Source organism: Lynx canadensis, chromosome A3 (genome assembly GCF_007474595.2).
Source record: "Lynx canadensis isolate LIC74 chromosome A3, mLynCan4.pri.v2, whole genome shotgun sequence".
NCBI classification, from domain to species: Eukaryota; Metazoa; Chordata; class Mammalia; order Carnivora; family Felidae; genus Lynx; species Lynx canadensis.
In genome coordinates, this window is record NC_044305.1 from 7,629,920 (window position 1) to 7,918,277 (window position 288,358).

General features: G+C 43.3%; 1 protein-coding gene and 1 long non-coding RNA gene across 2 annotated transcripts; both read right to left on the reverse strand.

Moving 5' to 3' along the window:
- Nucleotides 1–14,421: 14,421 nt before the first annotated feature.
- On the reverse strand, nt 14,422–167,159 carry DOK5 (docking protein 5). The gene is made up of 8 exons (XM_030309358.1): nt 167,008–167,159; nt 95,720–95,827; nt 63,446–63,560; nt 63,240–63,359; nt 60,659–60,848; nt 46,955–47,090; nt 22,445–22,565; nt 14,422–14,905 (listed from the first exon to the last, which is right to left on the reverse strand). The coding sequence occupies exons 1-8, from the start codon at nt 167,071–167,073 to the stop codon at nt 14,841–14,843; spliced, it is 921 nt and encodes a 306-aa protein (XP_030165218.1). The 5' UTR covers nt 167,074–167,159; the 3' UTR covers nt 14,422–14,840.
- On the reverse strand, nt 102,732–117,627 carry LOC115509948. Its single transcript, XR_003967536.1, has 3 exons — nt 117,549–117,627; nt 115,565–115,567; nt 102,732–102,743 (listed from the first exon to the last, which is right to left on the reverse strand). It is a non-coding gene; the product is annotated as an uncharacterized LOC115509948 (long non-coding RNA).
- Nucleotides 167,160–288,358: the final 121,199 nt, after the last annotated feature.

Consider the following 288,358-nt stretch of genomic DNA (forward strand, 5'->3'; position numbering starts at 1 on the left):
CGACATACGCATCTGACAATGCACAGAACTGCCCCCCACGACGAAGAACGATGCAGCCCCAAATAGCCATAGCGCCGAAGTTGGGAAACCCTACTTTACTTGAATCGGCACAAAATCTTGTGAGGTAGGAGCCCAGACCTCAGAGAGACTAACGGTCCTATTAGGGGTCAAGGACCCCATCAGTGGCAGAGCAGGGACTAGAATCTGGGTGTGAGGCCAGAGTCCATGGTCTCAGCCACCCAATTTTGGACACCTTCACACCTCAACTGTAGGCAAGGCGCTCATGAGCTTCTCTGACTCATGCACCACACTGGGCTTGGCATTTGGGATTTGTCTGGTAGCAGTTTGATAATCTAGTAGCAGCCAGAAATTGGGATTTATTTTAAGTTATATCTTTACTCCTATTCTTTTCCTTCTTTAGTCCTCTCAGCTGTCTAACCACATGCCCGGTGGTTAATCTTCATCTCCCACATTTTGAATTTTAGCCGCTGGTCGTGAGGACTTGAACTTAGCCTCACCGTCCTCACCTGTAAAAGGCTTCTGGAATTTCAGGCTTACAGGGGGGATTAAATGAGATACTGTGTGAGCACTGCGCCTGGGCCAATGGTGAACAGCCGGTAACACATCAGCTGTCTGTCTGATCCCTAGTCTTCTGGCCCCACACTGGCTCAGGTGACAGGTGAAATGGAAGTTATTCCCATGAATCAGAGATCATTTTAAGGCTATTAGATTAGGATTGTGCTTTTTCTTTTGCTTTAACTTTGTTGATTCTGGCACGCTGTGAGAAAGGTAGCTTATGTTATGCCACAAGACACACACACACACACACACACACACACCAAAAATGTGACATCCTATACTTATCATTACTAAGCAGGTTTCATTCTGATATTTTCTAGCTCAGTTTTTTAAATACTGGTTGTAACACACTGCATTTATTTTACCCACAGGTTAAGAATACTAGATGTAGGATTCCATTTATATCTTAGAGATAAAACTATGTGGGAGAAAGCAGATAAATCATTTCGCAGGACCACAGGGGGAACGGATAGCAAAGGGGCTGGAGGGAAACTTGGGGTGATGGAATGTTCTAGGTCTTGATTGTGGTGGTGGCTACAGGGCAGTGTACATTTGTCAAAATTGATCAAACTTTACAAATAAAGAGTGGATATTATGTTAATTGAAATGCCATAAATGCTGATTGTTAAAGACTATGGTGACGGTTAGTGAAATGCCAGTGTTGTACTTGATTTGGAATTTCCTCACATTCAAATGACCTAGGAATACGCAAATTAACCATCAAAGAAGCCAAGCACCATACACCTTTATTGGCCAGCCATCAAAATAGATACCCATCACCATCAGAACATATACCAGGGCCTCAGAACCTCACTCAGCAATCACAGCCATACTCTGAATTAGAAATTGTTTTAGGAATTTTAGAGATGAGGAAACGGAGGCATGCACGGGCAACGTTACTTGTCCAAGTTTATGTAGCTAATAAGTGGTTAGAAGGGGGGAATCGATCTCCGGTCAACTGTGACATAAGAATACCTATTCGGTCTTTAAACACTCGGAATCCCTGAGTGGGAGAGGTTAGGTGGGGATTGGTTGCCAGAAAGACCAAGAGATGAGTAGAAGATTGGAACTTTCCCACCCCTGACCTCTGGGAGGGGAGAGAGTGGAAATGGAGTTCAATCACCAATGGCCAATAACTTAATCAACCGTAGTTAGGCAGTGAAACCTACATAGACGCCCCTCCGTGACAGGATTTGGAAAGGGATTAGTGAATACCTTGTGCTCCTGGGAGGGTGATGTGCCCTGCATTCCTCCCTCACACTCTGCCCTACGTATCTCTTCCATTTGGCTGCTTCTGAGTTGCTGCCTTTATAATAAACTGGTAACAGTAGGCAAAGGGCCTTCCCGAGTTGTGGGAGTTGACCTAGCGGATCAGGGGTCTTGGGAATCTCCAATGCATAGCCAGTTGGTCAGAAGTGTAGGCAGCAACCAGACATGGGGCACTCTTGTGGGACTGAACCTTCCACCCGAGGGGTCTGTACTGACTCTAGGGACTTAGCTTCCGAATGGAGTTGTAAGACGCCCAGTTGGTGCCAGAAGTGGTTGCTGGGATGGAAAATATATATACACACTTTTTGTGTCAGAAGTGTTGCGAGTGAAAATGAAGCAGACGGGTTCCATGGCCCACTGTTTAACCCTGGGGGGGCAGGACCTCCCGGGCAGAGGAGAGCCTTTATTTTCTATTCCCTCTAAGCACTCTCAGTCTCTTAGCTGCAATGACTATTCGTCATTCTTAAATGTTGGATCCAATCTGCTGCTGCCACTCGAAGAAATAGATCTTAGATGTTTTGACAGATGTTAGATGTTACATATCAAATAACAAACACTGCAGCACCAAAGCAATATCATATCAGTTTGATTTTCCATAAGAAGGCTGATGAATAACCACAAACAAAAATCTTTTTTCAACAAATTTAAGGGACCTTCAAGCAAAGACCAAGGTCTCAGCATTTCCAGTCTTTCTAGAAAACTCTGGTTTCACCCCACCTGCTAGTTGATAAATAACACCTAGACAAAGGCATTTACTGAACCATCATGCCTCTGACAAAATTTCCCATGCTGCCATTGCTAAAGAAGACAAATTAAGGGATCAGGGCTTTAAAGGCGCACCGTGGCTCAGGAGGGGGAAAAGAACGAAGATATTATACAATTAGAAGAACAAGATTAAAAGAAGAAAAATCCCCTCGTCTTACCCCGAGAATCACGGTGCCGCCTCCTGATGCATTTCACCACTTGGTCTCTTTCCCCACTTGTAAGATTATATCAGCAATAGCTAATAACCATAGTTAATATCAGTGCAAACCCAATTTAATTTAGGGGTTTAAATGGAAGGCCTACTATAGATTTTAGCTCACAGACATTTATTTTTCCTTCTACCCTTGGACGTATGAAGCATTAGCCAGCACAGATTCAGCACTAATGATTTATATTCGTTTCTAATATTTAAAAACCGGAAATTTCACAAAGCCAGAGTTCCAGCTTTTCGCTAACTGAACACACAAAACCAAAAACCCTGGCAGTTTAGCAACTCTTGGCTTCACGTTTCTGCATGGCGACACTTGGCTGCCCCATGAACTGGGGGTTCCTGGCCTCCACTACTGCCAAAGCTGGCCCAACCTCCCTTATTGACATTACTTGTGTGGCCCCTGGAGGCATTTGAATTAGGCCTTCAGTTTAAATGTGGCCGTTACTAATTATCTTAGTAAAAAAGCCCCCCAAATTCATGCTGTCTCTTATCACTGACAGAATGTCCAATGATATAATGAGAAAGCCCACCTGTTATTCTCACTGGCACACTATGGAAATGCAGCCAACATTGTCCCGTTGCACAGCAAGGAACACCAAGGCCAATGACAGCAATGTCATTACTCAGTGTAGTAGAAACAATGCCCGTTTTAGAATTCTGACCAGCTCAATTCAAGGCCATTCCTACTTACTGGCTGGGAGAATTTGAGTAATTATTCTCCCTGTTCTGTATTTCAGCTTCCTCTTCCTAAAATAATACCCACTCGTGTGTAGGTGAAAGTCAAATGAGATAATTTATTAAAAATCTCTGGAAAATAGCAATTTCTCATTAAGTGTTAATTCCCTTTGTCTCTCTTCTATAACATGGACACTATGGTAATCTCACAAAATAAGACCAGAAGCATCTTTCATTTTAAACATAGTCTCTCATTTCATGCCATCATGGAGGAGAGGTGCTTGATATGGGAAGAACCCCAAAGCTGAAGTATTTTTACAGTTGTCAAAGAACTTTCATACCTATGACTTCATGTGGTCTTGGCCAAATGCACAAGAGAATCGCTGCTGTTATTTTGTAGATGGGGATATTGGGTCAAGAGTCTGTATTTCAGCCATCTCCAAAACTTTTCCAGTTCTTACTCTCTTTTAGAGCAGGCTACAGGGCATTTAAAAAATATACTTATTATTATCCCATTTCATTGAGACGAGAACCCAAGAATCCACAGAGAGGTTAAGTGAGTTGCATGGAGTAGCACAACCACGCAGTAACTGAGAGGCTCCCAGATGGAAATTCTTTAATCCCACCCATCAGTTCCTAAAGTGGGATCCTTAGAACCCCAATCCCAAAAGATGCTCCAGGGAAAAGAGCTCTCCTACACTTCAGAAACTATTGTAGTATCTACAATAAACTTGAAAATAGTAAAGACAATGAAGAGTGTGATATTGGAGGATGCTTGGTTTGATCTACACATTTAATACTTGCAACGCCCTAAGTGGAAACCTGCCTTCCAGAATTTGTGAGTTGGGATCTGCAAAAAATAAACACACACACACACACACACACACACACACACACACACACAAATACTCATCAACTCCCTCACTCCAACAGTGGTGTCTACTGTCTTTTTGACTGGTCAACACCAGAAGTTTTGCTAATTAGCATAATGGATGTTAGAAGTGGTTCTTCTTGCTGAACAAGGGGGTGTCCAAGAATACGGCTAGAAACAGAATAGCCAGAAATGCTGTAGACATTCTGATCCCTTTCAGGATTAGGGAGTAAGACTCCCGAAGACCCAAAGCACCTCCACCTGGCAAAATGGCGGCCTTGCAGGCTTAGGATTCCCCACTGGTCCTCTTTCCAGTTGCTAGCTGGGAGACTCTCCCATCTCCCACTAGAACCTTAGCTCAGTCTTGCTGCTAGGATGCTGTCCCGTGTGTCTCAGTAAAATCTGTACTACGCAAAGCCATCAGAGCATCTGAACGTATCAGGAGCTCATCACTCGGGCCACATCACTGTTTCTGCCCCTGATGGCGAGGTACTGTTAGCAGGTGCCTGAAAATTTGATGCGACTGCATTGTAAGCAACTACCCAATGGCCACGTGTGACAGCCAGGAGAACTGCCTTCACCTACCTTTAGTCACTGAAGGCTACTGATGCCAGCCAAACTGGTGTAAGTCCAGATACAACAAAAATTCTGCATCTTGGGGCCTCCTCTAGACTATTACATCATGTTTACTCTGCTGGGCTCCAAGAAGTTCACAAAGACACTGGTTTGACTCTCCATTTACCAACGATTCACTTAAGGACAAAACTCCCCCGTGCCCGCCCACCCCTCCGCCTACTCCCCCCCCCCACCTGAACTGGCACCCCCTGGAATGCACTTGAGGAAATCCTGGTCTAGCCCTGTCTGACCCCTTCACTATTAACTGACATTTCCTCCAGGCAAGGAGAGGACCAGAATTAGACACTGGGCTTTTATGACTTCAAGAGCGGACTTCTTCCCATTGTTCTCTGCTCTTTTCTTCCTTCTCTGAGTAAATCACAGGATCATCAGAAACCCTATTGAAGCCTCTCTAGGACCGCACTGTGATCTCTATCTTCAAAGCCATCCTGCTAGGCCTCTGGCTCACAATTTGCATGACAGCTGAAGGAAAGTAAATGTGGGGGCTGGCTTCCTTTGATAACCAAACGCGTCTCTTTCTTTCTTTGTTAGGAAGGTACAACTTTAAAAGGAATTCAGTGATGAGGAAAATAATTCTACAGTATTTAGCGCGGTGCAGTCACCGTGACATTTGCTCAAAATAGGAACTGCGCCCAGTGTCTTCAATAGAGGTCAATTATTGAATGACTGGACTGGAGGGTTTAAGAGGCGAGCAACAGTTCTGGGCGGGAGCCCCACGTGGAAGCAGGAAAGAGGCAGAAAAGACACCTGAAGCATAATCCTCTGTCCTGCTCACCCTGCCCTTTCTTCCAGGGGCATCTTCGGCACAGGACCGGCCACAGCATTTGTGAGACCAAGTGCAAAACAAAAACGCACTTGTTCAAAAAGCAGGAAAGACCTGCCACTTAAGGAACTGAAATGTAAAGTGTTTTCCTCTCTTCCTTCCTCGCTCTCAACCTGTCACTGTGTTTGTCACTTGCTATTAATGTGATCGTAGGAAAAATTAACATTCTGAGTGAGTAGCAGGGGTTTTACTGGTCCCCTTCCTATTGTGCCGTCTCCATCTTAAACGTTAATATAAGAACATTTAATTCACATGCTGAATCACCAAAATCGCACGGCTCCCATTTTGTGGCTCCAACGGGCTCATCTACTTTGTTCTTGCCCCGAACAGGGGAAACACCGCACAAAGTGAACACGGTGATTTTTATTTCATTTTATGATCACATCTTATGCATGTACCTTCTAGCAACAATACCATAGCTTAGGTTTAATGATGGATAAGGAAGGACTGAAGGCAAAAGCCACTATGGGTTGCCCTATCTTTCCTTTTCCTTCTAGGTCACATAGGAAAGCAGCAGGAGTGAGAAATACGACGTACCTTCTTTGGTTGTCCATGTTTCTTAGAATAACATTGTTTTCTTTCCGCGTTTGAAGCAAGTTCAGGTTCAGAGGGAAAGGCTCCCTGGTTCACAGGGAAAGGGCCCTGCTTACTCGGTGATGGATGTAACACACTTATCTTGAACTTGCTCTGGGTCTCACTGAACTCCCACACATCGGGGGGCCTCTGGAATTGTGTGTTCATGGGGCATCATGAGTGCTACTCACACACAAGGCATCGAGGGCCAGCGAGTGGACACTCATACCTCAGCTACCTTCCCTGCCGATAGACATGCTCCACTGTCCCACTGGACTTTACTTACAAACACACGTTCAAAGATTAAAAAAAAGGACAAGGATATCAAGATGGCTACAGTAAAGCAATAAACCGAGTACAGGGCCCTTCGGAGCATGGATTCCTGTGTGACTGCGTGGGTTGTACCCGTAAAACCGTCCTGCTGTGGGTACTAAATACAGAGCTGGGGGCTTACACCCTAGAGCCTACATCTGGGGCTGTGGCCAAGGCAGAGACAGAATATGGGACAGAGGGTCTCACATTTTCTCTGTCCACAGTGCTCTTAAGATCTCAGGAATTTCTTCCTAGCGCTCTTAGACCAAAAGAAATACTCAGCGGTTCCATTTATCAAGTTGCTAGGTTCATCCGAAGAATTTCAGTATTTATGTCCTGACAACTTAGTAGCCATTTAAAAAAATACACCGAAATCAAAAGAAAAAAAAATATTTGTATTTTATTCTTAACTACTCACAATTCCTTGCTAAGGGGATGTGTGTGTCTGCCAGGCCCTCGGGAATAAGACTGGATTCCCACCCCCACCCTCACGTCCTTGTCCACATGGATTTTCACGAAGTGCTTCTGCTTTTTTATCAGAGCAGCTACCCAAAACCCAGCTTCACAACAATGGCGTCACAGAAGTGAATTTGGTGTGATCTGATGTTGAAATCGAACAGCCTCTGGCCAGGAGTCATTCCCGTGGGTCCAATACATGCGGAGTATCACCTTCTCCTGCAGAAACTTGATCTATCCCACAGCACCTCTGTGAGTTCCCTGTGGCACCCCACGGCACCTTGGCACACAGAGTGAAAAACACAAGCAGAAGAATGCGGGCGCTAGAGCTAGACTGTTCTGGAGACCAGTCGCTCCAAGTCTCAGCGCTTTAGGCCCTATGTCATAAAATGAGGCGGAGGCTAGCCACCTCACAGGCACGATGTAAGGATTATGTTCAGCGCACAGGAGTTCCAGAAACGTTAGGGCTTACCTCTCTATGAGAGAGGTAGCTTAGGTTTAATGATGGATAAGGTAGGACTGAAGGCAAAAGCCACTATGGGTTGCCCTACGTTTCCTTTCCCTTCTAGGTCATATAGGAAATCAACATGAGAAATAATACAATGCACTTCTTTGGTTGTCTGCGTTTCTTAGAATAATATTGCCTGCTTTCTGCATTTGAAGCAAGTTCAAATATTAGGGCCGACCTCTCTGTAGGAAAGGGGTTACTCATCCGAGGTAGAACCCCGATCACGTACACCATGATTTAACGATGCACCTGCTGTGGTCTCACTTTCCATTTCTTTATTTACAAAGTGAGTATTTATTGAGTACGCACGAAATTCACTAGGAATTTTGTTTGGTGCTGAGGGTACAAAGCTAAGCCCGAGAGACGGAACATTTTCTCTCAGGGAACTTGAGAAGCATGGAAAAGGCAGACAATTTACTAACCACATGGAAATGTTCAAGCACAGCACCCATTAATGTTTAGAATGGGGCTTCCTAAAAGCTTATGACTGGTGACTTTGTCCGGTCTGGGGGTCTCAGGAAGGAACTTCGACAGGCTGGTGTTTAAGTTGAAGTCTGAAGGGTCAGTATTGCAAGAGTGGAGGAAGGTAAGATTTTTCTGGGCCAAAGGGACAGACGGCAGAAACAACGACCTCTGCGGCGAGAGGGCCCAGGTCCTGCTGAGCGTCCCGTTCACGGAGAACATTGATTTCACAGGTAACACAGAAGATGGGAGACACATGCAGTAGCGGGGAACCTAAGCCATCAGCTGGTTGAGGGCACAGGTCATACAGCGCAGGACCCGACAAGCCTTTCCCGCAGAGGGCGTATGGCCCTGCCACAACCACTCAGCTCTCTGGGTGTCATGCAAAAGCAGCCACGGCTAATGTATAAAGAAATGGGCACGGCTCTGTGCCAATAAAGCTTTATTTACAAAAGCAGGAAGGAGGTCGACTCTGGCCAGATGCAGACCCTTTCTAGAGAGGGCTCCCGCGTGTGCTGCGTTGGTGGTGCCTACAGAGGGTAACTACCTACCGAAAAAACAAACAATCAAAGCCGATTCTTCGCCTCTTGGGGTTTCCAGGGTAAACAAGCAAACGAACACAACACGTAAGCAACCTAGAGCCATACAGAGGCGCCCTCGTGGTCTGGCAAAACTCAGAGCAAAAAATACCAGTCTTTGCCCACCTCCAACATCTTAAATCCCCCCCAAGAAACTCCTGCCCTTCAGCGGAGGGAAATGCAACGGTACCAAAGGCCAAGGAAGAGACGGTTGCTCAACAGTAAGGATGAGAGGACGCTGGGGCAGGCGGGGTGGCGGGAGGCCAGACGGCTGGTGGCTCGGTGCTGATTCATTAACAACACCAGCTGGACTCTGGCTCTGTCCTCGCCCCGCCCGACTTCTGCAGACTGTGCTCTGCTTTCACAAGTAGCTCCTGGCTGGTGGTTTCCTATTAAAAAAAGAGCAGCACAGGAGGCCCTGGGACTTCAGGCATCTTACAGAAACAAAGAAGGTCAAACTGAGTCCCTTCCTAGTCGTCATGGCAACAAAGAAACTATCGCAGAGGCACCGAAGCGGCCACGCAGGAGCTCACTTCCAAGCCACAATCACGACACATGTCCCCTTCCTGTGTGCAACCCACGTGCAGAATCGCCCTCCTACCTGTGTGCCCGAATCCCTGCATCTCCCGGCGTCCCGACTCCTCCTCCTGACTTCCTGGGGGTGTCTTGGTTAAGAACACCTTGCTGATGGACGCCAGGTGCCAAATCTCACCTGATGGGAACTCTCCGTTTCTATCTCCGCGGGGGTGGGGGAAGGGGGCGGGGGGATTTTAAAGAATTTAAATTTTAAAGAATTCCATCCTTAAAATGGAATTTTATTCCGCCTGCATCGGAATTACCTAGAGGTGCTGATTGAAAATGCACAATCGTGGGCTCCGCCCCAGACCTACAGAATGATCATCTTCCGCCAACATTTGATAACTACAAGTTCAGTGGGTAGAATGCACGTGGCATCATCCTATTCAGCACAGCTGTAGGCAAATGCTTAGCGCGGGTCCTGCCTTGGCTGAGTCAAATCATCACAGATTGAGCCAACGAGCTCACTCTGAACTCAGCCAACTGTTGACTTTCGTCAGAAGATGGGCAGTCTTACCTCCGATGTTTAAACAAAAGAACTCAAGACCTTAACACGAATGGAAAGGATTGAGTTGGCTGGAAATCTGAAAATGGGTGTATTTTTCCTGGGACCACAGGGAAGAAGAGACTGTTAGTACAGTTGACCCTTGCACAACACAGGAGGAAGGGAGACTGACCCCCACTCAGTTGAAAATCTGAGTATAAATTTTGGCTCCCCCAAAACTTAACGCCTAACAGCCTACTGTTGACTAGAAGTCTTACCAATAACATAGTCAATTAACCCATACTTTGTGTGAGAAAATACACGGTATTCTTACAATAAAGCAAGGTAATAAAGCAAGAAATGTTAAGAAAATTATAAGAGAAAATACATTTACAGTGCTGTACTGGATTTATATTAAAGAATCCACATATAAGTGGACCCGCATGGTTCAAATCTATGTTGTCCAAGGGTTAGTAGTAGTCTATACAGTATTCCCCCCTCAAAGTTAAGACTGTCCCCAAATGGAATTATAAAATGTCACTGTATGCAAATCTACACTGTCTTTGGCTTCGTTCTGTTTGCTGAGCTACCAGTGAAATATTTTGAGCTCATCAGACCAGGTACACTGCTCTGGTTTCACTCACGCTATTTCCAGTAACTACAACACACAGCCTGGCACGCCCAGGACGGTTTTGAATAAACACTTGGTAAATGAATGAATGAATTTCAGAAACCCAGGCTTAGTCTAGCAAGCATTCGAATAACTACTACATTATTCTGCCTCAATCTGAGTAAAAGATCTTTGTAGCACTAGCCCCCCGCATGCAAAGGGGAATATGCAATTTACTCTCTGATCCCCCCCCAACACCTCCCACCCCAAAAATGTTGCTTTTCTTAGTATGTAATTAAAGCAGAAAGCAACAACTGTGTCTACGAAGAATTCTGTGGCTTCATCTCCAGATTTAGTTCATGTCCAATGTTGGCAAGAGTGCTTTAGAATATAGTTTCAATCATGTACAAATCCACCACCGTTTTGAAAAAGCTCCCGGTATGTTCACCACCTGGGTTAGAGATTAGGCAAAGAAAAATCATTTCAAATAATTACTTCCCTTATTAAGGCCTGAGATTAAAGTGTTTAAATCTCTCATGTTCTGTTCTAAACTTGAAACTAATAAGAGGGAGTATTTGAGGTTCATAGGACCCGGAGTAAGGGTTGGTAACCACAGTGTGGGCGAATCCAGCCTGCTGTTTGTTTGGCTTTTGTAAATAAAGTTTTATTGGCACACAGCCATGCCTATCTGCTTAGGTATTATCTGTGGTTGCTTTCACAATACAGCAAAAACAGAGACCACATGCCTAAAATATTTATATTCTGGCCCAGTAGGGGTGCCTGGGTGGCTCAGTCGGTTAAAGCTCCAACTTCAGCTCAGGTCATGATCTCACAGTTCATGAGTTCGAGCCCCGCATCGGGCTCTGTGCTGACAGCTCGGAGCCTGGAGCCTGTTTCGGATTCTGTGTCTCCCTCTGTCTCTCTCTCTGCCCCTCCCTGGTTCTGTCTCTCGCAAAAATAAACAAACACTAAGGAAAAAAAAAATTATCTTCTGGCCCTTTAAAGAAAAGTGTGCAGCATGTGTTAGGGATTGATACAGCTGGCTCAGGAATCACAATATCTGGGTTCCAATGCGAGTCGACCATTTAGTGGCTATTAAAGTAATTAAACAAGGAGGGCACTAGGGCCCTGGTAGCCTCCGCAAGCAAACCAAAACATAAGCAAACCAAATGTAAGCCAGAGTCAATGCATGGGACTCCTAGGAAATGAAATGTTTAAGAACAGCCAATCACAAGCAGCTTTCTCAAATGAAACAACCACTTACGCTACAGTCAATCAGATAATTTCCTTGCTTTGCTTCCACATCTTGTCTATAAAAACCTCTTGCCAGGTCCTGTGTCTGGAGCACCTCTAACCACCTTTGGCTTGGTGCCACCCGATTCCAACAAATTTTGCTCAAATAAACTTGAAAAGATTTTTTGTTCTGTTTTGCAAATAAACTTGAAAATTTTAACACGCCTCTTCACCTCCTAGCAAAGCTAAGAGATCTTGGGCATATTATTTAGATGACTCAGGCTCCTTAAGACTCAGTTTCCCCATCTATAAAATGGGGACAAAAATTATACTTACCTCATGGACCTGTTGTGGAGATTAAGAGAATACAAGTAAAGCACTTAGAATAATAGTGCTTGACAATAAATAAGCATTAGGATAACCTAACAGAACTCTCTCTCTCTCTTTCTTTTTTTTTCTTTTTGTCAATATGTTTCATTTTCCAAAAGTCCTAGGGGCTCCTGGCTGGCTCAGTCAGTTGAATGTTCGTCTCTCAATTTTGGCTCACGTCATGGTCCCAGGGTCGTGGGATCAAGTCCCACTTGGGGGGCTCCACGCTGAGTGTGGAGCCTATTTAAGATTCTCTCTCTCCCTCTGCCCCTCTCTCCACTTGCACTCTTTCTCTAAAAAAAGAAAAACAAATTAAGTCCTAAAGGAGGTTCTGATTTTTAGTTGACTACATTCAGCAACATTTCTTTACACACTCATTAGCTTTAGACGTGCTCCAGGAACTCTGACTTCATTAAAATTATAATTATTTAACTCTGTTCCTTTTATCTCCTTCTTCCACTTAAGCCCCCATGTTGGCAGCCGAGACCTTGGGAACCAGGGAGAACTTCTTACGAGACAGTTTTGGGAGAAAAGGAAAATAAAACAAAAGCCAGCTAGAGTAAGGACAACAAACGGTGAGGGAATGCTCAAATGTGTGTGGCGAACCAAATTTTAAAAAGATGAATATGAATCTACCTGGGAGAAGGCAGATGAGCTAATGTAATGGGAAAAGCAGCCACACACAACACAGAACACACACGCACCCCAACAAAGCACGAAGTCACTTACGTGTCCCTAACCCACTAATTAATCCTCGGCTGAATTGAACCCTCCTCCCCCTCCCAGTGTTTCCCCACCTCTGAGACAAACACATCCTAACCAGCAGTGTCCTTGGAGATCCCAACTAACTCAGATCCAACTGGGAATCTAGCTCGGCAAACTTGCATTTTAGCAGGGCCTTTGGGGTTTCACTGGTCAATCTCCCATTTTGGGAAATTATGCACGTTTCGGAGGAAGCACAAATGAAAGTGAATCTTTTTCTGGCCCTTGCTTGGTGTTGAGTAAAATTCCCATCTTTCCCTAGAAAATACAGGATAGGATTTTCCAGGGAAAATAATAATTTTAGCAGGGCCTACCTCAGTACCTGGCACTGAGAAAGTACATAATCGATAATAACTTGCCTCCCCTCGTAGAAAGAATCCTATCCCCAGGATAGGAGTTTATTCAACCACCCAGTCAATCATCACATATTTTTCAAGCATGAGCTATGTGTAAGGCACAGTTCTGTGCCTGGGAAACAGGATTGCCAGATTTAGCACAGAAAAATTCGGACCATCCCAACAAATTTCAGTCTAAGATATGCAATGAGCCATTTTTTTTTTTTAATTTTTTTTCCAACGTTTATTTATTTTTGGGACAGAGAGAGACAGAGGATGAACGGGGGAGGGGCAGAGAGAGAGGGAGACACAGAATCGGAAACAGGCTCCAGGCTCTGAGCCATCAGCCCAGAGCCTGACACGGGGCTCGAACTCCCGGACCGCGAGATCGTGACCTGGCTGAAGTCGGACGCTTAACCGACTGCGCCACCCAGGCGCCCCAACAATGAGCCATTTTTAGTGTAATGACATCTCATGCAATGTTTTGGATATACTTACACTAAAAGAACAGTCATTGTGTATCAAACTTAATCGATGCCCTACACTCTATCAGGGAACACTACTGACCACAGAGTGGTGACCCAGATACACAGAACCCCGCTTCCCATGCAGTCATAGCCATTCCAGCCTCGGGAGCTCCCGGGATTTAATTCCCACCTGGAAGCTCCCAGGGGGAAAGCCTGGGGACTAGAATGACCGTCTCTTCAGAGGCACATGGCCCACTGGGGACCCATTTAGCAGATGTCACTCTGTGTCACAACTGCAACTTTATTTCCTTGTCATACTCCTATGCACTGGAAGTCCTTGGTGACAGGGCCCGCATATCTCTTTATCCCTGTACCCCTGGATTCTATCTAGCCCAGCATCTGGAACTGGAAGGTGCTCAGTGCAGACCAGCTTCGTGAATGAGTGGGCAAACGTGTAAACGGTTGCACAGACGTCAAATGCAATGCCAGGCCACGCTCACGGCTCGTAAGGAAGATATCCACATACCTTCATAAACACTGGAGACATAAGAGAAAACCAAGTAGCCAGAATCCAAAGAACATAGGGGGTGAAGAATGTTCTTTTATTTTAAAATGTTTTATGAAGATACTCCAAATAAAACAAAGGCTTTTAGAAAACGGAGGTGGGTGATTGGAGGAAGATCACGCGAGAGCAACATTATAACCCCGTAGAGAATCCTAAAGGGCCCTTTGAAGGTATTTCTTAACCTCACAGGTAGGAGTCAGGTCAAAGCTCTGATTTCACGTATCGGTAATATAATAAAAAATAACTTCCAGTAGTTAACCGGAGCCGTAGCATTAATAAGTGAGGAATACAGTATCAGCAAATAACAAATAATGAAGAGCCATTTTATTGTCAGTACTGACTGTCATACAACTGAAACACTCAGAAGGGAAATCACAAGAATCCACAAAAGGATAGATTCAGAGGAAGTGGAAGGGACACAGTATCGACGATAGAAAATCATTTTGCGGCATTGACTCCTTTCTGTCCAGCTGTAAAAGGGGGAACGAGAAGTCGAAATCTATAGAGCATGTTTCAATCACGCTAAGATTTTTTAAAAAAAGAAAAAAAAAGAAAGAAAAAGACAAATATTGCATTGCCGTTTCCCAATGACCACACGATCAGCCGGGGACTTTCAGATTCTTTCCTTCGTGGTCTCCCTCGCTGTCATCTTGCCGCCTCGAGGATCTGCGGTGGCTGACACATCCCAGGTGCGTCCCACAACCACTCTGGGCAGCTCGTGTCAGTGCTCAGATCGGTAGGCAGGAAAAGTCTCTGTTCGATGAAGCTTCAGAGGGCTGGCAACATCTTTTCCAAAAAAAAAAAAAAAAAAAAAGAATTTAAAGACGGCAGTTACATTTCAAGAAAGCCCCCGATCAAATTAGCTAGCGACAAGTTTCTATATAACAGAAGCAAGTGATATGCAACACAGGACTTTTTTCTCCAGAGGCCACTCACAGTGATATGCAAATAAGAGTCAGGAGAGACTTCATGATTACCATATCATTTGCATGTGGTCTTTGCACTGAGCTGTGATCAGACCGCTAGCGGTGACGTTCCTCCTTAATCTTTAAAATTTTTCATCAACCCCTATATTCGGGGTATTTAAAGGAAATGAGAAGAATCATAGGACTAGGAAATCTTTTGTGTAGGTATTCTTTGGAAACCTGATCAGAAATAAGGCAATATTATATTTATACTTAGGAAATTTTTTTATCAGGAGGACTCCCTAAAATCCACACAGGCTTTATTATTTCAGGTGTAGGTTCCAAACCAAGAAAAGTGAAGAAGTCAGGAAGGCAGCTCCAAGGGCCACTGTCAGCAGCCTTTGTGACCTACGACGGGGGCTGGCCAACTTTCTCTATAAAGGGCCAGATACTAGATATTTCAGATTTTGCAGACCGTATGGTCTCACTGCGGCTACTCAACAAAAGCGACCCGGTGAATACGTGACAAATGGGCACGGATGTCCAGCAAAACTTCGTTAACGACAACAGACAGCAGACCTGGTGGTTTGGCCAGCAGGCCACCCATCTGCCAGTCCCCTTGGACGGGGCGCTTGATTTTATACAAACAAGAGGTTTCACTGCCATCTGCTGGCTAGAGGTTTTACCACAAGCTGCGCAATTCACGCTGCTGGCTATGGAGCAGCTCTGAGCAGGAGCAGAGCCCGGGTCCAGCCCGGGTCACACAGCAACAGGGCTGCGGCTACATGGAGCACCCGTGCCCCGCTGGAGAGGGAGACGCAGAACCCGAAGCGGGCTCCAGGCTCCGAGCTGTCAGCACAGAGCCCGACACGGGGCTCGAACTCACCAACCGCGAGATCCTGACCTGAGCTAAAGTCACACGCTTCACTGACTGAGCCATCCCGGGGCCCCTAAAACAATGCTGTTTTCAAATACTGTGCCAAGCAAAAAGGTTTATGTGGCACATGGCTGAGTGTGCCCTCCAGCGCATTGTCACAATGGCCCCGACCTCCGTCAGACCTAGTCAGAACCTTTCGGACATAAGTCACGGACTCAGATATTTGCAAGCCTCAAATCAGGACCGTAAGGAAATCTATAGTCATACAGTCACTGGTGCACAACAGCAGTGGTTATTATCAGAGCAGCTTGAATATTAAAACATCCCAAATCCCAAGAGATCGTTTCTTCCAACCTCCTGACCATTTTGAACACAGATTCTATTTTCTTTCCAATACACACGTGTGCGCACGCTGTCACATAGAGAAACTGTGCTGATGAGTTTGGATACTACGGGCTCACCTCGCTGGCTCAGTCGGTGGAATATCGGACTCTTGATCTCAGGGTCATGAGTTCAAGCCCCATGTCGGGTGCAGAGATTACTCAGTGAATTTGAGTGCGACAGGTGAACATCCTGGTACGTCTTTGTCACAGTTTGATAAAAATTCCCAAGGGAAGCAGACAGTGCACAAACAGTGTCAATGCAAAACCCAAATCAAGTACAAAGCCCTTCCCGAACCTTCATCTGTGGCTCCTTAGGCTCTAAAAGTTTGAATAAAAGGACTCAGAGTGTTCACCTGGGGTCAGATTGTAGTGAAACCCCTGCAGCTTCTATCGCGCTGGCTAACTGAACGCTGGTTTGAAAGCCAGGTGGTGGAGTCACCTGTCCCACATTTTTGCAGTTCACACAAAGATCATGAGCTGGTACCGGCCTGCAGACCCCATCTGGGCCCATGTTCTCTGGCCTGCACAGGTCATAACACATTGGGAATTGACTGTCACTATTCAAATAACCTCAAAAGTTCTGTAAAGGTGCCGATTTCTCTGTTCTCCTGGAAAACTGGAAAACACACCGGGCCCATCTTCTGCCCCAGGGTCCCTGTGATTCACCAGGGACCAACCCACACCCACCTGTGCCCTGTCCCGCTGTTTGCACGTCCTCCCTGGCCCAGAGAGACATGAGAGTTCGAGACCTTCATTTATTTGTTGCCTTTTGACACGTGTTCAGATATTAATCTACCTTTTCTTAACCGATGCACATACCACGTATGTGACTACGTTAGAATTAAGATGGAAAAAAACAATGCTGACTTGCCACTTGCTCTGGGAACCTACATCCTTAAATAGGTAAATCGCACGGGCTGGAATCAATCCTCTGGAGGACCTGTTTCCATCGTATGGTATGTGCCTTGGAAACGGTCATGGCGGCAGGATTTCTTCTCCCGGGTAAGAATATACGAGAAAAGAAAGGAGCTTTAATGCCAGTCCCTCCCTCCACTAGCCACGCGATCTTAAGCAAGTACTTGACCTCTAAGGGTGTCGGGTTCCGCGGGTGACTGAAATGGAGAACACAGTCCTCCGTTTGGCTCTTGCCAAATCAAACTGCTGCCGGGAGAACCAGATGAGGCAACATGCCGGATGCCCGGTAGAGTGTGACGCAAACATTTGGTGCCAATCTGTGACTTCCTGAAATAACCGAAAGTCAAATCTGATAAATGAGTTGCATGCCTATTTTTTTCTTGGTTTTAAACAAGTGATGCTATCGTTCAAGGCAATTGCAGCAAAGGGATTCAGGAGATATTGAGTCATGGAGCCCCTCTGGAGTGAGGCTAAAGATTCCCAGGAGGGTAACTTCGAGGTGAAGGGCACCCACGGAAGCTGATTCACCTGCTGTCTCCTACCGCCCCTTAGGCACCAGCCACGCCGCTTCCATTTTGGTCTCTGCCCCGGCTCATTTCTGTCTCAGGACCTTTGCACTTGCTGAACTCCCTATGGAGAATCTTTTCCCAGGACTGCAGAATGGCTGCTTTTCCTCAGACTGCAGGTCTCGAGGTAATGCTATAGGCCCCTGTGACAGATGCCCTACCTAAAGAAGCCCCTCTTGTCTTCTGATCGTTCCCAGACCAGTAACCCTGCTTCACCGCTCTCCATGACACATAACATTTCTTTTCAATGTGACCAAATCTGATATTAAATACATTTGTGTAATTATTGCCCGTGACTCCGTTAGGCTTTCGGCTTTTGGAGGGCAGAAGCATGCCTGTCTAGCAGCCTGTGTGTCCCCGTCACCTAGCACAGTGCTTGGCATAGAGCCGATGCTCCAAGAACACTCACCGACTGAACGAGAGAGTGAGTGGGTGAATGAATAGAGAAACAAAGACCTCACTTACCAGTTGGGTGACCTTGGACCCCACTACTAACCCTTCAAATTCTTAGTTGCTTAGTTGCAGACGAGAATAATACACTCTCGCATGGCTGTTTTAAGGACTGAGATCGTGTATGATAAGAACTCAGTGCAAAGCCTTCAATACAGCAGGCCTTCAAGAAAGGGTATTTTCATAAAAAAATACTCATTCAGTATGTCGCGTCTGCCTTGTGAGGAACAAATCTAGCACTTGACCGGTGGTATGTTAATGTTCGCTTACATAAAAAAGGAGAGAAGAGGTTTCACGTTCAAATAAGTTTGCTGAGCCCTGGTTTCAACAAGATTAAACAGACTCTTCGTGGCAGGACATCTCAAAATCTTGAAAATAGTGACTGGCATTCTTAATCTCTAAAAAAGGAGAACGTCCCTGAACATGTAGCATTTTCCCCAAACTTACTGCACCACAGCACTAGTTTGGGAAAGGGCCATCTCCACCCGGGTGAGCACTCCGCAGACCACAATTGGGAAAACACCACTCTGTGGTTCTGTTATGCGACGCGCTCCTGAAAGAATCCTGCGCACCCAGCGTTCAACTTGCTGAACGCTTCTCTTTCTTAAATTTCTTCCAGTGTTCATGATAAACCTCTTTTACGTGTTGATTTTGTACATGCTCAACCCTAGAAGGGAAATTCTATGTGAAAATTAGAAATGGGGGCAGGAGAAGCAGTGATAGTGGATTAAATATGGCTTCATACGCCCAGCATGGGTCAAAGTCAGCACCTCTTCCCCACCTAAGACAGCAAGGATAAGAGAACAATTCCAAAACCAACCAGCAGGTGGCTCTGTAGGACTAAATTCGGAGAGGAAATGGCAAATTCTCCAACCTGACGGGCAAATTCTCCCATAAGGGTCTAGGTGCTTTCCAAGACTGACCTCCAGACCACAGGAAAAGTCATCCTGACATATGTCCAGGCAAATGAGCCGGCCAGAGGAATCACAGCTCATAAGAACCATCAAAACAAGAAGAAATGATGTGCCATGTAACCTCAGGCAACAGGGTAATGGTGTCATGATTTTTTTCCCCAGTTTCAGCTTTAATCCAGGGGTGGGAGAAAGGGAAGGAGGAAGATGGGAGGAAGAGGTGAAACGACAGATGAACTCATCCTATTTTTCACGTAACTGACCACCTTGGAGAAGCAAGATCAATTTTAGGCAGTCTGAGAGAAAAAAACAATTTAAGGTAACACATTACTGGTAAACTGAGTCCCACACTACACACAGACCATATGTTGGTACTGTATCTCAGAGAGTAGTGGTGACTCAAAGATAAAATAGAACCCGCAGGCGAAGAAATCTCTCAGTGAACATTGGTACAAACGAAGTATCAAAACAAAACACTTGTAACGGAAGTATGTGAAAGCAAACAGGCTGCTCGAGTAACTGTTACAAAAACACAAAGCCGGAAAACCCCAAATAATTCTGAGGCAGTTGCAATGCCACTTTCACCCACACAGACAGTAAGATAGCAGGATATTTCACCAAGCACGCCACACAGGAAAACTGCAAGAACTCAAACGGAAATGTGTGTGTTCAGTGAAGATCATACTATGTGACAAAAAGCGGGCAACGGAAGTTTTAACTATCATCTTCAAAACCCTATAGGTTGTCAATACAAAGCTGGATAATCCGCTCTGTGTGCAGAAAACCTGCGGTGTTCATTCTCATGACTGGCATCAATTTCATTAGAAGCCACGCCATCACTATCTTCAAATTGCTGTTTTGTAACGACGATTCCTGGGTTCCCTTGAAAAATCTATACCAAGAAATTGGAACCTAATTTTACAGTAATACCTCATTACTTTTGAGCGATGGAGGATGGGGATAATGAATAATAAACCTAATAATACAGGGAATAAACCCAAGTTTAATTGCGACGAGTTGTTGGATTTGCGGCATGCTGGTTTTGATACAAAATCACGGGAACTTCTCAAAGAATGCAAACTTCTTTCTCTGCTGTGATGCCTTGTATTGTTCTGCTCCGTTTCCAGAGGTAACATTATCACTATTATCTATTATTTTGGAATTAGTGGATTACTCGTCTTTGACAATCATCCCAGACCCATGAGCGGAGCATGGCCCTCCAACCATAATACGGGCTTTTTGCACGCAGGTAAATTTGCAAATTTTGTTGCCGTTGAAAAAAAATGTGTCTGTATGCTGTAAATAAAGCCATTTTCTTCATAGCAACCAGATGCAGACATTGTCGGAATACTCGTGTATACTCTAAGAGCATACTAACAGTGGGTAACAGCATCTACAACATCCTCTTTTAACCTAAAAAGATGTTTTAAAGTATTATTACATAATCAGGGTCCTGATAAGACCCTTGGGCTTTATCCTTTCTGATGAATGACTATTCATTTTGGTCAAGGATAGTTAGATTAGTTATAGATAGAAAGGTGAGTATGTTCTGTGTCCCGAGGATTCTTAAGCTCTGGGATGTTCACTAATAAATACTAAAACTTCCAACACATCCCAAGTGTTCAGGACGTCCTCACTCTCAGCGCATCTTTGCAAACACACTAATCTAGGGAAACCCCGAGATACATCAACTTTGATGCAAACTGACTTCTCAAATTACCACACTGTATCGCAAGAACTAAGATCACCTCCCAATTTCCTCCCTATGAAGCCTACATCACTTTGGTTCTCAACTCTATTTTACGTTCCAGGCACATAGAATCTAAAAAGACATACTTTTTTGGGTAAAGATCCTCCTGGCAAGGGTAGGGAAAGTCAAGTTCCAAAGCAATTCAATAGCTCTGTGTACATGTACGTTATGCATACTTCTTTCAAACTTTCAATAATTGCTATTTATCTATCGTATTTTAAAAATACATATAGCCAGTTGCTATAATAGTATGAAGGCAGTAAAATACAGTTTTCTTTACAAAAATAATTTAAGTAGAAGAGATGGCACAAAATTGAGCGATAGTATAAGAGGTGTGATAGGAGAAAAATGCTCATGACGTAATTCCAATATTGCAGAAATTTCTGAACATGATATGGGAACAATGGTCTTTCTGACAACCTGATCTAACCCAACCCTCTCTCTGTGGGTATGTTCTGGAAAGTAAGCACAGTGACGGGGCAGTCACTCACATAGGCACTCGGGATATGGCCACTGAGAAGGGCTAAAAGGAAGGCTGAGTGATGACGAAATAGCACCATTTACGGCCGAGGCCACTGTTTTCTGTGGTCATTCATTCGTCCAATCAGCCCATTTCTGCACACGAACTAGGTGCCGTCGAGCACACGCCCTTCAATGTTCTGGGATCTTCCAGCTCATCATGGAAAGTTCTTCAGCAGGGACCCCTCCACATAGACCTATTTACTTTTTAGAAGTATGCAGGGGCACCTGGGAGGCTCAGTCGTTAAGCGTCTGACTTCAGCTTAGGTCATGATCCCATGGTTCATGGGTTCGACCCTGTGTCGGGCTCTCTGCTGTCAGCACAGAGTCTCTTTGGATCCTCTGACTCCTCCTCTTTCTGCCCCTCCCCTACTGGTTCTCTCTCTCTCTCTCTCTCTCTCTCTCTCTCAAAGTAAATAAAATAAACCTTAAAAGCTCCATATGCACCAGGTATTCTTATATACTATAAAACATAAAAACTACATTTGAAAAGATAAGAAATGTCTGATTTTTTTCCCCCTAATTGCTCCCATTGTCCCCTCCCTGGATTATTCTGTATCCTGCTTCTAAGACCACTTTCCGGAAGACAGGATGTGTTGAGATGTGCTGAGAGTGCCGGCAGAACTAGAACCCAGGACCCGGACCCCGGTGCGTCCCTTTCCAGCAGCACACGGTTGCAAAGCCCGGGCCCTCATGAGAGTCGCCTGGAGGGCTTGATGACACACAGACGGCTGGGCCCTGACCTCACGGCTCCCGATTCTGCAGGTCCCGGGAGCAGCCTGCAAATCTGCACGCTAGCAAGCTCCTGAGGGATGCTGACGCCGTTCGCACTAAGCGCCCTAGACCACCTCTCGCAGCGTGGACGCCAGTCCCCTTGCCCACACGGACCTCTGGGGTCGAGAGCCCAAGACTCTGCGCGGTGACAGAGTACGCGCCCGGCAGTGAGGCCTCGACGGGGGCCCCGGCTCGGGCAGGCAGCGGGCAGCCGGCCCGGCCGAGCCCCCTGCGCAGAGGCCAGATGCACCGCCTGCCCCGGGCCCCGCGCTTACCTTGCAGGCGGCAGAGCTGCCCCGCGCTGTGCTGACGCGTGATGTGCTGCCAGTAGGCGCTGCGGGGCAGAGGCGCCATGGTGCTCAGCGAGGCAGCCCGCTGGCTCATCTTCATCTGGAGCTGCAGCGAAGAGAAGAAAACGGAGCGTCAGCGACGCCGGGGCTGGAAACCACCTGGCAGAGAGCCGGAGGGCTAGCGGTCAGGACCATGGACAGCGGGCGGGCAAATCGGCGAGGGCTTCCCGGTGGGGGCCACGGCTACTGCTTTTGCCTACTGAACAGCATCGCTTCTTCACCCTGCCGGCAACGGTGTGTCCCTTTTCCTCTGGGGAACCTCCCTCCGCCTCAGCTCAATCCATCTAGTTACACGGTGGAGACCTCACCATTGATTCTTGGGGTGGTCTGGTGACCCAAGCCAGGACAAGAAGACACAACCCCTGGGAACATTTATCAGCACTTTTACAAAGAGAGCATCAACAGAGGTGAAGCCAAGCGTTTTTGCCTGTTTTGTTCACAGCTTTCTCCCCCAGGTCTAGAATGTTTCCTGGCAGATGGTAGGTTCACGATAATGCGTGTTGCGTTGAATGAATGGCTTCCTTGGGAGGTTGCTGAGGACAGGAGACAGGACAGAAAGAAGCCTGTCTTGGAATAACGAAGAGAGAGTGTGCCAGCCAGTGAGCTGATTCAGAGGAAGACAGCCAAGAAAAGGGGGTGACCTTGGACCCCACGTGAACCTGGAAACTAACCCTGGACTTCTCAGTGATAGGAACCAATTATCTCTTCTCAGTTCAAGCTGATTTGAATTCGGTATTCTGTCCCCAGCATCAGAACAAAACGCTGTCCGCTTCCAGGCACCTGACACCTTGTTCCAGATACCAAGGGAGGAAAAGGGGAAGCCGGGGCTCTTGGTCCAGGTCCTGGGGAGTCATCAGTGGCCTGTCTGACACACTGGGGGAATTGACCTTACAAGGGAAGTTTCAGAGAGAAGGTGGCCCAGAGGGACGGGTAGGAGTGGACTAGGAGGACAGGTGCACGGGGACAACCAGCTGGAAGGGCAGGAGTGGGATGGGAGGCAGTCCTCAGCCACCCTCTCATCTCAGCCCAGGTCTCAATGCAATCACGCATAGTTTTATTACACATTAATAGAAGAAGTGACTATTCGAATGTTTGATTTCCTGGAGTTGCCTGGCTATCAAATAACCCACCTCAGTCTCATAAGTGTGCCCAGAAACACACAGATTTGCACAAGGGTACGCGGCAGGACACGATTTGCAAGCATGCAGAACTGGAGGCAGCTGGAGCCTCCACCACTGAAGACTGGTTAATTGAGCTGAGACACGACGGTGTACTAGACAACTGGGAACCAGAGGAAGGGAGATCAACTCAAAGGGGAACATTTGTACATCGTGTCATGAAGGAACCGGTGAGTTGCAGACCACTGTTTCCTAGCGGCATGTCATTTTAACTGCTCATATGAGAGGCAGTTACATTAAATGCCTGCCCACTGGACCTGCTCGGCACTTGCCTAGCACAAACCAGGTACAGGAAAACATGGAGGGTAGTGTTATCATTATGAATTACAAGGTCCATTTAAAGACTTCAAAAAAAATTTTTAAGCTTATCTATTTAGTTTGAGAGAGAGAGACACAGACAGAGGGGGCAGAGAGAGAGGGAGAGCGAAAGCATCGCGAGCAGGCTCCGCACTCTCAGCGCACAGCCCAACGTGGGCCTTGCCCTCGCGAACTGTGAGATCATGACCTGAGCCAAAATCAAGAGTCAGACGCTTAACTGATCGAACCACTCAGGCAGCCCCTAGGGATTATTATTATTTTTTTTTTTTTTTAAAGAAAACTCTCCACTCTGCACACCTCATCAGCATGGGACATCCAGCCCTAACATCTGTCCGTCCATTCAGTGAAGCGAAAGCAAGAGGAGGCTTCATACTCTGGAGACCCAAACTCATTGTAGTCAATGAGACTGAACTTGAGAAGAGATTATCACCACTTATTCCGAAGGTAATTTAATTTATACGTGCTGCATTTACATGCCATGGATTGAATTCTCAGTCCTATCACAATAGGACAATTACCAAAATGTGTCCCCTGGTAGAATCTGACCGCACCAGGTTTCATGGGTACGTTTTTTCCTAAACATATCCTGTTAGACCAAAAGGGCAAAGAGCCGAGAAAAAAGCTGATAGAAAAGTTCTAGTGTGGTGGTTTCCCTATTTCTGTACACGTGGACGTCTCAAAGCTTACGAGCAAGAGCCAAAAGCAAGCAGAAACCTATTGATAAGTGACTGCTGGTGACATTCAACCTCATTTACATGGAATGAAAAAAAATACATAAATAAAGGGAGGAAAAGACCTGGATTTCCAAGGTACTGATTACTGGATTTTTCCTAATAAAAAGAGATCACAGTTGATATTATAAAAAATGTAATATAAAGGAAACATTTGGGAAAATTCTGTCACTTCAAATTATTCACTACAGTACTGTGAATATACTTCTGCAGGCAGCATGATTTGACTATATTTTTAGAAAGCTTATCTAGGAACAAGAATGCAATGACACCAACATCATGTTTCATGGAGAACATTACAAAGCCTGGCTTTCTATTTCTTCCTCAACCCTCTGAAAGATTACCATGGTTTATGAAAGGGGCATTTTCATGGTCTCCGTAGAGAAAAGATGAAAAGAAAAGTCTTATTTAACAATGCAATTCTTTAAGGGGGAGAAGTCATTTGGCGATATGTCTATCAGGAAAGTTCCTGCCCTCATTCCTTACTGCTGCAAGGTATGCTGAGCCTTGATCTCAACACCCAGTGCAGGGGGCATGAATGGATGCTCATATGTACGGCAGGTGGAAGTGGAAAGTAGCACTACATTTTTGGAGGAGTTAAAATTGGGTCGTTTCAAGTGTCTGGAGAGAATGATTGTATTCGTTCCCTTTTTTTTTTTTCAAACTTTTATATAGTTTGATGTTTTCCTTTTACAAAAATCATAGTAGTTTCACAGTAAGAAGTAAAAAATAAAAATTATCCCGAGCCATAAAAATTTTAAGTATAGCTATTTCTTCTATAGCGTAACATGGACGTTTCTGGAAAAACCTCCCCATCTGCAAAACTGCTAGGAAAATCGGTTTATGTGAAGATCCCTCAAAACGTCCTGCCGTTTTCGAACCAGAGTCCTCGCTACTCCGAGAGGCAGCTTGGAGGCTGGAGGCCACGCAAGGGTTATTAAAGAAACACGGAAAAACATTTGGTTAGAAACGTTGTATTCAGAAGGCTGGGCTACAGAGATGGAACGCAGGCTCTACCCAAAAGGTGGACGTGGCTGGACGTGTGGCCACGTGAACAAGACATATGGCAAGGTGGGGACGCACCTCTCTGCCTGGAGCCTTCGGTGCCTCTGCTCGTTTCTTTTCTTTCTTTCTTTTCTTTTATGTTTATTTACTTTCAGAGAGAGGGAGAGAGCGCAAGAGTGCATGAGCAGGGGAGGGGGAGGGAGGGAGTGAGAGGGAAGGGGGAGAGAGAGAGAATCCCAAGCAGGCTCCACACTGACAGCACAGAGCCTGATGCAGGACTCAAACCCAGGTATCGCGAGATCATGACCTGAGCCGAATTCAAGAGTCGGATGCTTAACCGACTGAGCCGCCCAGGGGCCCCCCACCTCTGCTCATTCCTTATCTTCTTACATTGTAGCTGGAAGAGGCTGTATCTGTGCAGTAGTTTATTGAGGGCTCTCCCCCTTTCCCGTTAAAGGTTACAACACCACTCCTGCTATTCTGGGCTTTCCTTGCCTAGAAAAAAAGTGTTTTTTGTACCAACACACTTTGATATTAGAATGAATCATTCTCCAGTTTGTCAAATGCATCTGAGCTCACCGTGGATACAGAAATGGTGCTTTAAGAAGAACCAGATACCATATCTGACAGTCTTGTTCCCGCTTTTCCATTAAATAGGTATCCTTGAACTCTTTATTAAAAAAATTATCCAGGGGCGCCTGGGTGGCGCAGTCGGTTAAGCGTCCGACTTCAGCCAGGTCACGATCTCGCGTTCCGTGAGTTCGAGCCCCGCGTCAGGCTCTGGGCTGATGGCTCAGAGCCTGGAGCCTGTTTCTGATTCTGTGTCTCCCTCTCTCTCTGCCCCTCGCCCATTCATGCTCTGTCTCTCTCTGTCCCAAAAATAAATAAACGTTGAAAAAAAAAAATTAAAAAAAAAATTATCCAAATCATCCATTTTGCATCCTGCAACTATTAGGAAAATTTAATACAGTCGAGGAATGTCAAAGGACAGGAATATCTAGCCCAGTCTGTGCTCACAAGCCAAAACACTAAGACCCGGGCTCACACAGCAAGGTAGCAGCCAGGACCTGCTTCCCAGGACCTGAGTCTCAGGACCTTCTGACAGGCACCTATTTGTTCTTTATTCAAGTTCAAGGTTAGTTAAATTCCAACTGCCTCTTAAAAACCACGGCTCGGGGCGCCTGGGTGGCGCAGTCGGTTAAGCATCCGACTTCAGCCAGGTCACGATCTCGCGGTCCGTGAGTTCGAGCCCCGCATCAGGCTCTGGGCTGATGGCTCAGAGCCTGGAGCCTGTTTCCGATTCTGTGTCTCCCTCTCTCTCTCTGCCCCTCCCCCGTTCATGCTCTGTCTCTCTCTGTCCCAAAAATAAATAAACGTTGAAAACAAACAAACAAACAAACAAACAAACAAACCACGGCTTGCCAAAATGGGGAACAGTCTTTACATGAGCTCATAAACGTTTGTCTGATTTTTCCAGAGCTTACGAGGTTTGGCCGCCTGATCAATAAATGGAAAGTACGTTTATTCAGCTTGTCAACAAATACTTGTTGATTTTAAGGCACAGTCTATAATCTCAAGGAATTTTTGTCCAAGACATTACAATAAGGGCTAAGACAGAGGACGTCTGAGAAAGGAAAGAAAGGGGCATAAAAATCTGAGCAGCAGGTAGGGGTGCCTGGGTGGCTCAGTTGGTTAAGCGTCTGACTTCAGCTCAGGTCATGATCTCATGGTTCGTGGGTTTGAGCCCCACGTCGGGCTCGGTGCTGACAGCTCGGAGCCTGGAGCCTGCTTCTGATTCTGTGTGTCCCTCTCTCTCTGTCCCTCCCCTGCTCACACTCTGTCTCCCTCTCTCTCAAAAATAAACATAAAAAAATTTTAGGGGCGCCTGGGTGGCTCAGTCGGTTAAGCCTCCGACTTTGGCTCAGGTCATGATCTCACGGTCCGTGGGTTCGAGCCCCGCGTCGGGCTCTGTGCTGACAGCTCAGAGCCTGGAGCCTGCTTCGGATTCTGTGTGTCCCTCTCTCTCTGCACCTCCCCCACTCGTGCTCTGTCTCTCTCTCAAATAAATAAAAATTAAAAAAAAAAATTCTGAGCAGCGGGAGTGCCCACAGGAAGCAGTCAAAGAGGAATTCCTCGGGGAGCTACCACCCACACAATCTAATCCCCAGTAATCTCCCCCAGGTCACTGAGATTCACCGCATTCTTAGTACATCTCCCAGACTACCTCAGTCCACAGAAGGGCTGCAGGATGTCTGAGGTCACACTAGGCATCCTTAGCTGCTGCTTCTAAATGTTAGGCTCTTGAGAGGCCTGGGTGTCTGCCACACTAGCAGATCTGGGGATGATACGCCCCATGCACAGGGAACAATGCATGTGGTCAGTGCAAGGCAGTCATGCGTACAGCTTGAAGAAGGCAGGGTGCGTATATACCCAAGACTCATTAGAAGATCAGTGGCTAGGGGCGCCTGGGGGACTCAGCCAGTTAAGCATCCTACTCTTGATTCTGGCTCAGGTCAGGATCTCACGGTCGTGGGACTGAGCCCCACAGTGGATTCTGCGCAGACAGTGTGGAGCCTGCTTGGGATTCACTCTCTCCTTCTCCCTCTGCTCCTCCCCCGCGCTCTCTCTCTCAAAATAAATAAACTTAAAAAAAAAAAAAAAAGAACGGTTAAAAACCAGAATTTTAGAACCAGGAGAGAATTTTGTCACTTGTTTTGTTCACTGATGTATTCTCAGCTCTCAGAACAGCGCCTGGTAAACAAGGTTAACAGTGGATGCTGGGTAAACACTTGCGGACGGAAAGAATGGGTCCAATCCATGATGCAGTAGGGCTGGCTCAAACCAGCTTGCAAAAGCCAACTCGTGCATTTTCAGGCATTTTGAGAGCTGGCCGTTAAATACAGCCATCAGTAAGAATTACATTACATAACCTTACAGTGAAATAAATTAGATATAAATCACGTCTACAAGTGTATACACGTTATTCGAGTCGTAACACAGGTGTGACTGAAAACTCACCACTTTCTGATTATTTTACTGTCATCTGTGATCTGAGGTTATCTGAGACTGTTACATCCACTTGGGAGACACGCTAAAACAGTACGCTTTTGTGAATCACTTCCCAATTCTGTGCACCCATGTGTGCACGTGTTATTAAACGTTTGCCCGCATGTGAGCGAGTCCGACCCCAAGCGTGAAAGGAGGGCCCGAGGACAAACGGGCTGCGTGTGGTGTGTGTGTGCCTCATCTCCTTACTTCTCTCACCTGGTTCGTGCCTACCTTGCCTTCAGGAGTCAGCTCAGGGACCCTCAACATTTTCCTGACATCTCTTCTCCCTTAACGGCATCAAGTACTCCTTCCAGACATCTCATGATCTGCTCTGATTTCCAGCATTTCATTGTTTTGTTGATAGCTGCTCGACTACCCCACCTCTACTGTAGACCGTAAACTCTTGGAAGGTGGTATTTTAGCTCCGTACCCCCAGCATCTCACGGAGGCCTCCAGCAGCTTCACAAATACAGAATGGATGAATGAGTGGATGAACGAGCGGGTGGACGGACGGATGGATGGATGGACGCACGAAACCCGCTTTTGCCCAGGAAGCAGGGACTAGTTCTCCGAAAGCAATCCGAATCAACCCAGGATATGAGAAGCACTGTTAGCCCAAGGCTGCCTGCTGAAGCCCCAGGTCCAGGTTAAATTAACACGGCTTTCACGGGCTGTGGGGGACGTGGTAACAAGACTCTGCTTCCTGCCACTTTGCTATTCAAGTGACGAGCAGAAGCAAGGCCTCGGGGAAAGACCTGCCTATGTGCAGATGCACAATTGGCCAGGACAGTCCAGCAGCAGGGGAGTTCAGCTCTACACATTTATTCATTCTATTAGCAGTGTTAGCTCAAGATCCCACCAGGGAAGAAAGTCAGGCTTCGGGAAAGTCAAGCAAATGCCCTCTTATACTTCAACAACTCGAACTTTCTCCCTCAACAGCAGGGATGCACAGGGGTCTCTCCTGCCCCAGCCTAAGAGTGCTGATGCTGTCCAGTGGCCGGAAATACTCAACCAATCAACAGCGGTAACCGATCGGCTTTCGAAGGCACAAAAGCACTGTGTTGTCGGGAACAGAGAAGGGCCGTGGAGTCAGAGAGGGTGCTCCAGTTCAGGCTGTGCTCCACAGGGACCCTGTGATATGGGACACATCCTCCTCTTGTTTGAGCCTCAGGGTGTCCTTTCTCATAGAACTTCGCTTTTAATGAGACGAAGAAACGAAACACAAAAAACACCATCAGACTGCCACGAAAAAGAACGAGGTCCTGGTACCTGCTACCACGTGGATGAACCTGAAAACAGGAAGCCGGGGGAATAAAGCCAGTTGCAAAAGGCCATACATTGTATGAGCTCATTTACGTGAAATGTCCAGAACAGGCAAATCCAGAGAGAAAGAGAAAATAAATTAGTGGTTGCCTACAGCTGTGGAGGGGATGGCTAAAGGTGGTGGGTTTCCTTTGGGGGTGATGAAAATATTCCGCAGTTGATTGTGGTGACGGATACAACTCCATGAATGTATTGGGACCATGAAATTGTGTAGTTGAAAGGGCGTATTGTATGGTATGTGAATTGTATCTCTGTAAGCTGTCATCACAACAATAAAATCAGATAGTAGTATGTGCTATGCAGATTATTAAAAAAAATGCATGATTGGGGCACCTGGGTAGCTCAGTTGGTTGAGCGTCTGACTCTTAATTTCAGCTCAGGTCGTGATCCCTCAGGTTGTGGGATCGAGCCCTGTGTCAGGCTCTGATCTCAGCGTGGAGCCTGCTTGTGATTCTCTCCCTCTCTCTCTGCCCCTCTCCTCTGCTTGTGCTCGCTCGCTCTCTCTCTCTCTCTCTCTCTCTCAAAACAATGCATGATAGATATCATAAGTTAGTGGGTGGCTACTTCTGGCCAATCAGCCCCAGGGGAAGCGACATTTAAACTTGAGTGACAAACAGCCCAAGCACGGTCCCCCATCATTATCATGGTCAACAACCCAGACAGGTCCTTTTAAAATCCCCCCACGACGCTCACAGTGAGGGAAATGCTGATGGCCAAGGCCCTTCCCTCATAATGACGGGCAAATCATATCAACCCTCTCGGGAGAGAAACAATTCTAATGATTGCTATTTATAGCTTCTCAGTGAGAAAAACAAACCCCCCCCCCCCCAAAAAAAAAACCTGTCCTCCATGCCATCAACCCCAGTTTTGGTTTCCGTATTCTTCCTGTGGTTTGGCCCAAGACCTGTGGCTCTGTGCACCTCTTTTCCGAGGGTGAGAACCACAGCACAGAGCAGCGGTGGGTGTCAGCCGAGACGCTCCGCCATATCGCCCTTCTCTGGAGTCCAACCGTTTTACAGCAGAGCACCGTGTGGCTCGAAATGGAACAGCATGACAGGACATATCTACGTGCTCCGGGGTGGACCATAAGCACCAGATGCCGCGTGCGTGACATCTGTCTGGAGCCGTTCGCAAACAGGCCTGCGTCATCACAACGGCAGGCTGGCGCTTCGAGGACTCCTCCCAACCTCCTCGGGCTCTTCCACCTGCACCGGGTTGCTTCTGACAGTAACTGGAGCGGTTTTCCACTAGCAACGCTGCAGATGCAAATCATTTCGCCATTTTCCACCTACCGAACCCGGTCCCCGAAGGGACGGAACCGGGACACGGGTTCTGACAATGAGATTCAGCTGTGAGTCAGAGCTACCTCTGCGCCAGACCGTCTGCTCGACCTGACAGACTCCCAAAGCTCACACGGTTCTGATAACACCCTCGGTTCAAGTATACACAAACCGACTTACTTTCTATGGGTATTTTAAGCACAAAGTGTGGGCAAAGTTGAGTCAGAGGGACAACTCGAGAGAGAAGAGGTAAAACTGAACCTCAGTGTCTCTTTTATCCCGCTCAGTGCTCAGCCCTGTTCACGCTACCCTCCGTGTTCATTGACACTCTCCGCCTTCGCGAACTACGACGCCTTCTTGTTCTGCCTACTTGGTCTCCTGTGAGAAGAATATTTGAAAATATGCTCCACCTAGGCTTTCCTGGCCCTGGGGCAACAGTTCTCCCACCTTAGCAAGCCAAAAAATCATCTGGAGGGTTCGTTCAAAGGCAGATTCCTGGGCCCCCCCTGACCAGGAATTTGCATTTCTACCAAGTTTCCAGAAGGTTCTGATCTTACTGGTCCAGGGACCTCACTTGGAGAACCATTGCTCTACGTCCTGTGGACCAATCATTCAGGGAAAAAGAAATAAACAAATAAAATTTTTTTTTCTACCACGGTTAAGAACCCAAACTTGGCCAAAACCAGGGTTAAAGTCTGGAATCTGCCACTAATAACTGTATGACTATAGGCGAGTTATTTAACCTCCTTTATTTCTTAATATCTCATGAGTAAAGAAGAGAGAAAAACAGCTTCTACCTTACAGGTAATTTTAAGAACATACATGACTTAACGGTGGGGTTCCCTAAATTTAGCAATACTGTCATTAACCCTGTGTCAATCAAAATACTGTCTTTAGCAAGAGTTTCTAAAAAAAGGTGCTAGGAGGAACAGTCACATCTTCTTTTTAAACCTAAACATTTGATATTGGATTGTTCCTGGCTTGAGGACAGAAGCTTTAAGAAGTTTTCGGGAAACAACAGTAAAAGGCCACCCAATTAAATAAAAAAAAATATGCTTAGAGAACATATTTAATCACCTGGTTCCAGTTGGTATACAATGAATTCAGTGAATGTAAGTATGAATGAGCTCTTAGCATAGGCACTGAATAACTGTAGGAAAAGGAGAAAATCCAGAGCTCTAGAGCCCCCCTGAAACCAAAGTCTGCTCCTCCCCCACCTTGGGGAGCATACACTCTCCTGGCCAGCTCTCCCTTTAGATTCGGTAGGATTTTGCTTGTTAGCGCCTAAAAGGGGGTGGGAGGGAGGTCCACATTTTCGTGATGTTTATGGTCTTGTGATAAACTGTATTTACAAGTCACTTTAAACTTGTAATAAAATTGTATTCTTTCTCTCTTAGCACTGATATATTTTTATTATGTTCAGGAACTACACAAAAGAATATAAGGTAGATTTGAAATAAGCCCTTTATACATTTCCTAGAAAAAACAAAGGCAAAGAAATAAAGAGAACTTTCAACACGTTAATAATTTCCTTCCAGTCTTTTTTTTAACGTGCATACATAATGTGTACTTAGCACAAATTGCGTGATTGTTTATATGTTGTGAAGTCATCCTCTTTCACATTTAATATATTGTGAACATACCTTAATGTTCCTACACACTACTATCTTGCACATGCCATTTAATGTCTATGTCACAGCCCATCCTTTGTGTGCGCCATTCTTTATTTGTTCATTTCCCTAACCATTTTTAAAAACGTTTATTTATTTTGAGAGAGACAGCGAGCAGGGGAGGGGCAGAGAGAGGGAGAGAGAGAAACCCAAGCAGGCTCCACACTCAGCACAGAGCCCAACTCGGGGCTCGATCTCACGACCGTGAGATCATGATCTCAGCTAAAATCAAGATACTCAACCCACTGAGCCACCCAGGTGCCCCCTCCCTGACCATTTTTTAAGTTACCAGATGAGACCATGGAATTAAATTCTGACCGCTCTCCTTCATGACGTTTCTTTTTTTCCTGCTAACCACAATTTTTATTCTGGGACCCCCTTTAATCAACACCTTTTCTGATTGCCACTATTTAAATGAATTTTAAAATTTAATTTAAATTTACATGTCAAATTGGATCTTAGAATGACTCAAAAATTACTTTCAAATTGTACAACATCAGAAAAGTAGATGAGTTGGTAATTTCATTTTTACTCTTAGAATAAAAAATAAAAAGCAGTCTTATCTTCACATTACTGTGCATCTACACAACAGACAAATCTGTAGCCATTAAAAAGAAAAAGGTAGACAGATCTTTGTGAAGCTATTTTGAAACAGTCCTAAGAACAAGGGGCCACAATTACTCATCTACACAGCACACAGGGACAGCTCATCACTGGGGTGGGTTTAAGTATCATCTATCCACACTCTGATGCTTTTCAAATGGATACCTGTAACTCCAATCTGTCCCCTAAACCTCAGGCTTGTGTGTTGAACATCCCACCTCTACCTACATGCTTGGTAGGCATCCCTCAGTGAACGCGTACAAACCTCAACTACCGCTTTTGACTGTTCGCTCCCTCCAATCTCTTCCCCTTCTACATAAATGGTTCATTCTACCTGTTGCTTTGGTTAAAGAAGAAGGCGAAAAAACCTGTGAGACTACCTTCTTCACTCTGTCCTATAGGATTGCTCATCCATCAGCAAATCTTGTTTTTACAATCTTCAAACTGTGTTGAGAATCCCTACTTTTCACCACGTTCAGCCCGCCATGTTGGTCCACGCCATGGCACTCACCTGAACACCATGTTGGTCCACGTCATGGCACTCACCTGAACACCAAGATGGCTGAAATAGCTCCCTAATGTGTCCTCCTGCTGGTACCCTTATCCCATCTACCACGAATCTTTTCCAAATAGCAGCCAGGGAGTTCCTTTCAAAAGTGAAGTCAGCATATCTCACCTTTCTCCAAACCTTCCAATGACTTCCCAAACCATCGCAAGAAAAATCCAAAGTCTTTATCATAGCTACAAGGTCACATAGTACCTTGCTTCTAGTTACTTCTAGACCACACCTCCTACTCTTCTCCTCCTCACTTTATTTGCTTCAGAATCACAGCCTCCTTGACCTTGAACATGCAAAGCATGAAATGGCCTCAGGACCTTTGCACTTAAAGTCCCCTCTGCCTGGAACAGTTGGCCCTCAGAAATGTTCAAGGCTTACACCTGACTTCCCTCAGTTCTCTGCCAGAGTATCAACCCATCAGAGCAACAAACCCCCATCATTCTCTCCTGCTGTACACTGCAGTGTTCCTCACAGCATTCACCGACTCTTGTTATGGATTTATATGCCTATTGTTGATTGTCTATCCCCTCACAACAATGTAGCAAATTCTTTGAAGACTGAGGACTGATTCTTGTTCTCTGCTATACTCCTGCTTCCTAGAATAGGGCCTGCCACAAAGTAGATACTCATATTTGTAGAATGAATGAATGTATTACTAAATAGACATGTTTTATATCTAATGAGCGATACGCGTTCTGGAAGGATACAAAAGAATCCGGCAAAGTGCTTTTGAGAACGTAAACTGGGGATACAGTTTACAGGGTCTGGGGTGATAATGCACAGGACAGAGACTTATTTTACACTCCAGGTACCTCATGCAAGATTTGCAATTTTACATCATGTGCAAATCAAATCCTCAATCCGAAAATCTCCTTTTGATACTAACGCATCTCAAAATAAATCACAGCTTCCTCCCTCAACTGCACACCATCCCATTCACTAGTTTCAAGAGCTCTGCGGCTGGGAATGGGGCACTGAGGACTACGTGTAAGGACCCCACTCCTCTACGAACAGGCTTGCACAGAGCAAACATCTCTCTACTTCCTACACTGGAGTTTCCTTTTTTTAATGTTTATTTATTTTGAGAGGGAGAGAGGGAGAGAGCGAGAGCACAAGCAGGAAAGGGGCAGAGAGAGAGGGAGAGAGAGAATCCCCATCCTGACATGAAGCGCGAACCCACAAACTGTGAGGTCATGACCTGAGCAGACACCAAGAGTCGGGACTCTTAAGGGACCAAGCCACCCAGGCACCTCCCTACCCCGTAGCTTTACAGGCCCTCCCCGTCCCCAGCCCTCACTCCTTTGGGTCTTCTCCAAATGAGACGTAGGAGAAAATGAAAGCCAGGAGCAGTTACAAGGAGACTAGAGAAGAGTTGTCAAAGAAGCTAAAACAATTTCAAATCTCTAGCCAGAGAGAAGCACTTCGTCTATCTCATGAATAGTAAATCTGTGTTGAACTGAATCTTAAAATGTTAGGTTTTTTTCTTAAAAATCCAGACCAAATGTCTCCCTTCAAAGAGACCAGTGGTCTTTGACAATACTTAAAAAAAGAAAAAAGGCATCAAAACGAGCACGTGTTCGTGGAGCGTGCAGTCTGTTTGCCAAGTCTGACAGATTTCTGAGGTTTATCAAATACACTGTAAAGTCCCAGCAAATAGATCTTGTATGGGTCAGTGTCCAATAGTTAGACACCCACCAGAGCGGTCTCCTCAACCGATGGGCGTATGTCTTCCTGTGCATCTTTGTATGTGTGCAGGACATCAGGGCATGCGGCCCCATGCTGTGCTGAGAGCCACTTTGAGAGCAGTGAGCAACTCGCTCGAGAACTTACTAGACATTCTGCAGACCTGCGGAAACACGGGAGGTAGAGCCTCGTGACCTGTGGCTCATTGAGCCTTCCAGGTGACTGTGATGCACTCTGAAGGTGGAGAACCACTGCCCCCAGTCTACCTTTCCCAATCTCTTCCCCTCTCCCCTCTCCCCTGCGCCCAGCCCACAAACACACTAGGGCCCTAGAAGTCAGTCCTGTGCTTTCTGCCTGCAGAAAAGTCCCCACGATTGGTCCTCCCTTTCAGTGGCCACGGAATACATCCTGAACCTTCCACTCCTGTCCTGACTCCTCACTTACTAATTCTGAGCTACCAAGTCTCAGTTTCTCCCTCTATGAAACTGACCTAATAATGCTACCAACGAAATCCAAAATACTCCAGTATTCTGGAAGGCAGTATAGCGATACCTATTTAAGTTTTAAAATACTTAACAACCTTTACTTCAGCAATCCTGCTCCTGGGTTTAGAAAATTCAGCTAAATACATTATAGCTCAGACACTCAGTTAAAGTTATCATATATAAGAGCATGTATATAAGGATGCGTGATGTGGTATTATCAGTGGCCCCCAAAATCTGATATTCCCAGAGACAGGCTTAATAAGGTAGTATTACATCGAGACCCTGAAACATCAAGGGCTCCATTAAAAGGAATGAGCAAGAGCAAGGCTGGCAAACTCTTCTGTCAAGGGCCATATAACAAGTGGCTTTGCAGGCCAGACAGTCTCCATCATGCCAATGAATCAATTCTTCTGTTTCAGTGTGAAAGCAGCCATAACAACACAGCAATGGATGGGCAGAGCTGTGTTCCAGTAAAACTTTACTTACAAAAACAGGCATAAGCCAGATTTTGCACATGGACCACAGACGGCTCACCCTTGAATCAGACCTATGCTCTGTGACTTTTAAGTATGGTATTTCTCAAATCGAAAGCACAATGAGATATCACCTCACAAACGGCCAGAATGGCCAAATTTAACAAGTCGGGAAAGGATAGATATTGGCGAGGATGTGAAGAAATGGGAACCCTCTTGCACTGTTGGTGGGAACGCAAACTGGTGTGGCCACTCTGGAAAACAGTGTGGAGGTTCCTCAAAAAATTAAAAATAGAACTACCTGATGATCCAGCAATTGCCCCACTAGGAATTTGTCCAAAGGATACAGGATTGCTGACTCAAAGGGGTACCTGCACCCCAATGTTTTATAGCAGCACTATCAACAATAGCCAAATTATGGGAAGAGCCCAAATGTCCATAGACTGATGAAGGATAAAGAAGATATATATATGTATAGATAGATATAGATATAGATATAGATATAGATATAGATATACAGATACAATGAAACACTGCTCCACGATGAAAAAGAATGAAATCTTGCTATTTGCAACAACATGGATGGAACTGGAGGGTATTATGTTAAAGCAAAAGAAGTCAGTCAGAGAAAGATATCACATGATTTCACTCATATAGGGAATTTGAGAAATAAAACAGATGAACACAAGGGAAGGGAAGGAGACATAAGATAAAAACAGAGAGGGAGGCAAGCCATAAGAGACTCCTAAATACAGAGAACAAACTGAGGGTTGATGGGGGGAGGGCGGGGAAGTGGGGGATGGGCTAAATGGGTGATGGACATTAAGGAGGGCACCTGGGATGAGCACCCGGTATCGTACGGAAGTGACGAATCACTGGGTTCTACTCCTGAAGCTAAGACTACACTGTGTGTTAGCTAACTTGAGAATAAAAATAATAAGTACGGTATTTCTAACAGGCATTTACCACTAAATGGGAAAAACAAGGGGGCATTTTAAGAAATCTGTAACAGCACCACCATTTTATAAGAGAAACGACGACTCTCAAACACCCGCCTTCTACATGTACCTGTGCGCGTCAATCCACATGTGTCTGTAGATAGGGATTTCCATATGGGATTATAAGGATACAGACAAAAACATGGAGAGAGGAGTACAAACTTCTAACAAGATTTAGGAGATCCTAAGGAGGGCAGAGGAGGAATAGACACAAATAAATCACCAAGAGAGAAACTACTGTAGTGCTTAACCATCCCTATCATCATATTTTTGCAGTTAGTTAAATTCTACATACATGGGTTTCTGTAAAAATAAATCAAATGGGATCCAAAAACCAATCCCTATCTCCTAGGCTAGCTGTGAAAATTAAATGAAATACGGCATGCAGACACTCAGCACGGAGCCAGATGGGGCCACTCATTCCAACTCGAATTATCCCTCTATCAGACTAAGCCCCTTTGCTGGGTTTGCCGCTAACACACTGCCCGGCTCACAGTCCTGCCTCTCCCCTTACCCCTTTTGGTGAATTCGGTCCTGGATGTTCTTTAGTTCATTCATTCGTTGCATCCGTTTATATGCTCTGGGCATCGCCTGTAAGTCATGCACTAATGCTAGGGGCTGGGAACTTAAAAACGAATGAAACTCAGTTCCTCCACTCCCCAGGATTTTAGAGGAAATGGCCAGAGAGCTAAGGTCAGCTTTGGTCACATGGCCCACCGTCTGCCTCCACAATGGCGCTCCTTCTTCGACCAAAGGGAATAGACTCTCTCATAAGCAAAGCTCTCCTTTCCGCAGGTGGGGAGGTCAGAGGGTTGGGGGGCAGTGGTGGAGAAGATTCCTTGTATGTGCTCACAGGCCTAATGCCTGGCATGATTCCTGGCATATAGGAGGTATACAGTCAGATGTGGTTCAATGACTGGATCGCTAGGTGAATGAGAAACCTCTACAGCCTAACACTCCCTTTGTCGTTTTATCCTTTCTTACTACAAGTCAATGAGAAGAACAGCTCAGGCTGATTTGTATTAAGTAGGTGCCAGGCACTTTGCCAAGATATCACCTGCCCCAGCCTACCTGGCAAGGTGTGTACTAATAAAAGCCCCCTTCACAGAGCAAGGGACAAATGCTAAGGGTCACTTGCGCAGAGACACTGAGCTGGCATTTAAGACCTGGCCTCTTTATTACTCCAGAGCTAAAGTTCATATTACAATCCTGTGTGTTCCTCTAGAAAGCACCGAGGATATTATGAAGGCCTTAAAGCCTTAAAGGATGGGCTCAAATCCTGTACGTAAAGGTAAAAGGCACCTGAATTCTATTTCCAAAGCTTAGGGAGATGGCAACTGGCTGAAAGCCTAGGCTGCCAGGAGAGGGGAGGGCCCCTGCCATCTTGAGCCACAGAATCTACAGTGATGCTACCAGGCCCTCAGACCCCCACCGTCCCAGGGGCCTTCTCTCAAGTGAAAAGTAGCAATCTGCCAAACATGTGGTCTTCCTCAGCTTCCTAATGAAACCCATTCCCATGGCTGCCTGATCCTGATTCCAGCTCTGACAGATGTTTGGCAGAAACCACCCAAAGGTCTGTCTTTCCTTCCTCTGACTCCTCTCCCCAGTTCTGGCATCTGCGGGGAAAGTGATGGGTGTTCCTACCATCCAAATGCTACCGAGACATCACAGAAGATTACTGAAGTGTCAGGGAAAGCGGGGACTTACCTAGTGAAGGTTAGAAAGAGAAGGAGAGACAGAGAGACAGAGAAAACAAAAGAAAGTGAGGAGGAGAGCAAGACTGCTTTCCTGCTAAGGAAAGACACCGCAGAGACACCAACTTGGTGAACAGAACTCGCTAAAACAATGCCTCCATTGTCACCCACAGCCTGATAAAGCAGACTGTTAGTGAAATCAACCACTTGGGGCCACATTTCCCAGTGAAGCATTTTGCTGAACACCAGATGCACTCAAATGGTTATTTTCATGGGGAATGAAAGTGACATGCATCAATTTATTCAGAGTCATCTGAATTCTCAGCCACATGCATAAAACAAAATCACTGCTCCCTTTGCTTCTGGTAACTTTTTATGCCTTCTTCCTAAGGAAATCCTCTCCCCACCCATACATCTGTCCTATCTTTAGAGTAAATTCCTGGAAGTACTATTGCTGCATAAAGAGACATGCGGGTTTAATTTTGATAAATAAGGACAAATTGTCCTCCAACGACATTGTAGCAAACTGAGCTCACAGAGCTCAATGCTGCATGCATCAAGGGGTAGAAATCATAACTCCTTATCTAAACTTTAAGCTCCTTTAAGATGCAAAAGCCTTTAGGGGCACCCGGGTGGCTCAGTCGGTTGAGCGTCCGACTTCAGCTCACAGTTCATGAGTTCGAGCCCCGCATCGGGCTCTGTGCTGACAGCTCGGAGCCTGGAACCTGCTTCGGATTCTGTGTCTCCCTCTCTCTCTGCCCCTCCCCTGCTCATGCTCTGTCTCTCTCTCTCTCCCCTTCAAAAAAATAAATAATAAAAACGTTAAAAAATTTTAAATAAACAAAAGATGCAAAACGTTTTCCTTTTAACACTTATGTTCTCCATAAGACTTACTACAATGCTTTCTTTGCAAGAAATAGATAGGTGTTTCCATAAAAGCTTTTGAGTTTTAACTTTTAGGCCAGGATGTAACAAGGGTTTACATTTAGGAGGGTAAAAAAGCTGATGATTGCTTTAAGCAATACACAATAATCAAAAAAACAATAAATAAAAGAATGAATACATAAATAAATCCACAAGTTAACCAAATTAACCAGAGCCCACAAAGAGGAAAAGAAATAAAACCTGATTTTTCTGAGGGGTAGGGATGGGGACAGAGGGCAGGTTGAGCTGGGGGAAGGGTGTTTATACAAATGAAACCACCGCAGAGAAGAGTTTATTTCAGTGTCCGAATAGTAATGAAATTGATTCTATAATTTACCTGATGCTCTCTCTGTTGAAAAAAAAAAAAAAAAGAAATAGTTTATGGCTTTTTAAAATTTCTTCTAATGTTCATTTTTTTTTGAGAGAGAGAGTGCGAGCAGGGGAGGGGCAGAGAGAGAGGGAGACACAGAATCCAAAGCAGGCTCCAGGCTCCGAGCGGTCAGCACAGAGCCTGACACGGGACTCGAACACACGAACGGTGAGATCATGACCTGAGCCGAAGTCAGATGCTTAACCAACTGAGCCACTCAGATGCCCCTATGGCTTTTTAAATTAGACTACGAATTACTTTGGTTTCCAGAATTGTGGAAGATGGAAGAGGGTCACTTGCATTCTCCAAATTCATTACACTTCATTTGCAGAACCAAGTTTGGAAGTCAATCTATCAATTAGGCAATCAAAAAAAGAGGTGGCAGGGAATAGTTCAGAATAACTCTCAAACCTGGGTCCAGTCCAGGGCTCTAGAACACGGGGGAGAAATTGCACCCTGGGGCCTCGACGAGGTCACTACCACCGGGGGCCAGGATGTCACCCCCAGTGGAGCCCCACCTACAGCCCCCCGGGGACAGCCTGCTAACTTAGTCTTTCTCCACCTTGTCACTCGATTTGCCTTGAAGGAAACTCTAAAAATGACAGGCCCCAGCGAGGAATGAGGAACATCCCACACACCGCCACTCCTTGTTCCAAAATTAGACTTTGTCACAGACACTGATCTCCAAGGTGGCAAAAATAGCAAGCTGCTCGAGGGAGCCCCGAGCTGTCCCGGCAGAGTCCCCGGCAACTACTCCCGCAGGGGCAACGGGCAGCTGGCGAGCAGACAAGTTCTTGCTGCTGAGTCTCATTCCACAGGGGGTCGTTCCCCTGATACTGCAGCCACCCCCCGCCAGCACTCCCTTGTTGTTCTCCCTGCAGAACAGCACCACATTGCGTTTAAAGTGCGAGAACTGGAGCGAGGAATTTGGAGATAGGATATTGCCATTTGGGGCCAAAACTACCCCAAAAAACGGGATTTCTTGTAACAGTAACAGCGATTTCCAAAAGGCACACTCTAAGTTGATCGATGTTTCTGAAAGGCACTCTGATATTCAGGGTAATTTGAAAGCACTAAGACAGCTCTCGGTGGGGACATTCAAGGGACAGAAAAGCTTTCCAACTCTCCAAGGGAGTGAGGCGCTGTGGCCAGAGGCAGCGGGTCAGGAACCAGACAAAAGGGTCTTGGATCCCTGGCTCCCGTAGAAATGAGCTCAGTGACGGCAGGCAGGTGCCTGAACCACTCCGCGAGGGGTCTCATCTCTCTGACTAGGACTGTGATTCCTTCCAGGGCAAGGGTCACAGATAATACTCTCGTACTGCGAGCCCTGGGGAGGATGAGCCTCACGTCTATTCACACTACATCCTGGAGCACAGAACAGAGCGCGTCAGGCCCTCAGTAAACATTCTTGAATGAACAAATGAATAGGAATGAATGAATGAATGAGTTTACCTTCCAGTCAAGGTGGCGATGAGGGAAAAATGCAAGTGAAGTACCTGGCATATCGTCGGAGGCTTGGTGAATGGTGCTGGCCGCTACGACCAGAGACACCAAAGGCAGATAGCAGATGGCCAGTAAACGCCCGGCATTATTAGCCAAACACCCTACGGTGGGAAAGCATTTCAAAGGGTGAAATCAAAGCACTAAATAAATATTATCCCAGAAGGCTGTGTGGTGTGGGGACAGATGCCGTGATGGTGGCCTCCATGGTCTACCCGCCCCCCCAGTGTTCACACTCTGTGTGGGCCCCTCCCCTGACTATGGGAAGGACTTGACAGCTGATAGGATGTCACTTGCATGGTTATGATGCCTAGAATTGTGGCCTCCGGCCTGCAAGGAGACTCTCCCTCTTGCTGGCTTTGGTGAAGACAGGCTGTGTTGGGGAGGCCCATGCAGTAAAGAGCTGAGGGTGGCCCCCAAGCCACCGCCAGCAACAGACTGAGGCCCTCCATCCTACCGTCACACAAAACTAAATCCCCCCAATAACCACGTGAGCTTGTGAGTGGATCCTTCCCCATTCTAATGAGCCTGAAGCATCTCAGCCTTGTGAGAAACTGAAGCTGGGGGCCCAGCTAAGCCACACCAACACTCTTGACCCACAGCAACTATGAGATAATAAATGTGTGTTGTGTTACAGTGCATTGTTGGTGGTACTTTGCCGCACAGCAGTTGAAAACGAACACATGGAGTAATCCAGGCAAGACATCGATTGGCCACAGCGCGGGCAGCCGGTGCTCAGAGAAGGACTACTTGCTGAGAGGAACCACAGGAGAGGTAGGGACCGTGGGGAAGTGAAGACGCCCAGTCTGCCCAGGGACGGCGGAGAGTACTGGGCGCATCTGATTGTTACTGCTGCGTGGGGACGTAACATGGGTGCTGTCAGACCTCCTCACTCTTCAAGATACCACAGAAAGCTGAGTTTTATTTGAAACCTCTCCGTTTTTTAAAGGTTGGCCACGAAGTTGGGATTTTGAGAATAGCGGTTAGTTAATCTCATGCAGGACAAAGAAAATAGGTCTGGGGGCTTCATTGGGAGATGTGGAGAAAAGTGGGGGCTATACCAGGATACTGGTTCCAAATTCCAGCTTCCAAGCTGGTGGCCTTGGCCTTCCATACAGCAGTGGTCGTAGGGTTAGGAAGTCCTTAAAATACTGCTTGTTACACAGTAGAGCCAGGATATATTTTTATTATTATTGATATCATCACTTACTAGTTTCCTATGGCTGTTGTAACAAGTTACCATGACTCAGTGGCTTAAAACAACATAAATCTGTCTTCTTACAGCTCTGGAAACCAGATGTCCAAAGTCAGTTCACCGAGCTAAACTCCAGGTGTTGGCCAATCTGGGTCCTTCTGGAGGTTCTGGGGCGGAATCTGTCTCTTTGTCTTTGCAGCCTCCAGGGGCACCCACATCCTTTGGGTCACCTATGTCTCTCTTCCATCTTCAAAGCCATCAGCACACAAACCAAATCTCTCTCTTCCTCTGCTCCCACTATCACATCACCTTCCGACTCTATTTCCTCCTGTTTCCCTCCCACGAGGACCCTTGGGATGACACCGGGTCTACCTGGATGATCTCGGATAATCTCCCCATCTCAAGAGCCTTAACTTGATCACATCTGCAAAGTCCCTTTTGCCACATACAATCACATTCACAGGTTCCAGGGATTAGGATGTGACATCTTTGGAGCCATTATTCAGCCTATCCCTACTGCTATGATTGCTGCTGTCGTTGCTGTTAGTGGGCCCACAAGCTTCCTCTTGGTGACCTGCTGGGATTCAGGTCCCAAGTCTGGTCCAAACCAATTCACCTAAGGCTACAACTTGAAACCGGCACAGGTCCCGCGGTAAAGCACCTGTCTGTGGAGGCAGTCTTGGGAGTTTTCCACCAGAAGCAGCCAACGGTGGGTTTGGGCGAACTAGTAATGAGACTAAGCCCAGCAGTTAGCATCACCCCCTTCTCCATTTATGACCTTGACTATCTCAGAGAAGCCAGCCAGCCAGTAGTGGTATGCATGCAATTCCTCGTTGACGATATCTATGTGGATCCATCACCAGTTACCAGGAAGGGCAGAAATGGAACCCGGGGAGGGTGGGCAGGCAGCGTTGTCTTTATTTGCTTCGTTGTCCTGTGGCATCTCTTTTCTCCCCAAATCAGGGATTGATTTAAGTACACAGATTCTAAGCATTTCTTAATCCCCGTTTAACTTCCTTGAGATTCAGATCCCATTGTGAAGCTTACTCATTTCCATCGAAAACAGGATGCTGTTGCTTAAAAATCACACTCATTTTATGGAACTCTTTAAGCAGGCAGCAAATTAAGAGCAAACAACATTATTTGCCAGTTAAATTTGCAAAGGGGTGATCTGAACGGATTACTCATATTCCTGATTAATTTTTCGTGGAAGTAATGAGGAGGTTGTAAATGGAAAAACATATGCATGAAGAACCTGCCTTTCAAGCACAAAACAACTTATGCTAATTGATGGCTTTACCAATAAGGTAATCTTGGAAAAACTTCTTCAGATGTTTAAAGGCATCTAATGGGATAGCTATACAACTTTAAAGCAATGACATGTTGCCCTCTAAAGTTCCAAGTGACTTGAATTCTACTTTATTTTTTTTTTAATGTTTTTATTTATTTTTGAGAGAGAGGGAGAGAGAGTGCATGAGCTGGGGAGGGGCAGAGAGGGAGGGAGACACAGAATCTGAAGAGGCTCCAGGCTGTGAGCTGGCAGCACAGAGCCCGACGTGGGGCTTGAACTCATGAACTGCGAGATCCTGACCTGGGCTGAAGTCAGACGCTCAACTGACTGAGCCACCAAGGTGTCCCAAATACTACTTTACAACTATCCACCCATTCATCCATCCTTCCATTTACCTATCTTTATTGCAATATCCAGAATTGGTAAGCATATGGGGAAATGGATACCGAGACTGTATTAGTTCAAAAAGAATATTTTGAAATAGGGAAAAAAAATCAAGAGAAGAGTATTTCATGATTTGTGAAAATTACATGAAATGTGAATTTCAGTGTCCATTAATAAAGTTTCTTTGCGACAGACCTACGCCCCTTGAGAATGTTTTTACCTACGGCTGCTTCTAAACTACAATGACAGAATTAAGTAGTTGCAACAGAGACCATCTTGGTTCACAAAGCCCCAAGTATTACCAGCTGTCCCCTTACCGAAAGTTTTGCTGATCTCTGCTCTAAAATCCCAGACCACTGCACGAACAAGTCATTTGGGAATGATCTGAGGCTGCTTTGGGAAAGATCATCTTGCTGGTATGCTTTCCCCCCCTCTTTAAATCCAACCACTTCACATGTTTAAATCATAAATTTTGAAACTACCCTAATCCTACCACACTAACCCAGTTCCTTTTGGTTTTGCAGATTTCCTTCCAGATGCGAAGCTCTAGGCATGTGTTTGCAGCTACGATGTATGACGTGTATTATTTAACTCTTGTGCATTAAGATTTTGTGAATTTCTTCTTCTCAAAGAAGAAATTCATGAATCGTAATTCTCTGTACGAGTCACAGTTCCTAACACGATGCACTGAACAGAGCAGGTGTTTCCACACACACTCTACGTGTATTCGTGTTTGTGGTACCTTAATGTATCAACGTCTATGAAGGCTAATCAACCAGACATGGTTGATGCATGGCTCTGGGAAGAATGGAGTCTCCACACAGGTTTCCTGTGGCCCACAAAGAATTACCGTTTCGTTGTTGGTTTCAACTGGAATCAATTTCCAACAGTTACAAACAACAAGATATTACATACAGACTCAAATCCTAGACTTCTCTGGAAAAAAACAAGAGATGTCCTACATGGAGCCCACAGTCGCACGTCAACGGTCTTCTGGTTTGGGGCTTTTGACGTTTCACCCCCCGTTTCCCTTCAGCCCTCTTCTCTCTGGCCCCTGTTGAAATTACACCATCTGGTACTGCTATAAATTTATACCTACAGCCAGATAATCTACGTAGATGTGTCTGTAGATGTCCATATGCATCCAAATTGATTCTGATGAACATACTCACTGCAACAGACTAATGATTATATCCCCTCCCCAAATTCATATATTGGAATCTTAACCCCCCAGGTGATGGTGTTAGGAGGTAGGGCCTTTGGGAGGCGATCAGGGCATGAGAGGCGAGGCCTCACAATTGGGATTATAAAAGAGACCCCAGAGAGATCCCTCGCTCCTTCCATCAGTGAGACACAGAAAAGACCATCGCCTATGGATCAGGAAGTCAGTGCCACTGGACACAGATAGGCTGGCACCTTGATCGAGCTATCAGTGAGAAATAAATTAATTTCTGTTGTTTAGAAGCCAACCGGTCCTATGGTATTTGCCGTAGGAGCCCAAACTGATTAGGACACACACATGTAACCCTAACTGAGGCACAAAGCAGACACGCAGGGATGCACGGTTACTATGTTAGAAGTTGGCTCTTCAGGCTTTGCGAGGATGGCATTTAATCCAAGTAATACACGGGTGAGTACAGGAGTAAGCCACCTGCTCAGACAGTGCTGGCCATGTTTTTCAGCATAAATATGCTAGGGTTGCACTCCACAGGAGTATACATACCATTGAATTTTTCACGCTCTGTAGCAAGCGCTCATGCTGTTCAGCTATCGCCAAGGCAGCAGAGTGGACTTTCTGGTAGATGGCCTCCCCATCTCGTGTTTGAAAGATAAACAGCCCTTCCCCAGTTTCACACATCCTGTGGAAACAAAAACAAAGGGCTCCTGAAAATCCAGTTCCACAAAGTCCGAGGCACCAAGGGCCTAGAAAATGCCATGAAACCAGAGCCATTTATTTCACGTGAGGTCGGGAGTCTTGTTCACGTTCGCTAAGCAAAGTTGGCTAGAATCAGAATTTCCAATTCATTGTTAACATTGGGCAGGACACCGTTCATTCTAGGCTAACTCGGAGCTGAATTTTTTTTTTCCAAAAAAAAAAAGCATAAGTGTAATCCCAGTACATTGCCTCTCAAAGACAGCTGTGCAACTGGGTTCTCATTACTGTCCGTGCATCATAAGTTCATCAGGAGCTCCACCATCCAGGGGCGCCTGGGCGGCTCAGAGGGTTCAGCGTCCAACTTCGGCTCAGGTCATGATCTCATGGTTCATGAGTTCCAGCCCAATGTTGGGCTCTGTGCTGATAGCTCGGAACCTGGAGCCCGCTTAGGATTCTGTGTCTCCCTCTCTCTCTGCCTCTCCCCAACTCGCACTCTCTCAAAAATAAAAACGTTAAAAAAAAATTTAAATACAAGAAAAGAAAACTCTGCCATCCAGCTCAGCGGTGGACGAAGGCTTCCACGACTCCAGGTTCTGTTCTTTCCTTATAGTCGATGGCTTTAAGGATTCTTTCATTTCCAAAATCAATCTGGATTCCTTTTTTTTCACTTTATCCACTGGCCTTTACCTTGGACATTTTGTCCGGCTTCCAAAGTAGTCCCAAAAGCCCCAACAGTCTTTCTTATGGCCTGACACTATCAGAAACAGTGGATGAAAACCCAGAGAAGGTAAAACCGTTTAAAAGTTGGGCCTTTCCCATGTTCTTTGTGAAGATAAGGATTCAGACATAAGAACACCGTGGCCATACAGAGATACAACAGTTGTGAATTTCCCAAGAATTACTCTGCCTAAATGATGAACCTGTCACTCCAGGCCATGAATTATGCAGTTGGTCAAGAATCTAGAAGAAAGTCGGGAGCTCAGAAAGCACCTGGGAAATTCACTCACTGGTGCCCAAAGCAAGTATGTATCAAGACAGAGTGCAATAAGCAGAGAATGTGGGCTCCAGACTGCCTGGCCGTGCTTGCCCCCTGCCAGCTTTGTGAGCCGCGACGCACTACTCAGCCTAAGCCTGCATTTCTGCTCGCGAAATAAACAGGAGGATAGATAACAGCCATCATGTAAGCGTACTGAAGGTGTTAGGCATGATACATAAAGCGCACAAAGGAGGTCTTTCACTCAATGTGCACCTCCACTCTTCTGCTGGAAGGTAAGCTCCAGGTAGACCAGATCTGTTCCTGATTTGTTCACAGATCTTCCGCCAGTGCCTACAACAGGGCGTGGCCTGTATCTGGCGCTCCGTAAATAACTACAGAATGGACTGTGACATAGGAGGCGGTGCCAGGCAAAGGTGTAATTAAGAACTGGACCCCGGCTTCCTTGAGGAAGTTTTATTGAAACTGAGGTTTCTAGAAGAGAAGGGAGGAACAACAGTCTGACAACTGCACAGAGAATGTCCTGATTTGGTCAAAGGCAAGTGACACACTAGGGGCCGGGGGGCCGGAGGGAGCAGCCTATGTTCCAGGAGCTCCGGGAACGGGCACGAGCTCCCAGAGATGACAGGCTTCGCTCTGCAAAGTCACCACCCGACTGTAACCATTCCCACAGGCACAGATGCCCAACATCGGAAACTGTCCCTCTCTGTGCCAGTGACATGCACACAGACATACCACATTGGAAAAATACTAATGGGACTGACTTTAAGAAAACCAGAATAAATGATCCCACAGTGGCCAGTATAAATCAGCAAACTTGTGAGATGGGAGTGCCAGTGGGTTCCGCATTCCCTCACTTGCAACATGTGTTCTGCGCATGTGCATGTGTGTGTGTCCCTGTATGTTTAGAATATTTGAACATTGTTACAAGCAGGGTGCATCTCATACTCGACAAGTATGTTTATGGTACTCTTCTCTCTACTCCTGCAAAGCAGTTATTAAATCAATGTTACATTTCACATTTGCAATTACATATTCTATATGGAGTAAGGTACTTGTCAGAAAACAGAAGGCAAATCATAAGGGCTCCAGCAATGGATGTAATGGTAAAGAAACGGGCTTTTTCCCTGAGAAGTTTATAATGTATTCGGCTAAACAAGATCTATGTAAGTGAACAGGTTCAAGACTAACGTGGTGGTGCAGTGAGCTGGGGAACAGTACTGGTCAGAGGTGCACTGATAAAGGAAAGCAGAGCTGGGGAAAGGGGTGGGTGTCGATGTTACATAGTAACAAGGAAAATCAGGAAGACAAACACCGGAGGGGAACAGATCAGAGGCACTTTCCAGGAGAGACACAAAATTAGGAGCAAAACATTGCAGAAGTGAGGTGAACCTTGGGACTCCTGTCCTACCTGTGGCTGCAGCCGCCAGGGACACTATGGTTAAGAAAATACGGAAAAAAAAAAAAAAAAAAAGAAAGAAAATACGCACAGAGAAACACAACACAAAGTCAAAAAGAGGCTTAACCACATGGGTTCTGGCAGCCTCATCTTGAAGAAAAACCCGGGGAAGGGTCTGTTAGGAACTTGTAATACAGAACAGGGGCTCTCTACACTGGCGCATTCGACATGAGCAACATCGTACGGCCAGATCGTTCTTTGTTGTGGGGACCGTCCTGTGTGTTGTAAGGTGTTTAGCAGCATCTCTGGTCTCTACCCACTGCACGACAGTAGAACCCCCTAGCTGTGGCAACCCAAAACGTCTCCAGACATTGATAAATGTCCCCAAGGGGGCAAAACGCCCCCAGCTGAAAACCACTGAAATAGACCAAAAATAAGGGGTTTAGGGAGCACCTAAGCCATGGTTCAGCGCTGGAGAGGCTGTGCACGCGAGGCGGCTTCCGCGTTCAGGGGAGCTGTGGATTCACCGCAGACAGTGTTCACGATGAAGCACAGAGGACATCCCGCACCTGCGGTCTGTGGGGTCTTGCCCGTTCCAGTCATGGGCATCATCGCCTAGTGGATCTCAGCTTGAGACAAGGTAGCAGTTGACTGCTGGTGCCGTGTGTAGGTGCGTTTACGTGTGTGCGTGTGTTGGCTGGAGATCAGCTAATCTAGGCTGCCTGCTAAGGCGGTGGTTCTGCTGTCCTTCGCTGAGACCACTGGGGTGAGAAACAGAAATCAATGTTAAGACACCACGTGATGTACCACAGTACCACTGAGGCTTCCGAGCCCAGGACGGCTCTTGAGAACGTCAGCCAATCTCCTACGACTCGCATTGGTTTGTCAAATCCTTGCGCTGCCTTATTTAATACCTGTTTAATCAGCTCAGTTTTCCTTTCCCTTAAACAAATGTATCATAAACGAATCGCCAAATCAACAGTAGAAGCCAGTATGCTCAACTACAAGTTGAAGGCAGATGTGAAAGTAAATACGGTGAAAACAAAATGTTATTAAACTCTGACCAGATCCTCTTGTCAAAGATCTAAGCGGGACGTTTGCTCACGTGTTAGTGACACAGGTAAAGTAGAAAGTGTTAGAAGATGTGTTTAAGATGTGCCAACACCTCACTGAAATGTTTCTCTGTAATTTAATCAGGAGGATCAAAAAGCTAATTAAGAAGAAAATGACTTGGGGCGCCTGCGTGGCTCAGTCAGTTAAGCATCCGACTCTTGGTTTTGGCTCGGGTCATGATCTCCTGTTTCGTGAGTTCGAGCCCTGCGTCCAGCTCTGGGCTGACAGTGCAGAGCCTGCTTGGGATTCTCTCTCTCCCTCTCTCTCTGCCCCTCTCCTGATGATGCACTCTGTCTCTCTCTCTCAGAACAAATAAGTAAAACTTAAAAGAAAAATCTAAAAAAGAGAGAAGAAAATGTCACTGTGAGATTACATTCATTTCATGTTATGCCTCCATCACTAAAACCATCCCACATCTGGGGAAACACGGCTGTGTTTCCCGGGGCCCTGCTCTAGTTGGTGTGGGACAGAAAGCCTCATATGCTGGAATCATGGTCAAGTTTCCTGACCTCTCGAAGTTTCCATGGACAAACCTTTGAGAGCGGGGAAACTGTGTTTTATCTTTAGGAAAGGATCTCAAGTCAAGGTAAGCAGCTAATGAGGATTTGTTGTTGTTATTTTAACCCTTTAAAATGTCAAAGCCAAGGAGAGGCGGTCCTCGGGGAAAACTTCAGGAAAGAGGCACAACCACATCTCTGCCTGGATGGAAACTGTGTAATCACAGCCCGGAGTAGCGGGAAAGCGAAAAACAGCTGCACGGCGGTGGGAGGCGTGTGGCTGGGGAAGAAAGTCTGTGTTTGAGGCTCACGGGTTGTGAACACAGAATAATACAAACCTCTCTTCTCTGAGAAGGGAGATATGAATTCGGGAATGTGATTCTCCCTTTAAGAAAAGAAGCAGCTTTCATTAAACAAAGATTGTAATGCAAATGACCGGGGGGGATTTGTTTCTCCGGCTGCAGGAGGTATACTGTGTCTGAGTGTTAGCAGCACCTTAAATAAAGCCCGTCAAGGGGCGCCTGGGTGGCTCAGTCGGTTGGGCGGCTGACTTTGGCTCAGGTCATGATCTCGCGGGCCGTGAGTTCGAGCCCCGTGTCGGGCTCTGCGGACAGCTCAGAGCCTGGAGCCTGTTTCAGATTCTGTGTCTCCCTTTCTCTGCCCCTCCCCCGTTCATGCTCTGTCTCTCTCTGTCTCAAAAATAAATAAACGTTAAAAAAAAAAAAAAAAAAAGCCCGTCAGCCCGGTGGACGAGAGGAAGAGAAGGTTCCAGTTCAGAGGGTGCTCGGCCACACGCTGTCCCTTCTCCCACCACCATCCATGTCACCAGGCTTCCTAACGGTTCCCTTAAATGTGTACAGACGCTGCCATCATCACTTTTTAACTTTTTAAAAAAGGTGTTTTTAACAAATGTTTATTTATTTAATTTTGAGAAAGACAGAGAGAAGGGGAAACATGAGCAGGGGAGGGGCAGGGAGAGAGGGAGAGAGAGAATCCCAAGCAGGTGCCCATCAATTGGCACAAAGCCCAGCCCGATGCGGGGCTCGATCTCATGACCCCTGAGATCATGGCCTGAGCCGAAACTGAGAGTCAGACTCTTAACTGACGGAGCCACACAGGCACCCCTGCCATTATCACTTTTTAGACTCGAGTTTATGAAAACAAAACAAAACCCAAACAATCCAAAGTCATAAAATGTGGCCAGTGTAAAAGACAGTGGGTTGTTTATTAATACGTCTGTTCCTCATGTTCTATGAACATGTAAAGTCAAAGAAACACTTTTCCCCCGTTTTTCCCCATGCTATGCCCTGACCTAGATCTCAGGGAGCACTGCCCCCCGTTCTTCCCGCTGTAGTGCTCTATAAGCAGCAGGATGAAAGGGAGGGCTATTTCACAGTTTCTGAACCCAAACGCGAAGTGTGGCTTTACTGACCCCCAAGAGAATGAAAAGCCAGGTGAGCAACAGAGGGAAACTTCTGAACAAACCTTGAAGTTCGCATGCCCCAGACTGAAGTCGGATCACCCCCACCCCGAACCGGCCCCCCAGGCGTGCCTGTGCCGTTCCAACGGCTCCCGGAGGATCCGGATTCCTCTCTGTCTCCTTACCCACGTCCAGTCAGTCAGCTTTGGGCACTAGCTTCAAAACATGTCAGTATCCAAACATCTAAGTCCACGTTCCTTGTTACCAGCGTGCCGGGAGCCACCCTCGTCCTCACCGTGAGCACTACAACGCCCCCTCCCAGCTGCTTTTAGCCTGAGTTAAAGAAAAAAAAAAAAAAGTCAGACCGTGTCACCTCTTGGCTAATCCCTTCCCGTGTAGGGAAAAATTTAATCTTGTCCAAACAATCTGGTCTGGCCTTTGCCAACATGGGAGGTGATTTTTGTTTGCCTGGGTTCTTGGGTGAAACAAATAGTAACGAGGGGGTTTAGGGTGAGGCTTTGGGTCACGCGCTATCAGCTGACCTGAAGGCTGAGATGAGCCAGGTGGGTAACCGATGAATCAACCAAGCAAGCATGGAGTGGAGCCTCAATCAAAACTCTAAACGCTGTGGCTGGGAAGCGTCCCCGGTTGACAACACTCCGTGGGGACTGTCACATACCGGTATGAGAAAAGTACAGTGTTCTGACTCCACAGGGAGAAGACACAGAATCTCTATGCCGGGCACTTCCCACAGCTCCTCCCTTATCCGATGGTAGCTACTCTGTATCCTTCAGTGGTACAAGCTTTGACCAACTTCATAGATGTCAGTGAACTCCAGGTCATTCTAGCAGATTCTGAAACGTTTGGTGGTTGTGGGAGCCCCCGAACTTGTAACTGGGGTCAGAAGTGAGGAAGGTCTTGGGGACTGTTCCTTCGAACCTTGCAGTGGTCTCTCCCCACCCACAATGGCTGCCCAACTAAGATGAAAAGCCAAATTCTTTACAGTGGCTCCAAGCCCCACATGGCCTGACACTGTTCTGTTTCTTCCTTTGCATACATTGTGGCCTCCTCCCTTACTCTGCTCCTGCCACGTCAGCCTCCTGGATCTTCTCTGCACGCTCCATGTGCACCCCCCTTGGCACCTTTCCCCAATGTCCTTCTGGCTGGAATGCTCCCCGCCCCACCCCCCGCCGCCTCCATGATTCCTCCTGGGTCTTCTGTCGGCATCACTGACTCAGTCGGCAAAACCAGTCCTGCTCACCCTACTTAAAATTGCACCCCTTCTTTGGGCGCTTGCTATTGAATGATTTTATTGTTTGCCGTGAACTTACACAATCTAACATCTATTTTACTTTTTCAAATGTCATTATTGTCTATATCCCCTCTTCTCCACAGAGCGAACTTCATGACAGAACACGTGAGAACCTCCTGTCCGTATGCTTTATTCACTGCTACGTCCACGGTGCTCGGAACCACATGGGGCTCCTAGGGGGATCTCAACAAACATTGGATAAAAGAAGGAAATGGCTCATTTTTATTTACTAGACCCTTCTAGAAAGTGAGGTACCATCACATGTAAAGTGGTCACATACACCAGTGGATCATCACCCGCAGGTGATGGCTACACTGTACAGATGACCAACAGGTACGTGAAAAAATGCCCAGTGTCACTAACCATCAGGGAAACCAAAACCAGAATAAGATACCATCTCACACCTGTTAGAATGTCTGCGAGGAAAAAGACAAGCGATAACAAGTGTCCATGAGAATGCGCGGGAAAGTCTAGAGACCCTTGTGCACTGTTGGTAGGAATATAAATTGGTACAGCCTTGTGGAAAACAGTATGGAGGTTCTTCAAAAAATTAAAAATAGAACTACCATATCATCCAGCTATTCTAGTTCTGGGGATCTATCCAAAGGAAATGAAGTCACTATCCCAAAGAGATATGTGAACCTCATGTTCACTGTATGTAGTATTGGTTACAATCGCCAAGACGTGGAAATGGCCAAGTGTCTACCAACGGATGAAATGCATAAAGAGAATGTGCCATGTATACACACACACACAATGTGACGTTAGCCATAAAAAAGAAGGAAATCCTGCTGTTTGTAACAACATGGATGGACTTTGAGAGCATTATGGTAAGGGAAGTAAGTCAGATGGAAAAAGGCCAATTCCATATGATCTCACTTGTGTGTGTAATACAACCAAGCTGAAGTCACAGAAACAGATGAGTGGATACCAACAGCTCGGAGTGGGGATGGGGAAAATGAGGAGCTGATGGCCAAAGGGTACAAACTTCCAGTTAGAAAATGAACTTCTGGGGAACTAACGTCCAGCGTGGCGACCACAGTGAACAATACTTTACTGTGTCCTTGAAGGTTGCTCAGAGAATAGATCTAAAATGTTCTCACCACACACACATTGTGTGAGGCGATGAAGGTGTTAACAAACCTTAAGGTTGTTATCACTTCGCAATATATACATCGTACGCTTTAAACTTAAACAGTGTTATATGTCAATCAGATCTCAAGAAAACTTGAAAAATAAGTAAATAAAATTTAAAAATACACACAAAAATTTTTCCTTCAAAAGATGGCCACAGGGGCGCCTGGGTGGCTCCGTCACTTAAGCATCTGACCCTTGATTTCGTTTGAGTGTGAGATCCAGACCCTGTGGATTCAAGTACAGGAAGAACGGAGTACATTTTATCTGTTAATTTGTTTTAAACTCTTTAATAAGAATGAGTGTATGCTCTATAAAATACTCAGAAATGAGAAATTACTAAGTAGCTTAGAATCGAGAAGAGAAATAGAGAATATTCAAAGATTTATATTAGAATAGGGGTCCTTTGACCTGTAAACTCATCTGCTACAGGGAAAAACAATATTCTTCTCCGATGCAAAGCGATTTCACCCAGTACTTGTTTTCAGAGTGATACACACTAGAAATGAACAATTGTTTTTCCAAGACTGCGCAGAGGCCTTTAATCCAAAAAAAAAAAAAAAAAAAAAACCAAACACCTTTCACAAATTTGTGCACTCCATTTAAGAAAAAGAATTTGTACGTGCAATGTCGATTTTCACATATTCTTGGCATACCTAAAAGTTTCTCCTAAAATGATGTCAAAAGCACAACAGAGACTCTCTCTGGCTGGTAAAGAGGAGTGCTCTCGTGTGGTAATTATTCAGGACGTGCTGCGAAATGTCACCTGAGCTGCTGTCACTCCTGCAGGTGCTAAACCCAGGGTATTAATCTAAATCAGTCAGGAGGTGAGGCGGAGCCTGACGCTGAAGCATGCTAACTCAGCAGTCAGCTGTAAAACTAACGGGAGCCTACTGGACACCGGCCACCTTTCCTTAAACAATAACGTTTCAAGAACGGTTCCAAGGGAGGTGTTGACGCAGTGAGATCCTCCTGTCCGTTGGATCATCCCATAAAAAAATCAGAGCCCCTGCCAGCCTGATGTGCTTGGCTGAAGTTTCAGAGCTTCGAGGTGGAAAGAAACAAACAAAAGACTAGAAAAACCTCAAACAAAATAAGCAATATGTCTCTCGGCCCACCAGATAAACTAACTGTTCTTCTTGGTCTCCAGGGGCAAGAAGTGGCAATCCACGGTGCAATTGCATTTTATTAAAGAGCTTGTATTTCAACCCTGGATTTCTTCAAGGAAAGAAGAAAACAAAACAGAAGTATGATCGGATTTGCTTATGTTGGGTGGAAAGGAGGAGAAACAGCATCCAAAAGATCCTGACAACCTACGATCATCACACTGCTGCCCAGGAGAGATGAACAACCCTGGCTATATGTGCCTGTCCTCCAGACTGAAAAAAAAAAAAAAAAAAAAAAAAAGAAGGTTCCAGCAATTAGGAGAATTCATACATTAATGCATATCCAAATGGTTTTCCTCTGGTGATGTAAGAACGCCGTCTCTTCCCTAGCTCTGTGGAAGTATGGAATATGATAACTGATGGATGTGATAGACAAACCTGATGAAATACGATAGACTTTCTAGACATCTACAAGGTTTGGAAGTAAGAAGACCTGAGTGTGAATAAATCTACCAATTACTAGTCTAATGCCTTCGGACCAGTCACCCAGGTGCCCAAGCCTCCCTTGAAGATGAGAATGGTAATATTCCCTACTTTGTACGATAAGTGAATGGCATGACCATATGAATGAGACACTGCATGTTAAATGCTTCGTATAGTGACCTTCATGTAGTAACTTGCTCCATAAATATTAGTGATTACTCTTCGTGGCCGGTGTGCCGGATGGAACAGAATTTTTCAACTGGGTAACTGGACCACATACCTATTTGCTGTGGGAGATTGTTCTGTGTATGTTTAGTAGCACTTCTGGCCTCTCTACCCATTAGATGCCAATGGTATCCCTGACCAACTGTGACAATCAAAAATACCTCCAGACATTGCCAAATGCCCCCTGGGAACAAACGCACCCTTCGTTGAGAACCACGGTTCTGCATCTCAGCACCATGATGCGTGATATTGCTAATTACAGTCAAATAACTGCTTTACCCTATTTGCTTTGAGCAGCTATTAAATGCTATGTTGGACACATTTTGTTAGGGTTCTTTTCTCCTTTTTAAACCTTATACCCATTCCCCTTTTGATGGCATGAGTAAACCCTTCCTGCTTTGGGAGAAACACCCATTCTATTGGTACCCTGTGTGCCTTGTGTAATAAAGTTCTCAGTATAGTACCTGACACACAGTGAATGTAACGGTCAATATATGGTAGGAATTTCTCTCTCTTCTATTTGACTGATGGTGTGAGAGGATCCCAAAGCATCTAGAAGCCACCATGTGAAGCCAGAGCAAAGCCACCCTAGAAGCAACAGGACTGAGAGATGAAACCTAGGGTCATGTACACTCTGAATCAAGTCAAGCCTGAAGCCATCCCTACCTCCTGGACTTGTGGTTATGTGAGCCAATGAATTTCCTCCCTGTTGTTTCAGTTTGGTTGATACAACTGCCTACTATGTGCCAAGCATTATGCCAGGCATTCACACATACACCTTATTTAATCTTCATGGCAATCTTGTGACGTATGTCATATATTGTACCCATTTTACAGGCAGCCAATGGAGCTCAGAGAGTTAGGTCATTCACTCAAGGCCCACAGCCAGTATGTGGTACAGCTGTAATTTCATTTCATTCCCTCCAATTTCTAGTTCAGTCTGTTACACATGCCCTGGTGTCAGTCTTGGTGGGGTAAAGGGGGGGCCTTTGAGCAGAAGTAACACCCCATCCCAACTCTAACAGAAGCTGAAAGTGAGCAGAACTTTGCCCAAAGTCTTTGGGGGAGATTCTTTGTGTTCTGGAAGGCAATACTGCAACATCTTTGCAGATGCATGTTGGATACGTGAAAACTATCTGCCTGGAGACACTTAACTCCTCTTCATTTATTGATAGGAGACAGGGAGAAAATCATATTAGTTAACAGGAAACTGCTTTGTTTTGAACACATCCAAAAATAGCCAAGGAAAAAATTATCTTCACTAATAAAGCAAGGCAGATATGAAACCTTCATGCTTGGGGGAACACAAATGATCTTATTATCCTGAGCATCTTGATGGTAACCATAAAAATTCATCTTTATTTGAGTTTCAGGCAAAATATAAACTAGGAACATTACCTTGTGTTTAACACTGTCTGTATCCTGCAAACCCAAGCCCTGCTCCAAAAGTCATCACAATAAAACATCAAAGACACTGCCGAGGAGAAGCGGCGCTATTCTAGGTCATCTGTGTGCGTTACTGCTGTTCCCCACAACAGTCCTGCAAGGAAGTTATGACTTGGACAAACATACAAGGGAAACGAACCCCTCTGTCCAAGGTCAACAGCTAATAAAGAATAGAGATTAGAGCCCAGGGTGTCCCTCTGACTGCTTCTTCCACCACCCCGTGCTGTTTGACAAATGAGCAAGACCCTAAGAACACATTCCCAATACTCTCCCTTCTGTGACTCACTGCAAGTTAGCATCAGCCCCACAAAGCACGACCACTGAATAAGAACACGATTCAAAAGCAGCTGAGTGTTCTGAGTCCCTGCAATCCTTGAGGCACAGCATGGTGTGGTATGGGTTGTAGGTGTTCTCATCATCTAATGGCTTCGACGAGATACCCTGAAGGTCAGACCATAAAGAGACTAAAGTCATAGAACCAAATGCTTTCGTTTTACAAGTTAGCACTTTTATGCTTTTGGGTCAAAGGCCATTGGAATATTTCTGAAATTTACGTCTCCAATATATCTGTAATTTCCATCCGCCATTTCTTTTATCTGAGCTACTTTGGTATCTCCCCATATATCCACTTGCCACCTCTATCTCACTGCCTACAAAATATAAACACCACTCTCTCTCTCTCTCTCTCTCTCTCTCTCTCTCTCTCTCTCTTTCTCTCTCACATACATACACACACACACACACACACACACACACACACACACACCTGCTTAAAAAATCTCTATGGTTTCCTATTACACTTAGGAGAAATATCAGTCTTTAAAATAATGTCCTAGATCCTTAGCAATTCTACTAGATTAATATGAATAAGTTGAACTTTTGCAATATATGAGTAATATGAAAACTTGAAAGACTGAGATAATTTCAAAAAAAGTTTAATATTCATCATGAGATACTATAAAAGTTTACTAAGGTTTTAGCTTTCAGAGATTATGACAGAAAGCCATACTCTTCCTATTACAATTCCCATAAATTCAAGGAACTGAAAAATTTTCATGCTTGAATAAGTGCTACCTGAAATAGGCCCAAGACACCCTGATCAATGCAGAATTCTACTGTCCATTGATATGAAATACAAGTGGGAGATGATATGAGGCATACAATCAATAGAAAAGCCTACTTCTATTGTGAAACATTTTTCATACATAGATTTCACTGGTTATGGTTAATACATAAATAATTCTGGAGACCCAAACAGGAAAATATAGCCACTTTCCCCAACAAATTCTGATTTTTCTACAGAGATTTTCCCAGAAGGATAATAAATAAGTAATTCTGACAAAAGAACATCGCTCTGAAGATTACAGTTTTATTTTCTAATGTGAAGACCTTTGCCATCTCTGAGAGATTCAGAGACTCATTTATAGCAATTCAATTTCCAGGTACTTAAAAAGCAAATTTTAAATAATTGGGATTTGCTTATAACAGAATGAGCAGATTAAGTTGAACGGAGCATTGCTGTCATATGTTCACACAAGTTAGGGTCTTACGTGTTTGCAACTTCTGTTTTTAGTCTTGTATCAAGTATTGTATTCCTATTGGGAAGAACCATCCACTTTTACAAACAAACAAACAAAAATTTTTAAAACCACAAGCTGATTGCCTTCAACTTTAATGTGAATTTTACAGAAGGCCTTGTATCTTGAAATTTAGTCATTTAAAATTCCAAGATATAAAATTTATCTGCAATGTCTCAAAAGAAGAGCCTAAATTCTGAGGAAGCAAGAATGGTGAGGGGGTGGGAAGAAGAATGAGATCCTGATTAGACTAAAATCTCTTTCTGGTTAATGATCGACCCAAATATTTTGGCACCATTGGCACTATCTTCTCTTTCCAAAATTGACTTCTAAGAGGAAAAAGGGAAAGGCCTAGAAGTGCTTATTGGGTATGGACTGCAATAAGCCAGTTCTAGAATCAACCTCCTAGCGTCAGTGCGGTTCATCACACCATGGATGGAACCCAATCAATGGCACCTTCAGAAATGAATGGTGTCTCATATTGATAATCTACCATAGTCAGCCAAGGAGAAAACATAAACAGATTAACACTATGGGTGTTTCCCAAAACCCAAGAAGCTGGCCTGTGTTCCGCATGACCCGGTAGATGGTACCTTTCTGGCATTTTCACCTAATTCTATGTCAGTTTGTGGTATGGAATCAAACTGCGCAATGAAAGTTTACATCACATTGCTGAGAACTCTCCATGGGAAATAAAGCCATATGGAATATCTGACTACTTTACAATACGCCTGGCATTACAGGGCTGGAGCTCTACGCATTTGTAGAAGCGCACTTCAGGGTGGATCTCATAGGCCAACCTGGGAAAAGGAAAAAATAAGTAGGAGAACAGTCATGAAACTCACCTCCCTGCCTCAAAAGTGAACCAAGCAGCATCTCGCCCGTACCGCCGCAGGGCACTTAGCGGCCAAGAGATGAGTTTGACTCTGGGATTCTGGACGTCCCAAAGACAGATGTGCTCATATGTAATCTGCAAGGCACATTCGCCATGTACATCTAAGTTAGGGGATGGCATCAAATACACATTGAATCTCTCTGGGAGAAAAACAAAAGGTTAGTCTAAAATCCCGGGAATGAAACATCAAAGACAACGTAGGAACAAAGAGGCATTTCAAAATAATGCTAGCTCACATTCTAGGTGCAGGTTGAATATTCAGGAAGATAAACCTTTCTCATGAATTCACAGCGCCAGAAAATGATTTTTTTAAATTAAGACCATATTAAATAACATGATAATGACACAGTCTGGCGGTCAACATACACTAAACACTATTTGCCTGAGCAAAGACCATGTTTAGAATTTTTTAATTTGCATAATAAAAAAACGTGTCTGCCGGTAGAAGACGAGAGCAATGGAACCATTAAAAATGTTTTTTTTCCTGCCAAGTACACATTAATTCCACCCACACTTTGTGTTCACAAAAGATGCAGGTGCAAATAACTGTCGCATGATTTAATGATATTAAAGTTACACTGATCAACATATAATTTTCATAACCAAATGAGTAAAACTATATCCCAAATCATTTAAATAAAACTCCATGCTAATACCGTGCACTTAACTGACCCAGCAGTCTGTGAAAAATCCAATAGATATATTTGAACTCGTTTTAGCAAGAACTCTACAAATTTCCATTTGCTTATTTGGATGACTGTTAAAATTTAACCAAGATGTCTCTACATAAACGACTTGGTTTATGACTGCAACCACATTTTCATCCCCACAGATTCAGTCATGGCATTTCTGTTCTACTTCTATAAAATTCATTAATTTAGGAAGTTACAGAGTCAAAAATCTTTGAGTGAAATATGAACACAAATATTACTGGAGTGAACATTTTCACCCATCCATCATTAAGGTAGATTGCCTAAATCTGACAAGATAGTGCGGCACTAATCATTATCAGTGGTATTTTAAATTAATCATTTTATAATAAGGAAGTCACTAGAATTCTTATAGATTTTAGTTGAGTTTAGTAAATAGGAGTGTCATGACTGCTTTCATGGGTCTATTTTTCAAATTTTCTGTTATTTCCAACTCCCAATCACCAATTATTTGCTGCTTTCTAGCAACTATTATTTTAAAAGTATATTCTAATGGAGTAAAATGTCTCCCTGGGGAGTTCTGCAGCAAGTCAGAAAGAGTTCATCCTTAAGTAAAAAAGTAAGAGAGACCATTACCAATTTGTTCACTTGAAGTTCTATAACTTTACTTCACTCGAGAATAACAGCAAGTGTAAGAGTGACTGCTTTAGTTACAATTACTTGAAGTCATGCAAATTAATATTGTAAAGTGCCTTCAAAGAGGTAGCTGAGTTTTGTAGTAATCCCTAGTAGTTATGTACCAGGGGTATTCTTATTCCTATTTGACAGAAGAGGAAACTGAGGCCTGGTTGTGGTATAGTAAAGGGAATTCCTAGGCACAGCCCATCCTGGGACTCTGTAGCGTTATCAGGATAGAGCTTCACAAATATAAATTTGTGGAAAAAAAGTGCTGAGCGGAGCACTCTAGATTAAAAAAAGAAATCAAATCCTGTCCTATCTTCCTCTTTAGGTCTGGCTTCACATGCAAATATCTGTGAGGCATCTGCTCAGGTCCATACAGGTGCATCCTCAGGCTACAACAGAACAGGATTCTGGGATCCAATCCGCCCTGTCAAAAGGCTTGGTCACCTGGAAACAAAGAAATCATTCCTCACCTCCAGGCTCATACTGTAAACCAACAGTGAGTTTTGCTGAAATGATCATGGGTATTCTGGTCATTATTACCTCAAATGATTTATTCCCAGGTTGAGTGTTGAGCTCAAGGAGCTGGCTCAAGTGTTTTAATGGGAAAAAAAAAAAATCACAGAATTAGGAGGGTTTAAAGATGATGAAACATTCGTGATGTCCGGATTCTATTAAAAATGTTGGAAAACTTTCAATGAAATACTTTCAGTGAAATATGCAAGACCAAAAAGAACAAAACAAAACACTATGCCTTAAAATCAGCATATTATGAATACAGGCTCAGGAGTGTGGTCTTGTATCAAACACCAGCTGTTGGAGTTGGAACAAAAGCTTCAGTTTCCTCATCTGTAAAACAGGGGGACGGTACAGTGCCCCCGTCACGGAGCTGCTGGGAAAATTAAATGACCTAATGCATCTGCCACAGAAACTGGTGCATAGCAGGTCCCCCACCCCGATTTCTAGCTGATGTTATTAATGCAGATACATTCATATTTATGCATCGAAAACATATTAGGAAAAGAAATACACTGAAATATGAACACAGGATTTAGGTGCAATAAAAGGTTCTTTTTCCTTCTTTCTGTATACTTTTCTTATAACTTCAAAAATCTGACATAACGAAGATGTCTTACGGTGTACTGGATGGGGATAAAAACAATGTCAAATAGAGCGAAGGAGAGAATTTTCTTTACATACCACTCTGTTCTCTCTCAACCCCAGTAGCCAGTAAGTCAGGCTCTCCGAGGCTGATGTCATTGATCCGTGCGCCCACACACTCCATCTGGAGCAGTTTGCACCATTCATCGGCCTCCAGATCTGTGGGAATGTCCAGAAACATCACCATGCATGCCCAGCACCCACTTAAAAGCTACAGGCAAAAGCCCTCCCCACCTCGGACAAACCTGATTCACAAGCAAAGGTCTTGGAGGTGTCGTCATTGAAATAGATTCCTATGGCGTGCTTCTTGGTGCTCTTTGGCAACCGGGCTACGTTCTTCACATTGTTGAGTTCTGTCACCTGAAAAACGGACAACTGCAAGTCTGATCACACTCCCTGCGTGAACGTGCCCGGTCCACACCACCACACTCAGGAGAGGCACGTTCAGTGGAAGGCACGCCACAGATGAACACCCCTCGACAGAAAGGTGCGTTTTGGAAAGCTGCGGATTATTTCGGTGTGCTATCCTCAATATGCAGCAAGAAAAATTAACGAATGACCTTCCTTTTTCAATTTCCTGAATATTAAGTGGCACGGACTCAAAACTTCACAGAGGGAGAATTATCTACCCAAAGAGTCTACCTAATCAACAGTTCTCAGGTCTGTATCCCATCACTGGGAAGGCCTTTCCAATACTCCAACCCCTCGAGGTACTTCCCGTGAAGGCAACTTACACGTACTGACCGCAAGGGAGGGAGGGAGTGGTGACCCAATTCATAACTCAGTCTCCTCACTCTTTGATAATCAGAAATGGAGTGTCAGAAGTCCCCCAAATGCCCCTCTACTCGGGGTTCAAGTCATATATTCCAAGACAGACAGTGGTTTTGTACCACACCTCCCTACTCTCTCTTACTCCTAGCTTCTCAATGCGTATAGGGCCTCTGTTTAGATTCTTCGTGGTATCACCTTTTTCCTATCAGTAGAGAAGGTTTTTCTCCATCAGACATTCTCTCTTTCCTTCTTCTCTCCCACAGTCTTGGTCCCTTTTATAAACTTTCATAAAATTAACGCTTATAAACCACTACCCTCTCCCTCCCCCGCACTAAGGGTATTGGCTTATTGTGTTTCCAAAATGGCTGCCTCGCCTCCAGTTCCATCCAGAAGATCTGCTGCATTGGGGCTGTGATGACTGGCTCCTGCAGGAGAGAAGGCTTAGGTGGCTTCAGGGTCTTTATAAGATAAATAACTCTTTCTGACAAGTCTAACTTCCCCTTAGGATATCTCTTCTGTGTTATCTAAAAGAATATATCTCCCATCAATCTCTGCCTAGATAACCATCTCTTATCTATTATTCTAAATTCAAGGAGTGCCTAGCTCAAGAAGTAGGGGAGGTAAAAAGTCAATATCCTCCACACATAAAGTAACCTGATTATTTCATTCCCCTACTTCTTAACCTGCATTGGCTCTCTTTATAGTATAAATGCAAATTTCTTGCATAAAATATCATCATAGTTGCTATACTCCCAGTATCTGTGGCCTCCCAAATGTACATGTTGAAATCCTACCCCTCAAGGTGATGGTATTAAGAAGTAGGGCCTTTGGAGGCTGATAGGTCTTGAGGGTGGAGCCCTACTGAACAGGATTAGTGCCCTCATAAAAGAGACCCCAGAGAGCCCCCTCATCCCTTTCACCACGTAAGGACACAGAAAGAAGATGCCTTCTATGAACCAGACAGCACGTTCTCACCAGCCCCCGAATCTGCCAGTGCCTTGACCTTGGACTTCCCAGACTCCAGAATTGTGAGAATTAAATTTCTGTGGTTTATAAGCTACCAGTCTATGGTATTCTTTTTTCATGGCAGCCCATATGGACTAACACATCAGTGTTCCCTCAAAGCCGGCCACAGTACTCTCTACCTTAGCAGGTAGTTTCAGTAACTCAACATTACCAACTTTATTCTCCAGCTACTCCACGTCCCTCGGAGTCTACCAGATGCATGTGTTTACTTTTTGTTTTAAATTTTTTTTAACTTTATATTTATTTTGAGAGAGAGACAGAGGCAGAGAGGGGCAGAGAGAGAGGGAGAGAGAATCCAAACAGGCTCCACACTGTCAGCACAGAGCCTGGTGCAGGGCTCAAGCTCACGAACTGTGACAGCATGACCCGAGTTGAAATCAAGAGTCGGCCTCTTAACTGACTGAGCCATCCAGCCCCCCTGTTTATTTTTTGTTTGTGTATTTTTGTGCCAGTGCCCCAGTACAAACACTATCGTCTTGCCACACCTACTTATTGGTCTCTCGACGTCCATGGTAACCCCATTTATTCACTGTTAACACAGCATCCAAATTATCTTTTCAAACACAAGCCTGATTCCAGCATTTTCGTGCATAAAACAGAACACTTCAGTGACTTCCCACTGCACTTGGGACAAGCAGCCAAGTCCTTGGAGTGACCCTCAAGCCCCTCTGTGGTCTTCCCTGGAGCTATCTGACCAGCCTCCTCTCTGATACCTTCCCCTTAAGTCCCAGCCATACTGGCTTTTAGTTCAGGCTCCAGAAAGCACCATGATTCTCCTGGCACAGAGCCTTCCCCACTCTCTCCTTACTTCACTTGAACCCACCTTATGGGTCTTAGTTTAAATCTTGGTCACCTGCAGGGCCCTACTGGACGCCCCTTATCCCTCATCTAATCAGAGCCTCCAGGGTCTATCATTCAATGACATCTTTGCCCTCGGAGACCTTTTATGGCCATATGGGCTGTGGTTTGGCACCCATCTTGCCTCTAGGGTGAAAGTTTTTTGCTCACCACTGTGTCCCCCGAACCTAATACAGAGTCTATCACCATCCTCAATGAGTGTATACTCAATACATATCCATATACTCAATGAATATGTGTGGATTTGATGAACAAAACACCAAACACACCTGCAGATTTGCTTGCATGGTGCGTCTCCGAGGTGAATGCCTCTTTCTCCAGGGAAATTTCACTTTTCCTGAAAGGCCCACTTCCTCCTGGAAACTTGCCCTGACTTCAGGGTGAATTAATGGTCGGTCGCCTTCTCTCTGTTCCCGTGTGTGCTGCGTGAAGCTTCCTTCTATTACCTGTTGTTGTAATTAATCCATCTATCTCTCCAGCACCCAGCTAGACGTGAGTCACCTATCAATGACTTATTGACAGAATGAATCGATGACAAACAATCATCTGAGAGTCAACATTTATTGAGTCTGCACCACATGCCACACACTGGGCTTACACTATCCTCACATAACATGTTTCATTTCATCTTCATGAACACCCGAGGACATAGATATTATTATCAGTATTTTCCAGCCGAAGAAGCCGTGGATGAGAAAGGTCAAAGTCATGTGCTCAAGTTCCCAGCTAAAACATGGCAGAACCACATTTTAAATGGGGGCAAACTGACCCCAAAGCCTGTCTGTGCTCTTCACCCATCTGAAATACTAAGGACTAACTCTAAATACTTTCAGCACAGACAATCTTTAGCTCAGAAAGTCATCTCATATGCGAGGACTTCTTTCTTTTCACTGGTGTGTAAGGTGGGGAGGACAGGAGGGGGTGTAGGAGTAGGGCTTAGGTGCCCAGGCTTTATGATGACCCTCTACTGAAACATTATATAAGCCTAATCCACCCTAACCTGAGGCACAGCAATGACTTTGAAATATGTCATTTCATTACACATCCATTAAAGGTAAAGAGGAAGGAAAGTCACCTGAAAGAGTCAGGAAATGTAGGGAGAATTGCATGAGTCAGAACACAATTACCCATTTGGGAAATTGGTTTAAATAATAAGCAACCCAACACCTCCAGCTCGGGGGTGGTGACTGAGTGCTCATAGAGTAGGCAGGGTGATGTTTTTCATGTGTCAAAGGACTATCGGGTTCCAACGCAAAAGTCTCTGCCCCCAATTCAGAACCACCTCTCAATGAGCACATGCCTGCACACTTACCCACCCCCAGCACCCCCACATACACAGTTATTTTGAAAGAATCGCAATTTACACAAATCCGTAACAGAGCCCTTCTCAAAATACATGCTACCATGAAAATCATGAGGACATTTGCAGATATATTTGTAAGTCGCTTTAAAACGTGTATAAGACATATTTATTTCCACCATCACTCCATTTTGTAAATGAGAAAAATCAAAGCAGGATGTATTTTTTAATATTCCTTTTAAAAAGAAATAATTTGCCCCTAATGAATCTCTGGAAGCAAGCATAGATTTTGATAAGGTCTCAGGTTATTTTTTGATAGGAATGTTATCTTATTTTTTTAATATTTTATTTTTTAAATGTTCATTTATTTTTGAGAGAGAGAGGGAGAGAGAGAAAGTGAGCACATGAAGGGGAGGAGCAGAGAGAGTGGGAGGAAGGCACAGAATCGGACGCAGGCTCCAGGCTCTGAGCTGTCAGCACAGAGCATGATGCAGGGCTTGAACTCACTAACTGTGAGATCATGACCTGAGATGAAGTCAGACGCTTAACCAACTGAACCACCCAGGTGCCCCGATATGAATGCTGTTTTAAATAAGGGCTAATAAGTGTCACTCACCATCAGAAGTGACTGCACTGGGGCACCTCTGGGTGGCTCATGATCTCATGGCTCATGGGATCGAGTCCCACGAGGAGCTCTGCACTGACAGTGTGGAGCCTGCTTGGGATTGTCTCTCTCTCTCTGCTCCTCCCTGTTCATGCTCTCTCTCTTTCTAAATAAATAAATAAGTGACTGCATTGGATTCTCAATACGACCTCAAAGAGAATGAGCACTCAAGACCATGGGTGTGCAATACCTTCAGTACACCTTTAGTCTGAATATCTTGTCTTCACCTTACGTCTCAGATCAATCAAAAGTTATTTCCTACCAAGTTCAAAATTTTTTAGGAAAACTCCCTCCTGAGCCTCTGTGGTCAGAGATTTTATTTTTCCTGCACTGTGCAAGAGAAAAGACACACCCTAAGATCTACATGAATTACACCAGCTCTTTATACAGATTCGCAAATAAAATGTAAAAACTTCTTCAAGGTGTAACAGCATCAAGGAGGGAGCTACTGTAATACAATTATAGTAGAGCTGGCATTCCCTCGTCAAGAATCTTCCTTGAATCCATTCATTCATCAAAACTTTTAACTCATTGTTTGTTCATATTTAAAGGGAGAAAATAAAGAACCATTTTTCCAGGCAGGGATAAAGAAGGTGCTATGAGGACAAAGCTGTGAAAAAGGATCCAGTGTGGGCTCAGGAGAATTTTGCTCTTTTACCTAAGGGGGAGGGATGCCCTTTCAGAGAAGGGAGCAGTTGAGCAGAGGCTCCTAAGATGTGAAAAAGTGAATCCTATGAATCACTGGGCCCAGCCATTCAAGGCACAGGTAATGTTAAGTGCAAAGGCTCTGAGGCAGGAATTAACTTATTTGGCAAGGACTATGTTTGCTTATAGGTTTTAACATTTGACCTCCTGCCCTTGATATCTGCACTCAAGAATGAGCCTTTTCAGCAGTCCCCCTCACAGCCCCCAGGCATCTCTCCACCCACCTTCCCCATAAGGGTGTGCTGCTCATGAAAACCAGTGGACCTAAGGAGATCAATATCTCCATGCTTTTGCATCCCCCCCCCCCCTTTAATCTGGCCAAAATGTGCTTTCTGAGCACACTGAGCATTGTTATGATGGTTATTTCTAATTCTTTCTCAGGTAGTTCATATACTTCCATTTCTTTAGGGTCAGTTTCTAAAGATTTAGTTACTTTGATCGAGCCATGTTTCCTGTTTCTTCATTGTCCCTTGTAAGCTTGTGCTGGGATCCACACATTTGAAAATACAGCCACCTCTCTCAGACTTTACGGACTGGTTTTGCACAGGGGAAGAACCAAACAGAAGTCTCGAGCCGAAGAAGACAATAATTGAGGTGAAAATTCAACTCGGGGTTCACAACAGATGTGATCAAGCTGAAGAAAGAATCAGAAAACCTGAACACAAGTCCTTTGAAATTATCCAGTCAGAGGAAAACAATGCATGAACAAGAGAATTGGGTGTTTGGAATCAGAACATTATCTCAGTACTCAGTTACCTGGAATTACTCCCTGCATATCTCACCAAAGCAAGGGCTTAATTGATTATTGGGATTTATAAATTACTTTGAGAGCCACACGCACTGTTAGAGCGTCACAAGCTAAATCCATATGGCACACTGTGCTTCAACTGAAAAACTACAATTTAAAATAGAAAATGTTTAAACACTGTATTTGAAACACAAATGGTTCTATTAAGTCTATACATAGACACATAAATCTATGTACAGATTTAATAAAACTACAGTTTTATATACTATGTATACAGTAGTTGGTTTCCACTTTTATAAAAGATAATGTTTATACATGCATGCTTGCACACATATATATTCTTATATGTATGTAGCGAGAAGGATTAAGGGTCTGGGTAGGCTCATATTGCTTATCTTTTTGTATTATTGCTTTTCTTTTTTACTGTATGACATAATCTTACATGTGGAAAACCTTAAAGATCTCTCTCTTGCACATATAGACATGTGTGCACACACGCATGCACACACACACACACACACACACCTGTTAGAATAAATGAATTCAGTAAAGTTGCAGGATAGAAAATAAACACACAAAAATCAATTGTGTTTCTAGGTACTGACAGTGAACAAACCTATTTATTCATTTATTTATTTATTTATTTATTTATTTATTTATTTGTTTATTTATTTATTTATTTTAACGTTTATTTATTTTTGAGACAGAGAGAGACAGAGCATGAATGGGGGGAGGGTCAGAGAGAGAGGGAGACACAGAATCCGAAACAGGCTCCAGGTTCTGAGCTGTCAGCACAGAGCCCGACGCGGGGCTCACACTCACGGACCACAAGATCATGACCTGAGCTGAAGTCGGCCGCTTAACCGACTGAGCCACCCAGGTGCCCCTGAACAATCCTATTTAAAACAACATTAAAAAGAATAAAATACTGGGGCACCTGGGTGGCTCAGTCGGTTGAGCGTCCAACTTTGGCTCAGGTCATGATCTCATGGTCTATGAGTTCGAGCCCCACGTCAGGCTCTGGCCTGACAGCTCAGAGCCTGGAGCCCGCTTCGGATTCTGTGTCTCCCTCTGTCTGCCCCTCTGCTGATTGCACTCTGTCCCTCGCATTGTCTCAAAAATAAATAAACATTAAAAAAAATTATAAAAAGAATAAAATACTTAGGACTAAATTTAACCAAGGAAGAAAAAGATTTATGCACTGAAAACTACAAAACACTGCTGAAAATAATTAAATAAGGTACAAATAAATGGGAAGACATCCCCGGCTCATGCATTGAAAGATTTAATATTGTTAAAATGTCCAACTTCAAGTTATCCACAGACTCAATGTAATCTGTTTCAAAATCCCACTGCACTATTTGCAAATACAAAAAGGCCACCCTAAAATTCATATGGAACCACAAAGCACCCTGAATATCAAATATCGAAAGTAGTCAAAATGATCTCGAGAAAGAATGAAACTGGAGGTTTCACACTCTCTGACTTCTAAACATATTACAAAGCAGCAGTAATCAAAACAGGATGGGACTGGCCTAAAGACATACAGACCAATGGGATAAAATAAAGAGCTCAGAAATAAACGGCTGCACAAATGCCCAGAATACACAATGGGTAAAAGAGAGTTTCTTCAACAAATTCAGTTAGGAAACTGGATATCCACATGCAAAAGTATGCAGCCAGACCCTCATCTTACACAAAAATCAACTCAAAATTGATTAAAGACTTAAGTGTATGTCCTTAAGTCTAAGAAAACATGGCAGAAAAAAATTTCAAAACATTGGTTTTGGCAAAGATTTATTGGATATGGCACCTAAAGCACAGGCAATAACACTGAAAAACAGACAAAAAACATCAAACAAACAAACAAACAAACTCTGGCACAGCAAGGAAAACAACAGAGTGAAAAGGCAACCTAAAGAATGGGTGAAAATATCTACAAACCATATATCTGATAAGGGCTTAATATCCAAAATCTGTTAAGGAACCCCTACAACTCAATAACTAAAAAGCAACCCAATTAAAAAACGAGCAAATGAGTTTCACAGACATTTTTCCAAAGACCTAGAAATTGCCAACGGGTATATGGAAAATTGCTAAACATCACTAATCTTTAAGGAAATGCACATCAAAACCACAACGAGATATCACCTCTCACATGTTAGGATGTCCATTATTTAAAGAAAGAAAGAAACAAGCAGAAGAGAAATTGCAGGCTTTATGAATTGTAGGTGGGGATGTAAGATGTCAATAGTAGGACCTTTGCAATGCTTGATTTTTCTCTAGAAATTGTACGTTTACTTTCAAAAGCCCTGGTTAGGTTTTGCACATCCTGGGGCTATTTCTTTCTGACGGAAATTATCACAGACTAATTAAAAATTCACAGAAGATAGTGGCTCCTCAAAAATTCTGCTGGTAAAAGATAATGAACACTAAATAGGAAGCTCTCTGATGCATAACGTACGCTTCTAAGCATGGAGGCTGGAAAAGATTAGGTATTGATAAGATTTGGCAAAATGATTCTGTCTCTAGGATTTGGAGGAATGTAAAATAAGACCAAAGGTAAATTCTGCCCCTCAGAGTTGTCTTCATTTTCTATCATTTATTTGTTCACCATCATCCATTCTCTCCCAGCCCTTCTGATTCTTTACCAATGAGTTTGGTTGCGGCCGTGCAATTGGCTTTGGCCAACACACTGTGACCTGATGTGCCACATCCAAGAAGATGCTTCAAAAGTGTGCACAATTAGGTCAGTTTTGTCCTCCTTGAGCTTCAACCTTCCACTATGAGAATAATGTTCCCCACCTTCCTGGATCTCTGAGTACAGCCAGATGGCTCTCAACTGAGTGAAATTAATCCAGCTGTGCTCCATACATCCACAGGCAACCCAGACCCCTCACGTAACAAAGGCAGGAGATAAATATATGTCTCCATAGAGTACTAAGATTTTGGAACCGTTACCACAGCAGAAGTTGGTTAATACACCCTCTGTTTGATTTTCTTCTGGCCAAGAATTTTCAGACAGATTTTCTCTCAAATCTCGCTGTATAATAGTATTGTTTTTTGCACAAAGGAGACCAGATTTCCAAGTCAAATACATAATGATCGACTAGGACATCAGTTACCAGTTTTACTTAGTAACTGAATCATTTGCTCTTTACAGTTTTTCAAAAGAATCTTACAACATGGTGTCCCATTATACAGAAGTAGAGCCAGTCTAATTAAATGAGGGAAGAAATCCCACCTCCCTTAGAGTAAAAATAAATTATAAATTTATTATAAATCCACTTCTCAAGTTATATATCTACTTCTCACAAAGCCTACTCACTTCAGTCAATCACAGAATGCTGAATGGCTACAATGTAATACTAAATACTCAGGATAACATAACACGTTTGGTACTATTATTAAAACCCATACAAGGGGAGCCTGGGTGGCTCAGTCAGTCGAACATCTGACTTTGGCTCAGGTCATGATCTCATGGTCCATGAATCTGAGCCCTTCGTCGGGCTCTGTGCTGACAGCTCAGACCCTGGAGCCTGCTTGGGATTCTGTGTCTCCCTCTCTCTCTGCCCCTCCCCTGCTTACGCACTGTCTCTCTTTCAAAAATAAATAAAGATTTAAACAAATAATAAATAAAACCCATACAAGAAGGAATAGTGAGTATCAGAGAAGTAACTTAATTATGGTTTCACAGACAGAATGGAAAAGTAAAGCCACACTCAGAGCTAGAACTTGTGGCTTCCACATACACCTGTTGTACCTAGTGCTACGCTCCATAACATGTGCTCCTTAAAAAATACAAGAATAAGTGAACGAATAAATGAACAGGCAGATAAAACTAAAGATGCAAACAGTTTTGGAGACAAATATATTAAAAGATGTTTCTGCAAATTGTAAGTCATATCTTTTTTTTTTTTTTTAATTTTTTTTTTCAACGTTTATTTATTTTTGGGACAGAGAGAGACAGAGCATGAATGGGGGAGGGGCAGAGAGAGAGGGAGACACAGAACCAGAAACAGGCTCCAGGCTCTGAGCCATCAGCCCAGAGCCCGACGCGGGGCTCGAACTCACGGACCGCGAGATCGTGACCTGGCTGAAGTCGGACGCTTAACCGACTGCGCCACCCAGGCGCCCCATAAGTCATATCTTTAAAGTCTTAATTCCTAAGTAATAATAAGGTATTTGTTAAATTAAAAGACGACAGTCTAAACTCATCTTTGCTACTTGGACTTAAAATGTTGAACAAGGGGCACGTGGGTGGCTCAGCTGGTTAAGCGTCTTGACTCCTGGTTTCAGCCCAGGTCACGATCTCACGCATGGTGAGATCGAGCCCCGCGTTCGGCTCTGTGTTGACAGTGGGGAGCCTGCTTGAAATTCTCTCCCTCCCATTCTGCCCTTCCCCTGCTCGCTCTCTGTCGCGGTCTTTCAAAATAAATAAGTAAACTCTTAAAAAGTTAAGCAATAAATAAAATATTGAAGAAAACTCAGCTTTTCAAAAGCCATTTGCTTTTATGTGGGTACATGTGGCACCGTGGTTTTTAACCTGGGTTCCTGCCCTGTGAAATTCGGCTGGAGACACCCAGAGCAGGAATATACACAGCAGGTCCCATGGATCACACCCGCTCACACACACACGCACACGCACATGCACGCATCTTTACGAGACACACACCTGTGTAACCATTATGCACGGTTACATACTGACTCATGAAAACCATTTTAGTCACAATCACGACTTCCTGGGCCAGCCAATGCTGCCTCCAAATACGACCACTACTCTGATCTCTATCATGGTGGGTTAGTTCTGTCTTCTAAAAAACTTTATATAAATGGAATAACACCGTCTGTATTTTTCTGGGTCTGGATTCTTTCACCTAACCCCACGTCTGCAAGATTCTCTCTCTGTGTCTCCCCTCCTCTCTCAAAAATAAACAAACTTAAAAAAGCAAAATAATCTAGAAACACAGATCACAAATACTACGAGAATCGCTATACTACTCATTTATGATTTCAAAATTGTGTAACTACTGCGTTTAATCAGGGGAGCAACTGCGCCCATCTAGAATTGACTCTGTCCATTTAGCTGACTGGCATGCCAACTCCCTACCACGCTGTTTGTGACATGATACCGCCATCAGGCTCTTCCCAGGCATTTCGGTGGGGACAGCCAGCTAACTGTTCGAACAAGTGCACGTTCTAACCGGGGCACGGATCTGAAGAAGACCACGTACACGTGAATACGGGGGTCCACCTAGGTTACGCTTCCGAAGCCTGTTGAGAAGAGGTATTGGTGCTTCTTTGCTTCTCAAGACTTCCAGTGGCATCTGCCTCCCATCTTATCTGGGACTTCCAATCTTCCGCCCACAATGAGGCAACCTTCCTTCGTCAGAGACTCCAGGCAGATGGTGAAGGCGGTCCAACTCACCTTTCCTGGGCCAACGCAGGAAGTGACAGAAGGCTCCCTTGTTGGGGGTGTGCTTTCTGGCTCCAGCTTGTGATTCTGTTGGATGGCACGGCCTGAAAATCAGTCCGAACTAGCTCTGATTCCCTTTTTCAAGATATATTCCGACCACGTGTCTTCCTCCCACACATTCGGAGCTCCTCTACGAGAAACGGACTTCTTTCCCCAGTTGGGAGAGAGACAGAGGTGCACACTGAAGTGTCCACACAGGTCCAGCTCATCTAGTGGATAGTTCTTCGGTGCTTTCAGAGTGCTCCCACACATCTCAAGGCAAGAACAGTCTATTGTGATGCCAAAGGTCGTCAGACTGAAAGGACACAACTCTGCCGAAATAGAGGCAGGACACGATTTATCGTTGTCCTTATCCTGAAAGCCCAACTGAAGACCATTTCATTTATATGGACTCGTCAAGTCCCTTCAGGCAGGAACACTTGGCAATTGCTTTTCTTTAGACTCCTCCATGGCTCACTCCTGCCCCGTATCTCCAGCTACTTCCATAGCATCTTCTTTTTTTTTTTAATTTTTTTTTTCAACGTTTATTTATTTTTGGGACAGAGAGAGACAGAGCATGAACGGGGGAGGGGCAGAGAGAGAGGGAGACACAGAATCGGAAACAGGCTCCAGGCTCTGAGCCATCAGCCCAGAGCCTGACGCGGGGCTCGAACTCCCGGACCGCGAGATCGTGACCTGGCTGAAGTCGGACGCTTAACCGACTGCGCCACCCAGGCGCCCCCATAGCATCTTCTTAATAACACCGTTTCTGATTTCTCTTTTGGAGTTGCAGACTCTTAGTCCACATTTCCTATTCCTTTTCCCGGCTTTGGTTTCTTCCTTGGCATTTATCAGTCACACCAACATACTCTGTATTTCACCTGTATATTTTCTCTCGTGTCTGTCTCTTCCCCATTTAAGTAGAGGCAGAGAGCCATTCACGTGGAACCGATGAGAATGGCACCTCGTGGAGGTGAGCTGTGTGTAGCTGGCTTGCCCATACACAGCGGCCTTAACCGCGGGAAGAGTGAGCATGAAGACGAGGTCTGGGGAGCCCAACAGACAAACCTGGCAGTAAGTGACCACAACTTCAGAACAGGAGTGATGAGAAGACAAGGAGAGATTTGAGGGCTTCTTGGCCACTATGCAGGTCCTGATTTCTAGTTTTCTGAACACCAAAAACACAAAGTACTAGGACTCCATCAAAGCAAGGAAGTAGTCAACACTTCTAAATTTCTGGTAAATCTTCAAGTAGGCCATCCAATGAGGAATTTCCCATAAAAAAGACCGCCAAATTAACTTCGCCATTTAAAGCCATGCCCCAGACGTGCTATTCATCATAAACGATAGTATTCATTGAAATAAATGTTTTGCAGCCAGCAATTAACAAAGTGGGCACACTTTAAAAGTTTAATTTGCTACTGATACAGTTTTGCATTAACAACTTAGAAAACAATTACAAATTGCACAATTCAATTTTCCAAACGGATTATTTTGTACTAGATGGAGAAACTGTTGAAATATCTTCTGGTGTCCCAAAGGACGATTAATACAACCGGGTTTTTTAAAGCACATACATTCCCTTAAGGAACTGGTACATTCCTGTCAAAATTACGCAATTAGCATTATGTGGGAATATTAAGTATATTTCTGGCGTGCTACAAAGTCAAAAGCCATTTAGGAAAACAAGGATTCGATTTCCCATTTTTCTCCTTCTTTGCTGAAGGTAATTTACAGATGATGATTTATTTCTGTTTACGGAGTAAAAACAAGACCACTACCTAAAAGGCAATTTTCCACCTTGCTTTGGTAGGCTGTATCCTGATTATTTTTCCCCTTGTGGGACTGAATGAATTAAGTCAGCGGTTCACTTTGTATATGCAAATGGCAAAACTCTGCAGAAGCTTCAAATTGCTTCATTCTCAAAAAAAAAAAAAAAAAAAAAAAAATCAAGGCCATTATCTTCCTGAAAATGAAGAGGTAAAAGCCCCTTTAACTTCTGTGGATTGCCTTCAAAAATAAAAGCAACGTGAACACGATCCATTTCTGGATCCACAATGTTGTCTCAAGTATTAATAAAAGAACTATTATTATTGTTGTGCTTATTACATTACTGTTATCTGTTGCAAATTTTCAGAGTACTCGAAAATACCCTAGTGAACACTTCCTGTTAAACATTTCCAAAATATTTCTCATGATGTGTTGCAAACCTTTTACCTTTTTTTATATGGTCTTTCCTAAAAAGGCACCAATGGTTTGAAGTTACAATGCCAGGGCCGGCAAAAAAGAAGGGACATGTTCGGTTCTAATCAAAAGTCACCACCCGAAACGTCTCTGCTCACTTCCCCCAGGACCTTGAACAGGGCTGTTTAACAAACGTTTCCTAAAAGATCTCTTACAAAGGGTGCCTGGGTGGCTCAGTTGGTCAAGCGTCCTCTTGATTTCAGCTCAAGTCATGATCTCACGGTTCATGAGTTCGAGCCCAGCGTCAGGCTCTGAGCTGACAGTGCGGAGCCTGCTTGGGGTTCTGTTTCCCTCTCCCTCTCCCTGCCCCTTCCTCTCTCTGTCTCTCCCTCTCAACATAAATAAATAAACTTAAAAAAAAATTTTTTTTTAAAGATTTCCTAAGAGGGAACCAGTCTAGACAGTTATATCCCAGTCCCCATACAGAAGGTTTCATTCTTTCCAAAAATACCTACATGCCCTTGGTCATGTAGTGCTAAGTGCCCTTGGTCGCTTAAAATGAACTGGACTAGCGTCTGTCTGAGTTGTAAACTTGGACTGTCGCCCCGAGGAAGGGATCTTTATTTGTATATGCGAAATAACTGAACTGATCCATTTGTTGGGGCTTCCTTAAAAATAAACGGCCACACTCAGCCTAAAAGGTACTTCACTTGAAACGTAAGCATCCGCAATCTACAGAGAGAATGGAATTTGGAGACAAAGGCGCTTCTCCTACACTCTGCCAGTGGTGTACGATTCTGTGTGATCCATCTGGAGACCCGCTGGCAGAAGAGCCCCAAACATTTTAAAGGTGCAAGATGTTATCTGAGACCTCACTTCTAAGACCTCTCTTCCAAAAAGATGAGCAGGAGCTCATAAAAACAGACACAGATGTTTTTCCACCGTAATGGAGTTCTGTATTAGCAAAACAATCGGAAGCTCTTTTGTCCACCAATGTGGGTATTTTCAAACAGGTTAGGGTCAATTATCAGTTCAATATATACTAGACGCTAATAACGCTATCAACATTAAAGCATACTCTAGAGCTTTTAAATTAATGAGGTGTAACCACTAACTACCGACTTGGAATAACAATCAAAACGTGAGGGAAAGGAGACTAGTGTAATTCATGTGACCATTTAATTTTACCTCATAAACCAGAACATTTTGAATGGGAACAGAAGTTCTGCTAAAACTTCTGCAAGGATGTGAGGCTCATTAAGAGTGAGTGTCCCGGGGAAATCTGTGTTTACAGTCGCCTTAAATACAATATGTAGAGCATATAATGAATTACTCCACTTTTGCTTATTTCAAAATATCTGGGCACGCGTGAGAATATGTTTCTGTTTGTACACATAGAGAAAAGAGTCTGAAAAGTACATAATCTATTAGTATTTTTTTTTCTGAGGTCTGGGACTAGGGTCCAAGATATGGTTATTTTATTTTATCGTATTCCATGCACTTCAGAATTGTTTAAATTTGTTCCTAGGAACATGTGTGATGTTTATAACTTAAAGTTTAACAATGAAGAGGGGCTTCTGGGTGGGTCAGTTGATTGAGCATCTGACTCCTGATTTTGGCTCGGGTCATGATCACAGGGTCACGGGATGAAGCCGCATGTCAGGTGGAGACTGGTTGGGATTTTCTTTCTCTCTCTCTCTCTCTCTCTCTCTTTCTCTTTCTCTCTCCCCTCTTGCTCATGCTCTCTCTCAGAAAGAAAGAAAGAAAGAAAGAAAGAAAGAAAGAAAGAAAGACAAAGAAAGGAAAGGAGAGGAGGAAAGAAAAGAAAAGAAAAGAAAAGAAAAAAATGAAGAGAAAAACCAGAGGGAGAAATTTGCCAAAAATTTGTAAACGAAGGAAGTGGATCTCTATCCTTTGACAACACATCTCCTTCACCAGTGACTCATTTGGCCAACAACATTCTGTGATTTCATCCACATCCAAAAAACATTGACTAATTTTTCACCAACTTCAGAAAACCCACCTTTTTCTTTGGACATCATTTACAGAAAGCCTTTGTGTGCACTTGAATTATAGTCAAGTGTTTCCACCTATGCACAAACGTGAAATCACACAGATCAAGTCCTAAAGATACACGCTTTTAAGAAATTCGTGTAAAAATGCATACGCAGGAAGGGAAAAAAACATTTATAGTCAATGAACTGTTTAGCTAATTTTCTATTTGTATTGTTCTTATGTTGATATGTGTATATGTGCGTTTCTTAACCATATTAACTAAGTCAAACAATAGATGGTGATAACATAAGCAGATTAAATTTTCATAAACCCTCAAAAACTGGGGACTCTTTCCAAAATACAAGGTCAACTAATCATTTCAAATGATAAGTCAAATAACTGTGGGATAAGAAAAAAGTCATTTAAACTACATGATTGTTTTACAGGATTATAAAATCCAAAATCGAGGATTTGGGCCTGGATTATAGGCCAAAAATGACTACTTTTTTTTTTTTATATAACTTTATTTATTTATTTTGAGAGGGGGGTAGGGGCAAAGACAGAGGGGGAGAGAGAGAGAGAATCCCAAGCAGACTCCGCACTGTTAGCACAGAGCCTGATGCGGGGCTCGATTTCAGGAACTGCGAGATCCTGACCTGAGCCAAAATCAAGAGTAAGACGCTTAACTGACAGAGCCACCCAGGCACCCCTAAAAATGACTGGTTTACATAAGTTAAGTATTTAAATTAAATCAAAGGGACTTTAAATCAAAATGCAAATTGAATGAAATCATCAGGTATAAACTTAACAAAACATGTACAGGATATGAAGACTGAACATTACAAATGCCGATAGAAGAAACTCTAAAAGATTCAAATAAATGGAGTGACATACCATGTTCATGAATTGAAAGACTTGACATAGAAAAGACGTCAGTTCTCCCACAATTTGATCTATAGGTTTAACATAATTCTTCTCAAAAGCCTAGCATGGATTTTCCATACACATAGACCAGCTCCATTTAAAATTTTATGAAAAGGCAAGAGAATAGCTAAAATAATCTTAGAAAAGAGAGTAAGTGACATCAGTCATTGTACCCAACATGAAAGATTATTACGCATCTACAGTAATCAAGAGAGTGTGATATTAGCAGAGAGACAGATACATGGCTTAACGGCAAAGAACACAGAACCCAGGAACAGACCCATGCTAATATGTCCAAATGATTTTTGACAAATGTGAAAAGCAATTCAATGGAAAAAGAATAACTTTTTTCCCCCCAACAAATGGTACTGGAGTGATTGAACATCCATAGGTAAAAAGAGTGAAACTCAATCTACCTCTGACACCGTATAAAACCTAAACTCAAAATGAATCATGGCCTTAAATATGTAACATAAAACTGTAAAATATTTGGGACAAAACAAACAAACAAACAAACAAACAAACACACAGAGCAAATGTTCAACATGCAAAGCTATACAAAGAGTTCTTACACTTGGCACCAAGAGCATATTCCATAAAAGTAAAAACTCAAATACTGGACATCACCCAAATTAAAACTTTTTTCTGCAAAAGACCCTGTTAAGAGGATGCAAACATAAGCCGTGGAATGAGCAAAATTATTTGCAACCACATACATGACAAAGAACTCATACATATCTACACTATATATATATATATATACACACACACACACACACACACACACACACACACACATATAATTTTATATATATAAATTAAATATTAAATATATAATATATATTAATATGATATAATTCTATTATATATAATTCTATTATTATACATTATATATATTATATTATAATTATAATTATATTTATTATATATATATAAATATATAATTATAATTAAAATATATAAAAAGATAACATGTTATATTATTATATATGTTATTGTAATATAATATTAATATATATTAAATATATAGAATATATATATATATAAACTTTCAAAGCTTAAACATTGGCAAAACATGTAAAGAGATACTTCACAGAAAAAAACACAGATGGCAAATTAAGTGTATAAAAATATGTTCAACATCATTAGCCATTAGAGAACACATATTAAAGCCTCCTGAGATACCACTATCAGAAAGAAAAATATAAAAATAGTGACAACACCAAATGCTGATGAAGGTGGAGAGTCACTGGGACACTCACACGCCGCTGGGGAGAATGTGAAATCGCACAGCCGTTCTGTAACCCAGTTTGGAAGTTTCTTACACAACTAAAGACGCAACCCCATATGATCTAGCGGTGGCACTCTTGGGAATTTAGCCTACAGAAATGAAACCTTTATTTGTAATAACCACAAACGAGAAAGAACCTAGATGCTCTTCAGTGGGCGAGTGCAAACAACCAGTGGTAATCCTTCCGAAGGAATATTGCTTAGCGATAAAAAGGAAGGGGCTACTAATACAACTTGGATCAATCTCAAGGAAATGATGGTGAGTGAAGAAAGCCCATCTCAAAAGGTCATATTTTGCAGGATTCTTGAAAAGAAAACATTATAGGGGCGCCTGGGTGGCTCAGTGGGTTAAGCGTTCGACTTCAGCTCAGGTCATGATCTCGCGGTCTGTGAGTTTGAGCCCCGTGACGGGCTCTGTGCCCACAGCTCGGAGCCTGGAGCCTGCTTCGGATTCTGTGTCTCCCACTCTCTCTGCCCCTCCCCCACTCGTACTCTGTCTCTCTCTCAAAGACAAATAAAACATTAAAAATATTTTTTAAAAAGAAAACATTATAAAAAACACATTATGGGACTGGAAGATGTAATTATAAAAGGAAACACAAGGGACCCTTTGGTGATGGAATCGTTCTGTATCTTAACTAAGGTGGGTGGGTACAGAAACCCACAGGTGATCAAATTGCATAGAAATAAACACACGCACACACACATGAGTACAAGTAAAACCGGGCAAATATGAGTGAAAGCAGTGCATTGTATTAATTTCAGTATCCTGGCTGGGATAGTGTATTACAGATTTGCAAAATGTTACCACCAGGGACAACTGGATAAAGGGGACACAGTTTTCTCTGTGTTATTTCTTACAAAGGCATAGAAGTCTATAATTACCTCCAAATGAAGTGTAACTTTGAAAAATGTAAACAAAGAGTTTTCAAATGTGCTCCAAGGAACATCTCTATAAGTCTCCGGGAATGTGAGGAAGAGGGGGGTAAAAATGAATGTCTGGGGATGCCTCAGTCGGTTAAGCATCTGACTCTTGATTTCGGCTCAGGTCGTGATCGCACAGTTTGTGGGATCGAGCCCCACGTCGGGCTCTGGGCGGACAGTGTGGAGCCTGCTTGGGATTCTGGCTCCCTCTCTCTCTGCCCCTTCCCGCTTGTACGCTCTCTCTCTCTCTCTCAAAATAAATTAAAAATAAAACAACAACAAAAAAAAGAATGAGTGTCTGGATCTCTCTTCCCCACGCCAGCCTCCACTCGGGCTTCACTGAAAACAGCTCTTTCTTTTATCTACTTAAATGCTGGGCCATCTAAATAAGGCAACATATGAAGTAAAGAGTCTATGTCAGGGAGGCAGTGAGGCCTAGGCTCCAGCTCTAATTCTGTCACCTCCCAACTGCATAATCTTGGTCATGTTCCTCAACTTCACTCATCCTGCGTTCCTTCATCTGTAAAATAGCAATAATAAAAGTATCTGTCTCATGAAACTCCTGTAGAATTGAACTAACATCTCTGAGTATGTTCAATGCCTATTGGGACAAAGTACACCCTCAGTAAATATCAACTACTATAGATACCAAAGGAAAACCTCTAGCTTAAATGGTATTGTCCAAAAGCACACCTATTTTTTATTTATAGTTTATCCCAAAGGGTTTAGAGAGGGTCGAGCAAAGTATAAAGGGCCTGCCTTACATTATTTTTTTACGTCTTCACACAACCTTGTGAGGCCAGTCTTATTAACATTAATCCCACTTTGTAGAATTGAAATGTAGTAGATGGCCTTTCTGTCCCCAAATCCATGGTGTACTATTCTCCCTGCCACCACAAATTCAACCAACATTTAATGAGTGTGTATTGTATTCCTTATGTTGATAAAGATGCTGAGGGCACAGAGTCGAACACACAATACAGGATCGCTGGCCCCCTGGGGTTTATTGTTAACTAGCAGTAAACCAACGAAGAAATAAATGTGTAACGTAACTTTCAACAGTGGCAAGTGTTAGGAATTTAATAAGAAATGTCATTCAGACTTGCACGGAGGGTTCACGTTAGGCCTTTTTGAGGCAATGCGTTAACATCTAAAGTAAGAGAAGAAACCACGGGGCAAGGCTGGGCAGACCAAAGGAACGGCAGGTGCAAAGGTCCTGAGGTAGGTGAACAAGGTGAAAGGAGGCCAGTGTAGCAAGGTGGCAAGTGGCACGGGGTGGTCTGAGATGTGTGCTAGAGCAGAATCACTCGAGGCCTTAGTTTGTGGTAATGGCCGTGAGTTTTGATACAGTTCGAAGGGTGATGGGGAGCCTCAGAAAAAAAATTACCCTTAGAGGCATAGTTTTGAAACCAGCTTATACTTACATCTCACAGATGGCACATGACCCAATGCTACGGTAGGTGTTACAATACAGACTGATACCACCTTCCGTCTCGGGTCAGGCGTGGTGCAGAACAGGCACACGGAATAAATCCACCTTTGACAATTTCAGTGAGTGCTTTTGATGAAAATGATATTTCAGGATGAGTATGTGTGGCTCGGATGAAAATCTCACTGCAGGTGAAGCGTTGGTGACATTTTTTCAGTCACGACACATGTATGTACATAGCTAAAATAAATAACTGAAAGAAAACAAGATGTTAGGGGCCCCTGGGTAAGTCCGCTGGTGAAGGATCCAAGTCTTGATCTCAGCTCAGGTCATGATCTCATGGTTCATGAGTGTAAGGCCCGTGTGTTTAGGATTCTCTGTCTCCCCCTCTCTCTGCCCTCTCCCCTGGTCTCTCTCAAAATACATAAATAAACTTTAAAAAAAAAAAAGATGTTCGTTTCATTACAAATAAAGTATTATAACAGTTTTATTTGTTGTGTATACATGCAAAAATAACAGACCTACTAAGTACAGTGTCACTGTGGATTCGTGCAAGATCATCACTTTCTCTTTCTACTGTTGTTCAAGAGGTAACTCAGGGAGGGGGCACCTGGGTGGCTCGGTCGGTTGACCGTCCGACTTTGGCTCAGGTCATGATCTCGCGGTTTCTGAGTCTGAACCCCGCATGGGGCTCTGTGCTGACAGCTCAGGGCCTGGAGCCTGCTTCGGATTCTGTGTCTCCCCGTCTCCCGGCCCCTCCCCTGCTCATGCTCTGTCTCTCTCTGTCTCTCAATAATAAATAAACGTTAAAGAAAATTAAAAAAAAAAAGAGGTAACTCAGACATTACAAAAAGTTGCGGTGGGAGCCTACAAGCCAGGGCAACCCAGAGAAATGTTTGATTTGATCTGTATTGCATTTTACAAATACACTTAAACATTAGAAGTTCTCACACACACACACAAAACAAACCAAAAAACCTGCATTTCCCGTTTCTCTTGAAAGCGTGGAATACCTAACAACAGTGGGCTCATATTTCTGTAGTGCAAGAGTAATCTGGAACTGGACGATATGAAAGCAAAGAAAATCCCACAAGTTGCAGCAGAGACAAGGATAGAGAGGCAACAGTGCCTTCATCTTGGACGCTGTGTGCTAAGAAATCCCTTCTAACATTAATGGGGCAAGGCAGAGACATTTCAGTAGTTATTGAATGTTACTTACAATCGGTAGAACAGGCCTTTAAAATAATGTAGTCATCAGAATTCATAAGGAAAAGGAAAGAGTTGGTGAGAGACTGTATCACAGTGAGCCATGTCGTTAACTTCCTAAAGTGGGGAATCTGTTCATCACGTTGGAGGTTGATAAGACAGGTATAAACATATAATTTAGAGTTACAGAAACAACTAAATGGAAAATGGGAGCAAGTTATGGAGGTAGGTCTGGGGAGGTGTGTTACTTTCCTAGGGCGGCACTAACAAAGTATCAGAAACTGGGTGCCTTATGAAAAGATGCTCAACGTCGCTGCTTATCAGGGACATACAAATCAAAACCACACTCAGATATCACCTCACGCCAGTCAGAGTGGCTAAAATGAACAAATCAGGAGACCATAGATGCTGGAGAGGATGTGGAGAAACGGGAACCCTCTTGCACTGTTGGTGGGAATGCAAATTGGTGCAGCCGCTCTGGAAAGCAGTGTGGAGGTTCCTCAGAAAATTAAAAATAGACCTACCCTATGACCCAGCAATAGCACTGCTAGGAATTTACCCAAGGGATACAGGAGTACTGATGCATAGGGGCACTTGTACCCCAATGTTTATAGCAGCATTCTCAACAATAGCCAAATTATGGAAACAGCCAAAATGTCCATCAACTGATGAATGGATAAAGAAATTGTGGTTTAGGGGCGCCTGGGTGGCGCAGTCGGTTAAGCGTCCGACTTCAGCCAGGTCACGATCTCGCGGTCCGTGAGTTCGAGCCCCGCGTCGGGCTCTGGGCTGATGGCTCGGAGCCTGGAGCCTGTTTCCGATTCTGTGTCTCCCTCTCTCTCTGCCCCTCCCCCGTTCATGCTCTGTCTCTCTCTGTCCCAAAATAAATAAAAAACGTTGAAAAAAAAAATTAAAAAAAAAAAAAAAGAAATTGTGGTTTATATACACAATGGAGTACTACGTGGCAATGAGAAAGAATGAAATATGGCCCTTTGTAGCAACGTGGATGGAACTGGAGAGTGTGATGCTAAGTGAAATAAGCCATACAGAGAAAGACAGATACCATGTTTTCACTCTTATGTGGATCCTGAGAAACTTAACAGAAACCCATGGGGGAGGGGAAGGGAAAAAAAAAAGAGGTTGGAGTGGGAGAGAGCCAAAGCATAAGAGACCCTTCAAAACTGAGAACAAACTGAGGGTTGATGGGGGGTGGGAGGGAAGGGAGGGTGGGGGATGGGTATTGAGGAGGGCACCTTTTGGGATGAGCACTGGGTGTTGTATGGAAACCAATTTGACAATAAACTTCATATATTGAAAAAAAAAAAAAAAGAAAAAAAGAAACTGGGTGCCTTGAGCAACAATAATGTCTTCTCTCTACAGGCCTAAGTCCAAACTCAGCGTGTCAGTCGAGCTGCTTCCTATTGAGGACTCAGGGCGAATCTGTTCCAGGCCTCTCCCCTAGCTTCTGGCAGGGACCCGCAATCTCCGGCGTCCCTTCATTCAGCCCTGTGTCTGTAGCATTTCCAGTCTCTGCCCCAGTCCTCGCCCAGCTTTCCGCTGGGTGTTGTGTCTTTTCTTACCAGAACACCAGCCACTGAATCAGGGTCCACCCAAACCCGGTACCCTCATCCTAAATTGATTCCGTCTACAAAGACCCTACTTCCCGAGGCCACACTCACAGGTACCGAGGGTTAGGACTTGAACATACCTTTTTTTGGGAGACACAATTCAGCCCACAATAGGAGGCGAGAGGTGAAGTAAGCAAAAGTTAATTTTCATCATAAGCCCTTCGATATCATTTGATTGTTTGAACCTTGTGTATATTTTGTGCGGCTTTTTAAAACTTTAAATATCTGTACAACTGTGTCAGGGCTGTCTTTATGATTAGGCAGTCTCCTCCAGAAGACAAAACCATGCAGTAAATTCCAGTGAGTGAGAATGTGGCATGATTCACACAGCTCCTTTTATTCTCAATATACCAAAGGGTCTCCTAATGCTTCCACTATGCAGTACTGTTATGTATAAGTAGGCCACAAATCATTTCCTAGGCACCCTAAGCGTCCTTGGGATCCAAAGCAGCCACTGTGCCAGACATTATGCTGGGCCCCGAGGACACAGAAAGCTGAAGAAAGTGCAGTTCCCACCTACAAGGAAATCACAGTCCAACATAGCAAGTGATCACAGCAAGATACTCTTGGTTGTAACAGAGTTCCCTACCTAGAGTGCGCTGGAAAATGAGGAACATATATTCAATTGTCCCTATCACTTAGGGTAAACTCTTTCAGCTCTCTGCTGCACGTGAGAGAAAATCCAAGATCATGAGGTGTGAACACGATAAAAGTTATTCCTCTCACATGAGAGAAATAGAGTCTAGGGCTGACCTGTGGTGCAGTAGGCTGAATATTTGTGTCCTTCCAAAATTCGTATGTTGATGGGGTGCCTGGGTGGCTCAGTCAGTTAAGCATCTGACTTCGGCTCAGGTCATAATCTCGTGGTTCATGAGTTCGAGCCCCATGTTGGTCTCTGTGCTGACACTCAGAGCCTGGAGCCTGCTTCAGATTCTGTGTCTCCCTGGCTCTCTGCCCCTCCCCCACTCTCCCTCTCTCTCTCAAAACTAAATAAATATTAAAAAAAAAATTAAAAACAACAACAAAATTCGTATGTTGGAACCCAATGCCCAATCTGATGATATTAGAAGTGCGTCTGTCATGGAGGTGGAGGCCTCGTGAACGGAATCATTGGTCTTACAAAAGAGACTCCGGAGAGCTCCCTCACCCCTTCGCCACAAGCAGGCACACCAAGAAGTCAACAGTCTAAAACCTGGACGAGGGCCTTCACCAGAATCTGGCCGTGCTAGCTCCTGATCTTGGACTTACAACCTCCAGAACCGTGAGAAGTGAATTCCTATTGAATGAGCCACCTGTCTATGACATTTTGTCCCTGTTGCCTGAACCAGACTAGGACATATGGTGTCGGGGAGCACAGACCAGACCCAGACATCTCCCTCCACACTTTTATGGGACATGTCCTGCTGCTTCGCATCCTCAACCCGTGGGCTTTTCCGTATCGTGGGCCAAGATGGCCAACGTCCATTTTCTAATCAGCAGGAAGGAGAAGGAGATGAAGGCCAAGGCATTCTTCCCTGTTACACCCCTTCTGGCCAGGATTTAGTCATACAGCCACACCTCACTACATAGGGGTCTTTTCCTTGGGTAGCCTTGTGTTCAGCTGAAACCCATCGGCCACCACTGATGAAGAAGGCGTGTGATTAAGGGTCCGCAGCAACCAGACAGACTCTGCCACCAGCATCCACCCACTGCTCGGAGCATGACCAGTGCATCCAGGCAGAAGGGGCCCAGAAGACAGGCTAACTTGGGGTGCATCGGGAGGAATTACAGGGAGGTAAAGACACAGAAGAGACCCAGAGGGATCATTCACGTCTGGCACATGGACCAGGGAAGGAAGGGTATCTGTGTAGGGGAAGGAGCATGAGCAAATGTGGTGACGGACTGGGCAGGAGACAGGAGAGGGGATAAGGAAGAGGGTGAATCCAGGACAATCCTTTGGCTTCTGCCTTGAATAACAGAATAGGTATCAGTGCCTTACCCTGAGACACGGAACTCCAGAAAAGAACCAACCCTGGGTAGGAAAGATAGCTAATTCAATTGTGAACGCATTTCAGGAGCCTTTGGCACACTGGTGCATACTTTTACCTCCTTGAGTATTTGAAAAAGCAAAATGTGGTTCAGGTACTACAGTTACCCCTTCTACCCATCCTACTTCTGCCTACGAAATGTGGGTATGGAAGCATTTACCAACGGGGAAAAGCATCCAAGTAATAAGCTATAATTTAACCTGTGGAGATGTCAACAGGCATATTCTCACTGGCATAAGTGAAGAAAGTTTCCAGAACAGAGTCTGGTGGGTGGTTTCGTGCACAAAGAGGGAATGACTCCAAAGCACTGTATTGAAAAAAGGGGCTATGATATATTTTTAAGATTTTGAAAAGGTGTATTATAGACAGCTACATCACAAGAGAACATTTTAGAAGAACGAGAAGCTGGGTAAACGAGTCATTAGTACAGAAAAAGTTCTGATACACACGCATACACACACACACGAGGGATAAGCTGGTAGACATTCCAGAGAAATACTTTTGGGGATGCTAGCTTACCGTGAGGAGCCTAGAATCCTATTTTCACAAAAACCAACAACAAGGTCTGGCAATGGGTTTGGGAGACAGAAAGTGACCTACTCACTAAGGAAGGACAGAATGACAGAACAAATAACTGGCAAAAAAAAATAATGGTGATTACCCTTTGCATTGAGAGGGTCTCCCATTTTACGGACACATTCATAAACACTTACTCCTTTGATACCTAAGTTAACCCTATGATTTTGGTGAAGTGTGAATGGCCACCCCCAGTTGCTCACTGTTGTTGGAATAACAGGCTAAACGGACCTTTAATAAACAAGGTAACACACATAAGCAGCATATCCAAAACTGTGTTCTTTGGAATTATATTTATTTGTTCCATGGAACACGTGATTTAAAAAAAAAAAAAAGGTTGCTCCCTGGTTTGGGAAATGCTGACTCAAAGCTACTCAGGTGTCCTAACCTTTGGCCTCCTCAGGTCTTGTGATAAGCTACCATGGATTATGAATCTCAAGAATGGATGGAAATGTTGCAGTTCCCCAACTTCTTTGACCACAGAACCCTGGTCCTCCTGGAAGTCTCCTCTGCCAGAGTCACCGGCACACGTTCCGGGAAACACTCTGTCAGAGAATCTGTCGGAACTGTCTTCTGGCCCAAAGTGAATTGAATCCTGCAGGCTTAGCAACGTGTGATGGTGAGGAAGCCATGATGTGACCTGCCTCGGAGGTGTTAAATTAATTAAACAAGGAGGCCATTAGGCTGATGTGGCTGTAATGCCCTGAGAGAATAGAGAAGCAAACCAAATCTTGAGCCCGTAAATGCCTCAAGGTAATGAAGTCAAACGCTAAGGACAACCAGTCACAGCCAACTAGGCTTTAAGCTACAGCCCATCAATAACTGCCTTACTCTGCTTCCCCCTTTGCACTACAGAAGTCCGTCCCCAACTCCCATTAGTGGGGGTCTCCCGCCCCTTCCAGTTTGGTGCTACACAATCTGAACCGATTTCTTCTCAAACTCTTACAACATTCAACATGCCCCAGTTTATCTTTTAGCAGAGGTCACCTCTACACAGACGTTAAGCAACCTACCATACACACACAGTGGCCGAGCCGGGATTAGAAAGCAAGTTTCCCAAATGTGGGGCTGGCATCCTCCCCAGTCTACGTTTGCCTTGGTCTCAAAAACAATAGATGGGTCTTCCTTCCACTTAGATTGCCTCCCAATTGTTATTCATCTTGAAAAAGCAAAACTATTCATAGAAACGCTCAACCCCTTCTGGTTGGGGTGAGCAGCTCTGATTTCCTGAATGAAAACAGTGAACTTGCCTCTAACAAGAAGGTCGGGAACTATATTTAAAGTCACTGGAGTATTAATATTGTTGCAATTACAGTTAATCAATTTCACAGCCATCTCTGACAGCTGTGGTGCTAGAGGGGAACTTCATGCAAGAGGAAAAGAAATGAAAAATGAATTGCCCTGTATGCGCATTATTCATGTATTTATTTTCCAAATTTTTTCATGAGATCATCTTTAGCTACATTTTCAGTGAGGAAGGCACTGACTTTTAAAATTATGCAATTTCCTATTTTAAGACTTTTAGTAAGGATCAGATACGCAGAAAGTGGCTCATTATTTTCTCCTTAATAATGTCTCTAAGAATGAAACAAGAGAGGCACTGTGCTTTCGTAGATGCTACGGATTTCCTACGGGAGGGCTGTGGCTCCATCATCTCTGTACTGACCAAATAGCATCATGGACAGCTCCTCATTTCCTTCAGAAATTGTTTTATTTATATTCCAGTAAATTCTAAACTCTGGTCACGGTGCGCTCCTCACAACCTCAGTATTTTATTATCAAGATCCATACGTTACACAGCATTTGGATAAAAAATGTGTATCGCAGAGTTATTCTGCCTTTTTATATGCCCCCAAGAGATTAATATTAAATGTATCAGATCTGAGAGAGTAAGGAGAATGAATGGCTACAGGAACTCATCAAGGTCTTGGAGGCTTAACGTAGATCATTCTTCCATTCTAATGCTTTGAACTTTGGTTAATGATTATTACAGATGAAAGAGAACGTAGCTTACCACCGTCCCCAAAGATTTGCGTATTAAATTCCAAAGCCAGCAGGTAGAAGTCTAAAATAGGGCAAGTTGGTCCACAATCTTCCCGTACTGGGTTCACATTTAGGGAGGATCTTTCCAGCCACTTTGGTTTTACATTTGAGTCTGTCCTCCTAAAACTTCCCAACCCTGGCTTTTTCTGCCTCCGTCACTAACCCACTCCATATCCTCCAACTCAAGATTCCCTTTCCTGGCTTCAAGGTGTCTCAGGCACAGATTTCTTTTGGTAAACTAAATAAAAGTATGATACGAAGACATCTGTAGGTACTCTATCTCATCTGTTTATAACGTGCATTGCTGGGGCACCTGGGTGTCTCAGTCGGTTAAGCGTCCGACTTCGGCCCAGGTCAGTATCTCATAGTTCGTGAGTTCGAGCCCCGCGGCGGGCTCTGTGCGGACAGCTCGGAGCCTGGAACCTGCTTCGGATTCTGTGTCTCCCTCTCTCTCTGCCCCTCCCCTGCTTCGGATTCTGTGTCTCCCTCTCTCTCTCTCTGCCCCTTCCCTGCTTTGGACTCTGTGTCTCCCTCTCTCTCTCTGACCCTTCCCTGCTTCAGACTCTGTGTCTCCCTCTCTCTCTCTGCACCTCTCCAGCTCATGCTCACACTCTGTCTCCGTCAAAAATAAATAAACTTAAAAATAAATTTTATAGGGGCGCCTGGGTGGTGCAGTCGGTTAAGCGTCCGACTTCAGCCAGGTCACGATCTCGCGGTCCGTGAGTTCGAGCCCCGCGTCAGGCTCTGGGCTGATGGCTCGGAGCCTGGAGCCTGTTTCCGATTCTGTGTCTCCCTCTCTCTGCCCCTCCCCTGTTCATGCTCTGTCTCTCTCTGTCCCAAAAATAAATAAACGTTGAAAAAATAAATTTTATAATGTGCATTGCCTCTCAACCAATAGTTTAAAAAAAAAGTCTACTATGTATTAGGCAATGATAACTAATAGTGAACCATGCCTCCCCCCCAGCCACCAAACAAATAAACACAAAACCTGCCCTTGTGGACCTTAATTTATGGTGGCAGTATAAAGAAGACAGTAAGAAATAACCAAATAAATATACATGTAGTGGTAAGTACTGAAGAGAAAAATAAAGAGAGATGGGTAGGGTGTGTCAAAGGATTCCATTTTATTATTTTTTTAAAGAGTTTATTTATTTATTTTGAGAGAGAGACAGAGCAAGAGAGAGCAGGGGAGGGAGAGGGAGAGACAAAATCCCAAGCAGGCTCCACGCTATCAGTGAGGAGCCCGATGTGGGGCTTGAACTCACGCCCCGCGAGATCACAACCTGAGCTGAGATCAAGAGTTAGACACTTAACCGACTGAGCCACCCAGGTGCCCCAGGATTCTATTTTAAATAAGAGATCAAGGAACAGCCTCCCTTAGGGGAAGAATTTGAGCAATGACCTGAACAATGTAAGGAAATGAGCGATGTGGATACTTGCAGGGAGAGCATTCCAAGAAAAGGAAAGAACAAGTTCAAAGGTGGAGTGGGTGGCATGCACTCAGGAAAGCAAAGAGCCCAGGGTGCCCGTAGCAGAACAGAGGGGGATGGGGGAACTGAGCAGATGAAGCGAAATAGGGGGCAGGGCGTCAAATCTTGTGACGGTTTAGACTTGCCTGGAGGGGCACGTGGGTGGCTCAGTGGGTTGAGCATCCAACTTCAGTTCAGGTCATGATCTCATGGTTCACGAGTTAGAGCCCCACGTCAGGCTTTGCACTCATGGTACAGAGCCTGCTTCAGATTCTGTGTCTCTCTCTCTTCCTGCCCCTCCCCCACCCATGATCTCTTTCTCCCTCCCTCAAAAATAAACAAACATTAAAAATTTTTTTTTTAAACAAAAACAAAAATGAAGACTTGGCTGAGGGTTTTGCCTGGAGTACCGTGATGTGATATTTTGAATAGACTCTAGAGGGCCGGGCATTAGGGAGCCCCACGGCTTAGACCACAGTGGTAGCAACATGGTTGTGAGAACGTCTGGAGTCTATGCATGTTGAACACAGAGCCAACACCACTTGCTGACCAACTGGATTTGGGGAGTTCCTATAAAGTATTCCTCACTCGTCCTCTTTCTTCTCTTAGGCATGGGAAGGTCTGTAAGCAAAGCATAGCCTATTTCTTTATTTTTCTACATTAAGCATAGGGGATGGTGAGGAATCAGGTATTCTGGCTGTATCTGGAACTCTACCAAAACAAGAAAGGACTGATCAACATTAGCGGTCACACACAATAACTAGACAGGACAAGAGTCGGATGGTGTCTTAGTCCTTCTGGGCTGCTGTAACAAATTCCTACAGATGGAGTGGCTTGTGAACAACAGAAACTTGTTTCTCACAGCTCTGGAGGCTGGGAAGCCCAACGGAGAGGCGTCGGCAGATTCAGTGTCTGGCGAGACCCCACTTCCTGGTTCACGGATGGCTGTGTCCTCACATGGAAGAAGGAAGGAGGCAACTCCTTGGGGTCACTTTTATAAGAGCACTAATTCAAATCATGAGGGCTCTACCCTCATGAGCTAACCACCTCCCAAAGGCCCCATCTCCAAACATCATCACATTGGGGGCTAGGCTTCAACACATGAATTTTGGGGCAACATAAATATTCTACCATACGCTGACAGATGCTGGATTGTAAAGTTACAGACAGGCTGAGGTTCTCAAGAGAAGGCTGAGGCATAACCACAACTTCTGGCCAGCTAGGAGATGAGGCCTTTAGAAAATCTTGTTAATTATAATGAAGAATGATAAAGAAAACAGTCAACCATGGTAGGGCATCTGGTCACCAGGGTCTGATGATCTGAAAGGTGGAGAGAAGGCATCAGTGCCAGTTAAGGAAGGGAAAAAATGGAAAAGACTCTGCTTTTGTCCTATAGCTAAACCAAACCCCGCCTTGGGCATTCTGAGTTTCCTTTAAGGCAAGGCCTCTCAAGTGAAAATGAAGCAATCCATTTCTGTATCATTGTTCGCCATCTTGTTTTTAGGTAGACAATGGATACATGTGGAATAACTGGGACCTAATACATCTGGTCCAAAATGTCTGGACACCAGTAGCTTCTGGCGTTCCAGAAATTGTGAGATTGGCTCAAGATTATTTGCCAGCATTCAAAGGTATGCTATCAATGGCTTCAAGGATCTCTGCTCCTAACTAATAGATTTGCAACTCAACAACTCTTGCCTAAGGACAAAAACCATTATCCGAAATAGTGGAAATATCTGGCATATGGAACATAAATGGTGGGGGAAATTCCAGGTTCATAAAGAGGTTTCCTTCTGTTCTCCCTTATAGAAAATGTAGGCTGGGAATGAAGTTGACCTTGGAATACGGAACTCTGTAATGAGATGGTGAGGAAATGGAACACATGGAAAATGCTACTGTTGACTCCTTTCCCTACTTATCCCAAAGTCTTGCTGTGTGCTTTTTCTTTCCTTATGTATGTACAGATGTGCCTATAAAGCATATGCTTTATTTCTCTAAATTGAGAAGGAATACAGCTTGCCCTATGGCTTTTCATTATTGGATAAACCAAGGTGTCAACATAGGCCCTTAATAAGATCTTGTAAAGTCATCACCTGTGGAGAATTTGCATTAAAAAGGGAAGATTATCCACTCTCCTTCACCGAACCAAATTTCTGTGCTAATGAATCTACTGGTTGCACATAAAATTTTAAATGGCAAGTAGACTCACTCCTGATAAAAGCTCACCAAAAAAGGAAAAGAATCTCAAGATAGAAAACTATAACAATTAAAATGCTCTATCATAACAATAAACATAATTCCTCTGTAGACAAGAATAGTATTTTCCTAACATGGAAATAACCAGCCCCTTGGGGAAAAAGAAGTTAACCATGCATTTTTTTTTTACATATTTTCATGAAAAGAGAAAATACAGAAGCTGCCCACTAACAAGGCCCATGAAGAACATTGCACTGTGGAGGGAAAGACAGGCCTAATTTATAAATCCAAGTATGCCTTGTATTTTCCTTCACTTGCTGCTTCTGAAGTATGTATTTTAATACACAATTACTATTTTTAGTGAGGAAACCTCACTACCACTATTTAAACTGCAGATCTGGGGGTTCTCGGGTGGCTCAGTTGGTTGAGCATCCAACTCTTGGTTTCGGCTCAGGTCGTGATCTCATAGTTTGTGAATTCGAGTCCTGCATCGGGCTCTGCACTGACAGTGTGGAGCCTGCTTGGGATTCTCTCCCTCTCTCTCTGCCCTTCCCCTGCTCACTCTCTCTCTCAAAATAAATAAATAAACTTAAAAAAAGTAAGAACGAACAAAAGATAAACTGCAAGTCTGAACTAAATTTAGTCATCAAGCTTAAAAAACTAATGAGTAGAACTTCCTCTTCCTTCACCAACCCATTTTCCAGGTTCCTCTCCTCCCTCCACATCACTGAATGAGGATCTAATCTGCATCAGGGCACTAGACGTGCTAAAAGCACAGAGACCTTGTCTTTACCCTAAAGGGGCTTCAACATTGGGAGTTGAGTTTACTATGCAAATCGAGCATTTACAAAAGAACTTGGTAAATTCTACAGTAGAGATTGGAAAACAACAACAAATAGTAGGAAACCAGAAGAGTGACTTTACATTAGTCAATTACTTTAAACAATTAACAAGTAGATAGTAACCTAAAGATGTTTTGTCCTTGGGAAAAGCCTTATTTGCACCTTTGTTAAATAATCTCGACAAGTTTTCAGATTCAATGAACTCAAGTTTACCTACTTCTGAACAGATTTCTAGAAAGTTACAACAATCAAGTTTTACCTTATGGTAACACCTAAAATATGCAGCACGTTCATCAGAAAATTTCTCCAGTCTTTTTGGACCTTTGCTTGAAGCTTTCTTGAATACTAGCCAGCATCGCTGATATATCTGGAAGGAAATACAAAGACAGAGTTCAGCATCAGTGACTCAGATATCACTTACATTTGCATTTAAATGTTTTCTCTTTGATGTTTTCACCTGTAAAGTATTCATAAGCCGTAAGTGTGATGCTACTTTGGGAAAATAAAAATTTTAAACCCGAAATTGTTTCCACAACAGGTGTATTATGTCATTCATTTACTGGAATCAAATGAAAATGAGTATTTGAAAGCAAATTTCTTAACATTTCAATAACAGCATCAGTAGAAACATTTCAGGAAAAGTCCCAGAGATTAAAAATCTCAAATCAGCGCAAATAGCATAGGTATTCATGGCACATGCTCTCATTTCAAATGCAATTAAATATGGAACTCATAGGCCCAATATATGCTGAAGGTTTCACTGACAGTCCAACAGAAAGCCCTTATATGTCATATGACAATCCTCACAACTGATGGTCAGGAGTGGGCCAGACACTGGAGTAACTAATAAATGACTGATTAACACCAACCAGATTCTCCCTCAGAAAATCCAACCCAGAGGCTCAAAGATTACTCAGACTGAAGAGCAGTGTGAGTTAAGAGGTCAATACTCGTAGGTTACAAACTGAGGTTGGTGACCATGTTGGATCATGTGCCTAACAGGTAGGCAGTGGAACCTGGTCCAGAGAACTAGGTGATTTCTACTCCAGGCAGAAGAGACATTTTAGTTCTCTGTCATCTTTCTGCTGCTGACTTTGTGATCTAGCCCTTCCCTTGATTTTCTTAGAAATCATCTTCCCCACCGTCAACAGCACTCTTAATTGACAGAGGCTGAATAGAGTTCTGATTCTAGCAACCAAAGCTTCCCTGATTAAAATAACCAGTATATACTAAACGAGACACCAAAATATTAGTCATGCCAGAGAGAGGAAAGTGCAAAGAGCTAATGAGTATACGAACAACAACGTTCTCCGAAAGCAAAATAAAATGAGATGTTTTAACCTAAAAATTAATAAGGATTCATATTCATCGTAATATTCACTGGTGGAAGAGATCTCAGTGGCACTCTTCTACTCTGCTGGTGACCTCTAAAGGCAATTTGACAACAGATATAAAGAACCTGAAGAGAGTAAGAATCTGTCCTAACGAAAGAGCCCAAATGCAGGCCAACACTGAAGGAGGAATTCTGCATTCAAGTGCAGACAGGTGGGTAACTATTCAATCACAGTTATCTCCCTGATCCTTAAATCATCTTCTAAGTATGTACCATATTTAGGTGGTTTTGTATAGTCAACCCATAAATGAATTTTATGCACTATGAAGTTTAAGAACCTTGGAGCTAGTAAGAAAAAAAAAAGTCCACATAAAACATTTGGTCATTCAAACCATACTCCATTGAAAATGCCTTCTACTATTTTATTAGTAACTGGCAGATGGATGAAGAATTCAGGTTTGCTACTATTTATCCTCAATGCTGAAGACTCCATTTCTCTCTGCTCACTGGGTGAACTAAACATTCATTAATCATTTTGTTTGGTATGGTAAAAAGAAAATGAAATCCACTCCACTTTGAAGTTTTGCTCTGAACAGAGGGTAAGATGTGTGCCTCAGCCTGCTGAATGTATAATATAATCCTAGCATTATTATTTATAATAACAATAAATAGAAACCACTAACTCCTCAACAATAACGAAAGGCAAGGTTAATTATAGTACTTCTATTACATATAATAAGTATGGAGTACCTAATATTATATAAGATATAATATCGAGGTATGCATCTTTAAGATAACATAGTCATTATATTTAAAATGTCATAATATGAATAATACACATAATATATATAATACACTATGTGCCACCAATAATGTGTATGTTATCTATCTATAAGGATAACATAGGTATTTTATTTGAAACAAATTTCAGAAGGAATTTCCAATGACATGAGAAAGTGCATAAAAGTGGGGTTTTTTGGCTTGTTTTTGTTGTGTTTAATAAAAATTAATATTGCAAATTAAATGAAAGAGAACTGTTATTTCCTAAATATCCAGAGGTATCAGTAAAATAGTGCAATTACAATCAGTTATTGGCTTTCATCTTGCACAGTTACTGAACTTATCAAGAGATGTAAAAACATGGAGACAGAAGTGGAAAAGCAATTTAGTGGAGAAAGGTACACTTTCAAACAAATGGCACTGGAATAATTGAACATCCATAGGAATAAAAAAAAAGTACACACACACACACACACACACACACACACACACAAACACCTTAACCTAAAACAATCACCTTAAACAAAAATAAACTCAAATGGACTTAAATATAAAACAAAACTATAAAACTTTAGGGGAAAAAAGTGTTTGGGATCATCATCTGGACAAAGAATTCTTAGACTGCATACCAAAAGCACAATCCATAAAAGAAAAGCTTGCCAATTTGTGCTTCCTCAAAACTTAAAATTTTTGCTCTGTGAAAAACTGTTAAGAGGATGAAAAGACAAGTTACAGAATGGGAGGAAATATTTGCAAACTGCATATCTGACAAAGGATTAGTATCTAGATATATAAAGAACTCTTAAAATTCAATAGTAAAGAATCAAACAATCCAATTACAAAACAGAAGTTAAAAAAAATGTTTATAAACATACATTTCACCAATAAGGAAGCACAGATGATGAAGAAGCACATGAAAAAATGTTCAATATCATTAGTCATCAGGTAAATGTAAATTAAAACCACAGTGAAATATCACTACACATCTCTCAGATTGGCTGAAATTAAAAAAAACGATAATACCACCAACCAAATGCTGAAAAGGATATGGAGAAATTAGGTGTCTCATACTTTCCTGGTGAGAATGTAGAATGATACAGGAACTTTGAAACACAGCTGGGCAGTTTCTTTAAAAACTAAACAAGGGGCGCCTGGGTGGCTCAGTCGGTTAAGCGGCCGACTTCAGCTTAGGTCATGATCTCACAGTCCATGAGTTCAAGTCCCGCGTCAGGCTCTGTGCTGACAGCTCAGAGCCTGGAGCCTGTTTCAGATTCTGTGTCTCCCTCTCTCTGACCCTCCCCCATTCATGCTCTGTCTCTCTCTGTCTCAAAAATAAATAAACGTTAAAAAAAATTTAAAAAAAAATAAAAAAAATAAAAAAATAAAAACTAAACAAGCAACATGACCCACCGTTGCTTTCTTAAGAATCCATCCCAGGGAAATGCAAACATCCCCGCCCTGCCCCCCCCACCCCCCCACCCCCACGCACACACACACACACAATTTGAACATAAATGTTCATAGTAGCTTGATCTGTATCAGCACAAAACTGGAAGCACCCATATATTCTTCAACGTGCTAATGTGGTACATCCATATCATGGAGCACTTCTTAGCTATAAAAACAATTTAACTAGCAATGTTGCAACAATTTGAATGAGTCTTCAGATAATGATGCTGAGCAGGTGGGGGGGGGCGGAGGGGAGTGAAATCCAAAAGGTTACGTACTGTCGGACCGCATTTATAGCATTTTTTAATGACAAAATGACAGAAATGGAAAACAGATCCATGATTGTCAGGGGTTGGGGACGGGAAGTAGCTTTGTCGACAAAAGGGGAACATAAGGGATCCCTGCAGCAATGGTATTGTCCTGCATCTTGACTGTGTTAATGTCAATATCTTGGCTATGATGTCGCATGATAGCTTTGAAGATGTTATCAATCAGTAAAATTGGGGAAAAGGTACAGGATCTTTGCGTAGTATTTCTTACAACTGGACGCAAATCTATAATTATCTCAAAATGAAACACTTAAAATTTTTTCAATGGAAAAATGTAGAGATATTTAAGCAAAATCTTAAAATGACAACCTAATCTAATAGCATTTATCTACATTTGCCAGTTTTCTTTCTGTTGCTATCTGACCACAGTCTAATCAATGGACTAAGGAACTTTAAGAAGCCAAGTTGTAAGAGCCATTGATTGGTAAGAGTTCAAACACAAAATCCTTTTCAGGGTAAAGACCCGCACCATGAAAATTAACATTTCCAGTGGTGTGGTTGACACATAGAAGTCTTACCAACATCTCACTCATGTCTGAAGAATGGATGAGACAACTGTCTCCCTTAAAATTTGGCCACCACCAGAAGACTGTAACTACAGTGGGGATAAATGTCACTCTGTCCAAATATAGGGTGTGGAAAACAGGCTGTTATTCTACTATTGGCAACCCCTTTCTTTTGTACGTACCTCTGAAGATGTTTTAGAAATTGAGCATGCCTTAGGCATGCAAGAAATGCGTCCACTGTATCAAAACTGTTTTCACCAAGAAAGATACGTAAATACATTTCCTAATTATGCCTCAACTTTCACACTCACTCTTGAATGACTCCACTCCTAAGATTCTTTTATACTCGATCATCTTCTTCACAATTGTACCAGTAGTTTCCTGGCTTATGTCCAGAGGTTGTTGAATGGAAGCTAAAGACTCCTCAATTTCAGCATGCCGAAATCCCTCAGGGGATTTCTGTTTTTTCATTTTTTGTTTTCCTTCTGTTTTGTTAAGAAGTAAGGACAACGTTACGAATAACTGCAAAAATACTATTCTCTAAATTCACACGCAACTATTGGTTGGGGCATTGCCATTGGAATAGATTGCATCACGGTTCATCGGGAGAGAAGGAAAATCTGAAGTTGGTTTATGAAAAGGAAGGTCGGGATGTTTGCGACATGCAAGCACATGGTACAAAACGAATGCAAAAGTTGAGAATAATCGTGCAATCAAGGCCATTTGCTAATCCGCTCTCCATCACACACCAGTGATTCTCAGAGCTGGTCCAGCATCACTCAAGATAATTGTTAATTATGTAGATTCCTAGACATTAGCCAAGGTCTACTGACTCAGAACCTCCTGGGGTGGGGCTAGACAAATTTGCTCTTTAACATGTTCCCCAGGTATTTCATTTGTAATTTGCAAACCAAGGCCATAAATATTCATAAAGGCTCAGACAACACAATGCTTCCCACTTGGGATTGCCAACCAAGAGCTCTCCAACAAATGCTCCGCGATGAGGGCCTCGGAGATGTGTACTTTCCCACAAGTGGCGCCGAGGCCTTTGAAGTGGCCTCAGACAGCAGAGTGAGATGCTGTCTGGAGGAGAAGAGAGACACACAAGCAGAAACAATTCTGTTAAGCTTTGGTGAACTCTCAACTTCACCGCCAAACACTCTCAGTCCTAAGAGCCCTGGAAAAGCCCCTGGTACCTGAGGATTGAAAACTTACCCTGAATGGGGTGCCTGGGTGGCTCAGTCGGTTAAGCGTCCAACTTTGGCTAGGTCACAGTCTCACGGTTCATGGGGTGGGACACTGCACTGTCCTCTCTCTCTCCCTCCTTTTCTGCCCCTTCCTTGCTTGTGCTCTCTCGCTCTCACTCTCACTCTCTCTTTCTCAAAATAAAGTAATAAACTTAAAAAAAATTTTAAAACCTTACCCTAAATATCTCAGCATTGTTTAAAGGGAATGGAATAGGCCTCACCGCACGTGGTAACGTGTGACTAGTTGGAGTAACACACAGACATTGTGAAAAAGATGACAATTTGAGAACAACCCCACGCAGGTTTCGTTTTTCCGTAAAATTAATTCATTCAACCATCTCCTTCATATTTTATATAACACATCTACTTACCATCTGTGGTACTTTTTTTACTTAACATTTTTCTTTCAACTGGTTTTTAACTAATTTTTTTTTTTATTTAAAAGAGGAAACTTTTATCCCAACAATAATAGCTACGTGTAGTTCTCACTACCCATAAAGAGCAGATAAGCCTAACGATAAACACACCGTTAGAAAACCGGATGACAGAATAAGTCCCATGGTGAAGTATCTTGCCTCCTGTGCATCAAGGATTCATAATCTCAGCACTAGTGACATTTTAGGCAAGGTGATATTTTTTTAAGTTTATTTATTTATTTTGAGAGAGAGAGAGAGAGAGAGAGAGAGCGCGCGCGCGAGTGGGGGAGGGGCAGAGAGAGAGAGAGAGGGAGACAGAGGATCCCAAGCAGGTTCTGCACTGCCAGCGTGGAGTCTGACGCAGGACTCGAACCCACAAAACTGTGAGATGGTGACCTGAGCCAAGACCAAGTGTCAGATGCTTAACCGACTGAGCCACCCAAGCGCCCCGGCAAGGTGACTTTTTATAGTGGGCTGGGGGTGGGGAATCCTACACACTTAGGATGTGGCTGTTTAGCAGCATCTCTGGCCTCTGTCAAACTTCCCCCATCCAGTTGGCAACCAAAATTATCTCCAGAAATTTCCACATGTCCCCTGGGGAGCAAAGTCAGATCCACTCCTACAGATGAATGTACGCTGATCTATGATTGCACTCTTGAAAAATATGAGGCTTTGTGAATATCTTCCAAGTCCCGGATTTGGACCAGTTAATCCGCACAAGCCACTGCTGAACCTAAAAAGATAAGTACATCACACAGTTCTGACAACCTGGGTGGACAGACACGAGATTTAGCAGTTATGTGACAATTTCCTTAGTGTGCACTTGCTAGCTGTTGGTGGTGGTTTTAGGACACCTAATTTTCAGCCTTAATTGTCACCAGCCCATATATGATTTGTACTATTTTTTCCCCATTGTCTTTCCTTTCTTTAAAACTGGATATCTTTAATAATTGCTAAGCCCTGGTTTCAAATCTCTGACCCTTTTACCAGTTTCTTCCCCTAACAAAGAACAGTCTGGCAAATTCACCGAGATTTCCAGTGCGAAAAAGCAGCTGAAACAATTAAGAATTTGAGTTCCTAATTCTTTTTTTTTTTTTTAATTTTTTTTTAACGTTTATTTATTTTTGAGACAAGGAGAGACAGCATGAACGGGGGAGGGTCAGAGAGAGAGGGAGACACAGAATCTGAAACAGGCTCCAGGCTCTGAGCTGTCAGCACAGAGCCTGACGTGGGGCTCGAACTCACGGATCGCAAGATCATGACCTGAGCCGAAGTCGGAGGCCTAACCGACTGAGCCACCCAGGCACCCCGAGTTCCTAATTCTATTAGCAGTCCAACACAATGAGTTGAACAACAGCGTCACAAATTAAACTTCTGGAGGATGCGTGGACAGTTATAAAGGTCAGAGAAAGCAAATTTTGGTCACAACAGTTCTGTGAAATGGAAATTACATACTTCCTCCGTGTATACTCAAGAAGCAGCAGAAGGCCTAAGTAAGATGTGACCATTTAGGTCTCTGTGGTCTATTCCAAGCGTTAACAAACTTTTTCTGTAAAGGGCCAGGGAGAGTAAATATTTTAGTCTTTGATGATCACAGATATTTGTTGGAGCTACCGAACTCTGTAATTATAGCATCGAAGTAGCCATAGGATATGTATAAGTGAATGGTGTGGATGTCTTCCAATAAAACTTTCTTTAAAAAGTCAGGAAGCAGGCCAGGCTGCAGTTTGCCAACCTCCATATTTCTCAACTGTTTAAGCTCATGTTACTTTTTGATGAACATTAAAATCTGTTTGACATGTCCCTGTTGAGTGAAAGAGAGGAGGGAATATACCCCAGGCGAGAATTTCTATATAATCCACATCTCCCCATCGGCCCAAATTTTACTTCCATAAAATTATGTTACAATGTTGACCTGATGCTTTTTCTACGCCCTCCACCACACTTCGTGTCCTGTCCACTGTCCAAGATTCACTACTCTACAATGAATTCGGATGCTGTCCCGAAGAGAGCTCTCACGTGCACAGACACAGTGTCCCATCTCTAGCCTTGGCATATAGTTAGCTTTTGCCAATTATCTTTTCCTATGATGTCAAGGAACGCTTTGGGAAGAAAAGGTCGGTTTTCCATTTTGTCAACACCCCCTTTCTATAATCCTGTCGACTCTTCTCAAGCCCCACTCTTTACTCTCCAAGCCACATGCCAGCCTTCCTGATACCCGTAACTACGTGGCTTGCACCAAGTGGAAAATAAACTCCAAGCAGCCAGGAAAAAAAAAAAAATCTACCCCCAGCCATACAATGCTAAATTAGCCTCACTTCTCACATACTAACCCAATTTTTCCCTACTCTCCAAAACAAATCAAATACTCTGCTCATCCAGGATGTCAATATTAACACCTCAAACCAGCTAAACTTTCCCCCCCATGCATTGCAGTGTGCCGACCCCTTTTTGTGTGTTCTTTCAATTAACTGTCCCCGACAGCCCTTAGGAAGCTATACTAGAAAAAAGCCAAGATTTCAACCTTGGCTTGCCCGGCTCTGGAGAACGAGCGCCTAACCACTCCCCCAGGCATCTCCCAGAGAAGTTGGACTTCTAGAGAGGCACAAACTTATGCTGAGGGTCGAGCCGTCTGTAAGAAATTTACTTTCAAGCTTCTCACAATCTAAAAAGAGAAATTGAGTTGTAACCATATGTTCTTTCATCTGGATGATGACTTTATAGCTTAGCTATTTCACAGTGACATCTGCATTTGTGGTGTTAAGGTCCCCGGCACCAAGGGCTCATCTCCAGTGATAATTTTTCACGGAGTGTGTTTGCAGCTGGAATCTTAACATCCTAGTCTAGGATGCGAAGGTATCCTAGCAGTTTGTAAGAAGTGTTTGCTTTTAAAAGAATTCCACACGCTCTCTCCTTAAGTGTCTAAGTATTCGGCATCCTTGACTGAAGTCCAGAAATCCAAATGTGCAAAGTATTTCTAACTACATCAGAAGTATCTCAGTTTTTCTCGGCCTTCCCTGCCTTGCTAACCTCCAGCCTCTTGTTCTCAGTTAGTTATGGCTGCAGTAAATGAACATGTTGGCTAAGTGGCTTCCCGCTGGCATGTGCAGTCGCCTACCTGGGGCTAACCAGTCGCTTCTCCAGAAGCTTCTGTCCACTTTGGAGAAGCTCCAGTCGCTCCAGTCGCTTCTCCTCCACTTTGGCCGATGACACACGGCCAGAGTAACCGGCTGCCCTCCTACAGTCTTGGGCTCCCCTTTGACTTCGAGGTCAAGGAAATGCCACTATCCAAGGACAGCTCGACAGTCATAGGAAGTGGTACCAGATAATGCAGTCTGGAGGTCGAGAGGAAGAGCCTTTAAATAAGACCAAACGGGGTGGGAATCAGCCAAGCAGACAATTCCCCTTCTGTCCCGTCTGCCAGCGTCTGCAAAATTCTTCCACCCCGAGAACTTTGACCCGGATGGTCTCCGAGACCCAGGAGGTTGCAACTTTCCAGTCCCACAAAGGACCCTATCATTATGGGATTTCAGAAGGTGACAGATGAAGTGTATAAAAGGAGTTCTTTCGCATCTTTCATAACTTGTAGGCTGCTACCTACAAGACAGCTTACTAAAAATAATGAGCTGGTTTAGAATTATGTATTTTATAAAGGGAAAAACATTTTAATGAGTAAACAACCTGATTCCGTGCCTATCATTTACATACACCTTTACTTGTAAGGAAAGAAATGCTAATTGGGAGAAGACTTCACGGTGGGTAGCAAGGTACATTTTAAATTCATTGCAAAGAGAAGTACCAGCAAAAACAGGATAATTAATCATAAAATAAAATTTGTACAAAGAGGATTAAAAATACTTAAAAAGCACCCACAGGCAATAAATTAGCTATGTCAATCCTTTGCTGATGGTGAGGTAAATTAGCACAATCTTTCTAGAGGCAGAATTATGCCTACCCTTTGACCTGGAAACATTATTTCCAGGAACTTTCCCCCTAAGGGAATAATTAAGGAAATATGCCAACATAGGGGAAAAAGGTTCTTCCACATAAAAACTGAAACACTCTGAATGTTCCAGGGGACTGATTTAATTCATTATGGTATATCTGTAAACTGGAAATTGCTATCATTAAAAATGATACTGTAACAGTACGTATACCATAGAAAATGCTATTAGTAAATTATTAAGTTTCAAAAGTAGGTTATTCCTGCTTTTTAATCTGTTTCTACTCCAGTATATATATATTCACTCAACAGATAGGGCCCAGGGGCTCAAGCAAGAAGATTGTGGGCTATACTTGACCCTTCCCCACTATTTCTCATTCTCTCTCTCTCTCTCTCTCTCACACACACACACACACACACACACAATTATTGGGGAAATGTCTGTTTTAATGGAAAACTGTGCATTCTACAACATACACAGCACTAGGTTATCTGCCTCTGATTCTGTGGGCGCTATTCTACATCTAAAGTCGAGATTAACTCATAGAAACGCAACATAATTCTAGTCCAGGAAGAGGCATCTGTCCCGTCCAGAATAGGTCCAACCGACTTCCCTCCCCCACTGCCAACAACCCTGATCTCACGCTGCCAGATATAGAAATGTGTGGGTTCTTCAGGTTACCCTTTAAACTACTCATAATATTCTGCATTATTCCTTCATTTAACTAATGATAACGTTAAAGCAGAATTTGTAACATGTTCACTCCTCACCTGGATGAGAGTCGTGATATTACCCGTTTTGGAAAGCCATCTTTGAACACAATCCAGCAGCCCGAGCCCTGCGTACTTTCCTTCTAGCAAAGCCCGGAATGTCCTCAGTGCTCTGCTGGGGACCGCCACCCTAAGCTAAGTCACCATCGTCCGAGTTCTGAGATTCCCTGCTTCCATTTTGGCTGCCCTTCATTCCGTTTCCTACACTGCTTCTGGGGTGATCTTTAAAACCCTAACCTGACCACATCGATCCACTGTTTAAAGCAGTCTGTGGCTGCCTGTTGCCTGTGGGTAAAAACCAAAGAAAGTCTTAAGACATTCCAGCACCCGCAAGACCCAGAGCCTCCCTACCGCGTTGGCCTTATTTTGAGGCTTTGCTCCTTTATACAACCTTCACTTGTCAATATGCAGATATGCATATTTTAGTAAGCACCGAACAAGTAATATGTGACTTAAATAAATTCTCATGGAATCAATATCCGCCACAAATGTTCTCGTCACCAAGGAACCCCTCCGGTTGTCAGTATAAAGCCAGCCGGTGTCGGGGGAACCAACACTGAGAGAGTTATGTGCCCCTTGACTTCCCCCTCCAATTCTTCTCCGTTCTCCAGATCTACCAGGTGGGAGGGAGACGAGGAATGAGGGAGAGGAAGAGGAAGATGAACAAAAGAACTGTCTGAAGAAGCCATAAGCACCTCAAATCATTTATGTGGCTTTTACTTATTTATTTTTTTTATCAATGCATGCTAACACTTATCGGAACCACTAAAAGAAAACTGAAGGATAAGTTTTCCAAACCGGTCTTAAAAGCCGTAATGAAAAGAGAAAGTATGACAACACAGAAAAGGAGATCAAAAGGAGTAATACGGATAAAATAAAAAGCAGAAGGTAAGATAATGGAAATAAACACAAATACAGCAACCGTATATTTACTTTTATTTTTAACTAACCTTTTAGGCAAAAAAGCCAAACTATTCTAAAGAAATGCTGTGGGCGCCTGGGTGGCTCCAGTCGGCTAAGCGTCCGACCTCAGCTCAGATCACGATCCCGCGGTTTGTGGGTTCGAGCCCCAAGTCTGTGCTGTCGTGCAGAGCCAGAGAGACTGCTTCGGATCCTGTAGCCCCCTCTCTCCCTGCCCTTCCCTGCGCTCTCTCTCTTTCGCTCTCAAAAAATTAAATAAAACATTTTTTTAAAAATCTTCTAAAAATGACAGAAAATCTTAGCTGCTGTATGGGCATCACTGGGTGCTGAAATCAATCATTAATTCATTGGACAAATATTTACTGGGCCCCTACCCCTGCCAGGCACTGACTGGGGGTTGCAGCTGTAAACAAACGGGAAAGGAACCACTGCCTTCACCCGGCCTACAGATCATGGATAAGACAACAGGATACATGCACATGTACACATGCGTCTTACAGGACACCGATCACATGTCATAAGGAATTACACACCCGGAAAAGTGGACAGAAATGGCCAGTGGTGAGCATTTTCAGGGGGATAATCAGGGGAATTCTCAGAGAAACTGTCACCTGAACGAACACCTAGAAGGGGCTGGAGGAGAAGAGGGAGTGAACTGAGCAGATACGTTTTGCCCGTTTCTCCAGGCCAAGGAAACAAGTGGCTGTTGAGCAGAGACACCCGCAGGCAGAAGGAAGAACAAGGGAGCCAGTGGAAGTCCAGACAATTCCGGGACGGTGGCGGTGAGAGTAGGTCGGACAGTATAGGTCCCGTGATCTTCTGGGAAAGACTTTGGCTTTGTCCCCTGAATGATGAGAAGTGGGACGGGAAGGGATATGACCTGAGGTACGGTAAACAGACTGCAGGGGTCTGAAGGCAGAAGCAGGGAAACCACTTCGGGGCTGTCACCCAGTAAGCCATGCAGAAGGGGGTGGGGACCGGGGCCAGGATGGAAGTGAGGAAGGCAGGAGAAGTGGTCAGAATCAGGTCTGGATCTATTTGGAAAGCAGAAACAGCGAGATTCACAGACGGCACTGGGTGTGGGGACAGGAAGGCAAGAGTCGAGGACGATTCCAAGATTTTTAGTTTGAGCAAGCGGGAGTACGGGGCTCCCCCGACCGAGCTCAACAAGCCTGCAAGGCCACCAGGGTTTGTAGAGACGATGTGGAATTTGATGATGCAGTGAGTTTGTTATGCCTGTTCAACATCTAGTCTTATATAAGCATTACATGATCAAACATAACGAATAGGAAGTTATGTATACATTGTAGATATGAGCCTTTATAGACAAGATTTTATTCTATTTTTAAATGAAAAATACCATCTTTCCCATAGGGCTGCTCTCAGAACTGAATAAATCAGTGCATTTATTTTTGAAAGAGAGAGCATTAGTGGGGGAGAGGGACAGGGGATCTGAAGAAGCAGGCTCCGCGCTAATAGCACAAGCCGGATGCAGGGCTTGAACTCACAAACCACGAGACCGTGACCTGAGCTTGGCTCAGTCTGACCCTCAGCCAACTGAGCTACCCAGGTGGCACCCCGAACTAGTGCATTTAAAGTGTTTCCATTGCTTGGGGAGCCCTCTAGAGCAGTCAGTGGCTCACTATATCTAGGTCTGCATGCAAACAAGGACAACACACATTTTGGTTCTTCATTTACTCATTAATTTTGCAATTATTGGGGCGCCTGGGTGGCTCAGTCGGTTGAGCCTCTGACATCGGCTCAGGTCATGATCATGGTTTGTGAGTTCGAGCCCCGCGTTGGGTTTTGTGCTGACAGGTCAGAGCCTGGAGTCTCCCTCTTTCTCTGCCCTCTCCTGTTTGCACTCTGTCTCTCTCTCTCTCTCCCAAAAATAAAAACAAAATTGGTGATTATTAACTGAGCATGTACTACATGCTAGGCCCTATCGCAACACTGAAGAAATGGCAGTGCACAGAGCACAGTCCACAAAGCATACTTTGTAGTGTGAAGAGACAGATCATTGGGTCTCCCAGCCCACAGCACAATGCCTGGCACGCGGTGATAATGATCATGGACAACGTTTATGGAACAAAGTCATTTGGTAGCACGTACCCACTAAGCATTTGGTGGAGTTAAAAAAGAAATGATCTCATTGTGGCTTCCAAAGCCAGTTCCAGAGCAGTCTTCGAGTGATCGCCAAACCCAAATCACCAACACTAAGTTCCAGTTTCATAGCCTGGTCCTACAGAATCCAACCGCGGCCACCTGGTTAGACCTCACCTCCCACCACTTCCTGCTTCACTCATGACACGCCCCCAAAATGTTACATGCCCTTCTGACAAAGGACAGGAGAACCTGCCACAACTTTCTTCCCCTTGCTGTTCACCTGGCTGCCTCCTTTCAACCTTCAGGTCTTCGGTGAAATGTCTCTGTCACTTAACTATTACTGCAGAAGACTCACAACAGAGCTTAGCAGCTTCAAACGATAACCATGAATCATTCCTTATGGATACAATGGCCGATGTGACCTGGCTTTGTCTGTTCATCATGGATGGTCTCATTCACACACGAGCAGTCAAGTCTCAGATTTTCTTGACTTTGCGAGGGGTGACTCAGCTCCGTACCATGTGGTTCTTGGATTCTCCAAACGGTAGGCTGGGGCTTATTCTCCCGGAGCAAGCAAAAAGTCCAAGAGAAAGGGCAGAAAAATGTAAAAGCTTCTCATTTTTAATCCATGTCTTTATCTGGAGATAACAGTAGAGTCACATTCCGTGGCAGCAGATACTAGAGAAATCCTCTATGTTTCTGATCAGTTTCCCCCACAGGTAACATCTTGGGAACGTTTAGTACTGTATCACAGCCAGGATGTTGACACTGATACAGTCCAGGCACAGAACATTTCCTTCTTTGATGGCCACACCTACTTCCTTCCTGTACGACCTCCTCCTCAAGCCTCATCTAATCCGCTCGCCATCTCTACGTGTTGGCATCGCAAGAATGTTCTACAAATTCAGTCATTCAGCGTGTATCCTTTTGGGTTGGGCTTCTTTTACTCCGCATGCTTCTCTGAAGATTCATCTAGGTGGTAATATTCCACAGTATTGACGTACCACAGCTGGTTGAGCCATTTAGTCAATGGCTTCCTCTTTTGAGGAAGAGCTGGGTCTTTTTTAGCCTCGGGGTCTTTCTAAGAAAGCTGCTATAAACACACACACAGAGTTCTGAGGGAAGGGAAGTCGGCATTTCTTTGGGATAAACCTTATCACCCTTTACTCACGTTGACTTCTCTGGCTTATAATTATCTAAAAAAAAAAAACTCTATGTACATCGAGAACTACACCAGAGCAGTGTTATAATTTTGGCTTCAATCATAAAATATGATTTAGGAAACAAGAGGGGAAGGAAAGCCTACCATATTCACCCACATGTTTGCGTACCGAGTTCCTTCTTCTTTCCCAATGTTCCACCATTCCTTCTCTTATCCTTTCCTCTCTGTTTAGAAATCTTCCTTTAATTATTTTAGAGTAGATATGCTGGTGACAAATTCTCTTAGTCTCCCTTCATCTGAGAAGGTTTTGTTTCCCCTTCATTCTTGAAGGATACTTCGTAGGTGTAAGTTTCTGAGTTGATGGCTCTTTCTTCAGCATTTGACAAGTGAACGTCCTTGTGCCATATTTCCTGTCAGCCATGATTTCTTTTGAGTACTTTTTTGGTCCTACCTTCTTTCTCCTCTCCTGGGCTCAGATGCCACGACTGTTAGATCTTTTGTAGTATTTCCACGGGTTCCTGAAACTGTGAATTTTTTTTTCACAGTTGTTCAAACTGGGGAATTCCTATTGTCCTATCTTTCCTCTCTCCCCTCCATAGTGCTGTTGAGCCCATCCAGCAGATACTTTAATTACTGCATCTTCTGTTCTAAAATTTCTACTTGGTTCTCCTCTCTATCTTATTTCTTTTGGGGAAGCTCTTTACTGAGACATTCTATTATTTTGTGTGTGTGTTTCAAGCATGTTTGTAATTACTCATTGGAGAATTTTCATTACGGTTCTTTAAATATCGTTGCCACATAAACCTAGCATGCCTGTCATCTCAGTGTCGACAACTACGCTTTGAAGTCTTCTTCATTCTTGGTACGCCACGTACGTGTTGTTGTGGCAATGTGGACGTTTTGGGTGTTTTAAGTTTCTGGATCTTAATTAAACCTTCTATTTTAGCTGGCTTCCTCCAACCCCACTCTGATACGGGAAGGGGTGGGAGGTAGAATGTGCTTCCTTGTTACTGCTGTAGAAACCCAGCTTCCCTATTTGGGGTTGTTGATGCCTGAAGGGGCCCTTCATTACACTTGGGTTGGTGAGAGTTCTGTGTCCTCACACGATCTTCACGGACACTGCACCGGGAGTGGTCTCATTACTACTGGACGACAGTCAAAGTCCTGACTCTCTCACGGGCCTCCACTGACACCACGATGGGGGTGCGGGGGGTACTAATTACCGACGGATGGGGAAGAAGTCCTGGCTCCCGACTTGGCCTTCACAGATACCACCTCATAGAGCCCCATGTTACAGCTGAAGGGGATCGCAATATATGACTTTAAAATACGCCACTTTGGCATAGGATTATTTTGAGCGGAAGGCAAGTGGAAAACAATAGAGACAGGAAAAGCTGTCTGCCCTACCTCTTTCTGCCTAAGAGCAAGGCGTAAATTTCCCTTTAAAGGAGACATAAACCTGTATTTTAAAGGTGTTTCTGCATCTTGTCCCAGGAAGACCAGACGGCACTGAGATGAGTCTGAGATGAGTCAAACCTTACTACACAGCCCTAATCTACTCTACGTTTCCTAGTCACCTCTCCCCAAATTGTTACTCTCTGTTAAAATGGCATATAAGACTCCAGACTAACCACTTCTTTGGATCTTTACTTTTTCTGTGAAGTCCCCATGCATGTAAAAATAGCAATGACATTGGTATGTCTTTTCTCCCATAAGTCTTTTGTCAGCTTAATTCACAGTTCTCAAGTACCACACTTAAGAGGGTATAAGAAAAGTTTGTACTCCTCTACCCAGTGTCACAAGGGCTTAAGTCTAGGATCCTTACTTAGCCTTTGCTGACACGGCTTGGCAAGTGGCCACAGTCTATTCCGTGGTGTCTGCCTAACATAGAGTAGTTATTTTCTAAAGGTTTTCTGCTTGCTAGGCTGCCTCATTTTCTGATCCTTTGGCCAGAAAAGAAAGGTTTTGCGTTGGGGCATTTTTGCTTCGCCTGTACCTACGGGCATTTCTGGGTTACTGGCGAGCTATGCCAGCTCCAAGTCTGGCAAGAAGAAAACCCAGGAAACTCACCGCGGTGCTGCTCCCGCGTCCCGAGGTCCCAGCCTGTCTGGCTTTCTCCATCTTTCAGGTCCTTAGGTTTGATTGACACGTAATGTCCAGGGGTTTTAGTGGTACTTAGCAGGAGAAGGGGAAAAGGCATGGTGTTCACCTGTCCCAGAGCAGAAGGTAAATGCTTTTTACAGCCTCTGTATAAAATGCTTTAAATAAGTCTCTGCTCATGTCGAGTTTGCTAATATTTCATCTCATGAGGTCAAAGAGGACAGACGGGACAATAAAGGTTCAGAGTAAAGGTCAGGGGGAACAACTGAGACCATCGGCGCACACACAATCGACCAGAACATCACCTCCTCAGAGCCACCTTCCCACCACCCAAATCTACAGCACGCCCCCCCCCCCCCGCCCCGTCCCTCTCGCACGCTCACTTCAAATCAGTTTCTGAAATAATCCCCCTCATTGATCTGTCTGCATATTTATGGTCTGCCTTCCTCCCTGGAATGTAAGAAAAAAAATCATATTTTCTATTAATTACTTTGAATCCTCAGGGCCTAGAGGAGCATTGGGTTCTCATTTCTTTATTTTGAATGACTGAGTGAATAAATGAATGGGGAAAAGCCACACTCAGAACTCAAAGAGATTTCCAGAATTTCATAATGGACCTGACATTTCCAGACAAGCCTTAACATCTATATGCAAGAGACCGTTAAAAAAAAAAAAAAAAAGCCCAAGTTATTTAGCATACAAACATGAAAACGATATCGAGAGGCAGTCTTTTAAAAGAAACAATGACAAAATCATATTCTTTCCTAAAACTGTGCATTCCACAAAATGTTACCTTGTATGCCATGGAGAAACACTCTAGTGGTTACCTGTCACATCAGTGGTCTCAAACATCAAGGGTTTTGTCCTAAAACCACAGAACCCCAAGACGGTTCTATTTCCTTACAGACTAAAGCAAATACATTCCTATAATTAGAAACAGGCTCTAACCAAACTGGAAAAAGATCTATCCACTATGGAAAAAAAAAAAAAAAGTAGGGGTTTTCACTAAAAAATGCCTATTATGAAGTGAAGTTACTGTAATGATTTTCAGAAGGAAACATCGCGGCAACACTCACTCCTCCACATTATTGGGACAACAGTGAGTAGAAGTCATTCTGTGAGAGAGAGGGCTGAGTACAGAAAATTAGAGTGTCACGCTCAAAGAAAGGAAGGGAAATGAATTCCATGGTTGAGAAGGCACTCTTAAAAAAAAAAACAACAAAAAACCCCACAAGGAACAGATGTTGCCAGAAAAGGGCAGAATGGTGAGGAGTGATAGTCATGTGGTAAAAAATTCTGAGCCTAGAATTCAACAGAAGGAACCCTCGGTGGCCAGGGAGAAATTGGTTATAGATTTTCATGGGCAATTTACAACAAAAAAACAGAGTTTCAAAACTATTCTTGATGTGAAAAGATGTGAAACTGACAGCATCTGCAAAGTTGGTTGGTTTGACTGGGTTTTTGTTTTTGAGTTTTGGTGTTGGTTTTTTGGGGGGTTTTTTTGTTTGGTTGGTTGGTTTTGGTTTTGGTTTGGTTTACGCATGAGTGGTATTAAACACTGCCAACACATCATCTGTGACACATTATCCCCCTCAACTTCGATGAGTGCTGGCTTCATGTAGGGCACCTAATTATTTTACAAGAACTTTATCGTGTGCCACTCACACTGTGTGAGCTAGGACCTACTAACGTTCCCTTTATATGGGTGAAAACTCTAAGTCTCAGAGACTTAATATGAATATTAATATATTACGTGTCATACTAAGACTTCCATTTATTATGGAGTCGACACTTGAAATCAGGTCTGTCCGCCTCCCAGACCATGATCTACACTCTGACCTCAAATCCCCAACATCTGAACAAAACAAAAATTCCGAACCGTCCATTTTTTATAACTGGTAGTCCCACCATACCGGCCATTTTCTTTGTGGAGTCATTCTTCAGGGAATGAAGTTACTCTTGACAATAATGTAACACTTAACTAAGTCGTTATCAGAATAGCAAAAACCGAGATGATTATCAAAGAAGTCGTTATATGTAATGCAGTTGCTGTCCAAACACAATGCTGCTTGAAAACAGCATCGGAGGGACTTACTGTCTCTAAAATTATAAAACTCAATAAAAAATATAATTTACATCTTTTGGGGTGCTTGGGTGGCTCAGTCAGTCGAGCATCCAACTCTTGATTTCAGCTCGGGTGTTGATTCTGTGGTTGTAGGACTGACCCCCCTTGTCAGGCTCTGCACTGAGTGTGGAGCCTGCTTAAGATTCTCTCTCTCTCTCTGTCTCTCTCTCTCTGCCTTTTCCCCAAGCTTGCACACGAACACTCTCCTTCTCTCTCAGGAAAAAAAAAATCATATATATATATACATATATACACACACACACACACACACACACAATTTTCATCTTTTAATTTTGACCTTTCTTTAGAAAAAATAACAATTTATCTTGAGGAATAAATCAAATAATAAATAATGATCAAAAATAAAAATATTGTTTGTTATATCACAAATTTAATATGAAGAGAGGTACAACTGAAGCTGTAAAAATAGAAAGCCTGGTATAAATCAAGGTTAATAAAAATACCATCAGCTTGACTTTGAGCAAACACCCTTTTGAGCTTAAGGGTTTCATCTGTTAAACAGTGATACTAGCACTTACTGCACAGGTTTGTGTAAGTTCAAGAAACATTATTATTATTTTTATTATTTTGCTCTTTATATGTTCTTTTCCTAATTTTGTGTTTTATTATTTTATTACCACCATTCATATTAATTTAATTGTAACAGGTTAGAAAACGATGTTTAAATCTCTGATTATTACAATTCTGTGAAATGGCCTTTTACTATATATCACCCAGATTTTAAAAAGCATCTATATCTGGGGGCACATGAGTGGCTCAATCAGCTAAGTATCTGACTCTCGGTTTAGGCTCAGGTCACGATCTCACCATTTCCGTGGGTTCGAGCCCCACATAGGGCTCTGTGCTGACAGCATGGAGCCTGCTTGGGATTCTCTCTCTCTGCTCCTATCCCCACCCACTGCTCATATTCTCTCTCTCTCTCTTTCTCTGTCTCTCTCCCTCTCAAAATAAATAAAGTGTAAAATATCTATATCTATGTCTATATCTATGTCTATATCTATATCTATATCTATATCTATATCTATATCTAAATGACAGAAGACTGTAGATGATAATCAAGAGTCCGGTACGGTTAGATCAGTGGTTCTCAACCGGGGACAAGAGATTGCCCTCCAGGGGACACTTGACAACGTCTGGGGCATACTTACTTGTCACACCTGGGGAGGTGTTACCAGTATCTTGTGGGCAGAGGCTGTTAAACATCCTCCAGTGCATAGGATAGGTCCCTATGACAAATAATTATCTCACCCAACATGTCAACAGTGTCCAAGTTGAGAAAAAGATGACATCAGCTAAAGAAAAGCATTCTCAAAACTGAAGCCTGTATCCCAGATTTAAGAGGATGAATTGATCAAAATCAGGTCTGTTTGATAAGGCAACATACATACCCAAAGAATTTTAAAATGCAGTGAAAACAAGTATTTGTCACGTTGGAAACCAAGCATCACAATGACCAAACATTCCTGCTGTTCGTGTGATAGGATACTTTGGAGCCAGGTAGACACAGATCCCAACAAGCTGAGACGTGCCCGTAGTCCCAGGGCGAGACATTCAAAAACTTCCAAGTATTTTCGAAGTCAGGTGGCGGCAATTAGTTCTGGAAATTGAGAAAATGTCACCCAGACTTCAGTCCCCCAAGTCTGCTGGCATCTTGCCTAAATGTGAGCCTGGCGAGAAAAGTCACCGGCAACCGCGACAAGGAAAACAAGAGAAAAAAAGTGGCACAGTCAGGATTAATCGGCAGGAAAAGAAACACAACTGAGGCTGTGGACAGCAACGGTCCCGGCACCGAAGTCTCAAGGGAGCACATGACGTCGACGTTTTCTGCCAAGAGAGGTATATCCCCACCTGCAGCCTTCCCCACCGCTAGGCTCCCTTCTTTGCTGGAACCGTCCCCCCTTCTTTCTCACACCCGGTGTCACGCCTCCATGGGGAACAAGGTTCCCATTTCACACCCTTCAAACTGGCTTATCCGCCCTAGGTCACGTCACCTCCTCTAGGAAACCTTCGTCACACCCAGGCCAATATCCACACAGACCACACACAGAAGCATGTATGACAGAAGTCAGGAGCGCAGCCTCCAAAACCAACTTGCCTAGGCTCCGATGTTGATTCCAAAATGTACACACTGTGTGGCCTGGGGCAAGTGATCAACCTCTCTGAACTTCATGCAGTAACTAGAATAGTACCTCCCTCATTGGGCTTTTAAGATGACATTTAAAGCATCTCGGGACAATGCCTGGCACATAATGAACCTTTAATAAGTGACAGGCACTCTTATTAGAATGCGACCTCCAAGCATTAAAAAAAATTTTTTTTAAAAGGGAGTGGGAGGCGCCTGGGTGGCTCAGTCGGTTAACCATCGGACTTCAGCTCAGATCATGATCTCACAGTTACCAAGGTCGAGCCCCATGTGGGGCTCTGTGCTGACGGCTCAGAGCCTGGAGCCTGCTTCGGATTCTATGTCTCCCTCTCTCTCTGCCCCTCCCCTGCTCGCACCCTGTCTCTCTCTCTTAAAAATAAATATTAAAAACAAAGTTTTTAGATAAAAAAAGAAGGCAACCTCCACTAGCAGAAAGTAAATTTGTCTATGTTCTTCATTGTTTTCTCCTCAGTTCCAGCACAATGCTTGCCACATTGAAGGGACTCAGTAAGTAATTGCTGAATAAATGAATTGTCAGAGGCTAGGCCCAAAGCACCTTGACTTGCCATGATACTGAACGGTAGTTTTTTTTTTAATTTTAGAGAGACAGAGAGAGAAAGAGAGCAGGAATAGGGGAGAGGGGCAGAGATGGGGGAGAGAAGGAGAGAGAAAGAGAGAGAGAGAGAGAAAGAGAGAGAGAGAATCCCAAGCTGAGTGTGGCGCCTGACGCCCTGACACAGGGGCTCTATCCCACACCACACTGGGATCATGACCTGAGCCGAAATCAAGAGTCAGACGCTCAATCAACTGAGCCCCCCAGGCAACCCCTGAAAGGTAACTTTTTTTTTAATTCTCTCTTCTAGACTGTAAGTTCTGTGAAGGGCAGTGCCTACTTTATGCATCACTCAAATTCCTGAATCATGGTGAGCACACAAGAAAACAGTTCCCCAACGGAATAAAGAAATAAATGAATGCCTAACAAATAAATATGACTGTCCGCAGAGCCAGTAGCTTTCATACAAATTCCTCCTTTTTGCTTTCTTGGAAGCTTGTCTCTACAAAGTTTGGTAGAAATGCCTTTGCCTTTACAAAGAATAGGAAGAAAATGAGAGCTTCGGCACTAAAAGCTAATTGGAACCAATTTCCCCAAGACTTTGTCTCCAACAGTGACATGTAGAGGCAAGGGCTCAACTCTCATCTCCCTTGTATTCTAGACCAAAGAGAAGCTGTGTAGGAAGCTGTTGAATATTACAAGACCGCGGAAAGGCATTCCCACTCTGGATCGTTAAGAAATGAAGCAGAGTTGGCAACTTCTCTCTCTTATTTTATTAGTCTATCCTTAGGTGTCCTGTCTGTAGCGGACAGGACTCAAACTCACCCAAAATTTAAAGCTTCCCTGGCCTATCACGTAGCTTCTGTGGCAAGTTTCAGTTTTCTAAAGCTCCGAGGTCCAAAGATAGGACTGAAGTTGACTCATGACCCATCTGAATGAGAGTTCGAAGATCCAAAGTAATGCTGTTGCAATATCATGAGATGAACAAAAATGAAACACTAACATGAAACCCATAGCCCCATTCCATATACTTAATAACGGTGGTAATGTAGTACAGACTTGATGAGCTATGAGTCAATTCTTCATAAAATGAAAACAAACCAATCACTGAGGAAAGTCACAACTATCCTTTATACCAGATCCAGATGGAAATGTTTCCTCAGTGTCTTCCTAACAGATGGAAATGCAATGAGGTCAACTTCCATGAAGGTAATTTGGCAAGATATTCCCCCAAAAGGTACATATCCTTTGACCCAGCAATTCCACTTGTAGAAATTGAGCTTACCTTTAAACTGTTATATGTGTGAAATACTGGGTGTGCAAGAGTGTTCAAGTAGCATTATTCGTGATAGCAAAGGATTGGAAACAACTAGAATACCCATCATCAGGGCACCGGTAAGCAAAACAAGGATGTTAACGGACGACCACACAGTTGCGAAGAAGACCATGGCCACCCTGAATCTGTCAAAACGGTCTCCTTCAAGACAGAATGCTAGGAGAAAAAAGCAAAGTCAATGCCCAGAAGAAATTAAAACATTATGTCTACACGAGAGCTTGCACGCAAATGTTCACAAATAGCCCAAAGGTAGAAACGACATGAATGTCCGTCGACTGATAAATAAACAAAAGGTGGTCTAGCCATACGATGGAATATTATTCGGCCGTCAAAAGGAATAAAGTTTCTACAACGTGAATGAAAGATGAAAACATTATAGTAAGTTAGAAGAATCCCGACGCAAAAGATCACATACTGTATGATTCCACTTCCATGAAATGTCCCAGAGAAGCAAATCCATAGACACAGAAAGCAGATTCATGGTCGCAAGGGGACTGAGGAGAAGGGAAAACTGGGGTGACTGGTAATGGGTACGAGATTTCTTTCTGGGCCATACAGAGGAGTATACACAGCAGAGGCTGCAGGTGCCATTGAAACGCATGGTTCTATAAAAGGAAGGGACCTGACAGCTTCTTGGGACAACCAGGTATTTGTAAATGGAAAGAAGTTTCATGAAATTCTTAAAAAAAATTTTTAATGTTTATTCATTTTTGAGAGAGAGAAACAGAGTGTGAATGGGGGAGGGGCAGAGAGAGAGGGAGACACAGAATCTGAAGCAGACTCCAGGCTCTGAGCTGTCAGCACAGAGCCTGACGTGGGGCTCAAACTCATGGACCGTGAGATCATGACGTGGGCTGAAGTCAGACGCTTAACCGACTGAGCCACCCAGGTGCCCCAGAAGTTTCATGAAATTCTAAGCATAGGAATATACACTTAAAATGTATCTTCCACTTGCCAAACCATAAAACACCTATTAAAATAAAATAAAAACTTTGAAAGCCGTCATTCCCAGAGAGAAGGCAAATTCAGAAACACTGCTCCTCAAGTTTGCCACTGGACTTTGAATTACAGCTGCCAAAGTAGAATATATCTATATCGTCCAGAGACCAAATCCGCGTTTTTAGGCACGTTGCTCAAACTGTCCATTTTGCAGAGAAATATTAACGAAAGAAAGCCTCTAGACTGCCCTTTCTGCTCCAAGAACAATTATGTCAGCATCCTGTACAGAAACCACAGGGATTTTGAACGGCTCTGCGGCAGGACGAAAGGTCAGGCAAACTGTGCCTTAATAAAATCTCATCATTTCACAGACATTACCTGTTTGCGGTAAGCAACTGACTTTAAAACGTCTCTCCCTCCGAATAAGGAACTGTACCGGTCTTTCACACTGGTGTTTAGAAAGAAAGAAAGGCCGCTCTCTGCACCAGGCGGCTGTCCTGTCTTCTCGGAGTTCAGACCGAGCGTGTGTACGAGGAGATACCTATTATTGGAAGATGGAACCGCTCCAGGTATTTCTGAAATAACACAGTCTAATTTAATTACATGGCTCGAGGAGGCATGCGACAATTGGACATCTTTTCTTGTGTTTTCAAGTTTTTTTTTTTTTTTTTTTTTTTTTTTTTTTTAACCAACTGTGCTTGGTTTCTGCCAAATACTCACTTGGTTTATAACTAGGAGTCGACAGCAAGAAAGTTCATTCCTAAGGAGACAATCATTATTTCTAACGTGCTTAATAATACCCAGGTTGTCAAGCCCCACATTTTCTTTCACTTTCCAGCAGCACCCTTGGCAGCCGGCTCTGGATCAAAGGGAACAAATCCATTTCTTTCCTGAATATTCACCAGTCAGAACTCCGTGAATCCTGGTGCCAGACTGTCGGGGTCCCAGCTCTGGGGCCTCGCCCCTCACCATGCAGAGAAAGGACATCCCTCAGACGGAAGCAAAAATGCCCTTGAAACAGCATGGCTTTATCCAATACCATCAACAGAAGAAGGAGAAAACTGTCGAGCCGGACATTCTGAAACCTGACCTCATCAAACCTAGAAGGGAGGAATGAAGAGCCATGGTCAAAAGACTCCTGGTGGCTTTTGTGCAGACTTCTCGGGCAGAGATCAATGAGAGAAGGGGAGGCTTGAATCAGGAGAGGCAGCCAGGTTTCCAGTAAAACTCAGAACAAGTGGTTAGAACAGAAAGGAAACGACGTAGCCTGTAGCCGGGAACCAGCGCCCCCAAATCCCACACTGTGGCGCACACATTTAGAATTTCTTAAAAAGCAATTAATTTCTTAGTGTTTAGCCCCACACCTGCAGGCAAATCTTCGAAACAAACTGACCCGCCAAATGGGAAGCATGAGAAGACCTGAACGCAACTTCTAACAAACCCCTCTATGATCTCACTAAAGATGAAAGGGTTGCCCAAATTATTATAATAATAAATTTTAAGCTGTAAAAATAGGCAGCATGAGTTTCAAGTGGTTTAATTTCAAATGTGTAACAATGGCCAGTATTTAATGAGAGCCTCGGCTCTGGGTTTCTGCAGAAACGGAGCCTATTTAACTCTGTCAACGAGGGTACTCTGATCAGTGTCTCCACCTTAATAACGAAGAAACTCCCAAAAGGTTACGTAACAGGTACTGATACCTCAAAACCAGAGCTGCATCTAGATTTTTCTTTCCTCCCCCCCCCCACCTCACACTCAGAAACGTGTCCCACAATTATTACAAGCCCTGAAGAAATAAACTAATAAAAACTGACCAAAATATGGGTTACCTACTCGTTGGGGCACTTCAATGAATATTTTCTCTGATCATCACTGCTCCCTGCATAAATGTGTTCAAAGGGTGCACGAGAATGAAATAAGAATTTTTTAAAAAAATGTTTAACCTTTATTTATTTGAGAGGGGGAGAGAGAGAGAGAGAGAGACAGTGTGTGAGCAGGGGAGGATCAGAGAGAGAGGGAGACACAGAATCGGAAGCAGGCTCCAGGCTCTGAGCCATCAGCACAGAGCCTGACGCAGGGCTCGGACTCACAAACTGTGAGATCATGACCTGAGCCGAAGTCGGACACTCAACCAACTGAGGCACCCAGGCGCCCCTGAAATAAGAATTTTAATGCTTGAGTCCAAAAACAGTAATTTGGGTCCATTCAGTGAAACTCCCTATGTCCAGGTAATACTCCTTTGTGCCCCACAGTCAACCAGAAGACTCAAGATTTTTCCAACCAACTGAGAGGAACAGGCATCTCCCTTCCACTGTCGGAGCTCAGGGGTTTGTTAGCCAGTCCCCCACCCTTGGAGAAAACGCTTCCTTTCAGGGCAAGGACATTCATAATTAGACCCACTATAAATAACCCCGGGAGTTCAGAGCAGTGCCACTTGGAATATTTAACACAACAGTGTGGCCGCGCTCTCTCACCAGACGGTGACCATCTCCCACTCATGAACATCCTCGAATAATGTTCTTCTCCAGAGAGCTGTCCACTGGCTGAAAGCAAACTACAACCGGGAACCACAAATGAAAAGCTACAAAAACCCAACCTTTTTCGTGTTCTTGTGAAGGTCTGGTTTTTAATCTGATAGAGATGAATGTCAGCTACAAGCAAGAGCATCTAAGTATCTTAATAAAAAGTAAGTTATGAAGAAAGATAAAGTAAGGCAGCAGAGGAGACATAGCAAAACCCCAAGAAATGATGTGAATTTGCTTTCAGAATCGCTGAAAGCTGAGTCTGAAACTCTCACCCTCCTTCCACCGTGTGGTCTTGGGCATATAAATTCCCCAGCTCGTCTGCATCTCAGTTTTCCCCAGTGAATCATGAAGAAAATGCAACCAGCACTGTCCTCACTGCTCCCTAGCAGTTACGAAAGGAGGGAAACATACAACGATCTGTTTCAATATCTGTCACCAGAATAGATATACCTAAAATCAGGTCATTCGAGGAGAGTATGTGGTCAGAGAAGAAAAGTCTGGGGTTTCTGGGAGCTACAGGGGTTTCAAGGGCAAGCCCTGTTAATTTCCACTGCATCCAAATGAGGACATTTATCAGCAAATATCTGCTTAATGTTGGTAAGTGGACCAGACCGATATGTGAGGACAAACGGACAAAACCCTAGCTACTCCCTCACTTCTTGCTTCAGCATTCATGCCCTGCCTCTCCTCTAGTCCCAGACTTTCTTATACAACCTTTTCTCCTCCCTTCCCACAACTTATGTTCCTGCCCTCAGCCCTCCTTACAATGGGAAGACACTGAACTTGGTTTGATCTAAGCAGTGCAGGGAGCATGCTTGGGTATTTTCCTTTGTTAGAAAACATTTACCGAGCACCGATCACGGGCCAGGCACGTTTCTTTTGCTTTTCGAGGCTTATTAGGGTTGCACTAACCAAGGTACTTCGGCTTACAACAAATGGAAAGCCCATTCAACCTTGCCTAAGAAAAGAGGGATTATTTTCAGGAGACAGGAGGAACTCAGAGAACTCGCTAGGTTAAAGAAATAAAAGAGTGTCGCAAAGGACTGACACTCAACCTAGAAAGCTCTTCAGAAAACCTCTGGTCTTCCCTCTCATGGTTCTGACTCTCATGGAGCACGAGTTTACTCATCTCTGCCTTGATCTGTAATCTTCCTCCATTAACTACTGACTGTTAATTAACATTCAATTTAATTCAATTAAGTAACTCATTCGACGTGTTTACTGAGTAATGACTGAGTGTGTGGTGCATCAGGCACTGTTCTGGGTGACAACTAAGACCAGAAACAAAACTGAGAAAAGTCACCTGCTGCTGCGGAGTTTCATTCCAGCAGACGTAGACCATCAACACCCAAGTGCAAGATGAAGTAGGCTGGCGGGTGTGGCACAAGAAACAGAGATTTCATTTTTGTCCCCAGTTCTTGGCACAGAGCTTTCAGAAGCCTTGGAAATTCCCGAGTTTTAGGAGCCTCTTCTATTATCTATAAGCAGCTCCTAAATTTATGCTAATGAGGTGGCTCTTGATGGGTCAGAGGAAGCAACCACGTGGAACGCTGTGCTTGGAAGGCTGTGCTTGGAACCCTCTCTCTCCACCTCTGGGGGCGGGGGTGGGTTCAATCACGAACGGCCAACGGTTTAATCAACCATGCGTACATAACGAATGTTCCCTAGACGCCCCTGAGGGACAGGGTTTGGGAAACTTTGGGGTTGGTCAACACATCAAGGTGCTGGGAGTGTGGCGGGCCCGGAGAGCACATGGAATTTCCACACATTCCGTGTTCTCGGTATCTCTTCAATTTGGCTGTTCTGGAGTTACATCTTTTACAATAATCTGGTAAATGCAAGCAAAGTGCTTCTCTGAGTTCTCTGAGCTGTTCTAGCAAATTACTAGCCCTGTAGAGGGGGCTGGGGGAACCCCAAACTCGTAGTCAGCAGGCAGAAGTGTGGGTAGCCCTAGCATCCCATCTGCAGTTGGCATGCGCGGTCGGTTGGTCTTGTTGGGTAGAGCCCTTGCTTAGCCTGTGGGGTCTGTGCTAACTCCAGGAGTCAGCATCAGAATTGAAAGGGACTGAATACCCCACTGGTGTTGGAAAATTGGAGAACCAGTGTGGAAAAACACGTGGACCAGGAAATGGAGCATGAGGCCAACGGGAGAAGACACATGCTACTTCAGAGGGTGCTCACAGGGCTCTCTGCCAGGAGTCACTCAACCAGGGGGGCAGACGATGTAAGGGAGCAGGCGGAGGCATAGACAGGGAAAGAACATTCCAAGTGGACAGGCAGTGCAAAGGTCCCGAGGCAGTGTGCCCACCTGCCATAGTTAAGGAAAAGTAACGCTGCTCGTGCAGCGAATGGACCAGTGGTAGAGGAAACCAGAGAAGGAGCCAAAGCCACGATTATGTGCAACTTCAGAGGCCAGAGATGGACTCTGGATTTTGTTCTTCATAAGATTTGGGGCCGGTGGAATTTTGAGCAGAGTCGTGGCATGCTCTGACTTTCAGTCTCAAATGTCATCTCAACTAAGGAAGCAAGCAAGGACAGAAGCAAGAAAGCAAGGTAGGAAGCTGCTGTCCTCACCCAGGTGATAATATATGGAGTTCTGACCTACACGGTAACAGTGAGGGTGCTAAGAACTAAATCCTAGATATAGTTTGAACATAGAGCTAATAGAATTTGCTAAGGAGGGACTGATGAAATGTGGGAGGAAGGCAGGAGTCAGGGATGACTTCAAGTCCACGGTCCAAGCAACTGGAAGGATAGAGGTACAGCTGACTGAGAAGGACACACGAGGGGCGTATCTGGGGAGCGAGGCCAGGAGTTTGACTGAGATGTCTTGGTCCAACGGCCCGGAAGAGGAAGGACCCAATGGCTTGAGCACTGCTACAGGAGTGTGATGTTCAGCAGAAGCTGTAGGTCAAGGAGCATCAGGAGGCATTTCGTAGCGCACCATGAACGCGAGGACACATGTGATTTTCAAAGGCAAACGTGTCAAAAGAAAAAACCCACCAGAATTCTCTCTCTTAACAATTTGAAGTCGGGTGTTAACTAAAAGCCTACAAGTCAGATTTGCCACAGATAATATGCAATTTCCAATGCGTCACATCTCCCTGAAGCCAAAACAAGTATTAATTCAAAGATAAAATCGGACAAATTGGTTATTTCACAGCATACCGCCAAATTCACAAATAGTTACTGGATGCATCATTCACTCTCAAATGAACTGGTACAGCATCATGTTTCAACAACCATTTCTCTTTCCTAACTGAACCTCCAGAGGACGGTGTTACAGACTTCATGGTATGTGTTCAAAACACAAGCTAGGTGGGGCACCGAGGGGCCTCAGTTGGTTAAGTATCTGACTTCGGCTCAGGTCGTGATCTTGCGGCCGGTGAGTTCGAGCCCCGCGTCGGGCTCTGTGCTGACGGCTTGGAGACCGGAGCCTGCTTCGGATTCTGTGTCCCTCTCTCGCTCTGCCCTTCCCCCGCTCGCGCTCTAAGAATAAATGAAACGTTAAAAAAAAAATACAAGCTAGTTATTTGAAAAAAACTGACTGCAAGTCCTAATTCCACTTCAAACTTAGACCTAAATGAAGAATGCGTTTCTGCCTTTTAGTAGATACTATAGCAATCTTGTCATCCCTCATCATTTCTGGTATGGGCACTGCTCACTTTTGTGTCTCTGTAGAGGAGAATAAATAATTTAGTCATTTCCCGATGGTTCTTAATGTTAAAGGGAATAACAGTAACGGGATAAAGATTATAATTGACAGATAAGAGCAAAATAAGTGTAATGCTAATTAAACAGTATTTATGTACTAGCATTTGCTCTGGGACAAATGCTGAACATTTAATACGTACTACATCTCTTTTAATCTTCATACAAGAGAATGCCGTTCAAGTCACCAGAGGGCAATAAACACAGAGAATGAGACACAGTACATGTTACAAGTCCATCAAGTCAACACTGAAGTCCGAGGTGTGCGAATTCCTGCCTAGGTGCACTTGGACTTGTTAATTAATGCCAATACACCTCGTTTTCCTTCCCTTCCATTAAAACAAATGAGATTATAATTGTCCCTGCCACAGGGGGTCACAGAGAATACTAGAAGGTGATGCGTGTAGAGTGCGCAGCATGGTACCCGCCAAAAAACAATGACAGTGAGTCATTACCATCAATGTCATCATGTTACCATCCCAACCAGCACCTTTACTATAATCAATCCTATAAGGGAAAAGGCTAGTCCCATACCCGTTGCACCAGAGGGAAACCAAAGCTCACAGCTGTTAAATAAATCACCACCCAAAGCCACACAGCTTGTGAATGTCAAAGCCAGGATTTACTTCAAAGACTCATTCAAAGTCAAGGTGTGTGAATGACTCCAGCATGCGTGGAGGTTAGGCTGCTTTGGTATCACGTGTTGCCAAAATCATGATGCTTCTCATTTATTTCAGAATTTAAACCTGTTATGGCATTACTTTGTTTCACGGAACTTCTACAAGATAGCACTTGATCCTTGTAAGAATCCATAGCTATGCCCATTATTCAGGTGAAGAAACAGAGGCCGAGTTAACCCAAGAGGGTTAACCAAATGCTAACGAAACCGTGACTGGAGGCACAGAAGGGGTTACCACTCAAATCTCTCAAACTCAGTGGTTTAACATTGCGCAATGCATGGGAAGTCACATTGGAATCATGTCAGCCCTGCTAATTCTTTAGGAATTTTGCAACGTATATTTTCAAATTCTCAAACAGAACAATTGGAAAAATATTATAAAATAAAAAATATGAATCCTGATATATCTTGTATTTGAACGTGAACGCATGGCTTTCAAGAAACTTGATAATATGAGGAATTTTGAGCATGGGAACAGTTTGTAAAAACAGAACTGCTTCTGTGAAAAACCTGTTTTAAATTCAGTGTTGCAGAATTTAATGCAAAGATGTTAAAGACTTAATTGCTGGTTCAGAAGTGGGTCCCCCTACTCTGTAAATTCTTTGAGGGCAGGAACTAAATCTAACTTCTGTGTTTCCCAGTCCAGCAAAAATTTGTATCTTTTGTATTGTGATACTGTGACACAGTAAGAAATAAATATTGGGTCTTCATCCCTAATTCCTAATACATACTTCTTAAAACCCTTCCTGAGTCAAAGAGGTAAGGAGCATCTTTTGTTATTTATATTATGTTCCTTTCAACCACACCTTAATTTAGCCTAATGAGATGACTCCTTAGGTTGGGAGAAATCAGGTTGGTTTCTCTGGAAACCACGCTAATCGCTCTGTGATTAGAGTTGGAATTTCAGCCCCGTCCCCTCATGTCCAGGGTGGGGAGAGAGGCTGGGGATTGAGACAGTCACCAATGACCAATGTTGACCAATGTTAACCAATAATGCCTGTGTATGGAGACCCCCACAAACCCCCGAAACAATGGGATTCCAGGAAGCTCCAGCTTGTGGATGCACCCATGTCCCAGAAGGGTTGCACACCTCAAACCCACGGGCATAGAGGCTCCTGGACTCAGGACCCCTCAGGACCTTGCCCTTTTCATCTGGGTGTTCATTTACATTCTTCATAATAAACCAGTAACAGAATAAAGTGCTTCCCTGAGTTCCATGAGCCGTGTTAGCAAATGATCAAACCCAAGGAGGGGTTCATGGGAACCCCCAATTTGAGGTCAAATTAGACAAAATTGTGGGTAACGCTGGGGACCCACCAGTACGATTGGCATCTACAGTGGGAGGCAGTCTTGTGCGTGAGCTCTTAACCTGGATGGTCTGCACAAACTCTGGGTAGTTAGTGTCAGAACTGAACTGAATTCTAGGAAACCAGCTGGTGTGCAGAGGGTTGGAGAACTGGCCGGTGTGGGGAAACCACACACGCATTAGTTGTCAGAAGTGCTCTGTGAGTAGAAACTGATCATAGTCAGGAGTAAGTGCCTACTTAGTAATCGAATGGATGAATACCTGTGTTACATGTTTCCTCACTCGCTGCTAGGCTAGATCTTGGGTCAGTGGAGAGCACAGACCTGGGGTCAAACCATCTCGGTTGGGTTCCCTTCTCTATCACTTGGAGGGACCTGAGTCTTGTGAGACTAAAGCTCTTCGCACAAGACCCTAGACGGAGAAGACAGAGCTCAGGCACCATAGCACACTCTACCAGACCCAAAGAAGACAACAGAGTGTCCCTAAATTTGCAGTATTTCTAAAGGGTTAAATTTAAATTACTTTCTTCTCTCACTTATGTCTTCCCATCTGCTCTAAAAGCCTCTTTAAATAAAGCAGGGCTATATATACATATACGCATACTGTCTCTCCTATGAGGCAATCATTTAAACAACACTGCTCAGTTCTTTTTAGACTGAATTAGAACCCTAATTTGAATAAAATCAACCCCCACCTCATACTCAAATTTGTGAGTTTTTTTCTTACAGTAATTAAATATGTATCTGTAGCTGACAATGGGTTCTCCACATGCATATTTAAACAGAGTTTCTCTCTCCACTATAACAGGGTTATATAACCAGACACACTTCTGCCCACTTAAGGAATTACACGCAGGGAAAGGAGAATGTGGGAGATGGATTTCGAGACGCTGTCTATCTTTAGCCTAAGGGGGCATGACACATTGCAAGTGAACGTTTTACTATCATACACACCTTTCTTTTTTGTTTCCCTGTCCACTTTAAGGGTCAGAAGTAACTAGAGCTGGAAACAGAAGGGTTGTGTCAAGGATGGCTGTGGGCTATTGCACTACCCAATTACTGCAGCACCACGGGATTGCATAAAAGCGTACTCTGGACATTTATGCCATCACCTGACACGGCTGGCTCATCGCCAGCAATCTGACCTCTCGGTGTTACTAGCATGCATTTCTGGGTAGCTAGCATCTCCTCAGGAGGCACGGAACCCACCGTGGCATGCTCCCTTTGGTGGAACCGCGACTCTTTTCATTGGCAACCGATATAAGGAATGATTTGTCTACTTGGCACATGAGTTAACTTCCTGAAGTGGATTAAAAGTAGAGAGCACACAAGCTCAAAACTCTACAAATTTGCACCTGAAGTGACTGACGTTGGTTAGGACAGCCCCCCTTAGAGGATCTCAAAGTAAGATCTTAGTAATCAACAGCGACAAGGCATAGTACGGTAGACAAAAAAGTATCCCTCAAAGATGACCACGTCCTAACGCCCAGAACCTGTGAAGATGTTGCCTTACACGGCAGAAGATACTCTGTAGATGCGATTAAGGGAAGGATTTTACTATGGGGAACGTATCCTGGACTCTCGGGGTGGGCACAATGCAATAACACATTTCCTTATAAGAGACAGGCAGGAGGGCAGAGTCAGAAAAAGGAGACGTCGTGCCAATGGAAACAGAGGTTGGAGAGAGGTGCTCTGAAGATGAAGAAAGGGGCCACGAGGCAAGGAGCGCAAGCAGCCTCTGGAATCTGGAAAACGCAGGAAACCCTTTTCTTAAAAGCATCCAGAAGAAATGCAGCTCTCCTGACCTCTTGACATCAGCCCCAAAAGGCTCAATTCAAACTTCTGACCTCTGGAATTGTAGGATAATAAATCTGTGTGTGTTTGTAGAATGAATTAATTTAAGTATTAATTAATTTGAGGGGTTAGGGGCAGAGGGAGAGAGAGACAGAGAGACAGAAGACAGAGAGACAGAGAGAATCCCAAGCAGTCTCCATGACCAGCATGAAGCCCCAACGTGAGGCTCCATCTCAGGACAGTGAGATCATAACCTGAGCCGAAATCAAGAGTCAGGATGCTTAACCGACTGAGCCACCCAGGTGCCCCAACAATTTGTGGTCTTTTAAGTCACTAAGTTTGCAATAATTTGTTACAACAGCAATAGGAAAATAATACATAGTTGTTTTTTTTTAAAAATGTACAATTGCAGACAAATAACTTTAGAATTAATTTCCACTTCTGGAAATCAAATCCATATAGAACTACTTTGAACACTGAACCAGAATTATGGTAACTTAACAAAATTCCTTCCAATTCTGAAAAATGTATCTATGTATTTGTCCCTGTATAACACATTTATTTACCCAGGCAATATTTTCTTTTTTAGTTGTTCAACAGCCCTTAATGAAAGCTCGCTCTGAGCCAAGGTAGATTAGAAAGACAAAAATGAAAATTTCAGCTCCTACCCTCTCATTGCTCCCAATCTAATATAAGAAAAACACGTGTCAAAAATTTTACTACTGTGTCATAAATAATTTGAGGAAAACATAGATATGATGCACAGTGTACAAAGAAGATCTTCCCATGTCATTATATATGTATATACATACATACACATATATATGTTATATATATAAATACAATCCTAAAATAAATAAATAATGCATAAACACATATGTATACGTTTCATTCTATAACTCCTTCATTCTTTTTTAAACTATATACAATTCCATAGTATGCATAATTAACATCCTGTGGCTGGTCCCTGTTAATGGACAGAGATACTGTTCTTAATTTATACCACCATACAAACTATGATGGAGTAGTCATCCTATTGAATCTCTGGTTATGCACATATGTTTCTCTTTAGGTAAGTAAATAAAACATCATGCAGAACATGGCATACAAGATATCATTTACATAAAAGAACACACATACCAAATAACTCTATTTCTAGGGCTACATATACATTTATGCATATGCCTAGAAACCATCTGTAATTACATTATGCAAATTAATAACAATGGTTACCCCTGGTAAGAAATTAAAGGCAGGGATGATATTGCCAAGGGACACTAGCCTTGGCATTTATTTGTAATGTTTTAACTTCCTATAATGAGAATGTGCTTTGCATTATTCATGTAAAGTTAATAACAAAATATTACAGCAGCATATGTTCCTGAAGGAGAGCAAGGGGGCATCAATGGGTAGAAATCGAGGAAGAGTCAGTCAGACATGGAAAAGAGAAGGATGGGGTAGCAGAGCATGGGGCTTCAAGGGAACATGAGAAAAAAATTCAGAAGAAAAGACAGAAAAGTCCGGCTAACAATTCATCCGATGCAGAGGCTCCAAGGAACACTTGGTGAAAGAACGAGGTCACCGTCTCTGAAAGGGTAGATGCTAGCTGGCTTTCCCTAAAACAAACCGTGCCCACAGCAAACCTAAAACCATTGTGAATCAACCCGGCCCTCTGGAAAACTGTCAATCCATTTTCCCTCCCCTAAAAGAACACTTCTTTCAGAGTTCAGTGCCCTTCCACTTCTAGAAGACTGAGATTTAATAAAGTGGAAAGGCATGTTCTAGGGGCACGTTCCTTGCTCATCTCCTTCATCATGCTGTGTGGAGTACATGTTCCTGGCTCAGGGATGGCACCTAATGAACATTTTTTGGATGATTCTGGTCTAGGTTTCCTGCATCCCACACTACAGTGGTTCCCCCTTCAGTTAAACTGCATTTTCCCTCAGGCTTCTTCCTTATAGGTCAAGAGCGTTAAAAGAGAGGGAGAGAGGGAACACACACCCTGGCCCGGAATACGGGAAGGTGCAGAGACGACTGTAGGTTCATAAAACCCCCGTGATCCCCATTCGACTCTGCAAAGTCCGGTGTTTCCGCTCCCCGGCAAGTCAGTTACAAACCTGCACCGAGTGCTGTAAAGACAGGTGATGGCACCAACTACACTTCATCTCGATCATTCTGTTATCTCCCACCAGGTTAAAAGAAGCAAAATTAAGACAAGAAGTCAAGTCAGTTATGAAATCAGTCATAACTAACCCAGATCTCAGAGCCTGAAGTCAGGTGAACAGAACACTTACAGTTTCCATGCTCTTTGTTACAAACTGAATTGTGTCCGCCTCCCTGCCCCCATTCACATGTTGAAGCCTCAACCCCCAACGTGACTGTATTTGGAAATAAGGACTTTAAGGTGGTGATAAAGGTTCAATGAGGTCACAAGGGTGGGCCCCTAATCCTATAGAACTGATGTCTTTGGGGCACCTGGGTGGCTCAGTCGGTTAAGCGTCTGACTGAGGCTCAGGTCACGATCTCGCAGTTTGTGAGTTTGAGCCTCGCGTCGGGCTCTGTGCTGACAGCTCGGAGTCTGGAGCCCGCTTTGGATTCTGTGTCTCCCTCTCTCTCTGCCCCTCCCCCACTTGTTCTCTCTCTCTCTCTCTCTCTCTCTCTCTCTCTCCCCCTCTAAAAATGAATAAACATTAAAAAAATTTTTTTTAAAGAACTAATGGCTTTTATAAGACAAAGAAGAGACACCAGAGAGCTCTCTTTTCCCACGCACACAGAGGAAGAGCCATGTAAGGACAGCTATCTACAAGCAAGAAAGAAATCTCTCCCCAAATAACAACCTCTTTGGTACCTTGATCTTGGACCTCCAGCTTCTAGAACTGTGAGAAAATAAATCTCTATTGTTTAGGGCCCCCCCTCTCCATTTATGGTATTCTATTATGGCAGCTCAAACAGATTAATACACTTTTTGAAAAAAAAGGAAGGACAGAAGGAGGAGGGAAGGACAGAAGGAAGGACGGAAGGAAGGAAGGAAGGAAGGAAGGAAGGAAGGAAGGAAGGAAGGAGAGGGCAAGGGAAGAGGGGAGGGCAGGGGAGGGAGAGTAGGGGAGGGGAGGGGAAGGAATAGAGAAGGACAGATGGAGAGAAAAAGGAAGAAACAGAACATTTTCGTAATTCCACTCCCTGTGATACACTTCAGTCAAACTACTCAGCATAAACGAAGATACAGAAAAAGATTTCCCTGGACTTGCTCCTAATTACCACAGACAGGAACCTGGTGTCCCACGCTCCCTCTAACATCAGTTTCGCGTGACCTCTAAGCCCCAAAGAGACACCTTATCTTCCTTAATTGCTCAATAAACCCTGTCTCCTGCTACTCTTGCCAAGTCTGTCGGTGCAAAAAAAAAAAAAAAAAAAAAAAAAAAAAAAAAAAAAAAAAGAGCAAACTTCTCTCGCACAGCTAGTGAAATTGTAGTTACTAGGCAACCCTCCGTATATTTTAAAATAACTTGAGGTTCTTCAGCAAAAGGAAAGGGAATATTGAAGATCCCGTTCAGCTTCAAATGTTTCAAGCACACCTGAACCAAAGCTAGTAAGGGATCTACCGCCATTTCTGGAATCCTTGGAATGCCTCTGCTCTTTGAAAACCAAAGACCGACCGTGGACTCCTAAAAACTCTTGACATCTTTTGATGAGTGGAAAAGGCCAATGCTCCTGCTCAACGCAGTGGTGGATTGAGGAGGGCTTCGCGGAGTTAAGTCAGAATAACGAAAGAGGACCAAAGTGTCAGGGTGGCATCCGTCAAGCTGGAAGACGTGACGTCCCCAGGGGAAACTTCTTTTCTGTATTTCCAAAAGGAGCCCTGTGTTCAAAGCGGGTGTCCATTGGCCGGAGAAGTTATGGCATGTGGGGGGCAGAGACCCTCTCGAGTAATCAGAATCCAAGATCACTCAAGACTTTGCAGCCCTTCCCTTGGATTGCACCCTGCAAGGAACAGTGAGTATGAAAACGTTGGGTGCGGCTAGTGAACCCCTTCAGAAAAGGGAGTCCCAGCCTCACAATTCCAGATGGAAGATGAGTCCAAAGCCATTCAACCCACACAAACCAATCCCTCTGATAACCTGTCTTATTTTTTAAAAACCTTCACCAAATAAGCCTTTTCTGCTGTTTTATCTAAAATGCAGGAACTCCCAGCATCCAGGAAATTTTTCTCACATTCATTCACAATTATTCTCCTCCACAATGGATCCATTTTCCTTTTTGTACTATCCTCCAGAAAATAAAGGATAATTAGTCATATCAACTGTTTCAAATTCCTACATATTAATCAGCCCACTCCTCTGACTTGAATAATCTCAGTGTCTTTTATCTTCCTTTGAAAGTCCTATTCTCTGGCCCTTTTGTGACTCACTTCTGAATTACCTTCAACCTCCCACACTTTGCCGAAGGAACAAGAGGAATGAGCCACTGATGGGGAGTGACAAAACGGCAGCCAGCACATGGGTGTGGAGAACTTCTTGGCCCACAGAGCGGTAACAAAAACAGGAAAAGAAGAAGAACTAATATTTTATAATCAAGTTCCACATAAAATTGGAATTCCAGTTTTGCCTCAAAAATTGGAAGAGCTGACGAAGCTAGAGCCCAGATGATGAGCAGTTTTAAATCTGGGACAAAGGAATTTAAACAGCTTCCCTGCTCTTTACCGGCTCACATGGAATTCTGATTTCCGTACTCTTCTGAAATTAAGTAGAGTTATGAACATTTCCTAGGGGGTAGAGTTTTCACTTATTTATTTAGCTTGTATTTCATTCAATTTTGCCTCAAAGTGCAACCACAGGCCCACCACATAAAAAGCCAAGTTTTGCTGAAGAGAGAAGCTTTGTGGGGCACCGGGTGGCGCAGTCGGTTGAGCGTCCGACTTCATCTCAGGTCACGATCTCGCGGTTCTTGAGTTCGAGCCCCGCGTCGGGCTCTGTGCCGACAGCTCGGAGCCTGGAGCCCGCTTCCGATTCTGTGTCTCCCTCTCTCTCTCTGCCCCTCCCCCACACTGACCTCTCTTTCTCTCTCAAAAAGAGGTAAGCATTAAAAAAAAAAAAGAATTAAATGAAATAATGAATTTAAAGCATTTGGCACTCTGCTTGGCAGACAGCACACTCCGAATTAAAGCTCAATAAACCGCCAACGGTATTATTTTACTTAGTAGGAACTGAGTAACAGAAAACCACTCACTGTGGCTTGTTAGCCCGTGTCCCAGGATGGCTGCTCGACCTCAGGCAATGCTTCCCCGTGATGCTCTGAGCAAAGGGCAAGACGAATTGCCAAAGGGTTCTGCCCGGTACGAAGAGGTTTTACCAGAAGCCCTACTGAGTGACTGCACCCACCCTGAGAAATGTAGCAATTTTAGCCGGGCATACCACGACCCCAAATAAGCCAGGGATCTGTCTGTTGGTAAATGGATAAGGAGGAAAGAGATACCAATTAGATGACCCGCAGGTGTCTACCAAACAAACCTACATTGGGGGCCTGATATGAAACAGTCAGTGGAAAAGTTCTGGAACAGGTTTAACACTGCTGCCCGTTCCTTTATACCTTCCATTCCTGTCCTTCCACTCCCAGCTGCCACGTGCTCTTGTGACTGTCTTCCTCAGGACCATGTGGCAGTAAATACACAGAGACCAAGGCCAAAATCTTGTAATCATCACTAAAATAGAACTGGTCTTTGATAGCAAATTTCTTTTTTAAAAAAGTGTGTATTTTGGGGCACCTGGGTGGCTCAGTTGGTGAAGTGCCCGACTTCGGCTCAGGTCATGATCTCACGGCTCATGAGTTTAAGCCCCGTGTCGGGCTCTGTGCTGACAGCTCGGAGCCTGGAGCCTGCTTCGGATTCTGCGTCTCCTCTCTCTGCCCCTCCCCTGCTTGTGCTCTGTCTCTCTCTGTCTGTGTCTCTCAAAAATAAACATTAAAAAAAAACTTTTTTTTAATGTGTATTTTGGAATGGTAAAGCGAAGTGCAGGATTTCAATATGAAAGATTGCTTTTAGAAAGGCCACACTTCTGGGGTGCCTGGGTGGCTCAGCCAGCTAAGCATCCTGACTCGATTTTGGCTCAGGTCATGAGATCGAGCCCTGCATCAGGCTCTGCACTGGGCATAGAACCGACTTAGGATTCTGTCTCTCCCACTCTCTCTGCCCCCTCCTGCTCATGTGTGCTCTCTCTCAAAAAAAAAAAAAAAAAAAAAAAAAAAAAAAAAGAAAAAAGCCACGCTTTCTTTCTCACCAACCACTTTTATACCCTCGCTGTCCAAAGGTAGAGAATTGGTGAGCCTATAATTAAACCACTGGCTGCTGTTACCACTGTTAAGTAAACAGGGTATAAATGGCAGGATCAGCTTCCCTAATTGACCTAAGTAATGGTGAAATTCAGAATTTATATTTCTTACAAAGTGTAACTGTCCAGGTGAGTCACTCCCTTAGCACTTCTGCTAATTACCATTAAATGTCACGATGGTCTAAGGATAACTGATGTGCCACAATATTCAGCGGACCCACAGAAAATATACAGTGCTGCAGTACAGTTGGCTGGTTCCCCTGGAGAATGATAAACCTTTCCTTTTTCCTTCATTTTCTGAATAAGCAATAATTTGCAGAAAGAAAAGTTGACGGGAACAGAGGAAGAAAAGTAAGGCAATAGGCTTCTCTGAAGGTTCATAGATAGTGTCCTCACTATTGATTTCATTTGTCTAGTGGATTTCCATATTTTTTAAAAAATGTTTAATGTTTATTTATTTTTGAGAGAGAGAGAGAGAGAGAGAGAGAGTGAGTGGGGGGCAGAGAGACAGGAAGACACAGAATCCAAATCAGGCTCCAGGCGCTGAGCTGCCAGCACAGAGCCCGATGCCGCGTGATCATGACCTGAGCTGACGTCGGATGCCCAACCGACTGAGCCACCCAGGTGCCCCTGGTGGATTTCTATATTTATGTCACTTGGCATCTATCCACTCCCTCTGGTAAGCAGCACTCAATTCCCCCTTGAACCACCTCTGTTCTGTTGGTTGCTGTTAAAGTCGACTGTGCTCAGGTTCAAGGGAGGAACCTGATTAGCCATAGGCAAGTCTTGTACCCCATCACCTGAACTACATGATTGGTTCAGTGACAGATTTATGAGTAATTGTGGCCATTGAGTGCCGTGCTCAGGATGTTTCTTCAACTGTTAGGAGGGTGAAAAGATACTCTCTGTCCCACTGGATCAGATTCTGAAAGGATATGAGCTTTGGAAGTGCCACAGCTGTCCTGCAACCTCATGAAGAATCACTCCTCATCAACATCATCTCCTCCTGACAAGCCACGCCCCCAGCAAGATGCACCCTGGCCTTTGAATCTCATGAGTCAATCCCTCCCTTCGAATTGGATTTTCTGCCTCTTGGCATCACAACTAATAAAAACTCCAGCTACGACCCTTCACCTAGTGTGGTCAACAGTTGATCAAGACCAAGGCAAAGGCTGTCGAATGCCCCCAGGGGACTATGGATAACCCACTAGAGTACTGGAAAAACTTTTTTTTTAAGTTATCAGCTACCTGGCATCTTTTCTACCCCACTTTCTTTGGCTTCATCTTTTGGTAAAACCAGAGGAAATTATTGGTTGCATGAGCATAAGCAAGTTAAATAGGCTGCTTCACGTGAACTCCTAAGCCTAAACGTTCTTATTAGCAAACAACTAACTTTTACTGAGCACCTACTATGTACCAGGCACTATAGTATCCTGCTCAATACTGCAGTTCTAGAGTGCTCTTACTATGGTTATCCTCCTTTTAAAGATGGGGAACCACGTCCTTCCAGGGGTTAGGCCATCCCCACAGGGTCACATAACAAGGAAGTGGTCAACACAGCATTCAGACCCAGGATGAGCACACTCATCCTCAAAAATTATGCTGCGTATGGGGCACCTGGGTGGCTTAGTTGGTTAAGCGTCCGACTTTGGCTCAGGTCATGATCTCACGGTCCGCGGGTTCAAGCCCTGAGTCGGGCTCTGTGCTGACAGCTCAGACCCGGGAGCCTGTTCCAGATTCTGTGTCTCCCTCTCTCTGCCCCTCCCCTGCTCGTGCTCGCACACGCGCGCGCTCTCTCTCTCAAAATAATACATAAACATTAAGAAATCTTTTTAAAAAGTTATGCTGCATAGCTCACAAAGTCATGGTAAAGCTTCATAAAGAAGTACACACAAATGTTTAGCTTCGCCCTGCGAACATCACAGAGAATATCCAATAAACGGTAGCTATTACTGTCGTTGTTGTTGTTGTAACTGTTGGAGTCTGGTGGCCCTGACTGTCCTCACACACAAATGCTATTTTGTATTGTCATGTGCAGCACAACGGGCAGGCAATGTCGATCAAGCCGGTTTTGCTGAGCCCTCTGGCTCATTCCCATTCTAATGGGCTGCTCTTTCAACTCCAGAAGCCCAGAAGTGAAATCAAGTGGATGCATTTGCAGACAGGGTGTGCTCCCAATAGCGACACAGGGAGAGTCATTTCGGCCCAGTGAGCACACAAAGCCAGGCAGCCTTCCAATCCAGCCCAACCTGGGGCAATGTAAGTGAACTCAGGCGAGGCAGGAAAAGGATGGGCTAACTGGATCCTGGCAGATCAGGAAGGAGAAATGTTCCCTCTCAAACTGGGCCACGGGATCCCATGCCGAATCCATTTAGAAAGCCTACATGATGTTTCTCTCAACATTCTAACAGTATTGTCCATTTTCCCAATTAGTCATTATTACAAAGTGATTTTCTGAGTATACATCTCTGGCCGTGGTTTAGAGAGATGAGCAACAAAACACCGCACTTAACCATGACCAGAAGTTTAACATGAAAAGGTTTATTCTCTCTTTTAATTTGAGTAAGAAGCTAAAAATCATGCAACTATAAAGTGTAGAATAGACTGCTCTAAATGTTATGATATTTCAAGTACATATATCCTAGGATTAAGTATAAAGAGAAACGGTTAATTACTGAGGATTTGTGGACAGGGAAACAGCTGCTTCCACAGTCACTCTGCCTAATCAAGGAGGGGAGAAAAGAGAACCCACAGCAAAGAAAAAGTGTAACGGCTTTGTCTCTCAGAGCGGCATCATTTTCGGGCCACAGCATGTAAACAAACAAAGACTGCAAAGAAAAGGAAATGTAAACTGGTATTTTTAAAAGTGTCCGGGGGGCGCCTGGGTGGCGCAGTCGGTTGAGCGTCCGACTTCAGCCAGGTCATGATCTCGCGGTCCGTGAGTTCGAGCCCCGCGTCAGGCTCTGGGCTGATGGCTCAGAGCCTGGAGCCTGTTTCTGATTCTGTGTCTCCCTCTCTCTCTGCCCCTCCCCCGTTCATGCTCTGTCTCTCTCTGTCCCAAAAATAAATAAACGTTGACAAAAAAAAAAATTTATAAAAGTGTCCGGAACTCTCGCCGAAAGCTTCCGGTGGACATCTCTAGGTCTCCAGGATAAGTGGATGGTTTTTACTGGATCGGCCCTTAGGCAGGGTTTTTCTCCTGGAGCTGCGGAGGCAGGGGTCAGGGTGAGCCCGCACGCAGGCTGTCCTGGAATGAAATCTCTCTGGGATCAAAACTATAGTCTTTACCAGCAAGAGTTTCCCACCTGTAGAATTGAGAGAAGTGGAGAAGAGGCAGAGGAGAATATTCTAGTCCGTAATAAATACTGTTGTCATCACCTTGCCTTAAACCTTTCCATTTGCTCTGGCTCCGTGTGTGTGACAGACGAATAACATAGGAACGTGAATGTAAAGAACTTACCTCCCCAGCTTCCAGCCCGCCAGTGGCCTCCCTTCATACACGGAAATACGTCAAAACCTTTCCAAGAGCGTATATGCCCTGCATGCTCTAGGCCTTGCAGTGCTTTGCAGAAACAACCTTGAACACTTCCTCACCATCGCCCCCTTGCCCACCCACCTCCCTCTCAACACTCTCCCCCCCCACCCAGAGTTGAACTGCTGCTATTCTCAACGTGGGTCACGCTTGGTTACAGCTTCAGGCCTCCGCCTGAATTCCCTCTGCCCACAAGACTCACTTCCAAATTGGGGTGCAGGGACGTGAAGGGAAACAGTAGTAAAACTTGTTTGTGCTTGTGTGCGGGCGTCTGGAATAAGTCAGAAAACAGGCTTTACTAAAATATAACAATGTAATGTATGGATTGATCATAGAGCCCATGAATAATCAAGTATAAAGATATCAGGAGTTATTTTTTTTCTAATTGAATGAATTACGTGGTCAAAAACGTTTGAAGCCTGGGAGGCTAAGACACGCTCTGTGTCTTACAATCCCATCTCAACCCAACTGCGCCTGGAGAAGCCCTCTCTAGGACAGGCTTCCTCCAAGTCATCCTTGACGTTCCAAAGCTGGACTGGAGGTATCTCCGAGGGGGCTGGCTCCTCCCATTCCTGTCTCTCACATTCCTCTCTCCTCACAGCGGCTAGTGACAGCTTAATCATTTCACCTCCTACACATCCTTCCACTGCTTTTCAACCCACTCCTCACTGTGGACTCTAAATTCGACAAGATTTGGCCCCATGTAGATCCTCAGTCTCATACAACTGGTCCCTCTGTCCTCTGGGCTCTGGCCCCACTGTCCTTAATGATTTGTTCTGTGACCACAGGAAGCCCATTTTGGTCCGAGGCTCTTTGCCTACTTCTTTCTTCTACCCAGAGGGCTTTTCCCAATTCCAAATCTTTGAACATGGCCGGGTCCTTCTGGTCACAAGGGCTCAGCTTTCCCTGACCACTCAATCTAAAGCAGACACCCACTCACTGTAGCTCTGTACTGTCCAATATGGCAGCCATCAGCCATGTGCAGTTTTCGAGCACTTGAGATATGGCTAGACCAAGTGAAACATGCTGTAATGACTAAAATTTCAGATTTTGAAGACTTAGTAGAAAAAAGAAAGTAAAAATGTCTCATTAATAATTTTTTATGCTTTTATATGCTTTTTAAAAAAATTTTTTAATGTTTGTTTGTTTATTTATTTATTTATTTATTTATTTATTGTTTTATTTATTTTTGAGATAGAGAGAGACAGACGTGAGCAGGGGAGGGGCAGAGAGAGAGCGAGACACAGAATCCGAAGCAGGCTCCAGGCTCTGAGCTGTTAGCACAGAGTCCGACGCGGGGCTTGAACTCACAAACCGCGAGATCATGACCTGAGCCGAAGTCAGATGCTGAACCAACTGAGCCACCCAGGCGCCCCTATGCTTTTACATGTTAAACTGATAGTTTTGGATATATCAGACTAAATAAAATATATTATTAAAGTAAATTTCACCTGCTGCATTTTTTTAAATGTGCCATCTAGAAAATTTTAAATTGCATACACACAGCTCACACTATCTTCCTGTTGGACAGCGTAGCTCTAGAACATATTTAATTTTTCACGTAATTCTTAGCTCCACCTACCGGTCTCATTTATTTACCATGTGTTCCCCACCCCTGTGCCCTAGGATCTCCCTGAAGGTATAGTGTCTTGCTCACACTATACACATCCATGCCATCCAAGTTCCTGGCACACAGCAGACCCTCAAGAACGATTTTCAAAACAAATGAGTCATTTTACAGCATCGTTTACACCAAGCTACTTTTACTGGGCACTTAGATGCATTATAAAAAGAAGGTGGATATCTCTACTTTACAGATGAGGCAGCGATATAAAAAGACTAAGTACGCTGCAAATTACTAATTTCATAGAAATCACGATTTGGACCCAGGCAGGGTCAGTGATACCCCCAAAGCAGCACTGCCCCACACAGTGATCTCATATATAATTTCTGAGTATTTATGTGTCTTCCCAGCAGCACAATGAGGACAGGGGCAGGAACTCATCCACTGTTGTTTACTGCTGACACAGAGTATAAATACACACACACACACACACACACACACACACACAGTTCTCAGTACTAACATCAGTCAGGGCAATAGTAACAGTGAACATTTACTAAGTGGCAGGCATTGTTCTAAGCATTCCCACCTGGAGGCCTGATAGTCCTCTCAAAATTAACATGCTCGATGCTGAATTCTTAATCTTTGCTCCCAAACCCGCTGTAGCTCCCATTTCCCCACATTTCAGTTAATAATAATCTTATTCTTCCAGTTGACCAAGTCAAAATATTGAAGTCACCCCTGAATTTTCCTCTTTCTTTCCCAGGGCATTTGGAGCCTGTTCGGAAATCCTCCTGCTCTTACATTTACAACATATCCAGAACCTGACTACTCCTCACCACGCCCACGTCCACAGCTATAACCACGGTCCCAGCTGCCCAGAGCACAGGAATCACTGCCACACGAACTCCCAGCCCTTGCCTGTGGCGTCTGCAGGGGCCAGAGTGATGCTTTTGAAACGTAATCCAAAGCACACGCCATTCCCCAGGGTATTCCCCAGACCGTTCAATGTCTTCCCTCTTGCTGAGAACAAAATGCAACGTCCTTGCCTGTGGCCAAGGAAATCCTACCCCCACTGATGGCATCTTCTCCTCTCCCACTGCTCGCACCACTTCGGGTACACTGGCCTCCCTGCGGGCCCTCGAACACCCCTCCCTGGTGTCCACACACCTCCACTCCCCTCCCTCAAGTCTAAATTCGGAAGTCACGAAACAACGTATACATCCCCCCCCTTTTTTTTTAATTTTTATTTTAACTCCAGTTAGTTAACATAGTGTTCTATTAGTTTCAGGTGTACGGTCCAGTGATTCAACAATTCCTTACACTACTCAGTGCTCAGCGCGAGAAGGGTCCTTCTTCCCCATCCGTCTTCCCTCTCTGGTAACCATCAGTGTGCTCTCTCTCGTTAAAGGTCTGATTGTTGGTTTGTCTCTTTTCTTCCCCCTTTGTTCATTTGTTCTGTTTCTTAAATTCCACATGTGAATGAAATCACATGTTATTTTTCTTTCTCTGACTTACTTCGCTTAGCATTACACTCTCTAGCTCCGTGTTGTCGCAAATGGCAAGATTTCATTCTTTTTATGGCAGAAGAACATTCCATTGTGTGTACATTCCATTCCAATCATATTCCAATAATAGTCCATCATATATATGTGTATATACACACATACGAATATGCCACCTCTGCTTTATCCATTCATCAATCAATGGACACCCGGGCTGCTTCCATAATTTGGCTCTTGTAAATAATGCTGCTATAAACATACGGGTCCATGTCTCTATTTGAATTAGGGTTTCTTGTATTCTTTGGGTAAATACCCAGTACTGAAATTGCTAGGGCATAGGGTAGTTCTGTTTTAAACTTTTTGGGGAGCCCCCATACTGTTTTCATAGTGGCTGCACCAGTTTGCATTTGCATCAACAGTGCACGAGGGCTCCTTTGTCTTCACATCCTCACCAACACCCGTGGATACCTGCATTGTTGATATTAGCCATTCTAATATCGGGTGTGAGGTGATATCTCACTGTAGTTTTGATTTGCATTTCCGTGACAGTAACGGATGATGGACATCTTTTCATTTGTCTGTTGGCCATCTGCGTCTCTTCTTTGGAGAAATGCCTGTTCATGTCTTCTGCCCATTTTTAATTGGGTTATTTGTTTTTGGGGTGTTGAGTTTTATAAGCTCTTTATATATTTTGGATACTAACCCTTTATTGACGTGTCATTTGCAAATAATCTTCTCCCATTCAGTAGGCTGCCTTTTACTTTTGTTGTAGGTTTCCTTCACTTTGCAGAAGCTTTTCATTTTGATATAGTCCCAACAGTTTATTTTTGCTTTGGTTTCCCTAAAACACCGTATGTAGTCTTATGTTAAGAGCCAAACCATGTACTGAGGACTGTAGGTGTGACTTTGTTTTATTTCTTACACCTTGGGACTCTCAGCCTATCCCTATAACCAGTGAATGGATGGACGACTGCAAAGCAAACAGAATGTCAGCTTCATCTGTGTCATGCTGGCAGATTTCTAGTCTGAAAAACTGGTCTTTGTCCCACCAGACATTGCTGACGATGGTGTAAATTGGTGTGGCCCTTAGGGAAGCTAATTCTCAATGTGTATCAAGGGTCATAAAATTATACAAACTTTTTAGCTTCCTAATCACCTCCACTGCAAGGGAACAATCCAAAACATGGTCCAAGTTATTATAAGCCTGAGTGTTATTTGAATTAGAGACAATTTGACTGTTTTAACTAGTGAGTAATCATGTACCTACTCAATGGAGTATCATAGGCTTCAAAATTATAGTTTTAAAGATTGTGTAACTGTTTGGAAAAATATTTACACTATAACACAATCCATTTTAGAATATACATAGGATATGACATGTAAATATCTAATAGTTGCGAGGCTGTGAAATTTTAGATGGGTGGGGGGAAATGCTAAGTATATGTACTAAAATAATAATTTTATATTGGGGTATTAGGTTCATATTATTTTATTACAAGGGAAAATATTGGAAACCCAGGAAAACAATAATGATAAAAAGAGGGAAAAACCATTTATTGACAATGATGTGGTCTTTCTTATTTTCTTTGTGTCCAGTGTTCAAATTTAGTTAACTATATTGAATGAGATGATCTTGGTCACTAAAATTCTTCCCAAGATTCTGCTTATGGAACCTAGTCTATCCCAGTGTTCTATTTTCTTAAAGGAATAAATAAACTCACAAAGAATGCTCAAACACCCCAGCTGTACTGTATCTCCATTGTTTTTCAAGCCAGTTGTATGACATTCACTTTGTCATACAACTTTGGCTTTTATTCACATCCAGTTTTTAGTTCTTTTCCTCACTAGCAACTTTGCAAGTTTCTTATATTTAATTTTTTTTTATTACGTTTCTTTATTTTTGAGAGGCAGAGAGAGACAGAGCAAGAGCGGGGGAGGGGCATAGAGAGAGAGAGAGGGAGACACAGAATCCGAAGCAGGCTCCAGGCTCTGAGCTGTCAGCACAGAGGCCAACGCAGGGCTCAAACCCATGAACTGTGAGATCATGACCTGAGCCAAAGTCGGACACTCAACTGACTGAGCTACCCAGGTGCCCCAAGTTTCTTCTTATTTTTAGAGAATCAGGTAAATAAAATAGGTCAAGAAAATATTTTCAAAAGGCAGTCCTACAGTAGTATTTCAAGGTAGTCAGCTTAGTCCTATTACAGATACTAAAATGACAAGGACAGGACAAAGACACCGCATTAGTGTAATAGAGATTAAGCAGAGAAAGGCATGGGTCTGAAATTCTTGCTCCTTTGGTTCCTAGACTGAATAACCTGGAGTAGGATGATTATAGTATGATTCTCTGTAAGCCCAAGTCCTTCACCTGTAAACTGAGGACAATGTAAGGTGTTGAGACTGTATTCAAACCTCAAGGGGGCACGATCCTTTCCCTCTCTGCTTTATGTGACAGTCTTAAACAAAATATGTTGACTACACAATTTATACAGATCATTAGGACCATGGCTCTAAAATAGTTAATGTAATTTTGCTTCATAAGAGCAAACCCCAACACTTGCAAAGTAACACAGAAAACTGGAAGTGAACAAACTATCAAAGCAAACTGTAATTCCAAATCAGTTTGATTTGAAAATCTGACCCAACCTCCTTTTCCCATTTTCTCTTACTCCCAAAGCTGCCATATTGAAATATCGCAGCAGAAGAACCCAGATCCCATCTTTCTTTCTTGACAAACTGGAGTTGCTATTGTTCCCCTGATAATATGATAAGTAAAAAGACAATTTAATCTTCTAATTTACGACAGCGAGCGAGATGTTGCTGAAACCCTGAGCTATCAATGCTGTTAATTAAAACAACATTAATAATGATCACTAAAGGAAAATATTATTTAATTCTAACTCGGAAGATGTCTTCTAATGTTTCTGACGAAGCCATAATAATTCTGCTAAGGTGCAGGCAGTACTGCGGCCTAGCTAGCTCTCCTCCAAAGGAAAACACACAGCGAACATGACAAATGAATGGCTTTACATAGGGACAAACGTGATCCATTGCGGCCCAAAGTCCCAACCACTACATAAGCGGAAAGCTCAGCGCCATTACCACATGAGGTCTCTTAGGACAACACCATATGTAAGTATAAGCCCTTATATAGAGAATGGATATTCAGTGTATTTTTAAATCCAATGAATTCAGTAAAAATCTCATCTCCCAACCAATGTTCTTTGGCTCTGGCCAATTAGGGTCCTAATATGTGTTTTTGTTATACTACAAAAGATATGAACGTGCATTATGAAAATACATAAAAAACAGGAGCACCTGGGTGGCTCAGTCGATTCAGGGTCCGACTTCAGCTCAGGTCATGAGCTCATGGTTTGTGAGTTCAAGCCCCGTGTCAGGCTCTGTGCTGGCAGCTCAGAGCTTGGAGCCTGCTCAGGATTTTGTGTCTCCCTCGCTCTCTGTCCCTCCCCCTCTCATACGCACTTGCTCTCTCTCTCTCTCTCTGCCTCAAAAATAAACAAACATTAAAAAAGAATTTTTTAAAATAAAAATACATAAACAAACAGGTAAATAGATAAAGAAATTGAAAAGCATACAAGTAAAAAGCAATGACCACCCACCCCACCTATCTTCCACCGGCCCCACTTCTTAGAGGAAAGCACATTTACTTTATAAAAGTTACTACCGGAAACCATTCCTCTCTTCATTGTTCTGTGCCCAGACAGAAATATATTATGTGCACACATATGCACCGAAATGCCTCTTTTCCCTGCCATTTGTTTTTTCTCATATGCCACAATATATCAGGACGATTTTCCAGGAGATATAACAACAAAGTAGAATAGAGCAAAATTTGAAGGCTCCAAATTTTCAGTTGGCGATTTTTCACCTTACAACTGATTATACTACCTTTCAACTGTCCATTCCTCCCTTTGAAAGATGCCCTTTCCCAACACCTTAATTACACAATCTTACATCCTAATCATAAGAGCTTGGAAATAGATATTCAAAGGGTGAAATACCAGCGTGTTCTTCAAAGGCAAGACTACTAAATTTGACATTTGAAGTGGACCAAAAGTTTAGCCTTGTTGATTCCACAAAGCAGTCTCTCCACATTTCCAGGGCATGGTGTTCACTTCTGACTCATTAAGGACCCACGATGTTCCTGACAGAATGTTCGGCTTACAAATCCACATGAACAATCAGCCAGGCCCTCCAACTTCAGAATCTGCTTTTCAAAGTAATCTACAGGCCACAAAATGCACTTCATCGATTATTTTATGTAATTTTCACACACCCGTATGAGATAGGAACTGTAATTACTGACACCATTTAACTGAGAAAACAAATTAAGAGAGATTAAGTAACCTGTCCAAAATTAAAGTCAGGGGCCTAGAAAGATCTGTCTGCCACCCATCACCGAGGTTCATGATCTTAGCCCCCCAGGTCGTAGACTTCACAGCTTGATTCCTGAGGGGCCAGAGCTCTGGCAAAGTCATTAAATCTCTTTGGCCCCAGTTTCCCCATCTTTAAATATAGGGATCAGACAAATCAATATGAAATCTTTTTTACTTTGGGGCGCCTGGGTGGCTCAGTCAGTTGGGCATCTGACTTCGGCTCAGGTCAAGATCTCACAGTTCGTGGGTTCAAGCCCCATGTCCGGCTGTGTGCTGACAGCCTGGAGCCTGCTTCAGATTCTGTGTCTCCCTCTCTCTCTCTGCCCCTCCACCACTCATGCTCTGTCGCTGTCTCTTGAGAATGAATAAACGTTAAAAAAAATTTTTTTAAACTCTCTTTTACTTTGAATGGCCATTTAATCTGTCCCTTTTCTCCATCCTCTGGTTTCAAAACTTGAAGATATTATTCTTTTTATATGTTATCCTTAAATTTAATAAAATATTCACTTGCACGCCTCTCTAGGTCAGAATGGTAAGAAACGTTTTTTAATAACCCTTAAATTCTCCTTGTTAGTCATTTTTTCAACTAATATGCCAATGCCTTTTTCAGTTTGAACCTTTGGAAGATGAAATGAAAACTGCTAATTTCCAGCTCCATATGCCTAATGCCCATCTAAAACCACGATTCCAAATTCCCTGGAACGCGTGACCCCAACTTGCGGGAAGCTGACCCACTCTTTGAGTTAACATTAGAGCAATTAGTCTAACAAAAGGATTTTTCATCTTAGAAATATTCAACTTCATCTATCTCTGAAAAATAAGCTTCAAAGTTAAACACCCGTAAAATGTCCAATCTTCTTCACACACTTTATCCTGCACCCATCTCTCTCAAGTGGATTTAACTTTAGAAATTTATTTCTGTATGATAAAGAACTTTTTCAGCCCCATGTGTAAAACTGTCAATCTCATTAAAAGGTAGCCCAGCAGCCCGGGGAAATGTACTTCTTTCTAAATCTTTAATCAATCTTGAAACATCTGCCAGTCAGCATATCTTCTGTAACTCCGTCTATCTTACAAATGTTCCCCAGAAATTCACAGTTGCCCAATGAAACTGACAGTTATGAAAAAAAAAAAAAATCAAATTGTCTCCTGTAAGTGAGCGGGCTACTTGATGGCCAAACACCCTGTTCAGGAATAAAGTAGAACCAAATACAGAGACAAAAGCATTCCTTTTCCCTCTGGCCACAAGCTATAACCAGAACTCTCCTTTTATGACGGCGTAAACAGGTACTCAGGACAAGGAACTATAATCAGGACTTTCAGGGCAAGAAGAGCTAAAGTAATATGCATATAAATCTTGCCTACTGTTTATAGGGAACTGCTTCCTCCCAGAAAAAAAAGAAAAAAAAAGTTGATACTAATAATTTATGGAGTCCAGATTCAATGTAATAAAGTGGTTAAGGTATTTTCTTAATTCATTCCCTAGATGATTCTACTGAAGAGACTGGAGCATTTTAACAACCTAATAAGGGAAATAAGCTGCCAAACTTTTTATGGAAATTAAATCAATGAACCATTTTAGTTTTGAGGACAAGTAGGTAAAATACAGGGAGAATCCATGAGCCAACAAATCAAGCAAAAATATATTCTTGCAAGAGATCACGGAACCTTCTTTGGAAGGCTGAGCTAAAGCTGTGGCTTTTCAATTACAAATCAGATTGTTGCAAGCTGGGTTTACTGGGAAGCAGATTCTACGGAGATTTGAATTCTGGAAGTTCAATGAGAAGGGCTCCCAAGAGCAACAGCTAGGAGGGAATCAAGGGTGCAAGTCAACTGTGATGACTACCATAACCTCTGAATATCCCCACTGTTGGCCAGGTAGCAGGGGCAGAGGGCTTAGCTGCAAGTTGCCAGTCTACACTGCTCTGAGCACTCCCAGCTGGAGAATGGAATGTTTCAGTCCCCGCAGGGCAGGGAGACATCTGGGAGGCCCAGCACAATGCCCACTGCACAGGTTAAATCTAAACCTGGGCAACCTTTCCACAGTGAGGCCACGGGTGCTGAAGGGTCAAGCCCAATGGGAAAGGTCCAATACTCCCAGATTACGATGGTGTAAGAATTAGGGTCCTACTAAGGCTCCCAACTGGAATGTTGAAGGGGCCGTGGGTAAAAGCATGGAGGGCTCAGCCCCTACCCAGGAGGTCTACTGATCAATGAAGCACAACAATAAAGTTAAGAGCTTGGAGGAATTCTTCAATTCACTCATTCATTCATGCATTCAACAGTTACTGAACTCCCATAATGGGAAAAAGCAAAAAGCCAGAGAGGAACATGCCGTGCCCTGTGGAGCCCACAGATTCTTGAGGGTAACATCATCAAAACGATATTCTCAAAGCATATATTTTGAAACAGCCATGAGTGTCATGAAGAAAAATAAGGCAGCACTGCCCAACAGAATTCTCTACAATGATGGAAACATTTTGTATCTGTGCTGCCCAATACGGTAGCCACTAATGAAATGTGGCTATCGAACACTTGAAATGTGGCTAGTGTTACTGAGGAATTGAGGGTTTTTTTTTTAAATTTTAAGTTAATCTTAATAAATTTAAATGTAAAGGGATACAGGTGGTGAGGGGCTCCTCTCACCCCTGAGATCCAGGGGATGGCATCATAGTGTCAAGAGAAGCATCTCCAAACCAACGACACGCCAGCTGGGACTTTCTGGATGAGAAAAAAAGTAGGGAAAGTAAAAGTAAGAGGAAGAATTGTTTCATCCACGAAACCACATGTGCATGAAGGCAAGAGAACCTGGCCAGTGGAGAAACTCAAGAGGGCGTGTTTCTCTTGAACACTGACCTGGGGGACGCGCTGATCTGAACACCGACGTGGGTGGCATGAGATACGGCAGGGTCTAGATCACAGAGCATCTGGAGTACCTTATGTTCATGTGTAAGGGGAAGGCATTTGAGAATATTTTAAATACAGGTAGGGTAGGATTAGGTTTGGGATTTTTAGATGATCAATCTGCAGTAAACAGAATAGATCTGGGGAGTGGGGGCTGAGCTGAGGAATGGAGGCAGGAGAAAATCTTTCAAGAGTTACACACACACACACACACACACACACACGCACACACACACACACACAAGTTAGGACTGGCAGAAATAAGTCCTGTACTCTTGAGCGCTCTCGGTGGGAACACACCTGATACAACCTCTTTGAAGGCAAACGGGCTCTATTTATCAAAATCGGAATGTGCACCACTTTGCAAGAGCAACTCCTTTTTTTAGGGTTTACCTTAGATATACAGTATCATGTATGTAAACAGGTGTGCACAAGGATGTCCACTGCTTCACTGTTTAACCAAGAATGAGAAATTGCCTTAAAGCGTCCAATAATGGTATTAACTAAAGAATTTGTAATACAGCCAAATAAATGAACAATGGGCATCGATAAAAAGTTCTAAAAGGTGCTTCGACATGAAGAAAAGGGACAGGGTATATACAACAACATTAAACATGAACCCATGCGTGCAGAATGAAGCGTACAAAACCACCTGTATTTCTCTGTGTGCCTATGCACACACATCTTCACACAAATAGACAAGAATCTGCCCCCCAGAATGGTATACCTGGGAAGTGAGACAAGTCTAGGGTAGGAGACAAACTGCCTCTTCATTCTATTCTTTTTTGCATTGTTTTATTTCTTTGCCATGCACATGCAATGTAAAATAACTAGTTAAAAAGAATTGATACATATACACGCAGAAGCCATCTTTTGTTGTAGTTAGAGTGGGCTCCTTCCCTCCCTCCCTGTCTCCCTCCTTCCCTCCTTCCTTTCCTTCCTTCCCTCTTTCCTTCCTTCCTCCTTTTCCTTCCCTTCCCTTTCCTTCCTTCCCCCTTTCCTTCCCTTTCCTTCCTTCCTTCCCTCTCCCTTCCTCCCTCCTTCCCTTTCCTTCCTTCCTTCCCCCTTTTCCTTCCCTTTCCTTCCTTCCTTCCTTCCTTCCCTCCCTCCCTCCTTCCTTCCCTCTCCCTCCCTCCCTCCTTCCTTCTCTCTCCCTCCCTCCCTCCTTCCTTCTTTCCTTCCCTCCTTCCTTCCTTCCTCCTTTTCCTTCCCTTCCCTTTCCTTTCCTTCCTTCCCCCTTTTCCTTCTCTTTCCTTCCTTCCTTCCCTCTCCCTTCCTCCCTCCTTCCCTTTCCTTCCTTCCTTCCCCCTTTTCCTTCCCTTTCCTTCCTTCCTTCCTTCCCTCCCTCCCTCCTTCCTTCCTTCCCTCTCCCTCCCTCCTTCCTTCTTTCCTTCCCTCCTTCCTTGCTTCCTTCCTCCCTCCCTCCCCCCCTCCGTTTCATTTCTTTCTTGCCAGAAATTGAACTCTGTCTTCTGGAAACCCGAGGTGAATAATAAATTTAAAAAGTCATCTGTTTTTGTTTGGGGTCTGACACCAGTCCCAGCAGCACAGTGCAATCCAAGTTTTCTCTGCTATGTTCCACTCAGGAGGCTGATGGCAGGGCCACTGGGAAGACCTGTCTGGGACAAAACAGGATATTTTGTGTGCTTGGGCACGCTCCTCCCCGTGCACCAGCGTACTTCCGGCCCGGAGGTGGACAGGTGGTGGGACAGGAAGGTCAGACAGTAATATCTCCATCTTGCTGCAACGGGAGCTGAGGTGTGAGAAGTTCAGTGACCTGCTCTGGTCACAGCAGATGGCCAGCAGCACCAGGACATGGGGAAAAAAAAGCTCTTTTGATGCCTGCCCGGTTTTTCTCCTGCACATGTCTGTCTGCCTGCATTGAGGACTGCAGCTTGGATGCTGCAAAAGGGCTACAACAAAAAAATCACACAACGGAAGTGCACGAAACTCTGGGCGTTTCGTGGGAACTACAAAAACGTACACACATTATCTTCTAGGGTTACCGTCTGCTTCATAATATGTCCTTTCAGGGTTTCATTCATACTTGAATGTTTGCTCAGCTCCTACTATGTGCCCAGACACTATTTTAGCCACTGAGAATTCCACCATCAACAAAACTGAACATCTTATCCTCCTGATGCCTAGAGGCCAGTAGAAAAAAGTGAGAGATAGAGAAAGGAATAATTTCCAAAAATTGTTACAGTTGTGAGGAATGATCGTGGGACAAGAGAAAATGGAGACGAGACAGAGAATACCTGACAGAGGCCACTTGCAACTAGATGGTCAACAAACAGTTCCCTGGGGAGGTGACTTTTGAGCCGATGACTGGAGTGAGAGCCAACCACCATAGGGCATGACAGATAGAAGGAAGTGGTGAGAGCACAGGACATGCATGGCAAAGAGCTTGTCCCCTAGGAACAGAAAGGAGCTGGTGGCTGGAGCTTAGAGAGAAAAGAAAAGAAGGAAAGAGAGGCTCAAGATACAGCCCGAAACAAGGTCTCCTGGTTCTTAGTATCTAGGAACCACATAAATGGAATGTTCAGAAATTGCATCTCATCGATGGCGCCTCCCAGCCAGACCCGTTTGAAGCATGTGACCAGACTGGCCAAGTTAATAAAAATATTGGCTGGGCTGCATTAGTCAATATATATTTATTTGATTCAGTAAACACCTTTTTACCAATATACGTTGATCCAATTTTCAGTTTTATAATTTTATTTTTGGAATAAACATAAAAAACACAGTCATGGGGGCGCCTGGGTGGCTCAGTCAGTTGAGCATCTGACTCTTGATTTCGGCTCAGGTAATGATCTCAGGGTTCATGGGTTCAAGCCCCGCGTCAGGCTTTGCGCTGACAGCATGGAGCCTGCTTGAGAGTCTCTCTCTCACCCTCTCTCTCTGCCCCTCCCCCCACATGTCTACATCTCTCTCTCTCTCTCTCTCTCTCTCTCTCTCTCTCAAAATACATAAGTAAATTAATGAAAGCCTTCTTACATAGCATGACCCAGGAAGGTGCTCTTCTAATAAAGTAAATCATCTCTTACGGCTTTCTAAATCCTAGTAGCAACTACGTTTTAAGTAGAACGTCACTCTAAAAAAAAAAAAACAAAAACAAACTATAAAACTGAAAAGATTCTAATCATAAAATTGCCAGGAACTCAACCTCAGAGGAGAGAAAATCTATATACAAATGGCTCCATCTTTCATTTGTTCGATTAGCACAACTCTGAAAAAGCCCTCAAGAGAGCATACTTTTGCAAGATGAGAGGACACAGGCATATTCTCATAGATGGCAGGGCAACTTTGATACAACTGTACATGGAAATATGCTTCGGACAGTAGGTCCCACTGCTAGGAATTTATTTCCCAGTATGGTCACCACTGGGTGAGAGGAGGGGTAATCTGTGGCACCTCTTGTACCAGAGAAGGAGAAGAATTACTTGAATGTTCTACAACCGACAGGCAGCTTCGATTCAAACTCACGTTCTGTCACATAGCTGCTGGGTGACTTCAACAAAAACTGAACCTCTCAGGCACTCAGCCTTGTGATCTGTAAAGTGGGCATAAAAACACCTAATTCATGCACATATTTGAAAATAAATTACAGGAAGGAAGGAAAGAAGAATGAATAAATAATCAAATATACAAAATATATTTATACACTGGAATCTTGTCTAAATTATTGAAAAGCAGGATATATTACTGAATAATAAAACTATGTCACAGAAGAGTGTGCAATTATATATTGCACACATGTGCACACACACGCATGCATGCACACACAAAACTATTCAGACACATACTATTCTGGAATAAACTATTCCCAGTAGTTGCTTCTGGGAACTAGATTCCTGGGGACAAGGATGAAAAGAAAACTTACTATTCAATGCATAAACTTTGTACCTTCAAATCTGTACCAAGTATACATATTACCTATTACAAGAAAAAAAACTCAAATAAAATTTAATTTTAAGGGGGTCAATCTACATTAACTGCTGTATTCCCTGATACTGAAGGTACAGACTTCATACCAACAACAATTATGAGAAATTCTAGAACATTCTACCATTGAGGCATAAAATCTGCAACAAAATTAGGTGGGATATAAATTGAATATCCATTCTATTATTCTGATCTGCAGCAAAATCAGGGACTCTTTCGGTCAGCAAATATTTAAATTTTTTTCATGTGTATTTATTTATTTTGAGAGAGCAGGAGAGCGAGCGAGAGAGAGACAGACAACACAAGCAGGGGAGGGGCAAGAGAGAGTGAGACTCCCGAGCAGGTTCTGCAGTGTCAGCACAGAGCTCCACACAGGGCTCGATCCCACAGACTGTGAAATCATGACCTGCGCTGAAATCAAGAGCTGGGTGCTTAACTGACTGAGCCACCCAGGTGCCCCCGGGTCGGCAAAACACTGAACTCTCACTATGGGCTGGGGATACACAGTGAACAAGAAGGCTAAGGCCTTTGGCCTCATAAAACTTACACTGTAGTGGGAGAAGAAATAATCTACCAAAAAATTATGAAGAAAAATATCTAGCACAAAAGTTAAGAAAATGTAAATATCCTGTGCATACTCTCAAATAGAACAATGTTCTAGAGGGATGTGAGGAAAAGACTTTTTAGCTGTAGCGGTCACGGCAGGTCGTCTGAGGCAGGAATTCTAAAGTTAAGATCTGGAGACCAAGAGAGAGCCAGGCAGGAGAAAATCAGAGAGGAGAGCCATTAATGGAGATCTATTCAAACTGATGAAGACCTCTCAGGGCAAAGTCCCCAGAACACGTTCCTTTCAAGCCTCACCTCCCACCACATTTTACATCTGAATTCGCGGACTCTGAGAACTAGACTAGTTTCCTAACATCTCCGTTTGGAGCCAGTGTTGGTAGAATACAACCCAGGCTCAAAAGGTGGTTCTTGGGCAAATCAGCTAAAATATCTGCATATATGGGGGCGCCTGGGTGGCTCAGCCAGTTAGGCGGTCAGACTTCAGCTCATGATCTCACGGTTCGTGAGTTCGAGCCCCGCATCAGGCTCTGTGCTGACAGCTGGGAGGCTGGAGCCGGCTTCGGATTCTGTGTCTCCCTCTCTCTCTGCCCCTCTCCGTCTCCCGCTCACACTCTGTCGCTCTCTCCTTCAAAAATAAATAAACATGAAAAAATTTAAAATAAAATATCTGCATATTTACAGACAGACACCTTGAACCCTGAGGAGACTGTTCATAGGAAGCCTCAGTTTTGCTAGGGGACTCAAAGAGGTGTGATTTCTTCAAGGTTTTAAAATAAATTTCTTTTATTGAATTAATATGTGGCTTTAAGATAATAAACTCCAGTTTTAGACTTTAATTGCTTACCTAAACGGTGAAAGTTGTATGAAGGGAAAGCTCAGAATTCCTACTAGTGTTTCAATTTAATTTGAGTCAGTCTACCCATAGGACAGACTTACTTCTCTTTCTATTAACCTCTACAGTATTCGTTGTTACACATAAATGAAGAGAAGACAAAATAAAGGCTTGGGCAAATCTGAGATATATTTGGGGAGGGGAGATTTAGGGTGAGAAGTGACATATATACTATGCTACATTATGGTGATATCCGATAGAAGTTTTGTGTTTTGAAAAATTTTTTAACATTTATTTATCATTGAGAGATAGAGACAGAGTGTGAGCAGGGGAGGGGCAGAGAGAGAGAGAGGGAGACACAGAGTCCGAAGCAGGCTCCAGGCTCGGGGCTGTCAGCACAGAGCCCAACGTGGGGCTTGAACCTGCGAACCGCGAGATCACGACCTGAGCCGAAGTCAGATGTTTAACTGACTGAGCCACCCAGGCGCCCCTCAGGTATAAGTTTCTTAAGAGGATGGTATTGAGTACATAGGGTATTTTTTCTAAGGACCCGATTTTTAAGATATCTGTACAAAATCAAGCTACATGACAACTGCACGTTTTACGAAGAAGCGTTACAAAACCTACTTCAGAAGAGAAGGACAACTATTCTGAGTCACACACAGGCCGCCATTTGGGTTCGTACGGTCCCTAAGAGCTCACCACCTACCTTCACTGTTTTTGCCATTTCATGGATATGAGTTCATTACCCATTAAATAACTTCACTTTGTAGATTAAGTAAGCTTATTTAAAGAGGCAGCCACACACTTTTATCTCAAATGGAAAACCAATTATCACTAGAAGTTAAATGTAAAATTTCATGCAATATAAAGTTAATGAATACAATAAAACAGAAGATTGCCACTCGAAGCCTCTGCACCCAATGGTGGCTCCTTCTCTATTAAAAGGCCTTCAGGTTATCAGCTCTTTGAGATGAGTTGAATAAGAAATAGTGCTTTTATTCTCATTTTATGATTCAATGTTGTTTAGTGCCCTAATAATTTCTTTCTCTCAAGATATACAATTCCCACATTCGGAGACCACGGTGAGAGTTAACAGGCAAGAATACTGTGGTCAGGCTTTCACTCAAAGGTCTGCCATTTTGTCAATATATTCAACTCTGTATTTTCTAAGATGGCATTTCATAAGCCCAATGCTGCAAAAATGTATTACTGAAGTTCACAGTGGGGCGCCCAAGTGGCTCAGTCAGTTAAGTGTCCCAACTCTCAATTTCAGTCAGGTGGTGATCTCATGGTTGGTGAGTTCGAGCCCCAGGTCAGGCTCTGCACAGACCATGCAGAACCTGCCGGGGATTCTCTCTCTGCCCCTCCACAGCTCGTGCTCTCTCTCTCTGTCTCTTTCAGAATACATAAACTTTTAAAAATTAAAAATCAAAAAATAATAAAATTAGCAGCAAGAGGAAAGTAAAATGCCTTCTGTTTTTCATTACAAAAGCCATGATTCTTCTGCTGAGGTATGAGTGAATTAATTTTTACCAGCTTATTTTTCTGAAAGACAATGAACAAGAAATATCACCTCAATCTTTTGACAATAAAAAAATAAAACTCAACATTATTGCCAGTCATTAAGTTCCTACTACTGTAAGTCACGAATAGGGTTAAGAGTTTGATACACTTACCTTTTATGAGAAGTGTATTATTAACCTTATTTATGTACATGATGAAGCAAAGTTTCAGAAAGAGTATGCAATTTCCTTAAGGCCATAGACTCAGTAAGTGGCCAAGTTGAGATCCAAAAGTAAGTGTCAGTCCCAAATGTATGCTATTTCCACCATGGAAAAAACAATGCATCAATTCAATTATGAAAGAGAGACAGAGAGGAGGAAGGGGAAGAAGCAGAAGAAAGAAAGAGAGAGGAGAGAGAGGAGAGAGAGAGAGAGAGAGAGAGAAAGAAAGAAAGAAAGAAAGAAAAGGAGAAGAGGGGAGGAGGGGAGGGGAAGGGAGGAGAGGAGAGAAGAGGAGGGGAGGGTAGGGGAAGGGAAGAGAGGAGAGGAGAGGAGAGGAGAGGAGAGGAGAGGAGAGGAGAGGAAAGAGGTGTTCCAGCACGATGTGTGGAAACTATAGTCAAGATTATCTTAAAATTCATATCAAAATGCAATGGAACTAGAATACCTAAAACAATTTTGAGAAAGAAAAATAAAGTGGGAGGAATCCGTCTTCTCTGTTTCCAGACTTATTGTATAGCTACACATATAGACACATAGAGTCATACTGCTGCACATATCCGGGCATATGGAGCAGTGGAACAGAATACGGGACTTAAGAATAGAAACACCTAAATATGCTCAGTGGAGAAAAGACAGCCTTTTCAACAAATGGTGCTGCAGCAATTGGCCATATGTAGGCAAAAAATGAACCCAGACCTAGAAGCACACCTTCTACAAAAATTAACTCAAATTGGATCATGGGCTGAAACGTAAAAGGTAATACTATAAAGCATCTACAAAAATATATGTGGAATCTTGGTCTGGACTAAGTGTTACTACCGAAAGCATGACCCACAAAAGCAAAAAAGGAATAAACTGGACATCATCACAATTAAAAACTTTTGTTCTGGGGCGCCTGGGCGGCTCAGTCGGTTGAGCGTCAGACTTCAGCTCAGGTCATGATCTCAAGGCTCGTGGGTTCAAGCTATTCGATTGGGCTTTGTGGTGGTAGTGCAGAACACACTTGGGATTCTCTGTCTCCCTCTCTCTCTGCCCCTCCCCCACACGTGCACACGTTCTCGCTCTCTCTCTCAAAAAATAAATACACATTAAAAAAACAACTCTTTGCTCTATGAAAGACCTTGTTTAGAAGGTGGGAAAGACAAACTACCTAAGCTACCTACTGAGAGGAAACATTTGAGAACCACAGGTCTGAAAGGACTGCTATCTCGAATATATAAAGAACCCTCAAAACCCAACAGTTACAAAATAAGCAACCCAATTAGAAAGTGGGCAAGAGACGTGCACAGGCATTTTACCAAAATGTAGGTCCACATGGCAAGTAAGACATGAAAAGATGCTCAACATTGCTACCCGTTAGGGAAATGGAAATCAAACCCACAATGAGATATCACCACACACACATCAGAATGTCTAAAATAAAAAACAGCGAGGACACCAAAAACTGGTGCCATCAAATGCAGAGAAACCAGATCATACGCTGCTGGTGTGAACACAGAATGGTACAAACACTGGGAAGAATAGAAATACTAGACATGCAAATACCTATAATACCACCCAACAATAGCACTCCCTAGAGTGCCATTTACCTAGAGGTATGAAAACCTATATTCCTGCAAAAATCTGCACACAAACTTTTATATCTGCTTTATTCATAACAGCCCCAACCTGGAAACCACATTAAATGTCCTTCAGCAGATGAATGGCTAAGCAAACTATGGTCCATCCATTCCATGGGATACTATTTAGCAATAAAAGAAGGAATGGGCGGGGCACACGGATGGCTCAGTCAGTTAAGCATCCTACTCTTGGTTTCAGTCAGGTCATGATCTCTTGATTCGTGGGTTCAAGTCCCATGTTGGGCTCTGCACTGAGAGTGCAGCCTGCTTGGGATTCTCTGTCGCCCTCTCTCTCTGCCCCTCCCCTGCTCACTCTCTCTCTCAAAATAAATAAACATTAAAAAATAAAAAACAGGAATGAACCATGACAGCCACAATAATCATGGCAATTCCAGAGAAGTATGTGGAGTAAAAAATAAATAAATAAATAAAAGGAAATCCCCCCCCCAAATCCCAAAAGGTTACATACCTGTGGTTCTACTTATAGAATATTCTCAAAATGGTAACATTATAAAAATGGAAAACAGATTCGTGGTCATCAAGGTTTTAGGGCTGTGGGAAGGGAAACAGGAGGAGAAGCTATAAAAGGGCAACATAAAGGACCCTGTGGTGAAGGAATGTTCTATCTCTTGGCTGTATCCTGGTTGTGATACTATACTATACATTTCAAGGATGTTGCCACTGGGAGAAACTGGGTAGGAGAGATTGCAGTGCATTATTTCTTACAACTGCATGTGAACCTACTATTATCTAAAGTTTGGGGCACCTGGGTGGCTCAGTTCATCAAGTGTCCGACTTCGACTCAGGTCACGATCTTGTGGGTCACGAGCTCAAGCCCCGTATGGGACTTTGTGCTGACAGCTCAGAGCCTGGAACCTGCTTCGGATTCTGTGTCTCCCTCTCTCTGCCCCTTCCCTGCTTGTACTCTGTCTCCCTCTCTCTCTTTCAAAGATAAATAAATTAAAATAAAATAAAATAAAATAAAATAAAATAAAATAAAATAAAATAAAAAGATCAACAGCCTGGGTGGCTCAGCTGGTTGAGCATCCAACTCTTGATTTCATCTCAGATCATGATTCTAGGGTCGTGGGATCGAGCCTCAAGTCTGGCTTTACATTGAGCGTGGAGCCTGCTTAAGATTCTCTCTTTCTCCGTGCCTCTGCCCCTCTCCCATACACACGCACTCTATCTAAAATAAAAATAGAAATAAAAATAAAAGTAAAAGTAAATAAATAATAAAATTTAAAAAACGTTCCTTTAAAAAATGAGACAGTTGGGGCGCCTAGGGGGCTCAGTCGGTTGACCGTCCGACTTCGGCTCAGGTCACGATTTTGCGGTTCGTGGATTTGAGCCCCGTGTCAGGATCTGTGCCAACAGCTCGGAGCCTGGCGCCTGCTTCGGATTCTGTGTCTCCCTCTCTCTCTGCCCCTCCCCTGCTCATGCTCTGTCTCTCTCTGTCTCAAAAATAAATAAAAACATTAAAAAAAATTAAAAAATGAGACAGTGGTTCTTAATCTTGTGGAAATTGTGGGAGGTGAGAGGCCTGGTGGGCAGGGTGGTCCAGACCTCCAAAGAATCTGATCAAAGTTATGAAGCACCACCCCAGGAAGGTCACCTGCACTCTATCCCAGAGCTTACTTAAAGGACTCCACTCATGAACACAGTACACACAAGCTAACATTTATGTTCTCTGGCAACCAGGGCATGAAGAGAGGCTTAGAACACTAGTAAAATAAAGACAGTCCCCCAACTACTCAGCAAAGATCAGCTTCCCGATACTTACTCAAAATTTAGCCATCTACATTCTAGAAAGAAGCTATTTTAACTTCAACATTCACACATATCCGTGGCATTTCTAAACTCACAATTTCATTTTGAATTTCAGAGGAACACGGGTTGCAGGAGGGAAGCATCATAATCTCTTCCTGGCTTAGAATATCCAAAGGCTTTATTTCCACCCAACTCGAATCAAATTCCTTGAAGTAAGAGGAAAATCAAATTTGACCTCCCTCGTTTCACAAAAACAGAACGGGGAGATTTCTGCACAGATCGCTGTACTTCAATATTTGACCTGTTGCTCAGACTAATTCACCCTCAAGTACAGTGAATATATTAACCTCGTGTTAACAATACAAGTCCAGGGGCGCCTGGGTGGCTCAGTCGGTTAAGCGTCTAACTTTAGCTCAGGTCATGATCTCATGGTGTGGGTTCGAGCCCCGCCTCAGGCTCTGTGCTGACAGCTTGGAGCCTGCTTCGGATTCTGTGTCTCCCTCTCACTCTCTGCCCCTCCCCCGCTTGTGCTCTGTCTCTCTCTCTCTCAAAAATAAATTAAAATGTTAAAAAAAAATTTGAAAAAAAAAACCAATATAAGTCCAAAAATAGACTGTCAGGCCTTCAAAATGGAGACTGGACCTCTTGATGGTTTACCCTGATCTTAACACTAGCATGCACTCAATAAATATGTGATGAATGATTAAAAAAAAAAATGAAATCAAATACAGCCCCAAATGAAAACTAAATTCTTAAAATACCCAAGATAAGGATTTTCCATAAAAATTACAAAGCTACTTGAAAAATAAATATTTCTAGTCAATGAATGTATATGATAAAAAAAATACATTGGCAGATGTAGGGGGGAATCATCACATCAGGAATCCGGTTTATGCCTACATACAAAGTCACTAAATTGGCTGTTCTTTGCTTAATTCAGTTTTAAGGAGGAGGATGAAAGGTTGGTTTATGCATAATTAATCATAACATCCACCCGGCCCATCAAATAAAGATGACTAAAATACCAGCTGAAAAGCACTTCTGACACAGAGGCCGCAGAAATGGATTCACATGGGGACACTGAGTGGTCCTGACTTAGGCGTGTGTATCCAGTGTATAGGACCACGAATTTCACTACTGCAGAGTTGAACCTCTTTCTCCTGAGGAAGAAAAACAGTGCTCCATGTATCTCACTGAATGGCTGAATGTTGATATTATGACCATAACTCTGTCCAGGTACCATAAAAACGGTGGATTCTCTATGAATCACCCAGGGATCCCCAAACCCTAAATATTATAGCTGCTTGGGCATAGTGGATCTGGTCAAATAGGGAAATAAAAGAGTAAGAAAATATTCTGCCTAAAATCTGGCCATTAACTAACCAATTTTTCAAATCCGTTCTCGGCCGTCCAAGAGAAAGATCCCCAAATTAACAGAAATTCCCCCTCGTCTGATGAGCTCATTCGAACTGAAGTTCCGTGGAGAGGGGTTTCTCTGTCCCTGGTTACCTCTGTCATTTATCTAAGGCTTGTGAAAAATCTTACAAAGGCAAATATTCTTTCTATACCTAGCCTCACTGCCAACCAATATTTGTGCTTGTACATTAATTGTTGCACGGGTATTAAGTTTGTTTTCCAAACTAAACAGCAAGTTCTTGGAGAATGAAAGCTTATTGCAGTAGAAACAGGAAACATAATAACCACCTAACCATCATCGTCCCTAACAGCACTGGTAGTGAGAAAGACAAGGAAGAAACATTAATTAGGGGGTCGCCTAGGTGGCTCAGTCAGTTGAATGGCCGACTTCGGCCCAGGTCATGATCTCACAGCTCGTGAGTTCGAGCCCCGCATCAGGCTCTGTGCTGACAGCTTGGAGCCTGGAGCCCGCTTCAGGTTCTGTGTCTCCCTCTCTCTCTGCCCCTCCCCAGCTCATGCTCGCACTCTGTCTCTGTCCAAAGTAAAAAAAAAAAAAAAAAAAACAACAAAAAAAAAACTTAAAAAAAAAATTATAAATAAATAAATAAATAAATAAATAAATAAATAAATAGAAACGTTAATTAGGTTTCCACTGTGTCAAACCATTGTGTTAAGACCTCTGTAAGGATCATCTTTTAGGTGGGTATTATGAGTATCCTTATTTTTGTAGAAGACTGAGGCTTGCACATGTTAAGAAATTCACCAAAAAGTCACATAAAGTCGCTGAATAGGATTTTAACAGTCTCATGTCAGAGTGTATGCTCTTAAGCCAGTTTGCACTAATGGATTCATTCATTCATTTGCTCAATAAATCTTCATCAAGAAGACTGCTGATAAAGTGCTACACACCATTCCAGCACTGGGATTCAGCTCGAATTAAAAGATAGAGAAGTCACAGCCCTCATGGAGCCTCCTGTGCTATTTGGGGGATACAGGCAATCAACACATAAAATCAACACACCAGTACGTGAGGGGATGATAAGCCTAGAGAGAAGCAATGGAAGGATTTGGATGGGAAGGAGGAGGCAACAAATAAAATTAAGGATCTGGAAGGCCTCAGTGAGCTAGTGACATTTGAAGAAAGACTGAAGGAGATAAGGAAGCCATCCAGGAAGGGGGAAGCCATACTTGGGGGAACAGCATTCCAAGCAGAGGGAACAGCAGGAGAAAGGGTTCTCAGTCAGCATAGGAACTTCAAGCCCAAGGTAAGTCTCTTCCCATGAATTGCAGGGAAAGGGACTGGTGGTCTGAGCAGGCAGGGAGACAAATTAGGAGATTATTATAATATTACAGGGAGGCGATGATGGGGACTTGGACCAGGGTGGAAGGGGTGGATAATATGTGACACAGAATGTAGATATATTTCAAAGACAGCGCCCACAGGATCTCCTGATGGACTGGTTGTCAGAAGGAGATAAAAGGAGACACAAATGTGCCCGAAGTTTGCTTGTTTGCCATCTGCTTGCCTACTGGATTCATTTTTACCAGGGCAACTAAAATTTTGGGACCTCTAGTGGCTGAGTTGCAGACTCCGGGAGAAGCCAATCTGGATGAAACAATCAAGGGTTTGGATGTATTAAGTTTGAAGACTCTTAGACATCTAGGTAGGGATGCAGGCTAGACAGGAGAAGAAGCTCCTGGTGTACAAGAACATCCAGAATGTATTTAAAGGCGAGTGATCGAGAGACTGCATGTAGATGACGCGAACAGGTCTGAATTTAAACTCTGAGGCTTACATGGCAATTACTGATTAGAAATTCTCTCGGTTGCAGAAGAAGAAACCAAGTGAAGAGAGTCATAGGATACCGTCTAAGCCACACACTTAGTCAGGTTAATGATGTGCAAATCGCCTGATTCGCCACCCTGCTAAGAATAAAATTTTTAGTGCCTTTTGTGGATTAGCCAGATAAGTGTAGACAACTGTTTCCTCCCCCCCTCCCCGCACCGCCAAAGCCCCCCAAATTGTGGCACAGACATTCCTCAACAAACACAGTATCCCGAGCACAGCTTGAGATCTCCATGAACAATGTAGATGAAGGTAAGAGATATGAAGATACTGAGACTTTCGAGTTAAATGAGTTGAATTTCATTAACCTTTTTGATGTTTACAGAAAAAAGTAAGTCTATACATACAACGATTGCTTAATCACTTCAACTACAGAAGATCTCAATTAAAAGTGAGCGCTTATCTTTGGTCCATTTGAATGGAGACAGTCTTAAAATGTCTCCTGTCCCATTGTAAAATCACTTAAATCTATGGAATTTGTAAAAACTTCACCCAATGAAACCATCTAGAACTGAAAAACCATTTATGCCATGGGACACTTTTAGACAGAAAGATATCTACAACCCCCCATCCTTCCACCAACCCTAACTCACCTTTGCTTGTACCAAACAAATATTTTAATCAGAATCAATGCTATACTCTCATTAGATTTTCATAGATATCATCTTAGTCGATGTTCCCAACATTACAAAATCGTGTTCATTGCATAGATTAGAAAACTGAGGGTAAAAGAGGTCAAGGCCATGGAGCTAACGAGTAATAGAAGCAAAATTGGCTCTCTTTCCTCCTTTTCCCAATCTGAGGGAGCATTCCTTAGCAGAACAGCTGCTCACCATGAAATGGTGTTTTCTTGTTTAATTATAAACCCTCCCAAACATGGTTCTAATCCACACACATTTGTCTGGATTCCATTAATGAAACTACTATGTCATATTAGTTCCTCAAGAAGCTTTTGAATTGCAAGGTCACGCATCACCCTCTAGTCCAACGTGCACGTATAAGTGCCTACTCTGTACCACACCTAATGCCCAAGTGCTGGCTGAGACTTACACATGCTACGTGCCATTCTAGGCTATATGCAGCCTGGACTAATACCGCGAACACTTCTCACTCTAGACAGAGGGTCTCTATGCATTTCCCGGAAGCGCTCTCCCCCATTGCTTGCAGGCTCCATGAAAAGTTGAGTTCGTGGTGTTTTCTGGCAACTGTGGAATCAGCCTCTTTAGTTCATATAAATAAATTACATCATCAAATCACTTAAAAAAATTAACTGGTGATAAAAGCGGTGTTAATAAAGAAGACCGGGTTTTGTTGATTGTATCTTTGACCTTTCCATGAGCAATAACCATCATTGCATAGATATTCTAAAATCTACTCGAGTATTAACACAGACAGAATGAATAAATCCTAGAAAAGTAGACTTCTCACTGGCACCCAATGTACTGCAAAATATAAAATGAATACAAACTCAACTTTATTTCCTTTCCTTCTGCTTCAAATATCTGTCTGTAAACATTGGCACACATATAGGACCATATTATGTCAGCTGTAATAATATAGAAAATAATCTCAATTACCATAAACTAGAAAGTTATGGTAACTAGTCTTTCAAATAAATCACCACGTGTCACAATTTGGCATAAACTCCGATCCTTATGAATAATTCACATTTTGCGCATTAATAATGCATGTCTTCTACCATTTGGAATGCTCCCTAACACAGAATGGATGTCTCTTATCAATTTCCTCAACTGACATGATGGAGTAAATCTAAAATTAGAACTGCATTTCTTAATGCTCCCTTAAAAATGGCAACAACTCGGCTGGCCCATAAGGTTATCAAAAATATAAAGCTCCTACTATTTCTTGCCTTTTGCCGGGGAGTCACTAGGTTAAGCACCCTAACAATAGTTGCTCCTGCTGCTGATGATATTTGCATAGCAGAAAAGATCAAGGAAACTTGCATAGGGCTGACAGAGACCGGTTAGCTCGGTTACATTTCTTCGTAATGATAGATGTATATACTCACAATAACACGGGACATAATTGCTAAAACATGGTAACCGGCAGGGGGAAAAAAAAAAAAAGAAAGCAAGAAAGCAAAGGGTCAAAACCAAGCAGGCAAGAGTTTTTAATAATTACAGATGTTTCCTACCATCCTCCCTAGCTGATTACCACTGCGAAATTCCTTTTCAGTTTTCAGTAAAATTATCTGGCACATAAAAAACTACAAAGACCAAGTAAGAGAAAGGTGCCAATGACACAGATTTGTAGAGGAAGACATTCAGTTTCTCACTGTAACTCCCAGTGTGGTCATTGCACATCATTGCTGATATTATCATTTCAGACATTACTAAAGTAAACTTTCTGCCCCTCCCCCACCCGAACCCGGCCACCCAAACACACACAACAAACAAAAACAGCGACAGTACTCGACACAAGGCAAAGCGAAAGGAGGCAGCCTGAAATCAGGGGGTAAAAAAATCATTCCAGTGTGCTCCCCCGTCTCTGGAGAATTTCCTTCATCAACACTCAGTCTCAAAGAGAAGCAGAAGGAGTTGTCTCTGAAGCCCTATCCACGGCGAGCAAGGGAAAGGGGGCAAAAGACAGAGAGTTTTAAGGGGGGAGCCATCCCTATGCCAGCATCTGTCCCCTACAGGTGCCCTCGGGTTCATTCATTCCTGGGCTACGTGTTTAGGGAGCACTTCCTCTGGGCAGGTATCGGGTTCCACCCTAAAGAATCTTCCCGTTGGGCTCCCGCTGTGTTTTCCAGCAACAGAAATCCACCACCCGGGCTGAGGACCAGAGGAAATCCACCCCAGGCCGGCCAGGCCACGCCGCCTGTGCCAACACCTGGGTCAGAGGCGGGTCGTCGTCCGGGATTCGGAGCCCGAGGAGACCTTCCGTTCGGCAGCAATCTCTGCCGGGCGGGGGTCGGAGGGGCTCTGACCCTGTTGGCACCGAGAGCGCCTGCCCTCTTTTCTGAGCCAGCCGCCCATCCCCCGGAAAAGTTAAGTTGGCGGCGAGTGGCAAGGGGGGGGGCACCGGGGGCCTCGGGCGGGCTCAGCACCCCCGGCCGGCCTCTCCGCTCTAACTCCCTTGGCTACCGAGAAATATTTATTTCCAGGAGACGGGCTCCAGTGGCCACTGAAGCCGCACACGCGGCCACCGTCGGAAAGCCGAGACGCCCGAGAGATAAAGATAGCTCCGTGACACGCCTAGACCCGGCCTCCCAGGGGCAGCCGCCGGCGAGGCGCATCTGGGCTGAGGCAGCCACGGGGGCAGTTCGCCGGCGCGGCCGGGGGACCTCCTTCCAGCCTCCAGGGATGCTGGCGACCGAGGAAGACAATTGAACGCGCGAGCAGCGAAAAGGGAAGAAGGGGGGGGGGGAAGGATCGATACTTACCCCCAGGCGTCTGCTCCGGATCCTCACGTACCCTTGCTTCACTATGTCATTAAAATTGGAAGCCATCCCGGGCAGCCGGCGACCCCCCTCACCCAAGCGCGCGCACCCGAGGTGGCTCTGGGGCGGGTCAAGGGCCGGGTCGGGAGGCGGCGTGGGGGGGGGGGGGCGGGGGGAAAGTTGACCCGGCGAAGCTGCGGCGGCCGCGGCTCGGCGTGGCCTCAGCAGGCGCGCATCACTCGGTCCCCCAAGCCCCGAAAGTGGGCGGCCGGCTCGCAGCCACTTCGGGGGAGCGCGGGGAGCGCAGCGCCGCGAGGCGAGGCTGGAGCGCCGGCGTCAGCTGACTCATCCGCCAGCCTGGAGGAGGAGGAGCGGCGGCTGCTCAGGGCTCCAGCCCTGCCTCTTCGCGGGCCCCGGGGGAGGGGGGGGGGGAGGAGGGGAGAGAGGAGGAGGGACGGGAGGAGGAGGGGGACGAGGAGGGGGACGGCGGAGGAGTGGGCCCCCCCCGGAGGAGGAGCGGCGGGAGGAGGAGGGGGACGAGGAGGGGAGGAGCGGCGGGAGGAGGAGGGGGACGAGGAGGGGAGGAGCGGCGGGAGGAGGAGGGGGACGAGGAGGGGAGGAGCGGCGGGAGGAGGAGGGGGACGAGGAGGAGGACGGCGGACGGGTGGTCCCCCCCCCCCCCACCCCCAAGAGGCGGAGCCGCGCGGGTCCGGGCTCCGGGCCGCGGCCACCCGCAGGCGGACACACTCGGACGCGCTCGCACCCCCTCCCCTCCTCTCCCGCCCACCTGGCCCGCCCCGCCCCCCTTTCCGATCCCTCCCCTCCTCCGGGACCCCGGGCGCGCCCCAGCCGGCCCCCGCACCTCGCTGACGGCCCGCCGAGACAACGCGCCCCCTCTTCCCGCTCCGGTGGCTGATTTTCGGAGGAGAGGAAATTTCACTTTTTCACGGCCGCCGCCGACCCCGCCCCTGCCTTCAGCCCCATCCCCTTCCCGAGCAGGGCTGATTTCTACCTCCTGGTGCGGGTGTCTGGGGAGGCGGTGTTGCCATGGTTTGCCTTGACCTTGGCAAAGGAGGGGAGGGATATTGCCCTGGCTTAAGCTACGTTTGAGCTTCCTCGGGTTTCCTTGGCTCCCTGGACCCAGCCCTCGGTGATATCATTTGCCACATTTTCCTTGGGTGAGCCTGGCTTTCCCGCCTGAACGTAAGTTACCCAGGGGCTGACACCTGGCCTCATTCATATGTGTACCCCCAAAGCCTAGCCCAGAGCAGGTGCATGATCAATTCTTAGTGCCAGGCATGGCTCTAAACCCCAAGCACGGATTGCCTCACTTCGACTCCCCTGTTCCTCGTGAGGTAGGTCCCCTCCTTATGTAAATGCCAGGCCCATATTTACGCCCCAGTAGTCTAGCAATAGAGCTCACCCTCATAACCCTTAAGGGATACTGCCTCTAGAATAAGATTAAAAGGGGAGCAGATTCTACACTCACTGCCCCTGACTGCACCACCCTCCTGAAGCATGCTTGAGTTCATACCCACTGACATTTATTGGGCACCAGCCCGCTAGGCATTGTCCTAATCCTGTTAAAGGAATAACGAGATACGTATTATCCTGCACATTTTATGGAAACTAAAGCCCTGGCAGATGAAGACTTGCCCCAGGTCCCACAGGACAAGGACTGAAGGGAGGGGTGTGTGACACCCGCTTTAGGTCAACACTGTCCTATAGCCCTTCTGGAGTGCGGATGTCATGAGGGAGGGAGCTTCCCTCCTTTCCAAGGAAGATCTTTCTAATCATTTGCCCTCTCCACAAAGGTAAAAAGACAGCATCAGAAATGGACAGTTGCTCCCTGGAGGTGACCAAACCAAGGCTGGATGATCTCTGATCAGAGCTGCGGGGAAGAGGGTTCATTTATTGAGTGCACTATTTGACTTGATAAGATTTGAAGACCTTTCAACTCTAAGATTATATGAATCTTTCCTTTCTCACCAGGAACACGAGCTTTTAGTCACTTTGGTTTGGTGAGTGTCAGGTAAAGAAGAGAATCACCCAAGAATGTGTCATAGGAGGACTGAGACCGAGTTGGGACAGTCGAAAAGTAAGTATTCCGGGAGGGGAACTCTGTGCTATATGGTAAATCATTAACTCTGTCATCATGTTGCTCTTTGATACAAATGATGTTTTAAGTTTGCATCTCTCGCCAAAGAAGGATGAAATGATAAAAATCATTTGGAGAGTTCTTTTTGAAGGCTTAGAACTTAAAAAAAAAAAAGTGTCCATGGTTGCCATGAAATAAATGTATTCGTGGAAGGCATTTGTCCAACGCATCATTTGTAGACCAAATCAACAGTATCATAGAAACAAAGAATGAAGGAATTGAGGCATAAGGACCTAGAAGTGAATGGCTCAAGATAAAAGAAATAATTACTGACAAAACCTGAAACTGAGAAATCCATCCCATGATAATTAATGTTGAGTATAATTGACATCCATAAATAATTAAGCTAGAAGTGAGGAAACTAGAATCAAACTAGAAAATATCAAACTAGGGGCGCCTGGGGGGCTCAGTCGGTTAAGTGTCTGACTCTTGATTTCGGCTCAGGTCATAATCTCACAATTGTGAGATTATGTGCTCAGCTTATAATTCTCTGCTCTCATCTTAAAATTCTCTTTCCCTCTCTCTCTGCCCTCCCCCAAAAATTAAAAAAAAAAGGAAAATATCAAACTAGCTGTTAAGAGACAAGTGATTTTTTTTTTTAATTGCAGGAATGAACCCAGAATACAGTTTTATTCGTTTGGTTTTGGTTAAGTCAAACCGTGAAACACGGAAAATACACAGACTGTACCATTCACAGGATGAACAGCCACTTGCATTTGTCCAAAATGTGTAATACACAACCACGGCAGAAGAGGAAAGGAGGCATTCAGAGATACGCAATGTAAGTAGTGCTTACAGAGTTGCACAGTGCACAACTCACACAACTATACACTGCCAAATGGACATACAGTCCCACACAATTCAGTTTCATTGGGGATAAGGCTGATATGAAAAAAAACCATTATTGTAATCCCTATTTTTAACTCAATTTCCAACACTTCACACTTCTTATTTGTAGCATCTATTTCTGTTTCCTCAGCATCCACACTCCCTTCTGCCAACAGTGATCATCATATTCATCTTGAGTATGCTTTATCCCCTTCTCCCGGTGTGGGTCTAAGGTGGGAGAGTAAGAGTTCATTGCATTAAAATGAAATGAATGCGAGATCAAAATGAATTCCACATGGTAGTACTTCTCTCCTATTTGGGCATCTTGTTGATATGAAACAAAACTGTGTCACGAATTGAAATAGAAGACTGTAACTATCGCACTGCAGAGCCAGAAATTAATCCCAAATTTCCCTACTCCAATATACTCAGAGTGGAAGCCCACTGTAGCTTGAAACATGAACAACTCATACCATTCCCTCTGTATTCCATTCAACCAATGATTATTATTGCTATTATTATTATTATTATTATTATTATTATTATTACAAAGCTCTTCGGGACAGAAAACTATGTGCAGAAATTCAGAGGCTTCTGCACTTTTCCAGGGTAGGTAGGTGATGGGTTCCCACGCCTCGCCCAAAAAGGTTGTACTTACAGCAGCTACCACAAAGGACCAAGGCAGAGGCTGAAATGGCACTTGTCCAATATCTTTACCAAAAATAGCTTGAGCTTTGGCCCCATTGCCTGCTGCTCTCAGTGGGAGAGTCACAGAAACGGGCGGCCTTTCCTCTGGCAAGGTAAGCCAGTGCTAATAAAAATGAGTCGGCTATCACTAAGGAGAGAGGTTGTTTGCTGTCCTGCCAGGTCCCCCTCCACCAGTCCTTCCCTACCCAAAGGAAGACGACTTGGAAGATGACACAGAAATCAGGTAGAAGGAAACCTGGGAACAGAGCTGCTTCTGTTACTCATTGCTTCATTCCTGCATCCAACAAATAATGACTGAGCACCTGCCATGAGCAGAGATTGCCACACACACACACACACACACACACACACACACACACACACACACCACAAAGACAAACAAAATCCCTATCCCCATGGAACTTATACCCCAGTAGGAGAGAGGGAAAAAAATAAGCAGATAAACAGCTTATAAATAGCTATAGTTGATAGCAAAAAGAACATGAGTGTTGTGCTACGTGGGGAGTAATGAGCAGCCTTACTTTCGGTAAGAAAGAGTCAAGGAAGACTTCTCAGAGGAGGTGACATCCAAGCTAAGACAGGAACAATGGGCAGAAGCTATGGGAATCATCAGGGAAGCGCGTCCCAGCTAGAGCCAAGGGCACTGGAGAAAGCCGAATACAGGAAAGTTATAGTTTTAAAATATTATTCTGTCTGATAAACAAAAAATAGATTAGGAGGGACTGAACCGGAAATGGTGAGACCATCGAAAAAATCTACTTCTAAAGACCTGGCACCCAAAAATCTTTAAGGAAAGAGAAATGAAGTTTCCGCTGAGAATGTAAATGTTTTTAAATTTTTTAACGTTTATTTATTTTTGAGAGAGAGAGGGACAGACACAGAGCATAAGCAGGGGAGGGGCAGAGAGAGAGAGAGAGGGAGACACAGAATCCGAAGCAGGCTCCAGGCTCGGAGCTGTCAGCACAGAGCCCAATGCAGGGCCGGGACCCACCAGCCGTGAGATCATGACCTGAGCTAAGTCGGAGGCTTAACCGACTGAGCCACCCAGTCGCCCCGAGAATGTGAATTTATATCAATTGATACAACTGTTTTGGAGCGTGATAGCTATCAAAAATTTTTAAACTTTTGTAATTGCTTATCCAGTTCTATGCATACAGAAATGCATGCAAAGGCACAAAGATTTAGTTACAGGAATATTCACAGCAGTGGTATTTATGACAATATGTGTATTTATCTTAACTTCATAGAGACATGTGTTAATATAAAACGTATGCATCTAAATATATATTTTACACGGAAGCGGGTATATACGTATCACCAAATTTCTGAAAGAACTGTAATCAATTGAGTACAATCATTCCCCACTAAACTTTGCTTATTGAAAAGTTATTTTTCTCAACCCGAATGAAATCTCCAGAAGGTCTCTGGCTTTTGGGGCTACTACTAGGTAATAAAGAATCTATTTCAGCCTAATAGCCATATCACACTGAATATCATTCAAATTAGGTTTTGTCCCTTACCCCAGTTGGGAAGTAGGAGCTTGGGGGTTGGGAATGGCTTCTTCACTGATTTTCTGACCTGCCTCCTCTCCTCCATAATGACTACGGGCTTCTGGCTTCCAGGAGACTGGAGCTCAAGGGGAGAAGGAAAGGCTAGAACACAGGAGAGGTTTTTTTAAGTACTTTTCTTAAGTTTATTTTTTTAATTTGACAGAGGGAGAGAGAGGGAGGTGGAGGTGGGGTTGTGGGCAGAGAGAGAGAGAGAGAGAGAGAGAGAGAGAGAGAGAAAGAATCCCAATCCCAAGCAGGCTCCACACTGTCTGTACCCCACTGGGGGCTGGAACTCATGAACCCAGAGACCATGACCTGAGTCAAAATCAAGAGTCAGAGGCTTCACCGACTGAGCCTCCCGACTCAGGCTCCCCATGGGCAAGTTTTCCTTGCTCCAAGTTTTGCCTTCGAGTGGATGACCTCTGCGCAACAGGTATATAATATTTGCTCTTTCTCTCACAGAGCTTTTGTGAGTTCCTTAGAGATGCTAAGAGCTCTTTCTTCTCAGTCTGGCTGCTCTTGACTCCACCCCAGGGTCTCATGCTCCAGGGTTTTTGCCCTTCCAGGTGGTTCTGTTGGTGGACCTATTCTAAGACAAGCCCTCCCTGGCCAGAGGAAAAACTCACTCGGTGTTGGCCCTGCCAGTGAATGATGAGCCCACTCCCGGGGCACCCACTGCTTTTAGCTCTGTCGTGAGTCAAGGCAACTAGTTGACTCCAGGCCTTCACCTTTTGAATATTAAGGAATGGGTCTAACACCAGTCCTTGTGTCCTCCGTACTTGAGACGACTCACTTCTAGCCTTCTAAGTGATTCTCTTGAAAATCGCTCCCTTGCTATAAAGTAAGGGGAAAGCCCTCCCTTCCTTGTCTCATGGGCAGGAGAAAAGCAGCTCTCTGCCAAAGAACCAGCCTCTTCAAACTCTTGAACCACCGCGTCTTATTTAGGCTGGCGGTACGTGATCAACTCTTGCAGACAAAATGGTTTTGAACTCTCTTTTTGCAACTTCTGCACAGATAGTCCAGCACCTTGCTTTAGAATGTTTTCTATAAGTTTCCCCCACTGGGCTTTTGAGGCTTCTGCTGAAATTGAGTCAATAGGAAGAGTCACATTTAGCAATGGGTTACAAACCCGTATCAAAACCATTAAAATGGATATAAAAGACATCCTCCTCTTATTCGTTCATCCAACAACTATTATCTGAGCCAGGCTGGCGAGGCACTGAGGAGCCAATGAAGCAGACAGAAAAAACCAGACTGAGCTTGTAGAGGTGACAATGCACCAGGAATACAAGCCTTTAAGAAAATACCCGGGGCGCCTGGGTAGCTCAGGTGGTTGTGCATCCGACTTTGGCTCAGGTCATGATCTCAAGGTTCATGAGTTCGAGCCCCACGTTGGGCTCTGTGCGGACAGCTCGGAGCCTGGAGCCTGCTTCGGATTCTGGGTCTCCCTGTCTCTCTGCCTCTCTCCCGTCACGCTCTGTCTCTCTCAAAAATAAACATGAAAAAAGTTTTTTTAAATACTCAAATTATTTTGAGTGAAATTATGCACAGAAGAAAGTTACATGGTGCTGTTTGGGGAAGGATAAAGAAACAGGACGTGACCCCTTTGGAAGACGGGGGATGGAGAAGTCAGGGCGCTGGAATAGGGAAGGAGAAGGCACTCGCCCCTGAGGGAGGGTGGAGAGGGTGGTGGGGAGAAGGACAGCATCTGCCAGTGTCCCAGACAGAAGAATATATGGCACATTTAGAACAGAAGGTGGTTAGGGGAACTGGAATTTGGAGAATGAGAAGAGAGTATTGGGCGATGAGCCACAGAGGATAAGAGGGTTTCTCAGTATGTTATAAATGATCTATGAGGTAGGGTCTGGTTTTTTAAAAACTTTGTTTTTTTTTTTTTAAACAAGGTTGAATATATCTACAGTAAAATAGTAGCGGTGGTTATTATTTGTTGTTGGGAGTATTAAATTAACTTTCTCCTGTGTGCTTTAAAATAAATGAAAATAAATCCTAGGGGCACCTGGGTAGCTCAGCTGGTTAAGTGTCTGACTCTTGATTTCGGCTCAGGTCACGATCTCACGGTCGGTGAGTTTACGACCCGAGTCAGCTCTGTGCTGATGGTGCAGAGCCTGCTTGGGATTCTCTCTCTAGCCTTCTCTTTCTGTCCCTCCCCCGCGCGTTCTCTCTCGCTCTCTGTCAAAATAAATACATAAACTTAAAAAAAATCAAAATGCAATTTTTAAAAGTAGGATGACTCTTTCTGCACGGGTGGACCTCATATCTTGAGTTTTATAACCAAGGACACAAAAGCAAATGTAAGCCTCTAGTGAACTTGACTGGACCACAAAAAAAAAAAAAAAAAAAAGTCTTGTGATCATTAAGCTCTTCCAGATATTTGAGTTTCTTTCCTGATGAGAAGAGTGTTCCTCTCTGTAGGTCAATGCAGAGCCAACCCAGGAAGATCTAGGCCAACACATGAGAAAAAGACCGAGAGAAGTTAAGTACATGATGAAGGCCCTTGGCATTTCTAGAGCTCCTTTTCAAAATGTAGCATGTATCATGCAGTGGTTTGTACAAGAAGATTAGAAGGTCAACATTCCAGAGGTCTCCTCAGGGCTGTTCCCCTAGTTCACTGAGTGACTTTGGGCAAGCCATTAATTTCTCCAGCCTCATAACCTGATCTGGAAAACAGAGATAAACGGCACCAGCCTCACTGCCACAGTCTGTTGAAGTCTCTGGATAGGATGTGTGAAGAGGGCAGCGTCTTATGTTGAAAGTGCTTTGCCGATGCTAATTAATCCTCGCAGCGCCCCCACGCCCTGTCATATCGTCCACTTTGCACAGCTGAGGGACCTGAAACAGAAAGCCTGAGCAACTTGTCCAAAGACACAGAAGTCTGCATCGGAACAGGGGGGATTAGCAGGCGACAGCAGTGGCATCCGAAGAGGCGAGATTTTCACTTCACTCATAAAATACAATGAAATTGCATCTGGAATGTTTTCATTTTGAAGACATAGTTTCTGTGTCAGTGGATTCTAAGGCAAAGAAAAAAAACAGTCACATTTGTGTGTGTGTGTGTGTGTGTGTGTGTGTGTGTGTGTGTGTGGCAGCAGTTTAGGGACTCCTTTCTTTGGCTGGTGACTGTAATTAGCTGCACACAGCAATTCTACCTCTATCTCACTGGCCAGAGCTTAGTCACATGCCCTGGGCTTCACAAAGAGATGGGGAAGTGTAGGTTTTATGCAAGGCAGCCACGAGCCAGGCTAAGTGTGGGAGTCGACAGCAAAGGCAGAGGGCGGCTTGCTCGAGGACTGGATCAGTTCTAGAAAACCTGAGGGCACGCAGTGACCCGTAAGGAAGCTACTGGGGACCACGAGGAATCCGAACATCCTGATATCTTCACGTGGCCTCAGGCAAATTCACAGTCCTCCTAACATTATCCCCCACTGGTATTTCCTCTTTCGTCAGTTTCGGTTTTTTTAGCTGAAAGTAGCATAAAGCTCCACCGCGGAATCTCAGATCAAAGGCTAAGTTTATTGCTGTAGTTTACGAAATCTAAGATGCCGCTAATTTCAGAGTGCACTACCACTTTATGCACTAGGAAGGAAGAAAAATTACTTCTGGCTTAACTTTTCAGGTCGATGGCCGACCACCAGAGTTTATTAAAGCTTTACGGAGGTTTAATTGTCATGCAGCAAACTGCGGATACGTAAAACGTGAAGTAAGTCCTGACAGGCGGGTACACCAGGGAAGTCATCCCCACAGTCAGGATAACAGACATATCCTTCATCCCCAAAGTGCTCTCGTGCCCCTGCTGTCTCGAGCCACCACGCTCTGGGCAATGGTAGCCATTATTTTGCAATATATAAATGTTTCAGATCAACACTTGTACACCTTAAACTTACGCAGCATAATATGTCAATTACATCTCAATAACTCTCAGGGGGAAAGTTGTATTTTTTTTTTCTGTACTTATTTCACTACAACTGAGCGGAGACCTGCACAGCTGATGCATGTCGTTCATTAAACTGCTGAATCACACTCCATCATTTGACAGGAGCACATCTTCTTTCTCCTCTCTCTACTGATGGACATCTAAATTATTTCCGTTTTATCCCATTACGAGCAATAGGCATCAAATTGTTACGTCTAAAATATGAAATAAGATCATCATCATCATATCTTTTTAAAAAAAAAAATCTAAAATCGCTGACAGCCATTGACGCTCAATATCAAAATTCTTGAAAACAATAGCTGCTTGTGGGCTCTTTTTATGAAATCAAATACTCAATAGACCTTCTAAGGAGCAAGTGCAATAAAGAGTCTGTTTTGCAGAAACTCTGCAGGGAGAATGAAAACGAAACTAATATATTTTAAATATTTCTTTGATTTCCCCTGTTGAGCTTCAAATCGTAACTCTTACATCGGTCTATTTAAATAACTGCAAACATATAACCATGAATGATAGAGGCAGGAACATGCAAGGACTCTGCATTTAGTATTTTAGCTCAAAGGGTTGCATCTGTCCTTCCTTATGAAGTGACTTTAGCAAGATCATGTTCCGTTTGCACGTAGAATGAAAGCCCCATTCCTCCTTGTCCTACAAGGTCACACCTGCCCCTGGGTCTTCATCCACCCCCTTGACATCAGCTACTCCTTGCCCCTGCACACCTCCTTCCCATCCACAAAGAACTTCCTCCTGTTGCCGAGAAACACCAAACTCACTCCCACTTCAGCATCTTAGCATTTGCTTGTTCCTTTCTTTGTAAACTCCTGCCTCAGATTTTCACATGACTGACTCCTTGTTATTATGTATCAGCTTGTGTCACCTCCTCTGAGAAGCCCTTCATGACCTCTGAGTCCCAATTAGCATGCTTCTTCTAACCAAATCACTTGCCTTCATAAAACTCTGTTATTTTGCGCAAAATACTAAATGACAAATTTAGATCTCTTGTCTAATGATAGGTTGGCATGCCTCCTGTCTGTTCCCTACCTTCTACGAAACTGGGCATGAGTAGGAACCTTTCTGACTTGTCCACCATGAGCCTCAGTGCCTGGGACGATGCTGGCACTGATGAATGATTGAATGAATGAATGAATGAATGAATGAATGGAGTGAAATTAAAGCAAAAAACAGTGCCTGCAGGCTATCTGACTACATGTGCCCTGAGATGTTGAACGAATGGCGGAAACCTAAAATAACGTCTACATTGCCATTGCTGTACCTTCTCGGGTGCGAGCCATTTGTAGGCAAATACATCTCACGGCATGGCCTTCAATGAAGACAGTTAAACATCAATGGAGCACTCAAGGTACGCTTGTTTGTAGAGGTGTTCAACGCTAAAGAAAGAAGTCCAAACAAACAAGCAAAAACAACCAACAACTATGGACTTTGGAGTCCAACAGATTTGGTTCAAATTCCCACCTCACTACTTACACTGTCTCTGAACTAGTATTTCCCCACCAGGGCAATTTTGTCACCCAGGAGATATTTGTCTGGAGACATTTGGACTGTCATAACTGTGGGGTGAGGGGGACAATCTGCATCCAGTAGGTGGAGGCCAGGGAAGCTAACTAAATATCCTCCCCACAAAGAATTACCCAGCCACGATTGCCACCATGGTTGAGAAACCCTGCTCTCAACAAATTGCTTAATTTCTCTTGTATTTTATGTTCTCATCTGCAAATTGGGAACAGACCATATCAACCGTGTAGGATTACTGTAGAGATTAGGAAAAATGTGTTTAAGGCTCATGTCTGGAGCATGGTAAGTCAACAAGTAAACATTATGTTTATTATGAACATCACATGTTATATTGTTTATCATTTCTCTTTATTAGTTGCTAAGGCATGAAGCTCCTTCTCTGGCTGGAGATTTCCTTCTTCTCTTTGAATCCTCAGTTCCTAACAGAGGGGCTGGCACTGAGCAGATGCTTAATGTGGCCTCAATTAATTAAACTAAATCTTGAATTGTCTAAAACATCTGAGACTTAGCTCATCTTATACTTTGTCCCTCTTTCTCAAAATTAGTTTGATCGCTCTAGTCAGTACTGTCCCCTTTATGATCAATTTTTTAAATTATTTTCTCATGAATCATCTTGTTGGCCTCTTAAGTCAAAATTAAATCACAGGACATGAAAATTAATGATCTGGACCCTGATCTGCCTTTGCCTGGCTTATAGACAAAGCAGATGCAGCACACTGGCCTTCTTACTACTTCTTGACAAGCCAACCAGGTTTCTGCCTCAGGGCCTTTGCACTTCTGGCTAGAATGCTCTTCTCTCTGGATATCAGTGTGAGATCTTAATGTTCCTTTCTCTGGTTATCATGGGGTTGAGTGTCGTTGTATTCTTGTTAGTGTAGTCTAGATAACATATTCTAGATAACAACTTCTTTTAAGTGTTACAAAAACCTTTTGGCCTGGGGTGGTCTTTTCTTTTTCTTTATGATGTCTTCTCATGAACAGAATGGAATCAAACTTCACCGATCATTTCTTTAAGCTGGTCATGGGAGCGTCTTTTTAAAGAAACCTCTCAGGATCCTAATGTCATAAAATATTTTCCAACGTGTTTTTCCACAAGCTTTAAAGTTTTGCTTTCACAGGGAAGTGCTTAATTCATGGCGAATCGCTGTGCTGCGGCAGGTTGGAATCCGGTTCATCTATTTCTACGTGAAACCACTGGCAGTAGCCCTCTTTGCACATCAGTCTACAGTGTCGCACCTGTTACAGCTCCAGTTTCCCGACGTGGGACAGCTTCTGGACCTTCAGCTATATGCCCGTCCCCAACCCTAGTGATCATAGCTTTGTATCAATTTTCTTCCATCATCTAAGGCTGCCCCTTCTGGTTTTCTGCTTGTTTTTCCCCCCCAGGTCCCTCTCCTTTTGCTATGCCATAAATGCTGGTGTTCTTAGGGGTTCGGTGCACTTCTCTCTTACTTCCTCATTCGAGACACGATCCCGTTGCCATATGCTCCCCAAATACATGCTTGAACAATGACCTGTCTCCCAAGTTCTGTAACCGTACGTACAAGAACAATAGCCCACGCGTGCTGAGTACACACTGGGTTCCAAACACAATCCAGGAGCTCACGGTGCATCATCAGCTCACCGAATCCACCAGCAACGCAGCGTGGCAGGGACAGCTGTCATGACCCATAGTCACCAGTGAGAGAGCTGTGGTACAGAGGTTAAGAGACTTGCCCAAGGTCTCAGTGCCAGTGAGTGGGGGCAGGCAGGCTGGCGACACCATGGACAGAGCACAGCACACACTCAATTTGTATGTTCTACCATTTACTGGGGTGCTCTAGCCGGATGTCCCCAGCACAGGTCAAACTCAGTGTGTCCCAGTCTGAGCTATTGTTAGTGGGAGTTTTCCAGTGGCCTGAAAGGGACTGAGCACATGTATATACATACACACAGACACTCCTGCATCTGTATACTCATAGGAAAAAATTATTCAGATGTTTGCTTTTTATTTAATTTTGTTAATATTCAATTTATGAAGTTCACAAATTAAAAAACCTATTTGCTAAACACACACACACACACACACACACACACACACAGGAGAAACTGGGTGAGGGGTACCAGGGACCTGTCTATACCATTTTTCCTTTCTGTAAATCTTTATTCCAAAATAAGTTAAAAAAAATCTGGTTTTTCCTTTTAACTTTGACTGTAAAAAATTAGTATTGTGTTTATCAGTCCTGCAGAATTCAACCTTCACTTCTAAAGAGTCTTTGAATGATGTTTGGCTCATTTTCAAGCTTAAACACTTTTAAACATTTTAAACTGTATTTATGAATTTAATATATTTGATTTCCTTCTTAAGTACTTCACCTGCGTACCACAACATGTAGACTCTTCCCCAATACAAATAATTTTTATGAATTTTAAACAGGTAAATACTGCGAGCCTTAAAATCTTCTGAAATATCTCAATGCATAGTAAAATTTAGTTATAAACCTAAATCAATTCTTCATGGACTCTTTTACTTTTTTCCTGTGAGACTACAACTTTCAACTTGAATAGACCAAATTCTTTTAAATTCTGTAAGTATATTTAAAAAAACCCTTGGGGCGCCTGGGTGGCGCAGTCGGTTAAGCGTCCGACTTCAGCCAGGTCACGATCTCGCGGTCCGTGAGTTCGAGCCCCGCGTCGGGCTCTGGGCTGATGGCTCGGAGCCTGGAGCCTGTTTCCGATTCTGTGTCTCCCTCTCTCTCTGCCCCTCCCCCGTTCATGCTCTGTCTCTCTCTGTCCCAAAAATAAAATAAAAAACGTTGAAAAATAAATAAATAAATAAATAAATAAAATAAAAAAAATAAAAAAACCCTAAATATGTAACAAAATGTTAATAATGCGGTTTTGATTCCACTGAACCTGTCTACTCTCAATTGCCAGGCTCCCTGGCTTCCGGGAGGCACGGAGTGCAGGAAGGTGAGTATCAGCCCAATGAATGCAGGCGAGGATCCCGATAGCATGACATTCCAGCTAAGACAAAAACAGCTATCCTTACACTGCGATCCATTTGAGCGATTGCCTATTCCGCATGCTGGAGGTTCCTAATGCCGGGGGCACTGTCTGATTCTTCTCAGCAATATTTTTGGTCCCCATAAACTTCGCCTTAGAGTTGCTTTGTCGTGGGCCACAGAAAATAAGAAAGATGGCGTGCCAAGTCACATGTGCCACAACCCTAGATTCCAGTCACGTTCAAGATCCTAATTCTGCCTCCTCCCAGAAGTGCGGTCCCCCACTCTGCTTGCACTCGTGATTGAAATCTGCATTTCCCCGGCCCTTGATATCTGTCAGTACTTTCCATCTAGGTCTGAATACCAGTGGATTTGTCAAGAATCCTGAATTCTTGTCCATGCGTTCTCTCCTCGGACGATACAACCTTCACTGATGCTCAAAATGACATCCCTTTCCTTTACGTTTTGCCTTCTCACATCGACTCGGGGGGGCCATTCTCTTTGTACCCTTTGTACCCTTCTACCTTTCCCTCCAAACCTCCACAGCCCTTCCCACGTCCCGCCCGACTCACTCTCAGTACCTGGCCTCTCGTAGCGCACTAACCACAAACCACACGCTCTTCCTTAATGCTGCTTCCTCCTACATTCTCCCCTCAACAGTTCCTGATTTATATATTTTGATGCCCCTTTATTTTTGTGCATAAAGATACATGACTGGTTTTTTTTCACTGAGTTGTGTAACACCAAAATGAAATGAGCTTCCTTTACATCAATAAATCATGCCTTAGATCTTATTTCATAGATTATAATACAGTACACCCTCTTAATGTTTTTGTGATGGTCTGCCCATCCTTTATTTTTAATCTATAGGAATCATTTTAAAGGAGTCTTTTAAAGTTAGTCTTCAGTTAGTATATGATTGAATGCATCTTTTCATTGGATAGTTTAATTCACTTTCATTTTTAATATTTTTTGGTCTGTTTCATCTTCCTCCTCCCCCCTTCATTTTTGCTTTCTGATTTTACACTCCTTTTACATTTCATCCTTCCCCCCTTTTTATATACAAGCTGTATTTTCTTTTTTAATTTTTAATAATGCTGATGTAAAAAAAAGTTGTTGACAACTGATACTATCCACATCAACACAATTTACCGTCTACATTAATATGATTTCATTATGCCAGGAAATTCTTGCCCAGAAAAATGAAGTTGCAAATAACTTTATTGTTTGTTTGAGAAACTTGCTGAGAATCCATTTACCCAAACAATAGACTATTCCCCTTTTCCCTTCAGTACAAGGAACAATAGTCTCTTCTTCCTACTAAAGAGTGGATTGCTCAGAGTGGATTCATCACATTCTTGCTTCTATTTGAAAGACTCCTTCAAGATGTTCACCTTTCCGCATCCATCATTCCTCAACTATATCACAAACTTTGCCAATACCAGTCAAGCCCCTGCGTTGAAAGACCCACCTTAAATCAGGCCACAGAAACCTCACAGACATCACTTTTGGCTTTCCCCTCTAGAGATGCTACTACCGCAATAAATGATAAATTTGGCTTTGCTTGATCTGTAGGCTATTTTAATGATCTCTTTGGGGAGTCAGCAGTCAACACTATCCTATTTTTATTCCCCCTGGTAGTTAATTTTACAATTTTATGAATATATTGCAATCTATTTTTAACGGTCTAACTTTTGCAGAAGATAAAAAATTAAGCAATTTTTATTTCCCCCAGACCCCACTCTCTTTCCAGCCTTTGTTAATAAGATATCTGGTATAAAATTATAATGATAGGGGCACCTGGGTGGCTCAGTCGATTAAGCGTCCGACACTTGGTTTCGGCTCAGGTCATGATCTCACAGCTTCATGAATTCGAGCCCCACGTCGGGCTTTGTGCTGGCAGCGTGGAGTCCGCTTGGGAATCCTTCTCTCTCCCCCCCCTCCCTGCCCCTCCCCCGCTCGTGCGCTGTCTGTGTCTCTTTCAAAATAAATAAACTTAAAAAAATTTTTTTAAAGGTTACAATGATAAAGATGATCAGGATTTTACAATATGCTTGGTCTTTGAATAATCATTTTTGACCTTTGTATTAGGTTTTTTAAGTATATAAACATCTATGATGGAAAATCTAACATAGTTTATGCCACCTCTTCTAGTATCTACTACATAGTATCTGTATAATCTGAGATTTTTCAATGCATAGATCTATCATTCATTTTTTTTTCCTGCGCCTTCTCATTCAAGAGTTATTTTTCAGGTGTACAATATAGTGATTCAACAATTCCATACATCACCTGGTGTTGTATGATAACCAACTGGAATTGAAGTAAAAACTTTAAAAAATAATAGCACAGGCAAGCAAAAAAAAACAAACGAAAAAGAGTTATTTTTAAAATCTGTGCTATTACTATCCTTTAAATAAATTGCACCTGTTTTGATCAATGGTGGTTTTGTATAGTCTCATTTTCCTTCTCTGAAATTATTTGACACATTCTTGTGAATAGCAGGAAATGTCTTTGATTTCATTTTTAGGGAACGTACTTTACATTTGCTGCCAGTGGAATGACCTCATGAGTTTAAATGCAAATCAGACAAAGGGCGTGGCGAGGTATACAAAATTCAACTGGGTATCATTATCAACATCTCCATGGGTGGTATGAATTTGAGAATATATATTTAAAAAATGAGCTCATCCAACGGAGAAGTCTTTATCCCTGGGTAGAAATCCTATTTCGATGTCTTTAAAATTCCATCAAATTCCTAAGTCTGAGTTAGCAAAGATCATGGGCTTTAAAATGGGAGGAAAAAGCAAAAGCAAAATTAAATCAAGAGACAAACGGGTGTGAGTCACAGAGCCTGTGAATAGACATGAGTCAGTAACTGTGTATAACTTGAACTCAGGACAATAGGCTACTCGGCCACATCCTGGAGTTATGAAAACACGAAAGGAAACTAAAACAGAGCTCGGTGAGCCCCAGCAGGGTAGCCGTGGACAGTCCCACAGTCTCAGGACGAAGTTTTGCTCACAGATCAGCCCAGTTCATGAGAATGACAACTATCCCTTACATGTGAATAGATTTCTTAAACTTTACGTATATAAAACTTACTTACATAAAACTAAACTTATATAAAAATAAGTTTACTTATTTTTGAAGAGAGAGACAGCATGCATGTACACACAAGTTGGGAAGGGGCAGAGAGCAGGAGAGACAGAATCCCAAGCAGGCCCCGCACCATGAGCACAGAGCCTGATGCGGGGCTCGAACTCACGAACTGCGAGATCATGACCTGGGCCCAGATCAAGAGTCAGTCGCTCAACTGGCTGTGCCACCCAGGCACCCCAGATTTCTTAAATTTTAAAATTAAGTACAAAAAATTTGAAAGTAAAAAAAAATCATAGTATTAGTATTCTGAAAATAATGAATTTGTACACACTTTACATGTATGCATTTGAAACACATGAAGAAAATTAAAACTTCAAATTTTTCTAAGTTTAAACATTCATAAATTAAAAAGACTTAGTAACTATTCAAGAAACTATCCAGTTTCTTGAGGGGTACTTAAAACAAATATATTAAATTTATAAAAGCTGTTTAAATTATTTGAGGTATTTAAGCTTGTAAAAGGAACCAAATATTTGTCAAAGATCCTGCAAGTGATTACTAATACCTGCTAGATTTAAAAATAGAAAAATATATTTGTGCACTAAACTTAAAGCCTAGCAAAGAGATAGTTTTTCTTATATAAAACAATTTTTTAAAAATGTTTATCTATTTTTGAGAGAGACAGAGACAGAGTGCAAGCGGGGGAGGGGCAGAGAGAGAGGGAGACACAGAATCAGAAGCAGGCTCCAGGCTCGGAGCTGTCAGCACTGAGCCCAACACGGGGCTCGAATTCAAAAACTGAGAGATCGTGACCTGAACTGAAGTCGGATGCCCAACCGATGGAGCCACCCAGGCACCCTGATAGTTTTTCTTTTATAATGATAACTTCAATAAATTGAATACTATTTAAAAAAAAAAAACTTTTGAATAGTATTTTTCTATATGTAGAAGCATCCCTTCAGGGCACCAAAAAAACTCACATAAACCTATCCTTCCTTTCATACTGCTTCCTTGAGCTTTTATGTAATCATTAAATGGATTTAAGTGCCTATTATTATAATCTAGGTAATGGTCAAGACACTGGGGATACAGCGAGAAATGAAGAAGGGTTACTGGTGATGTGTTTACACAGACACGTATTTTTGTGTTTTTCCGTATTTGTGTGGGTGAGGTGTTTAAGCACAATCAAGTTAGAATGCTTGCCTCCCCACCCACTCCCTGCTTGTTACACATCCCTTTCATGGGGTGGCATTAGAAGGAGTGGATGTGGCTAACGGAGAGATGAATTTAGGACACACTGATTTTGGTGTTCGTGGGATAGATGTCTGTGCTTCAGTCATTGGTGTATTCAGTTAACATTTTTCTCACAGTTCTGGTGTAGAAATTGCTTCCTAAGAGATTCTCAGTGTCTCCCGGGTTAGCTCTCCCTTTTAATGACACAAAGGTACAAGGACAGAAGTGGTATCAAAGTGGAAACATGCTCCTGAGCTCACGTGGGCCATGGAGGGGAAACAAGGCTTGGAAGGTTCAGAGTCAGATGACAGTGTCTGAAAAATTCGGACACCAACGTCTCTATCGTTGAGGATCCGTTTGATACTCTAGCACCAGTAACAATAAATGTACCATACACTTTCATTCTTCTTGATGGGAATTCTGAGACACAGTGCTCCGGAATTCCTGAATTCATAGTGTATAAGACACGAAAATTGAGTAGCGGTATATTAAACCACCTCTGAGCTCATCTGATACATCTTGTCCTGACAAACTCTTACGGATCTAGACAAAACAGCTCTCAAAACAGAAATAAGCAACCACAGTAGAGAAAACACCCCAAGTCATCTTTCCATTTTCCCTCTAGAAATAAGATTATGAAATCATTGTTACATGATAGAATGATCAAAAGCTATGTCCACAAAAAAATGTAGGGAAAAAGGTATGACAAAGGTGTGAATCAGTTAACAAGAAAATAAATTCTGTGCTATTTTGCTGTACTTGGTGACATATATATGTGACATTTGACTTTTTTTTATTAAATCAGCTTTCAAATCATTTGTGATTTATGATTTTTAATGATTTATTATTTATGTCATATTTATTTTCTCATTCTAAGTAAATATTTGCTCTGTATCTTATTCTCAATTCATAATATATTTAAAAAATTTTTTTTATCTTTATTTTTGAGAGAGACAGAGACAGAGTGTGAGCAGGGGAGGGGCAGAGAGAGGGGGAGACACGGAATCTGAAGCAGCTCCAGGCTCTGAGCTGTCAGCACAGAGATCGACGCAGGGCTCGAACTCATGAACCGTGCGATCATGACCTGAAACGAAGTCGGACCCTTAACCGACAGAGCCACCCAGGTGCCCCTTAATTCATACTTTTATACACATTTTCTTTTTAAAGAGGGCTCTAGTGACTGTAAAAGCTACAAGCCTCAAAAACCAGGGTCTCACACGAGTAGTGGATGCCTGGGTAAACGGAGTTTACAGTGCAGTGGGAAAGCGTCTCTCCATTGCCCTTAAACAGGAATAGTGATTGTTTGGATGTAGATCCTTGTTTGCTTTAAATCTTTCCTTTTCCTCCTAAATTTGCAGACATCGTTTCATTGGATCCTGGGTTTTACTATTGCAGAAGACTGGCAAAATGGGAAACAGAAGACCACAGGGCAGTGAGAGATGTATTTATACAACACGGCATAAAAAAATTATGCTTTGGGGCGCCGGGGTGGCTCAGTTGGTTAAGCGTCTGATTTCGATTTTGGTCACAATCTCACGGTCCGTGGGTTCGAGCCCCACATCGGGCCCGTGCCGACAGCTCAGAGCCTGAAACCACCTTCACATTCTGCATCTCCCTCTCTCTCTCTGCCCCTCCCCATTTGTACACTTGCTCTCTTTCTCTCAAAATAATTAAACTTAAAAAAAAAGTGCTTCGGTGAAAGACTACACAGGTCTACGGCACACTCTCTGAGTTACCCAGCTTTGTTACAGCTCTGTAAGTTGCAGATAACGGAGAGATGTGCAAAGCGTGTCTCAGGTTCAAACTGTCTTCACTCCTACCCTTCGGGAATAAGTCCGTTTTCGTCTTTGGTTACTGCTCATGTCAACATCCCTTTACTCCAGATAAATTTCTGCTGTTTGGACTTTCCCTTTGAACCCGTCATAACATCAGCCTGGGCCTTTCATCTGTGTAAAATAAAATCTCTACCATATGTTCATTTTGGTGTCTGTAGGTTAAGTCGCAATTTTACCTTTTCCCGAAAACTACCTTTCAGTGACGGTCAGTGCTTTCCCAGAAGGGAAGGCTGAAGCCGGCTTGACTTTTGTTTCCTTATAGATAACTTGATTTTTTCCCTCTAGATACTCAAGGGTTTGTGGGGTTTTTTTTTCCCTTGAAGATACAAATGCCATCATAGATGAATATTATTCGTTCACTGTGACATGATGAGTTAAAAAGAGGCAACAACCTCTAATTTAAGACAAGGCAAAATAAAATATCATTCTGATGTTTTGAACTGAACTCTCTGGTTTAGTGGTTTTTGTGGGTGTTATTAAATATTGTTGAAGCTGCAATAAAGTACTGTTTTTTTCACGTTAAAAGCATTAAACCATCTTAGACAAAGCCTGGAAGACACTGTACAAGCCTACATTCCTGTACAGCTGTTTTAGTTCCTGCCCATTGGGTTTCTTTTGAGCCAGCCTCATGGCATTATTATGATCATTTCAAGGATAAATTTAAAAAGTTTGATATGTACTATGATGTTATTTTGATCCGAGGTTCCTTCTCCAGACAGATTATTTGTTATAATATTATCAACAAAGCTTCTGTGACTTGTAATGATGCAGCTTATGGAAGTCTTAGGCTTAAAGCATCACAGATTCAGCATGTACAAACTGCCAGTTTAACTAAAGAGAAATGCTTATTTTTAGAAAATAAGAGCTCTGCTTAACACCTGCCATTTTTCCTCATCTACATTTTCTTTCTCAAGACATTTTCGTTTTCGTTTTTCACTTAGAATGCCCCTCCACAAAAAAAAAGGCGCCATTTGTTTTCTTCCTGTGAATCACATGATGAGCTGAAATACATCAAGACTAAAAAATGTGGCAGCGAGGAATGCTAGGAGTTCTAAGGCTTCTTGACGTTATCCTAGACTCTAGACCCTCTGCTTGTTACCAGAGTACCAGGTTTTTAAACATACAGATATATCACAACGCTATCTAGAAAAAATGTCTTCAAGATAAAGTCCATGGTATGATGTTAAGTGAAAAAAGAGAAAGACAGACAGACAAAAGAATGCATAGCTTGGCATTATAATAAACCAAAATTAAAATAAATGCATTACATTGAATTTATTTGATAAGAAAAAAAGACTTCAGGATACCCATAAATCACAAAAACACTGTCTCTGGACGTAGAGATTAAAGGCGATTTGAATTTTCATATTATACTTTCCTGCATGTTAGGTGTTATAGAACAAGCAGAGATTAATTTACAGGAAGAAGAAAATAGTATTTAAGAAAATCAAAGAAAATTATTACTCTGTGATGACCGAGTTCAAATATTTATGATCTAGTCCCCTAAAACATCCTACACTCCAGCCACACAGAAGACATAACTGGCCTTTACACAATCACCTTCTCTGCTTTTGCTGTTTCTGCTTTAAGAAAACCTTCCCTGATTTTCTTCAATGGCATCAGTTGTATCCACAGCATTTTGGAAATGCCTCTTCAATGGAACTTATCATATTATCCAGTTTCTTTACATGCTTTCTCCACTCACCTGTGGGCTCCTGGGGGCAGGAACCACATCTTACCTATCTATGTATCTCCCACGTCTCTGCCTGACACCCAGGAGGGCTCTATATTTGTTCGACAAATGAGTGAATAAGCAACAAAATCCAAAACAAGATTATGGGAGCTTTTTATTTCCTGTTTCATGCAAACTCTTACTTCTTGAGAGGTCTGAGCCTACACTCTGCATCTCCACAAACTTACTGTCTGAATTGACATTCTTTTCTGCAAGTTCAGTGAAAAAGCCAAATATGGATGGTCTGGGCTGATGAAAACTTCCTTTCTTCCAGAACAAACAGAAGAAACAACCTTTTGCATCTCTGGGAAAAACTGGTTTTCTCTTAAGAAGTGTCCAGTCTATACACAAAGGAAGCAATTTCTGAAACTCACTGCTGAATCACATCTAGGTCAGAAATTATCACCCTTTTGTGTATATCTCACTTATTTTGAAGTTACTTGTTATTCTGGCAAAAATACACCTTGGGGAGCTCAGCTCCTGTAAAAAGGAACGTTGGTTGGGTAATAAAAGAATTCTAGACTTCATAAAGGTTGTCCTATGAATATGTCCTCATCTTTTTTTTTGAAATGTTTATTTTATTTTATTTTATTTTTTTTTTTTTGAGAGAGAGAGACAGAACATGAGCAGGGGAGGGCAGAGAGAGAGGGAGACACAGAATCCGAAGCAGGCTCCAGGCTCTGAGCTGTCAGCACAGAGCCTGACGTGGGGCTCGAACTCACGAGCCTTCGAGCTGTGAGATCATGACCTGAGCCGAAGTCGGCCGCTCAACCCACTGAGCCACCCAGGCGCCCCTGTCCTCATCTTTTTGATTAATCTGTCAGTGATATGTTTAATAATTACTGAATACTTTTTCCTCAAAGGACTCGAATCTCCTTATCCACCCTTTTGTGCCCCTATGAAGAAAACTATCTTCGTGCCCCTATCTTGTCACAAAACCAATGCGAACATGGAATCCTGGTGTTATGGGTTGAATTGTGTCCCCCGACAAAAGATATATGGAAGTTCTAATGCCCAGTACCTCAGGACGTGACCTTATTTGGAAATAAAGGCATTGTTCGTTAGGGCAGCCCTAGAAAACTAATACATATAGATACATTTAACCCATTTCCCAGGATTTGCACCTAAATTATTTGTGAAAACAGAATGAAGTCCATGTTTTCTGTTCTCTGAGTCAGTCTGTGGTCAAGTAGGAGACAGTTACATCCCTCTGGTTATAATTCGCCTAGTTCTGCTATAAAGATTGGCCAAGAAGTGTTGAGTCTTGTAAGTTGTAGAAGGTGGCACATGAATTTGCAGAGAGATAAACTTGTCTTTCCCATAATTTTGCATTTAACCTTTCGTAAGGTTGGTCTGAGAGTCAAGAACAAACCCAGCAGGGTTAAAGTAGGCTGTAATTTTGCATTATCTTTTGGGTAGTCATTTATCTGTCCTGATGTACTGTGAAGTCAAGATTTCTGCTTATTAACCTTTCAGCAAAAGCAAGCCTGACTTTTCAGTGGGAAGCTAAAAGTACTAGAACAATTACCTCAAATGGCACTGCATTTCACATCAAGGAATTTGGCCTTGTGGCTGTTCTTTTTCAAGTGGCCATTTGTTATTACCAAATAGAGGGACCTTAAATGGGAACACATGGTTAGCTAAAATGAATACAATGCATAGATTCAAAGTAGGAGTTTGTTTTGTGCAGTAAATGACCACCCCATGAGCCACATGAAAGCAAACACAAGACAGGGGAAACAGAAGGGATCTACGGCTGAGAGTCTAGAGTATAAATCCAGACTTCCAGATTTAAAATCCTGGCTTCTCCATTCACCAGCCTTAAGATCCTGGGCCAGTCACAATGTGCCCCTGTTTCCTCATACATTAAGTGGGGGTAAGAAGAGTATCTCTCTCATAGGACGGGTGTAAGCATAAAAAGTTCTTAGTATCCTGGGGCGTCTCCGTGGCTCAGTAGGTTAAGCGTCTGACTCTTGGTTTCAGCTCAGGTTATGATCTCACGGTTCTGTGAATCTGAGCCCCACATTGGGCTCTGCAATGACGGTGTGGAGCCTGACTTGGGATCCTTTCTCTCCCTCCGTTTCTCTCTCTCTCTCTCTCAAAATAAATAAATAAAATACATACATTTTAAAAAGAATAAAAATAAAATCTAGAAAAAAAAGTTCTTAGCAACCAAATTCAAGAGAGAAAAATGTTGATGGTGTTTTGACCCTAGTCCATACTAGGAACAGGTAATCAGCAGAAGTGGTTTTATTTTTTTTTTTAACGTTTTATTTATTTTTGAGACAGAGATAGAGCATGAACAGGGGAGGGGCAGAGAGAGAGGGAGACACAGAATCGGAAGCAGGCTCCAGGCTCCGAGCCGTCAGCCCAGAGCCCGACGCGGGGCTCGAACTCACAGACTGTGAGATCGTGACCTGGCTGAAGTCGGACGCTTAACTGACTGAGCCACCCAGGCGCCCCAGCAGAAGTGGTTTTAAAACCATCCCCAACTGTCCATGACAACTCAGCCTCAGGTAACTAAGCAGACCTGGAGAGTTAAGGCAACTAATTCCTCAACTCTGCTTTTGAAAGTCTACCAATCCATGAACTCCCCAGGCACCCGGCCCGTTAGAGGCTCAGCTTTCTCTGTCTGTTCAGAGCCACACTAAACCAGAACAGTTCTCCCTGCCTAGAAGTGAGAAATTCAGCTTTTTCAGATACTGAACAGTGGCTTCTTCCTTCAACACCTTAAGGATCAAATCGCTGCATCTATACATAGATCCCTTAGACAGTGCCTGGTATGCAGTAAGCAGTCAATAAATGCTCATTACAGTGATTAAAAAACTATGGTGGCCCTGACCTACTGGATGGAACAGCAGAAAGGACAGGCAGTGAGTCAGTATGGCAGAGTAAAACCTTGGGCTGCAAGTAACTTGTTCTACAAACAAACATTTTTAATAAACTTTAACTTGGTAAATGAGCAATATTTTGCATACGAGTAGTATGTGATACGAACATCACATGATCACAAGTGAACCAACGGGTCTTGAAATTTGCTTTGATATACAAGTGCTTTGGATTACAAGCTTGTTTCCTGAACGAATTATGCTCCCAATCCAAGGTTTTACTGTATTTGAAATCTAGCATTCAGGAGTCAGGACAACAGAATTCAAACCCTAGCTGCCACTTAGCAGCTATTTAAAGGCAGGCAACTTACTTTTCCTCTGTAAGAGAGGTTGGCAAACTGTGGCTGGCTACATCCGGCCTGCTGCTTGTTTTGTAAATAAAGTTTTATTGGAACACAGCTACACCTATTTGTTTATATGCCGGCTGTGGCTGTTTCTGAGCTACCAAGGCAGAGCCAAAGAAGAGACCAGATAGCCCGCCAAGCCTAAAATATTACACAAACAGACTGCCCTGCTCTATAAAGCTCAAGTACCACATGATCAAGTACTAAATGATGTCAGTACCCGCCCCTTCTTCTGCATCAAGGATTAGAAACCAGCCTGCCGAATCAGTGGCAAAGGCTATCGCTTTTGTATTTATTTTTTAAATTGAATTTGAATTATTTTAGGTAAGGGGCCTGACTCTCGAGTTGGACTGCATCTCTCACTCTTTCTATTTTAAACATTAGCTTGACTTCACACACGGTTTCCCTGCCTGGCTCCTGTAGCCATGAAACTGGAGCCCGCCTTTGTAGATATCAGCCTTCGCTCTCCTACTCTCTTTCTTCCAAGAGATCAGCTATCATCTCACGAGTCCTCTTCAGGTTTAATTATACACAAACATATTTTCTTTAAAAGAGAATAATTTGCACACGGTAGAAGCATAACTCATGTGATTTTAATTAATTGACCACTGGCACCTGTTGTGTTTGGCACAGTTGTAGGCACTGGGCGGGAGGGGCGGGGGGAGAGGGTTCCTTTAAGCAGGGTCGGTAAGAAAAGCCTCCATGGAGTGGAAGTCTTGGAGATGAGCCCGTCACGGAAAAGGTAGACCAGAGCATCCTGGGCCATGGAGAGGCCTTGAAGCTTGGTAACTTTGGCTTCTTCAATGAGACCCAGTAAGACGGATGGGTCTAGAGAGTCTAGGATATGATGCAAAATGAGACAAAGGCCTGCCGGTGAGGTGGGGATCACACCCAAGCTAAGGGGACAAGCTTTCCTTCCAGTGCAGGAGAAACGGCTGAAGCTTTTCAATATTTAAGAATGTTTGTGATCTGACTGGCTTTCTTCCTAGACCTTTCTGGGTGCCCTTTACAGAACAGATGAGTGAATGAATGAATGAATGAATGGTGATAGCCAGTCGTTTGTGTTCATAGTTAAAAAGCCCACAGGGAGGGCTTAACAACTCTGCGGAAACCAGGAGGCACAGGAAGCCCATCGGAGAAACCCTGCCTGCGATGAGTGCTGGTGTCCTTGAATGTTGCTCAGTGCCCCTGTGTGCCAGACCCGGAAAGGAAAACGCCGCCCGGGTGATGAGCCGGCCTGGCATGGCAGCAGGTGGTATGCCTGTCCTCCCCAGACGTTCTTGAAATAGTCTGTTGTGCAAATATTTAATTAGGCGCTCGAGGTTCCAGCTAGAAAGAGGCAAATTTACACACAAACATGTGGAAATCTTTTAGACTCTAGTTTAAAAGAATCTACAGGGGCGCCTGGGTGGCTCAGTCGGTTAAGCGGCCGACTTCGGCTCAGGTCATGATCTCGCGGTCCGTGAGTTCGAGCCCCGCATTGGGCTCTGTGCTGACAGCTCAAGAGACTGGAGCCTGTTTCGGATTCTGTGTCTCCCTCTCTCTGACCCTCCCCCGTTCATGCTCTGTCTCTCTCTGTCTCAAAAATAAATAAACGTTAAAAAAAAATTTTTTTTTAAATAAAAGAATCTACATAAGGGATCCTTTGCTGTTAATGTGTTTTGTGAATTCTGGGAGGACAGGATATGATTTAAAATGCTTTGCCCACAACACCTTGGTGTTGCCTCTAACAATAAATAATGAATGGAGGTCTTGGGCTGGGTCTAGATGCATAATTGGTCTGTTCCATTTGGACTCATGTGCCTAGTTCAGTTAGTCGCTTAATATTATTCTGGCTAATACAAGTTTAAAAATATTTGCAGTATATAAAGTACTACATCAGGCACATACTTCATCTTATTCTCACAGACCTTTATAATTATTAGGATTAATAAGCATAAATGAGTAAACATGAGAAGTGCTTAGAACAGTTCCCCTCAGTTAATTACTATTAGCTGGTATCATCACCTGCCTTATCATTATTGCTATTAATATTACCCTTGGATTTTCCACTAACTCAATTGATAGATGAGGAAACTGAGGCTCAGAGAAATTAAGTAACTTCCCCAAGGTCAAATGACAGGGTGAGAACTGAAATCCCAGAGTCTGACTTTAAAGCCATACTCTGAACCACGAAGAGCACCAGATTTACCATGATAATGAGACAGTTGAAAATATATTATTATTTTGGGGGCCAATATTTGAACCAGTTGTCTATCTTTGATGTCTGTTTTAGGTTTTCCTACACACACACACACACACACACACACACACGCACACACACACACACACACACACACGCACATGCACACAGAGTTGTCCACATAAAAACACATTCGTAATTCTAGGTGCACTTAAAATGGCTAATAAATTACAGTAATGACTCCTGGTGTAATAAATGTGCTGTGCTTGTCAAGTAAAAAACAAAAACAAAACATCCAAGGAGTTATTTTTTAAAACCTTTCAACCATATATTACAGACCTAATAGTGTAAAATAATTCTCAATGAAAAATATTCCATGATCACGATTCCAATTCCTCACAATAAATTCCCTGATGTTGCCACTGTCGTTTCAAGGGGTGCAGTACCTTGCACGCAAAAGCCTGCAGAAATTTCCAAAGATGTGTTCTGATTAATGCACGATTAAAAAAAAAACTCACTTATGTGTCTGCTGTTTTGCTTAGCGCAGGCGTTTTTTGTTTGTTTGTTTGTTTTTTTGTTTTTTTGAGTGAGGTCTCAGGGAAGTGAAAGAGAAGGCTGATTTCCGTGGGAATACATGCAGAACTTAAAAATTTGCAGATTACTGTCGATATGGTGAATACTATTAAAAGGAGGACACGGATGCCGACTAACCCCGCGAGCAAGCAGACTGGGCTGCGTCCCGGGCTGCATCACCCGCTGAGAAACGCAGCATTCATTTTGCTTGTTTGGGATTTTTGTGACAGGTTCCAGGCATACAAACAGCTTTCTCTCCACTTCCTTCTGCGTTTGGCCCGTTGACAGCATATGGCCAAGAAGACCTTCTCCCCGTTCTGTTCAGTGACTCACGAACATACGAGGCTTGAGTCAAATTACAAAATAATTCCCATTTGTCCTCTTTTGTGCTCTTCATTTAAAGTTCACTGAAGTGGACTTCTCTGCCAAATTAATCGGCAGCCTCCATGTCTATCCCCAGACCAGGCTGGCGCGAATGACAAAAGCCCTCTTCGTTGTTAGTCCCCTGGGAAACCACCTATAACGCCACTCCTTGCGTGAGTGATTGCGGGATTCCAGGCCGGCCTTCTTGCCCAGCGCCCTTGTCTAAACGCCAGCAAGTAAATGGGGTGAAAGTGTGCCAACCCGAAGGCCAACACTTCCATTCTTCCTCACAAAAGCTCGATTGTATTTAAATCTTCGGCAGCGGCCTGCCAAGAAAGAGAGGAGCAGACCACAGTCCAGGGATGGTGGTGGGGCCCAGGCGGTCACGTTTGGCCCAGGTGTGGCCAAAGAGACAGAAGCAGGAATCCCCTGAGGAAGGGGGGCTTTCACCCCACCCCCACCCCCCAACGAGAGGAAGGCACTGGAAAAAAAGCACTCTGCCCCACTGGCCCTTGCTCGGGAAATAATTGGGTGAAGGTCATTGTGCTCAGAAGAGTCAGGTCCGTCTTCCGGCTGTAAGTGGAAGCTTCAGGGGAATGCAGGGATGCTAACCTGGACCCCGGACGCTGTGGAGCCACCAAACCATCACCAGCCAATCGTTTGCTGCCAGGACTTCATACTTGGTGAGAAAATGAAACACTCCTCCGAGATCCTGGCAAGTGAATATTCCCTTAGTTGCAGCCAAAAGCATTCAAAACTCCTACACCAGTGCTCTGATTACTTACGCCTCTCCCTCCCCCTTTGTACAAGAGTGTGAGGGTTAAACACGGGACGACTTCCCGTGTCAGTCCTGGGGAGGGGGCTGTTGACAAAGATGGCTTTGTTCCCACCGCGATGAGCTGAGGGCCTGGTGAGAAGCCAGGCAGTCGCCATAGGCTGTGAACGTTTCTATATGTTCCTGCTGAGAGTAAATGACAGCAATGATGACAACTACAAGAGCCCTGACTGCTCTTTACTCAGGTCACTTTTTAGGGCTCCGTTAACAGTGAGCAACTTCGAGGCACATGGTAGCATCTCCCCCAGAGAGCGGGAAGGCTGGCTGGCAGTCTACCCTCCAGCAGGGCGCTCCCTGGGCTCAATGTTCCTCACGTGCCGTGCAAGCCCCTTTGACCCTTCTGCTCGAAAGCCTCCCTTTTCTCTTCTCCCCTGGGACCTGGAGGGCAAGGAGGGAGCCAAGCCAGACTCAAAGCTCACGCTGCTTGCTGTGCGTAATGAAGTCCTTTGCGTCTGACCCAGGAGCCTCGTGTCTTCTGGTAGCACGTAGGAAAGTGTTTTCTTGCAAGTAAGGCAAAATCTCAGACCCTTCTCAGTTCTCAAAAGGCCTGTGGAGCAAAATATCCCCCTAGATGAGAGCCAGACACTCCCACATCCTAAGAGTACGGCCTTCACTCCCATCATCCCTCCCACGAAAATCTAGAGCAACTGCTTCCTTGAAGTCACGATGCAATAGCACTCAAGAGCACAGTCTTTGAAACTGGACTGACTCAGTGTAGAGCCTGCCATTTACTAACTGACTATGTGCAGCTTTTTAAACTTCTCTAATTTTCTCATAGGAAAATTAGAATAATAATGGTACCTTTGCAAAATGTTTTTGTTCGTTTTAACATTCTAGAAGCATGATGGCAACATCTCAGACGTGAGCAAACAATCCTCACCACTCTCTGCAGTCCAAACCGCAAGTCTCTTTCCTAGATGATGGCAAAACTCCCCTAACCGTTTTCTCTGCTTCCTCTCTTGTCCTGTTGCAATTCATTTCCTAAACAGGGGCCAGAATAACATTTCAGAAATCAAATCACGTCTTTCTGTCCTTAACCTGTCGAACAGAACGGAATCACACGCCAAGTCCTCACTGTGGCTGATAAGACCCCATGTGTTGCAATCCCTGGGTACCTTTGTAGCCTAATTCAGCAATCCGTATTTCACTGTGCTCCTTGAAAAATTCAAGTCCATTCCAACCTGTGGGCATTTGCATCTACTATTACCACTACAAGGAGTGCTTTCTCTATGGATCTTGCCAGAGCTCACTACTGCTCATCATTTAGACCTGTACTCAAATGCACTCCTCTGGAAAGACTTTCTCTGATCACTTTACTAACATGTGTTCCTACCAGTTACTCAATTCCTTTATTCCTTTTGCTGTCACAGAACTAATTGAAATTATTTTTTGTTTGTTTACTTAGAAATTTTAGTTTTTCTCCTTTCAATGGATGTGAATTCTATCTCATTAACTGCTATAACTTTTGCATCAAGAAGGGTGCCTTGAATCTAGTTATATTCTTGAATGAATGAATGAATGAATGAGTGAGTGAGTGAATGACTGTCATGCTTCTTCATCAGGATATTAAAGAAGCAAAAGTCTATAGCCATTGAATGTCTTGACACAAGACTGAGTGACCAAAAAAATAACAATCCTCAGGTCTTTCCCAAACCCATGTTTATTTATGGAAAGTCAGTGGCTTGTGGTCAATGTTATATCTTAACTTTTTTTGCAATGTTCAAACTAAAGAAATACAATACTGAGGAAATACTTTCATCTTTAAAGGTCATCCTTGTGAATTTTGCAGAGAATTCCTGGAGATGGACTGTTTTTAGTCACAAACATTCCCTTGATAACTATGCCCACAAGGACTCAGGCTCCCCATGGGAGATAAAACATTACAGGGATTGAAAGGTATCATGGTAGGCTCATAAAAGCCTACAAAGATGCAGAAAAACAAAACTTATGTCGTTGATTTCTGGATAGATGACTTTATTTTGAGAATTTGGGCTTTTCTTATACATTTATGGTTCAAAATAACATTTAATAGTAATCTATTTCACCGAAAATGAGTAGTTTGGGGACAATCACCTAAGTGCGTTTTCCTTATCATTTGAAAATTGTATTTTTGTGGGGGGTGGAGGAGGAACGTTTAAAGGCATGATGTCCTGAAGAAGCATATTTTAGGCTTGATTCTTACCAAATGTTAAGTGCAGTAACACATAGCCATGCTATCCTAGGGGAAGTCTGCCTAGGTCCTTTACACCTTCACTGCACTATTCAGGCTTTGCCTGCTGATATATATTAATGTAATGAAACTGCACACTGGATTGTAAATATCTTGCCAGTTCATAAGCAATCTGAAAGACTGCATCTCTGTTTATCGCACTTCTTGGCAGGTAGTATGTGTTTAGAACAAATTTATTAATTTGTTGGTTATAAGAATAAGGAAAAGATTTTTATTATGAAAAGGAAATATGTTAGTATAACCTATCACAGTCTAGGACTGATATGGTGACTCTGATTGTCTCAGTTTCCCTATATTTTTAGTGTGTGGCTTCACTCTTAAGTTTGCCTCACGATAGCCATATGGCTGTTGCTGTTCCAGCCATTAAGACCAGATTCTGGCCAAGAAAAATAAGAAAGGGCAAATAGGAACATGTGAGTTGAATTTTTGTTCGTTTATTTTTCATTTCAGAGAGAGAGAGAGAGAGAGAGAGAGAGAGAGCGCGCGCACCAGAGGGGGAGAGGGGCAGAAGGAGAGAAAGAGAATCTTCTGCTCAGTGCAGAGCCCGACGTGGCACTTGATCCGATGACCCTGGGATCATGACCCGAGCCAAAATCAAGAATCGGACTCAACCAACTGAGCCACCCAGGTGCCCCTGAGTAAAAAAGTAAAAGACTTCCAGGGAATTCCACCAAGAAACTTCCACTGACATCTCACTTGCCTGAATTCATCATATGGTGAGCCCTATATTCACAGGATGACAGAAAAGGTAGACTTCTAGGTGAACATTTTGCTTTCATCATCAAATTGTAGCCTCTTTTAGTATGAAAAAAAGGTTAAATACTCACTGGGTGGGCAACTTCTGCCCTAAATAATGTTTTATGAGCATCAATTTCCCTTGATTTTGGAGGACAGACATACAAATCATAGAGATTCAGAAATGAAAGATACAGTTTTTGATATGGACTAGTTTGTGACTTTCAATCCATACATCCTGATGGATCTATTCTCAAATTCTCTGAAAAACTAAACACCCAAATTCAGGGGTTTTATCTAAAAAGATGAAAAGGAAATTGCAGCAGGTCAAATAAAAATATTATCATTTTAACTGGAGAGTAGTGATGGTTGTTGAAATGCTAAATGTTGAACAATAAAGGTATTATGATATAACAGATGCTAGATCATCAGAGATTGTGATACACCTGATAAGCTTAATTATAATTTAAAAAAAGTCTACCAAACTACGCGATAATTTGTAAGAGTCCATTTTGAAAGCTGGCATTATCAATTCCATTACTGACAGGATACTGCACTGATGATGGGGGGGGGGGCACGGCGATGATGGTGATGAGGACAATGACAGTCTTTGTGGAGGTGTGATGGAGATGGTGGCTGAGATAAAATTGGAGCTTAATATGTGCCTAGCCCTGTTCTAAGCACCTGACACACGCCATCTCGTTGAAGATTCACATCCAGCCTATAAAACAACTATTTTTAACCGCACCTTATTTATTTTTTATGTTTTTGACGTGTATTTATTTGAGAGAGAGGGAGACAGAGCACACACGAGCGAGGGAGGGGCAGAGACACAGAGGGAGACACAGGATCCCAAGCAGGCTCCAGGCTCTGAGCTGTCAGCACAGAGCCCGATGTGGGGCTCACGAACCACGAGATCATGACCTGAGCCCAACTCAGACACTTAACAGACTAAGCCACCCAGATGCCCCTAACCCTATTTTATAGGTGACTGAAGAGAATAACTAACAGCCCAAACGCATTTCATCTGTAAGAATTTGAAGTCGGACCCGGAGTCTGGCTCTGAATTCTCACGTTATACCATTTCCCTGGGGATAAGAAGAGGGAGGTCCAGCAGGACCCAGAAGAGGTGAGCCTTCATCGCAATGCAGGTCTGTTACCACTGGCTTTATATGCATCTTGTTCTGCCCTCACCTAAAGACCCATCCCTACTTCCTTGTGTGTCTGTGACACTAGAACAATGGGAAGCCTCCAGAAGAGTTAGGTCCAAGAGAAACCCGTGTTAGTGTGTCCACCCACATCATGAAAAGCCGAATGGAGGGAGAATCTCGTTCTCGGGACTGAAATTGGTGAAGAGCAGAACCCTCTTGCATTGCTTGCAATAAATGATAAGAGGATTTGGTCCCTTCTCGATCACTTTCAGATGTTTATACACCCACATGTCAACTTTCCATCAACCAGGACACTACTGCAATGAACAATGGTGTTGACCAGGAAGGCATAGTTCAGCAAGGACTACTTTTTGAGGTAGCTTATTAATCAACAATTTTACATTACAATCATTTTTCATTTATCCTGAACCACAGTGTTGAGATGAGAAAATTTCAGACACTGGAGACCCTCAGGAGTAAGTGGGATGATATGGAACTGTTGTTTTTAACTTGGTTTGCTCACTTAATAATGTATCATGAATAGTTCCCACATTATTAAATATCTTTGTGCAATGTGCTTGTAAACGTACATATAATATTCTACTGGGAAGACATACAATATCTACCAGTGTGTTTATACTATTGGATACCTCGACTCTGAAGCTTAATTTATTATTAAAAAAATTTTATGTTTATTTATTTTTGAGAAAGACAGAGCACGAGTGGGGGAGGGGCACAGAGAGAGAGGGAGACACAGAATCCCACGCAGACTCCAGGCTCTGAGCTGTCAGCACACAGCCCTACGCGGGGCTCAAACCCATGAACCATGACATCATGACCTGGACCCTTAACTGACTGAGCCACCCAGAAGCCCCTAAAAATTAATTTATTATTAAGAATGCTCTTTATATATATTTCAGTTAAGTATTTGCACATATTCTTAACTATTTGAGATAACAAATCTTTAGAAGTAGGACTGTCACATTCAAGGGCTTATACAGTAGGAAAAATTATAGTTAAGTAGCTTTTAATAAGCACACACCAAGAGGTTGCCTTTGCCAACTTCCCTCCTTGGAGCCACATGAAAAAGTGATGTGGCCACATAGGAGCTGGACTCCCACTTGTATCCGTCAGCCGTTCTGCCTCGGCTATATATTGTCAGAACTGAACAATGGAAGTTCCTCTGGCCAGCTATCCTCCTGCAAATGTCTTTCATCCACATACTGTTCTCTGCTTCTCTACCTCCTCCTACTTCCCTCCCTTCCAAACCTTGTGCTCCTTGGCAAACCAGTTACATGGTTACCAGACTCCTCAACCCGCCTCCTAGTCATGGACGCTCTCTATCTCATGGTGTCCACTAAACTCTTACGCTCCTCTGAGAGCGCTGTTTTTCTCTAGGCTAATGAAGAGGAGTTAGACTTTCTTCCGCACCCGTCTCCACGGGGCAGGCGATGGCTTAGCTTTCTCCTGGCTTCTTACCGCCTCTCCTTTGCCACCGCATTACATCCTGGTGGAAAATATCCTCTGCTTTGGGAGTCATGGCATCTGCTGTCCGCTCAGGTGCTCACCTTCTCCCCCTGTTCACCCCCTTGCCTCACACAATCTTGGTGAAATATGGAAGTCAGACCACGTCACTGTTTGTCTTAAACCACCTCAAGGTCCCCAAAACACGGAGAGTCAAATCTGAAATCCTTACCATGGCCTGTAAGGTCCTAAACTATTTTGTTCCATTCTCATTTCCTGCCTCTCCCCAAGCGCATCTCACCTCAGAGCTTGTAAGTCACATTTCTGTCTGCCTGGCCCTGGTTCCCTCTCTTACCTCCTGTAGGTCTTGGCTCAAGGATCTTCTTATTACAGAGGCCTTCTCCAGCCAACACATCTAAAACAGTGATGGGTCTTCTATACCCCAGTCTGACTCGCTGTTTCCTATGCCTACTTCTCTCTTCCTCATGGCGCCATACCCCTTTCATGAGTGAAAGGGCGTTGAGATGGCACACATTGTTCCACACAATGGTGAATCTCCAGTGTCTTCGGTCTCTGGCACATAAGAAGTAGTCGATCAATATATGTTGACTAAATGAATGAAGAAATAATTTTCTAGTTCTCTTTGGTCACTCCCCCATGCTTCTTTCCACACTCTTTCCCTCCCCTGTCTATACTATCATGTAATTATCCCTATTTTCCTGTCTTTCAGAATAGACTACAAACTCCCTGAAGGCTGGGCTTCATCCTAACTTTCTCTGTCTCACCCACACTTAGGAAGGACCTGACATGCGACAAACACAGAAAAATATTTGTTGAGATGGACCCTCCTCCCTTTCAGACCCGTTTCTTACCTTTCCTATTGTCCCCAATTTTCTAATGGGAAACAGAGGCCCCGAGGAGGTCAGAGAATTCCCCAAGCTAGTGAATGGCTGAGCCATGATTTTAACTCACATATTTTTACCCCAAGCCTAGTTTTTTTTTAATCTTGTTTTTCCTACTAATGGCCTATCCTCCTCTTAAATTGATATATACAGAAGCTTCCAGCATCAGGCACATGCTGTGAAAAGTTATGTTTGAGACCTTGGGATCCTTAATTTGTCAAATGTTTGGAAGAAAAATATGCTGCTCTAATTATAGAATGCAGATGGCAATTTGAAAACTTACAAACTATGTCATTTAACAAAGTAGAACATGAGAGAATCATGCTTCACAAAGTGACCTTATTTTCTTAAAGGAACAATTTTTGAGACTCTCACTTTGAAAGGCATAAACAGGCTGCCTCCTCATTCTTGATTATAAGGATACCTAAAGTAAGCCCATTAAGTACCAGTTATAATAATTTTAACCATCAATTATAAAAGTGGGCCTTTCTAATTATAGGCAACATTTAGCATTTGGGACTGAGTTATTGCTGGTTATGTAAGTTGCAGATCTAACTAAAGCCAAATATACCCTAGCTGGATTTTACCCCACATTTCTAAATTTCTAATTATATTGTGATGGCATCAGCACTACCCTCTGCAAAAATTTTAAACCTCATGACTCAAAAATAATCTGCAGGGAAACTTCCAGAAGCAAGGGAAAAATGTGAATCAGGACATGGTCTCGTATCAAAACCAAATATCATGAGGAATGAGCCCTTAAAAACGGAGGTAGCTATGACCAGCCAATGCAATTATTTAAGTGAATTTTCTAGAAGTGACACGGAGACTTCAATTCTGCCATTTCTCACATGGCATGCACACTAACCATAAGCCAGAGGAGCAAAACGTGATGTGACAGTTCCCATTTAACCCCCAGAGCGTGGCATGAAGGAAGAGAGCATTGAATTACTTAATTAGTTAATTCCACAAATACTTATGGAGCAGGGGATAAGGCCAAAGATCACGCCTTCACGGAGTCTGTCTTCACGTTGTAATTGAGACTGATTATAAAAACTATTCAAGAGGTCTTTAAAAATAAGCCTGTCAACTGTCTGAGATAGTAAAAAGACTCCTGCCTAAAATATAAACTCATTGTTTCCCCAATTGTTGGGTATGAAATCAACTGAGGTGTTAAACACTTTTTTTAAGTGACAATGCCTTTATTTGAACATGTATCAGAAAAAGACTGTTTCTCCACTTAAGGCAGTGACATATTTTATACATACACACAAATATATATATAATATGTATAAATAAATGCATATAAAATTATATCATATTATCATATAATATGTTATATAAATCATATAGAATACATAAAAATTGTATATACTATAAATATATAATATACATAGAGACATTAAAAAGACATTATACACAATACATATTTACTTATGTATTCCATATATTTATATACATATTTAAAGAAAAAAGATATTTTTCCATTTAAAGAAAAATAACCACATAAATATGAAGAGGGATCGTATGATACTCGATATGGCAAAAATTGTGAACGTGACATGTGATCAAAGTTTTACGAACACCAATCTCCTCAGAAAGTGATTTTTAACCCACATAACTCCAAATTGTAGATGTGCAAATGCCTGATATTCAGAATTGCTTAATCTAAAATGTTTTGCCAAACACATAAGTTAATACACACACACACACACACAATAAAAAAACTAATTGTGCAACAGCAATAATATTGATTGTGGCTTTATTACATTGCAGGCACTGCTCTAAGCATTTTGCACATTTCCTATCATTTAATGCATACAACACAATTATGAGATAGATAAATTTCCTGCTTCATCTTACAGTCTAAGAACTGTGGCATAATAAGAAAATGTAATCAGAGATGTAAGAATTAGAAAAAAAAAAAGAAGTAAAGCATTCCTATTTTCATATGACACATTTATACATCCGGGAAACCTGAACACATTAGTGGGAAATTATACAAACAATAAGATAATCTAATAAAGTAGGAGGTATAAAATCAACATGCTAAAACCAATAGTCTTTACATATATAAGAGGATCGAGTGGAAGGGATACAGTGGAAAAGAAGGGAAATAAAAGTGCACACATGAATAAAATACTTAGATGTACACCTGACAGGAACAGTTCAAGAATTATAAAGAAAACTATAAATACTCTGAGGGACCCCAAAATTAACATGGGCAAAAGGAAAGATGTAGCATCATATGGAGATATGGCACCATAAAAATGTCAACTCTTTATAACTTAACTCATATACTTGACATCCCAATAACAATGCAAAAGGATAGGGATAGCTGGACACGTTTATTATAAAGTTTATTTGTCAGAACAAAAAGGCAAAAAAAAATCAAGAAAATCCTAAAAACGACTAAAGGTGGAGTGGAAAACAGCTAGCTCGAGCAGATACTGACACATACATAAAGCCTCTAAAATTAAAATGGTTTCACATTGATGCATGGATGGACCCGGAGAATAATGGAACGGAGAAGAAGCCTAGAGAGAGACACAATTGTACGTGCAAATTTAGTATGCGATACATTCAGAATTGCAGCCCAATTGGGCAAAAATGGACATTTTATTTTATTTAAAAAAAATTTTTTTTAACGTTTATTTATTTTTGAGGCAGAGACAGCATGAATGGGGGAGGGGCAGAGAGAGAGGGAGACACAGAATCGGAAGCAGGCTCCAGGCTCTGAGCCATCAGCCCAGAGCCCGACGCGGGGCTCAAACTCACGGACCGCGAGATCGTGACCTGAGCTGAAGTCGGACGCTTAACCGACTGAGCCACCCAGGTGCCCCAAAAATGGACATTTTAGTAAGTGATGTTTGAATAACTGGATTGCTATATGGGAAAAGATAAAATTGAGTATGATCCTCATACTGTACACAATAATCTCCAAATAAGTAAAGATTTATTAGAGGCAAAGAAAAAAATGAAATAATACAAATATTTTTAAAAATTGACGAATCCCTCTGTAACTTATGTTGAAAGCTTTCCTAATTATAATTCAAAATCCAGATGCAATAAAGGAAAGGATTGATGAATTTAACTACTTAAAAATAAACGTTGGCACCATAAGCAGAGTAAAAATGTAAATTACAAGACAGGGAAAAGTCATTTGCAACTTACACGAAAGGATTAATACCCCTAAGACATAAAGAGCTTCTAAAAAAGAGAGAAAAGTTCAAAACTTCTGTTAGAAAAACAAGCAATGAATATGAACAGATGGTTCCGAGGAGAAAATGCAAATAGACCTTCAACATAAGAAAAGGTGTTCAATGTTGGCTCACAAGAAGAAAGTAGGTAAAATCCTCAGCATCATGGGAAGGAAGGCAACCACCATGGACCTGTGAATCCCTCCCACTCTTCTTGAGATTAACTTCAAACAGACTCCCTTTGCAACATTCCGGCATTTTTACTAGGATCTATTTGGTTTGTCTAGATCGCCTGTCATAAACAAAGCCCTAGAATTTATTAATATATGCAGCAGGGATAGCTGGAAAATGGAAGCTGGTCTCATAGAATAGAAGTTGGTTTCCACATGACCAGGAGTTCAAACTAAAAAAGGCTCACACACTCAGTTTCCTCAACTGACTTGTGCTGCACGCATTGTTACTGAAACACATGCCAGTGTGAGTGAGAGTTCTGTAAGATGCAGCTGATGGTCTGGGGTCCCTCCCGAGAAGCGTGCTATGTCTTTGCCTCTACCTACCTCATTTTTTGAACTATCAGTAAAGTGTGATGTGAGGTCAGATCTATGAGTTACCTGAGTCAGCTCTGACAATTCGATACTTTGCAGTGAAGGAGTCACTATCTTTCACCTATTAGGCTGACAGCAATAATCTGTTGGTGTCGCTGTGGGGAAAGAAGCATGTTGATACAATTGCCGGTAGGAAAACAAAATCACATGTGGAATTCGGCAATGTAGAGAACCATCGCGAAAACGTCTACTCTTGGATCCAGCACTCCCCTTTCCAGGAACTAGTCCTACAGATGTGCCAGCAAAAACCAAAACAAAATAAAACAAAGAAAACAAACAAACAAAACAAAACCCCAAGACCCACAAATCACGAGGCCGTTAAGCAGCCCTGTTTGAAATAACAGAGGATCAGAAACACTGCAAGTGCCCATCTGCAGAGAAGTGATTTCACAAGCAATAGAACATCCATACAATGGTGTACCAAGCAACCGTTAAAAAAAAATAAGGAATGTCTTAACATTAATATGCTGCTGTGGAGTGGTTTCCAGAAAATATTAAGTGAAGAAAGCAAGATATAGAACAGTACATATAACATCTACATCTTATCTAAGAAATGACCTTGATACAAATGTATAGACATATCTGCTTATATTCTAAACAAAAAATGAAGGATAAACAAGAAATCTTGCCATAGGGCAAAGGAGAAAATAGGGGCAGGGATATTTCTTGATTTATTGACTTAAACTTTACATGGGTATAAAACAAAAATAAAACAATTTCATTAATAAAACAAAAACAAAAACAAAGCAAACCCTAAAATGAAAGCAAAATAAAACAAAGCAACCTAATCGATGTTGATTGGTGGTTTACCCAAACAGATAGAAATTATTTTAAAGCCTAGTAATCTGCCTGCATATCCTTAGTGGGATATGTCAAAAGGACAAAGCTATTTTACTCATAAGAGTGGTATTATTGTTCTCACACACACAGACACACACACATAAATCTATGCATGATTAATCACATATGTGCAAATGCTAATAGCAGTATTATTATTCTGATACAGGCACACATTTATAAATATGATTAAAAAGCAAATAGGGAATTATGTTAATATCATTATTAACCAAGATTTTTCAGCACCAAAGTAAAGAGATTCAAATTTTAAAAAATCAAAGAAATGAAGTAAAAATCTTCTAACCATAGATTTTAATGAATAATAGCAGTATTAACTCACAGTTTGTCCTTGAGAACCAGGTATATGTCTTACTTCAGAACACTAGAAAGGCCAAGAGGCAAACCAGCCTGGTCTAAGCAACCCGGCACCTAGACTGTGCTCTTTAGAAACAATATTCTTTTCACAAGAACCATGGCCCTTTGGAGAAATGGCAGATTCCAGGTCTGAGGCAGGCAAAGGACACCGGGTGTTAGGAGCATCTCACAAATTGAATCAAGAGGTCTCAGGAGCAAATTGAGGACACGCCCTTGGCCAAAGATAAAAAGAATTAAGTCTCAAGTAATGAAAAGGAGGAAGAAAGAAAGAATGAAAGGAAGGAAGGAAGGAAGGAAGGAAGGAAGGAAGGAAGGAAGAAAGAGAAAGAGAGAGAGAGAGGGAGGGAGGGAGGGAGGGAGGGAGGAAGGAAGGAAGGAAGAAAGGAAGGGAGGGAGGGAGGGAGGGAGGGAGGGAGGGAGGAAGGAAGGAAGGAAGATTGGTCTGGATGGAAAAACAAATGTGTTACAAATTCATGCATAATACTACTAAATGATATTATCAAAACTAACCAAACAAAAGAAATCCTTACTGGAACCCTTGGGTAACTCTAGTAAATATGGGGGGGAAAAATCAAGCATCGTTCCTGCCAGATCTGTGTGAACTGCACCTCATGGTAATCATACGTTAGATCAGGGGAAGATCAGCACCAAAGGTGCCAGGTGATACATACAAAAGGACTGGTAAGACAAGACAATATACCAGGACGCCTGGGTAGCTCCGTTGGTTAAGCGTCAACTCTTGGTTTTGGCTTAGGTCGTGATTTCCCGGCTTCATGGGTTCAAGTCCCGCATCGGGTTCTGCACTGGCAGTGAGGAGCCTGCTTGGGATTCTCCCTCTCTCCTGTCTCTCTGCTCCCCCCTACTTGCACTGTCTCTGTTTCTCCCAAAATAAATAAACTTAAAAAAAAAAAAAAAGACGAGACAATTTACCACTTCCGACGCCCACTGGAATAATAAATCAAAGATTGCTGAAGCCGTTAAGTGAAAAGCCAGTAAGGAACTCTATAATGGGTGGGTTGGGCTAACAGCCCTTAACCCCACCAGTCAGTTGTGACAACACGCAAACAACACTGGACATTGCACACCTGACCGGACGCAAGAGGAAGCACATAGCACCACTTTCACCTATGACCTGTTCCTGGGGTGGCAGGGAAGGAACTTGACCTGACTTACAAAAATACCAAATGACAGAATGACTTCTTAAATGATACCACAGGGGTGCAATCAACAAAATCTACATGGCAACTTTACGGAGAACAATCTGGTTTCCTCAACAAATAAGTCGCAAGTGAAGGGAGGAAGAGGAAGGTGAATTGTACACCAAAAGACATATCAGTCAAAAGCAATGTGTGGGCTTTGCTTGGATCCTGATTTGAAAAAAGGAAAAATAATCTAAAGGGAAAATGTGTATGATACAATCAGGAAAACTTGAACACTGAAGGACAGCTTATAAAATTAACGAGCGATGGCTATTTTGTGTGTGTGATGATGGTGTTACGGTTACATTAAAATTTAGGCGGGGGGGGGGGCACCTGGGTGGCTCAGTTGGTTAAACGTCTGACTCTTGATTTCGGCTCAGGTCATGATCTCATGGTTGGTGAGTTCAAGCCCTGCAATGGGGTTGGGGGGGTTCTCTCTCAAAATAAATTAAATAAACTTAAAAAACAGTAGAGGTACGTAGGGAACACTGATAGAGGAAAAGAATATGATATGCAGGATTGGTTTCAAGATAATCCAATAGCTAAGGGGTAAGGGGGGAAAGAAAGACATTTAGATGAAAAATACGTCTGGCCATGGACTGAAAATTGCTGAATCTGGTTGATAGACGGTTGGGGGTCCATTTTACTGTTCTTCGTACTTTTATGTGTGTTAGAAAAAGGTTTCATAATAAGCTAGTATATACACACACACACATGTAGGAACAGGCACAGAGATGTTAACCAACTTGCCCAAGGTTGCAGAGTTACTGACAGAGCTATTAACCACTGCATAAATTAAAGTGTGTTAAAATGATGAAAAATTTGAGGGAGAGATTATGTCTCATCTTTTTAAAAATCTCCAGATCTTAACAGAGTATTTAGCACATAGTTACCCAAAACTTTCCTGCATGAAATATTTTTAATGACTTATGCCCGGTTTTGTTTCAGGAATGATTTAGAATAAATGAGTGAGTAAAGTCAATACACAAAGCTGTATTATGAAATCAGGACCTGTATTTAGATGTGATATCCATATTTTGGTTTGATATTCATGTAATCCATCTTGAAAACATAAACTTCTTTACTCAATTTTTTCTAACATTGGCATTCAATAATGTAATACTGATCTTACTATTTATTCAGCTTTTTAACATACTTGAATTTAATGATTTATTTAGCAAAGTGTTGTTGCTGAATAAAGTACAGAGCCCTGAAGAAGAAAAGCTATCATGGTCCAAGGCTATTATCTTCCTTCATGCAGCCATTTATTCCACACTCTGTTGAGTACCTACTACCAAGGTGTCCTACTATGTTTGTATTTAAAACCAGAGTTGAAGTTAAGAAAAGTGCAATATGGGCGTACCTGGGTAGCTCAGTCGACTAAGCATCTGACTTTGGCTCAGGTCGTAATCTCATGGTCCTTGAGTTTGAACCCCGAGTCGAACTCTGTGCTGGCAGCACAGAGCCTGCTTCAGGTCCTCTGTCTCCCTCTCTCTCTGCCCCTTATCCACGTTCTCTCTCTCTCTCTCTCAAAAAATAAATAAATGTTAAAAAAAAAAAGAAAAGTTCAATATGTAAGTTAATCCATTTCTTTGAAATTCTCATTCCCCTAAACTTAATATGAAATCCTATTTATTCTGTACCAAAACTCCAACTTCATCATCAAAGGTCCACACCCAAGACTCACCTCCTACAAGGGAGCTGGCCCTGACTATCTCGGCCCATTTCCTTCTTCAAACTTAGTGCAGGGGGCCTTATTTAAGTTAGGGTTCTGATTCCCCACCATGTGAATTCCTTGTCACCCCACCTACGTTCATGAACGTAGAGCCCGTCTTTCATGTTTCCACCTCCTATGGTACATGGGATAATGTCTTACATATGGCAGATCTTCAGGATCTAATTTCATAAAATTAAATGGACAGTAACAGGAACCTTGCCAAGAATGCTATTAGGAGTAGCGACTAATGGCCATTGAATTCTTACTGTTTTCTCACAGTTTCTTATTATATTTAATCTTCCCGACAACTCTGGGTTAGTTACAATTATTAACCTATTTTACTGTTGAAGAGACTGAGTTACAGAGAGCAAGCAGAAAGGAAGGGACTGGACTCTACATAGCCACTTAAAGTATGCAACTAAATGGTTTTTACCATTGAACATTTTCATCACTGAAAACAAACCAAAATGACTGACACCCATTAGCAGTCACTCTCCATTTCCCCTCAACCTCCCTAGACCTTAGAAAACTACTCATCTCATGGCTGCCACTGTAAGTTTACCTATTTCAGATATTTCATATAAATGGAATCATACAATGTGTGGCCTTTTAGGACTGGCTTGTCTCACTTAGTATGATATTCCTAAGGTTCATCCACCTTGTAGCATATATTAGTACTTTATTCCTTTTTACAGCTGAATAGTATTCCATTGTATGCACAGACCATATGTTACCCACTCATCAGTAGATGAACATTTGACACGTTTCCACTTTTCAGCTGTTACAATGATTGCTGCTAGAACATCTGTGTACTAGTTTTCATATAGACATCTCCCTTTATTTCATTTTCAGCCAGAATTGCTGGCTTATATGTCATCCTACGTTTGACCTTTTGAGGAACTTCCGCCAGACTTCCCCAAAGTAACTGCACCATTTCACATTTCCGCCAGCAGTGTGTTAGGGTTCCAGTGTCTCCACATCTTTGCCAATACCCAGTATTCTCTGTACTTTTCATTCTTGCCATTTTAGTGGGTATGGTGGAGTGGTGTCTTGTTGTGATTTTGATTTGCATTTCTCAGATGGCTGTTAATATTCAGCATCTTTTCATGTGCTTAGGGGTCCAACTTCATTCTTGGCATGTGGATATCCAGTTGTCCTGGCCACCATATATTGAAAAGATGGTTATTCTCCATTTAATGTCTCGGCACCCTAGTCAAAAATCAGTTGACTATAAATGTGAGGATTTACTTCTGGACTCTCAGTTCTATCCCAACGACCTATGTGACTATCCCTACGACAGTACTATGCTATCCTAGACGCAATAGCTGTATATAGTAAGTTTTAAAATCAGGAAGTGCGAGTCTTCCAACTTTATTTTTTGTTTTCAAGATTGTTTTGGTTGTTCCGCATCCCTTGAATTTCCATATGAATTTTAGGATAAGTTTTTCAATTTTTGCAGACGCTAGATGAGATTTTTATTGTGAATGCACTGAATCTGTAGATTAATTTGGGGAATATGGTCATGTTAACGATATTCTTTCAATTCATGAATAAGAGATATATTTCCATTTATTTAGGTCTTCTGTAATTTCTTTCAACAATATCCTATAGCTTTCAGAATACAAGTTTTACCCTTATTTTGTCAAATTAGTTCCTAAATATTTTATTCTTTTTATTGCTGTTCTAAGTAGAATTTTTTCTTAATTTCCTCTTTGGATTTTTTTTATGGCTAATGTATAAAAATATGATTGGTTTTTGAGTATTGATCCTGTCCACTGCAACCTTACTGAACTTGTTTGCTAATTTTAACAGTTCTGTTAGATTTTTTAGGATGGTCACCATACTAGATCATGTCACTATGGGTCTCTGAACAGGCTGTATCCTTTGTGAAAAAACACTTCCCTTCTCCAAATGGGCCCAACTCATTCTCCTCCTTCAGATTTCATATTAAAAGTCACCTTCTGGAGACATCTCTTGATCACTCAATGTCAAGATGGCCAACACTATTACTTTATCTCAGTCTCTGTTTCTGACTTACATGACATAATAAACAGAACTTGTATGTTTATGATGAAAAGGCTCAAGCAAACAGAAAAGTAACGAGAATGTTACAATGGAGTCCCATGTACCTATCAACATGATTTAATATTTTGCCATATTTTCTTTATTTACTTTTTGATTATTTCATTATTACTTTTATACTTTTAAGCATATTTGCAACTATTTGGACATTTTACCCTAGATACTTCAGTATGAATCTCAAAAAACTAATACCCAGGCCACATTCAAATTTCTTCAGCTGTTTCAAAGTCATCTTTTCAACTGATATGTTAAAGCCTGGATCAAACCAAGGTCCACAAATTGCATTTTATTATGTCACTTTAAATCTAGAACAGAACCTCCCCCCCACGTCTCCTTTTTAAAATAACATGGAAGAGACCGGATAAGTGGTTTCATAATTCTTTTGTGTATTTGCTTGCTTACTTGATCTTTGTTTGAGTCTCGGGCTGTCAGCTCCAGGACAGCGCTGGCTTTGTCTGTTTTGTTCCTTGAAGAGTCCACAGTGCCCAGAAGGTAGCTAATACTCAACAAATATTTCTTTAACAAGCAGGTGAGCGGGTGAGTGAGGGACTGAGTGAGTTTCCATGATAGGAGTGTGGAGAAAGTGCTATGGGAACACTGAGGGGTCATTTTTATATAGGTCCCCCTTTAAGACCCCAAATGAACTGCAGAACATAGAATACGGAGAGTATAGATTTTAAAATCTCGCCTGCTTTGGAGGAGAAGCACCTCTCTTTGAAACGTCCTCATTGACAACAGGCACATATCTGGATCCCTATTTAATTAGAAGATGAGCCATGGTATTAAATTATAGGGTCACCTTCTTCTTTGATACTCAGTTGGTCTTTTCATCTCTCTCAAACCTCTCCTACTTTTGTATTCATCTTCCGAGAGAAAGATTTAGAATTCCAGCTCTGTGACACGGACGCAAATCTTTCGGCCTCAGGATAAACCCTTTGGTTCCTGAGGTTCACGAGTATGATATAGAGTCAAGGTGGGGGAGGGGGAGGCATGACTTCTAGCTACAGTTTTCCTCCTGAACTTAAATGATCTTGGTCTTTAGTTTAGACGTGACTAATGTCAAATGGTTCCTATGGCATTTAGGAAGGATTGAAAGTCTGAATGCACTCCCATTACTCGACAAGCTGTTACAGCCCTTACACCTCCTCACAGAGCCCATTACCCTAACATTAAAGTTTAATACAGGCATTTCTCCTTGTTCCAATTTGGTGTTTAAAAATGTAAGCACTCTTATATTCAGGCTCTCTTTAAACAATCCTTTCTAGTTTCAAAATGCTTTATGTGAACCCTGGAACTTCTTTTTTTCCTTTAGAATACTGAGGTCCCTGGTACCTTTCAATTTTGTCATCAAGAATAAAATGCAGGGAACCTGTAATACTTTTCAATGTAAGGTGCATACTGAGGGGAGTTTTAGGTACCTCTTCTGAAGGAAGGCACTGAATAGGAGAAGGGAAGGGAAAGTGGCTTAATAATACTCTTTCCCGAGGCTTGATACAGTGGCCATGGTTTGATTATTGGAGTGGAGACTCCACAGAAGAAAACAGCGGGAATGTGAATGATTTTTGACATCAGTGGTTTTCCTATCTCCATTCCCAACAGACAGACATTTTTGTTTGTTGGTTGGTTGATTTTTACTTCCCATAACCTATTCTCTGTTCTTTAGTAATAGCCCATCTTTTGTCCTATGGAAAGAAATCCTCCTCAATTTAGTCCATACAGTTTATGGAAGATTGAATCTACTCACTGCTCCGGCAGTAATCAGATGACTCAGGAATGTACACAAGCTAAACCAATAAGGCACAATCTGAAGATTTTAATGCAATCATTTTTTTTTTAATTTTTTTTTCAACGTTTATTTTTGGGACAGAGAGAGACAGAGCATGAACGGGGGAGGGGCAGAGAGAGAGGGAGACACAGAATCGGAAACAGGCTCCAGGCTCCGAGCCATCAGCCCAGAGCCTGACGCGGGGCTCGAACTCCCGGACCGCGAGATCGTGACCTGGCTGAAGTCGGACGCTTAACCGACTGCGCCACCCAGGCGCCCAGCAATCATTATTTTTAAAAACTCACTATGTTGAGGCTGCTATTCTAATAGGATGTATACCTAGAACTGCTGGAGGCCATTTTGCTGCAATGCCTAAAAAGCCTGACTAAAGCTAAAATAGAAGAAAGTAAAGAGAAGAGCTATCAGTTGATCTCTAATGACAAAGATTGAGCACCTGGATGTATCCATGCCTGAAGATTAATCTGAAGTTTTCTGATACATCAGTCAATAAATTATTATTGAGGATAGTTTGGGTCATATTTTGTCTTTTGGGACTTCCAGTATACTCACAAATATACAGAATGGTTGTCTGATTATCACTGGCCCAGCTTTGGGATTCCAGGAATAGGCCAGACAATTCTCACTTTAAGTACTCTAAACAAGGATATCATGGTGTTCATCTAGAGCCAAGGGATTTTTCAAGAGGACCCATTAACAACTTAGTCTTTTTACAGAGATGTACTCTTATAAAGAGATCTAACAAGACCGTCTATATTCCTTTCATGTTGCATTCTTGATCAACATTCAAAGGGAAATAAAAGTCTTGGGGTACCTGGGTGGCTTAGTTGGTTAAACATTTAACTCTTGATTTCAGCTTAGGTCATGATCTCACAGTCATAAGATCAATACCCACATCAGGCTCTGCACTGAGTGTGGAACCTGCTTTAAGATTCTCTCTCCCTCTCTCTCTCCCTTTGCTCCTCTTCCCTGCCCAAGTGTTTGCTCTCTTGAAAGAAAGAAAGAAAGAAAGAAAGAAAGAAAGAAAGAAAGAAAGAAAGAAAGAAAGAAAGAAAGTAAGTCTCGAGGTCGTTTTCAGTGAATCTAGTCCATGTCCAACTCTTCAATTCTATTTTTCCCTTTGCGTTATTTTTTTATTTTTTATTTTTTATTTTTTTGCTGAATTTCTGCTGCAAGTCAAGTCAACTTTGCCAGAACACAAGATTGGAATATTGATTTAGCACACAGATAGTAGAGCCAGCTTTTTGCTAACATGGCCAAAGCACCATCTGTGGCAAATGAAATCTGATTGCTTTGGATCCCAGTTGTGGACAAAGTACAGAGTCTGTGGGGGTGAAAATGAATCCAGAAGCTCGTCTCTCCTTAAATCACCCACATTCTTAGGACAATGAGAAAAAGAGAAGGAAAAGTCCACCTCCAAATGACGAATGATCAACACTGCTTGCTTGCTAAGTGAAGCTGACTAATCAATCTATTACCTCTGAAACGATTTCAAGGTGGTACAGAATGAGCTAGCCTATTTTTCACTGTTGCTAGGACATAAGGCAATAAATTCTAAGCATGCTTCATTGCCCTGTAATAAGTTACTCACATCATCTTCACTCTAGTTGATTACTGATCAAACCATCAAGTGCCCACGATCCAGACCACAGACACATTTCTGCCAAAGCATATGTACTGCAAAATGTTTTTGTAGTGGCAAGATTCAAGGAAATGCACAGTTGGAAGTTCCTGAACTCTGATTTCAGTTGAATAACCACACTTGATTTATGTCATCACAGTACCTTATCTGCAACCTGTGTCATTTGCATGTACTTCCTCCTAAGGAATCCAAGTACATTCATGTCTTAACCTCATCGATCTCCATAACGTCCCAGATAAAGGACAGGACTGATTGGCACACATGACCCAAATCATCACGTTTTACAAAATGAAGACCTCATAGCACAAAAAGTTGGATTAGCTTGCCCCAGGATACTCACACACAAAATATAAAGTATCAAGATTGTTTTGATTTTCTCCTTAAACACTGGGTATCAAAGACTCTGAAGTAGAAAAGGAAGCTAAACTTGTTGGTTGTGGTAATTACCAAGCAACCCTTCTCCCCTCATGCAACTTACCAACTTTTTGCTCAGGGATTTCTCAACAGTTTAGCTCAACACAAACAGGATTTCTCGTTATCCATGGGCCTCCATCCATGTTACACCTGAAGGTAGAAAACTGAATGTGTGGGGACCTCTGCCCTCCAGAACCTGCTAATCTGATGGGAGAGACATACAGTTAAAAATATCAAAATCAGGGTATCATCTCAAACGCTATTTTTCATTTATTTAAGAAACAAAAATAAAAACAAATGAATAAACAGCTAATAATTCCCATCTACTCGCTGAAGCTATCATGTGAACAAAATTGGTATGGGAATCTTCCTCACCATTTTTTAAAAGTTTATTTATTTAGGAGCACCTGGGTGGCTCAGTCGGTTAGGAGTCCGACTTCAGCTCAGGTCATGATCTTGCAGTGGGTGAGTTCAAGCCCCGTGTCGGGCTCTGTGCTGACAGCTCAGAGCCTGGAGCCTGCTTCAGATGCTGCGCCTCCCTCTCTCTCTCTGCCCTCCCCTGCTCATACTCTGTCTCTGTCACAAAAATAAATACAAACATTAAAAAAATTTTTTTAAGTTTATTTATTTTGAGAGAGAGAGAGAGAAAGAGAGAGAGAGAGAAAGAGAACCTAAAGTAGGCTCCATACTCAGTGCAAAGTCTTACACAGGGCTTGATCCCACGACCCTAGGATCATGACCTGAGCCGAAATCAAGAGTCAGATGCTCAACAGACTGAGCCACTGAGGAACCCTATTTTTTGGTATATTTTCAAAGTGGAATCATATTGCATACCATACACGGCAACTGGGTTTTTGTTTGTTCGGTTTTGGTTTAGTAATATCATGGATATCCCTTTAAGCATATATGGAGAAATCTAGCTTTTTAAACAACTATATAACCTATTTACAGGCATACCACATTTCATTCAACTTTCCCATAACTGGTAGATATTCAGGTTATTTTGTTTTTCCTCCAGTAATTTTTCTCCTCCTTCCACCTTTCTCTTCCACTCCTTTTCTTCTTCTGATTCTTCTTTTTTATTGTGACCACCTCCAAAGCAAGGTGCAAGAAACACACGTCAATTGTACTGTTATTTCCACTGAAGTTTTCTCACTTTTGTAGAAAAGATTCATAAAAGTGGGATTTCCAGGACAAGAGGAATACTTGAAATTTTCATGTCAATATATACAGTTGTTACTTCATCTGAAGTACTTTTGTTAAATATCCACACTGTAGTCTACTTGGTTATATTTATATCTCTTCTTTTATTGAGTGATTTTTATGATAATAGGGGCCTGTTGTAACAGTCTTGTGATTTTTAAAATCGTGTTTGTTATGCTAGCAAATGCACTGGCACTTAACTACAGCCCAGACGCTGCTCGAAAAGCTTTATTTCTGTCAAGTCGTCTTACATCAATCTACATGCCATTTGGGACTGGTTTACAGAGAGGGAAACTGAGACAGAGATAGGCTAAGTAATCTTCTGATGGTTGCACAGTTCCAAAGTGCAAGAGGTAGGATTTGAAAGCAGGAGCCCACAGGACTGTCCCTGGGCTACACAAGCCTTCAGCAAGCATAGGAAAGGTCTAGGAAGCAGAAGGCAGACAGCATTAGGTTCAGCCATTGACCCTTCCCTGCTTACTAATCTCAGAGCCTTGAGAAATTACTTGCTATTTCTGAACTTAGTTTTCTTATATTAAAATGGGTCTAATAGCAACCTCTTGGGAGCGTTGTCATGAGAACTGAATGAGGAAATGTTTGTCGAGTGTCTACGACACGGTTGGCTAAGGCTTTGTGTCTCTTGCCTCGTCTTCCCCTCTCCTTCCCTTCATTATTTCCTTTCATTCTTTCTTCGAATCTCCAGCTCCCTGTTCAGTGGCTGGTGTGCAATATTACAAAAGCATGTTATTTCTCGTCTTCTTTCTTTTCCTTATTCATGTCTCCTGCTCTCAACCTACCGTTTTGTCATGTAGAAGGCGTTCAACAGTTGAAGGCTGAATTTAGCAAACTTTGGTCTTGCATTCCCGTCACTTGGAAAAAATTTTAAAGCATGTATTTATGTGATTTTTTATGGTTCAGGCCTCACATTCATGTCCTTAATCCACTTTGAATTTATTTTTGTATGTGGTGTAAGAAAGTGGTCCAGTTTCATTCTTTTGCATGTTGCTGTCCACTTTTCCCAGCAGCACCATTTGTTGAAGAGACTTTTTCCCATTGTATATATATGCTCACTTCCTTTACCATAGATTAACTGACCATTTAATTGTGGGTTTATTTCTGGGTTTTCTGTTCTGTTCTATTGATCTATGCATCTACTCGTCCAGTACCATACTGTTTTGATTACCACAGCTTTGTAATATAACTTGAAGCCTGAAATTGTGATACCTCCAGTTTTGTTTTTCTTGTTCAAGATCGCTTTGGCTATTTGGGGTCTGTGGTGGTTCCACACAATTTTAGCATTGTCTGTTCTAGTTCTGTGAAAAATGCTGTTGGTTGATAGAAATTGCATTAAATCTGTAGATTGCTTTGGGTAGTACAGACATTTTAACAATATTTGTTTTTCCAATCCATAAGCATGGGATGTCTTTCCATTTCTTTGTGTTTTCTTCAATTTCATCAGTGTTTTATAATTTTCAAAGTACAGGTCTTTCGCCTCTTTGGGTAAGTTTATCTCAGCATATTTTATGATTTTGGGTGCACCTGAAAATGAGATGGTTTTCTTAATTTCTCGTTCCGCTGTTTCATTATTAGTGTATAGAAATTCTATAGATTTCTATACATTGAATTTGTATCCTGTGACTTTACAGAATTCATCTATCACTTCTAGTAGTTTTTTGGTGGAGTCTTTAGGGTTTTCCATATATAGAATCATGTCATCTGCAGAGAGTGAACGTTTCGCTTCTTCCTTACCAACTTGGATGCATTTTATTTCTTTTTATTGTCTGACTGCTGTGGCTAGGACTTCCAGTACTATGTTAAATAACAATGGTGAGAGTGCACATCCTTGTCCTGTTTCTGACCTCAGGGGGAAAGTTTTCTTGGCTGCAGATTTTTCCCTTTCAGTATTTTGAATATATCATTCCACTCCCTTTTGGCCTGCAAAGTTTCTGCTGAAAATCTGCTGATAGCCTTATGGGGTTTCCCCTTGTATATAACTGTCTTCTTTTCTCTTGTTGCTTTTAAAATTCTTTATCACTACTTTTTGCCATTTGAATTACCACGTGTCTTGGTGTGGATCTCCTTGGGATGATTTTGTTGGGGAATCTCTGTGCCTCCTGGATTTGGATGTCTGTGTCCTTCCCCAGATTAAGTAACGTTTCAGCTATTATTTTATCAAATTAATTTTCTACCTTTCTCTGCTTCTTTTGGGATCCCTATAATGTGAATGTTATTACACTTGACAGAGTCACTGAGTTCCCTAAGTTTATTCTCCTGTTGCAAAATTTTTTCCCTCTCACATGTTCAGCTTGATTACTTTCCATTATTATCTTCTAGGTCGCTGATTCACTCTTCTGCTCCCCCTAGCCTATTTATTTCACCTAACGTATTTTTAATTTCATTTATTGTGTTCTTCATCTTTTTAAAAAAAAAACTGTTTAAATGTTTATTTATTTTTGAGACAGAGAGAGACAGAGCATGAACGGGGGAGGGGCACAGAGAGAGGGAGACACAGAATCTGAAGCAGGCTCCAGGCTCCGAGCTGTCAGCACAGAGCCCAATGTGGGGCTCGAACTCACAAACCGTGAGGTGCCCCTACTGTGTTCTTCACCTTTAAGTGGTTCTTTCTTATCTCTCTGTTAAGGTCTCACTAATGTCCTCTACTCTTTTCTCAAGTACAGTGAATATCTTTATGATCCTTACTTTAAATCCTCTATCAGGCATAGTTATATCCGCTTTACTTAGGTCTCTTGCTGTGGTTTTGTCCAGGTTTTTCATTTGGGACATATTCCTCTGTCTCCTCATTTTGTCTAGCTTTCTGTGTCTGTTTCTGTGTATTAAGAAAGTCAGCTATGTCTCTTGTTCTTGAAAATACTGGGCAGGGTGCATACTTTTAACACCATAGTGCTCTTCCTCTTCCACTGGGGACACACAGCCACTGTAGAGACCATATCAGCTGGGGCCATGCCACAAAGCACACACAGGTGGGTGGTGCAGTTTTAACAAGGTGCACACATCCTCCCTAGGATGTGACGACTCACCACTGCTAAGACTGTGGTTCCGCAAAGTGTGCAGTCAGAAGACACAGTGTGGGCAAGGATTGCACAGGTCTTCTGGGAGAGGGTACCAACAATGCTGGCACTGAGGCAGGCCCAGCTGGAACGGGCAAGGCACGGTGTAAGCACGTGAGGTAGTGAACACTGGTGTCCTTCTGATGACTGCGGGTGGTCATGTGCTCATGCTGAAGGGCTGGGGTGGAAAATAGCATCTGTCAGCTCATTTGTCCCTGGAGAAGTCCCTCAGTGAGCTCTGAGATGAGCACATAACCCCCCCTTCTCATATCTCCAGGTGTTTTTCAAACTTCTGCTTCTATGCTGGATCTCCATGGGCTGTTTGTGGTGCTGTCTCTTTAAGGGTAGGGACTTGGCTTCCTCTCCCAGAGCCAAGCTACTGATTTTTAAAATTTTACTTTAAGTCCCACTGGTTGTAAGAGCTCACAAAATTCAGCCCTCTTCACCTTCAAAGCCAATGTTTCATCTTTCCCACGCAGGCTCCCCAGAGTGATAGTCTGTTTCTTGCCCTGCCCTGTACCCCTGCCTTCCTCCCCACTGTGGTTGTCCAGGGCCCTTTTAGCTGCCCACCTTATCTCCACCGTCCCTACTCTCCTTGATGTGGCCTCTTCTCTACGTTTAGTTGTGGAGTTTGTTCTGCCAATCTTCAGGTCGTTTTCTGGGTTATTTACTCTGATGTGGGCGTTATCTAGTTGCATCTGTGGGACCAGGCAAGCTTAGGGTTCTCCTACCCCATCTTCCCAGCCCTCCTTGGAGGGCTTATTAGAACACAGACTGCTGGTCCCTTGCCCCAGACTTTCTGATTTATAACAAGTTATGCTGCCAATCAGGGGATCATATTTTGAAAACCACTGTGCTCTATTCTTGGTGACAGAAGATGATGCTTTATCTTCCAGAAACCCTGTGTCAGAATCCCAAGCTGCGTTATAAGCCTATTCTGTTTCCATATCACTTAATACACACTTAGCATGTGCTTCCATCATAACACTCAGCCGATTTGTTTCCCCAGCTAGACTACACTCTTCTCGAGTATTGAAACCATGATTTTTTTCATTCCCGTAACACCCAAAGGTTCGTGGCCCTTGACTACAGCAGGAACTCATAAAATGTTGAATGAATAGAAGATTTCTACCTAGGAGTAGGAGCAGTAGAGGAAGTGCTTGATTCACCATCAAACAGTACCTCACTTTCATGGCACTAAATTCAATGAGCTTCCTGAGTTCAATTAGAGAGGCCTGTGCAGAAGTGCTTGGGTGACTCAGTCGGCTGAACGTCCGACTTTGGTTCAGGCCACGATCTCGTGGTTCATGAGTTTGAGCCCCGCTTTGGGCATGCTGCTGTCAGCACAGAGCCTGCTTTGGATCCTCGGTTTCCCCCCTCTCTCTCTCTCCCCACCCCCTCAAAAGTGAATAAGCATTTTTAAAAAGAGAGAGATAGAGGCATATGCAGGGGACAGAATAAAAATACCTGCTACTACGTCACATCCATCCAATTGCTAATTTTGCTGGAATACAGGCATAGACAGAACCTCTGGCTGGGGTTTTCATACAATGAAAATCAATTTCACGTCCCCACATAGCAATATCCAACCACTCCATAGTCCTCGTTTTCCCCACCTACCTCATTTTAATTTAGCAGGTGTTTAATAGAACATAATTATATCTCACTACTGTTTGGGATAGGGAAATTAGGAATCCAATTTGCATTTTAGGAATAATTTGGAAACATGAAAGCTAATTATCTAAGATCAGATTTGGCCAAATGGAATAAGCAGGTTATCACTTGACAATAAACTCTGGCATTTACCTGAATAAATCCAAGAACTGAGCATGAACTCATTTATAAATTGATTGTTTTTAGGCAGAATTCATAGTAGGGAACACTTTATTTTTTTGCCTGCCCATTCTGTTCCCATTTCCTTTTAGGGATCTTCTCTCCCCATTCGTACGTAGTCTTGGCGGTAGGACAATCTTAAGGATTGCCTCTTCTTAGGGATACTTGGAAGGGAAAAATACTTTCTTTCCCTGGCATGGGATGGGGCCTTGTTTGTGAGTAACCTCCCCCCACCCCCCTGCCTTGGGCACCCCCTCCCCAGGATTTTAATTTTTAAACAACTGAGAAAAAGGCAAAAACAAAATGATCCTGGCATCTCAAACCAGGTTGTTCCAGATATAATATGGTTGCTAACCTCCCTGCATCCTTGATTCTGGGTCATCCCCAAACCTGGTCATATTGGTTCCCTCTTAATTCTGTGAGTCCTCCAACCCCTATGCCCCACCCCACCCCCCACTTTAATACCTTCTCTTTCATTTACATTTGCCATATTTGCTCTCTACTGCTTGCAACCACAAAACTCCAGCACAGATTGGCTCTAGCACAACTAACTATTATTGTTTCCTGCACATGAATTCTTCTAGTCAAGTCCATTTTTGTCATTAGCTGGGACTTTGTTTCCAATCCTCAGATTTAAATGAAATGTCTTCACTTCTTTCATGGCTTTCTCCTTTTAAACGAAATCCCCCACCCAAACTTTAGGTGATTGATTTTCATCAGCTACATTACTACATACAAGAGTTAAGTGTGATATTCAAACTTTGTGGACTCAGTTCCCTCAAATTTATAATGGGGATGATCTCTCTTAAGGTACAAAAGTTTAGCAGAACCGGTCACATAATGAGCACAAAATAAATAGTACCATTATCACTGCTGCAGTGAAGGTTTTAATCTTTCCAATATTTGATGTCTCAGCAAAGTTTCATAAATACCACTGCTGCATTTTTCCAAATAAGTATCTACTAGCTATTTTATTATTGATGTCTTAATTAAAGCATTTTTCTTAGAGATGTTGGTAGGTCTTGGAAATACAGAAGGATTGCATGCCCAGGAATATCAAAGCAAACTCGGCAATTTCAGAATAGCACAACTGGCTGAATTACTTCAAAAGATGATCTTTTAACTCAAGATGATCTTTTATCCCCCATGTTCACAGCATTATTGACAGCAGCTGAGACACAGAAACAACCCATGTTTCCACTGATGGATGAATGAAGAGTGTGGTGTATGTATATGTATACATATGTGTATATATATATGTATGTATATATATGTATGTGTATATACATATACACAATAGAATATTATTCAGCCATAAAATATGAGGAAATCCTACCATCTGCAGCAACATTACAGACCTTGAAGGCATTATGTTAAATGAAATAGGTCAGACGGAGAGAGTGAAATACTGTATTATCTAAGCTCACTTTATATGTGGAATTTAGGGGGAAAAAATCAAACTCGTAGGAAAAGAGATCAAACTTGTGGGTAATCACAGGCAGAGAATGGGGGAGAGGGGTACCTGGAGGAAGGTGGTCACAAGAGTACAAAATTCCAGTTATAAGATAGATAATTACTAGGGTTGTCATATACGTGACTATAGCTAACACTGCTGTATGATATATAGGGAAGTTGTTAAAAGACAGTAAATCCTAAAAGTTCTCATCACAAGGAGAATTTGTTTTCTTTTTCCTTTTCTTTTTATAGTATCTATATGAGAATATGGATGTTAGCCTCACCTATTGTAACAGTCATTTCATGATATACGTACGTCAAACCAACCTATTGTATGCCTTAAACTTATATAGTGATGTATGTCAGTTATTTCTTAATAAAATGTTTAAAGACACAAAGATGATACAGGCTACTGATCAAATTCTAAGACTAGGTAAGCATTGAAAGGCATATATTTTTCAGATTGTAGGATAAAATAAAGCATATTCTGCTTTACAGGAAATCAAATAGATCAGACATCAGCAAAGTATGGCCATACAATTTGGTCTGGAACACGCTTTTGCAAATAAAGTTTTATTGGAACACCACCGGGCTTGTTCCTGGACACACTGTCTGTGGCTGCTTTCCGGCAACAATAGCAGAATAGTTGAGTCAGAGATCATGTAGCCTGTAAGCTCCAACATAGTTACAAGCTGGCCTTTTACTGAAAACATTTGCTGGTCTTTGAGCTAGGTAATTTGCCCCCCTTATTGGTGTAATGAAATTTCAATTGCCGCAAAATTCAACTTCTGTGAAATATTTCCAGGCCTGATTTAAAATGGTTTCCTTTTCCCTGGGCCTGCATTCTGCCTTTTACGCAACACATACACGTTTCCTCTCCCCCATAGTTAATCTGTCTTCATGCTTATGTATATATTTATAAGTCAGTTTCCTTTGTTCCGGAGCCTGTTGAACATCCTATAATGGCTGGAGAAAAATAAGTCGATTTGCAAACAGGCATAAGTGGAGAATGCCTTGGGGTTGGGGATACTTCTCTAGCAGGAAATGTTGGTCAAAGTCATTATACACATGTAATACAAACTCTGCGAGTGGGAAAAGCCAGGTCCCAAAAGAACTGGGTGAATGAGAAAAGCCGATCTGAAATTCACCTCAGGCTGTGCGTGTTTCAAGGGACTGTGGCTATTTCACAAAAGTTGCAAGCACAGATCGTGCATTGAAGGGTATTACTTGGATGCTAATCGCAAGGGTACGGCAGTTGGAAAGAGGACTCTTCCGTATTTCCATGCGGTAACTCCTGGAGCGGAACAGAGAGACCTCCAAGGTACCAGCATGGAGAGAAGAGGTTTAAGAGGAGGGGGGAGGGGCAGCACTCGGAATGACAGAGGAAGGGGTATGTGGCCGACAGGTGTGTGACCACGGCTGTGGGTCACTATGCTGAAAATCAGTTCACCAAACATTCAACTTGCTGAATGACCAGTCTCCCCCAAACTCAAACTTTTGGAGATAAAGCCACAAAATAAGGTTAGTAGCACTCAGGACAGCTACGTGGACCCGAAGCCTCAAATGGGGGGCACTACCCCCCGGCCTGCCCTGTGGAGTGCGCGAGTGTTCAGAGCGCGGGGACTGAGTCCTCACGCAGAGTCCTCCTGGTCTCTCAGTTTATCTGTGGGCTGGGGCCATGGTGGTCACAGGGAAGGCAAGCCCTGGAGTTGATCTCCTTGTGGTCATGATGGTTGAACTGAGATTGAAGCAGGTACGCCAAGGTAGGAGGTGCCCACCACTGACAGACAGGAGCCCATGCCCACTGTGGTGAGAGAGCTGTGGCAGTCCCACTGTAAAACCGAAATCTTTTGTGAAAATTTAAAAACCTAAAAGGCTGCTGAGACCATCTCGAAGGACACAAATTGCCATGACCTTTAATTGCTAACCGAAACAAATTTTGGACGACATCTACTTCCAAGAAAGGACAGCCAAGGCCATCATGAGGAGCGGTGAGAGACCCCAGTGAGCTTTAGGACCCCGAGGGAGAAATCTGCGGTGGGAATTCGGCAATTCTGCAGGTGGAGACTGACCTCAAGAGCTTGAGTTTCTAAAGCTTAGAGACTGTGCCAAATGGCTCTGCTTAGAAGCCCACTGCACATCTTCCTTGAGACGCATTCCTTGGCGAATCCCACTGGAGGGAGCTCCTTAGAGGCCCCCACTCGCCCCCATCCCCTTGGGCTAAAGGTGACAGTTTGATCCCGCTTTTGAGCTGAGTGTCGGTATGGCCACGCACATGTCTGGTCGTCGGGGTGTGCGTGAAGGATGACGCTCCCGTGCTTTGCAGCCCCAAGCAGGTGATCATCTTCGCTTCGTGGATGTGAGTCAAGAGCTATGGGTAACGACACTGAGGTGCAAGTGTGCGGCCAGATGAGTCTGCGACATCTTACGGAGTCCCTGAGTCCTTGCCGTCAGCGAGTGTGATCTGGCACACTCCTCCGGATACCCTTTCGCCGCGTGTAAGGCCCAGGCGATGCTTGTCAACATAAGACAAACAGAACTCATACACGGGCATGGAGTCCTCCGTTGCCAAGTCTTCCTGGAGCCAACTGCCCTCTAGCTAAAGTCGTCACGCTAGGTGTGTGGAGAGTGGGTACAGGACGATACTCCACTCTAACGAAACCTTCTGAACACAGCAGACCCGTTTACTCTGGTGCCCCTGTGGCCCAGTGGACACCATAGTCCAGTTTACCCATCCCCCAAGAGCTCCACTAAGCCTCCTTCCCACCCGAGCTCCACTTCAACATGTAGCCAGGGGCTGGTACGTAATGAACATTCCCTATGAGCCAGGCGCTGTGCTGTTTCTTACGTGGATTATGCCTACCGAATCGTCACAGCAACCCTCCAAGCTGGCCAGTACTGTTAACGTCCCCATTTCCCAAGTGAGACTGATGTCAGGTCGGCTAAATAACTGACCCCCAAACCACACTACTAGTAAAGGTCACAGCAAGGCAATAATCCTGATCTGACTTCAGTGCATGGCTCCTGACCACAATGCTATCCGTATCCGGCCTCCTTAATAATTTTTGTGAAAAGGGTAATCAGTGAATGTCATAATACCGGATTGGCAGACAATGGCTTGTGGGCCAAGTCTGGGTTGCAACCTAATACAGCTCAGGAGCTAAGTGTGGTTTTTACACGTTAAATGGCTGGGGGTGTTGAGCGGGGGGAGTCTAAAGAGGAACCTGACACATGGAATCACGTTAAACCGAAATTCCAGTGACCATAAATAAAGTTTTATTGGAACACCGACGTGCTCATTCATTTTTTCATTGTCTATGGCTGCAGCAGATTTGAGAAGTTGCAATAGAGGCCACGTGGCTAGCAATGCACAAAATATTTCCTCTCTGGCTCTTTACAGAAAGTGTGGTGAGCCCTGCCCTCGTCTGAATCGCGGAGTAGAGTTAGGTCTCAAAATCTCAGGAGACCGCTTACCAAAAGTCAGAACTTTGTGAAATCAAATGTCAATGATGAATTAAAAACGAAGACATCACCTTTTGTCTTTCTTGGACTAACAAAAATTTTTGTTTTAATTTTTTTTAACGTTTATTTATTATTTTTGAGACAGAGAGAGACAGAGCATGAACGGGGGAGGGTCAGAGAGAGAGGGAGACACAGAATCTGAAACAGGCTCCGGGCTCTGAGCTGTCAGCACAGAGCCTGACGCGGGGCTCGAACTCACGGACTGCGAGATCGTGACCCGAGCTGAAGTCAGACGCTCAACCGACTGAGCCACCCAGGCGCCCCTTGGACTAACAAAAATTGTAACAGCTGCTGATGGCTATTGTTTGAGTTAGAGTGGCCGCATTCTCATGCTGCGTTTAAAAATATCACTTGCTTCTGTTCAAAGCCGAGATAAGTGGTAAGGGTGCCTCAGCTGCTGCCTCCCTCCGGGGGTGGCTTCGTGCGGAGACGGCACGTTCGCGCCATTGCTACTGAAGCTTGGTCCAATAGTGCAATTAGGGGAAAAACTTAAACTGACAGAGCAATGAGATGAACTCATCCCCTTAGCCACAGTGACAACAACAAGACAGCTGCCAAGCACGATCTTGGGATTTCCTATTTGTGAGAACAAAAAACTAGATCTTAAAAACTGTTATCCTACAGCCTGGAGTGAACAATTTTTCTTTTTTTTTCTTGTGTCTGCATGGAAAACCTGCTTACCCCATAAAGTCTAGATCCATTAAGGAAGTGATCCCTTGAAGAGAGAGTTACGATAAAGGTCAACATATTCTGTGAGGAGCACCCATTCTGGTGCTCTCTACTTCTGATCTTTTCTTACATCCTGCCTATTAAACTCGCTCATGCTGTGTCGGTGCATTGCCCGGGACTCTGCCCGGTGAATTGCCACTGACCAATCAAGCCAACTGGAGCTCAGGTTCCGATGCGTACGAGGCGATGGGGTGATGGGTTACCTCTTCCAGATAAGTGCTCTCTCTGTTCCTATCTGCATTACTTCCCCAGCCAAGGCCCTTCTTTATTCCTGTTTTATTTTGTGTCCCCCTGAAAAGTTTTGCTTTTTTCTTTAAATGTGGCCCTGCATTTTTTAACGTTTATTTATTTATTTTGAGAGAGAGCGAGAGAGTGTGAGTGGGGGAGGGACAGAGAGAGAGAGAGAGAGGGAGAGAGAAAGAGAAAGACAGAGAATCTCAAGCAGGCTCTGGGCTGTCGGCCCAGAGCCCGACTCAGGGCTCGATCCCACAAACCGTTGAGATCATGACCTGAGCCGAAATCAAGAGTCGGCCATTCTACTGACTGAGCCACCCAGGCACCCTTAGGCCCTGCATTTTAAAAAGTTTATTCCCAGGTGTTAGCCTTTTTGTTGTTGTTATTGTTATTGTTGTTGTTGCTGTTACAGGGAATGGGATCTTATATTGTATCATATTTTCTGACAATTTTTAGCACATGAAATAGGTATTGATGTTCTGCAAATTTATTTTACTGTTTGTCTTTTGGAACTTACTCATTGGAAGTTCCTTTTTTTTTCACTTGGATTGCAAGGAAGAGAAAGAATAAATCTAAAAATAATTATAATTTTGTCTTCGACATTCTAGTATTTTTGAACTATACTTCTTTTTTCAGTTCTATTGTAAACGTGGATATCCTTAAAATTGATCTTTACTACATGAAGCCTAAATTTATGGGCTTTGGTAATAACTTGTGTTCATCTTTTAAACAAGTTAAGCCATATAAATAAAGCAGTGAATTCTGATCGACAAAGTCGTCTTGCTGACGTCACTTTCTGTGTCTCAGACTCAATCTTTAGTAAACTGGAAATGCAAATTCCTGATGCTGTTCCACAGGATTACTGGGGTCAGTAAAACAAAATAATGCATGTGGCTTTGTTTGACACAATGATCAAAACGTTAACTCTAGGGAAAGAAAGACGTGACACGCGTGGATGGAGGCAGCGTCATAGCAGGATGACACAGGACGCTCCTGACTTCAGTCCCCTTCGCAAGAAGAGCTTCTAGCAGCTATCCGTAGACGAGACATCATCGTGAAAATCCCAGAACCGGGGAACGATGTGGAAGCACCTGGTCCCACAGAGACCGGGAACACAACACAGGGGAAGAGGAGCGGCTGCATGGCGATCCCATCACCACTCCCCAAGTCAGGCACAGCGCTGCACTCACGGGAAAGGAAAGCCCATGGTGGGGTATTTCCTGGGGCGCCCACCAGGGTCTCTGTGCAGGAATCACTGGAGGAATCTGCGAGGCTCAGCCGCTGGGGATCAGACCCTGCTGGAGAAGGGGGCTGGGCTCACACTCAGATCTGGGTGGACCACGTTGCTGCCGGCAGTGGTGCCTGAGCAGGGATCCCAGCCAACGCCTCTGTCCATCTGCAGGGCAAAGCAGGGGCTCCCACTTGGCCAGGGAGCTCGGTGGGCACGACTGTCTGACCGGACCCCAGTCAATGGGCTGTGCTGGCCAGGGCTGTACCAATGGGCTGTACCAATGGGCTGTACTGCCCCATCGAGGCAGGGAAACAAATCTGCAGCTTGGCTCAACTGTGGAGGATAGCCTCCAGTCCAGCCAGGCCAGGAAGCCTCGCCTGAGAACCCAGGCAGCTGCAGAGCCCTTCTCGCAGGCCCACTTAGGCAGGGAGACAAGCCGGCAGCTCCATCTAACAATTGAGCAGAGCCTCTGGCCCCACTTGGCCGGGGACCCTAAACACTGACGCAGGGTAGCCTCAGAGCTCAGCCTCTGGCCCTACTCAATTACTGAACACAACCCGAGTCCTTGCCCAGGCAGTGACCCTGTCCCGTCATAGCTCATAGCCTACAGCCCCGCCCAATGAGGGGGCCTGGACTGTGACCCTGCCGTACCGTGGAGAAAAGTCTCCAAACCCACCCACCTGTGGGATATACCTGGAACCTCTCCTGACCGGAGAGCTCAGCCAGCAAACTTGCCCAACAGCAGACCATCAGCAGTGGTTTACCTGACCGTGAAGCCAGGCCTGTGACCCCGCCCAGCTGTGGAGCTAGAGCCTGTGATCGGGCCTGACCACAGAGGCCCCGTCCCCCACAAAACCCCGCCTACAGTCCCGCCTCAACACAGTCCAGCCACAGCACCATCCAGTTGGGGAGAACAGCCTGAGACCCCACCAGATTAGGAGAATCTGAAGATTCGATCATTTTGGCTTTTCCAGGTTCACTGTATTTCCACATAAAGTTCCTAATTGGATTGTGAAATCCTACAAAAATAAATCTGCTGGAATGTTGATTGAGGTCACAATTCGTAGGTAGATTTTGGAGAATGTTCATCTTATCTGTATTTCCTCTTTCTACCCATGAACATAGCCTACCCATCCTTTATTTATTTGACTTTTAATTTATCTCAGCATTGTGGAGTATTTTTAATGATTATTTATTTTGAGAGAGAGAGAGAGAATATGAGCAGGGGAGCAGTAGAGAGAAGGAGAGAGAGAGAATCCCAAGCAGCCCCCCAACTCAGAGCTCCATCCCACAACCCCAGGATCATGCCCTGAGATGAAATCAAGAGTCAGAGGTTTAACCGACTGGCCCCTCTCTCAGTATTGTTTTTATGTACAAGTCTTGCAAATCTGCCATTAAATTTATCCTTTGGTATTTCGTGTTCTTTGATGTTTTGTAAATGGTGTTATTATTCTAAAGTTCATTTCCCAATTTTCCATTGCTAGAATTAGAAATGTAAATTTGAAAAAGAAGAATCAAATGAGAAGACGGACCCTATCTGATCTTAAGGCTTATTATAAAGTCAGAGTAAATGTGGTATTTGCATAAGAATAGTCAAATCGATTATTGGAACAGAATAGAAATTCCAGAAATAGGTTCATATACATATGATCAGCTGACTTTCGCAAAGATTGCAAAGCAATTCATTAAGAAATAGAAAGTATTTTCAATAGATGATGATTGGAACATCTAGAAACCTTAATTTTTACCTCATACCATAGACAAAAATTAAACCAAACAATCATGATGGATCATATACCTACATATGATAAATAAAACTATAAAGGCTTATGAAGAAAATATAGAATGATGTCTTTGCCTCCTGGGGTAGGCAAAAATTTCTATGACAGGATACAAAACGCATAGATTAGGCTTTATCAAAATGAAAAACATCCATTCATTAAAAAGCACTGTAAAGAATATGAACAGGAAAGCCACAGAGTAGGAGAAGATATCTGCAAAGGTTATACCTAACAATAGACCTGTATCCAGGATGCAGTCGTATTCCTACAAGTCATTAACAGAAACACAATCAACCCAATGAAAAGATGAGAAAGAATTTCATCAGCCTTCTACAAAGAGAGAGATGTAAATGGCCAATAAGCACATGAAAAATTGCTCATTATCAACAGTCAGCAGAGAAACAAATTGTAAGTACAGAGAGATGCTACCACACACCCTCTAGAATAGTTAAAACCAAAACGACTGACATTATGAAATATCAGCAAGGATGTGGAGCATCTAGAAGTCTCCTAAATTGGTGGTGGGGAGGAAAATTAGTTCAATATTTTGGCAAAGTGCAAATTTCATATGAATTTATATATACAGCTACTATTTGACCTAGTAATCCTACTCCTATATACTTAACCAAGAGAATGAAAACACACTTACATATGTACTAGACACATAGATGTACATTACACATCGTATATTATATATATGTTGCTATATACCAAGTTAACGTTATCACATTTTAACCTTTTAAAATATATGGATTGTTGAGGCGCCTGGGTGGCTCAGTCCATTTAGCGTCCTACTCTTAGTTTTGGTTCAGGTCATGATCTCACGGTTCATGGGATTGAGTCTTGCATCGGGCTCTGCTCCAAGCATGGATGCTGCCTGGGATTCTCTCTCCCTCTGCCCCTCCCCTGCTTGCGCTCACTTTCTTTCTCTCTCTCTCTCTCTCTCTCTCTCTCTCTCTCAAAATAAATAAATAAAAACTTTGACATATATGGATATTACTGATATTGCCTAAGTCCACCAGCACCCTACATAACTTTGCTCAGCTTTACACACACTGAAGAAAATACCTAATATCATAAAAGACGTATCTAAATGCAACCCACACAATACAATAAGATCAACAGAATCCTATCTATCTACTCTTAGTGGAATGTTCTTCTTACAAAATCTTACCAGTTAACTTAAAGGCAGATAAATATTATTCCATAGCATCAGTGTTGCCCAGGTTTTAGCAGCGATTTAGATGGTTAAGGCTAGTCCAGAATTCTGGAGGAAAGAGTTCCATCATAAATTAAGGATGGCCGTTATGGGTACTGGGGCAAGTGTAGGGCAGACAAGCATGCTTGAAGGTAGCATTTGCCATCCTGGACTGAGACCATTAGCATTTAGGAAGTAATTCAGGTACAAGTGCAGAATACTACAAATACAGTTAGCACAATCTAATCTTTCTTTGATGATGTAAAAGAAACTTCAAGGTATTGTAAGACAACAGTCTCATCATCATGAACATCCATTGTTGGACCAACTAACAATTTTTGTTTGGTTGAGTTCTGGGCAAGCAAACAGTTCTTGTAGATCAAAGGCTCTGTGTTTAAATAAGAGTACGTTTAATTGAGAGAGTACATAAAGAGGGAGAAACATCCCCCCTACTTTAGACAGCGCCTGGCTCTCTTTCATGAAACTACAGTAACACAAGGCAAGACTTGTACAGGATGACAGTCATCCTAGCAGTCGAATTAAATCTCTGGACATCACTCTAAGCCTTAATGAGCATTACTTTATCTTCCAGGAACAGCGGGAGAATAACTTTCTTACTCCCCACATTTGTGGCAGTTTGAGTCCCAGATGTTGGGGGCTGCTTAGCAGGGTTCTGGCAGCTTCACATATTTCTTAACACATGGATTTGCTTTCGCTGCCTTAGAAAAAAAATGAGTTGGCAAATTTGCAATGCCACCTTTTCAAAGAAAATAAGAAGGAAAAATGACCTGCATGTTTAGTGAGCTGTTGGTTACAATTTTCATCATCTTTGCTCTGTTTTCTGGACCATGAATCACCGGGCAGAGAAGAGAATAAAGGGGCTGAATCCACAAAGCCCCAACAAAAATCTAGCATTTGGTGTTCTGACTTTGAGCCATTGAATGTAAAACTACACTGTTGTACTGCTCCTCGGAGGGAAATCAGAGCTGGGTTGTTTATCGGGAGGAGACACATGTCTACTGTAATGATGCTTGCTTTATCAGAATGTTTTTTGACTTTTCTTTTCCGAAATCCATCCCAATACAGAGCTGGGCTTAACGCATTAATAAAGTCTCACCTCCTTTCCCTCTCTCTCCTCTACCTGGCTCACTATTTGGGCCAGAAATTATAGATGAGAAAAATCCTCTTTTCTTTCATACACTGCTTTGTGCAGGACTAAGAAGCTGCTGGAAAAAAATGACCAAATACTGTTGTATTTAAAATCCCTGAACGTGAAAGATTAAATAAACCTTCTCAGGAGGGTTATTGTGGAGAAGACGCCCAAACTTGAAAGACAAGCTGGCCGATTATGGACTTGCTTCCGACACTGATTTAACGAGCCAAAGACAGATCATGGATTCAAACGGGGCTCTAGAACCAGAGACCGGGTAACAGTAGCCCAGTTCTGTCACATCGGCCATAGGAGCTAATCTGAAGTTTCTTCTTCCGTGAATTAGGAGTATGCTACAGTGGTCTTTGAGAGTAGTCACTAGAATTCCCACTGGGGAGAAATGGTACAGCGCCTGGCCCAGAGTCAACCCTAGTAAATGTTAGCCACTATTTGGGGAAGCGGGCAAGGGAGAAGGGAGATTGGGTGCTCACGCATATGTCAATGTTACTTTCCATATGTGCCTGGAACATGTTTAGGGACCCTGGTGAACCCCTTAATGGCTAGAAAGGTTTGGGGATGTTGTCTGGGGATGTGAGGCTCCAAAGACCTTCAACTAAAACAACTCCCCTTTTATGTTTCTACCAGCCAGGCTTCTGCTGGAAGATCCCTTTTGAAAAGTGCTCTTTGTTTTAAAAGAAGGTGGCAGAGGGCGGGGGAGCTGGAAAATCAGAAGTCCGTATTTTCTCCCTGCTTGATCAATGCTGCTCAGGCCTCTCAGGGCCTTTGAAGACCTACTGTGTGTCAGCCTCCGCAGCAGGCACTGTCTCTGGGGTGGCTGGTCCTCAGCCTTGTTCTCGGAGCGTTCACACCCAAGCGAGGAAGCAAAGAAACTGAGAATTTCATTGTGAATGTTCGAACGGCTCACAAAAAGGAAGGGGGTACTTCCGACTGAGAGAATCCAGGACAAAGTCATGGCAAAGTGACACTATAAGTGTCCGTTATTAATGATGATGAATAACAACAATCCCTGAGGGCTTACTATGTGCCAGATACCAAGCTTGGTGCTTTACATGAATTACCTTGTTTAATTCTCCCCAAACCTAATCAATAACCCACCCGTTTTAAGAATTAAGAAAGGGGGGCATCGCTTCAGCCAATACTTGAGCTAGGTTGCCGGCTCTGAGTCGGGATGAATATTTGCTTAGGTTTACCGCCTTCCTAAGGCAGACGGACTTGGAACAGTAAAGACCCAATTTCATCGATTCTGAATGCACATTTCTCTTCACATTTTAGTTTCAAAATCAGGACGCAGCTCACGTTCAATAGCAGGCCACCGATGTCTCGGCAACATTCTTTCTTTCCTGGTGGCACGTAAATAATGGTGTGTCTTAGATGTCAAAGGCATCTCAGATTTGAGGAAGTGTGATGACATTTTGGCAGGAAGCTCAGGAAGCGGGACACCCCAGACAGATGAACCAGTGTGTGCAAAAAAGCGCAGAGGCATGCACTGGCACGCTGTTCTCAAGGAACAGGAATCGATGGAGGGGGTTGGTGAAGGTCGCAAGAGCTGAAGCTGTACATGCAGAACTGGGTGACAATCGGGCTTCCTGACAAGCAATGGCATTTCCCCAAAGAAAACTAGAAGCACATGGGATATTTCTCGGTTCTCCGGTAATGGGGTTTCTAGAAGCATTTAGTGCAGACGGAAGACAGCTTGAGACGCAAGTGTCTTGCAGGACATAAGACGGTCCTGCCCAAGGAGGAACTGTCTCCCCTTCTGCCTAACTTTCAAACACCATTCACAATGAAACACCTGTTCGTAATGAGCTGAGAACAGCACGTAAACTCCCTTTACACAGGAGCACAATGTATTTTTGTAGGATCCTAATCTTCAATGACTTGCACAAATGTGAAGCTATATGTAAATCCAGGGAGGTCTGCGCTTGGTTTTGTTAGATCTTTGTCAACTTGCTTCTCTTTTGCAAAATCCTATCCTGGACAGCCGGGTGGATCACAGTGTTTGGACTGTTATCCACATACACCTGGATCAGCCCGTACCGGGAGCTGCCAAATACACAGCACTCCCATCCGTGGCACAGCGTTTAGAGATTTCACTGCGACATCCAGTGTAAAGTTCAAGCATTTACGTTTTACCTTTTCTAAATGTTTATGTACTTATTTTTGAGAGAAAGAACACATGTGAGCAGGGGCAGGGGCAAAGAGGAAGAGAGAGAGGATCCCAAGCAGGCTCCACACTGATAGTTTAGAGCCTGACGTGGGGCTCAGTCCCAAGGACCGTGAGATCCTGACCTGAGCCAAAATCAAGAGTCAGGCGTTCAACCGACTGAGCCACCCAGGCGCCCCATGCTTATGTCTTTTGAATTATAGTTACGGTATTACATTTATCTTCTGTGCATAGTTAGGTCATATTATTCATGAATTTAATTTCATGATAATTAAAACCGTTTTACAAATATTTGTTATAAAAAGACGAAGAGGGGCTTGGGTCTGTAAGGCTGCAAACTGTAGGTGAGATGAAGGCTTGGACACTTGACAAAGATTCGAATCTGAGAGGCAATGAGAAGAAATCAAAGAATTTCTGACAGATTTTAGAAATTTTGAAAACTACAGAAAAAATGTTAGGGGAAAAACACAAATAATCCATAAATTAATAATCCAGAAAGAAGCACTGTTAAATTTTTTATTTTATTTTTTATTTTATTTTATTTTTTAATTTTTTTTTCAACGTTTTATTTATTTTTGGGACAGAGAGAGACAGAGCATGAACGGGCGAGGGGCAGAGAGAGAGGGAGACACAGAATCGGAAACAGGCTCCAGGCTCTGAGCCGTCAGCCCAGAGCCCGACGCGGGGCTCGAACCCACGGACCGCGAGATCGTGACCTGGCTGAAGTCGGACGCTTAACCGACTGCGCCACCCAGGCGCCCCTAAATTTTTTATCCCTATTTTCCTGCCACATACATTTTCTCTTTTTTAAAAAAAAAAGTTGGGGGGGGGCGCCTGGGTGGCTCAGTCGGTTACGTGTCCGACTTCAGCTCAGGTCATGGTCTCATAGTTCGTGAGTTCAAGCCCCATGTCGGGCTCTGTGCTGACAGCTCGGAGCCTGGAGCCGGCTTCGGATTCTGTGTCTCCCTCTCTCTCTCTCTCTGCCCCTCCCCTGCTCACACTCTGCCTCTCTCTCTCTCTCTCTCTCAAAAATAAACATCTTTAAAAAAATAAAAAATTTAAAAAGTTGGGATTATATGGCTTTTAGAATTCTTTCCTACATGATGACCAATTTTAACTCATTATTAGTTATGATCCTATATGCCATTATTCTTTATTTATTTTAATATTTATTTATTTATTTATTTTTGAGAGAGAGAGAGAGAGGGAGAGAGCACACGTGCATGAGCGGGAGAGAGGCAGAGAGAGAGGAAGAGAGAGAAAATCCCAGTGGGATCTGCGCTGTCAGCACAGAGCCTGACACGGGGCTCAATCCCACAACCCTGAGATCACGACCTGAGCCAAAACCAGGAGTCGGACACCTAACCGACGGAGCCACCCAGGCGCCCCCATTAATTGTTCTGTTCAAACACTTCTTTCGGTGGCTACATAATATTTCATTAAAAGTACGTCCACCCATTTACTTCAGGATGCATTGGCAGCGCTGGTTAATCTCCCATTATGTTTTGTAAGCGGTATATAAGAACGGGATTTCAGAGATGAAAGGGGCTTTAAAATTTTCCAGATTAACCTCCATACAACGCAGGTGAGAAAATGGAGGAGCAGAGAGAGTAAGACACAGAGGCACACAACAAGAACTGGAAGCCTGGTCTTTATTCTCAGCTGAATGTTTTCTTTGTATTATTCTAACGCTGTCTTCTCTGGGGCTCCCTCTTTAACGAATCGACCCATGACTGGCATCTCCATGCTGTATTTAATCACTTGTTGTAACTATTGATTTGGCTCTCAACGCCAACAAAAGCTGGACATTCAGCGGGGTGTGCAGCTGAGAGGCAATGCTTTCTGCTTTGGGAGCGAACATACACAGATAAACAAGAAACATCGCTCATTCCCAGTGCCCAGCAGCCGCAGCGGGAGCTCTACACGGGTGAAACCGAAACAGTGCATGATTCCAAGGGAGTTTTATTACCAGAAACATACGGGGGGATCGATTTAATGCCGGGTCACTTTGAGCTATAATAACGATGATAACAGCTTGACTTCAGACATGATATGTAAACACACGGCTCTTCAAATCAGTCGGCTTACGCGTTCAGTGTAACATAACCCATTGTGCACGCGTATAATGCGGATCCAGAGCCGAGAGCATCTCTGCTATTGAATTTAAATGTGGGATATGTACTTCCTGTCCATTCTGCAGATACAAAACAAGACCTGTTCTGGGAATGGTCAAGGGAGGTTCTCAGGGAGGGATAAATACATGGTCTAAGTTATATGTTGGGAGCTAGGCTGGGGGAGGAGGCAGGGAATGGGGCCAACGGAGAAGAGCAATTCGCATTTCCTCAGGAAAAAGTGAGAATGGTGTCCCTGGTAAGGGCCATCATCCAACGGCGAAAAGTCTGGGGCACTGATTACAGATCAAATATTCTATCACCATCATCTCTGCCTTAACGACTGCAGTATCTTCCTAACTAGTCACCTGCGTCCATCCTTGTCCTCACGGCAGTACGCATGATCCTCTTAAAACCTAAGGCAGGATCCTTGGAGTTGGGTTGGGGTAAATGTAGAAGTGATATACACAGTCGCTAGGCCAACAAAGGTCAGAGCCAGTGTGACCCCTCCATCGTCCTCTTTCTCTGCCTCAGCAACCTTGGAGACCCCATGATCCAGAGGGAGGAACGCTGCCTGACTGGCAATCAGCTGTAACATGAGTAACATACTTCCATCGTGTAAGTCACGGAGACTTAGGATGAGGAGTATTTGTTATGACAGCATATCATACCTTGTCTTGACTAATACAGCTATTATTTTAGCAAGGTCATAGAAAGCCCTGATGAAAAAATATTCACCTTGTGACAGTATCTCCTGTCCTACAAGGAAAGTTGAATTTATTTTTCAATTTCTATTTTGTTCTGTAAGAAGTTAAATGCATTATGTACAATCCGGGAGGTGAATCCAATCCCTGTACCTCCTCAAATACATTACTTGTCTTGGCAATCTTGTAGGTGCTCGTTCAAAGTCACTTTGAAATTCAGCTTTGAAGGATAAGTGACTTTTATTTGACTGTTTCATTAAGTGTCTCCCCCTCTAGGAATTAAAAAGAAAGATCCAAAGATTTCCAGTCTGTGAGATACTTCACTTAATTATTGATGGGTGCAGTCGAGGCCATGATCAAACAAAATAGCTTCACTCTGCTGAGGGACAAAACATCTTACTGGAAAACAAAACAGAAGTTGTCTACAAATCTTACATAGGTTGGATATGGACATCTGTGGGGACCTCAGCTATAGTGAAAGATATGTGTGTGGATGTTCTGACAGCATTGATACCATTGAAAGACCAGTGACTGAGAAGTGGGCACCAGGCTGGGCACCTTCCAGGATGGCAAGGTGGCAACGATGAAGAGAACAATGTGCTGAGGACAGCTTGCAGTTTCAGAAGAACAGATATGATAATCATATTAATGAAATCTTGGCATCAAAGTGAAAAATGTCATAAAGAAAAGGAGCAGTCTGTAAAAATGGAACCTGATCCAGAACAGGAGTGGAGGGTACAAAGGTGTCAGGGAAGATTTCCTTGAGGAAGGGTGGAGAAGGGGAAGAGTAGTGAGACAGAGGGAAGGGGGCGTGTAAAGGCCCTGTGGTAGGAGGGAGCACATAACACAGAAGAAATAAAAGAAAAGCACTTAGAAGTCACGCAATTTGTGGCAAGAGATGGATTTGAAGATGTGGGGGTTTGGGGGGAAGGACACGCAGGGCCCCAGGAAACAATGTAAGGGCTTCTGGGGGCGCAGGGGGGAAGGTGTGGGGCCGTCTGCACTGCTAAATCCCAGATGACTCCAATCCCAAAGCCTATGCTCAGTCCAAACTCCGTCTGGCCCGAGTTCCAGGCAAAGGGGTGGAGGCGAGAGGGTCATGCTTTTCGAGAGGATGTTCTGAAGGCATTAATGAGAAGGCAACATCTGAATAAAAGACTTGGAGCAAAGGAAGATGGCAGCCATGCAGATTCTTGGAGGAAAAGGGACATTTTGAGGAGGAAATGGAAGAAAAGTCCCCGTATGGTACTTGTTCGAAGGATGGATTCCAGCAATCTGGGACGGATCCTGAGAGGCCGAGGGGCAGGAGGAGACCTTTGTGTGCGTGTGCCGACAGAGGGATATGCTGGTTAAAGAGCTGGGCATCTGGCAGCATGGCCTTAGGGGAAGTGGCACAGCCTGTGGCCACGAGCGGGCTCAGGAATCAGACAGTCTTACACCTGAGTCACGGCCCTGGCACTCTTGTGCAGATTACGTCATCTCCCAGCCTCCGTTTGTTCACAGAAACGGGGCCGTCGACAGACCTCAGATCGTCACTGGGAAGATGGAGATAATGATGGAAAGTACCAGAACAGGTGCTATCTATGCCCTGCCCTCACCTGGGCTACTCCACAGGCCCATGGAGGCTTTTGCAACACGCACCTACAGCTGATTTGCTTCTCTTGGCCGATGAGGGATGTGCTTAGCCTGCACGAGACACATCAGAAGCGTCAGAAGGATTGGGAGAAACTCCCCAGGATCGACTATCAAACAACATCCCTGCTTCCTCGCCTCTCCGGGACAGCCCCGGGTTGCGTTCTACACGCTCTCCTACGGGGGTCCAGCATGACGGAGCCCCAGGTGCCCACAGCGGTAACGAGCCTCCAGTACGCACTTTATATCCGCTCTCGCCTTCCAGCTCTCCTGTCTCCACTGTCCTGTGCGTCCTGGGATTGATCCCAAAGATGCTGCTTTCACTCCACTGTCTCCCTCAGGAGTGAAAAAGTCTGTGACCGTGCAGACAACCTGGTACAACAAAGCATCCAGTCAAGGTAGGTTTTTATGATTGTTGTCATGGGGTGAACAGAATTTAAGGAACCGCACTCAGGATTATGAGCCCAGAGAAAGAAGAGCCTAGTTGAGGGCCAGCGCAAGGAACACTATCTAGAGACCTTGCAGGTGCTTTTGCCCGAAAGCTCTGCCTACACCAGGATTGATCAAACCTCAGATGGAAACAATGTGGGAAGTAGTTCTGAGCTTGGAAGAAGGGGAAGGGGAAACTGCTCAAAAGGCAGAATCTCTGAGAATCGTTGGGAAGGCAAATTTAACACCAAAGACATTATCCTCAACACTGAAGTCCTCTGTCATGAAAGAATCTACCAACAATCTCTCTGTATATATAAATGACACAACCACAATATGTGCATGTGTGTTTCATGTATATTCAGGCATTGACGCAAAAATGACATATATATATATGTGTACATATATATAAAAGCTTCTGCTATGGTCCAGGAAGCCATAAAAATGTTCTGACTTCACAGAACTTACATGCTAGAGTGTGCAGACACACAGCAAACAAAATAATGAGGTAAAAATCTGAGAGTGTCAGACCGAGACATGTTTTGGAAGCAAATTAACCATAAGAGGGGATGGGAGGGTAGCCCTCTTATAAAGGATGCCTCTGTGGGGCGCCTGGGGTTAAGCATCTGACTTTGGCTCAGGTCATGATCTCACAGTTCATGGGTTCGAGCCCCGTGTTGGGTTCTGTGCTGACAGCTCGGAGCCTGGAGCCTGCTTCAGATTCTGTGTCTCCCTCTCTCTCTGCCCCTCCCCCTCTCACTCTCTGTCTCCCTCTCTTTCTCTCTGCCCCTCCCAAGCTTGTGCGTGTTCTCTCTCTCTCTCTCTCTCTTTCTCTCTCTCTCTCTCTCTCTCAAAAATAAATAAATAAACTTTAAAAAAAGGATGCCTCTGGAAGGCCTTAGCGAGAAGGCAACATTTGCGTACAGACGCAAAGTGAAGGAACCAGAAAGCCAAGAAGATATTTGAAGGGCAAAAACCACGTGAAGCCAAAGAAGGAGTAACGCAAAGGCCCTAAGCAGATATAGGACAGAGGTCAGCACATATTTTTCTGCAAAAGGCCACCTAGTAAATAATTCTGGATTTGTGGGCTACACAGTCTCTGTTACAACTACTCAACCTCTGCTACAGCCGCACAAAAGCAGCAGTGAATGGTTATGGCTGTGTTCAAATAAACCTTTATGTACAGACGCTAAAATGTGTTCGAATAAACCTTTACATATAGATGCGAAAATTTAAATTTCACATAATTTCCAGATGACACAAAATATTATTCATTTTTTTTGCGACCGTTCAAAAAACGTAAAAAGCATTTTTCAGCTCACTGGCTATGCAAACACAGGCAGCGGGCTAGCTCCGGCTCCCCGGTAGTGGCCAGCCAAACCTTACCTTCAGGGCTTGTGGGTTTGAAGAAAGCGTTGGCTTTCACTCTAAGATGGGAAGGAACAGCAGGCTGGGACAGAAGAGCAGCACAACCTGACTTGGACCAGGGCAGAAGGGCGCGGTCTTGCGTTGAGAGCCAGTGAGAAGGGGACAAGGTGGAAAGAAGAGACAGAAAGACAGAAACTTGTTGAGAGGGGTCGCACAGGAAGGTATTAACTATGCTTTGATGAAGGGTGTTGTGGTTGGAAATTCCCATTCGTGGTTCCAAACGTGTGTTTGCAATCTCCACTAATGGACAATGAGCCCTCGTGCTTTCAACCCATTATTACAGTGTTTAAAATAAACACGTGCTATCAAGAAATCTATCTATAGATCACGCGAGCCACAGGGCAAAAATCCCATTTGTATTTCTCTTTCGCAGCACTGAGGAGGCTTTATCATTGAGAAAGGGAGCTTATCTGTTATTTTGCATGTGCTTCTTATCTCCGACTTCAAAGGCAATGCTCTTTGGTCATGTTTTTAATATCCTCGTGTCTGCATTTAACTCAAAATCAGAGCCGACAGGAAAGCTCTCGATTCATTGAAAATGCATCACCCAGCCACCTCCTCTCTCCCGAGCACCTTTTTGGTTCCGGATTTTGTATCAAAAACTAGGAGAGTGGTTACAAACATGGATGATATATAACTGAAGGATTTCAGTCTGAAAACGGAATTTACCACAGAGCTATAAAAATGGTGCTATTAGGGCAGGCTGTCAAGAAATGATTAATACTTGTAACCGGCTATCATTTCTTTAAGCCTTCACACACGAGTAGGCCATTAATCTGAAATTGCTACCACCGTCACAAGTGTCACTTGCTTTGTTTGTCCATAAGGACCAAGATGTCTTCTTCAGAAAGGGGAAATATGACCAGATCAAGGTTTGGGCTTAGAGATTTCTGTCTTAGTGTACAGGTAGAGTGTGTGTGTGTGTGTGTGTGTGTGTGTGTGTGTGTGTACTGTTCCATGAGTGAGCATGGGGCTGTTTCTGGGCAAGTCAGTGATGTAACATTTTGTTAGTGCACTGGTGTGGTAAATGATTTATATTTCTGTTCCACTGGACCAAGAATTGAAAAACGTTCATAAAAATTGAGCCTGGGGTCATGAACGTTATTTTTAAATCCACCATGAGTTAAGAAAAAAAAAGTTTATCTAAATATTTATCTTGACTTCCATGGAGAATTTTATGAATAAGGACTTCTATTAAAGACTTCATCCAAATATGAAATTAAGAAAAGCAGATGCAGTTTTTTTTTACATTTTTTGTACATTTTTTGTGTGTGTGTGGCACTCTCCTAGGAGTTACGAGCACACAACTATGATCACCACACTATTATGGAATGTCTCAGAGGTGTAATCCCCATAGCAGGCACCATGACAAGGAATAAATTGGCAAGGACATCCAGGCACCAAAAGAAAGGTCAAACTCACAATATTTCTAATCCAAATTGGGGCGCCTGGGTGGCTCAGTCGGTTAAGCATCCGACTTCGGCTCAGGTCATGATCTCACGGTCCGTGAGTTCGAGCCCCGCATCGGGCTCTGTGCTGACAGCTCAGAGCCCGGAGCCTGTTTCGGATTCTGTGTCTCCCTCTCTCTCTGCCCCTCCCCTGTTCATGCTCCATCTCTCTCTGTCTCAAAAATAAATAAACGTTAAAAAAAAATAATAAAAAAAAATATTTCTAATCCAAATAAAAGAAAATTCATAAGGAAGAAATTTTCTAAGGTAAACTCCTTTCCTAATTGGAATACAGTAAGAAAAATAACAAGGGGTACCTGGGTGGCTCAGTAAGTTACGACGCTTGATTTTGGCTCAGGTCACCATCTCAGAATTCATGTGATCGAGCCCTGTGTCGAGCTCTGCGCTGACAGTATGAAGCCTTTTTGGGATTCTCTCTCTCCTCCTCTCTCTGCTCGTTCCCGGCTCATGCGCTCTCGCTCTCGCTCTCTCTCTCTCAAAATAAAAAGGCATTACAAAAATAGTAATAACAATACCATAACAAAATGAAATTACATATTTGCTTCTACCACTGTGAACTTTGACTTCTAAAAATGCAATGCACTTCTATGACTTCTCAATGATGCAAAAATGAGTGATTATGTGATTCTGATCCAGGATATTTCCTGAAAAGAACCACATCTCAATCATCTCTGCCAGTAGAGCAGTAAGAATAATCTGATTCAAAGGGTGATAGAATGAAATGATCATTTTATTTTTTTTTAATTTTTTGAACGTTTATTTATTTTTGCGACAGAGAGAGACAGAGCATGAACAGGGGAGGGGCGGAGAGAGAGGGAGACACAGAATCGGAAACAGGCTCCAGGCTCCGAGCCATCAGCCCAGAGCCCAACGCGGGGCTCGAACTCACGAACCGCGAGATCGTGACCTGAGCCGAAGTCGGACGCTTAACCGACTGAGCCACCCAGGCGCCCCTGAAATGATCATTTTAGAAGTTAGATCTCGGATTTCTTTTTGTAAGAGTGTTTTGGGTACTTAGTATGCTTAATAAAATATTCAAATGATCATGCTTTTCCTACGATAATCTGGCTAGTTTGAGATTCTAAAGAGGAGTTTGGTTACAAACATCCCAGAAGAAGACACTCAGTGTAGATAGTTCACCAGATGAGAATTCCAGCTCAAAATGGCATCTAACTCTGGTCATAATGGAGTACCTGGCACTGGAATTATCCATAAACTACAAAACAGAGAAAAATACATGAAACCACTGTTTCAGATGCTGTCAACAGCCAGGGAAGGACTGATTCCTAAACACAAAAACACGAGCCCTGTTGTCACAACTCTATGCTTACAGGCCCACTCTAGACAGAAGCCCAAGGGGGACAATGCAGAGAAGGGCACGGTGATCTCACAGGGTTGAAGAAGATAAGAGACTGCAGTTAAGGGAGCTGAGGGTACTGGAAGGTACCAGACAGAGTTCCAGAAAAGAGGCATCTAGGGAGAACAAGAACTCCAGATGTTTGCACAGCAGTTCCATTAGTCTCTTCGGAATAATAAGCCGGGCACGGGTCCAGCAAAACTCTGTAAGGCTGAGCGAAGAATGGCTAGGAGTTGTATGATGAGCAATGCTCAACACCAACTCACGAGGCCCTAGACACCTCTGCTTTTTCTAGGAGCCCTGCCTCCATCAGGTGAACAAGCCTGGACCAGACTCCTGACAGATGAGAGATCCCATGGAAGAGAGCCCAACTGCTGTGGCCAAGGGTGTTTTGGATCAACGGACAGCCAACAAACCCCTGCACACCTGAAAGTGCCCGTATCGTCAGCAGAGCCACTCGCCTGTTCTGTAGCTGATGCAGCATCAAGCTCGGCTGAGATCAGCCAAATCCCACACGCTCAGCAGAACCACCAAGCTGACCCACAGACTCGTAATCAATCATGAATGCTCACTGAATCACTGCATGTGGGGGAGGGGACTTGTTACACAGCAGTAACTAACTGTACACACTCGTGTGCACGCACACATTGCATGACTGATAATATTGAATGCATTCTAATGAAGTGATTTAATAGGACATATTTACTTAAATCTGAAGTTTTCTTAACTCCTCAACAGAAATGAGAGAACACAGAACTGTTGGAATGGATCTTTCCAGTTATTTTCTTTTCAATGGCATCTAATAACATTAACAAATGATGCTTGGAAATCACCTTGTGTTTCTCTCCCCACTGGCTATTATTGGCATAACATTATAAGCAATCTTCCCTGTGTCTGGGGATTAGTGTGACTGACGTGGGATAAATGCTACAAAATCTTCCAAGTTTAGGCCGGAAACTTGGCATCTTGCATCACAAGCCACGCTTCCCAGACCAAGAGGGTTGGTTTTTGTTGTTGTTGTTGTTGATGTTGTTGTTTTGTTTTTATTTTTTTTTTTCTGAATAGCAACTCAGAGAAATGCTTTCTGACTTGGATCATGTTACTAAGACAACAGTCCCACATGGCTCTTTAGCTCAAGTTCATTCTTTTAATTAGCAGACTGAGATTCCTCCTCCTCCCCAACCTCTTCCCCTAGGAAAATTTTCCAAACATCTCTGGCTCTACTCTTTCCTTTGGGTGTTTGCATGATGCCACGAGGAATTTGCTAATTAGAGTATCTTAGTGTTTGGTGATGGCTTTTGTGATGTTGAGAGGGCTTTGCAGAGTAGATTTTTCCTAAGGGGTATTTTTTCCTGAAAGGGATAACCCCATGATATATATCTGTATAAAAACTCTCATTTTGGCAAAAAGGGAATTAAGAGTGGGCTTCTGATAGGGAACCTGGAATTCGTATTGGCATGGTGGGGTTAAGGGCATGGGAGTATTCTAAGACTGGAGTTCTTCCTTAACTCTGTATGACGTTTATTAATTCATCTAACAGATTTTTAAGAATATTTCAGATAGATCACCAGATATAATGGTGATGAATTTTTGTGAACTATGACAAGACAATGATGAACAAGGCTTTCTCTTGATCAAGCTTCAACTACAAACTATAGAATGTGATACTTACTAGGAAGACAATATACAGGAAAATTGGCTTACCTATCTGGGATTCTTTGTGACCTCTAGAATGGGTATCATCTTACTACTACCATTTCTGCATTCTGTGAGGTTTCAGTGAGGAAATTCATGTAAATTTCAGCGGGGATTGCATCCAGCTATGAGTAACAGAAAGCCTAATCTGAAGTTTGTCAGTGGCAGGTAACAAATGTCTGGAAGTAGACAGATTCCGGTATCGTTCCAACGGCTCCACAGGGGAAGGCCTCTTGGTTTTTCCCTCAGGGTCCAACCACAGCTGCTGTGGTTCCAGCTATTACATCTGTATTCACAGCAAGATGAAGTGGAGAACAGCCACAGTAAGCTGTCACTTTTATTAGTAAAGTAACGGCTATTACAGAACGCACCTACACTTCAAATTAGGACTTGTGGGCCAGACTGCATCACAGGGCCACAGATAGCTGTAGGAAAGGCTGTGGATACGGGTACTTACTTAGCTTTCCCTGCCTCTACGGAGGACTGGGTTGACATGGGTACTGGATCCACCAAACTGGAGAACTGGCCGCAAACACTTAACTCAAGCACGGAATAATATGAGCCCCCCGTGCCTGGAAGCTATCTGTTTCTTCATGTTCTGAAGTTCTGGACACAAAAGGGTTTTCTAGGTGAAGTGGGCCGATGCAGCCAGCCAGGAAATTGGATTTTCTTTGACCCAATCAATTTAGGACCAGCAAGCAATTTCCTGGGACCAAGCATAACTGCTCAGAGAATTTTAAACAAAAAGGCAACTATATCCAGGCATGTCAGAAAATGTTATTTATAAGAGAATCGCTCTTATAAATACTCTATCCTATACTATATACTATATACTATACTATAGAGCAACTCTCTATACAGATTAATGGCTTACAAATGGTTACAGACTGAGGATTCTGTGGAAGCCTTAAGGATATACCGCAATATTGAGAATGTTCCCAAGCAACCTTCTAGATCTCACGTTTTCGTTTCAACAGCGACGCCCTTTCTTCATTAATGTAGTTAGTATGTTCTGGATTATGTGGATGGTTTCTACGTTCGCCGGATTAGAGTCAGTTCTACCGATACAACAAACGGCTCCCGAATCACAGCGATTAACACAATCAATGTTTATTTCTCAGCGCGGGACCATGAGCTGGCTCAGTGACAGAGGCTGCTTCAGCCCATGGACGTGTTGTCAAAACGTGTCCCCCGGTGACTGCAGTCAGGAAAGAGGATACGGAGTGGACTGGCTCTTACTGCTTCCACTCATACTTCACTGGCCAAAACAAGCCCAGCACCACACCTGGCTTCACGCACGGGGAACACGTAATATACGGAAAGGGGCCAGAAGTGCAAATACGGTAGTGATGTGTGTACTCCTTACCATGCCTCTGAGTACTGTCGCTCCTCTGAGGTATGAAGATATGATCGAGTTGAGGCCAAGTTATCCCACGGTAGTTTAATCCCTCCTTTACAAAGACAAGAACAGGTCAAGTGGACCCGACATGTAAATGATTCGTTCGTACCAATGGATGGTATGACGTGGTTTAAGGTCACAGGTTGCATGGTGTGCAAAGCCTGAGCCCTGACACGAAAAACCTGTGTTGAAATGTTGGCACAACCACTAATTAACTATGGAAACCGGAACAAGCTTTACAGCTTCTCGGAGCCGGATGTTCTCATTCCCAAACTGGGGGCATCAACGTAGTGCCACGTCGGGATGAGGCACAGATGACATGGGACGACACACGGCACACGTGAACACCACAGAAATGGCACCAACCGCTATTACTGTTGCTGTTGAGACTTACTGTGCAAGTCCCAGCGAGAGAGAAAGCCTCCCGATGAGTCTTTCCCCGGATGAATCAGAACAACAGCTCTCCAGTGGATGAATCCCATACCCTCACCCCCAGAACTACATCAACTACATCACCTAGATTTGCACCAAACAGATCAATTTGGCCCAAACCGAAGTGGAAATCTGGCAGTCTTCTGAGGTACTTAATTAAAGGACTCAAGTCAGATAATTAACAGGCAACATTCATAAGCAATAATCATTACAGGAGTGGAAATACGAGCCCTAGGAATTACACAGAAAGCGTAACAGCCGTTTTGATGTTTCTGAAAGTTGGGTTTTCAAATCAGGTCTCTGTAACACTATACACAATTTATTGCTGAGGAAAGCCAAGATAGTCGGAGACTTCTGTTTTACTGCTTTCTTGAAATTTGCTTCGTCCACTTTTCCGTTCTGGAGGTTTCGCAGAGCTGGGAAGGGAAAATGCTAGAAAGTAAAAAGAGTTCAAAGGTACTGTTTTTTTTTTGTTGACGGTAGTGGGGATTTTTTGTTTTGTTCTGTTTTCTGAAAACATTCTTCTTTCTATATATCTACCTGATGGAGCCACTAAGAGACATAATTCTACCTAGGTATATAAATATTTATAACCCCATATGCAGAACACTGCAATAATAAAATGTCGGAACATTTTTTAAAACATCGATGACTTTAATTTGGTGTTGGCAATTAGAATTTTCAAAACACAGAGGCTATGAATATATGAGTGCCTAAATTGATCTCCAACGAACCATCTTTCATAAAACATATGCATCTTTTACGCTTTGTAAACACCAAAGGCCTAGAAAAGCAATTGCTCGACAAATAATTTTTTAATGCCACTTTCTCATTACAACAGCCCAAAGTCTTCAGGTAATAGACGACTAATGAATTTCTTCTTCAGGTTAAAATTTTAAATGAAACTTTCCATGTCAGGAATTTTCCTCACGACATTAAAATTCAAATAGTTTTATGCATAAGTACAGCCTTCTAAAAGTAATTGGTAATAAATGTAGCCAATGCCTTGCGTTATTCCCAACCTAATTTTCAAATTTGATTTTCCAGTGTAAAACTCAAGGCAAAACAATAACCAATCATGCAGCTAATTGCTGTGAAATACGAAGGCATCTTTCCACCAATTTATTTTGTAATCTGGTTCGGTTTTATTTACCTCTGACGCACTCAAAACATTATGACTTGTTTATTTTTATGAAAATTAACGGTAAACAGAGTCTTAATTTGAGAACTGGAGAGTCAGACTTCTTTTGGCTTGTTTACAAAATGATCGGTCTTCCTTTCCTGAGCAGCAAATAAAATGCTTCTTTATAGGCTGGACGAAAGCAGGTAATCGCTAACATAAAGAGACCTGTCCAACCCGGTGGAGACAGGGAACCAGGTTTCAATTGTAATTGATCGTGAAGGCAAAGAAAGAGTAATATGGGTTTGACTGGGTATTTATAGTCCTCCCTTGAAATTTCATGACCTGAAATTGACCTTGAAATTGATGAAGCTTAACCAACTAGATATTCTAAGTTTATTGTGTCTAAAAATCTCTGTTTCCCTGGGTGACAGGGCAAAATTCTAAATCCTTTTCTTTTTCATTTCTTGACTTCAATCAGGTTTCTTTTTTTTTTTTTTAATCATTAACTTAGATCTAATGCTGACAATACTCAAAAGCCTGATTTTGTAGGGCTTCATAAATGCAAATGAGAGAAAAATTTCCCCTATTTCTATCCAAAGTCATTTTATTTATCTTTTTATGTTTATTTATTTATTTTGAGAGAGAGACAGAGAGAGAGACAGCGCATGAGCAGGGGACAGGAGCAGAGAGAGAGAGAGGGACAGAGAATCCCAAGCATCATGGAGCCCGACACAGGGCTGGATCCCACAAACCATGAGATCATGACCTGAGCTGAAGTCAAGAGTCAGCCGCTGAACCGACTGAGCCACCCAGGCGCCCCATCCAAAGTCATTTTAAAAAAGCAAATTCTGGGGCGCCTGGGTGGCGCAGTCGGTTAAGCGTCCGACTTCAGCCAGGTCACGATCTCGCGGTCCGTGAGTTCGAGCCCCGCGTCGGGCTCTGGGCTGATGGCTCAGAGCCTGGAGCCTGTTTCCGATTCTGTGTCTCCCTCTCTCTCTGCCCCTCCCCCGTTCATGCTCTGTCTCTCTCTGTCCCAAAAATAAATAAACGTTGAAAAAAAAAATTAAAAAAAAAAAAAAAAGCAAATTCTTAATGAGTTCTGTCGAGAGACTGCCAATCAAGTAATTTTTCAGCATTTCCCAGTTATGAAGGCCATGTTTATATCTAGAGGCACAGACAACTTAAAAAGGTTATGAAACCACCAATCTAGGGCATGTTTGTATAAACTCATTCACTTCCATCCAAATGCTGGAAAACTACCCTTTAACCAGGTTCCTCTGTGTTGTCAGGTAACAAGGGGTTTGTTATGGCAATTATCACATTATATTCAAGATCGTGTGAATGCTGGGGGCCAGGGGTGGTGATGGCAAGCCACAATGGTTTACGGAGCCTTCAGAGAGAGGACCATCCTTATTAAATATCTTGGTACCGCAGCTTCTCACTCAGAACCTGGCATAAAATGGATATGCATAAATAGCTTTGTGAATGAATGCGTCAACAAACATTTATTGGGTGCCCACTGTGTGTTAGGTACTGGAGAGATAGTAATAAACTCAGGTCCTACATTCAAGTAGGGATGACAAACAACAGACAAATATTTACAGGAACAAGAAAAAAATATCAGATAGTGATAGGCGTCATGAAGAGAATTAAAATCAGATAACATGGTTGAGCAGTAGTTCTCATAGACTGATCTCCAGATCAGAAGCAGCTGGGAACTTCTTAGAAACACTAATTCTCGGTGGCTTAGTCAGTTGAGCGTCCGCCTTCGACTCAGGTCATGATCTCGTGGTTTGTGAGTTTGAGCCCCACATTGGGCTCACTGCTATCCGTGCAGAGCCCACTTTGGATCCTCTGTCCCCCTCTCTCTGCCTCAAAAATAAACATAAAAAAAAAAAAGAAGTGCTAATTCTTGTGCTTCACCCCAGACCATACTGAATCAGAAACTCTGGGTTTAGGGTAGTCTCTAACGAGCTGTCAGGGTGATGTCTTGACGTATGATCAGGTTTGAGGACCACTGAGACAGAGTTCAAGGGCAGCTCCTTGAGAGACAAGCAAAGGTCTCTCTAGGACCACCTGTCTCTCTAGGAGGTAAATATTTCAGGTAAGAGCTGGATTTAAAACAAAGGAGGCAGCCATTGAAAGGTCAGGAGGGAGAGCATTATTGCAGGCAGAGGCACCAACGAGTGCAAAGTCTAAAACAAGAACAAGTTTGTTGAGTTTAAGGACAAGAAAACAGACCACTGTGGCTGGGATCAGGCAAGTAAAAGTTAGAGTGGAACACAAGATCTGACAGACAAAGAGGAAAGAAACCCTCTTTTTTTTTTTTTAAGCTAATGTATTTATTTTGAGAGAGAGAGAGAGAGGCAGAGGGAGAGGCAGACAGAGAATCCCAAGTAGGCTCCATGCTGTCAGCTTGTCAGCACTGACCCTATGGGGGGCTTGAGTTCACAAACTGCAAGATCATGATCTGAGCCGAAATCAAGAGTCAGATGCTTAACCGACTGAGCCACCCAGCGCCCCAAGGGGGAAAACCTCTTATGTCTCAAAGGCCAGGGTGGGGACTTTGGGTTTGATTCTAAAAGGGATACGATGTTAAGAAGGGTTTTGAGTTAGAGAAGAGCATGAGCCGCAGATAGCAGACAAAGGACTTACATCATCTAATGCACACAAAGTGCATACATGACATAGCACACAGGACAGATTACAGCCTATATCTACATATATCCATAGTGATGTCAGTATTTCTTAAGCTTCTTTTGTCAAAACGCTATTTTGCTTTTCCAAGGACGAAAATAGATTGATTTGTTACTTTGAGGTAATCAGGTTGGAAAATGCTCTGGGGCTAAACTTTCCATGACAAGTGAACCTGCTTTGAAGCAAGAAATTGTCAGTGAAAATTACCCCCGGGTCAGGTCACCATCCCCAGCCGCTGCAAACTCTCATCAGCAGTGCCTGTCAAAGTGGGGCACCTGGGTGGCTCAGTCAGTTGAGCGTCCGACTTCGGCTCAGCGCATGATCTCACGGTTCGTGAGTTCGAGCCCCGCATCGGGCTCTGTGCTGACAGCCCAGAGCCTGGATGGAGCCTGCTTTGGATTCTGTGTCTCCCTCTCTCTCGGCCCCTCCCCCACTTGTGCTCTGTCTCTCTGTGCCTCTCAAAAATAAAATAAACATAAAAAAATATTAAAAAAAAAATACTGCCTGCCAAAGTACTTCTTCCTAAACGGACAGCAAACTCTAAAGTTGTCAATGGATAAAGGGTTGGTGATGCCAAACTGAGGAAGGACGGAGATGAGAAATCTTTTGATCCCATTCACGTGACATCATCTGACTGCCCAGAATGAATGCTGGATCTTCAGCTTCTGGGGGAAGGAAGGTCAGCAGATCCCGTTAATGAAAGAAAAAAACCTCTCTTATTAGCAAGTATCAAAACCACCAGCTAATTACTGCTGCACCAGGGAAACTTCTTAAAATCACAAATAAATAGCCAATAGGTCCACCCCTCTATTAATGCCCAAATAGCTAAACGTAGTTGGTTTGCTAAGAGCACATTTATAATAACACTCGGCGCCCTTATTTTTCTACCATCTGTAATTATATTTCATTAAAGTAGTTGCTATTCTTCCAAAATACAGCATCTCTCACGCTATAGAAAGACAGAAGCACGGACGATTTATGAACCTAGAAATTCTCATTTTATTCTGATAGTTGCACTAATGAATAATTTACATACTAATGTTCTCAAGTGGCAAGATTATTATTAACATAGTTCATCCTTAAGGACACTGGCCCATTTCTTTGCAGTTCTAACCAGCGGTGGTCTTGAGAGGCCATCAAGTTTTACCTCTTGTCTCTTACCTAGATCTGTTATCTATTAAAAATAAATTCCACCATACATTTTGTTCCTCCATACATTTGCATGTAAATTCAAGCTCTCTTTTAGTAGTAGAAAATTTCTTTCTTTTTATTCTAAACTACTGGCCTGTTAATAGGTTTCTGCATATTTGTTTTGTGATTCACAGCTCCCCTCATTACAAATAAAATCCTTTGAGTGTTATTTGGTTACAGATAACTGGAGAGAAGTTTGTAGAAATAGTTGTAAGTTTTTAAAATATCTTTTATTTTTGTTGGAAAAAACACATGGAGGTATTATGGAACAGCCTTTTTTTAAAAAAAAAATAAAAATTCAAGAATGAAAATTAAAACCTACCTATTGGCATTCAAATGGTTCAGTTACTGCTGTCACCACTTTTTCTGTAGATTTCCATTAATTTTATTAGCATTTTACAAGGTTTCATCCTAAAAAGAGTTTAGTGCACTAAAATCCATCCATCTGTCAATCCTTATTTTCTAATGAATAAATGATGCCTGGCTTTCCCACTAAGGTAAAACAATAATCCCTGCCTCCAAATTAGAAAGATGAGATACAAGCTAATTAGAAAGATGAGGGGCATCTGGGTGGCTCAGTTGGTTAAGCGTCCAACCTCAGCTCAGGTCATGATCTCACGGTCCATGAGTTCAAGCCCCACGTCAGCTCTGTGTGGACACAGCCTGGAGCCTGCTTCAGATTCTTTGTCTCCCTCTCTCTCTCTCTGCCCCTCCCCTGCTCATGCTCTGTCTCTCTCAAAAATAAACATTAAAAAAATTTTTTTTAGAAAGAGGAGGTAATTTCTAAAAAGATGATGGATACTACAAAGGCACCTATGCTAAATGTCCAATAAACAAGGTCTCTCAGGTATTGATTTCTGAGCATAACTGACCACTGCAATCAACTGACCTATGAAATCAACTGGAGACCTTCTAGAAGTACAGATTCCCAAGCAATGCCCAAGATCACCCTTTCCTAAGTCTCCTGAATCAAATTCTCTGGGGGGAAAGCCCAGGAAACCAATATGTTAAAGAGCTACCAGATCACCATGAGACATCCAGACTTGCTCCCATCCAGGAATAACTGCTCTGGAATTTCAGAGATGGTGGAACCTCATTTCCACCAGAAGGTGGTCAAGGAGGTCTTTGTAGCTGAGATTAGATCAAGGGAGGGTGACAGTGCATGTGGTGTGACCTGTCTAAGCAAAAGTAATGATGGCTGTAAGCACACAGGGGAAGGTCAGGGCCAAACAACTGGGCACCTCTCCGTCGGCCCAGATTATGGTATGGGCATGCCAGCAGGGGACTGGGTCTTGCCTTGAGTTTACAAATCCTTTAAGGGTAGATACTGTGTGTGAGAAGCTAGAAAATACCTGTGGAATGTTAAATTACATCTTCCCTACTCTGTAAGAACTTTTGTTTTATACCTTGACTCTTCTTCAGATTTCATTACTATGTCAATGGTCATCAAGCCCAACCGCCATTAAAAAAAATTCATGTACTTCTCTCAGTTAAAACATTGTGATCACATTTCAATACATGTGTAATCACTTACTTATATTATTATACAACCTAGTGTATATTATATTATATGCTATACCACCTGAATTAAAAATAGAACTTGGGGTGCCTGGGTGGCTAAGTCGGTTAAGCATCTGACTTCGGCTCAGGTCATGATATCTCAGTTCATGGGTTCGAGCCCTGCATCTGGCTATGTGCTGACAGCTCAGAGCCTAGAGCATGGAGCCTGCTTTGGATTCTGTGACCCCACTCTCTCTCTCTGTCCCTACCCCCTTGCAGTCTGTCTGTCTCTCTCCCTCTCAAAAATAAATAAACATTAAAAAAGAACTTTTTAATAAAAGTTTTTAAAAAACATTTAAAATAGAACTTTATGAATAGAACATCTGAAGACTGAAGTAACAACTATCTTAATAGTTGTAAATTTAATTTCATTATTCATGGTAAAACCCCTTTTTTGTTCCATAAAAACTATTATAAATATTTTATGGGGATAATACGATTGAATATGCTTTATTATTTTTTAAAATACATATTGAACTATGATTTAAAGTCATGGTTCTAAGCTTTATGTTGGCTTTTCATGGTTGCAAAGACATCTCAAAAAGACACGTGGATCCAAATGGAAGAAGGACCCTAATGGCCATTTATCCTAAATTTTGACATTTATTTCAGGTGCAACTGCCAAGTTTGTAAGTTAAAAAAAAAAAATCCTGCTTTTCTGATGTCAACTGATTAGTTTTGTACCTTAAATGGCAGATTCCTTTTTATTTTTAAGCAAACAGGTTCGTAAACCCAATAAAAATCTTCCTCACAAATATTCTTCCCATGATAGAAATTCTGTCTCCATGTTTTTATTTTTATTTATTCTTTAAGTCCTACCCACCCACCCACACATCCATTTATAAAAAGGCCTCTGCCACAAGTTTCTCTTGTAACGTACATTGCTTCTCACTGTTAAAACATCACCATTACCTCAAATGGATACTTCCTTCAAACTTCCTCACACCCAAGAAAGTTCATAGGGGGAGGGGGTAGGACACATGCCATCAGATTTCCCTGAACTTTGAAATATGGCAGGAATTATAGATCCTAGAGGTAGGAGTGGTATAGGGCTGGTGTTTTCTTGCTGTGTGCCTAGGCTTACATAATTATTGCTATTTTCAATACGTATTTTCTTTGCAGGATTCTTATTCGGTCTTTTGCAATTTTGCGAGGTTTACTGAAAATCAAGTTGCACCGTCTGTGAATCACTCCACGGTGTGCGTGGAAATCTGCACTCTCTCAACAGTGACGCACGGAGCCCAGGTGCTGCTGTGGACACCCTACATTAAGGACTTCTGCCCCTCCCTCCCTCGCTGCCCCTTGCCACGCAAGGAGTGCTTGAGAAATGACTGCCAAGCCTAAGAACTGGGTGAGATGCCAAAGTCAATTTATATAATTATCGGTAAAGATCAATTTCCTTCCTGTGTGCGTAAACGTAAGTATAAATAAAAGTGGGACGATTTCCTTCTGCCACCCGCCCGGCTCTCCTGGGCCCCCATTTGGATGCAGGGCCCCTACTGTGGCGATCACTGAACCAGGCTGGTTTGCTGTCACTGCTCAGGGAAGGCATGTGACAGCAAGTGGAGAAAATAATCTCTTCCTTGCTTTGGAATCTCAAAAATGAAGTCCTTGGGAGAACTGTAAACACTCAGAGCCAAAGCCACAAACTTGGGGAAATAAATGATGAATAAAAGGACTGCCTCCCTACCCCGCAGAGTAGAAAATACTTCTCTAAGCTGGAGGAAGGGAGAAATTAAAGTGGAAGGAGAGGTGCCTGGGTGGCTCAGTCCGTTAATCGTCAGACTCTTGATTCTGGCTCAGATCATGATCTCACGGTTGGGGAGTTTGAGCCCGAGCCCCAAGTTGGGCTGTGTGCTGACAGCAGGGAGCCTGCTTGGGATTCTCTCTCTCTCTCTCTCTCTCTCTCTCTCTGCCCCTTCCCCACTTGAGCGCTCTCTCTCTCTCTCTCAAAATAAACTTTTTTTAAAAAAGATTAAAAAATAAATAAAGTGGAACAAATGATTTCCACCTTAGCACAGACTTCAAAACAGGACCCCCGATTAAGATGTGAGTCCACTGTGTTGTGATACCTGCACATTTACAAAATGTCCTGAAACTTTAAGGATGAACTGGAATTTAACTCTTAGTCCTTTTCACATGTGCCACACTGAATTCCGGGATTTACGAAGCCCTGAACTCGAACGACTGAAGACCACTCTACTAGGTGTTTGAAACATACCTGTTGAACTGCTGCCAGTCAAAAACTGTGTCTAACTTAGCATCTCGGGGCCTCCAAGATTCAGAACACGTGTGGCAGGGAAAACCCACAATAAGAATAATTGGTGGGTGGAAGATGAAACGTTGAGGGAGGATTACTAACCTACGTTGGCTTGGGTTTTGTTTCTAACTTTACAATAAAAACACAAGGTAATAGGTGTGGGAATGAGGTCTTTGCCGTGGACTTCTCCTTTTGGCTATAAAAATAAAGAGGTTACTCAGGTTTGGCCAATTAAAAGTCTGGACATGTGGTGCACCACCAGTACACTGGTTTCTTAGAAAACTCTGGCAATGCTATTTGCCTTGCGAGGCGATTTTCGTTTGCTAATCTATCCTCGTTGTGCCATTGACCACGGAGCCCAACTGCCTGCGGACATATGTAATCACGAGATTCACCTGTGCAAATTGCAGGTTAATCAGGCTCTGTTCCCCGCATGATCAGCTACTCAAATGAGGAAGGATGTGGTTGCAAAATTCAATGCATCCTGTCTAAGAAAAAAAAACATCAAGGATATAAACAAGAAATCCTTTGGACAAATGCATTCTGTATGACAAAGACAAATGGGATGGTGAGAAGTTTTTTAAATACCTTGCATCTTTGCTAGAAGGTAACTGCAATGACCTAGCTCCAAAGATGTTCTGTAATTGCTGCTCTAAGAAATCCAATAATACCCTCTCAAAGCACACCATCGAGGGGAGATGCACACCATCTGGCCTGTTTTCCAAAACAGTTGGTCATCACAGCTGATGTTAATTCTAACGTTCATTTCTTCCGAAGTGAGGTGGGGGCTGGATTCAGTGGTCTCCAGCGGTCCCGGAGCTCCAGCACTTAATCGTGGAAAGATCTTTTTCGGTTGCTGCTAACGGGTGTTTTGCTTCAACGTGGTAATAACTTTGGTGTTGTGCCCCATCACAAAGTACCCCGTGCTCATAATAAAAAAATCTTGGGTAGCAAAGGAAAACAAAGAAATGAGTAAAAATCACCCATAAGCCCCAACACTCAGGAAAATGACTAATACCGTTTTTTATGTGTAACTATAGGGTATGTTTATCTTTCTAATTCAAGTAAAAATAAAATTATATTTACTGTGCTTGACTTATTTTTACTTACTACCAAATATCGGAGATATTTTTCATGTCAGTAAAATAACTATCAGCAATTGTTGTGGTTGTATAATTGGAATGTGTGGCTGGATCAGAATGTATCAGCCAATCTCATACTGATGAACTTCAGATTATTTTTAATATTTTGCCACATTAGTCATTCTTTTCTTTAAAAGATCAGCTTTCATGCGGTATAACTTACACGTCATAAAACCTACTGGTTTTAAGTGCAGAATTTAAGGAATTTTAAAGATACATGCAAGTATTTTTATATACAAAAAATCTGTGCATGTGGAAAGTTACTTCCTTAACATAAATTCCTAGAAATGGAATTATTAGTCTAAAGTGTGCATTTGTTTCAAGATTTAAATTTTTTTTAATGTTTGTTTATTTTTGAAAGAGACAGAGAGCGCGCGCGAGAGAGTGGGGAGGGATAGAGAGAGGGAGACAAAGAATCTGAAGCAGGCTCCAGGCTCAGAGCCCGACGTGGGGCTCAAACCCACGATCCGCAAGATCATGAACTGAACCGAAGTCAGATGATCGACCGACCGAGCCACCCAGGCACCCCTTAGGATTTATTTTCTTTTTTTATAAGACAAACTACTAAGATGCTATCTAGAAATACCGTGCTAGGAAATACCTCTGATTCCTATGTTACTCAAAATACTTTTTCAAAGACATACGCGTTAAATCAACTTTGGCCTGCACAACCTGGCCCCTGCAGACCGCTCCAGCCCAAGCATATACTTGCCCCCCTGTACACTCTGCTTCCCCGATATGATAGCTCTTTCCCACTCAGGATGTTGGCAGCCTCTTGACACAGTGCCTTTCACGCTGCTCCGCTCCAGCAGCTAGCCTGGAGGATCATTACGTCGTCCAGGCCTCAGCCTAAGGACCACCTCCTCACAGAGCCCTTCCGTAACCAACCCTCCTAAAATAAACCCACCCACTGTTCACTGTGCACGCACAGTGTTTGTTTCCTCCAAGGAGAGCATGCAGCTTACACAGTTATCTGTTTGCTTTTCTTTTTCTCTTTTGTCTGGTCTAAGAGAATGTACCATAAGGGTAGGGAAATTATAGGTCTTGTTCACTTCTGCAACCCTAAACACCTACCATAAAAACTGTGTGACAGAGGTCATGTATAATATATATGTCAAAAATAAATAAATACAAGATAAATAAACACATGGAAGATATTTACTAGTGGGTTTCCTGCATGTATGAAATCAGCTGGACAAATTTTTCAAAATTAATTTAAATGAAAATCATATTGCTGATTTCGTTGGTTCTTATTTAATTATTTGATTATTAGTGTCTCAAGTCCATGGGTACCAAATATTACTGCTATAAGAAAGTCTAGGTGATGACGACAAAAGAAGAATAGGAATTTCTAAGCAAATTTTCCTCACGTCTCATCTCGTCTTCCAACACTGCTGACCTGGGCCCCCGCCCGAAGATGCCACGGAAATTGCTTGACCGAGCTCACTGAAGATGTCCGTGTTGTTAAAGCTACTAGAACTTTCCTCTGACCTTCAGCAGCAGCTTCCATCCCTCCCAAGACATTCTTCTTTCTTCTCTTTCCTTGCTACCTCTCTAGTGTTTGTTCCTCGATTTCTTCCTGTCTGACCTCCAAACATGGCGTGCCTCGTATCATCAACCCTCTTCTCAGCTTTCTAACTAGAAAGGTCTTATCCAAGCCATATCCCTAAATATTGTCTACATGATACACCGTCAGATCCTAGTCTCCTACCCACATCCCTCCTCTGACCTTTGGACACATCTGTGTATCTTATTACTGTTTGACATCCAACTACTATCTGCCATTTGACATGTTTATTTATTTTTAATATTTTTATTTATTTATTTTGAGAGAGAGACAGAGAGAGGGGAGGGGAGCAGGGAAGAGGCACAGAGAGAGGGAGAGAGGGAATCCCAAGCAGGCTCCGTGCTGTCAGAGTGGAGCCCGATGTGGGGCTCGGACTCACGAACCGTGAGATCATGACCTGAGCTGAAACCAAGAATTGGAGGTTTAACCGACTGAGCCACCAGGCGCCCCAACCACTTAGTATATTTAATGCAGAGGTTTTGCTTTAGGTCCGTACCCCTTCCTACATCACATGTAACACTCAAGATCGTTTCCTTCGCGGACTTCATCATCGTGTGAAATGAAACTTCTATTCACACACCAGCTCGAGCCTTACATTTAAGAGTCATTCTTGTTTCCTTTCTATTATCCATCTTGTCGAGGTGGAAATGTACCTTTAAAATTCTGTTTTTCTCCATCTTCACCGTTACCCCCTAATTCAAACCATCATCGTTTCCCACCTCAATTGTGGTGATAGTCTTCTGACTTCTGAGTGCTCTCACTCTTGCTTACTTGTGTGCAAGAATGAGGGAGACCTCTACAAACTGTAACCCACTCCACACAGTTCCTCTGCTCGTGAGTATAAATTCCCTTCATTCTTTGGAAGATATCTATGATTTTTATGGGTGGGGACAAAACAACTATAGTAGATGTTTTCCACTAAAAAACAGTACAGGGGTGCCTGGGGGCTCAGTCGGTTAAGCATCGGACTTCAGCTCAGGTCACCATCTCGCGGTTGGTGAGTTTGAGCCCCACATCGGGCTCTGTGCTGACAGCTCAGAGCCTGAAGCCTGCTTCCGATTCTGTCTCCTCCTGTCTCTGCCCCTCCCTAGCTCACACTCTGTCTCTGTCTCTCTCAAAAATAAATAAATGTTGGGGCACCTGGGTGGCGCAGTCGGTTAAGCGTCCGACTTCAGCCAGGTCACGATCTCGCGGTCCGTGAGTTCGAGCCCCGCGTCGGGCTCTGGGCTGATGGCTCGGAGCCTGGAGCCTGTTTCCGATTCTGTGTCTCCCTCTCTCTCTGCCCCTCCCCCGTTCATGCTCTGTCTCTCTCTGTCCCAAAAATAAATAAAATTTGAAAAAAAAAAATTAAAAAAAAATAAATAAATGTTAAGAAACTTTTTAATAAAAAAAAAAAAAAAACACGAAGAACACAGATCAGTTACTAATCCAGGACAATTCTAACATCCAGAGGATCTTGTGGGGCGGGCTCCTCGCTCAGCAGACAGGGGATGCCCTTGATTAGAACCCACTGATGCTCCCTGGTTGTGGTTCCCTCACGCACAGTTCCCTTCCCCTTCTGCTGAGTCACTCTCTCCTAAACACTTCTAGATCATTCTTGGCTCTCGCCATGGCACTTGAAATATTTTGTCATGAAAAATACGCATATGTGAACGAACCTGCCTCGTGAGCAGGGACGCTAATCTCCTCTTGTATTTCCTACCTAACATGGAATGTAGAAACTTTACTGAGGCAGATACCCAACGTCTATTTGGTGAGTGACTATTTTTACAAACAGTCGACAAATATTACCAAAAAAAAAAAATGCTATATGTGACCTGGAAGACCCATGCCAGGCTGTGCGTTAAACCTTTAGAAGAGGCAGGCGGAAAACATCAGTTTCAGGTTTTCACACGTAAATCAAGAAAACATTTCTCTATCCACAAATTTTTTAAACTGCTGTTTTAGAGCAGAGTCTTACTTCCTTAACTTCAGAGAAGAGCTCTCTGAAGAATGGATATTTTACAATTAAGAGCCTAAAACTTAGTTTTATGCTACTGGCCAACATACAGATATACACAACTTGACTATGTTCTGTTGTAGGCATCATTTACAATAGACCCCGCCATCTTTCTCTATTTAATGGGAGGTGTTCTCATTATGCCTCTGTGTGGTTACCAAACAATAACAACCTAGACCTATAATAACAATAAAATTGTAAAAATAACAATAAACATTTGCATAGATTTTCTATGTTAATGGACTGAAAGTGCCCACCTCCCCCAAATTCATACAGTGAAGCCTGTCTCATCTGTTTAGGCCACTATATGAGAATATCAAAGACTGGGTAGCTTATAAGCAACAGAAATAATGGCTCACGTTTCTGGATTCTGGAAGTCTATGATCAAGCTGCCAGCATGGTCACAATCTCTGCTGAGGGCCCTCTTCCTGGTTCACAGTTGGCACATTCTCACTGTGTCCTCACTTGGTGGGAGAGGCTAGGGTGCTCTGTGGGGTCTCTTTTATAAGGACACGAATCCCACTCATGAGGGCTCCACCCTCATGAACTAATCAATTCCCAAACCACCTACTAATACCATCACCTTTGGGGGTTAGGATTTCAAGAGGAATTTGGGGGGAGATACAATCAATTTAGAACATAGCAAAGCCCTAATCCCCGATGTAAGATATTTGGAGTTGGGGCCTTTGGTGGGGTAATCAGAGTTAGCTGAGGTCATGAGGGTGGGGTCCTCATGATGGAATTAGTGCTCTTGGAAGAAGAGATACCCCAGAGGGGCACCTGGGTGGCTCAGTTGGTTAAGTGTCAGACTTCCGCTCAGGTCATGATCTCACGGTTGGTGAGTTCGAGCCCCGCGTCAGGCTCTGTGCTGGCAGCTCGGGGCCTGGAGCCTGCTCCGGATTCTGTGTCTCCCTCTCTCTCCCTGCTCCTCCCCCACTCAAACTGTGTTTCTCTCTCTCAAAAATAAACATTAAAAAAAGTAATAAAAAGAGACACCAGAGAGGTTGCCGTCTCTGTCTCTTTCTCTCCAAGTGCACACACCTTGACAAGGCTAAGTGAGCGCACAGCAAGAAGGCAACCATAGACAAGCCAGAAGGAGAGTGCTCACCAGCATCCGGCCATGTGTGCATTCTGACTTCAGCCTTCCAGCCTCCAGAACGGTGAGAAAATTAATTTCTGTTACTTCAGCCACTCAGTCTTAGGATATTTTGTTACGGAAGCCCAAGCTGATTCATACACAGTGTGTTATTATTTGACCTGAAATTAGCTATGTGAATAGGTGTTCCTATTGGCATCTCAGGTATATATAATAAATTCAGGACCAAAAGGACCCACGAGGAAGGACACCTCTGTGTTGTATGTGGGCCATCGTGTGCACTAGAGGATGTTTAGCGCCATCCCTGGCCGAGACTCCAATGGTCCACCTTCCCCAGGTTGTGATCAGCAAAGAAATGTCTCCAGACATTGCCACATCTCTGGATGGGAAAAACTGTACTAGGTTGAGAACAATGGGTCTAACCTCTTTCCTGGCACCAGTCCCTTTGGGAAACACCAGTGTAGTTAATGTCCTCTTACAGCTAACTTGTGCTCTCTGATGTTTCAATCTGTAAGAATGGCAAGTGCCTTAAAAAAAAAAAAAAAAAAAAGCAGAAGGACTCAACACCCTGACAAGTTTTAGGCCCATTTCAATTTTAAGCACCATTTTAAGCACCCATTGTAGGCACCATTTCAATGGAAGGTGCAACTTGCAAACAACGTTCTGTAGAATTCAATTTTTTTCCAATCTGATGCACCAGCAGCAAATCCACAGGCCGCCCTATCGTTGCTGATGGCAGCCTTCCAAACTCAAAGAAATCCATATGTGGCACCATGCCTTGTCACCAGTGCCCTTAAGCGAAAGAACATTTAGACTGGTGGCATTTTATGACAGTCTCTCGAATGTCTGATTTCGCATATTTAAAAAAACAGTTCGGTCACAGTGAACTCACAGTTGGCAAATAATTATATGCTAACTGCTGGTACTCCCGAAAAGTATGACAACTTCCATTATACAGATCATCTTGGGCTATCTAAGAACTATCCATGACCGGACTGCAGCTATTTTCATTAATTTCATATTTAGAAAAAGTCAAATATAAAGCCCAGGTGTGCCACCGGACATCACAGAGTTCCCTGAAATTGTAAAACTCGCCTCTTTATCAAATGTCTATCTTCTTGGCATGGCAGGACTGGCTAGGAGACCTGATCAGATTAGAAGGGGAGTAGATCTTTGGCACAATCATCTTTTTCTAGTCACCCTGCATTGATCCATTGATGTGCGGTCACTGGGGCCCCCATGAATCCCTGGAGGACTGAACGTGTAGACCGGGAGGCACAAATACTTCTGAAAAAGTGCAGTTTCATTTCACATGGCCCCCAACAGACGCTAGAAGGGCAATTACTAGGTTTGAGAGCAGGGCCAAGTTCCTGAAAGTACTTTGTCTCTTGCCTCAATTGTGACTGCTGTCAGGTGAAGAGTTATTAGAATTTGCTCCGCTGAAGGACTAGGCTCTAACTGCAAATCAACAGCACCCAATTTTGTTCTCAGTAGCCACAGAGGAGGGGAAGGTTTTGGATCGAATCTAGAGATAAAAGATTGCGCTTCCCCCAACATTTGACATTTGGCCACAGTAAACCAAATTCTGAAGCAAGCCTTGACCGTGACCCTTCTGAACCCAGATGCCTGCTTTGTGGGGCATGGTTTTGTTTAGGGCTTCGTTAAAATGTCTATATAAGCTCGAGAAGGGGAGTGTTTTCCTCTTCTGAGTATTTCCCCTTCTCCTTTTATTAAAAAAAAAAAAAAAAAAAACCATCAAAGGGCAATGAGTGGAATGCCCAGGGGTGCTGGGGGGAGAACAGCCAAAACTAACCAAGTTAAAACCTGAAACTTCCCCTTCACACCCCAACTGCCATTTCCCTTCTCAGAGCAAACTACTCTTCCAATTTGATGTATTCAAAAAATTTTTAAATGAAAATAGCAAGCTTGTGTGTGTGTGTCTGTATATGTGTATGTATATGTACACATGCATGTATGTGTATGTGTGTGTGTGTGTGTGTGTGTATGCACTTTTGTAACTCAGGAATTTTACCGCCCCACTGCTGTTCATTTTGATGTTTTCGTGCAACTACGTGACATAGAAATACTCTTAAGAGCTCACTCTCATTATTTTATTAGGCAAGTGTGCTGTAATTTTTTTTAAATGATTACCCTCCTGACAGACAGTAGGCACTTCATAAGCCTCACTGTCTCTACCTACAGATATATCCAGTTCTGACCGTTTCTCACCACCTCCTGCTCCCCTAGCCTGGTCCAGGCTGCTACTGTGTCTCTGCCGGAGGTTCACAATGGCCTCCTCACTGGTCTCCCAGCTCTGGCCCTCGCCTCCATGCGGTGCAAAATCCCCACTCGGCAGCCAGAGCGATCTGATTAAAACACAAGGCATGTCATACCACTCATCTGCTCAGAACCCTCCTGGCTTTCCCACCTTACTCCAAGTGAAAGCCAAGGTCACCGCCCACCAGTCACTGCACTCTGCTCCTGCTCCCACCTATCACTTCTGTGACTGCACCTCCTTCCTCATTTTTCCCTGGTGCTCTCTGTTCCTGCCACACAAGCTTCCGTGCTGTTCCTCAAACATGCCAGGTACCTCCCTACCTTAGGGCCTTTGCACTTGCTGTTCCCTCTGCCCAGATCACTGTCCCCCAGATGGCCACACGAGTCCCTTCCTCACCCCTCTGGTCTTTACTCAGATGCCGCTTCTCAGCGAGGCCTTTCCTGCAACCATATTCACAATCACACATAACCCCCCTAGACATTTCCCATTCCCCTCTCGCAATTTAACATTATTTATTCTGCACACGGTCTTCCTTCCCCAAGGAGAGCATAAGCCCTAAGAGGGAAAGAAAAACAAATTTAAGTTTTTTGTTTAAAACTGATTCCCTAAGACTTTGAACACAGTACTTTAAAAAAAAAGTGCATGAAATGAACAAATGAGTCACAAATAATGATGGAATGGACATCACCATGGTCTCTCCTATTATGCTACTTGGGCAAAAAATGAAAATGAGTAGAATAAATTCTTAGAAAAGGAATTGGTAGCTCAAAGGGTGGACAGTTGTATATTTGCAGAATGTGGAGTCTCCAAAGAATCAGTATCAGAGATATGTAAAATATTTTAGAACCAGGGTGAGCCTGGAAAAAGTGTTTCACATTAGGACATGGAAGGAAAGGTGGTTGGGGAGGGCCCAAGCTGTGCTCAGCGCAGACAATCGCACGAAATGAGGCAGGAAAATCCTCGTCATGCTGAGGACATGGGTGGATTTAACAACCGGGATCAGTTCTGATGTTCGTTTCCTCGATTCACCCATCATCAGATGACGGGGCCAAAAAATAAATCCGGGAAAAAAAATCAAATGGTACAAAAGTGTGAGCAATGAAGGAAACCAGGGTGGGCACTGTCCTGAGTCCAACAGCGTCATGTGATTTTTGCCCCGTGGGCATTCGGGGGGTTCCCGCTGGGAAGGGGGATTCCCTTCCCACAGAAGGTCTTCGGGGCTGTGACCAGGTCCATGATCATCAGTCCCTGTTGACATCTCAGTCCTGGCAAGCCTGGAAGACACATTCGACCTTTCAGGACACCCATTCCAAGCCAGACTCAGTGTCAAATCCAGGCGGTGCGATTAAATATAACCAGGAGGAGCTCAGCCCCAAGTCATGCCTGTTGAGTCCAATGTCAGCCTCGTCAAATGCCACTGTACTCATCAGCGTGACTGCCGATGAAGGCTGCCTCAGGTCTGTGACCAAGGTACATGCCTAAGGCACACACACACGTTCACACACACACACACACACACTCACGGCATATGGACACACGTGGACACATGCGCTCTCATACACACACTCACACATGGGAACATATACTCAGCACACAGATATGTACACACAGACGCATGCACACGGGCACACACATGTACATACACACGGGCACACACATACATATACACAGGTGCCTACATTCACACATGGGCACATACACACACCCTCACGCACACACCTGCTACACACTCTTCCTAGTTTTACTAGGCAGCCTACAGATTTGTCACTCTCTCTCGAGGGCCCCTTCCAGCGCACACTTGAAGGTTGCGACAATAAAAGCACCCAGGCAATGCGACCAGAGCGCACAGACTTCTCAGGACATCACTCCTGTCTTCTGTGAGAACCAGTTCTTGGTGGAAACAGAGACATGCTTTTTGCTATGTCTCCAAGGGCGATTTCCCGAGCGTGAGATGCACCATTTATGTTATGTTACTTGAATAACCTAATGCAGCCACCAGAGACCTGAGAACCCCTTCTTGTGATGTCAGCACTAGTGGAAGTGTAATAAATGGCAAAATCAGCCTAAAGCGTAGATCACTGAAGATGCAGCGTAGGAGGGCTTTCTTCCTTCCACAGCTGGGTATTGTGTCCTTATGCATGCAGACACTCTTCCAGGACGAGGGTCACCAAGTGGGCTTGGGAACTCGACCCAGTCTGACTCCTCACTGCTTGTGGGAATTGAGGCAACTCGCTTCATCTCTTTCTGACACAGTTTTCTCCTGTCTAAATGTTCTGGTCTTTAAAGATCTCCCCTCCACACGGTTTTTGTCAGGCTTATTCCCAACAGAATTACCTCCCCCCTTCTGGAAGCACACACGTTCCTCACTGAGCTGAGTGTCTTGGAGACTTTATTCTTTATTCTGAGTTCTCACCGCAACCTCATGGGGCAGATATTATTACGGTTCCCGTTTGACAGATTAAAACATAAGCTGCAGAAAAGAAAAAGTTGCCCAGACTCACGCAGCTCCTAGGTGACAGGGCTGGAGAATGGCTCCAGACCCTACGCTCCTCATCCTTCCTCCCGCATCATTGAACACAGTGCTCCTGCTTAATAAACAAGAGATACTGTTCTTAGTGTCATTATTCCCCAGAATTTCTTTTCTCTGCCTACCTTGCCGGCTGTTTTACCATCGATCGAAATAATTCTGCCTAAATACAATGGGCTCTTCCTGTTTTTAGTGGATTCTGGGTTACTTAGGACCTTTGTCACTAGTCAGCGCATTCAAGTATTTTTTAAATTTTTTTTAATGTTTATTTTATTTTTGAGAGGGGGGCGGGGATCCGAAGCAGGCTCCAGGCTCCGAGCTGTCAGCACAGAGCCCGACGCGGGGCTCAAACCCACGAACCGTGAGATCGTGACCTGAGCCGAAGCCGGACGCTCAACCGACGGAGCCCCCCAGGCTCGAGTATTTTTAAATGACTCATTAAGAACGCTCCAGAGCAGGATGTCTGCTCAAGGCCACTTTCATGTGGCTGCGCCTCTCAGCGCCGGCCGTGCTGCCAGCCGGGAAGAGTTAACAGGCTCGGGCTCCCTGAAATGATCTCGTTCCCCGGTTCCCACAGGCAAACCGAGCCACTCGGCTGAACCCTTTCCCAAACTCCGAAAATCATTTTATAAATCATTTACCCTCAAGAAACGTCGACTCTGACAGAGTCTAAAAAAAGTCACACAGTTTTTAAAACCAAAACTCGAAAGCAGGGTTTCTCACTGTGGACGCTATTGATCGTTCTCGGCCGTGGGCCGCCCGGTGCCCTGCAGGATGTTCGGCAACGTCCCTGGCCCCTACCCACCAGAAGCCACAGCGCACTCCGTTGGCCCCCGCCACTTGTGACAACCAAAAATGACTCCAGATGCTGCTGAAGGTTCCTTGGGGTTGGGGCGGGGGCAACACTGCCCACTGATCCAGAGTGTCGTCTTGGAGTAATTCTCCGTAACGCAGTCTATGTGATGTGCTATCAACTATTGCCCTGATGTTTCCACCGCTGCTGGGTGGGGCTGGGGAGGAGGGACAGGGACTTATTGACAGTTTAGTGTTGTGCCACATTCGTATTCTGAACCCAATGCCTGTATTTATAAATCAGTAGAGAGAATGTACATTGTATAGCGTCCTGATTTATACTACTCTACTAGGGATTTATTCTATTTGGACTCATTTGATACAAAGTTTATAGTCAGAACATTAATAGTTATTGAATGTTTACTCTATGCCAGGTGCTATGCAAAGGGTTTTTGTTTTTGTTTTGCTTTGTTTTACATATACTGTCTTTTTTTTTTTTTAATTTTTTTTTTCAACGTTTATTTATTTTTGGGACAGAGAGAGACAGAGCATGAACGGGGGAGGGGCAGAGAGAGAGGGAGACACAGAATCGGAAACAGGCTCCAGGCTCCGAGCCATCAGCCCAGAGCCTGACGCGGGGCTCGAACTCACGGACCGCGAGATCGTGACCTGGCTGAAGTCGGACGCTTAACCGACTGCGCCACCCAGGCGCCCCTACATATACTGTCTTAACCAATCTTTGCACTGAATGTCTTAGCGACCATTTTCTCCACTGTAGAAATGAGGAGGGTAAGGGTTAGACTCGGTTACTTACACGAAGCCATACAGATGGGACAGGGCTGACCCTGGACTTAACCCTCAGGGCGCTCTGACTCCAAGGCTAGGGTTAACTCTTGTGCCATACCACTTAGCCATGACAAAACTTAGCCATGAATACAAGTCCATGCATGCAGAGGACACATATGCATACAGTGTTTGAAGCCAACCATTCTCCTAGGCCTGGGAAGTGCACGGGGACAACACACACACAGATGCTCACATTACGGTACAGAATCTGCTTTTACGTTATCCATCCTGTCTGCATTGTTCCCCAATTCTGCCTCAAGTTTGCAAAGCACCGATTATTCCCATAAGCATGAAGACATGACTATATATATATATATATATATATATATATATATATATATATGTATGTCACCTTAATTCTCATCACTGTTAGGATCCTGAAAATGCATATTATCATTTAATTTAATGACTGTACAAGAGGCTAAAGAAAATCTTGCCCAAAAAGCATCCTGTAAACCTTAGAAAGTGGTCCTCCTTGACCTTAAGTACAAGCTTTGAGCAATTCTTTAGACTGTACTCCACAAGATGTTTTTTTTTTTTTCTTTCATGTTCAATCTCCAAGCTTCAGCTTTATATGGAAATGTCGCTGCACTTCTAAATGTTGATGGATGTATGGAGTTTTTTTTCCCCCTGAGATTCACTCAGGCACAGAAGTCTGGAGAAAATCAGAACATTTCATACATAAAGAACAGAACCTCATTCTTCTGCAGGCAAAACTCCTTTGATGTCAATAATAGGCTTAGAACAAAGAGTTAAACTGTGGGTAACAAATTTCAAGTAATTACTTAGCCAATGACATAGAATGAGATTGACTAAATTGTGGTGCTTAATGTGCCAATGACTGAATGAATGTTGTCCATCCAGTGGCAAAACTGCAAAGAAACCAGAAAGGGGGAAAGGGAGGTGGGGGAGAGAGAGCGAGCGAGCACTCCATCTGAGTTTCCTGGGAATATGGTTAACAGATTGCTAGCATACAAAAGAAAAAGTCAGCTAGATGGCTTTAAAATGCCTTGTCAACAGATTCAAACCTGTTTAGGGACTCTGAGGTTGTAAAAGGGGGAAAATGATGTCCTAGCCATATTTGGAGAAAATGTGTATTTGCATATTTATTGCCGCAGGAATTCAAATTTCTTTTTATGGTAGTTCCTAACATTTACAGACAGAGCAGAAGTGTGAACAGTGGGGTGGCAATGTGTTTCTCCTTCATAGGCTGCAACTCAATTTGGGGGCGGGGGGGGGGAACTGCTTTCAAGAGGAACTAGATTAAATTCACAACAGCTGCTCTGGGCAAGTTGGATTATCTGTTGTGATCACTTCCTGTGCCACTTGGCAAGTAGCTGGTGACACAGCTATGCCATCACTTCTTTACCATTTTTTCTGAATAACCCTAACCTCATATTGGGGTCCTTTTGTCGAGTAAATTAGAAAATTCTGCTATACGAATTTGCCTCTGGAAAGTCACAATGCATGACAGTATGTTAAAGGCTCTGAAAAGTCCTGCAAAGAAGGACTTTTGCTTGACTTTTGTCAAGAGTTTCCCAATTCTGTCTGAACATAAAACATGTTCCTGATGACCCATTTTGTAACATCTTATGGTGGAGTGTGCTCCAGCAGCATTTTAGGAAACTGTCGGTTATAGGATTTGCTCTGCTTTCTGGTCACAACTGTTGTATTCATATAAACCAAACAGATTAAACCAACCAGAAATCGTTAATCTGCTTTAAGTGTATTACAAAGTATTTGCTCCAGGGAATAGAAATGAGTCAGTCATGTAAATATGTTAGTCATCAAATCATAATGGTTACAATTTATTGAGGGCTCACTATGTGCAATAAATAGACACCTCAAGCATCTCATCTGATCCTAAGGATAACAGTTAAGAAATAGATGTTTTCACCCTATTTTTGTAGGTGAAGAAACTAAGGCTCTTTGAATTTAAGTAACTTGGCTGTAGTCACATGGCTAGAATATGGCAGATTTCACATTCGAATTCAGGTCTCAGTTCAAATCACGTGCCTGCAACTGTTGCCTTTCTCCTCTGCCTCTCATGGCCACTCAAACAAATACGTCATGGAGATGAGACGTACAGTATAGAGAATAGAGTTGATAATATTGTAGTAATACTGTATCTTGACAGATGCTGACTACGTTTATCGTGGTGGGCACAGAGTAATGCATGAAACTCAAATCACTACATTGCACACCTGAAACTAATATAACATTGTATATTAACTATACTTCAATTAAAAAAGAATTTAAAAATTTCTAATTTTTTAAATGTTTATTTATTTTTGAGACAGAGAGAGACAGAGCACAAGCAGGGGAGGGGCAGAGAGAGAGAGAGAGAGAGAGAGAGAGAGAGAGAATCTGAGCAGGCTCCAGGCTCCGAGCTGTCTGCACAGAGCCCAGTGCGTGGCCCAAATCCATGGACAGCGAGAGCATGACCTGAGCCGAAGTCGCACGCTCAACCAACTGAGTCACCCAGGAGCCCCGAATTAAAAAATAATTTCAGAAAGGAGCACGAATGAAAAGTCACTTAGATTTGTTGAATGTTGCCCACGCATTGTCCACCAGAAGGTTTGCACACTACAGTTTGCATCCGGAATGTACTTCGTGCCTGGAAAGACACCTGGTTTGACCACGAGGATACACAGGTGTGCCAGACTGCAGGAGCTCACATGGTTTCCACTACATTATAAAATCTCAACCAAAGCCACTGTTGGGGGATATGATTACAATCTAGACCTACACTTCAACATTTTAATTTTCTGTTTTAATTAGGTAAAAATAAAATAGTAACTTCGTAACCACAGCCCAAATCCATGAAACATGCTCCTGGAGTGAATGAAATCAAGTGTTTGGGCCATAATGATACATACCTTTGAATAACTGAATTCTAAACTTTAAGAGTAGTGTTTCTAAAATTTTGCATTATAAAGATATGAGCACAAACTTTCCCTGGGTCTGTAAATACATGGACGAAAGGAAGAGATTTCAATAGCCTGCTTCCCCCCCTCCACTGATGAAGGTATTGGACAGATTTTTCAAGGACCTGAAAAATGAAGTCAGGTGTGGCCAACACAGTGATCACTTCCTTAAAAGGGGTGACTAACTTACAACCTACAGAAGGGACCCAAGTGACAAGAACGAAGAAAGCTATCCAGACAAAACGTAATGGAATTTATTTTGCCTAATCACTCTAGACACCTATCAATCGTCCATCACCTTGGATGCCATCCAAGAAAACCACAAATCCAGCCACGTTTTGTGGGAGGTGACAATATACGAAAGATATTCCTGCAGAACACTGCCCCTGGTCAGACAACTTTTACATTGTGGAATAAACAAACAAATCAATGATCACCCAAGAGAAATCTTGTTATTTTCACTACTTAGGGGCCCCTTCTTCCGGTAAAAGCACATTGGGTCTGCCCTACAGCGAATACTTTCGCTGATGAAGCGTGTCCTGCCTTTCCTGGTTCAGGGATGCATACAGGAGCCAAAGTAAGCTTATTACACGCTCTCCCCTTTGAGTATCAAATCCTAAAGGAAATCGTTCAGAAAAAATAAAAAAGAAAGAACAAGTATAGGCTGATCAATTTCATCGGTGGCATCCTAATGTAAACGCCCATCAGTTCTGGCTGTGACTCCCCTCTCCCCATGAACTTGGTTGCCTTCTTGTTTTTTTACTCACCTGCTTCTAGAGCCTTCCCTTGGAAACTGTTAGGTCCCTTCTTTCCTTTCAATGAATTACTTTTCTGCCTAAGACGATAAGGTATACTTTCTGTTGCTTACTTTCTGCTGCCTATAACCAAAGAAATTCCAGACAAGGAACTTCATGAAAGTCTAAGAATGAACTTGATGAAACAGCACAGAGTGAAACGAAACAAAGATGACTCTAATCATTCTAGCAAACATCACAGTCCACCTGCAGTTAAACAAGCAGGCAAGTGTATCAGCTGAATGAGGAAAAGTTAAGTCATAAGTTCTACCTTCTTCCCTTTGGAGACATTGAGAGATTACTTCACATGTGGCAAAATTCCGAGAAGGGAATGTGTCGAAGGAAGGCAGCAGAGGGATATAGGATGGTGAGGAAGGACCCCAGTCTTCTTTTGGTAATACAATAAAACCTTGGTTTGCGAGCATAATTCGTCCTGAAAACACACTTGTAATCCAAAGCACTTGTATATCAAAGCAAATTTCCCCATAAGAAATAATGGAAACTCAGATGATTCGTGCCACAACCCAAAAATACTCACATAATTAGAATACTTTAATATAATACAAAATAATAAAGAAAATACAAAATATAAAGAAAAATAAACCAATTAACCTGCACTTACCTTTGAAAACCTTCACAGCTGGCGTGAGGGAGACAAGAGAGGAGGGTTATTGTGCGGGACGACTTTCACGATCACTAACGGAGTCACTGCTACTGGCTCAATGGAATCCTTTTCTTTTCAGTGCAACTTCAACAAGGAACTTATCCAATGACCTAGAATGAAGCAAAGCATCTAAGCTCACCCCTGTCTGGAAAAGCAAAGGACTGTCCATAGGTGCTTGGAAGTGACAACAAACACACCAGTGGCAGTTGTGGGCATCTTCCAATGTCCTGAAAAGTCACTGATTTCTGCCAAACACCACGACCTGAGGCCAAGCATCTGAGCACGGGAGGTGATCACCCACAATCCCACAGAGAGAGACAACCACTGGCTCAGTTGGGATCATGTGACATTCAGCACCACATGCTACTTGTATTGCAAGATGTCGTTTGTTTATCAAGTTAAAACGTATTAGAAATGTTTGCTCATCTTGCAGAACCCTCACAGAACAAGTTACTCACCATCAAGGTTTTACTGTATTTCCATTTCTTGATGTGTAAATAGAAGTACACATTGTAAAAATATTAAAACAGAAACCTTTAAAATAAGCAAAAGTCTGCCCCTCTTTTTAACTACTCCCTGGCTTTAGTTTTCGAGGGCTGCCATTGCAAGGGATCACAGACAAGGGGGGCTTCAGCAACAGAACTGTATTTGCCCACAGGTATGGAGAAGCCAGAAGTCTGAGATTCAGGGCCATGAGAGAAGAATCTCCTAAGGGCCTCTTTCCTTGGCTTGGAGACGGTCACCTTCTCATTGCCTTCTCTCTTCTTCGTCATACGTGGTGTGCCCAAATCTCTTTTTTTTTAATTGAAAATTTTTTTAATTAAAAATTCTTTTTGTTTCATTTTTTTTAAATGTTTGTTTATTTTTGAGAGACAGAGAGACACAGCACAAGTGGAGGAGGGGCAGAGAGAGAGGGAGACACAGAATCAGAAGCAGGCTCCAGGCTCCCAGCTGTCGGCACAGAGCCCGATGTGGGGCTCGAACTCACAGATTGCAAGATCATGACCTGAGCAGAAGTCGTACGCTTAACCAACTGAGCCACCCAGGCGCCCCCCAAATCTCTGATTCTTGAAAGGACACCAGTCATACCAGACTGCGGACCACTCAAATGATCTCTTTTTAACTTAATTACCTCCACAAAGACCCCTCTCCAAACACAGTCACATTCTGAGGTAGGACTTCATAATTCTTTTTAATGTTTACTTATTCTTGAGACAGAGAGAAAGAGAGAGAATGAGAGAGAGAGCATGAGCATGGGAGGGGCAGAGAGAGGGGGAGACACAGAATCCGAAGCAGGCTCCAGGCTCCGAGCTGTCAGCCCAGAGCCCGACGCGGGGCTCGAACCCACGAACCGTGAGATCATGACCTGAGCCGAAGTCAGACACTCAACTGACTGAGCCCCACAGGCGTCCCTTGAGGTAGGACTTCAACAGGTCGTGGGGAAAGGAGGGCACAATTCAGCCCATAACCCACCTGTTGCCCAACTGCCCATCCATGTTCTCCAAAGGTCGCCCTCGTCCTGCAAGTTTGTTTCTTTCTATTTAATAATTGTATGTGTGCCTGTGCCAAATATACATACATGTGTGGTATTTTCTAAGAAAGTATACAAATAGGATCATACTATACACATTTTATGCACCTTTGTTTTTTCACCCAAAGCTCTGTTTTGGAGATTTTTTTTTCATCTAAATACACACAGACTCACGTTACCCTTTTCGAAGCTTCCACCCTTGACATTACAACTATGGAAACATCCTGCTCTGACACACGTCCTTCTTTGTTCTCTCTCCATTGGAAAAAGGAGTTATACCACCAAGGTTTCTTTGAGTGCAAGTAACAGGAAATTACTCTAGCAACCTAAGCAAAAGAAAAGGACTTTGGGACAAAATTCCCAAAGACTGAGGAAGCTCTGGCAGGTCAGGAAGCAGGGCCTTCTGTAAAGACCCTGCAGAAGGTCCTATTTGCTCAGGGAGCTGCTGCTGAAATGAGTGAACTTGAATCCTACGCTCTCCGACACAATGAAATCCAACGCATGGCGACCAAGTGCTGAAACATGGCTGGTCCAAAAACAGATGCACTGCAAGTATACAACATACACCGAATCTCCAAGACATCACACAAGGAAAATAATGTAAAATACTTCATGAGTAATTTGTATAATTGCACGTTGATGATATTTTGGATATATGGGGTCAAATAAGATAGATAATTAAAATCAGCTAAATCTGTTTTTTCTTATTTTGGTAGCTATTATAAAAAATTTGTGGGGCGCCTGGGTGGCTCAGTCGGTTGAGCGTCCGACTTTGGCTCAGGTCATGATCTCACAGTTTGTGGGTTCGACCCCCGCGTCGGGCTCTGTGCTGACGGCTCGGAGCCCGGAGCCTGCTTCGGATTCTGTGTCTCCCTCTCTCTCTGCCCCTCCCCTGCTCATGCTCTGTCTCTCTCTCTGTCAAAAATAAACCTTAAAAAAAATTTTTTTTTCATTTGTTTGGGCAGCCATTTTTTTTTTAATTTAAAATTATACATGTAGTTTGCAGTGGTGACTTGAATTACATTCTATTGAGCCACAGTCATTTCTTCTTTCCTGGCTGAAAAGCCAAACCCCTAGTGTGAAGAGGCTAGTTGGCCAAGCTCAGGTCACGTGCCTGGTCTCCTCCTGGCAGGACCCATGTGGTCCTGGCGTGTGGGTTCCCTGCCCCTGCAGGGTTGCCCACAGCTGGGAGCAGTAGTACCTGAGAGGAAATTAAGATGATCAGAAAGAAGAAACTGATGTGGCGGGGGGGGGGGGGGGGGGGGGGGGGGGGGAAGAAATGCTACGTGCCCAACGTGAGAGATTAAAGCCCGGCACACATGAGGCAATTAAAATGTATCTGTTGAAATGAATGAATACATGGACGAGTGAACAAACATGGTGTAGTCATGATTACGTTCTCCTCACTGTGACCTCGTTCATCAGGTTCCCACTTCCGCCCTTGGACCCACATTTCAAATCGTAAGTAACTCTGTATTGTTGCTTTCGCGAATTACACGTGCACTGCTATTTACCCGAGTTACCACTGTGTGGAGAAGGGCACTAACTAACTTCTGTTATGACTCATCCGCTTTGTTTATCCATCCCACTTTCACTGAGCGAGTCACAAAGTCACTTCTGAGACCTCTTCTTTCTCTGTCTACACTCATGCCTGGAAGTGATCTCATCCAGTCTCACAGCTTAAATACCAAACGATATTTAGATTTAAATATCAAACATGTCGATAACTTCCAAATGCGTACCTCTGGGCCAGACCTCTCTCTCACATTCGAGACTCTGCCAGATACCCAACTACCTACGTGGCATCTCCAGCAGGATGACTAACAGACACCTCCAACTCCACTTGTCCAAAAAGGAAATGAAATCACTTCCTCCTGCAGCCTTTCCCATTTAGAGAAATGACAGCTTCGTCTTTCATTTGGTCAGGCCAACTGGAGCTCTCCCTGGCTCCTCCCTTCTCTCACAGTACACAAAGAATATGCAGGAAATATTGTTGGCTCTAGGGTCAAACATATCTGGAGTCTGACCACCTCCCACCATCTCCAATGCTGTACTTGATCTGAGTGCCATAGCCCTAGCTGCCTTACTGGTCCTTTCTGCTTCAGCAACTGTCTGCTAACAGTGTATCTTCAACCAGTTTCCAGAGAGTTTTTTCTTTCCAGGTTATGGATACACAACTGTCACATAACATTGTATTTATTTTAGGTGTATACAACACAATGACTTGATACATGTATATATTATGAAATGGTCACCATAATAAATTTAGTTGAACATCCATCATGTCACAGTTACAATTTTTCTTGTGATGAGAACTTTCAAGATCTACTCTCTTAGCAACTTTTTTTTTAATGTTTATTTTTGAGAGAGAGAGACAGAGCAAGCGAGAACAGAGGAGGGGCAGAGAGAGAGGGAGACACAGAATCAGAAGCAGGCTCCAGGCTCCGAGCTGTCAGCATAGAACCCAATGCAGGGCTCAAACCCACAAACTGGGAGAACATGACCTGAGCCTACGTCAGACACTTAACCGACTGAGCCACCCAGGCACCCCTCTTAGCAACTTTCAAACATACAATACAGTTTTGTTAGCGGTAGTCACCACACTGTACATTAAGTCTCCAAGACTTATTTACCTTACAATTTCAACTTTGAACTCTTGAACATCTTCACCCATTTCCTCACCCCTAACCCTCCACCTCTGGAAAATACCACTCCGTTCTACTTTATGAGTTTGGCTTTTTAGATTCCATATGTAAGTGAGATCATACAGTACCTGTCTTTCTCTGTGTGACTTATTTCACTTAGCATAATGTCCTCAAGATCCATCTACATTGTCTCAAATGGCAGGATTTCCTTCTTTTCTGCGGGCGAATAATATATAATATATATATCACATCATCTTTATCCACTCATCCATTGATGGACACTCAGGTTATTGTCATGTCTTAGCTATTGTGAATAATGTTGCAGTGACATGTGGAAGCAAATATCTTTTTGAGAGAGTTCTTTTTAAGTCATAAATTATGACATGTCATTTGTCCACTTAAAATCCTGCAAGGCGCTCCATTTCACTCAAGTAATAGCCAAAACCCTGGCAGTGACCTTCAGTGCCCTAAATGATCCAGCACCCCCTACCCCTTCGCTCTCTGCTTTCCTTCCCATCTCTCGGGCTTCCTCACATCTCTACAGCCATACAGAGCCCGACGTGGGGCTTGAACTCACAAACTGTGAGATCACGACCTGAGCTGAAGTCAGACACATAACTGACTGAGCCACCCAGGCACTCCTCGCCCCATTTTCTTAATCGATACAGCCTAACTGTCTACAGAAATGCCCTGCACAGAGTAGGTGTTCACTGATTACTTGGTGAATAAATGAGTGAACGACCCTGAAATCAAAGACCAAGAATCTACCCTCAAGAAGCTGCAATCTAATATATTTGCCTTCCTAGAAACCAATCCTCTTATTAAAATTACCCTTTGCTAATAATGAATTTCCATGTTCATCTAGGGTGAACTATTCCTTACCCATAGCAAGAAAGGAACTGGTCAAGGTCATTTGAAGGAGAAGATAGGAAATTTATATTTATTTTATCAAAAGGAGATCTGTCGGCTGTTCTCAGCCCTCCTCCAGCCAGCAGATGCCTCAGCCCCTTCTCTATTTATACTGGCATGTTAAAGTACCTGATGTTCGTAGAAACTGGATAATGGCCTAGAACGTTGTCGGACTACAACTGCCACATCTCTAACGTGGAGAAAACGTATTTGCATTTTATGGTGCTGAATGCTCACCCACTTGGTGACCTTACCATCTGTTCCCATCTGTGGAATATTCCAAACGACCAAATAACATTAAAATCACCTAAAAGAGTTTCTTTATTAGTTATAAACTTTTACAATTCAATTTAAAAAGTTTATAGTCCTGAACGCTGCGAGAACTACCATTTTCCAAACCATCATCCTGCTCTTTATCACTGGGGTCTGACAGCAGCTCTGACCTTTTCTAGTATCTTTCACTGAAAGGAGAAGATTTGAAAAGCAGATAATAAATGACCAAGGCTTTATTGATATTATGATGTGTAATATTTAAAACAGGTTATGGTTATTAGACCATGGGAGATGATGCCTTATTACAAAATTATCCGTTCCCTGTAGGCCAGCTTCTTTTACTGATAAAACATCTTTTATGAGTTTTAAAACTTGCAGAGCCAATAAAACTGTGCGACAGCAAGAAGGATTGCACGCTGCTCAACCCATCATCAGAACTGTCAGCCAATTTCAAAGGCGAGACCGCTTAGGGCTGCTGCTGCTATCCGAGAAGGGGGGTGAGGCCAGGTGCGCTAGCTCCTGGAGAACTTCCAGGAGAAGGGCTCCCCCATAGGGGAAAAAATAAATCTGTGATCCCATGGAAGATTCATTTTCTATTGATTGCCATAAAGGGAGCCTTAGTCTAAGGATTTGTCCAAGGACACCCTCTTTGTTTACAATCAAGAATCATAACTAACGGAGGACAAAGGGCGTCTTTTCCCTACCCCTCCCAATTCACAGCGCATCTACTTGGGATCAACACCACTTCCAGCATCGACAAGCTTAGGTTTCTCTGATTCATCCGGGAATGAATGGCATGGATAGGGGGAAAGCTAATGGACACCTCAACTGTTCCACTGCCTCTGAGTATTTCCTGCTCTGTCCTTGTCCTCAAACCCTCATGTAATCTTCCTACTACTTATAGCACCTAAGGCATAAATCAGATGCAAGAACTGTTTTTGGGAAATGTGACCATTAAAGCTATTAGTTTTAGCCATTTAAATACTCTACCTTGTAACAGGTATTGATATCAGGGAAGGGAAACGCTTCCCTGCTTATTCTTTGCCAGATTGTTTTAGGCCTTTTTTATTCTTCCAAGTGAATTTTACAACACGTTTGAGGCTCACTGAAAAGCTTTGTTCAGGGTGACTCCAACTAACATGTCAACTTACAGATTCACTTGGGGGAATTAGCATTTTTACAATATTGAGACTTCTCATTTACAAACGTGATCTCTCTCCATGAAATTCAGGTGGATGTAGGTATCAACCATCTCACTACATCTAACGATTAAATCCTGTTGTCACAAATCATAGCAAACGTTATTCTGAAGTGTGCATATTCAATGCAATAATAAAGTCAATCCAGGAATTGTTAAAAGCATTTTTTGCTACATGTATACCTTATGCTAATAAATTTCTGAGTGAGATGGGGACCTGAATTGTTATAATTTAACTCCCCTTAAGCAAAAGGCGGGCTGATTACACAAGACAGCTAGACCTCTTCAGCAGTAAACATGGGTATAAACATAGATAAATATAGTATTTGGCAAATCACTGCTTTAAAATAAAAGAGGCACACCTGGGTGGCTCAGTTGGTTAAGTGTCCGACTCTTGATTTTGGCTCAGGTCATGATCTGGTGGCTCTTGAGTTCAAGCCCCGTGTCGGGCTCCAAGCTGACAGTGAGGAACCTGCTTGGGATTCTCTCTCTCTCCTTTTCTCTCTGCCCCTCCCCTCATCTGCTCACGTTATCTTTCTCTCTTTCGAAGTAAGTAAACATTAAAAAAAATGTTCTTAAAGAAAAGAAAATGTGTGCTAGAGGATAATGGTTTTATAATATTTATCTGAAAATTGGGGCACCTAGGTGGCTCAGTCAGTTAAGCATCCGACTTTGGCTCAGGTCAGGATCTCGCAGTTCCTGAGTTCAAGCCCCTTGTTGGGCTCTGTGCTGACGGCTCGGAGCCTGGAGCCTGCTTCGGATTCTGTGTCTCCCTCTCTCTCTCTGCCCATCCCCCACTCACTCTCTGTCTCTCTCCAAAATAAATAAACATTAAAAAAAATTTAGGGGCACCTGGGTGGCTCAGTTGGTTGGGCATCCGACTTCAGCTCAGGTCACGATCTCACAGTCCATGAGGTCGAGCCCCACGTCAGGCTCTGTGCTGACAGCTCAGAGGCTGGAGCTGCTTCAGATCCTGTGTCTCCCTCTCTCTCTGCCCCTCCCCGGCTCACACTCTATCTCTCAAAAATGAATAAATGTCAAAAAAAATGATTCTAGATTCTACAAATGGCAAGGTTCTTACGTTGTTCTGTTTATTTATTTTTTACAAGATCACTGTAAACTCGTTTGATAATCTTATTGACTATTGGAATATCTTTTTAATTTTTTTTAAAGACCAGCCTGTTTATTTCTTGGAGCAGTAAATGTTTTGAATCTGTGCTGCAGAAAAATTTACATATAGCATCTCCAGGAAAAGTTTATTGGGGCAAATAATCTCTGAACTAGATCTCCAGTTCGGAATCTCACAGGGGCTGAGATTTATATCTGTAGTTCAATAAGCAATGGCATTTTATGTTTGTTTATTAGCCTTGTTCACCAAAAAAGAAGAAAATATAAAATTTAATATCTGGATGAGCCAAAAAGTTTTAATAAATAAAAAACTGAAAGCCGTATGATCACCAATTATGGGGAAATATGCAAGATGAAGTAATGCATTGAATAAATGCACAGCTGCGTTCACAGTTTAGCATTTTATTATATTACATTATAAAAATCTGCAACATGAACACCCTGGTTTAAAAACTAACTTGCCTTTTGCTTTTCTGAATTTCGCAAAAACAACGCTAGCTGTTCTATTACAAGTGATGAGTGACAGATATTAGATGGGAAGACGCATAAATATACATCTAAAGGGGGAGAGAGAGAGAGAGAAGGAGAGGGAGAGAGACAGAGAGAGAATAGGATATTCCCAAATAGCATTTGGGAAATATCTTACTTGAAACTGATCGGAGTAGAAATATATCCTTTTGGTTCTATTTCTCTGCAGAATGCTGACTGGTACAGGGACTGAAGAAAAACAGGTTGTCCTGGGAGCTTTAGTAGAAAGAAGAGTCAAGTGCAGATGTGCATACGGCACACAAGGCCCCTACTCATTTACAGAAATATTGCAACAGGCACAGGATATTCCCATAACATAGAACGACGATGTGCCGCACGGGAGCCCATCTGACCGTATCTTAAGCGACCAAGTGACTTCCATTATTTCTGGGTTATACATATTTGCATTTACATTTTTGGAATACATTAATCTTTTATCTCCTTCCACCACTCCTAAATTATGCACGATGGCGGCAGAGGACAGCATTTTTACAGGGCTTTTCTCTATCCAATTTGCTTATACCTCAAACCCTTGAGGAAGTGATCTCATCAACCTCATCCAGGGCAGGACTTAAAAGTGGCTTTTCCATCCCATGAAAACAACACTTGTATTTGAACTGTTGACATTAATAAATACTTTATTCCCCCCTCCCCTGGACCATTCCTTTGTTTGTTCCCTGATATAATTTATATACATCTGTCTTCTCAATTCTATTGCCGCTCCTTTGAATAGGACCGCTAGGGTTCGTTTTTGTATCTCTTCCCTCAACCTTGTTCACTGTTTTGTAAAGCACCTGAGCAACATTTATTAAATCGACTCATTATACCCACGAGCATATTTTGCTGCAGATATTCTGTCCACAACCCTGAATGACAGATGCCCAGATTTTCCAAACTCGTTTCCACTTTAATACCTTCACTCTGGTTGCCTGTGCTTATAAGCATCTTCCCTCCGTGTGACCCACTGGGCCTCCCTATCACATCATGAGGTCTCTGCTACAAGCCAAGTCTTTAAAGAGGTCTTCCCTCCCTCACCCCTGAATCCAGAGGACTTCCCCAGCCCCGCCCAGGCCCACTCTACCCCAGGTAAGCGATCTTATTTTCCTCCCTTTCATATATTACTGCCTGAACTTATGTTAGTTACTCAATTGCATACTTGTTTTATTGTCTTCCCCTACCACAGTAAGGAAAGCTCTAGAAGGTCAGGGATCTAATCTGATTATCCAGGTGGGGCATAACAGGCAAGCAACCAACACATGCTGTATAAAGATAAGATAAAGGTTTTATTTGCCTGGCCTCTCTGGACAGACTGTGAATCTTCAAGCAACACCCACATACTGAATGCCTACTATGTCAGGCACAGAACCAGGGGCTTTACATATTTATGTGCATAGGTTTTTTTTTAAGTTTTATTTATTTTCGAGCGAGAGAGAGACAGAATCTGAAGCAGGCTCCAGGCTCTGAGCTATCAGCAGAGAGCCTGACGCGGGGCTCGAACTCATGAACTGTGAGATGGTCACCTGAGCTGAAGTTGGACGCTTAACCGACTGAGCCACCCAGGAGCCCCTTTATGTGCCTATTTTTAATGTTCACGACAACCCCACGAGGTAGACATATTAGTTACATTTCATAGCTGAGAAAACTCAGGCCAAAAGGAGAGGCAGCTAGTAAACAGCAAGGCTGGGATGTGAAGCCGAATCCCACTGGCTCTGCCTCTGCCTCTGCATTCTTTCAATTCACAAACCTACTTGTCCTACAAAGCTGATTCTCCCCCCTAGAAGCAAGTCCCTAAGAGAAATACCAAAATAATTTTGAACAAACCTTGCATTGTTAAAACAAGGGTGACTGCCTAGCTTGTGAGGGCCCATGCAAAAGGAAAATACGATCCCTTGTTAAAAAATGACTAAAAATTTGAAGATGGTGACAAGGTACTACACTAAGCATTCAGTAGTGTTCCAGGCCCTTCTAAGAATGAGAGCATGTGACCATCCACGCTGCAGTCCCATGAAGACAGCCCTGGAAGTACACATATATCCTTTCACGGTGATTAATTTAGAAGGGTGATGCTCTGATTGATTAGTTTGGGAACGTGCATCAAAAATTCAGCAAGCATCCACCTAATAACGCTCTGCACTGTGTTTTCTCCTTAGCACCGTGGCCGTGTTGGCAAAACTTAGGAGTGATTTCAGGCACAGCCTTCGTGTGGTAATCAGGCTTCTGCAAATTCCATTTGGTTTCCAGTCCATAAGAGGAAGCAGGAAAATTTGATTATGGACTCCTCAGGCCTGAACAGGTGTCAAGATAATTTTTCCAAACCAGGAGGTAAGGTTTCCTGACAAGCCGACTCTCTTGGCTTCTGTGCTAACATTCTTGGTTATTGAGTTGATCTCCTCCTGGGAATACAGGGGCTAGAGGCCCTTGGCACTGAAAGAAGGAACGTGAGTATGTGGATTTATCTCTGCCCGTGGGCTCTCTGTCTCTCTTTACTCCCGTGTGGTTGCTGCTTGCAGCACAGATGGGGGCTGCCATCTTCAGCCCCCCTCCTAGAACTTTCTGCAGCTTCCTCATGTGCAGTCTCGCATACCTCGACCATCATCCATATGCTGTAGGTACCCGTGGTACAGCTCGAAACTCGATTTCTCAGCATTTGAAGACCTCCACCTGAATGTCCCCCAGGAACTGTGAAGCAAAAATGTATACCCAGCTCGCTCTTAACCTCAGTACACGATAGGTTCTGCATAGATGTTTGCGGAATAGATGTGAAACCCAAAATGCCTACCTCCACTGATTTTCCCACTCATCCGCTCAACAGATAACTTGTCAAACTCCAGCGTGAACTGCAGTGGGCTGAATCATGGCCCCCTCAAAGACAGGTCTACCCCAAACCTGGAAACGTGACCCTATTTGGAAAAGGGACCTTTGCAGATGTGACTCAGTTAAAGATCTCAAGAGAAGATCACCCTGCATTAGGGTGGGCCGTAAGTCCAGTGACAGGTGTCCTTGTAAGAGACAGAGAAGAAAAAGATACACAGATACACTGGGAAGGAGGCCGTGTAACGACTGGGGCAGAGGCTGCAGACGTGTGACCACAGACCATGGAATGCCAGGGGCCACCAAAGGCTGTAAGAGACAAGGGAAGGCTCCCTAAGAGCCTTCACATAGAGCACGGCTCTGCTCGTCTCAGACTTCTGGCCTCCACAACTGTGAGAGAACAAATTTCCGTTGTCTCAAAGCACCAGGTTTGCAGTAATCGGTCACGACCGCCCGATCAAACTGATACGGCCATGCTCTCTTAGGGTGAAGCCGACAATAAAATAAATAACAGATAAATGTATTATAAACATCCTGATGCCCCGTTAGGAACACGGCTGCCAGGTGAAGCTGAGGACAGTCAGTTAAATGTGAGTATCGGATAAATGACAAGTTGCATAGGACACAGACTGACCGAAAAATTGTTTGTTCTCTGTCTGGCATGTGGGGTTCAGTGTATTTTTATTTGCTGTATCTATTCATCTTAGTCACGGAGAAAGATGGGCAGAGGTCAAGTTCTGGGTAGGCCTGAGTGGGGGAGGTGCTCTTAATTAGAATAGTTATGAGGGACATTGGAACAGAGACCTGCATGAAGTAAGAAAGTGAGTCATGCAACCATTAGGACAACAGTCTTCCAGGCCCCGGAAACAGGAAAGGCAAAGGCACGCGGGGCGGGGGTTGTGCTGGCTACAGTTGGCTTTATTCAATAATACAGACAGCAAGATAGCAAATCTCATTCTCTCCTGAAATCCAAAATGTTCCCAAACTAAAAACGGGAAACCTGTGCTAAAGTATTCACCAAGCTATTGATCTCAGCTGCTAATGAGCTGGACTCCCATTATTTAGATGTCAAGCAGGTCTGGTATCCAAGTTTTATGGTCCTCTTAAATAACCATAGGCAACCCGGCAAGTCATAAAACAACACGAGGCAGCACAGAGTTGCCATAGTAGGAAATGTTGGCATATAATTAAAACAGAGGCCAATATTTATGTGATTTTTCTCCGCAACAGATTCATTAACAATATCTTAAGTTATTTTACAGACTTAAATTTCTGGTGCTACTGGCATGCATTCAGAAAAGGAGGTTTCATTTCATTTTTAAAGGGTTCTCCAAATTACAGAATGCATGCACATACAAACACTTGCCTAGAAATGTTCGCAGAAGCATGATTCCTGATAGCCTAAAAGTGGAAACTCCAAATGTAAAGGTGCTAAGTTTAGTAAATAAAAACATAAAATGTGTGGTTACGTTTGAATTTCAGATAAATGAGGAACTTTTTTAGTAGAAGTATATCCCAAATTATTTGGGACAAATTAATTTGGGCATCCTACATTTAATCTGGCAACCCTACCCAAATGCCCATCAAATGCTGAAGGGATAAACAAAATTTGTTTATCCATACAGCAGAATACCCTTTGGCCATGAAAAGGAATAACGTATCGACACCTGCCACAACATGGATGAACCCGAAAAAAACATTCCGCGAAACGACAGAAGCCAAACATAAATGGCCACATAGTGTGAGATCCTATTTATATGAAATGTCAGGAAAAGGCAAATCTGGAGAGACAGGCAGTAGATTAGCGGTTGCTTGGGGCTGAGGGTGGGAGTAGGAATGCACTGTCTTCAGGCACAAGGCTTTTTACTGGGGTGATAAAATGTCTTTGAACTGGATTATGATGAGCATAGCATAGTTTCATAAATTTACTAAAAATTTTTCGCCTGTAGACTTCAATGGTTGAGTTTTATGGTAAGTTATATCTGAATACTATTAAAAATATATGTGCTCATTGCAACAAGTCACATAATACAGACACATGTAAAGGCATTAAACATCTTTGTCTTCCTCCTCTTTGAGGCAACCAATGGTATTCCACAGTTTGGCGTCTCTCCTTCCATACATTTTTAGCTCATACAGAGAGGAGCCAATATATATGCATGTCCTACACATAACTACTCTGCAACTTGCATCTGTCACTGACAATGTGATGGACACACCTTCAGGTGAGTCTAAGAGCTCCATATCACTCTTTTTTTTTAATTTTTAAAACTGAAATTTTAATTTATTCATTTTGAGAGAGAGAGAGAGACAAAGCATGAGCAGAGATGGGGGGAGAGAGAGGGAGACACAGAATCCAAAGCAGGCTCCAGACTCTGAGCTGTCAGCACAGGGCCCGACGTGGGGCTCGAACCCAAGAGCCGTGAGATCATGACCTGAGCCGAAGTCGGATGCTCAACCGACTGAGCCATCCAGGAGCCCCATACATCACTCTTTTAAATATTTGCATGATATTCCATATAAAGATACCTTACGATTTATTCAAAGATTGTTTCACTTATTGATGAAGATTTAGATTTTTCTTTCCTCCTTTCCTTCATTCCTTCCTTCTTCCCTCCTTACCTCCCTCTTTTCTTTTTTCTTTCTTCCTTCTCTTCCTTCCTTTCTTCCTTCCTCCCTCCCTCCATTTTTTCCTTCTTCTTTCTTTCTTTTTCTTTCTTTCCTTCCTTCCTTCTTTCTTCTTGCCCTTTCAAACTGTGCTTCAACAAGCCCTCTTGAACATATATTAGAGGGAGCCACTTAAAATTAGCAAAAGGTTCCAGAATGAATAAAGAATGTCAAGATATTGAAGCATCATTAAAGGTCAAACAGTTTACCTCATGTTGATATTGTGCTCTTAGATTAATTTAGACTTCATATCAAACGATGAAAAGGTTACATTATGCATCCACCATCACAAACATTTGTTCTTTATTTTAAACACACACATATGCATTTGTGGCCTAGACACCAGATGAGGCACATTTCTCGAGTTTAACTGCCATGTACTGAGCCAAGACCGAAGTTCTACAACACATCGCCAGTGGGATTCTAATTCTTTCACCAAGGGCTCAGTACAGAGATAAATACAAGATTTTTTTTTAAGTATGCAATTGTTTGTCATATCTCCAGGCACAGATCCCTACACACGTGGGAGAAAGCGAATGATCTATGAATGATGGTAGAATTTATCATGAACTAGACCGCTTATGGGCATCATTACATAATTTGAATAGACAAGAAGTAAATACTACTGTTGCATCCGTTTTCCAGATGAGGGACCTCAGACCTGTGGTGCCTTGCTCAATAGCACAAGAACAGGATTAGAACACAGGCTCTGAGTGTCAAGCCCTCAGTGACTATACACGGTTCTCCATGGAAGAAATATTTTGGCCAAATGTTTCTTTTTTTAAGTTTGTCTGCTTGTTTGCTTGTTTGTTTGTTTGAGAGA

What these genes read in the sequence shown, in the direction of transcription:
- DOK5 (XM_030309358.1), bottom strand. Translation starts at nt 167,073, where the DNA reads ATGGCTTCCAATTTTAATGACATAGTGAAGCAAGGGTACGTGAGGATC. An exon ending in TTCACTTTTGAGGCAGGGAG is followed by an intron (nt 47,091 to 60,658) that starts GTGAGTTTCATG and finishes TTGTTTCCACAG; the next exon opens with GATGTGTGAAACTGGGGAAG. An exon ending in GCAGCTCTGCCGCCTGCAAG is followed by an intron (nt 14,906 to 22,444) that starts GTAAGCGCGGGG and finishes TTTTTGGAAAAG; the next exon opens with ATGTTGCCAGCCCTCTGAAG.